The sequence below is a fragment of the Jaculus jaculus genome, chromosome 1, assembly GCF_020740685.1.
Source record: "Jaculus jaculus isolate mJacJac1 chromosome 1, mJacJac1.mat.Y.cur, whole genome shotgun sequence".
Classification (NCBI taxonomy): domain Eukaryota; kingdom Metazoa; phylum Chordata; class Mammalia; order Rodentia; family Dipodidae; genus Jaculus; species Jaculus jaculus.
The window spans coordinates 183,133,483-183,421,840 of NC_059102.1; the positions used below are offsets into that span (position 1 = coordinate 183,133,483).

The 288,358-nt window shown below is 41.4% G+C and overlaps 2 protein-coding genes across 2 annotated transcripts; both read left to right on the forward strand.

Moving 5' to 3' along the window:
* Positions 1 to 16,182: 16,182 nt before the first annotated feature.
* On the forward strand, positions 16,183 to 27,450 carry Msmo1 (methylsterol monooxygenase 1). The gene is made up of 6 exons (XM_045142446.1): positions 16,183 to 16,261; positions 19,222 to 19,504; positions 22,153 to 22,301; positions 23,849 to 23,975; positions 25,483 to 25,637; positions 26,478 to 27,450. The coding sequence occupies exons 2-6, from the start codon at positions 19,253 to 19,255 to the stop codon at positions 26,671 to 26,673; spliced, it is 879 nt and encodes a 292-aa protein (XP_044998381.1). The 5' UTR covers positions 16,183 to 16,261; positions 19,222 to 19,252; the 3' UTR covers positions 26,674 to 27,450.
* Positions 27,451 to 86,027: 58,577 nt separating this feature from the next.
* On the forward strand, positions 86,028 to 223,022 carry Cpe (carboxypeptidase E). The gene is made up of 9 exons (XM_045134568.1): positions 86,028 to 86,401; positions 189,330 to 189,526; positions 190,980 to 191,147; positions 204,596 to 204,713; positions 207,011 to 207,193; positions 211,435 to 211,574; positions 216,853 to 216,952; positions 219,358 to 219,476; positions 222,220 to 223,022. The coding sequence occupies exons 1-9, from the start codon at positions 86,095 to 86,097 to the stop codon at positions 222,316 to 222,318; spliced, it is 1,431 nt and encodes a 476-aa protein (XP_044990503.1). The 5' UTR covers positions 86,028 to 86,094; the 3' UTR covers positions 222,319 to 223,022.
* Positions 223,023 to 288,358: the final 65,336 nt, after the last annotated feature.

The window sequence follows — 288,358 nt, forward strand, 5'->3', positions numbered from 1 at the left end:
AAAATATAGAGGGGGAAACGGTACCCCCTCCTATTCTCTCTCAACACAGAACACTTCTGTTACTGGCTGGGTGAAGTTTCTCCACCAGTGCTTGACCCGAGGACATCAGCTGGGCACCTTGTGATTCAGTTCTGACCCAGGTGCTGATCTCCCAGACTGAGGGCTCAGTACCCTCGGGCTTCTCCACTTCAGATACCAACCACAGGTTGTCAAACTGGTTCCTCTAACCAGCTGGCTGCAAAGTGGCATTCCCATTCTCTCCTTGGGTTATATTAATTTGCTAGGACAGCACACAACTCTAGAAACCATGGTTTCTGATGTGTGTGTTTGTGTGTGTGTGTGTGTGTGTGTTAAGCTTTGTGTGGGGAGAGGGTGTGAACACACAACTTACATGTGGAGGTAAAAGGCTAACCTCAGGTGACAGTCTTCTCCTTCTACCTTGTTTAAGGCCAAGTCTCTTGTTTGCCACTGAGCACACCGAAGTGATTGGCCAGAATCTTCCAAAGACTCTTTGTCTCTTACCTCCCATCTTGCTATGAGAACTCTGATATTACAGACACTCGTGCTAGCACACTCAGCTTAATGTGGGTGCTGAGGAACTGAACTCAAGTCCTCTTGCTTGTCCTGAAAGTACTTTCACCCACTGAGCCTTCTCCCTAGCCCTTCTGGTCTCTTTTTAGAGGTGTCATGAAGGATGAAGCTTGAGAGACATGCTGAGTGAGGTGTGGGGCAGAGTTTTCTTGTCCTCCCTGAGCCACCACCCTCTCACACCCCCACATGTTGGGAAGTTTCCACAGAGCTTGTTTCTCGTCTCCTATGAAGATGGGTGAATGAGGCTGGAAGTTTCAGCCCTCTAATCCTTTAATCGTGTGGTATTTGTGGTGACTGGTGCCATTCTAAGAATATGTAAGGGCTCCACCCTAAGTTTTCTATTAGCATAAATTCAGGTTGAGCAAAATGGGCTCACTGAGTCACTGGACTCTCTGATCAGGATAGGCTTTGGGAGCACAGTGACAGGAACGGGGCACTGTAATTGGTACTACACACTGCATGTTATACTACACTTGTAAATGCTAAGGTCCCATGAACTTTGAATCTGTCAAAGACTTACCTGTAATTTTCTGATGGGTGTGTGATTATGGGCATGCAAGTGCCATGGCACACATGTGGAGGTAGAGGACTAGTTTTGGGAGTTGGTCCTTGCCTTCCACTCCCTTCACCAGGCTAGCTGGTTCCTGAGCTTCTGGGGGATTCTCCTGTCCCTGCCTCCTCTCTTGCCTTAGACATGCTGGGATTACTGACAAGCCAACTACAGTGCCTAGCTTTACATAGGTGCTGGGGGTCCAAACTCAGGTACTCATGCCTACACAGCAAGCGCTTTATCCACTGAGCCATCTCCCTTGCTTGGTTATCTGCATTATTATTTATGTTTTAAATGTGTTTGTTTATTTATTAATGAGAGAGGCATATAGAATCAGCATACCAGGACCTCTAGCCACTGGAAACTCTAGATGCACGTGCTCCCTTCTGCATCTGTCTTTATGTGGGAATTGGTGAATTGAACCCAGGTCTTTAGGCCAACCTATTCAGCAATTTTTAAAATATATATTTTATTTGTTTATTTATTTGTGAGAGAGAAAGAGGTAGAGACCTCCAACTACTGCAAACAAACTCTAGATGCATGTGTCACCTTCTACATTCTGGCTTACATGGGTCCTGAGGAATTGAACTGGGGTCTTTTGGCATTGCAGGCAAATGCCTTAACTCCTAGGTCGTCTTTTACAGCCCCTTTGGCAATTTTTAACATCTCTCTCTCCCTCTCATTTGCTAAGGTTTGTCAGTTGCTGCATTGCTAACTTGTGGTTTGGTTTTTCCCCGAACATAGAAAAATACCCATCTTGTTCTGTGTGGGAGAAAAAAAAGAGATCATGTGTCCAAGTGGGTCTAGAAGTTTTGCCACGAAGGAGCTCCAGGTATGAGCAAAGTTCAAGGGCAGATGTCAGCACCTGTATTGCAAGGCAGCTGTTTTTTTTTTTTTTTTTTTGATGCCCTGCATTGTCTGAAAACAATGATGAGTCTGGGTTCTCTAGAAGACATAGGTCTTTCCCTGTTCCTTGAGGGCTGTGCCATATGAATCCTAGCATTAACCTTTTTATTCCCCTTTCTCTTTATTTTTATTTTTTATATTGACAGCTTCCATAACCATGGACAATAAACCATGGTAATTCCTTCCCTCCTACTTTGCCTTTGCAACCATACTCCATCATATCCCTCCCCACCTCAATCAGTCTCTTTTATTTTGATGTCATCCATCTTTTCCTCCTATTATGATGGTCTTGTATAGATAGTGCCAAGCACTGTGAGGTCATGGATATCCAGGCCATTTTGTATCTGGAGGGGCACATTGTAAGCATTCCTACCCTTCCTTGGCTCTTATGTTCTTTCCACCACCTCTTCCACAATGGACCCTGAGCCTTGGAAGGTGTGACAGAGATATTTCAGTGCTGAGCACTCCTCTATTACTTCATCTCAGCACCATGATGCCTTCTGAGTCATCCCAAGGTCTCCACCATCTGAAATAAGAAGTTTCTTTAACCAAAAGTGATAGTAGCATTAATGTATGGGTATGAACATTAGGAGAAGTGCTCACTGGACAGTTTGGTGAGCATAGTATATACATTTAGCCAGACACCAGCAGACATTACAACCCCAGGGCTTATGACTTTCCCTGTGTGGTGCTTTGAATAGAATAGATGGCCCCCAATATATTCTATTGTTTGTAGTTTGCATCTGCTGGCTACCTGGCTGGAGGCACTGTCACTGGGTGATCTTAAGGTGTGGTGGTGGGTTTCCAATTTCAATCTAAAGATATCCAAAATGTGCCTAACTGGAGTTCCTGAAGTGTGCTGTGGCTTTTGACCTTTAGGTTTGTGCTTCTCTCTGTCTGCTTGGGCCTGTGAAGGCAGGCCAGCTTCTTTGGCCACTTACGGAACTTCCCGTGGATCTGTAAGCTTCAATAAATCTCTTCCTCCATAACTGTGTCTGGTCTGGAAGTTCATCTCAGTGAACCTGAATCTGTCTGCTACACCCTGTCATAAATTTTCAACATCAGGCATGTATTCCCTCCCATGTAGTGGACCTCCAGTCCAATTAGAGCAATTGGTTTCCCCCATAACAGACATACCACTATTGCATTCATTGGCTCATTTGCCTGGCTGGTCCAACTTAAGACTTGCAGTGTCCACTGTTGAGCATCTCAACTGGTGATTTCTCTCTCTCCCATGGATGCAGCATAGCTTTTTCCAGCTTTCTGTCAGCTGGTTTACACCAAGGAGGTTTTCAGCTCAGCTAAAGCAAGATTTCTCAGTGACCTTGCAGCACAAGTATGTGGAGTCTTCAGCAGTAGGGTCTTACTATCTATTCCTTGTGGGAAACCAAGAGCCTCAGTAATGGCCTGTAATGTTTTGGAGCATCAGGGACCTCCCTGGTCAATGACTCACTGGAAGGTATCCCATCCCTGGCACTGAAAGTTTTCTAGTAACAGCCTATGGCTTCTGGTTGTCCCATTGTCCAAAAATGTAGGTTTACTTATGACTTATTCATACATTTCAAACTTAGTGGAATATATGTTCTTATAGTACATCCCTATGATTTTTTAAAATTTCTCAGCTATCTGTTGTGATGGTGCCTTTTCATTTCTTCTTTTATTAATTTGTGTCTCTTCTCTTTCTTTTGGTCAGATTTGCTAAGGGTTTATCAATCTTATTTATCCTTTCAAAGAACCAACTCTTTGTTTCATTGATTCTTTTTTTGTTTCTTTTTCACTAATTTCTCCTATAATCCTTATTATTTCTTCCTGTCTATTGCTTGTTGGTTTGCCTTGTTCTTTTTTTTTTTTTTCAAGGCATTAAGGTAGAGCATTAAGTTGTTTATTTGTGACTTTTCAGATTTCTTAATATAGGCTCTTACATCTATAAATTTCCCTCTTAGGACTGCCTTAATTGTGTCTCAAAAGTTTTGGTATGTTGTGTTCTCATTATCATTTGATTCTATGATTTTTTTTTAAATTTCCTCTTGATTTCTTTATTGACCTATTCATCATTTGGTAATGTTTTGTTTCCATGATTTTGTATATGTGCTATAATTTTTCTTGCTATTGATTTGTAGTTTATTCCCATTGTGATCAGATAGAGTTCAAGAAATTAGTTCAGTTTTCCTGTATTTGTTAAGATTTGCTTTGTGTCCTAATATATGGTCTGTTTTCGAGAATGCTCCACGTGCTTCTGAAAAGAATGTGTATTCTGCAGCATTTGGTTGAAATGTTCTGTAGATAGCTGTTATGTCCATTTGTTCTATGACCTCATTTAATCCAGATGCATGTCTGTTTATTTTTTTCCAGGATAACCTGTCAGTTGATGAGAGTGGGATGTTTAAGTCACCCACTCACTACAACTGTGTTTGGTGTTATCTGTGACCTTAGTTCTAGTAGTGTTTGTTTGATGAAATTGGGAGCCTGCATGTTAGATACATATATGTTTATGATTTTAATGTCCTCCTGTTGGTGTGTTCCTTTAACCAATATAAAGTGACCTTCCTTATTTTTCCTAACTAATGTTGGTCTGAAGTCTACCCTGTCAGATACTAGGATAGCGACACCTGCTTGTTTTCTAGGCTCATTTGCTTGAAACACTGTTTTCCAACCTTTTACCCTAAGATACTGTCCATCTTTGGTGGAAAGGTGAGATTCTTAAAGGCAACAAATTGAAGGATCCTGCTTTTTAACCCAGTCTACAAACCTGTATGTTTTGGTTGGGGCATTGAGGCTGTTGATATTAAGAGTTATTATTAAAAAGTGTATATTTATTCTTGCCATTTTTCTTGTTTTGTAGTTCTTCCGGTTTTACCTTTGTTCTCTTATTAACTGGTATTTGAGTATGGTTTATTTTTTTTTACAGGCTATTTATGTGTGTGATTTGCTTTCTCTTCAGCATGGAGGATCCTTTCAAGTATTTTCTGTAGAGCTGGATTTGTGTTCATATATTCCTTTAGCCTGCTTTTGTTGTGGGATGTTCTTATTTCTCCCTCTATTTGAAAGGATAGCTTTGTGGGGTAAAGTAATCTTGGTTGACAGCTGTTATCTTTCAAGACTTGGAATACATCATTCTGGCTTTTAAAGTTTCTGTTGAGTAATCTGCTTTTATCCTCATGGGCTTACCTTTTTATGTGATCTGACTTTTCTAACTGCTTTCAATGTATTTGCTTTGGTTTGTGTGTTTTGTAGTTAATTATAATACGATGGGTGAGAGGTTCTTTCCTGATTTTGTCTGTTTGGTGTTCTATAGGCTTCCAGTATCTGTGTTGGCATCACTTTCCCTACTTGGGAGTTTTCTTCTATGATTTTGTTGAAGGTACCTGTTCTGCCTTTGGAGTGAAATTCTTCTCCTTCTAATGTGCCCAGAATTCTTATGTTTGAACTCTTTATAATGTCCCGAATGTCTTATAATTCCCATTTATGCCTTCCTATTAGTTTGTCTTTCTCTTTGTTGGACTGTATTAGATCTGCCACCTGGCCTTCTAGTTTAGATATGCATTATTTCTATTTCCTGCTCATGTCTTATAATGACCTCCTTATTTCATTAGGTTGGTTTCCTGTGTTCTCCTTCAGGAGTTTGTTTTCTTCTTTGATTTCTTTGAGTATAGATGAAATCTTTTTTAAAAAAATCTTTGTCAGGCATTTCATCTAAAACAGTGTCACTGAGGGTCATTTTGATGGATTTATAATTTTTGGTGGGATTATATTGTCATGATTATTTGTGTTTTTTGTATTTTAATGTAGAGATTTTTGCATCCTGAGTTAATTTGATGTTTGGGTTTCTAATTATCTGCAATATTCTTAGCTGTGTAAATCTGACTCTGTATATCTTCACTGTAGGTGTTTAAGGTGACAGGTGTAGCTTTTATGCTCCAAAAGAAAAGCAAAAGTGACCCTAGGTTTTGAATTTGCCTGATGTTCAAGTGTTGTAGACTAGGTGAAACAAATTACTGGCAAATTCTAAAATTCAACTGAGCAATATAGACATTCAGTCAAATCCAGCACAGAGTATTTATACAAGTGTGGGGATTGAAATAAACAGATAATCTAATAAAGCCAAAGTCCCTAAGGGTGTGTGTTGCCCCATAACCTTAATCCTATTTGAGATTTCTAGTCTGAAATAAGTTCCAAGTTAGTCTGGGGACAGTCAGTCCCTACCCCCAATAGTGACTTAAGAAAAAGACAAAGGTCCTATAAATCAGGAAACATCAAATGCAGCAATATTCAACACTAAAGTACAGCTCATTTGACAAGGGTAAAGTCAACTATGAATATATCATTCAAATGTAATACATAACCTTTTGTGACATGGAAAACGATTAGCACTTTCAGTGCAGGCCTGTGTATCTGGATTTGTATAAGTAGGCCCTGTTGCCTTTTGGGATGGCTTCCAATCTCACCAATGCTGATTGCCCACCTTGATCTCTCTTGGTGCTGGGCAGCTGTGGTGAATGAGTTCTGCAGACGTTCAGGGCCCTGACACTTGGGAGATGGGAGGCTGTGCCAGGTGCGTGGAGTCCTACAGGAGCTGTTCAGCTGGTCCCCCTTGTATCTCCTTCAGCAGCTGCTCAGCAGGTCCCTGCTGACTTGTCCTTCAAGTTTCTTGACTTTTTGAGGAGGCTGGTACGAGTGGAAAATCCCTTCACCTTGTTTCTGCTTTTCAGCTTGGTGCCGAGGTGCAGGTGGACTCCATGGATCAGGGCTGCTGGTGCCTTGGTGGGATTCTGGCTTGTTTCCTCTCTTCTAGAAGGTCTTCACCTCTCCTGCTTCTCTGCCATGGCTGATAATAACTTATACACTTCCCTTTTCGGTAGAAGAGTGTATTTTGCTGTGTGTGTTTATTTCCCTCTCTAGGATGCTTTGGTGTGGCTAGTATGCTGCCATCTTACCTGGAAGTCCCCAGCATTAACTCTTTATTGTCTCTTAGTAGCATGAGGAGTCTCCATGTGTTAGGTTATTGTTTTACGTAGTATTAACACACCCTGGGATAAGGCTCTCAATTTGCTCTTAAGTAGATTGCCTCCTACTGACTTAGATGGCTGTCAATGGGCTCTACATGAGAAAATCGTTCCATACTTCTGAGTCAAGATCCTGAGATTCTTATTGTGAACTTCACCATTCTTTAATGGAAAGCCCACAGGTGCAGAGAGCTTTGTGATCACATCCCTCTACCTATGAATTGTGCTTTCCTTAGCTTTTGTCTCTTTAGTCATCGTGAAAATGAAGACAGCTGCATGGTCCTAAGGTTATCACAGAACTTGAAGGACATGATACATACTAATGTGCTTGAAGTACAGAAGGCTCTCAGGAAGTCACCTGTCCTTGCTCTTCAGTCCACCCTTCTTCATTGCAGAGGAATAAATGGGACAATCTGCCATACCTCCATTTCAGTCCAGCTCAGAATCTCTAAGGTTTAAAATAATTGAACCAATTCACATAGACATATCTCTTCTGAATTAGGAAATATTACCATCTGTGGTAGAAGTCTAATTCAGAAATAAGCAACACTTACTGGGCGCCTTTGTATTTTGGTGCTGAGAAGCAAACCTAGGCCCTCATGCGTGTGAGGCAAGGGCCCTACCACTAAACTACCTCCCCAGCCTCCTGAGTGTACGGTACTAAGCACTTGTAAATCAGACACTGCACTTGTCTGGTACACACTGTTGGTTATTACCCCACTGTGCACATTCTTACTGTATGTATCAGTTTTCAAAATATCTGACAGAAGCAACTTAAGGAAGGAACGAGTTTAATTCAGCTCACAGTTGTGAGGGGAAGTTTCATCAAGTTATGGAAGGCATGGCAGCAGCTAGAAGCTGGTGTCACATTGTAGTACAGGAAAGGGGGGAGAGTAAGAATGAGGAAGAGGGAGAAAGAGAACAGGACATCTGGCCTGGCTAGAACAGCCTGAGGCCCACCCCCAGTGACATCCCCCTAAAGTTCCACCACCATCCCAAAGAGTGCCACCAGCCGAGGCTCAAGTATTGGAACATGTAAGTTTAATGAGGGGCATTTCACATTCAAACCTGAATCACACTGTGGCTGACAAGACAACAGGTTTGGGAACAGGGAAGAGCTGCAATGCTGGGCAAAGTAGTGTTAGACTGAGCTGAACAGCTGAGTCTGAGCCTCCCTCCCCTACCACCCTGCACTAACCAGTCACTAGACTCGGGCTGCCCAGCTGGAGGAAGGTCGGCCCAGTGCTTGGGGTGTTGTACCTTAGCATCCTTCTACAAGGCATGACTTACCTTGCACTCCTGAAGACAGGGCTCTGTCTAAACCACCTGCAGGACAGATCCTTTTTCTTTTCTTTTGAGGTGACCTGCCTGCTATGATACTTTGCAAACAATGTCTCAACTAAACAGTGTGTGCTAAAGCTGTGAGACAGGGCTGTATTAGTTACTTTCTCATTGCTGCAACAAATACATGATGAAAGAAGGTCAGGAAGGGCTTATTTATTCTAGCTTGTAACTAAGGGAATTGAGTCCATCATGGCAGGGGCCAGGGAAGGATGACATGGCAGCAGGAGTCTCACATTGCATCAGGAATCAGAAATGAACACTGCTGCTCTGCTCGCTTTCTTTGACATGCAGTTGGGGACCTCAGCCTATGAAATAGCACTGCCCACATGTAAGAAGGGCCTTCCCACCTCAATTAACCTAATCTAGAAAACGCCTCACAGATGATTTTTTTGGAGGAGAGTTCCTCAGGGAGATGATATCTAAGTTGATAGAAAAGAAGTGGGAGGACTGAATGTTCCAGCAAAAGGGCCACTCTGAGCAAAAGGTGTGTAGGAGAGGAGCAATAGCGACCTTGCTTCAGAAACTGTGGGAAGAGCCTGCCTTGTTGGGCTCTGAAAGGCCCAGGCGTGAGACCTAGTGGAACTTCTTGAGCCTAGCTAAACTTTGGCGACCTGTCTCTGGCCAGCTAGGACTCAGCAAGACGCCTAATGGCTTCTGGCCTGCCACTTCCACGCAGCAATTGTAATTACCATTTCAATAGTTACAGTTTACTATTGGCCCTTACCTCTTCCCCCATCCTAAAATCCCTGCCTTTGTCCCCAACATCATATAGGCAACTGCTCAGAGTAATAAAGCGAGTTGTTTCTGCGAGCCCCTGCATTGAAAAGACTCCCGACTCAGTGTGGTTTTTCTCCGGTGGCCAGGAAAGGTTTCTGAGTCGTCCGATGCTCATCATCCCCTCAACCCCTAGGGAGGAACCAGCAGGCCTGGTCCTTCCCTCGGCACTACCTGAGCGGGAAGGAGCCCCGCATCTGGCATCTGGCGCCTAACGTGTGGCTCTGGGACCTCAACAGACTAGTGCACCTGTGAGAGGCAGTCGTTGAGGAGGTAATCGGTGTATGTGGGTGAGCGTACCCTCATGAGCTATGAGGCAGTCTTCATATTTAGTGCACTAACCTTTGCTTCTATAACCTGTACTTACTTGAGATCTCTTCGTCCCTGTCCCTTTCTCTTTCCCTTCCCCTTCGGCTCACTGGCAGCTTTTGTATCTCTAAAGGCTTCTGCTTCTCTCCCTCTCCCTCTCCCTCTCCTTCTCCCTCTCCCTCCCTCCCCCCCCTTCCTCTCCTTCTCCCTCTCCCTCCCTCTCCCTCTCCCTCCCCCCTCTCTCCTCTCTCTCTCTCTCTCTCTCTCTCTCTTTCTCTCTCTCTCTCTGCTTGGGCCTTTGAAGGCAGGCCAACTTTTTCTGCCATTATGGAACTTCCCCTGGATCTGTAAGCGTCAATGAATATTCCTTCCTCCATAACTGTACCTGGTCTGGAAGTTCATCTCAGCAAACCTAAAGCTGTCTAATGAGCTGAGATGAGCCTGACCATGTGGATGTTAATCTTTTGGAATCTTTGCTTTAAAAAAATAGACATGGACTTGATACTTACAACTAAAGGTGTCTTCTGGAGTGGTAAGCCAAATTTGATGGACTATTCAAATGAAAGTTTAAAAATTCTAAGTACAGACAGCATTAAATTTCAAGGCTTGCCCTACAGGCTTTCTAAGAGGAAAGAAAGACTACAGGGAACTTCGTTGGAACTGGGCTACTGGCATAAGGGCTGGCTGCGTCCTGCTGCCCAGGCCCAGAGAGTTTAATCAAGGTTAAATTTGTAATAGACTGATATGCTTAGCTAGAGATACTGAATTTAAAAATTTAAGATTTGTTTTTTCTTTGTTTTGGTTTTTCGAGGTAGGATTTCACTCTAGCCTACGCTGACCTGAAATTGCCTATAGAGCCTCAGGGTGGCCTAAAACTCATGGTAATCCTCCTACCTCCACCTCCCGAACGCTGGGATTAAAGGCGTACACTACCACACCCAGCTGAGACTTATGATTTTAAGCTAAAAAACCTCAAGCAAGTTAAAATTACAGGCACTGAGACAAATTTTAGGTTATGATGGTTCAGTTTACATTGTTTTAGTCTCTCCTTGCTATGCCACCTTATACCAGTTAAAAAAGCCTGTCCTCTCATGGTGACTGGGCTCACTGACCTTTTCCCACACCTACTGGGCATTGGCACATGCGGGGGGGGGGGGGGGAATCTAAATATGCCATTAGTTATCTGCTTCAATGTTTTGCCATTCTTGGGCTGCCTGATCAAATTAAAACAGATAATGGCCCCTACTTTGTAAGCAAGACCTTTGTAGATTTTCTCCAGACCTGGAAAATATCACATTCCAGTGACATCCCATACAACCCCCGGGGCCAGGCTATTGTTAAAAGATATAATCAAACTCTCAAGTCTCAATTACAGAACAAAAGGGGGAATCCTTACCCCCACACAACCAACTAAAAAGGGCCTTATTTACCTTAAATATTTTAATTTTTTCTAACAATTTATAATGTGTGATGGTTATAAAGCTATTGGGCTCCAGGGGTGGAATGTGATAATTTAAATAAATGGACCCCAATATATTCAATTGTTTATCTTAAGGTGTGATGGTAAATTTCAGATTTCAATCTAAAGATATACAAAGTGTGCCTAACAGGAGCTCCTAAAGTGTGCTGTGGCTTTTGGCTTTAGGCTTGTACTTTTAATGTCTAACTATCCTTCATACTCACAGCTTTAAAGTAGCTCCTGAGAAAGTTCAAACTGCACTTCCCTTTAAGATCTTGGGCTTGATCCTTACCATAGATACATACATAGATACCTGTTAAATGCTCTATATACTAGGGTTAAAAGTTAAAACTCGTTTGGAGTGTCATGTAGATTTTCAATGGGTTTGTGTTACTTCCAAAAAAAATATAACAACAGCCAACAGCGTTGGGAAAATACATTAAGAGATATTTGGCACAACGATAATATTTCCTTAGATCTGATTCAGTTATATTCAGAGATTTTGTCTTTACAAAATAATCATCTTACTTTTGATACAGCTAAAGCTGCTGATGACTTAATATCTACTTTTAAGTCTGCCTTGCCTAGATAAAATTCTCTCACTTCTTGGATAGGAAGCTTTGCTGCTAAAGGTGTTTGTCTTTTGCTCATTCTGTGTCTGCTGCCGGTACTCGTTAAAAGCCTTTTAAGATCCTTTATGGATATCCGTACAGAAATACATGGGATACAGCTACAGACCCGACCTCAGCTTCCTGAGACATTATCTTAAAGCCCCTGCAGAGACTGGTAGTCAAAGACGGGTAAGATTCTCTCGAGTTAGGTCAACCTAAGACAGTATCATGTACCGATGACGGGTAAGGCCTAAATATCACAGAGAACAACTTAAGACAAACACAGTCTTTATACACCGAGGCCCGGAGGGTCCTGGTTTATAAAAATAAATAAATAAATAAGGGGAATTGTCGGGAGCCATTTTGGCTGGACTTTTATCAATAGCTCTGGGCTTTCAGTAGCAACACTTTAACAAAACTATAGCAAGGCTTTAGCAAAACTATAGCACCTACAGTAAGCAAGATTATGTATATTCAGTGTCAAAAGCCATTTGGCTGGCCTTAATAGTCTTTTGTACTGAGAAGTACTTAAAATACAAAAACTCTATAACAGAAAGGAGTTTTTTGATAGAAACTTGTGTGAAGCTCATAAAATTTTTGTCCATGGGAAAACTTTGTAAAAAGAAAAAGACCCATTTGGGTACCAGTGAGAGACCTAAAATATTTTTCCCAACACGGGGACACTGACAGTCACTTCTCTAGGGAGTGTCCCACACCTGAGCACTGTTCCTAAAATGGTCCTTCACCCTGCTAAACTAAATAACTCCCCCCTTGCGGAGGATTGCTGGCTTTGCCTCCGATCTGGGCCTCTCCGGCTAATTACAGTACAATTGCCCATACGACCTTAAAAAACTGGTCAACCACCTTCCCCATCCAGCTCATCCCAATGTTTCCTCTGGGCATTTGGGCCCTGCCTTCCCCTAATAATTCCAGTATAGATGTGGGATAATTCATCCTTCCTTCTGTACTTTTACCACAACTGAGCCCAGTTCTCAATGCTGCCTGCTTTCTGGAATGGCTTATATTTGTGGAGGCGAGATGGCCTATGACTTTCTGCCCAGCAACTGAACGGGCCTTTGTGCCCCAGCCACCTTAATCCCAGATGTAGATATCATTCCTGGAAGCTACATTCCCTGTCTGAGGTAGTCGTACAAAACAGGAGAGGACTAGACCTACTAAGGGCCGAAAAGGGAGGCGTATGTTTGTTTTTATAGGAAAAATGCTGCTTTTACGCCAATAAATCAGGAATCATCCAGGACAAGATTAAGAGGCTCCAGGAAGACTTGGAGAGGAGGCGACGGGACCTCCAGGACAGCCTGCTGCGGACAGGCTTGACTTCTTACCCTACCTCCTCCCTTTACCTGGACCCCTCCCCCTCCTTCTCCTTATCCTCACTGTCTGGCCTTGTGTAATTAACAAAATTACACAATTTACTCACCAGCGGCTAGAGGCAATAAAACTTCATCAGGTCGAGATATCACAGGCTGGCAACTCAGGAATTAAGTTCCTCAGATGACCCACTGCCACCTCCCCTGCCCTCCATGTGACCAATGACAGGTAAGATCCCCAGAGGGGGACAACCTAAGACAGGGGCCACGGTGACTAATGCTCTTACAAAAACAAAAGGGGGAGATGTTGGGCTCTGAAAGGCCCAGGCATGAGGCCTAGTGGAACTTCCTGAGCCTAGCTAAACTTTGGTGATCTGTCTCTGGCCAGCTAGGACTCAGCAAGACGCCTAATGGCTTCTGGCCTGCCACCTCCGCGGCGGCGATTGTAATTACCATTTCAATAGTTACAGTTTACTATTGGCCCTTACCTCTTCCCCCATCCTAAAATCCCCGCCTTTGTCCCCAACATCATATAGGCAACTGCTCAGAGTAATAAAGCGAGGTGTTTCTGCGAGTTCCTGCATTGAAAAGACTCCCGACTCAGTGTGGTTTTTCTCCGGTGGCCAGGAGAGGTTTCTGAGTCGTCCGGTGCTCATCATCCCCTCAACCCCTAGGGGGGATCCAGCAGGCCTGGTCCTTGCCTCGGCACTACCTGAGCGGGAAGGAGGAGCCCCACACGGCCCTGTCACAATGTGTACATAAAATGAAACGTTGTGCAGAGTGTGAAGATTTATACGTTTTGTAAACCAGTTACTCTTTTGGATAGATGTGGGTGGCTCACTAGTCCAAACAATGCCTTGTCCAAAATTTTCAACAATTTTTGTTGTTGTGTTGAGGGTCAGCCTGGCCTGGTCCTATGAAGCCAATGCTAGCCTCGAACTCAGGACAATCCTGCCTCGGCATTGTGAGTGCTGGCATTATAGGCATGTGTCACCAAGCTTTTGTGATTCATTGTTTGCATTTTATTTGGGAGGTGTGTATGGTATGTGTATGAGTATGGCCCACACATGCCACCGTGGAGCGTGGAAGTCAGAGGACATCATCAGATGTCAGTCCTCCCCTTCCATCTTGTTTGAAGCAGAATAGTTCACTGCGTACACACATTACGCTGACTCGCCTGAGGTTTTACCTGGGATTCATTGGAATTACAAATGGCTGCTACAGTATTTGGCTTTACGTGGATTCTGGGGATCTAAAAGCAGGTCCTCAGACAGGTACAAGTATTTTATTCACCAAACTAATCCTCAGCCTCTCCTCTCCTCCCCTCCCCTCTCAATTTGAGACAGGGTCTCATTTGTTCAAAGTGCATAGTGGAGGCTGAACTTGAACTCCTTCCTGCCCCCACTTCCCACATGTCTGGATTACAGGCTTGCACCACCATGGCCACCCCACTGAGTTTGGGATATTTTTTAAGTGAAAATGGAGCTTTCCTTAAGTAAAAGTTTAGCTTTGGGTATATTACATCATTTCTACACTGACAGTTCTAAGGAGCTCAAGTTAAAGACTGCCCTATGTCCTTGGGCATGCCCTGCCCCACACAGCAGTAGCAGTGCCCATGCTCAGGTCAAAGCCCTAACATCTTGTGCAGGAGCCATCCCTTTTAGCATGACCTTTAGGTCACAAGCATGCACTCTCCCACTGAGAGTTCCTTGAGCCTACTGCTGAATCATGTCCCAACCTTTCAGAGCCTGTTTTCTCATCTGCGCTGCAGCGTGGGGATGATAGCAACTACCCCTGTGTTGTTGCAGGATTTACATAACATTTGAATTTCTCTGCTCTATGTGCACAAGTTTCTTAAAAGATAATGGAGGGTGGAGAAATAAGATGGAGGAGGGAGAAGGGGCTGCAGAGATGGCTCCACTGTTAGGGCACTTGGCTGCAAAGTCTCAGGACCCAGGTTCAACTCCCCAGTACCCACCCACCTAAAGGCAGATGTACAAAGTGGCACATATGACTGGAGCTCATTTGCAATGTGCACTCTCTCCATCTCTTTAAATAACTAAATAAAAGCATAGAGGAGGGCTGGAGGGCTTAGCGGTTAAGGCGCTTGCTTGTGAAGCCTAAGCACCCAGGTTCAGTTCCCCAGTACCTACTAAATCAAATACAGTCGTTTGCAGTGGCTAGACATCCTGGTACACCCTATTTCTCTATCTACCGTTCTCAAATATTTTTTTAAAATATAGTTGAAAAATATTAGGTATTGCCACAGGATTAGTTCAAGGTCTTCTTTGGCTACACAGCTAGTTAAAGACAAGCCTGGACTACATGAGCCCGTCTCAACCAAATTCAAGAGGAGGGGAGGAGAACAAGAGGAAGAAAGGGATGCAAGAATGAAGGAGGAGGGCTGGAGAGATGGTTTAGCGCTTAAGCGCTTGCCTTTGAAGCCTAAGGACCCAGGTTCGAAGCTCGATTCCCCAGGACCCACGTTAGCCAGATGCACAAAGGGGCGCATGCGTCTGGAGTTCGTTTGCAGTGGCTGGAAGCCCTGGTGCGCCCATTCTCTCTCTCTCTCTCTCTTTCTCTCTCTCTGTCTCTCTCTCTCTCTCTCTCTCTCTCTCTGCCTCTTTCTCTGTCACTTTCAAATAAATAAATAAAAATAAACCAAAGAAATCTTTAAAAAAAAGAATGAAGAAGGGAGACAGGGTGGGAGGCGAGAAAGTAAGCAGGGTTAAGTCTAGAATAAACGAAAAAGGCCAGTTTTTTCTGTTTGTTTTTGTTTCTGGAGATAGGGTCTCACTGTACCCTATGCTGACCTGGAATTCAGTCTGTAGTCTCAGGGTGGCCTCCGACTCATATCGACTCCTCCTCCCTCTGCCTCCCGAGTGCTGGGATTAAAGGCCTGCGCCACCACGCCGGGCGAAAAGACCAATTTTTAAAACACTTGTAGAAATCTTTTCCGGGGGGAGGGACGAGCGTGGGTCCAAGGGCACCGAGCTGGACGCGCAGCCAGGGACTGTCCGCGGGCCACGGTTGCCGTGGCGACGCGGGCCCGCCCCCTCACGCCCTCACGCGCGCTCGCGCTGCCCCGCCCCCAGCGGCGCGGCGACGCCGAGCACTGGCTGCCCGGCGGGGTCTCACTATCCTCACTCCATCCGCGGAGCCAATGGCAGGGGCCGCCGGGGACTCGTTGACGCGAGTCACACGCTGCCGGCCTCAGCCGGGGCCAATCGTCGCGCGGGCCTGGCCGGGCGGGAGCGCTGGCGGGCCAATGACGGCGGGAGAGGCCGGCCGCGCCGCCCAGGCCCCGCCCGCGCGCCGGGCCAGGTAAGTGCCGAGGCCGCGGCGCCTGGCGGAGTGCGGGCCGCTGTCCCGTCGCCGCGGCGCAGGTGAGTGGCCGGTGCGCGAGGGCCGGTGCGCGGGCCGGGTGCCGGGGGTGCGCGCGCCCTGCGGGCCGGGGTGCAGGGGACCTGTGCTGCGGGCGAGGGATGCGGGGTGCTAGGCTGGGGCCGCCATGGCGGTGCTTCCTGCCCTTTAAAGAGTTCCGGGTCGGAAGTCGGTCTGAACAGCGCCGAAGGATGAGGGCTGGAACTTTTTACCGAAGCATTACCGGGGAAACGGTGTGCTTTGAGGGGCTGGGCAGGTAGCGGAGCGTGAGTAGGAGCTGGTTTGGAGGACATCGCGGAGGGGGCCGAGGCGTGGCAGCAGGATGTGTCCTGGGAAGGGAGCTGTCTCTGGAACCTTGAGGACCCTGGCACTAAGGTCAAGTGCCTCAGGGCTGACGGACACTGGCAGACAGACTTTCAAGTTTCTTAAGAAATCCACAGAAAATTATATTTTCCCCATGAGAGTCTAGTTACATGGTTTGCCCAAATATGAGGAAAAAAAAATTTCATTCTTCCAAGGCTTGCTTTTCTCTGTTGCCTTCTTTTCCCTTTGTTCAGTTGACAACATGTCCCTCCCCTCCTCTGTGAAAAACAACCCCTGATTGTTAATTGGACCGGGTGTCAGCATTGGGGGAGAATGGACGACTTTTAATCGAGGCAGCAGAGAAGGGAGAGACTAGAACTTTCTGTGGGAGATGACTTAAGTGCAGTTTGGCAAGTTAGGTCTTGAAAGAGAACTTGAGAGGACGCACCTGCTGCACTTTTGGATGCCTTGAGTTCAACCTATGTCTGAACTTAACCTAAAGTGGACAAAGCCAGTGGCATTGTGGTTAGTCAAAACTTAGGGTTTGGGGGTATAGGGCTTAAAGACAGAGAGGGCGGCTATCAGTGTTCTTTTCAACCAGATGATAGGATTATCCAAGGCACTGGTTAGAAGGGAGTGAATTTACCTGGCTTCCTTGTTCAAGAAAGCCTTTGATTCTTTCGTATCTATCTCCTGGTTAGATTTTTGGGTCTGACCTCATGACTGACTGTAGTCTTCTTTTTATTGTACATGTCATATCATGACATGATGATTTGGTTATTTCTCTGTGTGCCTCACTATTTTTTATAATCTGGGAAGTGAGGGGTGAGGAGAGCAGGTAGCACAGTGACTGCACATCATAAACACAAGTTAAATAATTGTTAGAGGGAATACATGGGAATCCAAGAACCAAGGAAAAATCCCATGGAGAGATGTCATATCTATCTGATTGCCTGCCTGTAGGCATGTTGGAAATCCCAGTCTTTGGGAGGTGGGTGCAGGATGATCAAGAGTTCAAGGCCAGCCTGGGCTATGTGAAACCCTATCTGAAACAAATAAATCTTCAAAATTAGCCAAGTAAAATAAGCCAGAGAACACTGGATTTTACAGCGGGAAGATGTTTAGTGATTTTTTTAAAAAAATATTTTGTTTATTCATTTGAGAGAGAGACAGAGCAAGAGAGAGAGAATGGTCGTGCCAGGGCCTCCAGCAGCTGCAAACAAACTCCAGATGCCTGTGGCCCCTTGTGCATCTGGCTAACATGGGTCCTGGGGAATCGAACCAGGGTGTTTAGGCTTCACAGGCAAACGCCTCAACCACTAAGCCATCTTCCCAGCCTTGTTTAATGATTTTAAGTGAAAGTGAAGGCAAGTTCAAGGAGCAGAATAGAAAATGACTGGGAGATGAGTGAATGGAGAGTGCGTCTGTACAATGCTCTCAGGAGGTTTGATGAGCCACAGGAAGGACCCTCAACTATAATATTGATTGTTTTGTCATTTAAAATAACAGAAGAGCAATGTGGGGGAGTGTATGAGCTCCTTCACTCAACATCTGTGTAACTCTGGGCAAGTTACTTACTGTGTCTAAGCCTCAGCTTTGCATCTGAAAAGCGAAGATAATAAAAGTAACTGTTTACTGATGGTGTGTTATGGATTTGACTGGCATGTAGAAGATACTCAGTAATTGTTAGCTTCTCGGAGGTGCTGTGTGTCCGGTCTTACTAACATCAAGCACTTTACAAGCATTATTAATTGGGCTTGCTGGAGGCATAGTGTGTTTTTGCAGGTGACAACACTGGCTGTGAGAAGTTACATAACTTAGGTGAGAGGGCGCCCCACAAGTTACCTTTGCCAGATCTGGGTGCTAGGCATAGTGAACTATGAGAGATTTGCCATTCTGGCAGGAAATCTATGTTGGGGTGCATTTCCTCATTGGAAAGAAGGTAAGCTTCTTATTTTTATTTATTTTTTATTTTTGTTCTTTGAGGTAGGGTCTCACTCTAGCCCAGGCTGACCTGGAATTCACTATGTAGTCTCAGGGTGGCCTTGAACTCATGGCAATCCTCCTACCTCTGCCTCCCAAGTGCTGGGATTAAAGGCGTGCGCCACCATGCCCAGCTTTATTTTTATTTTTTAATATTTTCTGCAAACGGCCTGTGAAAGCTGCTGTCATTTGGCACTGGGATTTTAGCCTAAAGTGCACTTTGTGTTGGCAATGTTTTTCACGTTTGTCATTTGGTCTTTTAATTTTGTGTCATTTTATTCCCCAGTGAGAAGTACTTAATTTTTATATAGTCATATTTGACAAGCTTTTTTCTCGTTCATTAGTTCTTTTGGCTTTGAATGACACTTAAACCCAACTCTTGTTCATTTTATTACTAATTTTTCCACAGGGACCACACTCTGAAAAGTTCTTTAAAGTTAGCTTTGGGGTTGCTTATTCCACTGTTCTTTTAGAAACTTCCCTTAAAAGTAAGGTGGTTTTTAAAGGAGATCAACTGGAAATGGTGATGGAATCCAGTGGGTTTGTTTTTTATTCCTGTTTAGAGCCTAAGAAGTTGGTACTTGTTTAGATATTGTCATATTTTAAACTATCAGAAGATGCCCTTTTATACATTTTTCAGAGTGTCATTGTTTTTCTTGTTTACTTGTCCTTACAGAATTAAAAGGCTCCTGGCAAAAGTTTGAAAAATGGCAACGAATGATAGTGACATCTTCAGCTCAGCATCTCTGGCTGTGGAGTACATAGACTCCCTGCTCCCTGTGAACCCACTACAAGAACCATTTAAAAATGCTTGGACTTACATGTTGGATAATTACACAAAGTTCCAGATTGCAACATGGGGCTCTCTTATAGTCCATGAAGTCATTTATTTCTTATTCTCTCTACCTGGATTTTTGTTTCAATTTATACCTTACATGAGAAGGTACAAAATTCAGAAGGTGAGTATGATGACTCCAAACAGAATATTGTAATGAGTGTTGCTGAATATATTAAAAGATAGCTCTGTTTTGAGAGATTAAAGTAGTGCCACCTGATAGAAATATAATAGAGCCACATTACCTTTAAATTTTGTAGGAAAGTAAGGTAAAAAAGGAAATAGGAAAGTTAGTTTTCATAGTTTATAGTAAACCTAAACTATTATTTCACTGAGTACCCAGAATTAGATTTGCTAGTTTACATCCGTAATTCTGAGTTTCAGGGTGTGTCTTTATGCTCACTGTAGCTCATCTCCGCCGGAAGTATTGAGTCGCTGGTTGGTTCTGTGCTGGTCAACATCGCCTCAGATTGTCATTCGTAGTGTTGTAGGAATTTTTTGTTAATTGGGCTTTAGGTTTACCTAATTTGGGTTTATAAATTTAAATTTTTTAACTACTGGCAGGAATATCTTAGTGAGATTTTTCTTTTAACTCTCCCACTCCTCAACAGAAGTCCTATCTAGAAAGAAAAGCTTGAATTGGTACATTCTTTCTGGTAAATTACCCCAGCCTTGAAGTCCCGACACATCTAAATGATTATTAATATAAAAAGACTTTCATCAGGGCCATGAAACGTTTTGTTCCCCATAAATACATGGTGAGCACTTCAGCAGCTTTCATAGTGTCCCAAGTGAGGTGATGCACATGGTTTCTTTGTAATTGAATATATTACATGTTCTTGAGCCCATGTACGTGGCAAAGTATTCAGATAGAAGTGCGGGACCTTGCCTCAGTTTTAAACACGAGGGAATGGAGGAACTCTTACAGTGTAATGTGATTCCCAAGAAGAATTTAGATAAGTGTGGAGAGAAAGGACTTAGCCATAGTTGATAAAGTAATAGAAGTTTTTGTTATGGCGGTGTTTCTTGAGACTGCATCTCACTGTGTAGATCAGGTTGGCCTTGAATCTTCTGCCTCTGCTTCCTGAGTGCTGGGTTTATAGGCATGCACCACCTTGCCCAACTCCAAGGCACTTTTTATAAAATGACATGTGTTGAAAAGCAGAATTCAGTTTAGATATCTTTATTTATTTATTTTATTTCTGGCTTTTTGAGATAGGGACGTGCTCTAGTCCAGACTGACCTGGAATTCACTCTGTATTTTCAGGGTAGCCTCAAACTCAGAGTGATCCTCTTACCTCTGCCCCCTGAGTGCTGGGATTAAAGGCATGTGCTACCATGCCCTGCTAAGTTTGGATGTCTTAAAATCTGAGTCATTAGGGTGATGCTGGCTGCTGTGTGTTACTACCAGGCTGAATCATCCTTCCCCCCTTCAGTGCCCTCTACAGTTGACTCCATGATCCCAGGTCCCCTTGTAGAGAGGAAAAGCTTTTCAGCCTAGGTGACATAAAAATGGAATGTCACAAGAGGAATGTCATTCAGGTCCTCTGACTCATGCTGTGGTACATGTGTGTACATAAACATGCACATAAACTAAATACATTTTTTTGAAAAGACTTAATTTTTATCAGGAAAGTGCCTTTTTTATCTATGTCACTCAGGAAGGACATACCTGCCACTCCACCCAGCTCTGTAAGATACCTCAGAAGCAAGGGGCTGTGTAGCTCAGGCTGACCTGGAACTCATTGCAATCCTGAGTGCTGGAATTAAAGAGTGTACCATGATGCCTGGCCTCCTGTATTGCTTTGATAATTGATTGCTTAACAAGTCAGTATCCTGAGCTTTTATGAACATTGCATTATATTAATCTCAGCTATTTCTTGAACTTGTCAGGACACATCTATAAAGTGCTTTATAACTCCCTGACCTTAAAATTCTCTTATTATGTATGTGCAAAATGTACTGTTTCTCAATACTTATACTTACTGGAGCATGGGTTTACCTATGTAATAACAGCTTCCAGCCAGTGCCTGTACAACACTTCAGGTGTGAGCATCTAACTCTCTGTAATCTTAGCATCACATTATGAAACTTCTAGTAAAATAAGTAGGTTTTCTGTAGGTCACAGACTGAACAGTTCCTCCTCCTGTGGTGCTTTCTTGCTTCATTACAGCTGCATTTGTACACAGTTTACTCTTTTATTGTTGCTGTTAAGTAGGAACTTTGTATGGACACATTATATGTTGGCACCATCATTTCCCTCCTCCCTTCCCCCACTCCCCTGCGATCCCTCCTTAGTGTGATCGCTGGAGCTCTCCGCGGAGTTGTGGGTCATGAGCTGTGAGAGCAGCAGTCAGTCATTGTGGGGAGGGCTGTGTCTCTGGATATTCCCTCCCACCCTGTGGCTCTTACATCCTCCTCTTCCGCAAACTTCCCCCAGCCTTGATGGGTGTGCTTTAAGGCTACTTTAGTGTTGAGCTCTCAGCAGCTTCTGGATTTCTGCTTTGGTGCGTTTTGTGTGTCCTCAGTGTCTGTCTCGGCACCCTGGCCCAGGTTATCAGGCTCGCTGTGGAAGCAGCACCTTTGCTCATCTGGCCGGTTCCTCTGAGGCTTCACCTGGGCCCTGGCTGCTGTTAAGGACTGATAGTTATGAGAGCCTTGCTACTATAGTGTACACATTAGAGAAAGTTTTCAGGGATTTACTTTTAGTTGTCAAGCTAATCTATTGGTAACAGACTAATAATAAATACTGTATTTTTTTTTTTTCTGTAGGATAAACCAGAAACATTTGAAGGCCAGTGGAAATGCTTCAAAGCACTTCTCTTCAATCACTTTTGTATCCAACTACCTATGATATGTGGCACCTATTATTTTACAGAATTTTTCAACATTCCTTATGATTGGGAAAGAATGCCAAGATGGTATGTCAATACACATTTGATTTTTATTTGTTCATGGTTTGTTATCCCATCAAATTGTGCTTAATTAATGCTTATTTTCTCTCTTCACTTGTTAATATTATGAAATTTAGAAGTGAATAAGTAGTTGAATAATAGTAAACCACAGTAGAAATGTAAAATGTCCCCATGTTCAGAATTTTAATGTAATGTCCCATTGGAAGATGAGTTTCTCGCATTAGAAGGTTCCATACATCTTTTGGATGATTGGGCACAAATGCATGTGTTCGTGCTAACAAAATACTACATTTTAACTAAAAAAGAAATGAAAGATAAGAGCAGCTATTTTTGTGTGATGAATAAAATTAATGTCCTGGCATAATTGAGTACTTATACTAATATATAGTCACTCCCCCACATATATAGACTATTTCTTTATATAATCAATCACCTATGGATTGAGTTTTTTTTGGGGGGGGGGTTGGTTTGTTTGTTTTGTTTTCCAAAGTAGGCTTTTATTCTAGCCAAGACTGACCTAGAATTCACTATGTAGTGACCTCAACCTCACAGTAATCCACCTACCTCTGCCTCCCAAGTGCTGGGATTAAAGGCGTGTACCACCACGCCCAGCTAGATTAAAATGTTTTTTTTTTTTTTTTTTTTTTGAGGTAGGGTCTCACTCTGGCTCAGGCTGACCTGGAATTCACTATGTAGTCTCAGGATGGCCTTGAACTCTTGGCGATCCTCCTACCTCTGCCTCCCGAGTGCTGGGATTAAAGGCGTGCGCCACCACGCCCGGCTGTAAAATGTTTTTAATTAAGGTTCAGTTTTTCATTGTTTAATACACTGTAATAATTACATAGTATTTAAATTGTTGGGTATTTTAAGTAATTTAGAGATAATATGAGAATTACATAGGCTATTAACAAATACTACACCATTTTAAGTCAGAGGCTTTGAATATAAAAGTTTCTGCGTGTGATTTATATATCAGTTATTTTTGTCATTGATATAATAAGAAAAGCCATGGCTTTACTCTTGTTTTCTTGGAGGTTTTAGAGCTTGGTTCTATTTATTTTTATTTATTTATTTGAGAGAGATAATGGGCACTCCAGATGCCATGTCCATATAGCTTATATGCATGTTGTGGAATTGAATCTGGGCCCTTAGACTTCACAGGCAAGAGCCTTAACTGCTGAGCCATCTCTCCAGCCCTATTTATTTTTTGAGGCACCTGATCCCAGTGTGGCCTGGAACTCAGGGTGATCCGCCTATGTCAGTCTCCTGAGTACTTGGACCAGAGGCGTGAGCCACCACAAGTTGAGCTTGGTTTCCTAACTGATTTTATATCTGTGCATCTTTGGCAAAGTAAAATAGAATAGACATAGCAATCAAACCCTTTAACCTCATTTCAATTGTAACAAAGCCTTACCTAACAGTTTGGAGAATTTGTTGGTCAATATATGCTGTTAGGTCAATCTGATGACTACGTTTTGGTTTATGTAGTGTCTTACATCATGATCCTAAGTACTGGTCGCTTCTGCTTCATTATGCATGGTTTTCTCTTACAGGTTTTTTCTTCTGGCAAGGTGTTTAGGCTGTGCAGTCATTGAGGATACCTGGCACTATTTCTTGCATAGACTCCTGCACCACAAAAGGATATATAAGTATATTCATAAGGTTCATCATGAGTTTCAGGTGTGTTGGAATCATATTTCAGACATTTTTTTCTACTAAAGATGACATGTCTTATTTTATTGCTTGGGCATGTAAATAAAGTATCAATAATGTTTTTATTTGCTTTTCTGTTAGTGTTATTGTGAAGAGCGTAGTAAGAGTGCCCCTCCTAAAAACGTGCTTCAGTATCAAAATTTCATGGTAAATTGAGACTTAAGTAAATTTTTATATGAAATAGTTCAAGCTCTCATCCTTCCTGTAGCCAGAATGCTATATAGACACAGCTATCTGCCTGGCTGTTGGTAGTGGCTATAGTAATGTTAGGGTCAAAGATGTATACACACTAATCTAATATTTTAACTAGAGCAGTTAGAACAGCTGTTCACTTAGTTGAAAACTGTTTTCTTGTAGTTGATTCTCACAGACCAGATTTTATTTGCTTTTGTAGGCATGTGTATGTATGTGTGTGGTTTTTTTTTTTTTGTTTTGTTTTGTTTTGTTTTGTTTTGAAGCAGGGTCTCACTGTAGCCCAGGAACTGCTTTTACATTATTAAAAAAAAAATTTTTTTTGTTTATTTAGATTTGAGAGCGACAGAGAGAGAGAGAGGGTATCTCTCCAGCCCCTTTTACATCATTTTGCCATTGGCTAAGCCAGTATATTTTGCAGTGTTCATGATTCCAGTGGTCAGTGCATGTCTACAACAAGTGTATTCAAGAGCCCTAGTGGAGACATGAAGTCATGAATAGCATACTAATAGGATACTAGCAAGAACTGGGGAGACTAGTAAGATGCTGGTGGGCAGGGAGTGTGTGAACACTGGACAAAGGTATGAGTCACATCTTTGGAGGGGTGAGACTGACTTTATCACATTACCCAGAAGGTTCACAAATAAAAACAGGGATTATTTCTAAAAAATTTAAATTTAAAAAATTTAATCTGTTGGGAAAGTCTTTGATCCTGAGTATATATAATAAAACCACGGGTAAGGAGGTGGGACTACTGTATGTGTAGTTATAAACATCCCTTTCTTCATAGAAAATAGCAATGTATAAACAAAAAATTAGACTTGGAAATTGGATAAAAGATAATTACTGAGATATTTGTATTCCTAGACCTTTCAATTGGTAAGAAACAAAATAAAAATGAGAACTACTAGTATTATTTATATATGTATGCCAAAATCCACTTTCACTACACATATAAATAATACAATGTAATATAGCTATATGCATAAATTGAATAACTATACTAGAGTTCTCCAGAGGAGAATCAGTGTTAGTATATACACAGTTTATTTTGAGGAATTGGCCCATGGAATTATTGGGGCTAACACAGGTGAAATCTGCAGCTACGGACTGCTGTAAATTTACCTGAGTATCAGTGAGAGCCAGGTGTAGTGCTGCCCATTTGTACTCCTGATACTGTTAACCACATTGTAGCATCATCTAAACTGGGGCTTCAGCACACAGCTGGGCACTGCAGCCTGGCAGATTGACTGTACTAAGGACTTTGTACTGTTTGACTTAGGCTCCGTTTGGAATGGAAGCTGAATATGCACACCCTTTAGAAACGATCATCCTCGGGACTGGGTTTTTCATTGGAATTGTGCTCCTGTGTGATCACGTAGTGCTGCTTTGGGCGTGGGTGACCATTCGCTTGCTCGAAACTATTGATGTGCACAGGTGGGTCATGATTCTGTTCAGGAAATGGCATCAGTACATATCTTTGTTTTGACAGTCGTCAGATAGCTGTATTTCTATGTTGTCTGACAGGAAAAGCTCATCTTTTTCACGTAATTTTAAGAAAATAGGATCATAAAGATTGGATAAAATGTCAAATAATAGATTTAGACAGGCATCGTGCCACACACCTGTGTTCCTGCACAGTGACTCCTGGGCCTGAGCTTTTGTTCATAGTTGATCATAGCTCCACACTTTTCCTAAAAGCATAAGTATTATCATAAACTTTACGTATACCTTTTTTTTTTAAGATTGTGGTAGGAAAGCTTCTCTAAAGAAATAATAACTGGGTGTGGTGGTATACGCCTTTAATTCCAGCACTCAGGAGGCAGAGGCAGGTGAAATGCAGTGAGTTCGATGCCACCCTAAGAGTACTTGGTGAATTCCAAGTCAACCTGGGCTAGAAAGGAACCATACTTCTTGAAAATCTATCTAAAAACTTGGTACTGTAGCCCCTTTTCAGTCCCTAGTGTGTAATTTTCATAGAATTTTAATTTCCTAAAATAATACCTAGAATAAGTACCTTTTTTTTTTTTTTTTTTTTTTTTTGGTAAGTATTTCTCTTCATGTGTGTGTGGGGCTTGGGGGGTGTAGGGATGACAGTGATTAAAGTCTAATGGCCTTGACTAGAACTCACAATCCTCCTGTCTGAGGCTTTCAAGTACTGAGATACTGGTAGATGTGAGTATGAAGTGTTTTAGGCAAAGTGGCATGGTACTTGAATTAATGTACATATGCCTTTTAGTGAAAATTACAAGATAACACATGTTATTTTTGTTGCAGTGGTTATTATATTCCTCTGAACCCTTTAAACTTAATCCCTTTCTATGCGGGCTCTCGGCACCATGACTTCCACCACATGAACTTCATCGGGAATTACGCATCAACGTTTACATGGTGGGATAGGATTTTTGGAACAGATGCCCAGTTCCATGCCTATTATGAAAGGATGAAGAAGCTTGAGAAAAAGACTGAATAAGTACTTCTCATAAAGCTTTCTGAAGACCAGCATTTCCTGACTTGAAACTAGTAGCTAACATTGCTTCTGGGGAGCAGAAATAAACATGTTTCTTGGCTGCTAAGTGATAAAAAGAACATTAACAACCTTTATCTTCCTGGTGGGAACTTTTCTACTTTACATTCAAGTTCTGTATATGTAGGAATAAATAAATAAATAAATATATTTAAATATGTTTTCATGAGGACGTTGTAAAGGCTCTGTTGTTAACCTCCCCAGAAAACTTTTAAGTGAAGGAAGAAGTGTGGATCTGCGACTTTCCCCCTGTGCTGCCAGAGGACTGAAGTCAACATGGGCCTTAAGTCTTAGATGCACACTGGTCATTTCAAAATTTCTCAGTAATGAAGTTGGCCTGACATTTGACAATAAATATTTTTTAGAATTTTCCTAAAATAAAAATATCATGAATTGAGCCATGTCAGCTGATAGACACAGCAAGTGACAGAAGCTGTCATCTGGAGTAACTAACACCAAAACCTTCCTGTCACGCCCTCTCGCCTGGAGCTGGCCTGTGTAGCGCAGTTCTTCCTGTGCAGGGTTGTTTCTGAATGTGGTTCCTTATAGTCTGAAAAATTTCCAGTTACTTGAGTTTGTTTTTTAATTGAGCTTTCTTTAGTTCTTCTATTTACCCCTTCATTTTTGTATATCAGATTTTCATTAAAGTTATCTTGAGCCTTTGTGAACTGACTTGCTGTATTTGCACTTTGAGATGTTGAAATAAATGTGATTTTTGTCCAATTACCTGGTTTTCAGTTTTAAGCACAAGTTGTCCCTTTTATGTTCCTGGGCAAGGACTCTACCAGTGAACTACATCCCTTAGTTTCTGGTATTTTTGTTTTGGACACGGTCTCATGGTCCAACTCAGGCTTCCTTTGAACATGAAGTTCTTTCTCAGCTTGCTAAGTGCTAAGGTTACAGGCACACCGCACTATGACTGGTTAGGCCATATTTTTGAAACAGGTTCTCACTATATGGTCTGCAGTGGCCTCAAATTAGCCTCCCAATTGCTGGAAGTATAGGTATGTGCCACCGTACTAGGCACGGCTTTGTTTGGTGTGTATGTACACATGTGGAAGCCAAAGGGAATGTTAGGCTCTTCCTCAGGCCTTGTTTCCCTGAGGTGGGGTCTCACTGAATTTGGAGCTCACTGTTTTTCAGTTGAACTGAAAAGTGAGCCCTAGACACAGTTCTGTCTCTAGCCTCCTTAGCACTGGGGTTACAGCAATGCATGGGTATTCAATTTGGGGCTTGCACTTAGAATTATGTTGTTTGTCATATACCTTTAAGAATTCATCTTTGCTTTCTCTAGCACATGGAATGCACAAACATCTGAATTGACATTAAACAGTTAACACGGGGCTGGAGAAATGGTTTATCAGTTAAGGCGTTTGCCTGCAAAGCCAAAGGACCTTGGTTCGATTCCCCAGGACTCACGTAAGCCAGATGCACAAGGTGGCACATAAGTTTGGAGTCATTTGCAGTGGTTGAAAGTCTTTCTTGCTCTCTCAAAAAGAAACAAGAGTTAACACAGGAGGCCTGGGGATACAGTGGCTCCGTCAGTAAAGTGTTTGCTACATAAGCATGAGGACCTGAGTTTGGATCCCCAGAACCCATGTACAGGTCAAGCACAGTGGGACATGCCTATCATCCCAGAACTGAAGAGGCTGATGGGAAAGTCCCCAGAGCTGACCACATAGTCTGCCAAATAAGCTCCAAGTTCAGTGGGAGACCAAGTCTCAAAAAGTAAGGTGGAACTTGGTTTTCTAACAGAACACAGAACAAGCTGGAACTGAGGCAGCAGCTACCTCTGGCTGGCTAGCTCTCAGTACTGGAAGGTGCTATTGGCTACTGGGAGAGAAAAGTTACCCAGGAGTGGACACTGAGCTACACAGCTGGTGCAGCAGTGCCGTGTCTGTTAAGGGAGTAATCAACTGATTACTCTGGTTGGGTTTGAGGCCTACTCCATAGGAGGGAATTTATGCCTGGTACTTTTAGAAACCTGGTCAATGCCAGGCATGGTGATGCCAGACAAGTGTGGGCATGCCAGGGCCTCTTGCCACTGCAAATTAACTCCAGAGGCATGCACTACTTTGTGCATGTGGCTTTACATGGATAGTGGGGAATTGGACCAGGGCTGCAGGCTTTGATAGCAGCACCTTTGCCACTGAGCCATCTCCCCAGCCCCAGAGAAGCTGCTTTTTGCAGATGACAGTGACTACTGAGGAGACTTAAATCTCATCAAAATGCTGAGAATAAATGACTGGGGCATTAAGCAAGACATCTTTATTACACTCTCCAAGACTCAGGGAACATTGAAGAAGGTATGGAAAGAATGTAAGAGCCAGGGGACGGGAGGAGTGCTTTGGAATAACGAGGACATGAAGTGGCTATTGCACTCATGACCTCACAGAGGCTGTCATCTGCACAAGGCCTGTACACTATTGGGCCCATCAGCATCCCTTTGTAAATGATAGATGAGGACATGTGTACCCCACCTCTTCCTGGGGAGATATTGTCAGTTAATGGTTGCTGGGGAAGCTGGAGACATTTTCTGCAGTGGCATAGCCACTGGTAAATTTCACATACTTTGGCAAATAATCCCTCACACATGCTGAGGCAGGCAGCCTTAATTAAACCTTAATCTTCTCCCTTATCTCCCTGATATAGTCAGTCACTGAACTCAGAGTTCCTCATTTCTTAGAAAGATGGGCTGACCAGGAAGTCCAGTGATCCTCTTGCCTCTGCTCCCCACAGTATTGGGATCACAGTGGGTCACACATTCAAAAAAAAAACAACAACTGGGCATGGTGGTGCACACCTCTAATCTCAGCAGTTGGGAGGCAGCAGTAGGAGAGTGAGTTTGAGGCCACCCAGAGACTACATAGTGAATTCCAGGTCAGCCTGAGCTAGAGTGCAAAAGACATCAAACTAAAACAGGAACTAGGTGAAAAGAAGAGATTCACTTGAAAGATGGTGGAGAAGGGGACAACAGAAGAACATGGGAGCTGATTATGGTCAGAATGCATTACATACATGTATAAAAACTGTCAAGGTTGTGATGGTACTATGATATATGCAATATGTTCATGCAGCAAAGTTCACAATTAAAACTTACAAACAGGGCTGGAGAGATGGCTTAGCGGTTAAGCGCTTGCCTGTGAAGCCTAAGGACCATCTGGAGTTCGTTTGCAGAGGCTGGAAGCCCTGGCGCGCCCATTCTCTCTCTCTCCCTCTATCTGTCTTTCTCTCTGTGTCTGTCGCTCTCAAATAAATAAATAAATAAATATTTAAAAAAAAAACTTACAAACAAAAAAGCAATCTCAACAAATTAAACTATACTAGAATCTTGAAGAATATAAAATCATCAAAAAATTTTTAAAAAGTAAGGTGGAAAGATACTGAGCACCTGGTATCACCCTCTTGCTGCTACACACACACACACACACACACACACACACACACATACACACACACACAAAAGGCAACCGCATCTGCAGGAGAGAGTGGCCTCTCCGGCCAGAAATGATGCAAAACGTTTTTAAACAACTTGGTACATCCCAAACTTTTTCAGTAAACTCAGGGACTTATGCACACTTGGCATGCATCTACCATGGGGTTATACCACAGACCCTCTCAATACTAGCTAGTGTTTACTGAGAACTTTCTGTCTTCTGAATTGTGTTATGGGGGCTGGGGAGATCACTCAGTGGTTAAAAGTGCTTGTTGCACAAGATTGTCAACCAGAGTTCAAATATCCAGTACCCAAGCCTGACCAAAGTGGTGCATGCATCTGTCATCCTAATGTGCCTAGGCAATGAGAGGTGAAGCCAGGAAAATTCTGAAGCTTACAGGGTCAGCTAAACTGGCCTTCCCAGGGGCACAAACGAGAGACCCTGTGTCAAATGTGGAAGAAATGAACCAACACCCTGAGGTTGTCCTCTGACATTCACATGTGTGTGTGGCACACGAGTGCCCATACACACACAAAAACATAGTATAAAATTTTAATTAAAAAATAAAATATAAGCCGGGTGTGGTGGTGCACGCCTTTAATCCCAGCACTCGGGAGGCAGAGGTAGGAGGATCACCATGAGTTCTAGGCCACCCTGAGACTCCATAGTGAATTCCAGGTCAGCCTGGGCTAGAGTGAGACCCTACCTCGAAAAATCAAAAAAATAAATAAATAAAATAAAATAAAATATAGTCAGGCACGGTGGTTCACACCTTTAATCACAACACTTTTTTGGGAGGCAGGGGGAGGAGGATTGTTGTGAGTTCAAGGTCAGCCTGGGGCTACAGAGTGTATTCCAGGTCAGCCTGGACTAGAGTGAGACCCTACTTTGAAAATATATATTAATTAAATATGTAACATGGATACAATTTTTCCTTAGAATTGGCTAAGAGGTTAAGACCCCAGGGTTGGCCTAACTTTAGTAGCTGTATTTATGGCTACTACGTTCACTACAGTGGAGAGTTGTGTCACTATAAAAATCTTGGAATACTTTTTAGATGTTGTGTGTGCATGTGTTTTCTAATTGGTGTGTGTAGGATGTGTGGTGTGTATATGGGCAGCTACAGTGTATGCACATGTGTGTTCAGATGTGCATGCCCAATGACCATGCATGCAGAAGTCATAGGAGGACATCTAGTGTCCTCTACCACTCTTCTGCCTCACTTCTCTGAGACAGTCTCTCACTGAGCTCAGAGTTCCTCATTTCTTGGCTAGATGGTCTGACCAGAAAGGGCAGTAACCCTCTTGCCTCTGTAACCCCTCAGCACATGAGACTGAGACTGCTCTTACCTGCTGAACCAGGCTGTCCCCCAACTTTGTTGGCAATTCTGAGACTGAAGGTAGGGCCATGGGGTGGTTTGAATGAGATGTTTCCCACAGTCTTGTGTGCTGTGAATACTTAGTCCCCAGCTGGTAGCAATTTGGAACCTTGCTGGATGAGGAGTTTTGTTGGGGTTAGGCTTAAGATATTATAGCCCACTTCTCCTCTCCAGTAGTAATTTGGCACATGTTCTTACTGCTTCCTGCCAGCTGCTGTGGCAAGATGTGATGTTCAGCCTCTGCAAACCATTCCCTGCTGTGATGAAACTGCACCTTGAGACTATAGGCTGAAATAAACCCTTTCCTCCTGTTAGCTGCTCTTAGTAACCTTCTCATTGCTGGGACAAAGCACCTGGCTAAATGCAGCTGAAGGGAGGAATGATTTTATGTTGGCTTACAGTCTTGAGAGGAGGCTTTGTGATGGCAGGGGAAAGCATGGCATGAGCAGAGGCTGGACATCACCTCTGCCACAGCAGGTGGAAAATAGCAGCAGAGTAAGCCAAACTCCAGCAAGGGGGAGCTGGGTTTAACACCCTTAAGCCCACCCCCCAACAACACACCTCCTCTAGCAAGGCTCCACCTCCCAAATTACTGCCATCTGAGGACCAAACATTCAGAACATATGGATTGATGTGGGTCATCTGATTCAAACCACCACAACGGTTATATTCTGAAAGTTTAATAAAGGAGCATAAGCAGCTAGAATCTAACCTATTAAATATTGCCTTCAAACTAGAAAAAGAAAAAAGCACAAATCATTTTAGGGCACATGTGCAGGCTCATGGTGTATTCTCCGAGGGAAGAAAAGGCACAGGATAAGTAACCATGGTAACTGCTCACAGAAGACAGACACTGACCCTAGAGGGAAACTGACAGGAGAGCCACATGTCTCCATCTGCTCTCAGCAGGTCTTGTTCCTTTTCCTCAGCAAACTCTGGGAAGCCTCCCAAATCTATGTGATGTGGGATGAGGATTATCACACTTCTAAGGTAGTTTGTGAGGATTAAGAAAAATGCTTCCTATATGTGATAATTAAGTGATCACTTTTATTTAAAATTCTTGCATTTCTTGAAGGACCCAGTGCAAGATTTATCCTACCACTCCTACCTTTCTCACTGTGGTCTATTCCTACGGTAGATTAGAGAAGTCTCCCCTCACTCGGGGTTTGCTGTTACCAATCCTGAGCCCGCACCGCCATGTATTGCTGCCTCTCTTTAAGCAGAGTTCTCATCTACGCTTTGTACTTTCATTCTTCTGACCTTTGCTCACGCCGATCTCAGCCTGGGGAGATTTTGGGTATGTTAAAGGCATGCGGGTGGGGAGTGGGAAAGCTCACTGCAGAACTGGGATTTCCCCAGTCTACATGCCTTTTTTTATCCTCAAAGCCTTTGTACACTTAGCGTGTTGCCTTGTGCATGGTTGAAGTTCTAGAAATGTCTGTGGGTGTAAAAAGTGAAAGCTCCCCCTTAACATAGGGATGGCAGATAAGCCATTTTAATAATCAACTCAAAAAGTTTTAAGTATGAGGGCTGGAGAGATGACTTAGCAATTAAGTGCTTGCCTGTGAAGCCTAAGGACCCAGGTTTGAGGCTCAATTCCCCGGGACCCACGTTAGCCAGATGCACAAGGGGGTGCACGTGTCTGGAGTTCATTTGCAGTGGCTGGAAGCCCTGGCACATCCATTCTCTCTCTATCTCTATCTGCCTCTTTCTATCTCTGTCTGTCGCTCTCAAATAAATAAATAAAATAAACAAAAAAAATTTTTTTAAGTTTTAAGTATGAGCTGGGGAGATGGCTCAGCTGTTAAGGACACTTGCTTGTAAAGCCTGCTGGCTCTGGGTTCTATTTTCTACTACCCATGTAATGCCAGATGCACAGAGTGACACAGGCATATAGAGTTTGCTGGCTGCTGTAACAGGCTCTAGTTCACCTAGTTTCCATTCTTTCTCTCTTTAAATAATGACCAAAAATTTTGAGAGATGCACATTAATGCATTGGTTTCCTAAATTTTGATTTCACTAGCACAGATTATGAAATACACAAGCTTGATATATTCTTGGAAGGAACAAATTCTATATTAAAATGCACTTGTGTGTACTTGGCATAATAAAAGACTGTATTTACCTAAGAAAGAAAATTTAGTTGGGCATGGTGGCACACACCTTTAATATCAGCACTCAGGAGCTTTAGGTAGGAGAATCTCTGTGAGTTCAAGGCCAGTCTGAGACTACATAGTAAATTCCTGGTCAGCCTGGGCTAGAGTGAGACGCTACCTGAAAACACTCTGAAAAATTTAGAATTTACTCTTTGGGAAAATTTGTATCAATCTCTTTTAATAAGTGAATGTTCTCTGAACTTTCTTTGCTATAGGTGAGCCATCTGGTAACAGTGAAGTATCATGATAGCATTGAGATGGTGGATCTTGATAATGAGTTTGATCAGAGTGAAAAAGGCTTTTTGGAATTAGAAAAGCATATTTCTGGGTTTGTCTCTGAGGGTGTTTTCAGAAAGGAAGAACTCAAGAGTGAGCCTGCTCTGATTGCGGGTGGCCCCATTCCATAGGCTGGGAACCCAGGAGGAAGGAAAGAGCCTGGTAGCACAGGTATTATCTCTCTCTTTCTGATTTCTGGCTACATGTTGTGAGCTACTCTGCTCCACCTGTCTCTCTGCCATGACCCAAAATAAGTTCTTCCTCAACTGACTTGTTTCCCTCAGGTATTCTCCACAGCAAGGAAAAAGCCACACAAATGCAGAAGCAGCGTAAGAAATCCATTGCTTCTCGGGAGTACACGATGCACCGTCAGCGTATTACACTGCTAGGCTGTCTGACCAAGCACTGCTTCGCAAGGGCAAAAGCTCTGGAAGTTGGCAAAGGAAGCAAAGCCCTGTTAGGAGGGAAGTGGATTTCAACACTGAAGAGAGATTTGACCAAGTGCCGAATACCTTTTACTTTAAAGGTACTTTGAAGCCTTCAATATCATAGGATTAGACTAGTGATGATGTAAAAACATTTGCACATACAATGGTGAAACTGCCTCAGGTGACCAGGCAGCAAGTCAGTCTCATCAAAGGTTATGAGTCTTTTTTTTAAAAAAATATTTTTATTTATTTATTTGAGAGTGACAGACAGAGAGAGAAAGAGGCAGAGAGAGAGAGACAGAGAATGGGCGGGCCAGGGCCTCCAGCCACTGCAAACAACTCCAGATGCGTACGCCCCCTTGTGCATCTGGCTAACGTGGGTCCTGGGGAATTGAGCCTCAAACCGGGGTCCTTAGGCTTCTCAGGCAAGCGCTTAACCGCTAAGCCATCTCTCCAGCCCTATGCGTCATTTTTTATTGGATTCAATTTCTTCAGAGAAGAATCCTCCCATCTCTGGAAAAAAAAAAAAAAAGCCAGGCGTGGTGGCGCACACCTTTAATCCCAGCATTCGGGAGGCAGAGGTAGGAGGATCACCATGAGTTCAAGGCCAACCTGAGACTACAGAGCAAATTCCAGGTCAGCCTGGGCTAAAGTGAAACCCTTCCTCCAAAAACAAAAAACAAACAACAACAACAAAAAAAAAACAAAAAAAAACCCAAACAAACAAACAATAACAACAAAAAAACCAAATGTGGGCTGGAGAGATGGCTTAGCGGTTAAGCGCTTGCCTTTGAAGCCTAAGTACCCAGGTTCGAGGCTCGATTCCCCAAGACCCACGTTAGCCAGATGCACAAGGGGGCGCACGCGTCTGTAGTTTGTTTGCAGTGGCTGGAAGCCCTGGTGCGCCCATCCTCTTCTCTCTCTCTCTCTGCCTCTTTCTCTCTGTCTTTCGCTCTCAAATAAATAAATAAAAATAAACAAAAATTGAAAAAAAACCCAAACGCCCAGAAACCATCATTCGGGACAGCAAGTGTCAGGAGGAGGCTGAGAAGTCCACAGTTAGTGCAGAACTTGTCATGTGCTCAGCTACAGACACTCCTTACCAAGGCCTCTTCACTATCTGAAACACTCCTGAATGTCTTCCCTTTGTTTTCTCCAAAGTGTCAAAAGTAATGGCCCTGGGCTGGAGAGATGGCTTCATGGTTAAGGCACTTGCCTGTGATGCCTAAGGGCCCATGTCCAACTCTCCAGATCCCACATAAGCCAGACACATATAGTGACGCAAGCACAAGGTTGCACATGCCCACTAGGTAATGCAAATGCCTGGAGTTCAATTACAGTGGCTGAGACCCTGGCGTGCCAATTTTCTCTCTCTATCTAAAATTAAAAAAAAAAAAAAAGTGATGGCCCTACAGAGCTAGAGAAGAAGGAGAAATGGCATAAGTTTTTAAGACATTTTTGATTAGAGATTGTAATAGAGATTGTGATGCTGAATTTTAGTATTGCACAACACTATGGTACTTAGTTTTCAGTGCATGTGTATCACATTAGCACGGCTTATTGACCAAAAATGTATTTGGATTCTTACCAGGATGAACAATAGCACCCCAGTTGTCTTGAGCAGTGAGGGTTTGGTTTGACTATGACCGTGTTCCCTCCAGAAGCTTGTGTGCTGGAGGCTTGGTTCCTAGCTCATGGTGCTGCTGAGCAATGGTCACATCATGACGACTCTGACTTCTTCAAGTGGGTAAATTTACAGCTGGCTGGCCATGAGTAGGTGAGGCCTAATTGAAAGAAGTGGGTTACTTGGGGTGGGAGTTATGCTCTTGAGAGCTACCTGCGCTAAGTCCTTTGTTCTCTTTCCGTCTCCTGCCCAACCTGAAGGGAGTGCTTTTCTCCTTCACATGCTCTGATCACCATGATGTTGCGTTTCTCCCTGGGCCTAAAAATTGGTGTAGCCGGAGGGCCATGGAATGGGGCCTAGGAAACTCTAAGCCAAAACAAACCTTTCTATGGCTAATTTGTTTCTCTCAGGTATTTTGTCACAACAATAGAGCTCTAACACATAGTATAGCTTGAGGCTTTGCCTATGGCCTTTTCTTCTTAAAAAGGTCATCTTTGACTTGGGTAAGGTTGTTGATAACAAAGCTTATTGTAACAGTTACATTCTCATTGCTGGAACAAAACACCCTATCAGAAGTAAAGGAAGGAATGAAAGGGTTTATTTTTGGCTTACAGTTTTTAGGGGAAGTCTCTTATGTGGGAAAAGCTTGGCAGAACAGGAAACAGGTATCACATTGCCACATCAGCAGGGAAGGAAGAGTGAGAGAGGGAGAGGGGAGAGAGAAAAAGAAATGGTAAATGGGGCTGGTCTGTAAAACCTGTCCAACTCCCAGTGACATACTTCTAGCAAGGCTCCGCCTCCTAAAGGTTCCATAATATTATCAAACAGTACTGCCAAAATGGGGATTAAGTGTTAAACACATGTCTATGGAGACATTTTACATGCAAACCACCACACTTACCAAATTTATGGCTGAGATAAAGAGATCCATCCCAGGCTGCATTATGCCCTGCTCCTTTGCTCCTCCACCTGGCCTTGTTTTTGAGCTGGAGTCGCTTTTTGCTGTTTCTGGAGCTTGTGGTGCTCGGGTTGCAGGCATGTGTGGCAATACCAGCTGTTTTATGTGGGATGTGGGGATTCAAACTGGGACGGTCTCAGGCCCCCTCAATCCCTCATGCTTGCAGAGGAAGTGCACCTAACTGCTCAGCCCTAGACTCTATGCTTTTGACCAGGAGGAACTTTTAATTAATGGACTTCACGTGGTATTTTAAATATTAAGGTAGGGTCTTGCGATCTAGTCCAAACTGACCTGGTACTCACTCTGTGGTCCAGGCTGGCCTTGAATTTAGAATGGTCCTCCTAACTCCTATAATCCTGAGTGCTGGGGTGATAGGTATGAGCTACTGCACCTTGTTTATCTTACAACTACTTTTTCTTTTTTCATTTAAATGAATCAATTTGGCACACATGTATTGGGCCCTCATATTCTGAGTAGCATAAAACTCTACAACTTTTCTTATACTACAAAGGGAGTTTATTAAATTGGCTTGCATGATATGGACTGGGTAGTCTAATGATGGCAGTCTGCACACTGAAGAGACTGAGACCTCAGAAGCTGCTCAGTCCACGAGGCTGAATGCCTCAGCACTCCCAGCCTGGAGTTGAAGGCCTGGAAGGTGCTTACAGAGCCCATGGCACTGGTCTTCAGTCCATATTAGAAAAGGCCCAAGAAGCAGGATTCCCGGGCAACCACTTCCTAATGTACATGAAAAGTGTATTTTTTTCCATTGATGCTACTTGCTCTATTGTCACCTAGTCTATCCTTTTCTCGTTTTTTTTTTTTTTTGTTTGTTTGTTTTTTATTTTTTGTCTCGTTTTGGTTTGTGCCAAACATCTTGTTCTCTATGGCTTAACATTTTCCATGGTCTGTCTGTAATGCTTAGAAGAGTGTCCATGCGTTTCCATGCCCCAGCCTTGCACTGGACTAACTCCCTCATGTTCTCCTTTCTCAGCTCAGATAACATCTTTGATGATCCTTTTCTAACCTCTTATCTCCAAGTCTGGTTTAGATTCTTCCCTGATACACTCTCATCTCACTGCTTACCTCCCTATCACAGTACTGAGCACACTGGATCCAAAGTTCACGTGTGAGTCTTCTAGGTAGTAACTCTGCCAGGTACTGTTCTGGTATTGGCCGTATTGACACTGTCCTTGATCCTTGCATGGTGCCTAGAGTTTCATAAAAGTGCTAAAGAAAATTGAAACATAGCTACTTTGGGTGAAAGCACAATAAGCTAACAAAAACATCTAATGAAAAATGATGTCAGTGTACTTACTGAGTGGATGAATGCTTAATCAATTATTGTTGACAAAATAAAAACATCAACAAATAAATAAATAAAATAAAATAAAAACATGCTTCTACTTCATGGCTTGGCACTCGTGTGGAAAGAAGGAAGATTCTTCTGGGATTAGGGGACCATCTCATTAAGTTTCTGTGTTCTCAGTGGTTACATGATGTAGTTTAGTCGTTTCCCTTCTATGACACAGAGAACTGGGAAAGAGCTGTAAGCTGAGACCACGGAAAGAGCAGATTCACGGCCAGCAGTTCTGGCCACGGGGGACAGTATTTTTCCTGGGGCTGTACCTGTGAGGCCCCAGCAAAGGGCACAAGACCTACACTGGCCTGAGTTTGAAGCCAGGATCTTTCATTTCCTGTGTGAACTGCCTGTGTGATCCTAGGCAAGTTATTCTGATGAATGCTTACCCAGGGCTCTTGCTTGTAAAGCCTGCTGGCGTGGGTTCAGTTTCTCAGCACCCAGGTAGAGCCACTCAAGGGGCAGACCCATTGGCAGTGACAAGAGACCCTGCCGCTCAAAGAAGGTGGAGCACACACGGAACCACCTGAAGGTGTTGAAGGCACAAGCACACATCAGAAAGCTAAATAAGTATGACGCTTTTTAAAATCATAATTCTAAAAAGAAGGTGGAGCACAGCCCACTTGACCTCCACATCCATGCCATGGTGTGCACACACTTACACATACAAATAAATAAATAGGACTGGAGGGATGGCTTAACAGTTAAGGTGCTTGCCAGCAAAGCCAAAGGATCCAGGTTTGATTCCTCAGGACCCACGTTAAGCAGACGCAAAAGGGGGAGCAAGCATCTGGAGTTCCTTTGCAATGGCTGGAAGCCCTGGCACACCCATTCTCTCTCTCTCTCTCCCTCTTTCTCTGTCAGATAAATAAATAAATAAATAATTTATAAAAATAAATAAGTATCTTAAAAATACTTACCTTTTGAAAGATTTAAAGAATTAGACATGAATAGAATTTTCCACTTATAAGACAAACTAAGCAGTCAATTAAAGGAAGCAGCTAAGGTTTTTATTTTAATGAATTACTTGCCAACCTTATTCAAAAAAGCTGCCAACCAATGAAGTCGCCAAAATGAATAGTTTGAGAACCAGTGTAGCCCCTCCCCCCCACCTTTCTTCAGGCTCTGTCTCATAGAGGGCCCAGGCTGACCTCAAACTTGCTTTATAGCTGAGGACGATCTTCACCTTCTGATCCTCCTGCCTCTACCTTGAGCCTCAGTGAAGTGCTGGGGATCAAGTTCAGGGCTTTGTGCCAGTAAAGCCATCATTCTACCAACTGAGCTACAGCCCAAGCTCGTGTGTGTGTGTGTGTGTGTGTGTGTGTGTTTAGATTCTAGTTAGTTTATTTTTTATCAATTAGACTAGTGTTTCCTTATCCATTCTTGATCCCTACACTAAGCTCATACATTAGAAAGAATTCCTTCCACAAGTCTTTGAGGATAGACCATGAATGGCTCTTGAAAGGATCAATTCCCTGTAGTAGCGACAAGCAGCACAACATAAAGGGAAGGACATTTGAAACTTCATGATGAAAATATATCACCTTTTTTTCCCCTTTTTAAAATTTATTTGAGAGTGACAGACAGACAGAGAGAAAGAGGCAGAGAGGGAGAGAGAGAATGGGCACACAAGGGCCTCCAGACGCGTGCGCCCCTTGTGCATCTGGCTAACGTGGGTCCTGGGGAATCAAGCCTTGAACCAGGGTCCTTAGGCTTCACAGGCAAGCACTTAACCGCTAAGCCATCTCTCCAGCCCTATATCACCTTTTAACATGGCAGGGCGCCTGCTTTGCAGAATAACTGTTTATAGCCCGCAGGATTTCAGGCTGAGAACTGGGCAGGGATTCACATCTAATATTGGTCAAGGCATGTGAGGAGAAAGAGATCTTCTTCCAGAAATAAGGAGCAAGTCACAGAACATTTTTGCAACTTTATTAACATAATGCATCTTTCTTTTCCTCCTTCCTTCCCTTCCTTCTTAAATTTTTTTTTTTATTTATTTACTTGAAGGAGGATGGGCATGCCAGGGCTTCTTGCTTCTGCAAACAAACTCTAGACGTATGTGCCACTTTGTGCATCTGGCTTTAGGTAGGCACTGGGGAACCAAATTCAGGCTGTCAAGTTTTGCAAGCAGGCACCTTTAACTGTTGTGCCATCTCCTTAGCCCCCTTCTTTCTTATTTAAGCCATTTCTATTTAGTTTATTTTGGTTACATCAAAGCAAGTGCTGATGTGTTCACCCACTTAGGACAGCAAAGCCAGTGCTTGGTTTCCACGTGTACTTCCATGTGACAAGGCAGAAGTAGCTGGTGGTGATGTGCGCCTCCGCAAGCTCAGAACAACGCTTCTCTTAGCTGAGCAAATGTCTTCATCAGCTGTTTCCTGTAACTACACAAGTGACTGCAGCCTGGTGAAGCTAGACAAGCCTTCTACCACAAGCAACATTTCCTGGACATGATCATGTGGGTTTGCACTTTCTGGGTCAATTGGAATGGCAGAGAATCAGACTTAAACTGAGGCTTGAGCTCTTTAGGAACTTAGATACCCATGTACCTGCATCTAGGCAGATATTCATCAGTGTCAGTGATCAAACTCTACAACGCACTAGGGTACACTAGGGGACGTGAGAGACATGACTCGACCCTGGAAGAGTTCTTGGTGTGAGGGAGATAAAGGTTAATTAAAGAAGCAAACAGTGGGCTAGAGAGATTGGTCAGTGGTTAAGGCACTTACCAGCAAAGCCTAAAAACCCAGGTTTAATTCCCTAGTACCCACATGAAGCCAGGTGTACAAAGTGGCTCATGTGTCTAGAGTTTGTCTGCAGGCTACAGGCCCTGGTGTTAGCATTCTCACTCTATTATTGTCTGCTTCCCTTCTCCCTACCTCTCTTCCTCTGCTTGTAAATAATAAAGAAAGAATATTTTTTAAGAAAAGAAATAATTGTGAAAAGTTTCTGAAAGGGAGCCTGGGGAGATGGCTCAGTGGTCTAAGGTGCTTTCTTGCCAAGACTTTCATCCTGGGATTCAATTCTCTAGTACTCACAGAAAGACAGATGCACAAGGTGGCATATGTGTCTGGAGTTTGTTTGTTGGGGGGCAGGGCTGGGAAACTCATGTTCTTTCTCTCTCTTCTCTCTCTTCCACATGCCATAAACTTTAAGAAAAAAAATTTCTGAAAGGGGCTTGGAATGTAACTCAGTGGATGAAGTGCTTGTCTTGTAAGCATGAAGACCTGAGTATGATGCCCCAGAACCCACGTATATGTTGCTCATGGTGGTATGCGCCTGTAATCCAAGATTCCTTGCATTTATTGACTAGCTAGTTTATCTGAATCAGTGAGCCCCAGTTCAGTGAGGGTGATTGAGGAAGACACCCAACATCAACCTTTGACTGCTACACCCACTCTCACATATGTGTGCTCCACATATGAAAATTCATTCACACATGCATACACATGCCAAAAAAGAACAGAAAACCTCTAAAAGGAAAAAGAGAGACAAGATGACCCTGACCTAGGTAAGAGCACTTGCTGAGGACCCATGTTCATACATCAGCACCCTTGTAAACAGCCAGGTATGGGTGCACACACCTGTAACCCCAGCACTGAATGAGCAGAGACAAGAGGATCTCTGGGACTTTCTGGTCAGCCAGTGTAGCAGAAAAATGGCTCAATCTCCAGGATCAATGAGAGACCCTACTGTCTCAAGGAGACAAGTTGGAAGGGCCTCTGAACCTCTCAATTGTTGGCATTACATATGTGTGCCACCTCACGCAGCTCCTTCTTTTTGGGGGAGGACTGAGATATGAGAAGGGGTGTCACTATGTAGCTTCAGCAGGGCTGGCACTCACTGTATAGACCAGACTGGTGTTAATCTGTGGCAATTCTCCCGCCTCTGCTCCTCTAGCATTACAGGTGAGCACCACTGTTTCTGGCATTTTCTTCCTTTGTACTATGGATGTCCACCAGGAGGGACTCTCTTCCCAGGACTATTTCTTGATGGACTTTCACTGTTCTTCTGAGAGTATCTTATTATTCTTTCCATGTCTTCTGGGACCCACTTATTAAGAGTGTTGCATTCGCACTTCTGGGTGGGATTGCAGTCTAGAGGCTGCCTCTGTAAACTGAGGAAGGAGTTAGAGTAAGAAAAAAGGAGAGTATATTCCAAAAACAGGAGTAGAAGAAGAGCTTCAGAAATATATGGAAGAAGTAAAACGATGCCAGAAAACAGCAGAAAAAAAAAAAAAAAGGTATGAGCACCCCCCCCTCCAAAAAAAAAGTAAACCAAACACAGTCTAAGCCACTAGGTTCCCTGGTGCCAAGAGGGGAAACAAAAGCCACTTCCAGAAAGTAAACCTGGGGAAGTCAAGCCCAAAGCCCTCACACACCTCACATCACAGACCTCAAACCCAGGCGCAGGATTGAAGGGACAGTTATTCCCCCAGTGGATAAATCAGAAGAGGAAAGAAATCCTATTTTTTAAATGCTCGAGTGCCTAGGTGAGGGCAAGCCTGGAGGAATACGTGTGGCGAGGAGGGCCTGCCTTTGACACGGGGAAGGATGCAAGCAATGGAGGTTGGCTCAGAGTAGAAGGGCTGCACGGAGGAATAGTCCCCCCCTTGATGGCTGGAAATAGATCTCAAGTGAAGATAGTGCAGGAGGTCACTGAGTGGCTGGAAGACTGGGGCCACCTATTGGTCAATCATTGCTGTGGAGCCCGAGACCAGTGAAGTACGTGGTACCCAGGCAGCAAGCAGCACCCCGAGGACAGAGGCGTACACGACACCCACAGTATTGTCCCTGAGCACAGTGCTGTATCGACACCCACAGCAGAATCCTGGACTCAGGCGACCTTGAACCCAGGAAGCCAAGTTCTCTGTCTTACTTGTCTTAGGGCTGTGGCCGCTGCTCACCCCACCAGCACACTAGGAAGAAACCGTTCTTGTAGAACTGCAGCCTCCGCTGCAGGAGAGACTGCGCAGTAATGGACAGTGAGAGAACGTGAGGAGCCCACTGAGTGCAAGACTAAGTGTGACCACCAGAGGCCCCTGTCGTACAGAGCAGAAACTCACCGCAAACAGGGGAGGAGCGTGCCCGACACTGCGCCCGCTTGACTCCTAGTGAAGACAAGAACCTGCAGCTAGGGGATGCCCACCTCCCCGGGTATCACCGGCACTCTCCAACTGTGCAGGGCTGAGGAAGAAGCTCTCTAACACTTTATCATTTTTTAACCTTAAGATTACATTTCTACTGTGCATTTGGTGGAATTTTTACTTTGTTGTATTCATTAAGGACTTTAATGTTTTTCCTGTCTTCTTTATGTATCTATCTAGTTCTGTTTCCATTTTTTTTAAATTTGGGGGCGATAGTACTTTTTTCTCTTAGTTTCTTTTTTTTTCTTCCTTGCCCTCTTATGGTTCCTTCTATATTTAATAATCTATTGGCTTTAACTTAGTTTTTAAAAAAATATTTTCATTTATTTCTTTGCAAGGAGAGAAAGAGAGGGAGAAGTGGGCATACCTGGGCCTCTTGCTGCTGCAAATAAACTCCAGCTGTATGCACATGCATCTCTTTGTGCATTTGGCTTTATGTGGGTACTGAGGAATAGAACCCAGGCTGTCCGGGTTTGCAAAGTGCTTTAACCTCTGAACTATCTGTCCTAACATTATTTTTTAAATACTCTCATGTTTTTATTTCACTTGTTACATTTATCTAAGTTTTGTCTTTAAGTTTTTAATTATGGGAAAATCAATTTATGTTACTTCTCCTTTTTTTCCTTCTTATCTGATCTCTTGCATTTTTCTTTCCTTCCACAACATTCTTTCCTACTCTCCTTGTCCTTCTTTTTGCATCTGTTTAACTTTGCTTCTCCTCTCTATCTCTCCTATTTTCCAGTCTCTTTCATTTACCTCATTCACTATTTCCACAGTTATACTAAATAATTTTAGCTTTTATGTCAAATAAAATACCTTTATTTGGGATTATCGCAGTGGGAAACAAATGATGTCTATTAATAGCTTTTTTCTTATAGCACATTTTTATGGTAGTCTTACTATTTTCAGTTTTGTGATCAATTGATAATGTATTGGTAGGTGCATTATATCCTGTGTAAGATACTGCTGTTTCTCATATAGAACGTTGTTTACTCCTTGTTGAATGGTACCAGCAATTGAGCCTTTGACTAGGATGATGAGTAAAAGTAGAAGAAATGTCAAAATGGTTCCAAAGAGAGTCCACATTGGAAGAGATATCCAAACCAACAGATGCACAAATTGCAACAGAGAAATACAAGAAATGTGAAAAGACAAGGTAACATGAATCCTCCAAAACATCATAACTTCTTGACTATGGAACTCCATATTCTGAAAAGGTGAATATTTCAAAAATTTGTATGTTAAATATGGCCAGTGACTCTCCCAAAGAACATAAATAAGCAGAACAATTCAATCTAAATTTGAGAGGAAAGTGATCAATACAGAGGAAAAACTCAACAAAATATATGAGTAAGTTAGCAGTCAGCAACATGGAAGAAAAATTCAGCAAGGAAATTGAGATTTGGGCAAGGGATCAAAGAGAAATGTCAGAAATGAAAGACTAAATCAAATAAACACAAAGAAAATCATCCCCAGAAAACGACCAAGCAGAGAAAGATCAAAGAGAGAGGTAAAGATTGAGGACATTCTATATTTGAACATCAATAAGGAAAAAAAAATAAACAATCATGACCATAACTTTCAAAAACCCTGAGAAGTTATCAAAAGAGCAAATCTAGGTGCTGGAGAGATTGCTTAGTGGTTAGGTGCTTGCCTGCAAAGCCAAAAGGACCCAGGTTCGATTCCCCAGTATCTGTATAAAACCAGATGCAGAAGATGGCACATGTATCTGGAGTTTGTTTGCAGTGGTTAGAGGCCCTGGAGTGGCCATTATCTCTTTCTTTCTCTCGCAAATAAATAAATATTAGAGGGAGGGGATATGATGGAGAGCAGAGTTATGAAGGGGAGAGTGGGGGAAGGGGAGGGAAATACCATGGTTTGTTGTCTGTGAGTATAGAAGATGGATATATATATATATACATACATACACATACATATATGTTAAAAAATAAAGTTGAGATGCCACTTGCATGTAAAAATAAATAAATAAATAAAATATTAAAATGAGAGCAAACTTAAGAATCCATCAGATAGAAGGAACTCAGAATAAAAACTAAAGTTATAGAAGATTTATTCAAGGAAATTATAGCAGAACATTTCCCAAATTTAGATAAAGAAAAATACATTCCAATACAAGAGGCATTTAGAACCACCAGAGAAAAATCTCTGGATGACATATTATTAAGAATATGTAAAAAATACAAAGCTAAGAGATAATATTAAGAGTTATAGGAGAAAAATGTCAGCTCACCTACAAAAATAAAAAGAAATCTCAGAATTCTATCCGATCTCTCTTCCTCAACAACCCTGAGAGCCAAGAAAGCATGGAATGACAAATTTCAAGTCTTAAAAGTAAATGTCAACTAAGATTGCTATATCCAGCAAAGCAATCTTTTAGAATTGTCTGAGAAGTAAGGACATTTCAAGATAAGCACACGCTAAGGGAGTTCCTGACTACTGAGCCAGCACTGCAGAAGATATCTACAAGACTACTATACACAGGAACCAGCCTACATACCCTTCAACTGATGGATGTGTAATGAAAATATGGTACATTTACATGATGAAGTGTTATCTAGCTTCAAAGAAAAATGAAATTATTAAATTTGCAGGGAAATGGATAAATCTGGAAATGATTATACTGAGGTCACTCAGGCTCAGAAAATCAAATGCTGCATGTTCTATCTCATATGTGGATCCAAGCTTCAAATGTTTAGATTTGTATGTGAGTTGAAGTAAAGTAGTAGAGGCCAGAAAGCTAGAAGGGGCTCTAGTGGGGTGGGGGGTGGGGAGAAGGGAGAGCTTAAGGAGAGAATAAAGAAGATATATATGTGAGCAGAGGGGCAGAATACTGGGTGAAGAATGGTCTAAGTGGGGTCAGGGGAAGGCATGGAGAACAGGGTTATTCACAATTTAAGATGTTATGCATAAGCCATATGGAATCCTACTTCTTTGGTAGCTAATAATGTATACATTAAAAAAAAGAGAGTTTGGACAGAAATATCTTGTGGAGGTAAATAATGTTGTGCCCAAAGCCATAGATTGTTATTAGAAAAAGTTTAGTGCCAGGGATGTGATAGTATCCCATGAATTGTTGGCCAAGGAGGTCTTTGATGCCCCCAAACGTTATAGACTATTGCCAAGGATCTTGATTACCCTCAAGAACTAGATGGTAAGATCATATTGGTAATGACTCCACATGATTGGACTGCAGGTCACTGAGATATCAAGCTGGAACTGAGCTGGAAGCCTCCTCCTTGTTAACTAGCTGTCATAATACTGGAAAAAGGTATGCAGCATGCAGTCTTTTGCTCTGTAAACTTTATGGTTGGTCTCCCAGGCCATTGCCATAATGGGTACAATGCTGGCATGTCTGTTTTTAGAGAAAGCAACTGTTCTCTGATTGGATTTGAGGCCTGTACCATGGGAGGGAATTCATGCTTAGAACTGAAAACCTAGTCAAAAGCCTATAGCTGAGGAGATCATAAGCCCTAGAGGGAAACTATTATTGTTTCACATATTATGCCCACCAAACTGCCTTCTAAACACTTATATTTAGGCCCAAATAATAATGCTAGTCTCACTTTTGGCTAGAGAAGCTTCTCTTTTCAGATGGCAGTAATAGCTGGGTAACTCAAAACCGTCCAAAATGCTGAGAAGTAGCAATGGGATGTTCAGCACTACATGAGCTATCTCCATCACATTCTCCAAGGCTCAGGGACCACTGTGGAAGAGAGGGCAGAAAGAATGTAAGAGCCAAAGGAAGGGGAGGAATGCTTACAATGCTGTCATCAGGACGCAAAGTGGCCTTGCTATTCATGACCTCACAGTGACTGACACTACTATACAAGACTTACATAATAGGTAGAAAATAGAAGAGAGACTAGTTGGAAAGAAGGAATTTACTGGAGGGGAGAGTCAGGAGGGTTTTGGAAGAGGGGAGGTGGAAGGAGGGTGTGGTGGTTTGATTCAGGTGTCCCCCATAAACTTAGGTGTTATGAATACTAGGTTCCCAGCTGATGGAGATTTGGGAATTAATGCCTCCTGGAGGGAGTGTATTGTTGGGGGCCAGCTTATGGGTATTAAAGCCAGTTTCCCCATGCCAGTGTTTGGCACACCCTCCTGTTGCTGTGGTCCATCTTATGTTGGTCAGGGGGTGATGTCCACCTTCTGCTCATGCCATCATTTTCCCCTGCCATCGTGGAGCTTCCCCTCGAGCCTGTAAGCCAAAATAAATCTCTTTTTCCCAGAAGCTGCTCTTGGTTGGGTGATTTCTACCAGCAATGTGAACCGGACTGCAACAAAGGGGTTTATTATCATGATATATTGTCTACATTTTATGGAAGTTGTCAAGAAAAGTTTTTAAAAATACCATATATATAGTAGGAAGAAAGACTGACAGACAAGAGGACACAGGAAAGAATAGATGAACAAGGAGAGATAGGAAGAATCCATCATGGACTGGAGAGATGGTTTAGTGGTTTATGAGCTTACCTGTGAAGTCCAAGGACCCAGGTTCAGTTCCCTAGTATCCATGTAGAGGCAAGCAGGGGGGGGGAGATAAGAGAGAGAGAGAGAGAGAGAGAGAGAGAAAGAAAGAAAGAAAGAAAGAAAGAAAGAAAGAAAGAAAGAAAGAAAGAAAGAAGAAAGGAAGGGAGGGACCAGGATCCCAAATACACCCTTTTGGAACATACATACCAGTGATTTGCATAGTGCATTCAGCCATCAGCTCATCAATGTGATTAGTGAGATGAATACCCTCATCATGCAATTGCGTCTCAAGATGTCACTTCCGAACATTTTTTGCTGTCTGTCACACATAGAGTCAGATTTGTTGCCAGGTTTGGTTGCTAAAAGGCCTGAGTTCTTCACTGACTGTAGAACAGATGTCAGTTGCCATTAGGTTGTCTTCCAGAGGCCTCATGTAACTCTGCTCTTTGTCATATCCCCTCCCTCTCTCCATTAGTTTCTCTTTTAATTTGATGTTATCATCTTCTTCTCCTATTATGAGGGTCTGGTGTGGGTGTTGCTAGGCACTGTGAGGTCTTGGATCTCAAGGCCAAATTCTGCCACACAGTTGTATGTAAGTAGTGGTACCCTTCCCCTTTGGCTCTTACATTCTTTCTGCCACCTTTTTCTGCAATGGACCCTGAGCCTTTGAGGGTGTGAGATGTTTCCGGGCTGGACACTCCTCCGTCTCTTCTTCTCAGGGCTATGTTGCTTTTTGGGTCATCCCAGTGGTCATCACCATCTGGAAAGAGAAGCTTCTCTAACCAGAAGTGAGAGTAGCATTAATATATGAGTATGAACATTAAATGTAGTGCTTTCAGGGCAATTTTGTGAGAGTAATATATGTATTTATCCAGACAAGAGCAGGCTTTATACCCCTAATGCTCATGACCTCCCCCAGCCAAAGGTTTTTGATTAGGTTTTCAGTACCAGGCACATATTACCCCCCACAGAGTGGGCCTTCAGTCCAATTAGAGAGCAGCTGGTTTCCCCCAGAACAGACATGCCACTATTGCAATCATTCAGTCATTTGGCCTGTCTGGCCAAATTTGAGGTTTCCCCTGTCCACTGTTTTCACCTCTGATGATTTCTGTCTCCCATAGGCTGCATAAGTGCAGCCTTTTCCAGCTTTCAGTTGGCTGGGCTACAGGGAGAAGGTTTTCTGTTTAGCACCAACTTGATTTCTCAGTGACTTTGCTGCTCAGGCATGTGAAGTCTTCAGCAATAGGGTCTTACCACCTCTTTCTTATGGGAAACCAAGAGTCTTGGCAATAGCCTATAATGTTTTAGAGGCAATAGGGACCTCCCTGGCCAACAAGTCACTGGAAGGTATCCTATTCCAGGCACTGAAAATTTTCTAGTAATAATCTTTGGCTTCTGGATATGCCATTATTTAAGAAAGTAGATTTTCATATGTCTTATTCAGAATATACTGAATTTTGATTTACTCTCCCCCCACCTTTCTTTTATACAATCTCTTCCCCTGACCTCACACAGGCCTTTCTTCTCCCTGTAATCTCTTCTTCTACTTACATATATACAATACCATCCTCTTAAGACCTTTGCTCTCCTCCCTTCCTTATAGCCTTTTTCTAACTTATGGGCCTCTGCTACTGATTTTTGTTTCAGATAACACACAAATCTATACATTCATATCTAGGATTCACATATAAGAGAGAACATGTGATGTTTGGCTTTCTGGGCTTGGGTTACCTCACTTAGTGTAATCCTTTCCAGATCCATTTACTTCCCTGCAAATTTCATAATTTTGTTTTTCTTTACTGCTGAATAGAAGAACTCCATTGTGTAGGTATACCACATCTTTATTATCCATTCATCTGTGGATGGACATCTAGGTTGGTTCCACTTCCTAGCTATTGTGAATAGAGCAGCAACAAACATGGTTGTGCATGTATCTCTAAGGTAGTGAGAAGAGTCATTAGGATATTTGCCTAGGAGTGCTATAGCTGTATCATATGGCAAATCTATTTTTTGCTGTCTCAACAACCTCCACACTGATTTCCACAATGGCTGTACCAGGTTACCTTCCTACCAACAGTGCAGAAGGGTTCCCCTTTTAACACATCCTCACCAACATTTATTGTCATTTGTTTTCTTGATGGTAGCCATTCTGATGGGAGAGAGATGGAATCTCAGGGTAGTTTTAATTTGCATTTCCCTGATGGCTAAGGATGTAGAACACTTCTTTAGATGTTTATATGTCATCTGTATTTTTTCCTGGTGAGAACTCTCTATTTAGTTCCATATCCCAGTTTTTAGTTGGGTTGCTTGATTTTTTTATTGTTCTCTTCCTTGAGTTCTTTGTATCTTCTGGATATTAATCCTCTGTCAGATGTGTAGCTGGCAAAGATTTTATCCCATTCTGTAGGTTGTTTCTTTGCTCCATTCACAGTGTCCTTTGCTGTATTAAATCTTTGTAATTTCATGAGATCCCAGTAATTGATTAGTGGTTTTGTTTTCTGAGCAACTGGGGTTATATTCGGAAAGTCATTGCCTATGCCAATATGTTGAAGGGTTTCCCCCACCTTTTCCTCTAGTAATTTCAGAGCTTCAGGTCTGATATAAAGGCCCCTGATCCACTTGGATTTGATTCTTGTGCATGGAGAAAGACAAGGGTCTATTTTCACCTTTCTACATACAGATATCCAGTTTGTCCAGCACCATTTGTTGAAGAGGCTGTCTTTCTCCATTGAATATTTTTGTCAGAAATCAGATGGCTATAGCTGCCTATTAACATCTGGGTCCTCTATTTTGTTCCATTGATCTACATGTCTGTCTTTGTGCCAATACCATGCTGTTTTTGTGACTATGGCTTTGTAATATTAAAATCAGGTATGGTGATGCCACCAGCCTTACTTTTGTTGCTCAAGATCATTTTGGCTATTTGAGATCTTTTGTGCTTCCAAATGAATTTTAGGGGATTTTTTTTTTCTATTCTTGTGACAGATGAAGGAGAGAACAGAATATCTAAACTAGAAGACCAGGTAGCAGACCTAATACAGTCCAACAAAGAGAAAGACAAGCTAATAGCAAGATATGAATGGGAATTTCAAGATATCTGGGACACAATGAAAAAATCAAGCATAAGAATTCTGGATATAACACAAGGAGAAGAATTTCAATCCAGAGGTTTACTAGATGTTAACAAAATCATAGAAAAAAAAATTTCCCAAATTGGGAAATAAATGTCAATGCAGATACAAGAAGCTTTTAGAATACCAAACAGACAAAATCTGGAAAGAAACTCTCCTTGCCATGTTATAATTAAACTACTTAACACACAAACCAAAGAAAATATGTTGAAAGCAGTTTGCGAGAAAAAGAAAGTCACCTACAAAGGCAAGCCCATCCAGATCACAGCACATTACTTAATACTAACTTTAAAAGCCAGGAGGGCTTGGAATGTTGTATTCCAAGTTGGAAAGATAACAACTGTCAACCAAGGTTATTTTATCCTGCAAAGCTATCCATTCAAATAGATGGAGAAATAAGGACATTCCACAACAAAAACAGGTTAAAGGAATTTATGACAACTAAGCTATCTCTACAGAAAATATTTGAAGGAATTCTTAGTGCCAAAGAGAAATCAAAACAAATACAGGAGGAAATAGGAAAAAATAAGCCACACTCAAATAACAGTTAAGACAAAAGAGTAAAGGGAAAATAGGAAACACTACAAAATAAGAAGAATGGCAAGGATAAATGCATACCTTTCAATAATAACTCTTAATATCAATGGCCTCAATCCAAAAGGCACAGGCTTGAAGACTGGATTAAAAGGCAGGATCCTGCCATTTGTTGCTTCCAGGAAACTCATCTCTCAATAAAAGATAGACATGCCTTAGGGAGAAAGGATGGAAAACAGTATTTCAAGCAAATAGGCCTAGGAAACAAGCAGGGGTTGCTATCCTAATATCTGACAGGATAGACTTCAAACCAACATTAGTGAGAAAAGATGAAGAAGGTCACTTTATACTGATTAAAGGAACATTCCAGCAGGAGGACATTACAATCCTAAACATATATGCATTTAACATGGGGGCTCCCAGTTTCACCAAACAAATACTATTAGATTTAAGGTCATAGATAATATCAAACACAATTGTAGTGGGAGACTTCAATACCCCACTCTCATCAGTTGACAGGTCATCCCCGCAAAATATAAACAGAGGGACATCTGAATTAAATAATGTCATGGAACAAATGGACCTAATAGATATCTACAGAACATCCCATCCAAATGCTGTGGGATATACATTTTTCTCAGCAGCTCATGGAGCATTCTTTAAAATAGACAATATATTAGGACACAAAGCAAATCTCCACAAATATAGGAAAATTGAAATAATCCTTTGTACTCTATCTGACCACAATAGCATTAAACTGCAAATCAGCAATAATAAAAGCTACAGAGCATACAGAAATTCATGGAGACTAAACAGTACACTATTGCATGATCAATGGGTCACTGAAGAAATGAAAGGAAATCAATGAATTTATAGAATCAAATGATGATGATAATACAACATGCCAAAACATTTGGGATACAATGAAGGCAGTACTAAGAGGGAAATTTATAGCTCTCACTGCCTATATTATGAAATTAGACAGTTCACACATAAACAATCTAATGCTCCACCTTAAGGCCTTGAAAAAAGAAGAACAAGGCAAACAAAAAATCAGTAGATGAGAAGAAGTCACAAAGATTAGGGCAGAAATTAATGAAATAGACCCCCCCCCCAAAAAAAAACAATCCAAAGAAACAATGAAACAAAGAGTTGGTTCTTTGAAAGGATAAACAAGATTGATAAACCCTTAGCAAATTTGACCAGCAGAAAGAGAGAAGAGACAAAAGTTAATACAATTAGAGATGAAAAAGGCACCATTACAACAGACACCAAAGAAATTCAGACAATTTTAAGGACATACTTTAAGAATATATATGGCTCTAAGTTTGAAAATCTGAAAGAAATGGATGATTTCCTTGATTCATATGACCTGCCAAAATTAAATCAAGATGAGATAAAACATTTAAATAGACATATAACAAGTATGGAAGTCCAAGCAGTTATAAAAAGTCTCCCAATTAAAACAAGCCCAGGCCCAGATGCATTTACTGGTGAATTTTGCCAGACCTTCATGGAAGAAGTAACACCAATGCTTCTCAAACTTTTCCATAAAATAGAAAAGGAAGGAATTCTACCAAACTCCTTCTATGAAGCCAGCATCACACTCATACTAAAACCAGGCAAAGAGAGAACAAAAAAAGAAAATTACAGGCCACCCTCCCTTATGAACATAGATGTAAAAATTATGTACAAAATATTGGTGAACAGAATACAAGAATATAGCAAAAAGATTATTCACCCCAACCAAGCAGTCTTTATCCAAGGGATGCAGGGATGGTTCAACATATGCAAATCAAGAAATGTAATATATCATATAAATGGTCTGAAGGACAAAAATCACATGATCATCTCAATAGATGCAGAAAAGGCATTCAACAAAATCCAACATCCTTTCATGGTAAAAGTACTACAGAAACTTGGAATAGAACGTACAGATCTCAACATAATAAAAGCTATTTATGACAAACCTACAGCCAGCATAATACTAAATGGTGAAAAACTTGATGCTTTTCTACTAAACTCAGGAATAAAACAAGTGTGTCCAGTGTCCCCACTTTTATTTACTGTAGTATTGTAAGTCTTAGCTACACTCATAAAAGGGTTACAAATTGGAAAGTACCTTGGAATAAACTTAACTAAGGAAGTAAAAGAGCTCTACAATGAGAACTTTAAAACACTCAAGTGAGAAGTTGTAGAAGACACAAGGAAATGGAAAAATATCCCATGTTCTTGGATTGGAAGAATCAATATTGTGAAAATGTCAATCTTACCAAAAGCACTCTACATATTTAATGCAATCTCCATTAAGAATCCTTTTATTTTTAAATATATTATATTATTTATTTGGGAGAGTGAGAGACAGAGAGAAAAAGAGAGACAGAGAGAATGGCATACCAGGGCCTCTGGCCATTGTAAATAAACTCCAGATGCATGTTCCACTTTGTACATCTGGCTTACATGGAATCTGGAGAATCAAACCTGAGTCCTTAGGTTTTGTAGGCAAGCAGCTTAATGGCTAAGCCATTCCTTCAGCCTCTGAATCCTTTCTCTATGTCATGGTCGCATTGCCTGTTTTTACACCAACACTAGCATGTCTTTGTCCCTGCGGTTCTGTAATATAAATTGAGGTCAAGTATTAGGATATTTCCAGCATTTTTCTTCATATTGAGGATTTCATACTGATATTTTTTGCTTCCATATGAACTGTAGGATTGTGAAGAATGACATTTGAATTTTGATGTGAGTTTTATTGAAATTATGAATCATTTCAATAACACTAATTTTCAGCCTGGAGAGATGGCTTGGTGGTTAGGGTGCTTGTCTGAAAAGCCTAACAACCCTGGTTTGATTCCTCAGTACCTACATAAAGCCAGATGTATAAGGTGGAACATGCTTTTGGTGTTCAATTGCAGCCCTGAGACTCTCTTTACCTCTCTTTTCTCTGTCTTCTTCTACTTGCAAATAAATATACATTTTAAAATGTTTTTTTTAAAAAGATAGCATTTTCGGGCTGGAGGGATGGCTTAGCGGTTAAGCGCTTGCCTGTGAAGCCTAAGGACCCTGGTTCGAGGCTCAGTTCCCCAGGTCCCACGTTAGCCAGATGCACAAGGGGGCGCATGCGTCTGGAGTTCGTTTGCAGAGGCTGGAGGCCCTGGAGCGCCCATTCTCTCTCTCTCCCTCTATCTGTCTTTCTCTCTGTGTCTGTTGCTCTCAAATAAATAAATAAAAAATTTTAAAAAAATGTTAAAAAAAGATAGCATTTTCACAGTATTCATTGTGCCCATCTGTGCACATATGAAGCCTTTTCATCACCCATACTCATTCTGTCTGTATCTCTTAAGTAAATAAACAAATAAATTAATTAAAGGTATGCATTGCTACAACTAGATTAATATATCTCTACTTAAAAAAATACATCTTCTAGGTGGCAGAAAGAATGAATAAGCCAAAGGAAGGGGAGGAGTGCTTTGCAATACTGTCTTCCAGACACAAAGTGGCTGTAGCATTCAAGACCTCACAGTGGCTCATGCCAACTACATAAGACCTGTATAATGGAAGAGGAAAATAATGATGACAATGAAATAGACCAGTGACTAGATGGAAAGACAAATGAATTCATTTGGAGGGGTATAAGGAAGGTGAGGGGACAAAGGAGCAAGATTGGAAGGGTTTATCACCATGGTATATTGTGGATATACAAGGAGTTGGCCATAAATTTTTTTTTAATACACTTTTTTTTTTTTTTTTTTTTTTTTTTTTTTTAGGCAAGGTCTTACTGTAGCCCAAGCTGACCTGGAACTCACTCAGTAATTCATGCTGGCCTTGAATTCATGCTGATTCTGTATTGCAATCAGCATGACTGTGATCTGTTAGGGGCAACTTGGGGATTAGAAGGAAAGAAAGACAGACACAAGTAATAGAATCAAAGCTGGGATCTGGTAGTCTTCAGACTCTGCTGCAGGTACTGCAGAACCACCTAACGAGTGTAGGTTTAATTATATACAAGAAGAAAAGATTTGGCAACAAATTTCTTTTTCTCAGATATAGAGAAAGCATGGGAATGGGAGACAAGGTCAGATGATGTAGGAATGAAGCAGCTGCAGGCTGTTTTGCTGCACATACTGTCTTCTCCACAAGTCAGGTCCATACATACAGTCCAAGAGGAGGAATTAAGAAGGGACTGTGCCACACTCCTATCTTTGCTGGTTTAGCTGGAGGTAGACATGGCTGTGCCAATGCCAATGGCTCCTACTGGTGGTTGAGGCTCTCTGCAGTTCTCCTCCTCTGTCTCCTGAGTGCTAAGATTCTAACTCACCAATACTCAGCTTAAAATATTCTTCTTCTAAGTTGTTCATCTCAGATATTTTGATAGACAACTGATTATACATTGTGGTGGTTTTTAATGTAAATATCTCCATACCCTCAGGTATTTTTAAAAAATTTTTAATTAGTTTTTTATTCAGCAAATACAGGCAGTTTGGTACCATTATTGGGCTCATCCATGACCCATTCCGTCCCCAATAGCCCCTGCTTGTTGATGTATATGGGTTGTGCATTGTGGAGTTAGCCCACAGTTATTGGTATGATAAATGTCTCTCCATATCATGACCCAACATGTGGCTCTGACATTCTTTCCGCCCCCTCTTCCGCAAAATTTCCCTGAGCCATGTTGGGTTCATTTTTGGTCTGCTTCAGTAATGAGGTGTTTGGAGCCTCTGAGGCTCTGGCTCTCTGATTTGGTAGGAGTTGATTTTTCTCTGTGTTGTTCTCCTACCCCCTTGTGTGGGTATCTGGTTCATCAGGAAAACAGCACCTTTGCTTGTTTTGCCAATTTTCCTTAGTTTCAGTCAGGGCCTTTTTGAGGTATGATGGGGTGGCTCTCTCCTTAGGCTCTGCATCTATCTGAAAGAGAAAAGCAGAATCTCCAACGGAGAGTAAGTTAGCACCAGGACAAATGAGATAACCCTTACTTTTTTAATACAGAGTTTAATAGGTGTAGGACCTCTTGTACCCCATGATTGATAATAGCTTAATATTGGAGAGTGGGCTTATGTTTGGATATGGCTCTGAATTGTTTCCCAGCTCCAGCTATGGGTCCCACACCACTGAGGGGATCAGTTAGCCAAATCAAGAGCAGTTGGCTCCCCACCATGGCTGTGTGCCACTATTGCACTTGTGTGGGCATCACAACAGGTTATTTGTTGCTAAGTAGGTTAGACTATGAGTTGCTTGAACAGATATTGGTCATTTCCACCAGTTGCCCTTCTGGTGCTAGACATGCTGACTGTCTGGGGACTGACTCTCTCCTGGCCTCCAGCCATGCTGGTCCATTTTACGTGTCAGCTGCATATGGAGTCTTCAGCAATAGAGTCTTACCACTGATCTTTGGTGGGTTGTCAAGTACTCTGACAGAAATCTGTAATTCTTTTAGGAAACATTGTAGGTTTCTCTGATCAAAAGCTCATTGGGTATGATAGCCCCATACTTGTACTGGGAGTTACAGGTCAGTGCCCACTAAGAAAATGAGGAAAAAGATAACTAATATATAAGAGTTAGGGAGGAGAGAGAGAGAAGGAGGGAGAGGGAGGGAAGGAAGATGTAGAAGATTTAGGTTAGACTTGATACTACTCTCTCCAGTGTTTTGTGGTTTAGGTGTTTCCTGTAAGGGCCAGGTGAAGGTTCAGCCATTTGGTCTGCCTTCTAGGAAGTAGAATTTTATGGTACCATTGCCGTTTGGGTCTATATTAGTGTTTGCCACCCCTTCGATGCCCTCTCCTCTCTCCCACTCCATCCTAGTATCTAGACCATGAGATGCTTGCTAGGTATGTAAGGCCTCTAGGGTAGATTAAGGCTAGGTGCTGTAGATGAGTGACACTATGTGGCGAATTTTTTCTGTGATTGGGTAAGTTCACTGAGAATGATCTGTTCTAGGATCAACCATTTTTCCTCAAAGTTCTTTGTGTCATTTTTTCTTACTGCTGTATAGAATTCCATTGTGTAGATATACTACATCTTAGTTATCCATTCTTCTAGTGATGGACATCTGGATTGATTCCAGCTCTTAGCTATTACGAATTGTGCTGCTACAATCATGGTTGAGCAAATCTCTCTGGCCTGTGGTTTGAAGGTTTTAGGGTAGATGCCCAGTAAGGGAATAACTAGGTCTGTTGGTATCTCTATAGTCAGCTTTTTCAGGAGTCTCCATATTGCTTTCCAAAGTGGTTGTACCATCCTACATTCCGACCAACAGTGGATGAGTGTTCCCACTTCTCCACATCCTCGCCAGCACTTGTTTTTTGATGTTTGCTGTCCTTATAGGGGTAAGGTGGAATCTCATGGTTGTTTTAATTTGCATTTCTCTGATGATTAGGGATGATTAACATTTTCTTAAGTGTGTGTTTGCCATTTGTGTTTCTTCCTCTGTGAACTGCCTGTTCAGCTTTTTGCCCCAATTTGTGAGTGGGTGTTTGACTTCTTACTGTTTAGATTTTTGAGTTCTTTGTAGATTCTAGAGATTAGGCCTCTATCAGTTGGATAACCTGCAAATATTTTCTCCCATTCTGTGGGTAATCTATTGGCTTTGCTTATTGTATGCTTGTCTGTAAAGAAACTCTTCAGCTTCATGTAATACCATTGTTTGAGTGACTGTTTAAGATCATGAGCTACTGGGGTTTTGTTCAGGAAATCTTTTTCCATTCCTATATCATGGAAAGTACTTCCTAAACTTTCTTCCAATAGTATTTGAGTTTCTGAGCTTATATTGAGGTCTTTGATCCATTTGGATTTGAGTGTAGTGCATGGTGAAATGTGTGGATCAAGTTTCAGTTTTCTGCATGTGGTTATCCAGTTGGTCCGGCACCATTTGTTAAGATGCTGTCTTTTTTCCAGCCTATATTTTTCAGTCCTTTGTTGAATACCAAGTAGCTATAGTTGCTTGACCCAAAGCCTGGGTCCTCAAGTCTATTCCATTGGTCTATACTCCTGTTTTTATGCCAGTACCATGCTGTTTTTTTATTACTATGGCTTTGTAATATAGCTTATCAGGTGTGGTGATGCCACCAGAGGTATTTCTTTTGTGAGGATATGTTTGGATATGCGAGGCCTTCTGCCTTTCCATATGAAATTTGAGATCATTTTTTCTATGTCTGTGAAGAACATTGTAGGGATTTTAATTGGAATTGCGTTAAATCTATATATTGCCTTTGGTATGATTGCCATGTTCACAATGTTAGTTCTGCCTATCCAGAAGCATGGGAGGTCTTTCCATTTTCTCAAGTCCTCCTCAATTTTTTTTTGAGTGTTTTTATGTTTTCATTGTATAGATCTTTCACTTCCTTGGTTAATGATATTCCAAGTTATTTTATTTTTTTGTTGTTATTGAAAATGGGACTATATCTCTTCTTTCTTTCTCTGCATCTTTGTCATTTGGATATAGAAATGCTACTGATTTTTGTGCATTGATTTTGTATCCTGCTACTTTGCTATAGGAGTTAATCACCTTCAGGATTTTGGGATGGAGTCTCTGGGGTCTCTTACATATACAATCATGTCATCAGCAAATAGAGCTAACTTAACTTCTTCCTTTCCAAATTGTATCCCTTTCCTTTCCTTCTCCTGTCTTATTGCTTGAGCTAGGACTTCCAGTACTATATTGAAAAGCAGAGGTGAGAGAGGACATCCCTGTCTTGTTCCTGATCTTAATGGGAATTCCTCCAGTCTCTCTCTATTAAGTATTATTAGGGCCTTTGGAGCTTTTCATATTGCCTTTATTATGTTAAGATATGGGCTTCCGGCCAAGTTGGCGACCGCCTAGATGCATTCCAGATACCAAGGGAAAAAAAGGCAAGTATTAGAGGGCAATAAGGGTCTTTTTGCAAGAGCAATGGCACAGATTGGGGTAAAACAGGGAAGCACACACCCCCGCGCCCCATGACACCTGCGCCCCGCTGGGACCCGCCGCATCCCGGCGCGGCCCTGCACGACTGGGGCCCTGGCAGCCCCGCACACACCGAGCCCCACTGCCGAGCAGCCCGCGCCCCCCGCACGCCCCAGAGAATCGTGTGTCCCGAGCCTTGCGTACCCTGTGTCCCCCCACGTGCCCTGTGCCACTTGCGCTCCCCGGCGCGCCCCAAGTGCCCCAGCCCCGTGCGCCCCATGGCATTGCACGCCCCGGCAAGCCCGCACCACCCACATGCCCTGCACCCCCTGCAGCCCCCGCACGCCCCCGGCGTCCGGCATGCCCCGTGGCGCCCCATGTGCCCCGCGCCCCCCCCATGCACCCCACGCCCGCCCACGCGTCCCTCGCCCCTCGTGCGCCCCGCACACCCCCACGTGCCCTGACGCGTCCTGCATGCCCCAAGCCCCATGCGCCCCCTGAGGGCCCTGCGCCCCCATGCACACCCTGCGCCCCCCCCCCGCGCCCTCCCGCACACCCCGAGCCCCCCCGTCTGGCCCACGCCCCCTGAGCGCCCCTGCCCCTGCCCCCCCCGCAAGCAACCCCCGCGCCCCCTGCACCCCGATGTCTCCCGCACGCCCCACCCTGAGCACCCGGTGCCCCGGCATGCCCCGTGACCCTTGTGCCCCGTGTGCGACCCCACGCGCCCCCTGCACCCCAACGCCTCCCGCATGCCCTGCCCTGAGCGCCCAGTGCCCCAGCGCGCCCTGCACCCTCCCATGTGCCCCGCGCCCCCCACCTGCCCCCGTGACCCTTGTGTCCCCTGTTTGCCCCCCACGCGCCCCCTCCGCACGCCCTGGGCCCCGTGAGTCTGTGCTCTGATAGGGCACCCACCAGCCACCACTGCCAGCCTGCTGCACTGAAGCTGCGACCTCCTACCTCCACCCTTGTTCTCTGATCCTATGAGTTGACCAGCCACGTGGTGCTCGGCTTGCAGGCCCGTGGGGGCCACTTCTGCTGTGAGTAGGTGGCTGCCAGATTCCCTGCTGCTGTGCTCACATCACTTGCCACCAGTCAGCCTTTGCTGTGTCCTGATCTCGTACCCATATCAGCTGCCTCTGCACTACAATTGCACGTGCAGTAGGCCCAGTCCCACAGCAAGGGCCACACAAGTCCACACTGAGTCACTAGCGCCAGCACAGGTGCCATCCCCTACCTGTACATCGCCACCCATCCCCCACTCCCCTGAGGCGGGGGAGCACAGTCTCTTTACAGGCCCCAGTGTACCCAGCCAGAGTTTGGGCAGCTTCAGGGCTTGCTACCTCAGTTGCCTTTCAAGCTCAAAGGCAGGCAGCTTAGGTGCATTACTGGGTGATAATTCAGGCAACTTTGGCGCCCCTGTCAGGCTATAGATAGGCGGCTTTGGAAAGAGAGAGCAAAATCCCAGGCTGCTTGCAACTGCCCCAGGCTGCCTTGGATTCTCATTAAGCTAGATCCCAGGCTGCTCCACCCACCTACCTGCCCATACACTGACATGGGTAGACCACAGCGCAAAAGAAATAACGTGAAAAATAAAATGGGAGAAAATCCAGGCAGATCACCCAGTCCAACAAGGATTACATCTAACCAAAACATAGAAGAGTGTTTAGGATCAGAACATCAAGTGGAAGCAATGAACAATGCAACCCTGACCAACCTACTGCTAGAACTGGCAGAAAAGATACAAAGGACAGATAATCGTGTGGATGCTACCATCACTAAGCTAGAGCAATATGATAAGACACTGGAAGGAATTCAAAGAGAGCTAAGAGAGTTGAGGGAGAGTGAAAAAAAAAGAGGACCTTAAAAATCAGCTGGCCTCACTAAATGAAAACATAAAAAAATGCAAGGATGATTTCCAAGAATCATCAAGAAAATCAGAAAATGAGACAAAAAGGGAGCAGGACAAAGAAATGCGAGTGATACATAGGAAAGTAGTAGAAAATGCAGAGTTAATTGAACAAGTCCAAAACTCGCTAGAGGCTCTCAAGAATAGAGTCAGCGAAGTGGAAGATATAAATTCTGATCTGGAAGACAGAATGGAAGAAACAGTTCGAGAGTCCAAAAATTTCAGTAAGTTCAAAAGTTCCTGTGAACAGAACATGAGAGAATTGTGGAATACACTTAAACGACCTAATATCAGAATCATTGGAATACCAGAAGGAGAAGAATTTCAGTCCAAAGGCATGGAGAACTTATTTAACACAATAATTGAAGAAAACTTCCCCCGTCTCTTAAAAGAAAGGCCCATCAAGGTAGAGGAAGCAAACAGAACTCCTAACTGACTAGACCAAAGGAGAAACTCCCCAAGACATATTATCTTTAAGACTCTAAACATTGACACCAAAGAAAAAATCCTAAAAGCGGCAAGGGAAAAACAGCACACCACTTTCAAAGGAAATACCATCAGAATTATTTCAGACTTCTCAATGGAAACCCTGAAAGCTAGAAGGGCCTTGAATGAAACTCTCCAAACTGTAAGAAACTATGGCTTCCAACCCAAACTACTCTACCCAGCAAAAGTCTCCCTTATATTAGATGGTGAAAGGAAAAGTTTCCATGACAAAACTCAGCTTTACAATTATATGAACACAAAACCACACCTACAGAAAGTACTCCAGGAAATTCTCCACAGAGAAGAAACAAATAACCAAACACAAATGCCTACAAGAAGCAAATCACAGCAACCAAACCCAGAGTAGATAGAGGAAAAAAAAAATTTAATTTCATGGAAATGCCAACACACCTCTACCACCACAACATGACAGCGATCAAATCAAATCTCACAGTCATCACCCTAAATATTAATGGCCTTAATTCACCCATCAAGAGACACAAGCTAACAGGGTGGATCAAAAATTAGACCCCTGGGCTGGAGAGATGGTTTAGCAGTTAAGCGCTTGCCTGTGAAGCCTAAGGACCCTGGTTCGAGGCTTGATTCCCCAGGACCCACGTTAGCCAGATACACAAGGGGGCACAGGCGTCTGGAGTTCATTTGCAGGGGCTGGATGCCCTGGCGCACCCATTCTCTCTCTCTCTCTGCCTCTTTCTCTGTCTGTCGCTCTCAAATAAATTTAAAAAAAAAATTAGACCCCTCAATCTGCTGCCTTCAAGAAACCCACCTTACCACTAAAGACAGAAACCTCCTCAGGGTGAAAGGATGGAAAACAATATTCCAAACAAATGGGAATAAGAAAGAACCAGGTGTAGCTATATTAATATCAGATAAAATTGACTTCAAACCAAAAACAATCAAAAAAGACAAAGAAAGCTACTTCCTACTTATCAAGGGAACAATCCATCAAGAGGATATTACAATCATAAATCTGTATGCACCAAACACAGGGGCACCACAGTTCATAAAACTAAACCTACTTGACAATAAAACAGGAATAACCACCAACACCATCATAGCTGGGGACTTTAACACACCATTATCAGTAATAGATCATCCAAACAGAAGCTCAACAGGGAAGTAAGAGAGCTCAACAAAACCATAGAGAACTTAGACCTAACAGACATCTACAGAACTTTCCATCCCAAATCCACAGACTACACATTCTTCTCAGCAGCCCATGGAACATTCTCCAAAATAGACCATGTACTGGGTCACAAAGACAGCCTCCACATATTTATGAAAATTGACATAATTCCCTGCATGATATCAGATCACAATGCTATATGCCAGAAAACAACAACAAAAGACCCACCAAGAATCCCAATGGCACCTGGAAACTGAACAGCGCATTACTAAACAATAAATGGATAGTGGATGAAATAAAAAATGACAATGAGAACACATCATACCAAAACTTATGGGACACAATGAAGGCAGTCCTCAGGGGAAAATTCATAGCACTCAATGCCTTCATAAAAAAGACAGAAAGATCCCAAATCAATAGCCTAACCATCCACCTAAAGGCATTAGAAAAACAAGAAAAAGAAGGAAAGAAATAATTAAAATCAGAGCAGAAATTAATGAATTGGAAACCAAGGAAACAATTAAGGCAATTGACAAAACAAAGAGCTGGTTCTTTGAAAAAATAAACAAGATTGACAAACCTCTGGCCAATTTGATCAAGCAAAAAAAGGAGAGACTCCAAATTAACAAAATTCAAAATGAAAAAGGAGAGATCACAACAGACATCAGTGAAATCGGCAGAATCATCAGGACTTATTTCAAAAACCTCTACTCCACAAAACTGGAAAATGTGGAGGAGATGGATAAATTCCTGGATGCATATCATCTACCAAAGCTAAACTCAGAGCAGATCAATCACCTCAATGAACCCATCACACTCACGGAGATTGAAAAAGTAATAAAAAACCTCCCAAAAAAGAAGAGGCCAGGACCAGATGGATTCCCAGCCGAATTTTATCAAACCTTCATGGAAGAACTCAAACCAATCTTCCTAAAACTGTGCCACACAATTGAAGAACAGGGAAAGCTACCCAACTCCTTCTATGAAGCTAGTATCACCCTAATCCCCAAACCAGGCAGAGATGCCACAAGAAAAGAAAACTACCTGCCTATTTCCCTAATGAACATAGATGTAAAGATCCTGAACAAAATACTTGCAAACCGAATCCAACAACACATCAAAAGCATTATCCACCTTGACCAAGTGGGATTTATCCCAGGAACACAAGCGTGGTTCAACATATGAAAATCTGTCAATATAATACACCACATAAACAAGCTTAAACATGAAAACCACATGATCATTTCGAAAGATGCAGAAAAGGCCTTTGACAAGATACAACATCACTTCATGATCAAAACATTGGAGAGAATTGGCATGGCCAGTTCACATCTTAACATAATAAAGGCGATATACAAAGCTCCAAAGGACCAAATAATACTTAATGGAGAGAGACTGGAGGAATTCCCATTGAGATCAGGAACAAGACAGGGATGTCCTCTCTCACCTCTGCTTTTCAATATAGTTCTGGAAGTCCTAGCCCAAGCAATAAGGCAGGAGAAGGAAATAAAAGGGATACAATTTGGAAAGTAAGAAATTAAGTTAGCTCTATTTGCTGATGACATGACTGTATATGTAAGAGACCCGAGACACTCCATCCCAAAACTCCTGAAGGTGATTGTTGCAGTCCGGTTCACATTGCTGGTAGAAATCACCCAACCAAGAGCAGCTTCTGGGAAAAAGAGGTTTATTTTGGCTTATAGGCTCGAGGGGAAGCTCCACGATGACAAGGGAAATCGGTGTCATGAGCAGAAGGTGGACATCACCCCCTGGCCAACATAAGATGTACCACAGCAACAGGAGGATGTGCCAAACACTGGCATGGGGAAACTGCCTGTAAAGCCCATAAGCCCGCCCCCAACAATACACTCCCTCCAGGAGGCATTAATTCCTAAATATCCATCAGCTGGGAACCTAGCATTCAGAACACCTAAGTTTATGGGTGACACTTGAATCAAACCACCACATTCCGCCCCGGCCCCCATAAACTGATATCCATACATGACGTAAAATACAATGCATTCAGTCTGACTTTAAAACTCCCCATAGTTTTTATCAATCCCAATGATGTTCATACATCTCCATAGTTCAAGATCTTTTAACTGAGCCATAATACCAAAAAATAACCTCAAAAAACCCATAATGGCACAGAACAAATATTCTCACTGCAATAGATGGCACTGGGCATAGCAAAGAAACATTCAACCAATACAAGATTTAAAACAACCAGGGCAAACATCAAACTCTGTAGCTTCAAGTCTAGCAACTCTAGCCAGTGACAAATCTTCAAGTCCGATAATTCTAGCCAGCAACAAGTCTCTGGCATTCCAATTCCACCCCTCCAGCTAGGCTACTCAAAGTCCTGGAAAACTTCATCTGGGCCGGCAGCTCCTGGCAGCCATCTCATGGTCCCAGTATCTCCACTGGGTCTCCACTGCAAGCCACGGTTCATCCCATGGCCCCATGGGGTCTCTATGCAGGCAACCAGCAAACCTGCTTCACACTGCCCATGGCCATTTCCAAAACACAAGACCGTGTTGCAAACTCAATGATCCTCTTTCCAGCATTTCTTATACTCCACGATACCAGGTAGGGTGCCAATTTGTTAATCCAGGGGGGAATAAAGCAGACTTTGAAGAACAGGACACTCCTTGAGCACTCAGGCCCCTTCTAAAGAGTCTACATTCTTCTTGTTGCCCCAGCGCAGGTCAGCTAGCCCAGTCTCAAAGGTTGTAATCTCTCAGTTGCAACTGAACGGGCAAGAGTTCACCCAAAGATTTTTCTTTCTGTGCCATATCCCTCTGCTCACACCAGTTCATTTCTACGCAAAGCAACCCTGCACAACTTCTCAGGACATGGGCACAAGAGCAAGCTTCTCACACAAACTGCTAGTCCAGTCCAGGCAAAGCTTTTTCTCACCCTCAAAAGCCAAACCTCACAGTCCATAGTTCTTACTGCCTTCAGGTCTTTCAGCTCTGACAAGATTAGTCCATCAGGCTGTACTTACAGTACTGCAAGGCATCTCTTAGGCCAAGATTTTAACTCCTTCCACATTCCTCTTGAAAATCAGCTACAAAAGGCTGAAGCCACATAGTCAGGTGTCCAGCAGCAACCCCACTCCTCGGTACCACTTTACTGTTGCAGTCCGGTTCACATTGCTGGTAGAAATCACCCAACCAAGAGTAGCTTCTGGGAAAAAGAGGTTTATTTTGGCTTATAGGCTCAAGGGGAAGCTCCACGAAGGCAGGGGAAAACGTGGCATGAGCAGAAGGTGGACATCACCCCCTGGCCAACATAAGATGGACCACAGCAACAGGAGGATGTGCCGAACGCTGGCATGGTGAAACTGCCTATAAAGCCCATAAGCCCGCCCCCAACAATACACTCCCTCCAGGAGGCATTAATTCCCAAATATCCATCAGCTGGGAACCTAGCATTCAGAACACCTAAGTTTATAGGGGACACCTGAATCAATCCACCACAGTGATTAACTCCTATAGCAAAGTAGAAGGATACAAAATCAATGCACCTGTATGCAGATGACAAAGACACAGAAAAAGAAATAAAGGACATAGTCCCATTTTCAATAGCAACAACAACAACAAAAATACCTTGGAATAACATTAACCAAGGAAGTAAAAGATCTATACAATGAAAATATAAAAACTCTCAAAAAAGTAATTGAGGAGGACTTGAAAAGATGGAAAGATCACTCGTGCTCCTGGATAGCAGAATTAACATTGTGAAGATGACAATCCTACCATAGGCATTATATAGATTTAAGGCAATTCCAATTAAAATCCCTACAGTGTTCTTCACAGAGATAGAAAAAATTATCTCAAATTTCATATGGAAAGGCAGAAGGCCTCGCATATCCAAACATATCCTCAGGAAAAGAAATACCTCTGGTGGCATCACCACACCTGATAAGCTATATTACAAAGCCATAGTAATAGAAAACAGCATGGTACTGGCATAAAAACAGGAGTATAGACCAATGGAATAGACTTGAGGACCTGGGCTTTGGGTCAAGCAACTATAGCTACTTGATATTCGACAAAGGCCCAAACAATATAGACTGGAAAATAGATAGCATCTTCAACAAATGGTGCTGGACAAGCTGGATAACCACATGCAGGAAACTAAAACTTGATCCACACATTTCACCATGCACTACACTCAAATCCAAATGGACAAAAGACCTCAATATAAGCTCAGAAACTCGAAAACTACTGGAAGAAAATTTAGGAAGTACTTACCATGCTATAGGAATGGAAAAAGACTTCCTGAACAAAACCCCAGTGGCTCAAGATCTTAAATAGTCACTCAACAATTGGGATCATATGAAGCTGAAGAGTTTCTTTACAGACAAGCATATAATAAGCAAAGCCAATAGAATACCCACAGAATGGGAGAAAATATTTGCAGGCTATCCAACTGATAGAGGCCTTATCTCTAGAATTTACAAAGAACTCAAAAGTCTAAACAATAAGAAGACAAATACCTCACTCACAAAATGGGGCACAGAGTTGAATAGGCAATTCATAGAGGAAGATACACAAATGGCAAACACACACTTAAGAAAATGTTCATCATCCCTAATCATCAGAGTAATGCAAATTAAAACAACTATGAGATTCCACCTTACCAAAATAAGGATAGCCAACATCAAAAAGTCAAATGAAAATAAATGCTGGCAAGGATGTGGAGAAGCAGGGACACTCATTCACTGTTGGTGGGAATGCAGGATGGTAAAACCACTTTGGAAAGCAATATGGAGACTCCTGAAAAAGCTGACTATAGAAATACCAACAGACCCAGTTATACCCTTACTGGGCATCTACCCTAAAACCTTCAAACCAAAGGCCAGAGAGATTTGCTCAACCATGTTTGTAGCGGCTCAATTCGTAATAGCTAAAAGCTGGAATCAACCCAGATGTCCTTCATTAGAAGAATGGATTACAAAGATGTGGTATATCTACACAATGGAATTCTATACAGCAGTAAGAAAAAACGACACAAAGAAATTTGAGGAAAAATGGTTGAACCTGGAACAGATCATTCTCAGTGAACTTACCCAATCACAGAAAAAGATCGACACATAGTCTCACTCATCTACAACACCTAACCTGAATCTACCCAAGATACCTTACATACCCAGCAAGCACCTCATGGACTAGACAATAGGATGGATGGGAGGGCAGGGAGGACATCAAAGGGTGGAAAACAGTAATCTGGACCCAAATGGCAATGGTACTATAAAATTCTACTTTCTAAAAGACAGACCAAATGGCTGAACCTTCACTAGACCTTTACAGGAAACACCTGAACCACAAGACACTGGAGAGGGTAGGATCAAGACTGACCTAAATCTCCTACATCTTCCCTCCCTCCCTCTCACCCTCTCCCCTCTATCTCTCTCCTCTCTAACTCTTGTATATTAGTTATGTTCTTCCTCAATTTCTTAATGGACACTGATCTGTAACCCCCACTTCCAGCTTGGGCCTACCATCCACAATGAGCTTTTGATCAGAGAAACCTACAAGGTTTCCCAAAACAACGACAGACTTCTGTCAGAGTACTTGATGACCCACCAAAGGCCAGTGGTGAAACCCTATTGCTGAAGACTCTATACGCAGCTGACACGTAAAATGGAATGACATGGCTGGAAGCCAGGAGAGAGTCAGTCCCCAGACAGTCAGTATGTTTAGTGCCAGAAGGTGCTACATAAGTGACTGGGGGAAATCACCAAGATCTGTCCAAGCAACTCATTGTTTAACCTAATTAGCAACAAATAACCTGATGTGATGCCCACAGAAGTGCAATAGTGGCACACAGCCATGGTGAGGAACCAATTGCTCTTGATTTGGCTAACTGATCCACTCAGTGGAGCTGGAGCTGCGAAACAAGTCAGAACCATACCCAAACACAAGCCCACTCTACAATATCAAGCTACTATCAATCACGGGGTATAAGAGGGCCTATACATATCAAACTGTCTATCAAACAAGTAAGTGTTATCTCAATTTTCCGGGTGCTAACTTACTCTCCGTTGGAGAATCTGCTTCTCTTTTCCAGATAGATGCAGATCCTAAGAAGAGAGCTGCCCCAACATACCTTAAAAGGGGCCCAACTGAAACGAAGGACAACTGGTGAAACAAGCAAGGGTGATGTTTTCCTGTGAACCAGATACCAGCACAAAGGGGAAGGAGACCAATGCCGAGAAAAATCAACTCCTACCAAATCAGAGAGCCAGAGCCTCAGAGGCCCCCAACACCTCAGCACTGAAGCAAACCAAAGATGAACCCAACACGGCTCAGGGAAATTTTGCGGAAGAGGGGGCAGAAAGAATGTCAGAGTCACATGTTGGGTCATGATTTGCAGAGACATTTATCATACCAATTACTGTGGGCTAACTCCACAATGCACGACCCATTTACATCAACAAGGAGGGTCCAATGGGAGGGGGTAGATCACAGATGAGCCTAAACAATGGTGCCAAACTGCCTGTATTTACTGAAAAGAAAACTAATAAATTAAATTTAAAAAAAGATATGTATCAACTATGCCAATTCTCTCCAATGTTTTGATCATGAAGTGATGTTGTATCTTGTCAAAGGCCTTTTCTGCATCTTTCGAAATGATCATGTGGTTTTCATGTTTAAGCTTGTTTATGTGGTGTATTACATTGACAGAATCCTTATGTTGAACCACCCTTGTGTTCCTGGGATGAATCCCACTTGGTCAAGGTGGATAATGCTTTTGATGTGTTGTTGGATTCGGTTTGCAAGTATTTTGTTCAGGATCTTTGCATCTAAGTGCATTAGAGAAATAGGCCGGTAGTTTTCTTTTCTTGTGGCATCTCTGCCTGGTTTTGGGATTGGGGTGATACTAGCTTCATAAAAGGAGTTGGGAAGCTTTCCCTGTTCTTCAATTGTGTGGCATAGTTTTAGGAAGATTGGTTTGAGTTCCTCCATGAAGGTGTGATAGAATTCAGCTGAGAAGCCATCTGGTCCTGGACTCTTCTTTTTGGCGAGTTTTTTTTTATTACTTTTTCAATCTCCGTGAGTGTGATGGGTTCATTGAGGTGATTGATCTGCTCTGAGTTTAGCTTTGGTAGATGATATGCATCCAGGAATTTATCCATCTCCTCCACATTTTCCAGTTTTGTGGAGTAGAGGTTTTTGAAATAAGTCCTGATGATTCTGCCAATTTCACTGATGTCTGTTGTGATCTCTCCTTTTTCATTTTGAATTTTGTTAATTTGGAGTCTCTCCTTTTTTGCTTGATCAAATTGGCCAGAGGTTTGTCAATCTTGTTTATTTTTTCAAAGAACCAGCTCTTTGTTTTGTCAATTGCCTTAATTGTTTCCTTGGTTTCCAATTCATTAATTTCTGCTCTGATTTTAATTATTTCTTTCCTTCTGGAGCTCTTTGGGTTGGATTTTTCTTGTTTTTCTAATGCCTTTAGGTGGATGGTTAGGCTATTGATTTGGGATCTTTCTGTCTTTTTTATGAAGGCATTGAGTGCTATGAATTTTCCCCTGAGGACTGCCTTCATTGTGTCCCATAAGTTTTGGTATGATGTGTTCTCATTGTCATTCAATTCCAGGAATTTTGCAATTTCATTTTTTATTTCATCCACTATCCATTTATTGTTTAGTAATGCGCTGTTCAGTTTCCAGGTGCCATTGGGATTCTTGGTGGGTCTTTTGTTGTTGTTTTCTGGCATATAGCATTGTGATCTGATATCATGCAGGGAATTATGTCAATTTTCATAAATATGTGGAGGCTGTCTTTGTGACCCAATATATGGTCTATTTTGGAGAATGTTCCATGGGCTGCTGAGAAGAATGTGTAGTCTGTGGATTTGGGATGGAAAGTTCTGTAGATGTCTGTTAGGTCTAAGTGCTCTATGGTTTTGTTGAGCTCTCTTACTTCCCTGTTGAGCTTCTGTTTGGATGATCTGTCTATTACTGATAATGGTGTATTGAAGTCTCCAGCTATGATTGTGTTAGTGGTTATTTCTGTTTTATTGTCAGTTAGTTTCATTTTATGAACTGTGGTACCGCTGTGTTTGGTGCATACAGATTTATGATTGTAATATCCTCTTGATGGATTGTTCCCTTGATAAGTAGGAAATAGCCTTCTTTGTCTTTTTTGATTATTTTTGGTTTGAAGTCTATTTTATCCGATATTAATATAGGTATACCTGCTTGTTTCTTATTTCCATTTGCTTGGAATAGTCTTTTCCACCTTTTCACCCTGAGGAGGTGTCCATCTTAAGTGGTAAGGTGGGTTTCTTGAAGGCAGAAAATTGAGGAGTCTAATATTTTGATCCATCCTGTTAGCTTGTGTCTCTTGATGGGTGAATTAAGTCCATTAATATTTAGGATAATGACTGTGATACTTGATTTGATCCCTGCCATGTTGTGGTGGTAGATGTGTGTTCTGTTTTCATGGGCTTTGAAGTTTTTTGTACCTACTCTGGGTTTGGTTGTTGTGATATGCTTCTTGTAGGCATTTGAGTTTGGTTATTTGTTTCTTCTCTGTGGAGAATTTCCTGATATACTCTCTGTAGTTTTGGTTTTGTGTTCATATAATTATAAAGTGAGTTTTGTCATGGAAAATTTTTCTTTCACCATTTATTATGAGAGATACTTTTGCCAGGTAGAGTAGTTTTGGTTGGAAGCCATAAGTTCTTAGACTTTGGAGGGTTTCATTCCAGGCCCTTCTAGTTTTCAGAGTTTCCATTGAGAAGTCTGAAGTAATTCTGATGGGGTTTCCTTTGAAAGTGGTGTGCTGTTTTTCCCTTGCTGCTTTTAGGATTTTCTCTTTGGTGTCAATGTTTAGAGTCTTAATGATAATATGTCTTGGAGAGTTTCTTCTTTGGTCCAGTCTGTTTGGAGTTCTGTTTGCTCCTTGTATCTTGATGGGCTTTTCTTTAAAGAGACTGGGGAAATTTTCTTGAATTATTTTGTTAAATAAGTTCTCTGTGCCTTTGGTCTCAAATTCTTCTCCTTCTGGTATTCCAGTGATTCTGATATTAGGACATTTAAGTGTATCCCACAATTCCCTCATGTTCTGTTCACAGGAACTTTTGAACTTACTGAAATTTTTGAACTCTCGAACTGTTTCTTCCATCTTGTCTTCCAGATCAGAGTTTCTATCTTCCACTTCACTGACTCTATTCTTGAGAGCCTCTAGAGAATTCTGGACTTGTTCAATTAAGTTTGCATTTTCTACTACTTTTTTATGTATCATTTCCATCGCTCTGTAAAGCTCCCTTTTCACATCATTTTCTGATTTTCTTGATGATTCTTGGAATTCATCCTTGCATTTCTTTATGTCTTCATTTAGTGTGGCCAGCTGTTTTTTAAGATCCTCTTTTTTTTTTTCACTCTCCCTCAAATCTCTTAATTCTCTTTGAACTTCTTCCAATCTATTATCAATTTTTTCTAGCTTAGTGATGGTAGCATCCACATGATTATTGGTCCTTTGTTGCTTTCCTGCAAGTTCTAGCAGTAAGATGGTCAGGTTTACATTGCTCATAGCTTCCATTTGATATTCTGATCCTAATGACTCTTCTATGTTTTTGTTAGATGTATTCCTTGTAGGACTGGATGATCTACCTGGATTTTCTTGCATTTGATTTTTCATGGTATATCTTTTGTGCTGTGGTCTACCCATGACAGTGTATGGGCAGGGAGGTGGGTGGATCAGCCTAGGATGGGAATCCGAGGCAGCCTGGGGCAGTTGCCAAGCAGCCTGGGCTTTGGCTCTCACTTGCCAAAGCTGCCTGACAGGGGTGCCAAAGTTGCCTTAATTCTCAAGTGGTAATGCTGCCAAAGCTGCCTGCCTTAGAGCTTGGAGGGGGACTGAGATATCAAGCTCTGAAGCTGCCCAAACTGGCTGGGAACTCTGGGACCTGGAAACAGTCTGTGCTCCCCCACCACAGAGGAGTTGGGGATGGCCAGGGACAGACAGGTAGGGGATGGCGTCCGAGCTCCCGCTAGTGAGAGACTCAGTCTAGGCTTGTTTGGCTCTTGCTGTGACACTGGGCCCACTGAACATGCGATATGTGCACAGAGGCACCTGCGGCGGTGGGCACAATCAGAGCACAGTGGCGGCTGCCGCCAGGCACAAGATCAGAGCATGGCTCAGCAACTTGGCGGGTGCACGACTGGAGCACTGCGATGGCTGTTTGGAGGGGCGGGTGTACCCACCCAAGAGGGGATCCTCAATTCCCTGTTTTTCCCCTCTCTGTGCCCTCCCACTGACAAGAAGACCTAGAAAACCCTTAATGTCTTGCCTTTCTTTCCCAAGTATTTTGCAGGGCATCTAGGTGGTTGCCATCTTGACTGGAAGTCTCGCCTCATGTATTTTTGATTAACATTAAGCTTCTTACTGAAGTCTCAAACAAATGAAGCTCTGCTAGAAGAAGTGTGTCACAAGGCGGGGGGGGGGGGTTAGATTGTGTGTAGCCCACTGTGTAATCAGAGTCACCTTGTGCTTGCTGGTGTCAGCTTGTGTCTCTCAGCTATGGATGTATGATGAAGTGAGCCATCTTCTTTTGCCAGTGATGATGCTTCCCCTGGCATCTGTAAGACTGGGACAAATACTTGTCCCCCTCCCTATAAGTCACTTTTGGTTGGGCATTTGACCCAGCAACCTAAAGATAACTGCAACATACATCTTTTTAAAACTTTTTTTATTGGCAATTTCCATAATTATAGACAATAAACCCTGATAATTTCTTCCCCTCCCCCACTTTCCCCTTCACAAACTCACTCTCCATCTTATCCCCTCCACCTCTCAATTAGTGTCTTTTTATTTTTTATTTTTATTTTATTTTATTTTTTTAATTTTTTATTGATTTATTTGAGAGCGACAGACACAGAGAGAAAGACAGATAGAGGGAGAGAGAGAATGGGCGCGCCAGGGCTTCCAGCCTCTGCAAACGAACTCCAGATGCGTGCGCCACCTTGTGCATATGGCTAACGTGGGACCTGGGGAACTGAGCCTCGAACTGGGGTCCTTAGGCTTCACAGGCAAGTGCTTAACCGCTAAGCCATCTCTCCAGCCCGTCTTTTTTATTTTGACATCATCATCTTTTCCTCCTATTGTGAGGGTCTTGTGTAGGTAGTACCAGATATTATGAGATCATGGATATCCAGGCCATTTTGTGTCTGGAAATTGCACTGTAAGCAGTCCTACCCTTCCTTTGGCTCTTCCATTCTTTTAGCCACCTCTTTCCCAATGGGCTCTGAACCTTGCAAGGTGTGATAGAGATGTTTCAGTGCTGAACATTCCTATGCCACTTTTTCTTAGCACTATGGTGCCTTTTGAGTCATCCCAGAAGTCACAACCATCAGAAAAGAGAAGCTTCTCTAGCCAAAAGTGAGAGTAGCATTAATATGTGGGTATGAACATTAAGAAAAGTGCTGACAGAGCAGTTTGGAGAGCCTAATACATGCATTTAGCCAGACACCAGCAGACATTATGACCCTAGGGCTTATGACATCCCCATCATAGACTTTTGACCAGGTTTTCAGTACCAGGAATGTATTCACTCCTGTGGAGCAGGCCTCCAATCCAATTAGAGAGCAGTTGGTTCCTCTCATAACATACATGCCACTATTGTACCTGTTGGGTCATTTGGCTTGGCTGGCCAAACTTAAGGCTTGCAGTGTCCACTGTTGTTTATCACTTATGATGACTTCTCTTTTTCCCATGGACTTGCATGCAGAATAGCTTTTTCCAGCTTTCTATCAGCTGGTCTATAAAGAGGTTTTCAGCTCAGCTCCAGCTTGATTTCTCAGTGGCCTTACAGCCCAAGCATGTGGGATCTTTAGCAATCAGGCTTATCATCTATTCCTCGTGGGAAACTAAGAGCTTTGGCATTGAATGGCCTGTAATATTTTGGGGTCATCAGGGACTTCCATGGCTAACAACTCACTGGAAGGTATCCCATCCCTGGCACTGAAATTTTTCTAGTAACAATCTATGGCTTTTCAGTATACCATTGTCCAAAAGTGTAGGTTTGCATATAGCTTATTTATACCCTCTTAAATTTTGATTACCCCTTCTCCTCCCCTTCATTTACTCTCTTCCTCCCACCTCACTTAGGCCATTCTCTTCCCAGTAATATGTTCATCTATTTACATATATACAATACCACACCCTTAAGGCTTTCCCTCTCCTCTCTCCCTTAGAGCCTCTTTCTAGCTCACTGCCCTCTGCTACTGGTTTTTACTCCAACTCATTTTCAAGTGTAAATATTTGTAGCTAGGGTACGCATATGATAGAACACATGTGGTGTGGTTACTTCACATAGTTTATTTTTTTTCCAGATCCATTCATTTCCCTGCAAGTTTCATAATTTCATTTTTCTGTGACCACTAAATAGAACTCCATTGCATAAATGTACCACATTTTCATTATCCATTCATCAGTGCAGGGACATGTAGGCTGGTTCCATTTCCTAGCTATTGTGACTAGAGAGGCAATAAACATGGATACGCAAGTATCTCTAAGGTAGTGAGACGAGTTCTTAGGATATATGCTTAGGAATGGTATAGATGGGTCATATGGTAAATCTATTTTTAGCTTTCTCTGGAACCTATACACTGATTTCCACAATGGCTGTACTAGCTGACATTCCCACCAACTGTGTAGAAGGGCTCCTCTTTTTCTATATTCTCATCACCATTTATTGTCATTTGTTTCCTTAATGATAGCCACCCTGATGGCTAAGGATGTAGAACACTTTTTAGATGTTTACATGCCATCTGTATGTCTTCTTTTGAGAACTCTCTGTTCAGTTCCATAGCCCATTTTTTTAAATGGGTTGTTTGATTACTTATTATTTAGTTTTTTGAGTTCTTTATATATCCTGGATATTAATCCTCTGTCAGATGTATATCTGGCAAAGATTTTCTCCCATTCTGTAGGTTGTCTCTTTGCTGTATTCACAGTGTCCTTTGCTGTACAAAAGCTTTGTAATTTCATGAGATCCCAGTGGTTGATTAGTGGTTTTATTTCCTGAGCAATTGGGGTTATATTCAGAAAGTTGTTGCCTATGCCAATATAACAAAGCATTTCTCCTGCTTTTTCCTTTAACAGTTTCAGAATTTCTGGTATGATATTAAGGTCTTTGGCCTATTTGGATTTGATTCTTGTGCATGGAGAAAGATAAGGATCTATTTTCATCCTTCTATAGATACATATCAAGTTTTCATAGTATCATTTATTAAGGAGACTGTCTTTTCTCCAGTGAATATGTTTGTCATCTTTTGTCAAAAATCAGATGGATATAGCTGCTTGCATTTACATTTGGGACCTCTATTCTGTTCTATTGATCTGTGTCTGCCTTCATGCCAGTACTGTGCTGTTTTTGTTACTATGGCTTTGTAATATAGCTTGAAATCATGTATGGTGATACCACCAGCCTTATTTTTGTTGCTCAAAATTGTTTTGGCTGTTTGAGGGTTTTTTTGTTTTTGTGCTTCCAAATAAATTTTAGGATTATTTTTCCTATTTCCATGAAGAATGCCATTGGAATTTTGATGGGGATTGCATAGAATGTGTAGATTGCTTTTGGTAAGATTGACATTTTCACACTATTGATTCTTCCAATCCAAGAACATGGGTGATTTTTCATTTCCTAGTGTCTTCTGCAATTTCTGTATGGAGTGTTTTAAAGTTTTCACTGTAGAGATCCTTCACTTCCTTGGTAAGGTTTATCCCAAGCTACTTTATTTTTAAATTTATTTTGTTTTAGAGAGAGAGCATGGGAGAAAGAGAGAGAGAGAAAGAGAGAGAGAGAGAGAATGAGAATGAATTGGTGTGCCAGGGCCTCAGTCATTGCAATTGAACTCCAGACATTTACACCACCTAGTGGGCATGTAGGACCTTGTGCTTGCCTCACCTTTGTGCGCCTGGCTCATGTGGGATCTGGAGAGTCAAATATGGGTCTTTAGGCTTCACAGGCAAGTACTTTAGCCACTAAGCCATCTCTTCAGCCCATACTTTACTTTTATTTTGAGGCAATTGTGAATGGGAGTGATTTCCTGATTTCATGTTCAGCAATGTTTGTTGTTATTATATAGAAAGGCTACTGATTTCCATGTGTTTATTTTGTATCCTGCTTTGTTGCTAAAAGTGTCAGCTCTAACCAGTTTCTGATAGAGTCTTTATTGTTCTTTATGTGTAGAATCATATCATCTGCAAATAATGATAATTTGATCTCTTCCTTTCCAATTTGTATCCCTTTTATGTGTGTCACTTACCTTATTGCTATAACTAAGACTGTCAGTACTATATTAAATAAGAGTGGGGACATTGGATATCCTTGACTCATTCCTGATTTTACTGGGAGAGCCTCAAGTTTTTCCCCTTTAGTATTATGTTGGCTGTAGGTTTGTCATAAGTAGCCTTTATTATGTTGAGATATGTTCCTTCTATTCCCAGTTTCTTTAGAACTTTTACCATGAAGGGATGTATTTTGTCAAATGACTTTTCTACATCTGTTGATATGATCATGCGATTTTTGTCTTTCAGTCCATTTATATAGTGTATGACATTTATCAATTTGCATATGTTGAACCATCTCTGCATATCTTGCTAATGCCTACTTGGTTGGGGTGAATGATCTTTTTGATACATTCTGGTATTCTTTTTTTATTTTTTAAATATTTTGTTTATATTTATTTATTACTTGAGAATGACAGACAGAGAGAGAAAGAGGCAGAGAGAGAGGGAGAGAGAATGGGCGTGCCAGGGCCTCCAGCCACTGCAAACAAACTCCAGATGCATGCACCCCCTTGTGCATCTGGCTAACATGGGTTTTGGGGAATCGAGCCTTGAACTGGGGTCCTTAGGCTTCACAGGCAAGCGCTTAACTGCTAAGCCATCTCTCCAGCCCCATTCTGGTATTCTTTTTGCCAGTATTGTTAAGAATTTTTGTATCTATGTGCATGAGGAAGATTTTTTTTTTTTCTGTCTTTGCCTGATTTTGGTATCAGGGTAACGCTGGATTTGTAGAAGGAGTTTGGTAGTATTCCTTCCTTTTCTATTTTATGGGAAAGTTTGAGAAGCATTGATATTAGGTCTTCTGTGAAGGTCTGGTAAAATTCACCAGTGAATCCATCTGGGCCTGAACTTCTTTTAGTTGGGAGATTTTTTTTTATATATATAATAACTATCCATGTGTGTTGCAGGTCTGTTTAAATGGTTTATCTCATTTTGATTTAATTTTGGTAGGTCATATAAATCAAGGAAATCATCCATTTCTTTCAGATTTTTAAACTTAGTGAAGCGTATGTTCTTAAAGCATGACCTCATGATTTTCTGAGTTTCATTAGCATCTGTTATAATGGTGCCTTTTTCATCTCTACTTTTATTGCTTTGTGTCTCTTCTGTTTCTTTTGGTCAGATTTGTTAAGGATTTATCAATCTCATTTATCCTTTTAAAGAACAAACTCTTTGTTTCATTGATTTTTTGGATTTTTTTTGTCTTTATTTCATTAACTTCTGCCCTAATCTTTATTATTTCTTACTGTCTACTGATTTGTGGTTTGCCTTGTTCTTCTTTTTCCAAGGCCTTAAGATGAAGCATTACGTTTTTGACTTGTGACCTTTGTACTTTCTTTCTTAGCTGTATCAGTTGATTTGGTGTTATATATTTTCAGGGTAGGAGCTTAAGGTGTTAGATGTGGCTCTTAAGACTCTGAGAGTATCTACAAAGGTGCTCCTAGGGGTTGAGTTTCCCTGCTATGGGAGTATTCAAATAGGCTGAGTGGAATAAAACATAGGTAGATTCTAAAAGTTAACTAAACACTGTATCCATTCAGTCAAAAACAGCCCCAAGTATGTATGCCAGAGTAGTTATTATAACAACCAGATCTTCTATCAACATAGAGGTTAAGACTTCTGGTCTGTTGAGGGATCCCAGTCAGCTTGTGACCAAGTGAGACCCTTCCCTGGTGCAAACCCAGTTACCTTGGATGATTTTGGTCTTAGTCAAGTTGCTGCCTGGGTCGTCGGGCTGCTGTTCTGATTTCTGGAGCTGGGCACTGGCTTTTCCTGTGGGGCAAGCCAAGCCTGGAAACTGTGGCCCTGAAGATCAGCAGCCCCGCTGCTGGAACTGCTGCTGTGAAAGCTGCCTCTGCTGGGTTTGTCAGCAGCTCAAGCTGCTGCTGCTGCTGCTGCTGGGCCCACTGCTGCTGTTGCCTCTGCTGCTGCTGCTGTTGTAGCTGCCACTTCTGGAGCCACTGCTATTGCTGAAGCTGCTGCTGCTGGGTCTGCTGCTGTTGCTGCTCCTTGGTCTGCTGCTGCTCGGGCCACTGGTACCACTTCCGGAGCTGCTGATGTTGCTGCCGAACTCTGCTCCTGCTTGGGTCCTGCTGTCGGCTCAAGTTGGCATGGCCGGGTCCCGGGACGCTGCTCTATTCGCTGGAGCTGGGCTCAGGCGGTGGGGAGGGGAGGGAGCCGCAGCTGCTCTGGTTCTCTTGCTGCTCCACGTGTTCTTCTACCTCGTGGTCTGCTCCTCTGCTGCTCACTGCCGCTCTCCCTTCGTGTTTCCTGAGTTGCGGAGAGCGCGGTGTGAGGGGAAGCTCCCGCACCTGGCTTTTCCTGCGGCTGGAGTCGAGCCTGGCGGCTTTCTGGTGCGCTGCTGCTGCCGCAGTTGGCCGAGCTGCCGGAGCCGCGTTTGCCGGCCTGTGTGGGCTCTGGATGCTTTGGATCTCTCCTACTTCTCCACTGCCACTTCAATTTCCTATACACCTCACTTTTTAGTAAAAGTGTGTATTTTGCTGAGTTTTTTTTTGGTCTTTTTTCCCCCCAGGCTGCTTTGGCGTGGTACCTACGCCGCCATCTTAACTGGAAGTCGTACTTTCTTAACATATGCATTTAAGTATATAGATTTTCCTCTTAGGACTGCCTTAATTGTCTCCCAAAGGTTTTGGCATGTTGTGTTCTCATTATCATTTGGTTCTAATAATTGTTTTTTTTTTGGTTTCTCCAGGTAGGGTCTCACTCTGGGCCAGGCTGACCTGGAATTAACTCTGTAGTCTCAGGGTGGCCTTGAACTCATGGCGATCCTCCTACCTCTGCCTTCCGAGAGCTGGGATTGAAGGCGTGCACCACCACGCCTGGCTGATTCTAATAATTTTTTGAGTACCTTTTTGATTTCTTCAATGATTCATTCATCATTTATTAGTGTGTTATTTAGTTTCCATGATTTTGTGTATGCTCTATAGCTTTTCTTGCTGTTGATTTGTAGTTTAATCCCACTGTGATAAGATAGAGTGCAAAAAATTATTTCAGTTATCCTGTATTTGTTAAGGTTTGCTTATGTCCTAATATATGGTCTATTTTAGAAAGTGTTTGCAACACACATCTTGATTCCTTGAAATGGTGGACCTCTCTACAATATGGTTATCAATTTCCCTATGATGGGTGATACAAGGATAGAGAGATTGGTGAGACTAAGAGCAAGAGCAATATCACAAGTATGAGAGAACAGTGAAGCTGGAAGCTACAGCCTTTCTGCAGCACAATTTTGGAAGCTTCAACCCTTATTTCTTTTGGTTTTATTTTCACTGTACTAAGGATTAAGCCCAGGGCTATGCATGCTTGGCAACTACTTTACTACTGAGCTATATCCCCAGCCCAAACTGTCATTTCTGCTCGACCATATTCACTGGAGTGAGTCACTAAATCCTGCCTACATTCTGACAGAAGGAAACCAGGCTCCATCATTAAAAAATTTTTTTAACTTTATTTTTATTTATTTATTTATTTGAGAGAGAGAGAGAGGCAGAGAGAGAATGGGCGTGCCAGGCAGGGCCTCCAACCACTGCAAATGAACTCCAGATGCACGCTCCCCCTTGTACATATGGCTTACGTGGGTCCTGGGCAATTGGACCCAGGTCCTTTGGCTTTGCAGGCAAACACCTTAACTGCTAAGCCATCTCTCCAGCCTAGACTCCATCATTTTAAAAAGGAGAACGTAAAGCAGGGTTGGTGGTGCATGTCTTTATTCCTGCCACTTGGAAGGCAGAGGTGGGAGGATTGCTGTGAGTTCAAGGCCAGCCTGAGAGTACATAGTGAATTTCAGGTCAGCATGGATTAGAGTAAAACTCTACCTTAAAGGCCTATAAAGATGGGCTGGAGAAATGGCTTAGTGGTTAAGCGCTTGCCTATGAAGCCTAAGGACCCCAGTTCAAGGCTCGATTTCCCAGGACCCACATTAGCCAGATGTACAAGGGGACGCACATGTCTAGAGTTCATTTGCAGTGGCCGAGGCCCTGGCACGCCCACTCTCTCTCTCTATCTGCCTCTTTCTCTCTCTGTCTGTTGCTCTCAAATAAATAAATGAAAAAAATTAAATATGTTATTTATTAAAAAAAATAATTTGTGTTCATAATTACTCTGTATAATGGTTTGCTACTGTGCATCTCTTCCTAACTCTATGTTGTAATGACACTTAGGTAATTTGAAATTAGCCATGATGGGAATATCATGTAATTCACTATGAAAATTTACATTATATTATATAAGTCAGCAAGCACTCTAAATCAAGTTTTTTTTTTTTTTTTTCCTACCAGAGTGTTAACCATTAACCCCCACATACCTGGTTGTATATAGAGCTATTTGTTCTCAGAAATTTTGTGGAGAAGATACATTCTAGGACTCTGGAGCAAGAGAATAAAAGGTTACAGATAAAAGAAGAGACAGTTTCTAGATTTTAGGACAATAGAGGATGTGATACTTTCTATTTGTTGTCATGTTGATAGAACCTGGAATCAACCAGGACCTGAGCCTCTTGGCATATTTGTGAAAGATTATGTAGATTAGCCTCTGGGCATGTATCTGAGGGATTTTCTTGGCTAAATTAGTTGAGGTATGTAGAACCACTTTAACTGTGGTCAGCAGCATTCCATGGGTGGGATTCCGGAGGGCTGGCTGAACAGGAGCATTCATCACTCTGTTTCCTCACTGTGGATTGAATGTGACCAGCTACTTCAAGTTCCTGCTGCCATGCCTTTCCTGCCATGATGAGATTGTAATCTCCAGCTCTAAGCTAAAACAGCCCTTCTTTCCTCATGCTGACTTTTTTGTCAGGTATTTTGTCCTGGCAACAACAACATAGTCACTAATATAAGGGTGAAGCTGAAAGTGGAGGCTGTGGGGGATTAAATACAACTATACAGATGGACATGGAAAAACTAGCTCTGTCTCTTTCTCTCTGTTTCTTTTCTTTTCTTCCTTGTGCGTGTGTGAGTGTGTGTGTGTGTGTGTGTGTGTGTGTGTGCACCTACAACTTAAGATGGGATTTGCAGGCTGGGGATATGGCTCAGTGAGTAAGAGTGCTTGCAGCTCAAGCACGAGTACCTGAGTTCCATCCCCCACACCCACGCTTAAAAAATTGGCAAATTCCTCACAACTTTCCATTTGCTTACCATCTCAGTAAAATGGGACCTGCATATAAGATCTAACTATGGGTTTATAAACACATTTAAGACATGGCATGCAATATATTTATTTTTATCCCACAGTCAAGATGGGTAACTATAATGGACTACCAAGCTACAAATAATAAATGTATGGTCCAGTAGAACTGTAGTACAGCTGGCCTATACCTAAAATAGCCCAGAAATTCAAAGGCCAAGTTTTGGTTCTTCTGAACCAAAGCCTTATTGTATGTGCTAAGCCTGATAAAAGATACCCACCAGGTTTGCAGAAAATCATTTCCAGATAAAAACTTCCCAATTCATAGCATTTTAGATTTGAAATACATGTTAGCAAATATATAGGTCATTTTCAAAAGTTGTTTTTCAATAAAAATGTCAAAATCAGAAATACCTGGTTTCTTTTGTTCCTTTGCTTACTCCTTCCTCCCTTTTCTCCTTCTCTCCTCCCTCCCTCCCTCCCTCCTTCCTTTCCTTCATTCCTTTTCAGATAGGGCCTAATGTAGGTCAGGTGGGCCTCAAATTCATTATGTTGCCAAGGTAGACCTTGTACTCCTGATCCAGCTGCCTCCACCTCCCCAGGGGATTTTTATAGACATGTGCTACCATGTTAGAACCTAAAATCTTTCTTGTTAGAACCTAGAATCTTGTTAATATCTGCAACTCACCTTAGACTTAGAATTGTTGAGGCTTGACTATCTGCTCATTTTATACATTGTCCAATGAGTATGTTGCACTCAATTATTAGAAAATTACAGCCATGGCAGTGCATGCCTTTAATCCCAGCACTCGGGAGGCACCAGTAGGTGGACTGCTGTGAGTTCAAGACCATCCTGAGACTACCTAGTGAATTCTAGGACAGCCTGGGCTATAGTTCAATATCCTAACTCAAAAAAACCAAAAAAGAAAAGGGACCAAATATTAGAAAATGAATCATGTAATCTAAGTTTATAATTTACAGATTAGGAGCACAAGCATCTAAGATACAAAGTGACCCCTCTTGCATGAGACCTTATAGTTGGTATATTCCACCTGCTTAAAAATTATAAATCATAACAAAACCACAAATGTTTACAATCCATAAAATTGACATTTAAGAGCTCTGCTTTTTTTGTATGTGTTTGTGTGTGGTGTGTGTTTATGTGTGTACGTATGTTGGGGCACTTGTGTTCAGGTGCACATGCATGTATTGAGCATGTAGGGTTGATGTAGTGTCCTCAAGCTCTCTCCATTTAATTTATTTACACTCAGAACTTGCTGATTCAGCTAGTCTATCTAGATAAGTTTTCCAGATAGCCTGCTATACTAACGTGCCATTTATGTGGGTTCTGAACTCTGGTCCTCATGCTGTGTGGCAAATGCTTTTATCCCCAGCCCACAAGCCCCCTTTACAAAAAGTCAGCTAAGAATCAGGCTAGGACGTCAATGAATGTACATCATTTGTGTGTGTAATTACTAGTTGATATGCCCCACCTAGCCACAAATTAATGTGGTTACTTTAAACTGCTAACATGAAATCTCAACCCTGTACTTTTGCAGTTATTGGCTTTAGCTGTTCTATTTTCTTTTCTCTAGGTCTCCAACTTGGCTATTTGGGGAACGATTTTAGAAATGTAATTATAACTCTGGTTTCAAACTTCTGAACTGAGTAACTAAACACAGGCTGGCCATAGTGGAAAGTACACAGCTCTTCACTGTGACTATTTTTATAAAGAAGTTGTGTATATCCAAATCAGTTCAACTAAGGGCCACATTTTTAGTACCACTGATAATTGGCCACTTCCCCTACCCAATGCCTCCAGATAAGATCTATGCTGCTGTGGGGAATACAGATGAGGGTTGGAAACTAGCCTTTCCATCAGCACCTGAGCAACCACATCTATGTGTCCTTTTCCTCACGCATCCATCCATTCATTCACTTACTCACTCAGCCATTCATTCTAGTTGATTTGCTTATTTAATTGAGACAGGATCTCACTATATAGCCAATACTGGCCTTGAGCTCCAGTATCTTCCTGCTTTAGCCTCCTGAGTGCTGGGATTACATTTGTGTAGTACCATGCCTGGTCACCTTGAAAAGTATGTATGTCTGTATTTATTTATGAGATAGATAGGGGGCGGCTTTCCAGGGCCTCTTAGCACTGCAAACAAACTCCATACACATGCAGCACTTTGTGTGTCTGGTTTCACGTGGGTACTGGAGAACCATGTGAGGGCTAGCAGGCTTTGCATGAAAGTGCCATTAAGTGCTGAGCCATCTCCACAGCCCTGATTTAATTTTTAAAAATCTGGTAATGTCATTTATATATCTGGGTAGTTTTCCAGGTAAAAGTTCTTACTCAGAACCATGCATTACTAGACAGGTGTAGAAAGAGGAGACTTGGGGGGGGGGGCGGAAACCATGAAATGTTACCCTTCTAGTGTGCAGATTTTCTTGGTTGCAATTACAATGGATTATTTACTTAGATTTGTGCTGTGGTTAAATCCAAATGGAAACCAATTCAGAGTCACATCTGCTGCACATGTGGCTCCAGGAATCTAAACCCTGCCTAACACTGGACATTTAAATCTGTACATGATTTTATATCTTAACAATGACTCTGTGAAAGGAATGGAGGGACCATTATCCCAATCAGTGTTTTTAATATATATCAACATATATAATGAATATATATGGGCTATAGTGTGTATATATATATATATATATACACACACACACACACACACATATACATTATATATACATATACCATGCATATTCAGCACCAAACTGAATCCTTTGTCTAACACAAAAGCAGAGTTGCTGCTTATGTTTCCCCAAAGGTGTTACAGAAGATGGCTGGCACAGGTACTGCAAAATGACACCGTCTTATTTCATTTTTCTTTCCTAGAAGAATCTAGGTACGTAGGCTTACAAATTAAAAACAATAGCTGCATGTTGGTAGAAAACACCTCTAAATCAAAATGCACAATGTCTTGATTTCTACCTAGACGTTGGTAGAAAATGAAACCTCAGCCCTTGGCTTTGTGTTTGGATTATCGAAACGGATGTATCAGGGAGAGAAGGCCAGGAGCTAGTTGGTAATAAAGTCTCTCTCATTCTCCCTCTCTCCTCCCCTCCTCCTTGTAGCCATCTCTATTTCTTAATCTATGTAGGTGGCAAGCCAGGAACACAAGCTATCTAAAAGGCACCACTCACCACCCAAGACTGTGTCCTGGGTCTTGGTTCTCTCTATACACCGTTCCTCCACCTAGGCCTCAGCTGTCATTTCACCTGCGTGGCCCCAGGGGCCATCTGGCTGGCTTTCGTCGCGGGTCGGACCCAGCGCCGCCTCGCAGTGGTTTCTCCTGCGGCTCCCCTGGGCCGCGCAGCGAGTCGTGCGGCCCGTGCCGCCGCCGTTGTCCTCTGGGGGGCGCGCTCGCCCTCGCGGGCCCGCGCTCATTCAGCCAGCCGGGCGGTGCGGCGAGAGGAGCCGGAGGTGAACTTGCCCGCCAGCTCCACCCGGACCCCGGCAGACAAAAGAGGCGGCGGAGCGCGGAGCGGAGCGCGGCGATGGCGGGGCGCGGAGGCCGGGCGCTGCTGGCGCTGTGCGCGGCGCTGGCCGCCGGAGGCTGGCTGCTGGGGGCCGCAGCCCAGGAGCCCGGGGCGCCCGCGGCCGGCATGCGGCGGCGCCGGCGGCTGCAGCAGGAGGACGGCATCTCCTTCGAGTACCACCGCTACCCCGAGCTGCGCGAAGCGCTGGTGTCCGTGTGGCTGCAGTGCACCTCCATCAGCCGGATCTACACGGTGGGGCGCAGCTTCGAGGGCCGCGAGCTCCTGGTCCTCGAGCTGTCTGACAACCCGGGCGTCCACGAGCCTGGTAAGGATGCTGTCCGCTGGCCAGCCCGCGGGGATGTCCTGGAGGAGGAGGACGCGGGGAGGGGAGTCGGACTGGTGGCGGTGGGGGAAGGCGAAGAGGTGGCCCGGGGGATGCTTCCTGCCACCAGGGTGTCTGGGGTGGAGGGTGGAAGGAAGGCTGGAAAGGGCCAAGGAGCCAAGCCAGAGCGCTGCGGATTGCTGGGAGCCCAAGCACCTCTGCCCACCGCCTCGCTCGCTCTCCCTCCCAGCCCCAAGCCATCTCGCCGGCCCTTGGGTGAGCAAGGGTGAGGTGGGGTACCGAACAAACACATCCAACCCGCCAACCTGGCGGTCCCCCTCATCGCACGATCAAGACACCCGTTGCTACTCGGAACGAAGGAAGAGGGTTGGCCTTCCCCACAGACACGAGTGGAAAGATGAAAGTGCAGGCGGCCGGGTCTTCGAGAAAACCAGAAACAGTCATTTATCATGCTTCCTAATTTCCCTAGGACCGGGTTCTTGGGGGCTGTAGGGCCTGCGTACCCATCTCTGTCTCTAGGCACGCATTAAGTCCCCTACTTCTGGGCGGACGCTTGCGGATTTTAAGGATACTGTCGATAAATCTCTAGGAATCATGCCGTGTGCGAAGATATAGGTCTTCCTACCGGGATGGAAAAGTGTGGTCTCTGACAAGCATTTAGATTCTGAAGCTGCACATGGCCTAAAGGAGGAGGGGGTGGTGGAGAACATTCCATTTTTTTCTGCTTTAGCTACTGTGAGGTGAATAGTGACTGGGTTTTATCCCACAAGATGTTCCTACAGGACCATCCCTGCGGACCTTCTTTTTGAGTATACTAAGACATGTTTTGATTTATGTTAAATGTGATGGTCTTTTATTAAAGACCTATTTTTAACAATGTTCTTGGTGGTGGTGGGGTATGTTTCTGCTCTTTTGAAATGATTTAGGCCTGGTCTTCCTTCTGGGAAGTCGGGGTCCGATGAAGCACGTTGGGTGGTAACATCAGCATAGGATGCTTAATACTTTTAAAGATATTTATTTCTTTGAAAGTAAGGAAGGAAGAGAGAGAGAGAGAGAGGGAGGGAGGGGGGAGGGAAGGAGGGAGAGAAAATAGGTGCTCCAGGGCCTCTTGCCATTGCAAAAGAACCCCAGATGCATGCACCCCTTTGTGCATCTGGCATTACATTGTTACTAGGGAATAGAATTGGATCTGGCAGGCTTTGCAAGCAAGTGCCTTTAACCACTGAGCAATCTTCCTGGCCCCTTAATACTTTTAAAATAAGTATCTTATATTTATTTATTTATTTGTCAGAGAAAGGCGGGGGGAGAGAGAGAGAGAGAGAAAGAGAGGGAGGGAGAGAATGGGCACTCCAGGGCCTCCAACCACTGAAAACTCCAGACACGTGCACTCCCTTGTGCATCTGCCTAACGTGGGTCCTGGGGAATTGAACCTGGGTTCTTTGGCTTTGCAGGCAAACACCTTAATTGTTAATCCATCCTTCCAGTCCCCCTTAGTACTTTTTAATGACAAAGAAAGCAAAAATGACTAAAATTTCTCAATGCCAGGCACGGATAATTTCTTTCTTTTTCTTTTTTTCTGTTTTCCATTCCTTCTTCCCTCCCATTCCTCCTTCCCTCCTTTCTTTCTTTCCTTTCTTTCATGCTAGGCAAGCTCTCTACCACTGAGCTATATCTCTCGTGCTGCTTTCCTTCTCCTCCTTTTCCCTCTCCCCTCCCCTCCCCTTTCTCTTTCCTTCCTTCCTTTCTTCCTCCCTCCCTCCTTTCCTTCCTTCCTTTTCTGACAGAGTCTCATGTAGCTAGTCTAACCTGGCCTCCAACTTGAAATGTAGCTGAGATTGATCTTGAACTCCTGATCCTCCTGCTTCCACCTCCCATATACTGAGATTATGGGTGTGTCACCCACATCTGCCCTTTTCCCTTCCTTTTCTTCCTGTCTTAAAAAAAAGTTTTTGTTTTTTTGTTTTTTTTTTTTGTATGCTGGAATGCAACCCACAAAGGCGGGGCAAGCTCCTAAAAGCTCCCAAAATAGTTTTACAGCAGTACAGTAGAAACAAAATGAGAAGAGATTAAAATAGGCAATTGACAGAGATATTTTGATCCTTAAATGTAGTGTTTCTGTTGATCAATAATAAATTTTCAGAAAACATTTCCTGTCTTCAAATAAGGTTAATGAAAAGGTTTGAATAAATTAGCTGGCAAAACGAATGCACTTCAAGATTCAGCATCCAGAGTTAAAATTTAATGAATTAGTTGTCTTTATAGTTATTTGAAAATATTAAGAAAAAGTTTAAATGTGAAGACTAATTTTCAAACACGTTCCATAATCAAAGCCAAGTCATGCTGGACAGTTACAAGTCATCTAAATATGTGTGATTCAACTTCCTACTTACTTAGAGCCCTTTGATGTTCTGCATTTTGTCCTGTGTTTCTCAGAGTTTGTTGGAATATTATTTCAAAGAGGTTATATGAAAGCTGTGGTTTAACTTCAGGTTGTCATATTTTAAATTTAGAAATGAAATGATGGAGTGATTTAAGGTAAAAATGTGATGGTTTTGAAGATGAAAAGAATGATCTTTTTGCTTGGATCATTGGAATTAAAAGGCCACTGAGATCTGCCATATCCATTGCAAGCTCTATGAAATAGGGATGATGTTTCCAGCACTCAACCCAAGTAGGACACACTATCGATCTCCGAGTATACATTATGGCATGATGTACAGCATGGAATCACACTCAACATATGAAAACAAAGCCCACCCAAATCTTCACTAGCTTGACAACATGGTGCTTTACAATAAAAGATTTTATCTCTCATATATACAAAGTATAACAATGTAATTCATCTCACAAAGATGAACTCAGAAGTGTTGTGTAAGTGTTTTATGGTGTGTACTTTATACTTCCTGTCTAAATGAAGTAAGCTTCAAGTCCAGGTGTTATTAGTAGAATACACAATGTCTACCCATTGTATTTTGAAAAGTAAAATTAACTATTAGGAACCAAGTTTAGATGATTTCCTTCCCACCATCTTCCATAAAAGATAAGTTAGCTAGCAATCTTAAGGTGACTAGCAAATTTGGGTGTCTGATGAGTATGTAAATTTGACTGCACATATGTGAATTAATTTTACAGAAGTTTGGATAAAGGAAAATGTTCATTATTTATTTTATTTTTTTGAGGTAGTGTCTCGCTCTAGCCCAGGCTGACCTGAAATTCACTATGTAGTCGTAAGGTGGCCTTGAACTCATGGCGATCCTCCTACCTCTGCCTCCTGAGTGCTGGGATTAAAGGCGTGCGCCACCACACCTGGTGAAAATGTTTATTTTTTTTTAATGGCTTTCACATTCCTTTTAGTTTAAACAAATGAAAAAGGAATATTCACATCTCTTCTTATTTATTTATTTTTGAGAGAGACAGAGACAGAGAGAGAATTGGCGCACCAGGGCCTCTGCCACTATAATTGAACTGCAGATGCTTGTGCCACCTGGTGGGCATATGCAACCTTGTGCTTGCCTCATCTGTGCACTTGGCTAAGGTGGGATCTGGTGAGTAGAAAATGGGTGCTTAGGGGCTGGAGAGATTGCTTAGCGGTTAAAGCATTTGCCTGCAAAGCCAAAAGACCCAGGTTTGACTTCCCAGGACCCACATAAGCCAGATGCACAAGGAGGCTCCTGCATCTGGAGTTCGTTTGCAGTGGCTGGAGGCCCTGGCATGCCCATTCTCTTTCTCTCTCTACCTGCCTATTTCTGTATATCTCTCTCAAATAAATCAATAAAAATAAACTCTTTTTAAAAAAGAAAATGGATGTTTAGGCTTCATAGGCAAGCACCTTTCTTTGCTTTCTTGCCCTGAGGCTGGTGGTGGATGGACATTGAGAAGGGTAAAGACAGGATGAAAGATACAGGTCAATAAGAATGATTGTGGGGAGATTAGGGATCCTAGTGGTGCAGGAATTTGGGGTGTCCTTGATGGTAACAGAGCCTTTCTTGGCTCTTGGATGGGACATTAACTCAGGAGTTAGGGTGCTAGATAGTCCCTGTGTCAGTGACCTCCATGTTCTTGTCTTACAGATTTGAATAATGGAATCCACAGACCATAGAGGATAGATTTTAGAAAGGTGTTATTATAGAGCTTTAGATAAAGAAAGAAGGAGAGCAGGAAGGCCTCAGAAATGGGATACCATAGGTCACTCTCTGCCTTGGAGTTAGTAAGGTTTTACTGGATGGGTGCATGAGCTGGTCAGTTCAGCTCCCATGCCAAGTGTCCAGGTGTCTTACTGGTACCTAGTTTTTAGGGAAGAGGGACGCCATTAGGGAAAAAGGGATGGAGGCTATAAGGACTCACTTTGGGAAAAAGAGATAAGAAAGGACACACAAGGTCACTCCCTACATTTAGCCACTATTATTTTATTTCTTGGGCCCTGTTCTCCTAGGCTGTCCAGCCAATTTGTATCTCACTAGGTCAGGAGGGACTAGGTTAAGTGTATGACAAGACGGCAGGAAGCATGCAGATGGTTGAGACTTATAAATTTCAATGTTACTCAGATACCTTTTGAAGGAGGGAAACTACTTTAGCTATTTTTACCTTATAAGTGTCTTTTTGGGATTTTTTTGTTTGGTATAATGTTTTTGAATAGGAAATATATATCTTAAATTCTATGTATCTTAAATTCACTTACTTGATTATTAAGTTTCATGAAATTATATTCATTGTAATTTCCAGCACTGGAGAAATGTCACGTTTGTTAGTTTTCTTAATTTAGATTCTTTTTCTGAACATTAAAAAAAATGCAAGGCTATAGAGATGGCTTAGCAACTAAGGAGCTTACCTGGAAAGCCAAAGGACCCAGGTTTGATTCTCTAGGACCCATGTAAGCCAGATGCACAAGGTGACACATGTGTCTGGAGTTTGAAGTGGCTGGAGGCCCTGGTGCACCCATTCCCTTTCTGTCTCTCTCTTTCTCTTCAAAATAAATAAATAAATAAATAAATAAATAAATAAATAAATAAATAAAAGTTTAAAAAATGTAGTAGGCTGGAGAGATGGTGCAGCAGTTAAGGCACTTGTCTGTAAAGCCTAATGACCCAAGTTTGATTCCCAGTACCCATGTAAAGCCAGATGCACAGTGGCACATGCATCTGGAGTTCATTTACAGTGACTGGAGGCCCTGGTGCACCCATGCTGTTTCTTTCTTTGTGATGGGCATGGTGATGCACACCTTTAATCTCAGCACTTGGGAGGCTAAGGTAGGAGGATTTCTGTAAGTCCTAGGCCAATCTGAGACTAAGTCCATGTCAGCCTGAGCTAAAGCAAGACCCTACCTTAAAAATAAAAAAAAATTAAAAAAAATAAATTTAAAAAAAAAGTAGTGTTCTGGGGATGTAGTTGAGTAGTAGAGCACTTGCTGAAGCCTTTGGTGGAATCCCTAGGACCAAAGCAACAACAACAAAGCAGTTAGTCAAAAGGGCCCCAGCTGAAACTCAGAATAATTGGCAAAACAAGCAAATGTGCTATTTCCTTGGTGAACCAGGTACCAGCACAAGGGTGAAGGAGAGTGACACAGAGAACAGTCATTTCCTACCAAATCAGATATCCAGAGATACAGAAGCTCCCAAGACCTTATTACTGAAGCAGATCTAAAATGAACCCAACATGGCTCAGGGAAATTTGCGGAAGAGGGGACGGAAAGAATGTCAGAGCCACACGTTGGGTCATGATACACAGAGACATTTCCTCTTACCCATAACTGAGGGCTAACCCCACAATGCATGACCCATATACCCCAACAAGGAGGGTCCGGCTGGAGGAGGGAGGGCAGGAAGGAGGCTAATAATGGTACCATCTTGACTGTATTCACTGAGTACAAAACTAGTAAAAAAAAAAAAAAAAAAAAGCAGTTAGTTTCTAAGGATTTAGTTAGCATAATAGGACAAACAACATACTCATCCCCCTTCAACAACCTGTTGCCATGCAACGGAGAGTTTCACTTGGTTAGATGAATATTTTATGGGCAGATATTGGTTGAAACCACCAGCTGTCTTTCTCAGACAGAAGGGATCTTTATATTTGTTTAGCATATGTTGTAGGCTTAACTTGAACATATGTAAACAATACCATCAGATATTCACATTTGAAATTATCTAAAGGGAAAAGAAATTCCATTTTGAACTGATAGTTGAGGAACATCTCTAGACACTATCATATCATGGGATTCACCCTTAGTTTTGACTACCTGGAGTTTGCATGAAAGAAAGTGTTATTAATTTATGTCTAAGTAGTGGAGTCCCAAAACCAAGATTATTCTTCCAAGAATTAAATATGAGTTCACCTTTGTTTGTTTAAAACACTGATTTTTTTTTTCATGTACTTCAGGTTTACTTTGGGGAAGTAAATCTGATTTACAGTTGAAATGCTATCTTAAACACATTCTTGACATCATAGATATTTCTCTTTCACAGGCTGGAATGATTATTTTGGATCTAGTCCCCTCTAAAAAAAAAATCTGTAAAAATTTAAAGTGTATGAATGCCAGTATGCATTTGCCAAATATTGTCTTGGAGCATATAATGCTGGCAAAATTTCTATACAACTTGGGGAAGGAAAAGCAACCAGTGGGGATTTTGATTAATTGCATAGGCTCTTTTCATAACAGATTAGTATGAAATGATTACAAACAAGTGACACTGAGCAACTGGTAAAGATAAATGTTAGATTCTGAAGAAGAATCTAGATCAAACCACCCAAGGTGAAGAGTTATTTTTAGACTGAATGAGTCAACAGAGTTTTTGCCAGCAGTTAAGTTGTTGATTGACTTGAAATTGGCTAATGGAAGGGAGGAGAAACTGAGCTGGCCTCTAACCTTATATCCCATGCTCAAACAAGAAAAGCATGCTGGAGAGGGAACCCAAGGCCTGTGCATGCTGGTCCAGCACTCTATTGCTGAGGTACTTTCCCTGGCCTAAACAGGCAACTGTCTATGGAAAGTGATTTGAGAAGTTCAGAGTGAAACAGTTAACAGCGATTCCCTTCTTGGTTTACCTAAGGCATGGAATCCCCAACTTCACCCTCACTTCCTTTGGAAAGATATCATTAAGAAACACAAAAGAGGGCTGGAGGGATGGCTTAGTGGTTAAGGGGCTTGCCTGCAAAGCCAAAGGACACAGATTCAATTATTGTCTTGAATCTGCAGTGGCTAAAGGCCCTGGTGCACCCATTCTCATTCTCTCCCTCTTCCTATTTGCTTCTTTCTTTCTCTCAAATAAAAAAAGAAAGAAAGAACCACAAAAGAGGGCTGGAAAGATGGCTAGGCAGTTATTTGCCTACAAAGCCTAAGGACCTGGGTTTGATTCCCCAGTATCCATGTAAAGCCAGATGCACAGGGTTAGGGTTATGCATGTGTCTGGAGTTTGTTTGCAGTGGCTAGAGGCCCTGGCACATTCTCTCTCTCTCTGTCTCTTTCTCCCTTAGATAAATATGATTAAATTAAATAAAATTGAAAAAAAAAAAAGAAACAAAAAAGAGCTGGGCATGGTGGTACAAGTCTTTAATTCCAGCATTCAGCAGGCTGAGGTAGGTGGATCACCATGAGTTCCAGGCCAGCCTGAAGTTATGGAGTGAGTTCCAGGTCAGCCTGGGCTGGAGTGAGACCCTGCCTCAAATAAAAACTAAAAAGAAATATTAAAAAAAAGAAACACAAAAGAGCCATATAAAGGATACTATATTAACACAGCTTTCCCCAAAGTTATACTGATGGAGAATTAATTTAGCTTTGTTTGATAGGTATTAAGTAAATAAGAAGAAACAGGTTCACATATTGCAAAATGTATCAGTATATGCTAATGTACATTTAAAATGTCCAAGTTAGTGTTTATATACAATATTTACCCATCTTCTTTCACAATGAAATCCCTGTTTTGTAAAAGTTGCTTATGTTGGAACCAGCGTTACCCTGTCTTAAGAAACCCACTATTAGCCCATAGTACCTCATTATCATATTTTTAAGGATTCATTTGGCAGTTTCTCAACAGAGAGACTCATAGAAGAAGCTCTTCAGGAGGGGGAAGCATATATTTTCCTTTCTTTGCTCACTTATATATATAGTAATCTCTTAATATATGCTTATTGAAATCTGGCAGCATGATGAGAACAAGTAAGATTTTTGTTTGTGAGGCACGGTCTTAGGCACCCCAGGCTGGCTGGCTGGCCTCCAATTGGCCATGTAGTTGAGGGCCACCTTTAACTTCTGAGTTTCTCACCTGTACCTGGGAGTTACAGGCGGGCACTTCCACACCCAGTTTATGTGGTGCCTGGGATAGAACTAGGGCTTCACACATTCTAGGAAGACACTTACCAATCTAAGCTATATTCTCAGCCCTAGGACAAATAATTTTGAGGAGAAAGATTAAAGATAGACCAAGTCATTTCAGTTTGTCTTCCATTGTTAGGTTGCTGTGTGAGTCTGTTTCTCTCTTCCTGCCTATAAAATGAGCATATTAAAAAACAAACAAACAAACAACTTATATCTCCCAGGAATGCTGTGAGTTCAAGCATTTTCTCACTCCAATGGCCCAGGTAAACCATACTCTGTTGTCTGTTGTCATGGAGAGGAGGTGAGGCGTCTCAGCTGTCTTCTCAGGACAGGACAGCTGCACCCTCCTGCTGGCAGTGTGGCTTAGACCTGGGTGTCTACCCCCAGGGACTTTTCTCCTGTTGTTATTGTTGCCTTATTCACAAATGTTTGCCTTTTAATATTTTCATTTGTAAAATGTGGGACACCCTGGCTTCTGTCTCAGTCAGATATCCTATTTTACTTTACTTCATAGGAACAGAATGTTCATTGTTATTTGAGAATATCTTTATGGTTGTTTCTTCAGGTGGGAAAATAAGTCTAGGGTAAATAATAACATTTTCATTGGCAATCTACCTTGTTTTCCTAAAAAAATTATGATGAAACTGCTGAAAGTCCTAACTTGTTTCTTCATATTGGCAGTGGTGGAAGACATTTGTAATTCTGCCCTCACTGCTTCCCAAGTTTACTTCCACAAAGGTTCTTTGTTTCCTTTGATTCTTTGAAGAGATGACTTTGACGGTAGCAGATTTGAGTTCAAAGTCTGGTTCTTATTTTCAATTGAATGGCTTTGGACAAGTCAGTGAACTTCCCCCTAAGTCCATATGTCATGATGATGTGATTATTAAAGTTTTTAATTTAATATGTGGTAACAGTTATTATTGCCTCTCTCTGGCATGTCCCTTTTGTTGATCTCTCTCTTTCTCTCTCTTTTTGATTTTTTTGAGATAGGGTTTTACTCCAGCTCAAGCTGACCTGTAGTCTCAGGGTGGCCTTGAACTCATGGTGATCCTCTTACCTCTGCCTCCCAAGTGCTGTGATTAAAGGTGTGTGCCGTTTTTTAAGGAAGAATCTCCCTCTATCCCAGGCTAGCTTGGAGTTCATTATGTAGTCTCAGGCTGACCTCGAACTCACAGTGATCCTCTTATCTCAGCCTCCCAAGTGCTGGGATTAAAGGCATGCATCACCACTCCTGGCTCTAAAAACTATTTTATTGACAGTTTTCAAACATATACATAAGGTACTTTGATCATAATCTTTTCTATTGTAGCTACCCTTGTGTTGCTGAGATAAGCACTTTACTAAAAGTAGCTGATAGAGGAAATGATTTATTTTAGAGTGGAGAGGAAGCTTCATGATGGCAGGGCATGAGCAGAGGGTGGACATCACTTCTAACAACAGGTGGAAAACAGCAGCAGAACAGTGAACTGAACTCTAGCAAGGAGCTGGTTGTAATGCCTCTAAGCCTGCCAATGACACCCCGCCCCTCCAACCAGGCTCTCATCTCCCAAATTGACACCAGCCAGGGACCTCACATTCAAAATACTTGACTCTGGCGACATCTAATTCAAACCCGTGCATCTTCCAATTACCTTCATTTCCCTTCATCTCCATGTCCCTTCCACAGAATACCTTCTCCTTTCTAACCAGTCTCTCCTCTTCCTCTTCTTTGTTTTACCCCTCCTTCACCATCCAAGATTAAATGTTGACGGATCCAAAATTGTGCAGGTAGCAATCCCCTCCATGAGGCCATGAATGTCGTGGCCACATCAGCACTCATACCCATCCTGTGGCTCTCACATTCTTTCCACCTTTTTTTTTGTTTTTATTTGTCCTACAATGTTCCCTGAACCATGAAGGGTGTGATAGAGATGACTCATTTAGTCACTTCTTAGCACTCTGTTGAGTTTTGAGTCTTGCCAGTAGTCACTGTCATCTATAATAAAGAAGCTTCTCTTTTTAAAAAAAAAAACACATATTTTATATATTTATTCATTTACTTGAGAGTGAGAGGTAGATAGATAGATGATAGATAGATAGATAATAGATAGAGAAAGAGAGAATGGACATGCTAGGGCCTCCAATCACTGCAAATGAACTCCAGACACATGTGCCATTTTGTGTATCTGGCTTATGTGGGCCCTGGGGAATTGAACCTGGGTCCTTTGGATTTTCAGGCAAGCACAAGAAGCTTCTCTGACCAAAGATGAGAGCCACACTAATCTTTGGATGTGAAAACAAATATTTAGAGGGAAATTTGATGGGTACAACATATCCATGTAGCCAAACAACAGCAGTAGCTTTCCCTCCTAGAGCCATTGATCTTCCCAGCCATGGGCTTTGTTTATTTCCTTATTTTAGAACACATCTATAATGCTTTAAACACAGTGGCCACTTGGCAAATTTCTATTGAATAAATACAAATTCTCCAAGAGGCAAAAATGCTCATGATAAAACGAAACCATGGGGAAGGTGAGTGCTGATACTATGCATATGAGCATATCAGAAGAATATAACAGAAAGTGATAGAAAGGGTATATTCCCCCATGTTCTTTGTTGAATCCAGCTTTCATAATGGAGAGAGCCATGAATTATTGTCTTTTCAAGTTTCTGTAATCTTATTTAGCTGAAGCAGGGTGATGCTCTTTTCCTCTTGTGTTCTTGCAGATATTTTAGAAGGTTAAGCTGTGTTTTAAAGTGTTAAATAAGGAGCTGAGCAGATGGCTGGGCAGATAAAGCACTTGCTCTATGACCCTTGAGTACCAGAGTTTGGATTTCCAGACCTTGCTTAATTCAAAACAAGAGCAGGAACCAAAGCTGTGTCTGGTTTCTGTAATCCCAGTGCACCTGTGGTTAGAAGGGAGGCAGAGACAGGAAAATTTCTCAGAAGCTCCAGAAAGGAGCAGGGAACAATAACATGAGATCTTGTCTCAAATGAGGATGAAGGACAGAGCCTACCAGAAAGTTCTTCTCTGACCTCTACACATGTGTTGTGGCATGCATATGCCCTTCCCCCACACAAACACATACACACTCACCAAAATTTAAAAAGTTAAATAAAAGTTTTAAATATAAACATTTTGACCTAAGAAGACAGAGGAAGATAAAATAAAAGGAATAAAATGACAAAATAGGGATGGACGACCTTGAAAGAAGAGGGTCTTCAGAAGAATGAGGGTGAGGAGAGGGGACAAAAGAGGATAACGTGATGAGAATACAACCAAACTACAGTGTGTTCACATATTAAATTTGTGATAAAAATAAAGAAAAAGAATTTCTTTTCATTCAGGCATGACAGATTTGCTAAATGGTTGCTTGCTTGAGTCTTGCTTACCTTCACTTGGCATCTTTGTATGAATACAATGGTTATGGAGTTTTGTTTCATGGGGAAATTTTCCTGTTTTTTTTTTTTCCCCCACAATGGTTTTTAGCTAATGTTCATGAAGAGAACAAGCACTTAGAGCTGTGCCACTAACGAAAGGAAGTCCTGTCTCTACAGAGCTGTGTCGTGCCATGCTTTGGGCCCTCTGATGGAAAAGGAGAATCAAGTCTCAAATAACGCCGTTTAAATTGTATCCTCTAGGATTATAGTTGTAGGACAGTGCTGTATCATCCCTCTGTGCACATAGAATATCTTGTACCTGCTTTCTGATGCATAGTACTGACTGTGCTTTATCGGAGCTGTGTGTAATGATGTTACTTTAGAATATTTTCTTTCCAGATGATGATGGGGAAGCTTAAAAAAACAAAAACAAAACAAAATAAATAACTGGTGCCAGGCATCATAACAGTAACAGAACTTGGCTGTTTTCTGGGGTTTTGTTTTTTACATTTTTTTTTTTTAAATAAACGTGCTGGATGACTCTACAATTTTGTTCAGACAACTGCAGAACCTGGAAAAGCTGTTGCTGCTATTGACGCATACTGCTATTATTGGTCTTTTATATAAATATAAATATGTATAAATATATATATGTATATATGCATACATATATATTATATCTTATATAATTATATAAAAATATGTGTAATTTATATATATATAATATAAATAATCATACACACACACACACACACACACACACACACACACACATATATATATATATATATATAATTTGAATTTTTTGAAACTTTAACTGTGCTGTCAACTTTGGAAAAGCAAATCCCTGTTTACCATGTTGAGTTGGCCATTGTACAGAAATTAACAGCCATATTGGTCTAGAAATGTTAAACTTAATTTTTTTTCATTTGTACAGGAGGAATGCACCGTATTAAATATATAAGGTCTTAACTACTTGGGTTTGATTACAGAAACTAATAAAGTATTCTCTAAATAAAAATAAAAGAATTTCTTTGGTGAAATTTTGACCTTTAAGCAAATCTGCACAAATCATAGTGTTGCATAGGGAGAAATGTGCTCTTATTTTGAACACTGAGGTCACACATTTCCAGGTATCTCTTTAACTCATGAAATTATATTCAAATCATGTACATAACAATGTTATTCGGAAGACAGTTTATTTGAGAGCTAGCTGAAGGAGCAAATGAGGTAACATTTTAAAAAATGTTTATTTTCTTCATCATTTCCCTTCCCATGAGTGACTTTAGTGAATGCCATAAATCCATCACTTGGGGAATGTTTCTGTTTCTTTTGAAATCCACGATAAATAAAAATAAACAAAAGCACATGACCAGAGAAGAACCAGTTAATGTTGTTAGCACTTTTTGTTACTTTCAAATGATCTCCCCAAGTCATAAATTGTCTCCAATGAATAAGCTTGGGAGAATAAAGTAATATATGTAGACTATTACAGGGCTAACTCTTAAACAAAACTCAGTGAGTTGTTATGACACTATACCCTGGAGCAACTTTGTATTGCTAGTAAATATTTTGCATTTTACAGAAATCTGTTTACTATAAGAACACATTAAGCCTCCTTGTTTTATAACAAGAGTTAAGAAGAAAATCCTCATTTAAAGACATTCCATTTCCAATAAAGGCTATTAATTTTTTAAAGGATATTTAAATTACATATTTAAAAAAAATGAGCCTCAAAAAACTTTTACTTCAATTCAGTTTACTAAAAAAAAACCAAAAAACTAGATCATTAAATCCCTTGCTGTAGTTATGTGTGACAAGGAGATTGGGAGAAACAGTAATGAGCTGGTTTCCTTGCTCACTGCAGGCAGTGCCTCACATGCTCAGGTCCGGGTGATGCTGTCCTAGGGAGCCTACCCAGTCTTCCATCACCACCTCAAGTATTGCAACCCAGAACATCTCAACTTTGCTACACACCAGCACCTGCTGTTCCCTGAAGTTCTCTCACCAGTGAGAAGTATCTTGTATCTAGAACCAGGTTCAACTACTTGCTCAGATCATAACCTTTGTGCATGAGTTCGTAGCAGTAGGATGTCAGTAATAAAAGCAGGGTTAAGCCAGGCATGGTGGTGCATACTTGTAACCCCAGGACTTTGGAGACTGAGGCAGGAGGATCAGGAGTTCAGCGCCCCCCTGCGAGTGAGATCCTGTCTTAAAAATAATTTAAAATATTTATTTATTTATTTATTTGATGGAGAGAGGGGGGGGGGGAGGGAGAGAGAGAGAGAGAATGGGCGTGCCAGGGCCTCCAGCCACTGCAAACGAACTTCAGATGCGTGTGCCCCCTTGTGCATCTGGCTAACATGGGTCCTGGGGAATTGAACTTGGTTCCTTTGGCTTTGCAGGCAAACGCCTTAATCAGTAAGCTATCCCTCCAGCCCCCAAATAATAATTTTAAAAAGCAGGATTGTCTCTTCTCTGACCAGTATGTTTTTCTTTTGCATGTGCATATGTACTTGGTATATGAGAGTTATATGTTCCCATGCATGTGGGAGCTCCTGTGTGCACATGTATGTGTGTGGAGATGAGAGGTTGCCTTGCTTGACTCCCTCTATTACTCTCCACCTTAATTCCTAGGTAGCTAGTGAGTCCCAGAGATTCCTTGTATTTCACTCTTCAATATCTTAGAATCATTTTTGTGCTTTGAAGCCATAGAGTAATTTCTACATCTTTTATTGTAACTGTTATAAAATATTTCCATGAAACATCCCACAGTAAGATCAGTTTTTCAAAGCTGAAAAGAAAATATGGACTTTTGTTAATGTAAGTAACACTTCCAATTTAATTTAGGGAATAAACAATGGATACTCTATATTTGGTGTTTTACTGTATCTACCAGACCTGTTGTGTGTAATACATGGTCTTATTATGTAGGCCAACGAGCCTCGAATTCACTATATACCTCAGGCTGGCCTCAAACTGGTGGTGTTCCTCATGCCTCAGCCTCTGAAGTGCTGGGATTTCAGACATAAGCCACCATGCCCAGCCCTTTGCGTATCTTGACATGAGTTATTTTATTTGTTGCCTTAGGTTCACCCTTTACTAGAGGAAGAAATTGCATATTCGAATGTGAGTGTATCACTTGATTCTGGAAAATACGTACTTCATGTAGATTCCAAGGTTATAGGCTTTCCTATCCTGTCCTTGGCACAGCAAAGTGATGAAGTGATGGGGGATGCAGTGGAAATGCTAATGGCATCTGCATCATCAAATTGGCTCTGTCCTACTCATGTCCTGTGTGTGGGATTTGATATCTGACTTAGAATGTGAGAGTCCTATTGTCGCAGTCAGGTTCACAGTGCTGGTAGAAATCACCAATCAAGAGCAGCTTGTGGGAAGAAAGAGGTTTACTTTGGCTTACAGGCTCAAGGGGAAGCTCCACGATGGCAGGGGAAAACGATGATATGAGCAGATGGTGGACATCACTCCCTGGCCAACATAAGGTGGACCATAGCAACATGAGAGTGTGCCATACACTGGCATGGGGAAACTGGCTAGAACACCATAAGCCCACCCCCAACAATACACTCCCTCTAGGAGGTGTTAATTCCCATCAGCTGGGAGGCTAGTATTCAGAACTCCTAAGTTTATGGGGGACCCCTGAATCAAACCACCACACCTATGGAAATACATTCACTTGTGACATCTTTCAACACAGATCTTTTTTGATTTTTTAAAAACTTTACTGGAGAAAAGCAGTCATTTTTAATTGTGGGAACTCAGTAAATTTTAGCCAGACTTTCAATTTAATTTACACCATGAGAATTATGTGTGCATACTTTCAGAAATTGTACTAAGCTGTCAAAATGGACAGGACTTTTCAGAGTTTACACAAAGAGAAATCAGCTGATTATATTTTCTCCAGAGTCAAATGCATTTTTAGAAAATGCCCAAACAACAAAAACTGATAATTCTTATATGTATACTATATAAATACATAGTTAATGGCACCATGCAGAATATATATGTATGCATGCAAAAATATATACACATACAGACTTTATCTAAGTTTCAATGACAGCAAGGTAATCATGAGTTCAGAAGTAATTCTAAATTGTTTAAAATTTGAAATTGGTATATCTATTTATATTTATAGATTTTTTTGCATCTATAAAATAGCTTTTATTTTTCTTTTTACCTCTACTCATAGCTATGATCATGAATTGAGAACTTTGTTTTTCATTTAAATTGTTTAATCTTTTTGTTGTTGTTGTTTTGTTTTTTGGTTTTTTGAGATAGGGTTTCACTGTAGTCCAGGTTGTTCTAATGTAGTCTCAAGGTGGCCTCAAACTCATGATGATTCTCCTACCTCTGCCTCCCAAGTGCTGGGATTAAAGGCGTGCACTACCATGCCTGGTTTGTTTAATCTAAAAAAAAAAAATCATTTAAAATGTTCTGTTGTTTCAAGAATTTTCTTGGATTCCAAATATGGTCACATTCTACCAGAGTTTCTATATAGTTAGCCCAAATTTGCCTTTTCTTTTGTGTGAATGCTCACTGCGTACCTTTTAGGTAGGTTTTGGGAGCTTAGTGAATATTAATGTGTCCCCACATGTTCTTCTCTTTCTTCCGTTTAGTCCGGGATAACAAAATAAGGTGGTCTGGCCATTATTTAGGGCTTATGTCTGATTTACATTGGATCATAAACACTCAGGTATGTTCCAGTCACACTGGAAGTGTTGGTTAGGGTTAGGTTTAGGATTAAGTTAGGATTAGGGTATGGAAATGTTTCTTGACAACTCTTTATCCACAGCTATCTATTTGTACAGACATCCTCCCATCTAATTTATCACACATAAAGATTAGATAACTTTTTTTAAATAGGAACTTGGACATGTAGTGTTTTTGTTTTGATGAATTGTTTAAAAATCAGGGGAGGTGGGTATGGTGGCACATGACTTTAATTCCAGCACTAAGGTAGGAGGATAGCCATGAATTTGAATCCAGTCAAGATTACAGTGAGTTTCAGGTCATCCTGGGCTAGAGTGAGACCTTTCTCAAAAACAACAACAAAAAAGAAAACTCAGGGTCTAGAGATATTGAGTGGTGCCTATCATGTATGGGTTAATTAGTTCTTAGCATCCCCGCCAATCCCCCAACACACATTCATGGAAATAAGGAAAAAGTAATCAAATACATTGATTTCTTTCTTTCTAAAAGAACTTGGCCCAAGCATGGTGGTATACACTTTTGATCCCAGTACTTGGAAGGCAGAGGTAGGAGGATCACCACAAGTTTGAGGCCAGCCTGAGACTACATAATGAGTTCCAGGTCAGCCTAGGCTAGAGTGAGACCCTATCTCAAAAAACAAACAAACAAATAATCCCAAAAAGATCTTAAATTGGTTCCTTATAAAAATGCTCTAACTTGCTACTTAGCATGTACATAGAGAATAGCTACAGTTTAAGAAAGCCAGGCAACTCAAGGAGCATGTTTTTTTAAGGGGCTACTTTTAACATTTTATTGCCAACTTCCATAACTATAGTATGGTCATAATCCCCTCCCACCATCCCCTTTTCTCCTTCCCAATCACCCCTTTCCTTAGTCCCTTCTCCTTTCAAATCAGTCTCTCTTCTCTCCTTTTTTTTCTTTTCTCTTCTGATATCATTTATTTTTCTCCTGTTATGCATGTCTTGTGTAGTGTCAGCTACTATGAGGTCTAATGGGTTATTTTTAAGAGGTCTTACAGAGACATAGAAGAAACAATTTGTCTTAAATAGCACATTTTTGTTAAGTCTGTACATCTTTGTTTATCCAAGAAGGACAGCCTGTGGCAGGCTGTATAAATGGAAGTAATGTCTTCTCCTCAATGTCTTCCATTCATTTTGGATGGAAATCAGAGCTATAAAGTGATGCTTCAAGAACATGTCAGTAAATTCTGTTACAAGTTCATCATTCGAGTATTGCTTGTGCTGGAGTTAACTTCTCTCTGTAGAGCTGACCTTCGAGTTTCTTACTGAGATATATACTAAAGCTGCTAACAGGCTGCAGTGATTTATAACTACTTATAAATTACATTTTCTAAAGTGATTTGGCAAATAAACATTATTAAAATGTCACTAAAATAACAAATAAGCAAGTCCAAGTATTTAGTGAAAAAAATCATCCTTTCTATTAAATTCAGAACACATTTTTATTTATTTAGTTTTTTGAGATAGGGTCTCACTCTAGCCCAGGCTGACCTAGAACTCACTATGTAGCCTCAGGCTGGCCTTGAACTCATGGGAATCCTCTTACTTGTGCCTCCTGATTTCTGAGATTAAAGGTGAGCACCACTACACCTGGCCCTAGAATACATTTTCAAATGTCAGTTACCAAATTGTAAGTTGATATGTTCTCCCATTTACAGTTAGCACTCAGAGTTTTAGGTATCATTATGACATTTTCAAATGACTTGTTTTAGTTGATTTTTCTCCTTCATTTTCCCCTGCCCCTTGTGTCCTTCGTGATTCTGTTTACATGGAGTGTGTCCATTCACCATTCTCTTATTCCCTTTCTTGTCATCTCTTATTAAGAACTCTTGGTCACCATTCTATCCTTTTAGGCTTTGCCTGTTTGCCTTCCCATATGTGTGTGCGCGCGCACACACACACACACACACACACACACACACACACACACACATTTTTGTTTTTCGAGGTAGGGTTTCACTCTGGCTTAGGTTGCCGTGGAATTTACTATGTAATCTCAGGGTGGCCTCGAACTCACAGCAATCCTCCTACTTCTGCCTCCCAAGTGCTGGGATTAAAGGTGTGCACCACCAAGCCCGGCTAAATATAGATATTACAAGCTAGGATCTGTGCATGAGAGAACGTGAGGTTTGGGATATCTGAGTTTGGATCACCTCACTTAATATAATTATTTTTATATTTACCCATTTTCCTGATCATCTCACAATTTCAGTTTTCATTACTGCTGAGTAAAAATTCCATTGTATATTAGTAACACATTTTCAGTATCCATTCATCTGTTGATGAGCTTCTCGGCTAGTTCCATTTCTTAGGATTGTAAATAAAGTAGCAATAAATACAGATGTGTAAGTGTCTCTGTAGTAGATTAGGGAGTCCTTGGGATATATGCCCAGGAATGATATAGCTGAGCCATATGGCAGTTCTATTCATAATTTTTAAAAATTTATTTATTAGAGACACAGAGTGGGAAGAGAGAGAGAGAGAACATGTCAGGGCCTCTAGCCACTGCAAAAGAACTCTATCCAAGTGCACGTGCCACCATGTGCATCTATCTGGCTCATGTGGGACTTGGAGAATCGAAGCTGGGTCCTCAGGCTTCATAGGCATGTGCCTTAACCACTAAGCCATCTTTCCAGCCCTCTATTTCTAATTTTTGAGAGCCCCCATGAAATTAAAAAGTTCCTCACATTTTTTCAAAGGATATTTCCTAACTTTATGTCATTTTCTGTAACCAGAATAGTTACTGCATATTTTTGGTGTGGACTATCCAAGGTATTTGGTGGGTCTATAGTGGGTTCTGCCCGTGAGGATGAAGTTTTATTAGCTCATTATTATGCCTTCATTCTCCAGAGCCTGAGGAGAGGCAGGCCATCTCTGCCAGATTTATTGCTGTATCACAGTGCCTGGCACATGTATTCAGTTTAGCGGCAGGGTCGTCTGTTAATATTCCAGGACAGGTTCGTTTTGTTTCTTCTTCTGGCCCTTTCTACATAGAGCCCTTTCCTCTGGGCCTGCTTTTTAACTTAGATGTGTTTCTTCTTGTATGCAGAATGCCTCAGCCTGGCTGCTTTCTTGTGTCAGAATCAAGGTATAAAAGGGCTTTATTCCTTGAGAAAACAGCCCTGGAAATTGTGAACGAAGGCTCAAAGTTACAAGTAGCATTTAATGTCCAATTAAACATCATTTCAACATTTGTAAGAATGTTTTTAGCTCAGACTGTCCTGGAACTTGCTGTGTAGTTCAAGCTGGCCTCAACTTCACAATGCCTCCGCTTCAGCCTTCACTGTGCTGGAATTACAGATAGAAGCCACTGCACCTGGCTGGCTTTATGATTATTAAATTGAAATTTTTAACAAGTTGTAAATGATACTGTAACATTCACTGAAGCAAGGTCATGCAACTTATTAATTGTACCATGTTATTTATGATGTTTAGAACACTTCCCCTTCCCACTTAGTCAAACAAAAGAGAATTGATTATCTTAATAGAGTTTGATTTTTAATAAATTGTTGTTCTGCTTTCTTTGTAGGGATCAAACCCAGGACTATGAACATGTTGTACAAGCTCATTATGAGTGAGCTTCATTCCCAGCCCTTGTTTCTTGAGACCCAGGGCTCACCTTGTAACTCTAGTTGGATTTGTGCTTGATAAGTACCATAGGCTGGTCTCACATTCACTGTGATGGTTAACATTATCAGCTTGACATTATGCAGTGTCATCTAAGGGAAAAATCTCTGGGTATGTTTGTGAGGGATTTTCTAGATTGGGTTAATTGAGATGAAAATCCTCACTCTAAATATAAGTGGTACTGTTCTATGGTCTTGGACTTTGAACTGAATAAAAAGGAGAACGCATGCTGCAGAGATAACTCAGAAGTTAAGACACTTGCCTGCAAAGCCTAATGACCTGGGTTCAAGTTCTCAGTGCCCATGTAAATTCAGATTCACAAAGTGGCACATGCATCTGGAGTTCATTTGCAGTGACTAGAGGCCCTGGTGTGCCCATTCTCTCTCTGTTTCTGTCTCTCTATGCTTGGAAATTAATTAAGTAATTCATTAATAGGTAAAGTATTTATAAAAAACAAACAAGGAGAAAGAAAGTTGAGAATCATCATTCTAACCACTCAACTTGATTCTATTTTTTTTTTCTTTTCTTTTTTTTCAAGGTAGGGTTTTACTCTAGCCCAGGCTGACCTGGAATTCACTATGGAGTCTCAGGGTAGCCTTGAACTCACAGCAATCCTCCCACACCTCTGCCTCCCGAGTGCTGGGATTAAAGGCGTGCGCCACCACACCTAGCCAAGTATTGTACTTTTACTTTTAATGATTGTCTTAGAATCAAGTTGAAAGCCGGACATTGTGGCGCACGCCTTTAATCCCAGCACTCGGGAGGCAGAGGTGTGGGAGGATCGCTGTGAGTTCAAGGCTACCCTGAGACTCCATAATGAATTCCAGGTCAGCCTGGGCTAGAGTGAAACCCTACCTTGAAAAAACAAACCAAAACAAAACAAAAAAGAAAGAAAAAATAAAAACAAAACCAAAAATCTTTTCTGCATCAACCCAAGTTCACTTCACGATGGAATAACTCATTTTCCAGCTCTCAGATTTCTCTGGGATGAACTGTGCATGGACAAAGAAAGCTGATTCACCCAAAGCCTAGGCCCACTCCATTGAGTGGCTGATATGGGCTTTAGTGCCTTGGCTTCCCTTGCTTCCTGACTGAAGATGCGATGTGACCTATTGCCTAAACATTCTGCTGCCATGACTTCCCCACTATGATGGACTACACCCTTGAACCATAAGCCCAAGCAAACTCTTCCTTCCTTTTTTTTTTTTTTTTTCTTTTGTCTGGTATTTTGCCACAGCAATGAGAAAACTGATTAGTACATGAAGCATTATCTTACTAGTTCTGCCTCTGAAGTGTTGAGGTTATATAGTGTGTGCAATCACGTATGTCTTCCAGTGTTTTGAGATAATCATGTTGATTAAGTGGAAAATTTTCTTTTAAGTAAAGAAGCTGCTAGATTTATAAACAAGTAAGATTTTTATTTTTTTCTTCTCAATTTTTATTAACATTTTCCATGATTATAAAAAATATCCCATGGTAATACCCTCCCTATCCCCACTTTCCCTTTGAAATTCCATTCTCCATCATATCCCCTCCCCATCTCAATCAGTCTCTCTTTTATTTTGATGTCATGATCTTTTCCTCCACTTATGATGGTCTTGTATAGGTAGTGTCAGGCACTGTGAGGTCATGAATATTCAGACCATTTTATGTCTGGAGAGAGCACGTTGTAAGGAGTCCTACCCTTCCTTTGGCTCTTACATTCTTTCCGCCACCTCTTCCGCATTAGACCCTGAGCCTTGGAAGGTGTGATCGAGATGTTACTCAGTATTCCAGTCACTTCTTTCCAGCACTATGATACATTCTGAGTCGTCCCAAGGTCACTGCCACCTGTAAAGAGAAGATTCTCTACCCCAAATGAGAGTAGCATTAATATAAGAGTATGAATATTAAGAGAAGTGCTTACTGGGCAGTTTGATAAGCATAGTATATACATTTATCCAGACATCTGCAGATGTTGCACCCCTAGGGCTCATGACTACCTCTGTTGTAGGTTTTCAGTATCAGGAATGGGTTCACTCTCATGGAGCAGGCCTCCAGTCCAGTTGTTTTCCACGATGATAGGCATGCCACTATTGCACCCGTTGGCTCATTTGGCCTGGCTGGCAATTATGAGGCTTGCAGTGTTCACTGTATCTCTTTCTTCCATTGAACTGCATGTAGAATGGCTTCTTTCAGCTTTCTGTCAGCTGGTCTACCTGGAGGAGGTTATCAGCTTAGTTCCAGCTGGATTTCTCAGTGGCCTTGCAGCCCAAGTATGTGGAGTCTTCAGCAATAGGGTCTTACCATCTATTCCTGGTGGGAAACCAAGGGCCTCTGCAATGGCCTATAATGTTTTGGGGGCATCAGGGACCTCCCTGTCCAACTCACTGGAAGGTGTCCCATCCCTGGCACTGAAAATTTTCTAGCAATGATCTATGGCTCCTGAGTGTTCCATTGTCTACAAAACCAGAGGATTCCATGCGATTTATTTATATCCTCTTAGATTTTGATTAGCCCTCCCTCCACCTTTCCTTTACTCAATCTCTTCCCCTGACCTCATTTTGGGCCTTTTCACCCCGGTTAATCTGTTCTTCTACTTACATATATATAATACCAACCTATTAAGTACCCTCCTCCCTTCCTTTCTCTTCCCTTTATATCTCTTTTTTAGCTTACAAGTAAGATTCTTAAATGACACTCAACTGGTTATAGGATAGCTAGGGTTTTGAGTTTATTATTTGTAACCCCAATGCATGAGATATTGATAAGGCACTCATTGAGGGTCATTAAGAAGCTTTCATCGAACACTAGTTCCTACATGCAAGGGCTCAGGGCTTCTTTCTTAAAGGAGGCTCGTTCCTTTTGATAGATCATTTGCTATTTTTTCTTGCATGACCTGAAGAAAATTTTGGAGGTGTTGAACATGCACAAAATGCCTGATAAAATACTTTCTTCTGTGTGTTAATGTAAGGAAGGCCCTTATATGATTTCCTGCAGTTAGCTTCCTTCAAGTTGAAATCACATCTAAGTTGAGGGGTGATTGGCAGGGTCCCCAAAATGAAGAGCTCATTTTTGGATGGTTTCAGCATCCCACTGTCCAGGACAACATCTGAGATTGATGGTTTAATAATTTCTTGTGTTATTCCCAGTTTCCCCATACGTCACAAAGCCAATGCAGTTCCTGATGCACAGCACTTATGGTAATTATGTATTGAACTGGAACACCTCATTGGAGACTATCTTAAATTTGCTTATATCTGTATTGATAGGCTGTCTGCTAAGTATAGCACTAGTTTTTGTCATAGAAGTAAAAATCATGAACTATGTTATAATTATATAAAAGACATTGAGATCTATGCATTACAGCTAGACTTACTTATTCTTTCTTAATGGGTAATGCAAATTATTAGAGGGATTTGGGCACTTTATAATTAAAAAAACATTTTCCTTTCTCCTTTAATTCTATTTTAATTTCTCAAAACCATATTTAAAAACTAGATGTAGCTTCCAGGAGCATCAACTCAGTGTGAATTTAGAGATTTTTTTCTAAGTATTTAAAATCCTTGTGCTGGGAGATGGTTCAATAGGTAAAGTGCTTGCTGTGCAAGCATGAAGCTCTGAGTTTGGATCTTTAATACCCAAGTAAAAGCTGAGCATGAGGGCACATGCCTTGATACCAGCACTGGGGAGGAAGAGACAAGAGGGAGCCTAGGGCTGCTGACTAACTAGGCTAGACCAGTCAGTGAACTCTGGGTTCACTGAGAGACCTGCCTCAAAAACACAAGGTGGAGGGAAATTGAAGAAGACACGCAACAACTACCATTGGTCCCTACACTCGTGTACACATGTGCATGCATACCTGCATATACCTGTGCCCACACACTTTCAAACATGCACCCCCCCACTCCATAAAATCTCATTTTATTGATGTTAGTACGTTAACTTTGGCTGCTATAATTCCGTGAGCTTTCTATTCAGGGAAAGGGAATGAATGAGAAAGTGTTTCTTAAATGAATACACAGAAGGGTGAGACTTGCTGGAATGTTCTCAGAACTTTATTAGAGAAAGTTAGTGTGTTTATGGATTCTATAAAGACAGTAGTATAAGGAGAACATTCATACCTCTGCCAAAAGGTTAAGAAGGTTTTCATTTGTAGGCTGTACCACATTTTCCATGGTATTCTCAGACGAAGTTTATAAGAGTGCTGTGCTGTCAAAGGACCCTGTTAATAACTTGCATAAATTTCCCTCATAGTTCAGATCACTTTGAAAAAGTATCACTGGGCATTTGAACGTAATAGTTACAAACACATCCAAATGCAGTTATATTTGATCATAAAACTCTGAGTACTAGATGGCAGTAAATGAAGTGCTGTATCTTTCATTTCTGGATGTGCTATGTATTAATTTATCAACAATACCCAACTACATTAGTGACACATTGGAGAGATGTTTTAGAAGATAGCAACAAAACCTGGGTGTTTCTTGTTTCAGCATTGGGGAGACTGAGGCAGGAGGATTGATGAAAGTTAAGGACCAGCCTGGACTACGTAGTTGCATTCCAGACCTCCCTGGGTTACTTAGGGAGACCTCTCTTATAAATACGGGGTGAGGCTGGGGATATAGCTTAGAAATCCAGCACTTGCCTGGGAGGCCTTACTTTTAATTGCTACGGGTATAGAAAAAAAGACAGCAGAAAGCAGTAGTGTTTTACTAAGTACTTAATGAAGGTATTGACTTTCTTCCCATAGAGATGAGAGGAGGGAGGGGAGCAAAGTGAGAATCAAGGGGGGGGGTCATGAATAAAAGGGGACAATATGTGGAAGGAAAAGGGGTCAAAAACAAGGGAATCAAGTGAGGGTGAATGGGGCTCAGGAGACGGCTCAACAGTCAAAGGCACTTGCTAACAAAGTGTGCAGGATCAGATTTGATTCCCCAGTACCCACTGAAGTCCAGTTACACAAGGTGACACATGCATCTGGAGTCTGTGTCAGCAAGATGCCCAACCACACCCATTTTCTCTCTCATATAAATAAATAAGTTTTTAAAAAGCAGGATAAGTGGGGGAAGAAAGACAAATGTCACATGCTTAATCTCACAGGCAGAATCTAACTCCCCTCCCACGACATAAAAGCAGAAGTGGGACCATTTGGGAGAAGGAAAAAAAAGAGGGTAATGGTGGAGGGATATTAATACCAGTGGGATACATTGGTGTATATGTATGAAAAATTTTATAACTAAACTTTTAACTAATTATATAATTTTATAATAATATATAAAATATAATAAAAATAAATGTAAAATATTATTTTATAATTTAACATTTGTTTTTTCGAGGTGGTGTCTCACTATAGCTCAGGCTGACCTGTAAATCACTCTGTAGTCTCAGGGTGGCCTTGAACTCATGGCAATCCTCCTACCTCTGCCTCCCGAGTGCTGGGATTAAAGGTGTGTGCCACCACACCTGGCTAACTAACATTTTTTTTGAAATAGTATCTCACTCTAGTCCAGGCTGACATGGAATTCACTATGTAGTCTCAGGGTGGCCTTGAACTCACAGCAATCCTTCTACCTCCATCTCCTAAGTGCTGGGATTAAAGGCGTGTGCCACCATGCCTGGATAAACCCATTTTTAAATGTTAGCTAAAAAAGAATTTAACATGGGTTGAGGATATAGCTCAGTTTATAGAGCTCTTGCCTAGCATGCATGAAGCTCTGTGTTTGGTCCCCAGTATCATATAACTCTGGCATGGTGATGCATATCCGTGTTACTAGCACTTGAGAGATGCAGTTAGATCAGAACTTTAGCATCATCCTCAGCTATGTGGCGAGAGTTCAGGGTCATGCTGGGGTACATGAGACCCTGTCACAATAACTGCATAGCTAGCTAACTAACTAAATTAATTAATTAAAAATACAATTGTTTTCTTTAAATATTGTATTTATTTATTTATGAGAGAGAGATTGAGAGAGAGAGAGAGAGAGAGAGATTGAGAGCGCGCAAGGGAGAGAAAGGGCCTCCAGCTATTGCAAATGAACTCCAGATGCAGGTGCCACCTTGTGCATCTGACTTTTGTGGGTACTGGGGAATTGAACCTGGTCCTTAGGCATCACAGGCAAGTGTCTTAACTGCTAAGCCATCTCTCCAGCCCACAATCATTTTTTTTAAAGGGAGGGCTTTTAGAAGAAGGTGTAAAATGTAGTAGAATTTAAGAGATGAATAGAATCTTGAAAATAGAGAAAAGGAATTTGTTCTAAGCCCGTAAAGATAATCACACCTGTTATATACTCCTCTTGTCCTCAGTCTGGTGATATTGAGCTGATATTTTCATCATATTAGAGAATCTAACTAATGAGGTATTGTTCTTTGGAGTCCATTTCCCTCATTACATAAGTAAAACTATTTGAAATAAAGCACATATTAACATTCTTTTTTTTAATTTTAATTTTTTATTTATTTGAGTGACAGACACAGAGAGAAAGACAGATAGAGGGAGAGAGAGAGAATGGGCGTGCCAGGGCTTCCAGCCTCTGCAAACGAACTCCAGATGCGTGCGCCCCCTTGTGCATCTGGCCAACGTGGGACCTGGGGAACCGAGCCTCGAACCGGGGTCCTTAGGCTTCACAGGCGAGCGCTTAACCGCTAAGCCATCTCTCCAGCCCACATATTAACATTCTATTTATATTATATAACTTAGTCACATTATAGTATACATTAGCATTCTACATTATACACTTATAAACTTAATAATATTAAACAGATAATATAATAAGCAGCAATTGACCATCAGTATTATTCCTTTGGAATATTATTGAACACTGGATAGTAAGTCACAGAATAGAAACACGTTAGGTAATTTTGACTTTGCTCTGCCATCTCTAGTAGTTAAACACAGTTCCATGTGCATCCTGTTTTGATCATGCAGTTAAAATACTGCTTAGCGTAGGACACAGTGGCCTTAGCCTATAGTCTTGCACTCCTTGAAGACTGAGGCTTTAGTCCAGGAATTCAAGGCCAGCAGACAGCTGACAGGGTGACAGATTCGGACCAGGTGATGAAAACAAAACACAATAAGCCGGGCATGGTGGCACATGCCTTTAATCCCAGCACTTGGGAGGCAGAGATAGGTGGATTGCTGTGAGTTTGAGGCCACCCTGAGATTACATAGTGAATTCCAGGTCAGCCTCTGCTAGAAGTGAGACCCTACTTTGAAAAACCAAAAAACAAAAACAAAAACAAAACAAAACAAACAAACAAAAAAAACCAAGAAAAAGAACAAAAAACAGAACAACAAAACCCCCCAAAAAACCAACAAACAAAAAATCCCCCCAAACATAATAAAAATGTTTAAAAACAAACTAGCAGGGCTGGTACACATGTAAGCAAGATGCACAAGGTGGTGCATGCATCTGGAGTGTTTGCAGCAGCTGGAGGCCCTGGCGTGCCCATTCTCTCTATCCGTCTCTTCCTCTTCTCTCTCCCTCTCTCTCAAATAAATAAATAAATAAAATATTAAAAAAAACCAAACCAGCAGAAGTAGGGACAAGCATGTACTGAAAGAGAAGTGATCCAATAGCTTTCATTCCCGAACTGGCAGCTGTTCCAGAACATTCATCCAGCTGCATCTGCCTAACACTTGAATAACGATCACACCATTTGTCAGATGGTTTGGGGAGGAAACTCCACTACATGAAAATATTTAGAATTATCTAATTTTTCCAATTATAGGTTTGGATTAGGATAAATTTATTTTGAATTGCTCTTAATGTTGAACCCAATCTTCATTAGTACTTCATAGAACTGGGAGACATTAGTACTATTTTTTTTTTTTCCTAGCTGGAAGGAGTACTGGTTTTATACATGATTAAATTCAGTTTCAGAGAGACATTAAACAACCTGTGTTAGGTTGTGAATCCTAGGCACCTGGAACTCATTTCCTGACACACAGTTGGACACTGTTTTTGGTATACGTCTTATAATAGTGTTCACAGTTGGGGAATTTCATAACTATTTCTTATGGCTGTGAACTGTTTACACGACCCTGTCTGTGAGAGTTCACTGGAATGTAACCCATCGCCGTGTTTCCAATTCCTTAGAGCAGTGCTTGCTGACCTGTGTGCTGTGAATGGTTTGGGCGTGCTGGCACTGGCTGGACGGGGCCTGGCCTAGCAGAAAGTCAGGAGAGCATTGAAATAAATCACTCCAGCACACTATAAGCACAGGCAGAACATGTTATTTTTCTTGGCAGTAAATTCCACTCTCTAGGAAGAAACAAGCTTTTGTTGGAAGACTGCTCTGGTGAACTCTGTGGAGGGCAAGGCTTCCAGAACCAAGGAATGAGCTAAACCAAATTACAAAGGAGAAGGACATATTCAGAGACATGCAGAATTAGTGAGAGAGAAAGAGAGAAAGGAAGAGAGGGAGGGTGAAAGACTTAAGGGATGGAAGCTTTGGGGAAACTTTAAGAATTAACAGATTTGAGGGTGGGAGCCTTGTAGATATCTTGTGGAATGTAGATCTTTAGGGGATGGGATGAAGTACTTAATATTGATGCCCTATATACACTAGTAGGGGCTGAGGGTGGAGCTCCATGACAGAGCATGTGTTTAGCAAGCATGAGGACCTGGGTTCAAGCCTAAGCAGCTACAAAAGGAGCTGATGAAATCCAAGATTATCTAAGGAAGTTAAGGCAGTTAGACATTAGTTATATGTCTATTATGGCACAATTATGATTATAGTGCTCCTCTTTGTTTCTTTCTTTCTCTCTCCCTTTCTTCCTCCCCCCCTCCCTCCCTCCCTCCCTCCCTCCCCCCCTCCCTCCCTCCCTCCCTCCCTCCCTCCCTCCCTCCCTCCCTCCCTCCCTTCCTTCCTTCCTTTCTTTCTTTCTTTCTTTTTTTGAGCTAGGGTCTTGCTCTAGCCCAGGCTGACCTGGAATCCACTGTGTAGTCTCAGGTTGGCCTCAAACTCATATAGATCCTCCTACCTGTACCTCCCAAGTGCTGCAATTAAAGGTATGAACCACCACACCCGGTGATCACAGAGCTTTCTAAAATGGATACATAAAATTAGTCTGGGGTGGGGGGAGAATTGAAGGCAGTCATCTGTTTATCTCTGATTCTTCAATAGAGGTTCATGACATGTTTTCCAAACTAGAGTCTGATCCCAGGGAAGCGTGACCAGTGAGGAGGGACTATGGGAAGGTGCTGTGGTTTGTAAGGGTGGCTCCAGCTTTGTTTGTACCATGCAAAATGAATCATGAACTTTGTCACTGCAGGTTAGAGTGGAGAAAATAAATAATAAAAATTGGGTGAAGTTTTGTCTGAAAAATCAGTATTTGTGTTGACCTATTCATGTATCTACAATAAATGCTAATGTGAAAAAAGTTTTTTGGTGCTAAAGGGAATCACATATTTGTTGAGAATAATTTTCAAACCAATATTTAGCATAAAGTTTCTTAAAGGACTTATTTCCCTACTTGTAATAGTTTTTATGAAACATATTAAAGTGCTATAAGAATTATTGATTTATCGCATGCTTAATAAATTGCCATTACTAAAAATCAAAGATAAATAGGTATGCTGGAATAAGGGGTCTCTTTAAAATATTGTATGGAAAACTCTATTATTGGGCTGGAGATATGGCTCAGTGGCCAAGGCACTTGCCTGCAAAGTCTACCAACATGATTTTGGTTCCTCAGTACCCACATAAAGCCAGATGCAGTGGCACAAGCATTGGGAGTTCATTTTCAGTGGCTGGAGGTCCTGGCATACCTATTCTCTGTCTATCTATATCTCTGTCTCTCCTCTCTCTATTTCTCTCTTTTTGCAAAAAAAATATTTAACAAAGAAAACACTATTATGCATTATTATAAGACTTTTAGAACATATATGAAATACACATGAATGAAAATTTTTTTCCTATGGAAAACTCCCAAAGTGATTAGATGATAAATTCTGTTATAAATTTAGAGCCAACAGACTATGTCAAAACATCCAGGCTGATGTTTGTGTGAAAGGAGGCATTCTTTCATGATCAGGAAGGAGGCTGATGGTGAAGGGACTTGAGAAAATTTACAGCTAGTGTAGGTTATAATGCATGCTATTTTGGTGGCAGTATTTGTCCTGTAATTCCAGAACTCAGGTGGAGGATTGTCACAGGAGGATTACCACAGGTTAGAGGCCAGCCTGGATGACAGATTAAAACCCTTATCTCAAAAACAATTTCTTAAACTAAAAAAAATGGCTGGGTATGGATCACACTTATAATCATAGTACTGTTTAAGGTCAGCCAAGGATTCATAGAAAATCAAACAAACATGGCCTGGGCCATTAATCCCAGTACTCTGGAGGTAGATATAGAAGGATCACCTTGAGTTCAAGGCCAGCCTGGGACTACAGAGTGAGTTTCAGGTCAGCCTGGGCTGCCTTGGAAAAACAAAACAAAACCAAACCCTAAAAAATGGAACTAAACAATAACAGCAATGACAACAAACCAGATTCAGTGGTACCCCATATAATCCGAGGGTTTGTGAGGTACAGGTAGGAAGCTTGGGAAGGTCATTTGTAGCTACACAAGTCAGTTTGAAGCCAGCCTGGCCTCATGAAGCTTTATGAGAGATCAAAAGGAAGAGAGGGAGGGAAGAAAGGAGAGAAGGAAAGAAGGAAGTCAGAGAAAGGAAAGAAAGAAGGAGGAGAGAGATTTAATTTTTATAATTTCAAATATTTCTATTATGTAATCTGGAGTCTAGTAATAAAATATGACACATGATCTTTTGTACATTCTTTATTTCATTGATTGCTCATCCAGGTTGGCTATAGTACTAGAAGATTGATGAGACCATGTACCAGTGAAAATGTCTAAAACATTAACATTTGGTTTTGTATTCAAGATCAGTATATATGCATCTACAAATATATGTTTAAATAGGGTGTGTTTAGGGAATCAAGGAAGTAGAGACTAAGTTAATAAGGATAATAAAGAAAATAGTTTTTCAAGTTATCACTTGAATGACCCAAAATTTTAAGATGGGTGGCTCATTTGTCTTGAAAATCCAATACTTTTTTCTGAAGTAGGTGTTGCCATGGTGAGAGAACAGTTAGCAACCAAGGGCTGATTTCATTGGTTGAATGTCTATACTCTGGTTTATTGCAGTAATGTTTCTTCCTACTGTGTTATTTATATATATATATATATTTATTTATTTGTGGAGACCATCTGGCATTAGTTGTATTTAAAGGTATAGCTCTGTTAGTCAAAGAATTCTAAGTGATAGAAATTTAGATATTAGATATTAGGTATCAATTTTGTAGGCATTAGGTGTGTTAACCAATCAATAACTAAGAAGTTCCCCTCAGACAGTGTTAAAGACAATTAAAGAGCTTTACTTTTGAATTTATTTATGTTGTCAAACTTTAGTTGCTTAAATATGTTTCATATTGCTATTATGTTATTCATTTATTGTTTTGAGACAAGGTTTCCCGCTAGCCCAGGCTGACCTGCGACTCATTCTGTAGTTTCATGCTGACCTTGAATTCATGGTGATCTATAACCTCACCCTCCCCAGTGCTGAAATTACAGGTATGAGCCACCACACCTGGCTTTAATCTTGATATATCTAAAACATCCACTTGAGAAATTGTCCTCTTGCATTATGTGTTCATAAACCAAATAGATATACATGTTTTTACATTAAATTTATATTTATTTATTAACATAGAGTCTTGCTACGTAGCCTTGGCTGGTCTTCAATTCTCAATCCTCTTGCCTCAGCTTCTCAAGTACTGGAATTAATTATAGGCAAGTCCACCACACAAAAACTCCATACATTTATTTTTAGGTGATACAAAAACATCATGTGTATATTAATAGGGAAAGGACATACTTTGGTACATGTATACATTGTGTAACAAAATCATGACTGTGAATTTTGATCTATGGGAATGTAACTAGTTACTGTTTTTTTTTTCAAATTATGGCTCTCAAGCAAAATATGTAAGGATAATAAGTACTAATTTGAAATAACATATATTTGTTGTGCATTTAGTTTATGTGTTTAATCTTTTTTGCGGGGAGGTGGTAAGATGCCACTGTAGCCCAGGCTGACCTGGAACTCACTCTGTAGCTCCCGGTTTGCTTCCATGGCGATCCTCCTACCTCAGCCTCTTGAGTGTTGGGATTAACAGTGTGTGCCAATACACTGGCTTTGTGTATCTATTTTAAGGGATATACTCTCCTCCCCATTAAGACTCTTTCAGTTGAGTAGGGAGGATAGGACACATGTATGTGTTAGAATAACTAGGACAGAATATGGCAGGTACATTCAGAGTAATACAAAGTGTGTAAAAGCTGGGTGTGGTGGCACATGCCTTTAATCCCAGTACCCAGGAGGCAGAAGGAGGAGGATTGCTGTGAGTTTGAAGTGAGCTTGAGACTGCATAGTGAATTCCAGGTTAGCCTGGGCTAGAGCAAAACCCTACCTTGAAAAACAAAAACAAAAAGCCCAGAAAAACAAAAAACAAAAAACAAAGTGAAAATCTGAGATTACAGAATGGAGAGGAGGGATATATATTGGATGTATATTTAGTAGTGGGGGCAAGAAATCTCTGTGGTAGGAGTAATGTGTGATTTGCCAGTGCAGATGAAGAGAAAATTCTAGGAGAAGAACAGCATTCATTGGGTTATAGCCCCATCCCCTCTAAGAGTGGTTTCAAGATAATGCTCCTGGAACAGCAGTAGAGGGTTTGTGCATAAAGCTTTCTGTACTCATATTCACAGTGGCTTTGGCCATATTGTGACTGAGCCTGAATGCTAGGCTAGGATTTAGACATTTTACTGACTGGTAGAAATGGTAACACATTCTTCTGACAGGTTTAGGGAGATGTATGATCATTAGTTTGAAATGAAGGTCTTCATTCCAGGGAAGCAGTGGTCGTGGATGGGACCACTGAAGAAGGCAGGTTAGATAGAGGACAGCAGATGTCACCGAGCAGAACCTCAGTATATGCCAACATTTTTAGGATTATTGTTGCAAGAAGCGAGCAGAAAGTAGTAGTCAGAAGATGAGGTACAGAAGACATGGGGGTATCATAAAAATAGAGGGTCTCAGAAAAGGGCGGAGGGCCTGTGATAATGCCAAATGCAGTGGAAGTTGCAGTACAGGATTTAATAAAGGCAGCTTATTCCTAGGACTGGTTGGAAATCACTGGGGACATTTGGGAAAGTAGTTCCAGTAGAGTTGAAAGAGTCAGACAGAGGAATAAGGAGTAAGTGGAAGGCAGACGCCCTCTAACGTTAACCTTTCTCATCCACTGGTCAAGCCAAGTTTCTCGCAAGATTATTCTGCTTGCTGTTTTCTGTGTCCTCATTACAAAACCACCCTTGAACCACACCTTATCAGAGTGGCTTTGGTGCATGCATCACTCTTTGAAACTTCACATAAAGGGCATTAGTGAATTCTGTGTGTGTGTGTGTGTGTGTGTGTGTGTGTGTGTGTGTGTGTGTGTGTGTGTGCATGCATGCGCATATGTGCATATGTGTGTCTGAAGTCAGAGGACAAGTCTGGTTCATTTCTTAGGCACTGGTCATCTTCCTTTGAGACAGGTTGTATTAGTTACTTTTCCTCTTGCTGTGACAAAACACTTGACAAAATCAGTTTGAGGGAGGAAGGGCTTATTCTGGTGCAGTTCAAGGGTGCAGTGTATCGTGGCAGGGAGGGGCGGCAGGAGGAGGATGAGGCAGCTGCTCACATGTAGCCACAGTCACGAAGCACAGAGGTGAATCCTGATGCTCAGCTACCTGTCTCCTTGTTGTACAGTCCGGGACCCCCAGCCCAGGGGATGGCACTGCCCACATTTAGGGCAGTGTTCTGATCTGGTAAATTCCACACCCAGAGATTTGGTTCCATCCTTATAAGGTGAAAACCAAGATTAACCATCAACAGAGTTTCTTCTTGGCCTGAAATTTGCAAGCAGGTTAGATTGGCTGGCCAGAGAGCTCCATGTGTTCACCTCTGTCTACCTCCCCAGTGGTAGAATCAAAAGTAAGCGCTGCTATACCCGGCTTTTCCTATTTCTTTCTTCCTTTGTTTTTTAACCATGGGCTTCTGGGAATTGAACTCTGGTCCTCATGCTTGGAAGTCAAACATTTTACCCACTGAGCTACCCTAGTCCATTAGTGACTTCTTCATAGGATGACCCTATGCCAGGGTTTCCACTGTGCCCATACTCAGTGGTTCTGAGTCCTCTGTATGTATCAGAGTACTTTGTCATGCTTCAAGTTTCCATAGTTTTGATGACAAGTTATGAGTCTTCCTAACCCTTCACTACTTTAGTACCAGTTCTGGCGAGCAGTCTTCAGTCTTTACTGTATTTGCTCTGACTTGATTGTATTGATTTATGGAATTGATCATTCTTCTTTGCAAATCTGTTTGTGTGATTAGTGCTAGATAAAGGTCTTGGTTCTCCTCAGGCCTTCTCAGTCTTTTCCAAGGTCTTTTCTTCTGTCCACCTGCACGTAGTGCCATTGCTTTGAGCCCATCCTTGTGTTCTCTTTTCATAACATGTCTGCTCTTAACAAGCTCACTTAAAACAATAGGAGAAGCCAACTATGAGCCAATGATGGAAAAACGATAGATCTGCTTTCCTTCCCTGAGCTTTATATTTGCATACCCCTCTGCCTAGTGCCCACCTTTACTGTGGAAACTCAACCTGAAGCAAGAATGCAAGCCTTTGAGTAAGAGGACATAGGATGCCAGCCGTGCCATTTAATGTTTAAAGACCCGAAGGAAGATATCTACTTTCTTTGTGGTTTAGTTTCAACCTCATAAATTATGAAACCTGATACATGAGGATTATATGGGGATACAATGATATATAATGCATGTAATGTGATCACAACACACAATATATTCTTCATAAATAGAAGGTATTATTATTATTGTCTGTTTTTTGAGACACGGTATTAGGTAGCACAGGCTTGCTATATGTAACTGAGGATGACATTGAACTCCTGATCCTCCTGTCTCCAGCTTTCAAGTGCTAGGATATAGGCAAGCCCTGGAATTACAGGCAAGCACTTCTACATGCAGTTTTACTCAGTGTTGGAGATTGAGCCCAGTGGTTTGACCATGCTTGGCAAGCACTCTGCCAACTGAACTATAGCCCCAGATCCTGGTGATTTTCAATCTGTACATGAAATCTTGATAAAAAAAAGTAGTAGTAACAGTAAATATCAGTGAATGTCTGAAAATCTATAATGTGTGCTCTCTTCTGGGACATAATTGGTGTCTTTATTAAATAGTTTTATACTGTGGTTGACTTGATTTGTGCTTTATGTCTACCCAGGATCAGAACCTTTCATAGCAATAGGACACATATTAATGGATTGACAGACTCTGTGGATTGTTTATGGTTAACTTTCTTTCTGAAGTTGTTTTATCTGTCAGCCATTCAGGATTCCCCCACACACACACATACACTAGAGATCTTAAAAAACTGTGTGCATGTGTGTGAGTGTGCCTTTTGTACATATATGCAGAGAACAAAGGATGATGTTGGGTGTCCTCCTCAATCACTCTTTAGCCTTATATTCTTAAGAAAGGGATTTTCACTGAACCTGGAGTTCTCCATTTTTTCTCCTAGTCTTGTTGACCAGTAAACACCAGAGCTTCTCACGTCTCTGCTCCACCTCAGCACTGGTGTTACAAGCATACATGGCTACTGCTGCCTTTTTTTAAATTTTATTTTGTTTTTTTGAGGTAGGGTCTTGTTCTAGCCCAGGCTGACCTGGAATTTACTTTGGAGACTCAGGGTAGCGTTGAACTCATGACAGTCCTCCTACCTCTGCCTCCCGAGTGCTGGGATTAAAGGCATGTGCCACCATGCCCAGCTCCACTGCTTTCTTTTTACTTTTTCATTTTTTAATTATTAGATATAGACATAGTTTGTATGTAAACATTACATGTTTGTACCATCCTTTCCCTCCTCCCTACCCCTTTCCTGAAGAGGCCTTCCTCATTGGGGATGCAGGTCAGCCCCATGGCGGTTGCATTATGGGGGCAGCAGTCAGTTATGGGGGAGAGGAAATGTCTCTGTCCAAAATTTCCCAACTTGTGGCTCTAACAATCTTTCTGTCCCCCTTCTGCAAAATTCCTTGAGCAATGCTGGGAGCGTTTTAAGTCTACTTCAGTGATGGGCACTTAGGAGTATCTGGATCTCTTGTTTGGTAGGTGTTGAGTGTCCTCAGTATCTTTCTCCATCACCCTTGTGCTGATATCAGCTTAAATAAGATCAGCATTATTGCTCATTTCCCCAATTCCTCTCTGGTTTCAGTTGGGGCCAGGGTGGAGTGTGCTGGGTCATTTATCTCCTCAAGTCCAGTTACCATCTGAAAAAGAGAAGCAGATTTTCCCACGGAGGGTGAAGTCAGCACCAGTTAAATGGGGTGACCATTATTAATTTAGAGAGAATTATAAGGGTTTGGACACTTTTATTGTGTAAGGGTAGTGGGAGCTTGAAAATGGCAAGCAGAATCATTATCTGGATATGGTTCTGACTTGTTTGCCAGTTCCAGATATGGTTTCCTTTCCACTGAGCAGATCTGTTAGCCAACCCAAGAGCAGTTGGTTACCCACCATGGCTGTGTGTGACTATTGCACTTGTGACTGCTGGCTTTTTATATGATGAGGATCAAATTTAGATCTCCACACTGGGGTCTGAGTGCTTTTCCCCACTGAGCCATCTCTCTGCTTCTCCACAGACCAATGTTAAGTTACATGAACCCTTCACTCACTCACAAGAAAAACTTCACTTTAGAATATCAAGAGAGAATCACCAAATTCCAGAGTTCTGAAATAACTTCTTTTGATGCAGCCTGGTTATTAATGGCCCTATTCACAGCTGTGTCCAAAGAAGAAAATCTCCCTGAAGCTAGGTGAGTACATGAAAGAGATCACCGTTCTTCAAGCTGCCAAACACCCACCTATTAATGGCTATTTATTTTTATTACACATTTGGAATCATGTCAGCCTAGAAAGTATTGAAATAGAAACTCATTAATACTTGATTTAAGAGGCAGAACTCATAGGTTGCAGGGTTTTTTTTTTTAAAGAAAATAGGAGAGGTAACATTGTGTCCACATGTGTTCTTTTCATCAAATGTAAGTAATTTATAATAAGGCTTTCTAAAGATGCGACTGAAACATTGAGATTAGCTTAGAGAATGAGAGTATCAAGTTCAGAGTTAATTATTTTCTTTTCCTTTTTAATATGGTGATAAATGTACATGGTATATTTATTTATTTGAAAGAGAGAAAGTATGAGAGAGAGAGAGACAGAGAGAGAGAGAGAGAGAGAGAGAGAGAGAGAGAGACAGAGAGAGAGAGAGAAGGGCTGCACCTGGGCCTCTAGCCACTGCATATGAACTCCAGACACATGTACCACCCTGCGCATTTGGCTTTATGTGGGTACTGGGGAATGACACTTAGGCCCTTAGGCTTTTCAAGCAAGCTCCTTAATGGCTGAGTCATCTCTTCAGCCCAGTTATTTTGCTTTCATTTGTGGTGCTGCTGCTGTGTCCTAGGATTAGAGTGGAAGGCTTGTATGTGCCCCTGGATGTGAGGGTGCAGACACATGTATTTGGAGGCTTTCCTTCTCTGGATAATTCCAGAGTGAGGCTAGGGCACAACCACACAGCAGAAAGCTAGGTTTCAGGGGATGTCAAAGGTAATTTACTGTCTTCCTTGGTGGCTAAACCTAGGCCTGAAAGAGTCATGAATGAGGTATTGCCTCATCTTCCAAACCCCCAACAAAATGACCCCTGCATCACCATAGCATTTCTTTTTTTTTTTTAATAAATTTTTTAAATTTTATTTATTTATTTATTTGAGAGCGACAGACACAGAGAGAAAGACAGATAGAGGGAGAGAGAGAGAATGGGCGCGCCAGGGCTTCCAGCCTCTGCAAACGAACTCCAGATGCGTGCGCCCCCTTGTGCATCTGGCTAACGTGGGACCTGGGGAACCGAGCCTCGAACCGGGGTTCTTAGGCTTCACAGGCAAGTGCTTAACCGCTAAGCCATCTCTCCAGCCCACCATAGCATTTCTTAAAATTAAAAATCTGGCCCACTGTTTCTGAGAGCTGGCTTCATTTTCTTTGCCAAAGGGGATGTTTTTCATTTTATTTCTCCTCTTTGGAGAGAAGTCATTAAAGCAAAAAAGGATCATTGGAAAAGGACTTTTAGGTAGCACCAGAGGTATTGTCAGTACTTGTTTATTTAGAAATCAACTTTTCTCTTATAAACTTCCCCTATATCACCTGTCATATCTTCATTTCTCCACTGTTCCCTCCTTTCTTCTACTTATCCCTCCTCCCACTTGCAACCCTCCCTCTACCCCTGATTGTTGTTTAGTTTAGTTTAGTTTAGTTTATCTTATTCAGACAGAGCTCACTGTAGCCATCTGGTAAGTACACTGCTTTGTGTACAGTTGGCTAATGAGTACCATACAAAGTGCTGACTGACTGGCCAGAACAGCTCAGATCAGTGAATGCATCTTTCCCTTCAGCCTCTGTGGTTGAAATCAGTTCTTCCCTCTTTTCTAAAAACATATTATTTATTTACTTACAAGCAGAGAGAACTAGAGAGAAGAGAGACAGACAGAGAGAATGGGCATTCTAGGGCCTCCAGTTGCCACAGATGAACTCCAGATGTATATACCATTTTGCACATCTAGCTTTACATGGGTACTGGGGAATTGAACAGGGTCTTTGGGCTTTGCAGGCGAGCACCTTAACCAGTGAGCCATCTCCCCAGTCCCTCTACCCTGTTCTTGGGGATATGGTCACTTCAATTCTTATTCATCTTCACACATGGAAACCTTGTATTGTGCATGAGAGTATATTCTTACTGGTGCCTAGATACCTGTAAAGATATATGGTTCATGACAAATAGATTTTATTTGTCTGAGAAAAGGAGCAGTGCAGTGAGATATTATAAAAACTCAAAATGGGAGGTGCTAATACTGTTATGATAAAATGGATTCTATTTCTGCTCAGTGGAGCAATACACTGCTGCTGGGATTTGAGGACAAAACCTTTCTCCTGGGAAGAGTGGGGACAAAGTTAGTACCGGGAATGTAGTCAGGGCTGGTGTCTTTCAATGCCTTCATGAGCATAAAACCATCTCTTTAAATGAAAGCACTTTTATCCATAAGAGTGCCATCCTTTTTGGCATCACTGGTAACATTTTGGCTATACATAACTACTGAGCTCCTAACATTGGTTGAGACTATCTAGCTTTCAAAAGACTTGAATCTACACTCAATGGAGACAGCTTTGTAGCAGGACTGCTTTTCTGCATAACAGTAATGAGTATCATTCGAAAGCATGGCCTAAAAACCATTCTGCACAAATACATAAGGGTGGCTTATATAGGAAAGTTTGAGACAGTTTTGAATCAAATGAGTTTTTAAAACTAAAGTTCTTGACATCATACATGTATATAATGTATTTTGATCATAATCTCATCCCATTAACTTCCTTCATCCCCACTTTTCCTTCTTGTATTGAATCCCGTCTTTGCAGGTAGTCAGTTTTCTACTTTATGTCTTTTTGTGCCCTCTTCCACCCCACATGATGGAATGCTGATGGGCTCAATACTGTACAGGTCTTGTGCAGGGAATGACATTGTTAGTCCCTGTGAGGTCATGAATACAAGGGCCATGTCACGTTGGGAAGGTAGTGTTCCACAGCACTCCCCCTCATCCTCTGGCTCCTATTTTCTTCCCATTGCCTTTTCTTCAATGTTCCCTGAGCCATGGAAAGGTTGAATAGATGTCTCGTGTATTGCTGAGCACTCCATAGTCACCGATCCTCAGCACTTTGATGAGTTTTGAGTCACCTTCATAGTCATTACTAACCTAGAACAGAAGCTTCTCTGACCACAGATGAAAGCAGCATTAAGGTATGGGCACAAACATAAATATTTAGAGGGTGGTTTGATGTATACAACAAATCCTTTTAGCCAAACAACAATAGTAACTTCCCTTCTAAGGCTTGTGACTTCCTCAGCTATAGGCTTTGGACTAGACTTTCAGTATCAGGCAAGGGTTTCCTCCCATGGAGCAGGTCTCAAGTCCAATCAGAGAGGAATTACCCCCATGACAGTCATACTATTATTGCACTAAAGTGCACATCTTTCCAGTTGTGTAGATCAGAGGGTCCACTGCTGGATTAAGACTATTGATGACTTTCTCTCTCAGCAACCTGTGTAAAACTTTCCAGCACTATGATAGCTAGCTAGCCGGGGGGAATCTTCCAGCTCATTTCCATTGATTTCTCAGTGTCCTGCAACTGAAACAATTGATGTCTTTTGCAGTAGGGTCTTACTACCTAGTTCTGGTGGGCAATCAAGAGCATTGGCAATATGTTGTATGGTTTGGGGGGCCTCAGAAGTCTCCTTGACTAACAACTCGTGGGAGATGTCCCACCCATGACACTGGAATTTTCCTGTATTAACATATGGCTTGTGAGAGCAGCATTACTCATCCACACAGGGTACTTCTGAATTGTAAAGCTCTTAATTAAATTCTAGCTTTATCACTTCTTCCCTTTGAGATTTTAACAAGTGACTTCACTGAGCTCACTTTCTGATAATAAAACAAGGATTGCTAAAATGCTTTGGAAACTTGTGTGGGGGAAATAGATGTGTAAATAGATAATTAAAACACATGCTAAGTAGGTGTTATAATATGAACATGAACATAATGCTGTGGGAACAAAGAGGAGGAAGCAGCCAACACAGCTCAAGAGGTCCAAGAAGGTATTATTAAAACCTATCTTTGTCTTTCTCAGAGCCTTTTTGACCAGATATGCCTACATATACTTGAACATTGAATATTTTGTAAATGTGTAGTCCAAGGCCTTTCTCAACATGAAGTGCATGTGTTTTTCTATTTGTGCATATTAATTATTCTAAGTTATTAATAGCTTTTGAGAAATACTCTTTCAATATGGATCAGAAGAACATACAGTATTATTTCCTAAGCTTGTAGGATATTGGGAAAAATATTTGGTTTTGTCATTTTCTCAACAGGTATGTTTTCCTCCTGCTATATAATAGGAAAAATAAAATCCATGAAGGTTAGTCCTTTTAAAGGTGTTAAATTCATATTTTAAGTTTTTCTGTTTCAAAGTTACTCAAGTGAGTTGAGGAACTACTGTTTGGAAAGAGCCATAATCAGGTTGATCAATTGAATTTATCTTAAAAGTATTGTATTTTTCAATACAATTATTTTGTTACAAAGAAATTTTTTCTTTGTGACAAGTAAAAATAAATCTTGTAGTGTAATAGAATGACCTACTGGATTAAAGGGTGAGTTTAATTAATTTGGATATATTTGTACACTCTTAAAGTCAGAAATTCTTTGTTAAAAAGCAAAACTTGTTATGCTGTTCAGAATATTTTTTATGCAATGAAAAAAAATGACACAATCAGTAACCTAAGACTTTTTGTATAAATTTTGCATGGCTTTGTGTATGCTCAGATACATTAGCAGCCTGGACAGTGCCCCTTTACAGACCATATGGCTCCTACCTGTTTCCATTATGTATTTGCTGTTTTTCTTTTTGCTGTGGCATAATACATGACAGAAGCAATGTAAGGGATGCAAATACATGTTAAGTGTTACAAACAGATGACAGAGTTATTTTGGGTCGCAGGGTAGAGGGTACCATGCCTCTTGGCAGGGAAGCATGTCTGTTGGAGTGGTGGTATGAGTGGTGTTTTTACACGGTATTGACCAGGAAGTAGACAGCTTGACCGGAAGTGGGGTGGGGCTATAACCCTCAAAGGCCCTCCCCCTTGGGATCCTCCCTTTTCTGTCATGCCTTCTGCACTACAGGTTCCACAACCTCCTAAAAACAGCAACATCAACTGGGGACCAAATGTTCAAACACATGACCCTGTGGGGAGCCATCTCACACTTCAATCATAGCACATGATTCAAGTATTTGGTGACTATTAATTGGTTTACATAATTTTTCAGAAGATATTTTGAATATAATCTAGATTATATGTACATGTATATACATATAACTTTATACATATTATCTATCATCTATCAACTTGAAAGAAGAATGTATCTGAAAATGAGGTTAAGCTTTAAAAGTGGCATCTCACATGTTTAGAGGATATCTAGCTATTTTCTTGATATTACTTGAATTTTCCAATGAGTTACAGTGACCTTGCAAACTACTAGGTTGAAAGAACAGAAGTCCAGATGTAAAAAAAGAAAAAGCAATACTGGAGGAATGAGGGTTATCACAAATATATCATTGTAATAAATTAATTCCAAATAATATCTTTGAATGAAACATTGGTTTTGAACCTTTAATTTATTTGATGTTGAGCCTTGCTGCTCAGAAATCATTAAATGGGTAAAATTTGCAGAAATACTAATGGTGCTAAACCTGATAATACCTCTGGATCAATGAACTTCTCCCTGCAAAGGAAGATGCTCCGGAGAGAGGGATTTCCAGGTCTCTGTGGTGGTTAGTTAATTTCTTTCTTCTGTCAGTTTGGGGCAGTGGGGATGCATTTCTTCCTAGCTATTCTTTGGGGAACTATTGTGTAAAGACTAACTTGGATCTTCTTTTGAAGCTTCTGCTACATGGAGGATAATTTTAATATTCTGTTATCATTTGGTTAAAGAACCATAAAATGAGAGCACTGTTAGTCATCTGAGCTGTCACCACACTCTTCAGTGGTTTCTGAGTGCTATTTTCTCTTAATGTATGTTTTGGGGAAATTGGTGATGACTAATTGTTAACTTTTTATTATAAGTTAAAGCTTTTTGGGAAACATTTAGGTCCATTTCTCTCTGTTATCCCTAAACATTGCCTAATTATTTAATAACTCAAAAGTATGTGATTTAATTGATGTTGAAATGTATAGATCTAGCTTAATACAAATACATTCAGCTAGTGACATGTTATATTTGACACGTAGAGCCCTTCATCCTTTTGAGTTATGTGGGAGAACGACCTAAATATTAATATGCAATACATCCATCCTCCACTAATATGACATTAATCTTGTTTCATGTTTGTTTGTTTAGTTTTCCTTAAGTTATAGAGCCACCAGTGGTGAACACTGAATACAGATTATGGAGTTTGGTTCTCTGGCTACAAGCACTGCATTAAGTATTACTTTCTCTCTCTCACTCACTTTCTCTCTCTCTCTTTCAGAATCTTACTATGCAATCTAGGCTGGCATCAAGTTCACAGTCTTCCTCCCTCAATTTTTTTGAATGTTAAGACTGCCAGAATATTTGGACCTTTTTCATTTTTGTGTTTGTGTTTTATTTGTTTATATTTATGTCTTGAATTAGGCAGGGAATGATACTATTCTGTCTTGTTAGCTCAGCACCCCTTTCATACATAATCCTATGCCAATTCAACCTCAATTTAAAATGAGAGTAAATCGTTGTCTTAAGTAAAGGTGTAAATACCTCCTTAATAAAATTAGCCTGACTTTCCATGCTTGGAAATGGAGCTCAATAGCCTATAAGAAAGATTTATAACCTTCTGCCCACCATCTCTCTGGTCCTTGACCCATTGGGAGCACTTATCCATTACCATTGCCACATTGGGCCAGTAAGTAGCACAGGGGAATAGCTCCCCTTAGCAGGCTGCTGCTTGCAGTGAGCACAATACTGTTTTGAATTTCCAATAGTGCAGTTTATGGCCATGGAAGGGTATTGTGGTAACAGCATAGAAACCAGCAAGAGGAGCAAAGGCTCTGAACAGGTTAGTCTCCTTCTTGTAAATTGCTCCATCAGATTCCAAACTGTTCTATTCCAGCCTCCACACATGTTATTTCCGCTACTCTAGGGGACTAGTCTCTGGTTCCATTGTTTGGTCAACTTTTTCTTACCCCATAGCTGTGTTTATGTCATGCCTTAGTTCTCCAGGCCTGGATTTGGTTTGTTCTTGTGTGGTCCAACATTGCCAAATACAGCTCCTCATCACGCTGTTTTGCAGTGGTTATCTGGTTAGGTCATAAATACAGTGGTGTTAGGACCCTGAGTTTTCAGAACCCCGGACAGCGCCAGACACACAGTAGGTTCTCAATAAATAGTTGTGCATGAATGAGAATGAATGAGTGGAGCTCTAGAAAGATGAGTCACATTTCTGAAGTCCAGCTTCCCTTCCTCAGAGGGCATTTTCCTTCATTACAACCATGAAGAACTGGAATTGGGTTTTACTAAGAAAATTGCAGATTTCCTATAAAAGATATGAATAAACTGCTAGGCTAGGAAGCAGATAAAAGGATCATTTTCTTAGTCTAGACATTCATATGGAATTGTTTATGGGGTGGAGGAGGGAATAGGTGAGTGGGTGGAGGATCTAGAGGTAACACATATGGTGTTGGTTATCATAATTGAAAAACTCCAGTTTTCCTTACCTTCTGCTTTCTTATCTCAATGATTATTTTAGAAGTCAAATGTACTATTAAAAATTCTTTAGACTAAGTTGGATGTGATTTTTTTGGATATAATTGAATGGCATTTGTTGTAGAAAAAGAGCTACCCATTACTGAACCATTTCTATGGGTCAGGCCTTTGTAGGGACTATCACCTTTAATAAAAACAAGGCGATGAAGTAGGGATTATATTTCTATTATGGATAAGGAAAGAGGCTTGGTGGGATTAATTAACATCAGGATTCTGTATGGCAACAAACAGTAGTGCTAAAGATAGTCATACATTCATCCATTCCACAAACATGCAGTTGCAGTAAATGTTTTATTTTTTTTAATTTTTTGTTCATTTTTATTTATTTCTTTGAGTGTGACACACACACACACACACACACACACACACACACACAGAGAGAGAGAGAGAGAGAGAGAGAGAGAGAGAGAGAGAGAGAATGCTAGGGCTTCCAGCCACTGCAAATGAACTCCAGATGCATGCGCCCCCTTGTGCATCTGGCTAACGGGGGTCCTGGGGAATTGAGCCTTGAACCGGGTCCTTAGGCTTTGCAGGCAAGTGCTTAATTGCTAAGCCATCTCTTCAGCACTGCAATAAATGTTTTTGATTAGTACTTCCTTTTTTAATGTCAACAATTTTTCTCACAACCATGATTTTAACCCAGAGAAATTTATGTAAAGAAAAGCCCTGAATTAAATACATCATTTCAGTTTAATTTTGAATCCTTACCATTTTACTCATTTAAAAGTGTCTAGGAAAAAAGTATCCAGGCCTTAAACTCAGTTCATTTTTATTATAGCTTTAATATTTTGACTATATTTTTTATTTGTTTCATTAAATTTTGAGCCTCTGGGGTAGTGCTTGGGACATAGTGTGCAACTAATAAGTAATTTACAGTAGGTGAGAGAATTGGGAACCAGAAATCATTTTCTGTTCATTATTAACAAAATATGGCTTTTTTAATAAGAAGAATTTCACTCAGTATAAATTATGAAAGACTTCAAGGATCAAATTCTTGTGCCAGTGTTATATCCAGCAATGGCAGTGATTTCTGAGAAACTTGAGAGTTCTTGTTCTCTAGGCTTTTATTTCAAACCAATGACAACAGAGCTGTTGCAAACACACTTTGTGTGGATGAGAACTTAGCTTGTGGATTGGTATTCCAGACCCATTAGAAAAATTAGGACACACAGGAGTGGGAAGAATGCAGAGTCAATCAAATGGGAGCAGCTATCCAAAATCACAGAAGGCCAGAAGGTAGTGAGAGAAATGCCAGACAACAGACTGGGAGAAAAATATGCCAAGAAAAGTCCTAGTTGGCCTTCAAAGAGACAGATGGTGACAGGAAGTGTTCAGTGAGGGGTGAGCGTGATAAAAATCACAAAGACGATGGAATCACCCATCTGTAGTTTTGAGGTTTGGAGAAAAATTAAAACTCTTTGCTAGTATGGCAAGGAAGGTCTGTGGCACAGTAACAGAATGCTAAGTAAGTGTGTATTTGTGTCAGGGTAACAGACCTGGGACCTGCATGATTCCATTAGAATGGGAGTTTGCTTAGATTATGCCTGAAATTATAAACAGTGTTTTGCTTTGTATAAAACAATTGCATTTCTATTATTTGCTTCTTTCATATTTTTGATGGAACTTTCTCCCAAGAATTTTAATATTTTGCTAAGGTGGAAATGATAAATTTCTAACTGAAGGAATGAACATATTTCTCTTTCTTCTCTCCCTTGCCTATTAGAGAAATTTTTGGAATATGATATAGAAAATGAAAAATGATACCATTGAGTGTGAACATGTGTGTGGTGCATGTGTGTGTGTTCTTTTGTGTGTAGGAGTGTCCCTTCTATCATTGTATTATGACCTGTGGACATACACAGGTGTGTAAAACGTTACATTTTAAACCTGCATATTAGATACTGCAGGCTTTACTTTGTCATTTTAGTCTTAGATAATATTTGCTTGCCTACCTGTTGGTTTGAGACACCATCTCGTGTAGCCCAGGTTGGCCTGGTTTAACCTCCCTATGTAGCTGGGGATGACCTTGAATTATTACTTATTTTTTCATGTCTATGTGTATGTATGTCTGTATACATCTGGGCCTATATGTGTGTGTGTGTGTGCATGTAGTGTGGAGGTTAGAGAGTGATGTCTGATGCATTTCTTGGTTGTTCTCCACCTTATTTTTTTGGAGACAGGTTCTCTCTCATTATCCTATAGCTCACCAACTGGCTAGACTGGCTGGCCAGTGTGCTGTACGGGTCCACCTGTCTCTGTCTTGTCAGTGCAGGAATTAGGAGCACACAACACCACTTCTGGCTTTGATGTGGGTAATGGGGCTGGAACTCAGGTCCTCATGCTTGCGAGGCAAGCACCTTACCATTTGAGCCATCTCCCCTGCCCAACCTTGAACTGATGATCCTCCTTCAGTCTGCCAAGTGCTGAGATTCTAGGTGTGAGGCCCTGTGCCAGGTGAAGTATTTTGGTTCATGTAGTGCCATGCCATTTGAGTTTAGTTGCTTACAGGTAGCAATCCACTTACACATCATTTGACTTAGGCTTCTCATCTTGGTATTCCTTTTGACCCATCTTATTATTAGAATTATTATGATTTAGGCTTTTCTGGATAGCAACTGCTTTCTTAAATCATATTCTATCATCTCAAATTATCAGCAATTGTGCATAACATTTCACCTTAGTATAATATTCCTCTATTCATTATTTCTTCTTTACTGTTTCTAACTTAATTAGTTATCTCTGTTATTTTTCCTTTGATAGTTTTGCAAGAGGTTAATCTAATTCAGCATTTTGCAAAATGTTCTCTACAGAATACTAAAAAAACGAAAACAAAAGCAATAGACAAATAAGCTTGGGAAATTGCACTAAATACCCCTGTGGAAGACTCAAAGTACCTATTAACATAAGAAAAGATCTGAGACTTTTTAAAGGGAAAAGGGAACTTCTGAAGTCTATTTAAAGGTTGAAAGAACTTAAAAATAAAGAACTTACTTGTGGAGAGGAAGCCTCTCCCACCCCGTGGTTACCACCATCATGAACAATTGGTTTTTCCCCCCTTAACATCAATTTGAAGAGTGTTAGTTTATTTCATTATTATTATTTAATATAAGGAACTTTACAATTTATTTGTGCAAGCCATTGTTTTTCTCTTCAATAAAAATATTTTCGTTATGACATAGCATTTTAAAGAATTTCCTCCATCTTTTTTATAACTTAAGAACTGTTTGCTGGGCAAGGGTGAAGGAGATTGACACAAAGAACACTCAACTCCTACCAAATCAGATATCCAAAGACACAGAGGCTCCCAAGACCTCATCACTGAAGCAGACCTAAAATGAACCCAACATAGCTCAGGGAAATTTGCAGAAGAGAGGGCGGAAAGAATATCAGAGCCACACATTGGGTCATGATACACAGAGACACTTCCTCTTACTCATAACTGGTGGCTAACTCCACAATGCATGACGCATATACCCCAACAACGAGGGTCCAGGTAGAGGGGCGAGGACAGGGAGGAGACTAACAATGGTACCAACTTGACTGTATTTGCAGAGTACAAAACTAATTTTAAAAAAGTGTTTGCTGGGGAGATGGCTCAGCAGATGAAACAGTTGCCACTCAAGCCTGAGTATTGGTGTTTGGACCCTCGGACCCCACATAAAAGCCAGACACTGTGGTGGGCTTCTGCAATCCTAGCATGCTGACAGGGAGGTGGAAGGTGATGACAAGAGAATTTCCTGGAAGGCTGTGGACCAGTTAGCCTAGTGAGCAGTGAGCACAGCAGTGAAGCATGAGAATGAGTGTCAGATCTGCCCCCCAAATGAGGTAAAGGGGAGGACTGACCTGCAAGTTGTCTTCTGACCGCCACACACATCGTGGCATGCATGAACCAGACATACCTACACACACCTCCTATACAGAAAAGTTTTTGACTCATTTATTTTTATATTCAAGTAGTAAAAATAATTGAAACTATGGAAATAACTGTGAATGTTTTTTATGAGTGTATGCATGTGCACCAGAGGGCAATCTTGCTACCATTCACCTTGTTTTTGATTGAGATCACATCTCTCATTGGCTTGGGGCTTGCCAGTGAGGTTAGATTGACCAGCCAGGCCAGTAAGCCTCAGGGACCTTCCTGTGTGCACACCTCCATGTGCCAGGTTCACAGGTGTGCCCCACCGTGCCTGACATTTTTTTTTCATGGGTTCTGGGGATGAAAGTCAGGTCTTCATGCTTACAAGGTAAGCATTTACTAACTGAGCCACCAATCTAGCCCATGGGAACCTATTTTTGACAGATTTCAAATGTTTTAGTCTTTCTAAAAATAATATTTTATCATTTATTTATTATTTGAGAGAAAGAGAGGGAGAGAGAGAGAGAGAGAGAGAGAGAGAGAGAGAGAGAGGGATGGACGGACAGAATGGGCATGCCAGGGCCTCCAGCCACTGCAAACAAATTCAGATGCATGCCCCTTTGTGCATCTGGGTTACGTGAGTCCTGGGCAATTGAACTTGGGTCCTTTCACTTTGCAGGCAAGTGCCCTAACCACTAAACCATGTCTCCAGCCCTCAAATGTTTTGGTCTTTGGAAGCCTCATTATTGCTATTATATAAGTCATTTTAATTATTTTCTTTGATTTTGTTTTTAAAGAAAAAGTTTGAAAATGTCAATTTCTATGCCTCTTTTCAAAGTTTTGTCAATTTCCTATTTCATTATATGACTACAGAGTATGATATATATTGTAGTATATTATATATATTATATTCTTTTCTGTTTTACTAAGCTGGGTGTGGTGGTACACACCTTTAATCTCAGCACTTGGGAGGCAGAGGTAGGAGGATTGCCATGAGTTCAAGGCCACCTTGAGACTACATGGTGAATTCTAGGTCAGTCTGGGCTAGAGCAAGACACTACCTGAAAAAAAAAAGGAAAAAAAATTCTTATTATTTTTGGGCAGAGTCTTGCTTTGTTGCTCAGGCTGGGTTCAAATTTTTGATCTCCCGCCCAAGCCTTTTCAGTGCTGGAATCACACCATGTCTGGTTTTATATGCTATCTTATTTGAAGAATTATACTTTTAAAGATTTATACATTTCTTCTATGACTAATTATGTATCTATCACATTTCATATGTGTGCATGCAACAAGGTGAATTTCTTATTCCTATTATTTAAATTCTTTTTTTTTTTTTGAGGTAGGATCTTGCTGTAGCCCAGGCTAACCTGGAATTCACTATGTAGTCTCAGGATGGCCTTGAACTCATAGTGATCCTCCTACTTCTGCCTTCCAAGTGGGATTAAAGGCATGCACTACCATACCGAGCCCTCTATTTCTAGTCTGTTAAAATGTATGTTTTGCTCAATTTTCTTTGTAAAGTCTGCATTATTTTTATTTTTGTCTGCATTACCTATTGTAAACAAGTGAAGGTGGCTGGTCTCATAATCACTGTGTTTTATTGTTTTCTGTTCATACTTGCAAAGGTTTTTACTTTATATATTTTCTTTCTGCATTACTCAGATATATTTATTGGATATTGTATCTTTTCCAAATATATCATCATGACTCATTTCATTGACTTAATTATTTTTCCTTAAATATAGAGTTAATTTACATAATTAGTCTACTCTGTTTTTATTTTTGTGTTTACTTGATTTGCATATACATATTTGCATTTATTTTTCCATTTTATTTTAGAAATATCCATTAGAATTGGTTATCTTCTCACTAAGCTTAGTAACTTTTTCTTTTGATCGCCAAATATAATTTATTTTGCTATTATTATTATAGTTGGTCTTGTTATTTTCATCATTCTGTTAAAATTTATTTTTATTTATTTGCAAGCAGAGAGAGAGAATACACTAGGGCCTCTTGGCACTGAAAATGCACCCTAGATGCACATGCCACTTTGGCTTTACATGGGTACTGGGAAATTGAACCCTGGGCTGTCGGGCTTTGCAATCAAGTACCTTTATCTAACGTGCCATCTCTCCAGCCCCAAACCAGAAAGTTTGACCTACCTATTTCTTTGTTGGACAAAGAGGAGCCAGAGTGCAAATCTGCCAGTTACTAAACATTAATAGCAATGTCAAAGATTGATGAAAGTCAGATCCACTTAAAAAATAAATTTTAAAAATCCAACCAAATTTAAAAAAAATTTAAAATGTAATTTAATTTACTTTAGAGAAAGAGGCAGATAGAGAGGAAAAAGGGTGCACCAGAGCCTTTGGTCACTGCAGACAAACTCCAGATGCATATACCACCTTGTGCATCTGGCTTATGTGGGTCCTGGAGAATTGAACCTGGATTCTTTGGCTTTACAGGTTATGCCTTAACCACTAAGCCATCTCTCCAGCCCTGACAAAGTCTTTTTTTCTAAAACATATTTTGTAAAGTTTATTTTTATATTGACAACTTATGGTAATTCCCTTCCTCCCCCCATTTTCCCCTTTGCAACTCCACCCTCCATCATAGTCCTTCCCATTCTCAATCAGCCTCTTTTTAATTTTGATGTCATCATCTTTTCTTCCTATTATGATGGTCTTATGTAGGAACTATCAGGCATTTCAAGATCATGGATATCCAGGCCAGTTTGTGTCAGTAGGAGTGCATTGTAAGGAGTCCTACCCTTCCTTTAACTCTTGTATTCTTTCCACCACCTCTTCTGCAATGGACCCTGGGCCTTGGAAGGCGTGATAGAGATATTGCAGTGCTGAGCACTCCTCTGTCACTTCTCAGCACCATGGTGCCTTCTGAGTCATCCCAGGGTCACTTCCATCTGAAAAGAGAAGCTTCTCTAATCAAGTGAACCAATCATTTTTTTTAATTTTTATTTATTTATTTATTTGAGAGAGACAGACACAGAGAGAAAGACAGAGAGAGAGAGAGAGAGAGAGAGAGAATGGGCGTGCCAGGGCTTCCAGCCTCTGCAAACGAACTCCAGACGCGTGCGCCCCCTTGTGCATCTGGCTAACATGGGACCTGGGGAACCGAGCCTCGAACCGGGGTCCTTAGGCTTCACAGGCAAGCGCTTAACCGCTAAGCCATCTCTCCAGCCCCCAATCATTTTTTTTAAAACCTTCTGTTTATTTGAGAGAAAGAGGGAGCGAGGGGGAGAGAGAAAGAGAGAGACAGACAGAGAGGAGAATATAAGAATGGGCACACCAGGGGCTCTAGCCACTGTAAACGACCTCCAGCTGCACGCACTATCTTGTAGGTCTGGCTTATGTAGGTATGGGGGAATTGAACTGGGGTTCTTAGGCTTCACAGACAAGCGTCTTAACCACTAAGCAATCTCTCCTGGCCCAACCAAATTTTTATGTCAAAGAAGTTATTTCAGATGTGAGGTTCTCAGCCACAGTAGGTTTTCTAGTAGGGGATATTTGACAATGTTTCAAGAGGTTTTTGGTTATCATACTGGGAGCAGTTAGTGGAGAGAGATGCATGCATGCTAAATACCCTACAGGTCACGGGGTGACCTCACACCGTGAGGAATGACCTGGTTCGAAATGTCAGCAGTGGGTCTGCTGAGCTTAGGTGATGCCTTCTAGTGGCTGGATGAGTTACTTGAAGGCTTTAGCTGTAAACCTTTCTATGCTGGTATCTGCGTTTTGGAGTTTAGGGCTCTTAGAAGCTATGATCTAGAGTCTTAGCCCAAACAAAATAACTGATAATTTTCCCACACTCAATAAAGGTCTCTAGGGGAATGCCTAATAACCACAGAATTGTAAAGTTCTATTTTTAGTGGCTCAAACTTTCTGTAAACTTATAAATACTGCTCCTTCAAGAAGAATGTGAACAAGCTTCATCTGTGTATTTTTGGCAATTTTTTAAAAAAATTTTTTGGGGGGGCAGGGTCTCACTCTAGTCCAGGCTGACCTGGAATTCACTATGTAGTCTCAGGGTAGCCTTGAACTCATGACAATCTTCCTATCTTTGACTCCCAAGTGCTGGGATTAAAGGCATGCACCACCATGCCCATTGTGTTATGAATTCAAAGAATTAAAATCCACATATCTGAGGGTAAGTTTAGAGAGATTTTATTATAGGGACTATGGAGTTTAAAGCACTTAAGAGAAGGAATGAGGAAATAATACAGAGAGCTCCTGCCCACGAGAAGGCAGGATTAGGTTTCTTGGAAATGGGAAAGTTCACTAGAGACCCAGAATGAGGCCTTTTCTAGGTTCTTAGGTGATAGTGAGCTAACTAGACATGATTCAAGGTAGGGGATCAGGTTTAACCTTTCCAGGAATCTTAATCCTTCAGAAAAGGGGAGCTTCTTTCTGTGGAGGGACTCAGGTTGAATTTAAGGAAAAACAGATCTGGGGAACTCCTTTAGGCAGCAAGAGATAAGGAGAAGTCAGATCTTTCTTTGATCTCTAACAAAATAAAGTCTGCAAGGGCAGGTTCAAGGACATTCCTCACTTTTGGTGTGTGTGTGGTGTGTGTGTGGTGTTGTGTGTGCGGGGGGGGGCTGTTACCCTTAAAATCCCTCCATATTGATTTTTAGATGTGAACTTTTGTCTAGTTTTATATATCCCAGTGAACGACTGGTTGCTTAAAGAGAAAAAGACAATAATAGTAGGTGATTTTTCCCTGGACATCATAACATGAAGACAATTTGGTCTTAAGTGTACATGCATTGCCCAGTTTATTAGTATAGTTCCTGCAAACACTGTAGTTTAAAACAACAGAATTTTTTTCTATGCAGTTCTGGAGGTCAGAAATTTGAAGTTAGGTCACTGAGCTGAAGCAAAGGGGAGGCCAGAGCTGCTGTTCCCTGAAGAGGCTCTTGGGAAGAATCCTTTTCTTCCAGTTCTTCTTGGTAGCTGCCAGAACTTCTTGGCTGTGTTGGTATCACTCATCTCTCCTGAGTGGGTGCAGCAGTTACCTTCTCATTGCTGAGACAAAATACCCAAGCAACAGCAGGTTATGGAAGAAAAGGATTTATTTCAGGCTTATTGTTTCAAATGGAAGTTTTATCATGGTGGGGAAAACATAACAGGAACAGATGGTCTGGCGGGCCTCACATCTTCACAGTGGCAGGAAGGAAGTACTTTAAATACTGGGTTTGGAGCTAGGCTGTATTACCCTCAAATCCACCCCTGCAACACACCTCCTTCAGCAAGGCTCCACCTCCCAAAGGCTCCACCAGCTGGGAACTAAGTAGGAGGCTTAATCACAGACACTTGAAACTATGGGAGATATTTTACATTGAAACAACCACAGTAGTCATGCTGTCTTCTCTTGTGTGTATGTAATTGCCCTCTTACAAGGATACATGTGAGTGCATTGGGACTCATCCAGACAACAGTGTAATCTCCTCATCTCAATATCCTTAATCACATCTGTGAAAATGTATTTTGTGTTTGTCATATGAAGTAATATGTACAGGCTCCAATGTTTAGGACATGATGTCTGTTGAGAACACATCATGATTTCAGTTCATCATATTAATCTTTACTATTTATTTACATTTTTATTTATTGAGTCAGCATTTTGTTATGTAATTAGCCTTAAACTCATCATCCCCTCAGTTTTCACAGCTTTGTGATAACAGGTATGCGTCACCATGCCCAGTAACCTTTAGTCTTCTTAACCAATCTTGTCACTATTCTGTCCTGTATTATTAGAACAAACTGCCTTCAAACTCAGTGTCTCAAAATCAACAACCTTTTTTTTTTTAAAATTTTTATTTATTTATTTGAGAGCTACAGACACAGAAAGACAGATAGAGGGAGAGAGAGAGAATGGGCGCGCCAGGGCTTCCAGCCTCTGCAAATGAACTCCAGATGCGTGAGCCCCCTTGTGCATCTGGCTAACGTGGGACCTGGGGAACAGAGCCTCGAACCGGGGTCCTTAGGCTTCACAGGCAAGCGCTTAACCGCTAAGCCATCTCTCCAGCCCAACAACCTTTTGATATTTATAAAAATATATTTTAAACTTTTATTGGCAACATCAACAAAAATAGACAATAAACTATGATCATAATCCCTACCCACCACTCTCCCCTTCTCCCCTCTCAAATTCCTCCATCCCCTCTAATCCCTTCTTTCCATCTACTCTCCTTTCTATTTTGATGTCATCATTTTTTTCCCATCCTATTATGCAGATCTTGTGTAGGTTGCATCAGCCTCTGTGAGGTCATGAGTATCAAGGCCACTTTATGTCCTGAAGACAGTATTGTAAGTGCTCCCCCCCCTTTCCTTTGGGTATTACATTTTTTTCTACCTCTTCTCCCACAATGGTCCCTGAGCCTTGGTGGGTGTGATAGAGATATTTCACCTGGTACTGAGCCCTCTACTGTCCCTTCTTCTCAGAACTTTGGTGAGTTTTGAGTCTCTCCAGTGTTCACCATCATCTGAAAAGAGAAGCTTCTGTAACCAAAAGTAAAATAGCATTGACATAAATATTTAGAAGGCAATTTGGTGGACATAATATATCTATTTAACTAGGCAGCATTAGCCATTACTTGTCTAGGGCTTATGATCTCCTTAGCCCTAGGCTTTTATTTTTATTTTTATTTTGGTTTTTCGAGGTAGAGTCTCTCTCTAGTACAAGCTGACCTTGAATTCACTATGTAGTCTCAGGGTGGCCTCGAACTCTCAGTGATCCTTCTACCTCTGTCTCCCAAGTGTTGGGAATAAAGGTGTGCACCACCATGCCAGACTACCCATAAGCTTTTGATAAAGGTTTTAGTACTAGGCAGGAATTCTCTCCCATGGAGTGGGCCTCAAGTCCAACCAAAAATAAATTTATTTATTTATTACGTGTGTGTATGAGAGAGAATGAATGAATGAATGAATGAATGAATGAATGATGGAGAGATTCTTTTAAACATATTTTAAGTTAGTAAGCTTCTTCAACCTTATAGGAAGGATTATATACACATAGTACCTATTAGAATCAGGATTAAGCATACAAAATTTTAACTCCTCATTTATTCTGGCTTGCAGTTTGGGGGTTATTTTTCTTTCTTTCTTTCTTCTCTAAGCTTTTTTTTTGTTTATTTATTTGACAGTGACAGACAGAGAGAGAAGGGGGGAGAGACAAAGGGAGAGAGAGAATGGGTGTGCCAGGGCTTCCAGCCACTGCAAACGAACTCCAAACGCGTGTGCCCCCTTGTGCATCTGGCTAACATGGGTCCTGGGGAATCAAGCCTTGAACCAGGGTCCTTAGGCTTCACAGGCAAGTGCTTAACCACTTAGCCATCTCTTCAGCCCTTGGGGGTTAGTTTTCATGTATGTATATAACTAATAGGTCAGAAACACTTTATGCTTAGCATCTAATCCTTAGGGAATGAGGCCAGCAGCCACAATTGCATTGTGAATGCTTCTTCAAATAGTTGTCATGAAACTACACAACCTTTGATTAATTGAAACTTGAATGGAAACCAAAGCTCACAAAGGAAAATATATTCTAGTGTTGTTATTGGGCTCTTTAAAATAGGTTGATTCCTATCCCATCTACCCCCATACTGTGTACCAAACCTGAGGTGTTGTGCCCAACCACAGAATCTTTTTTTTTTTTAAATCAATTTTTGTGCAGGAGAGATGGCTCAGGCATTAAATGCATTTGCTTGAAAATCTTGATGGCCCAGGTTCAATTACCTAGTACCCATGTAAAACCAGATGCACAAAGTGGTGCATGCGTCTGGAGTTTGTTTGCAGTGGCAAAAAGCTCTGACACACCCATTCTCTCTCTCCCTCACTCAAATAATAAATAAATATTTATTTAAAAATAACTCTTTAGTAGCTACGTAAATAGCATATTCTGAGAATATTTTTTCATGTTTTAAAGAAACTACTGCTTGCAAGTAATAAGTAGCCATATGTGGCCAAATTAATTGCATGTGTTGATTCAGTTTTTGGAAGAAATAGTCTTATTCATTCTTACTACAAGACCTTCTTGTTCTCCAAGGAAAATGTCACTTTGGGAAATTTGCAAATTTTTTTCAAAGTAGTGCAAAGCAACATATTACAAAATAACAAGATAAAATAGCATCAGTTTGATTTTCTAAATGTAAGAGCTTGGGTGTGATTTCAGAATGATATTTATAATATAAACATCCAAGATCCCACTTCAGGGATATTTTGAAGGTAGTAGAGTAAAACCAAGAAAAAATGAATAAAAATAAGTATTTGTGGGCAATACAGAATCAAAATTACTCACCTTTTCTGCTGATAGGAGAAAGCCGACCTAGTGGGTACATAAACAAATAGGCAAGGTTGTGTTCTAGTAACGCTTTATTTACAAAACAGACAGTGGAGGGATTTGGTGCTCTGGCCATAGTTTATTGAGGGTCCTCACTGTTGGCTGTGGCTAGTGTTCACTCTAAACACACAGGGATCTGGTCAGATGCTTGCTTAAAGCTAACAACTTGCTGTAGGTTGCTCAGGGGAACAGATTGTCAATGATTTGCTTCTTTCTCCTGCTATCATAAGCCCTTCCTTCTTGCCCACTTTGCACCTATCCTGTTGACTTTATTTCCTTCCTTTCTATGATCTATGAGAGTTCCTTCCTGACTTAGAGCCTTTCATAAGCCATTTATTTTCCTCTCCTAGCAAATGTATTTGCCTAACTCCCACTCAACCTTCTGTCCTCAGCTGAAATGTCAGTCTCTCAGGGAAACCTTCCTCATCCTTCCACAATAATTTTAGCCTTTCTGCTATAGCCATACTTTTTCATAACTTTTTGATTAAATAAATATTAAAGTGGTTGTTTGTCCAACCTGTTTCTCTTAGCTGTATCGTAAGCTCTCAGGGTGAGGGAACATGCTTGAGTTTTCAACTCTGAATAAAATCTCTCTCCATTATCTTCCATAATAGGAAAAATATGTGCTAAGAAGATAAACTTAAGACCATGTTTTCTGTATATAAGATTGGTAATGGGGCAAGGTGTATTAGAGAAATCATTGCATATATAGAGAAATATATAGATATATAGAATATATTGATATATAGGTATATAGAATATATAGAAATGTAGTGTTTGACTAGAAGCCATGGAGAACATACCAAAGATTTTGGAAGAAATACTTTAAGGCTGAACCCCACCTAATTGCCGACATTGGAATATTTTTGATATACATAGACAATGCCTCTTATCCCATAGAGAGAAATCATGCACAATAATTTTTGCAATCAAGTAGAGAAGTTATGGCTATTTCCTGAATTAATTTCTTAAATATTAAAAGTTATAATGTAGTGTGACTATTCTAGCCAAACTTTATTTACAAAGCAGGGTAGTGTTAGTCAAACCCTGATGTTTCAAAGAGTTTTAAGTAATTACTTTTATTTATTTATTTGCAAGCAAAGAGAGACAGAGAAACAGACAGAGAGACAGACAGACAGACAGACAGACACACCAGACAGACAGACAGACAGACAGACACACACACACACACACGCACATGCACACGCACACAGAGGGAGAGAGAATGGGCCTCCAGCACTGCAAATAAACTCCAGATGCATGTGTCACTCTGTGCATGTGGCTTTACGTGGGTACTGTGGAATTAAACCTGGGTCCCTACGCTCTGCAGGCAAGTGCCTTTAACTGCTGAGCCATCTCTCCAGTCCTCCTTCAAAGACTTTTTGAAAGACTTTGTTTGGGTTTAGGCTGACTTCAAATTTGCTATCCTCCTGTCTCTGCTTCCTCAGTCCTGGGATTATAGATTGTGCACCACCATGCTCAGCAGGAAGACTCATTCTTGAATCATTGTAAGCATAGAACATCTGTTGAAAGTAAGTCTTTCAATCATGGGAAAAGGTTTCACAATCCTGTTCAAACTGTCTGCCTGCTTTGGTTTGAATGTGAAATGTCCCCCACAGGCTCCTTTGTTGAATAACTTGAATTCTAGCTTGTGATGCTCTTCTGGGAGGTTACAGAATTTTTGGGAGATGGGGTGTGGCTGGCAGAAATTGGTCTTTGGGGATGGTCTTTTGAGTGTCATAGCTCAGCTTCTGTCCTGTGCTTCCTGGCTCGACCACCACCTGAGGAGCTCCACGCTCTCTCCTGCCATCATGGACAGAGCCACTGCAGCTGCCGTCACCATGAACCAAATTCCTTCTGAAACTGTAAGTCCAATTCAATCCCTCCCTTATGTTGTTTCTGTCAGGTATTTTGTCATCGAGAAAGGTAACTGCCCTAATTGTTACGCCCCTGTGATTATCCGGATTGTTACTATAAACCCTACACATACAACATATGGGCATCTTTCCTCTAGGCTTTTTGTATGGGTCTAGAGGAGATCTAGCTGTTAGCCTCTATTTAATGTTTCTCCACAGTGTACTGAGTATCATTGTCATTTTCTTGGCTTTTGTCATTGAAGGAAAATAATGGCATTCTTTCGCAATAATATTCCTTTTTTCTAACCTAAAATAATCTTTGTAACTGTTCCTGAATTCCCCTCTAAGTTTTCATGTAATTTTTGGTTTTGCAATCCTGATTATATAGCAAAATAGGTGATTATAATGAATATATACTGATATCCACTGGGGAGATTGAAAACTCATCAAAAGTGCTGATAAATTACAGTGGAGCATTCCACACAAAGTGAGTCATTTCTGTCACACCCTCCAAGGCTCAGGGACCATTGTGGAAGAGATGGCAGAAAGACTGTAAGAGCCAGAGGAAGGGGAGGAGTGCTTTGCAATATTATCTTCCTGACACAAAGTGGCCTTGGCATTCATGACCTCGCAATGGCTGATGCATAATAATAGGGGGAAAATTATGAGATCAAAATAGAACAGGGACTAGGTGGAAAAAGAAAGGATTCACTGGAAGAGGACATAGGGAAGGGGAGTATAAAGGATGGTGGTGGGTGTGGATTATGATCATGGTATATTTTCCATATATATGGAGTTTGTCAATAAAAAGTTTAAAGCAAACAAAAAAGTAATAAATCTCCATATCACAGATAAAATAATGCTTTGGCATAAAACCAGAAAAATGATTTTTATTTGTGTGAACATATGGCACTTTTTCAAAGCAAAAGCCAGTACAGTGAGGATCTCTACTTTGGGGATAGAAAAATCAAAGCCTAGATTTTAGTATTTCAACTTATTGTGAACAAAATCATGCCACTTGGTTTCAGTGGTCTCATTTAACATGTGAGATCATTACTAGGAGGTCTTTGCAATGAGAAGTTGTAGCAAGGTAAGGTGACAATCAGATACCATAGTAATATATTGCAAACCTTCCATAAATTGAAGAACATTGCATAGATATGGATCCTTTAATCTATGTGTGCTATAGACTTGGTGACAGTAGTTACCATTTTCATTTCCCTGTTTACTAAATATCCTAAGAATTACTTGCATTCTGAGTAAAACCAATTCAAGAACTTGGGTCAATAACATTCTTGAAGGGTTATGCTCAGTGTTGTCATGTGTAGGCTATCTATGGGATCAGGTGGATGGCAGAGTCATCAACTATAGCTGAGTTCTGACTTTAGCCTCCAGAAAGTCCCTTCTTATACCTGCTTCCTTTACACTTGACTTGCTTCTCTGCTTGTCTGTTCTCTAATAGGGGGGTTCTCAGTAGGCTACAGACAAGGACTTTGAGACAGTTAGGTTTTCCAAGCTGAAGTTGAGGGGCTTTGCTGTGCTCCCATCGCATGATCACTTGGAGACCACATGGGAATGATGTGCAGCCAGGCCCTGTGAACACAGGTACCTGCAGTTCCAGGCATCATGAAAGATCTGCCTTGTTCCATTATGTAACCTCATCTATGAAGCTGTCACCATGCAGGTTTTCTTTGGACTAGTCCATGACATTTTTGTTCTGCTCAACTGCCCCCTAGATGTTTGGTCTATTTCCCATCAAAACATGTCCAAAGAATAACATTATGTGTTACTGAGCCAAAGTTTTTCAGAACTCAGCCAGTTTTGTATTTAGTCTGTTTTAGAGACAGTGTAATGTAAAAAGGATCCTAGTAATTTATGCAATGATCCTTTCTTTCTACTTCAGCACAAGAGTGTGGGGATTTACCAAAAGAACCTCATTTCTATTATGGAGAATTTGTAACCTTCACTCATTCCTATTCTTTACTACTTTTTGAATTAAAAATTGGACAGGTTGTGGAGTTTAGTAGCAAGTGATGAAGTTGGATATACAACTCTAGAGAAAAATAGCATGTGTTGGTTCCTAGAAATAGGTCATGGGTGAGCACTGGCTTCAGGCATGACTAGATCCACAGAATCTGAGATCCCAGAGAATGGATCATGAGCACCAGTGAACACTTCGTTATCTCCTTTCTCAGTCAGGTTGTCTTCCTAAAAGGATGATTTTCCACAAAAGTCCTTAGCTTTATCTGGCTTGGGTCACACAATTGTATTGAAAGAGAAGCTGTTGTCAGAGCATGGAGAATGCTCATTAGCTTAGCCTGGATCATAGAGACTGGGCGGTGGAAATCATGGTATTAATGAACAAGGGGAAGTTAGTTCTGGTATCAAAATGCTTTGGATCTATACTTTAGATCTCCCTAAGTGGTATTTTCAACCATCATTGTTGTAAGCCTAGAGTCTAATGAATCAGCTGTATTTTGCTGGCATCATATAACTCTGCCCCGTTATGCTCTAAAGGGGGAAGGTTAAACTGACACACTTTGTTTGTAATATACAAATATGTAAGTTTTAATTACTTTTCTTGTTACTGTGACCAAAGTACTTGACAGAAGTCACATGAGGGAGGAAGTCATTTTAAATCATGGTTTAAAATAGTATATTCTATCTTGGCAAGGAAGGATTGCTGGGAGCATGGCTATAGGAGTATGTGGCTATTTGTTCACATCTTGGTGGATTGAGAATCAGAGACACTGGGTGAAAATCAGAGTGGGGCTATAACCACTTAGGTCTTGCTCCCAGTGATCCACTTCCTCCAGGTAAGTCGCACCTCCTATAGACTTACCAATGTGCCAAAGAAGTATCACAAGCTGAGATCAAATGCTGAAACACATGACCCTGTGGGGGACATTGCACATTCAAGCCTTGACAACTTTTGAATTATAATTCAGGCAATCTGGCAGATCTTAGACATGCAAACATAAAGGATAGGCACAGTTGTGGCTCTTAAGTCATTTTGTTTAATATAGGTCATATAAGCATAAATTTTTCAGACACTGTCATTTTTTCTATGTTATCTTCATGCATTGGATACTTTGGGAAGAAAGGCAGGCAATGTGAGAGCAAGATGTGGGACATGGAGAGAATTCAGGGAATGTGCTTTGGAGGAGCCAACATCTGAGCTGAAGCTTGAAGCATAAGTTTCTAGATGAGGAAAGGGGAGGACATGTAAGCAGAGGGAACAGAAGAACACACATGTGGAGGTGAGATGAAGGTGGACAGAATTTAACATGGCTTCAGAGTGAAGAGGGAGCAAGGGAGAGGCTGATGGGGATGAGGGCAAGATGCTGGAGATCAACTTAAGCTACCTTGCATTTAGAATACGTTCAGCCACAAAGAATTTGCAGTTTTTCCTTAGGGAGCTAAGGAGGTTTTTTTTTGGTGGTATTTACTTAGGAAAAGGTCATAGTCTGGTACACACTGCAGAAAAATCATTCTGGTGACTGTATGGAGGATAAACACTGATGGGTCAATTCTGGAAGTGAGAAACTAGAATGCTATTTTATAGACCCAATCAGAGATGATGAGGTAGTGGATGGAAGAATGTTCAGGAAAAAACAAAGACAGATGTGGGAAATACTGGCACAGTTTGGAAACTGGGTCTATGTGTGGGAGTTATTTTCCAGCACAAGGCTTTTCTAGATATGAGTACTCATCTTAGGAAGATTTTAGGGGCCCAGATAAAGCAACAGGTATATTTGGAGGTGCACAAAACCCTCTGAAGAAGGCATGTGTGCCACAGTGGGGGACTTGGCTTCTTTATTTGAAGCAACATTATGCTGAATCATGTTTCCCCTGTGAATCCATTTCATCCATGTACATCTATGCAGTGTCTTCTATGGCACTGTGTCTCTGTGCTGTGGTTCAAGTGATGAGCAGGATAGCTCAGCCTCAGTTTCATGAAGCCAACAGAGACAAATGGTTAACCTGATGATGTAACTTCAAATACGATGGGTTCTAGGATTGACTAAAGTAATGATGATTTCTAAAAGCTTAACTAGGTCTAAGACAGTAGAAGGGCCTCCTCTGGTATCATGGTGAAGGCATATTATGGATTGTAAGTAAGGATGTACGCTGCTGCTAGTTGCTGTGACTGGGGCAGTATATAGAGCTGCTTTATAGTTTCTTGGTAGAGATTGTAGTAGAGTTGCCAGAAGTACATGGTGAAAGGATGAGTATCAATGTATAAAGCAAACACTGCTCCTTTTAAGGCTGAAGAATCCTGGTACATACCAATAAGACAAGAATAGATAGCTGACTCCCTGGCAGGAGATAAGCCACTCCTCACAGTGCAGCCAGGGCCCAGGTGAAGACTCAGAAGAACTGGCGAGGTGAGCAAAGGTGCTGCCACAGCGAGCCTGATAACCTGGGCCAGGGTGCCGAGACAGACACTGAGGACACACAAAACACACCAAAGCAGAAATCCAGAAGCTGCTGAGAGCTCAACACTAAAGTAGCCTTAAAGCACACCCACCAAGGCTGGGGGAGTTTGCGGAAGAGGAGGATGTAAGAGCCACAGGGTGGGAGGGAATATCCAGAGACACAGCCCTCCCCACAATGACTGACTGCTGCTCTCACAGCTCATGACCCACAACTCCGTGGTGAGCTCCAGCGATCGCACTAAGGAGGGACCACAGTGGAGTGGGGACAGGGAGGAGGGAAATGATGGTGCCAACATATGATGTGTCCATACAAAGTTCCTACTTAATAAAAAAAGAAAGTTATTTATTTCATTTTATTTGCTTAAATCTCTTCTAAATTACATTTTGCTTAGCTCTGATTTTTAATTTCTGTTTGCATTTTCTGTTTTAGTGTATGTGTTCTGGTGTCATGCTGTAAATCTTAAATTTTTTGTGGAAAATTCTAAGGTACATACCAAGAAACAAAACGAATCTTGGCACAAATGAAGACTTGATACAAGGGGCCTGTGACTAGCCTCCCCTGAGCTGGAGCTATGGCATGCACCACCATGCCTGTTTTGTTGGTGCTGAGGATCCAAACTCAGCCCTCATGCTTGTGGAGGCCAGTGCTTCACCAACTCAGCCCTCTCTCCAGCCCTGGCCTGGGTTTTTAAGTTTTGTGTTCAGAAGTGTCTGATTTGCAGTCAGAGGCTTAAACCTTCAGAGAATCTGGGTCTTATAAATCTGATTAAGAAAGGAAATAATGAGAAACACCTCATGTGCCAAGCTCATTGAGGATGCTCTTGGATACATAGCCTAATTTCATGGGTGAATCTAGCAACAACAAAACAAAACAACTGCAACCCACTCTATATTGACAACAACAATGCAAAGATAACAACATAAGATTCAATTGCTTGGTAGTTTCCCCAAAGTGGCCTGAGGTTGAGCCAACTTTAAAATTGGTAAAATCAATAAAAGGGTCAAGTGAAAGGGAAATGGATAAGGGAGAAGAGGTAGGAAAAAGATAAAATTAACCAAGGGAAAGAGAGCAGAGCATGTCGCTATTGCTTATCACTCTGATTTATAAATCAACAGAACGTTCATTTCCTAGTTAAATTGTTAGAAATAAATTATTCATGGAAGAGCCATCTGGGTTCTCTATTGCCAATTTATCTGCATAAAAGGAAAAACGTGTTGCCACAGGAATCTACTGAGGCAGGTTTTTGAGTGTGACTCATATTACTTTAAAAGATGGCTTATATCTTGGTGTGACAGGAGAATTATCTGCATTTATCCCACCCAAAAAATTCAGGGACAACTAGAGAGATGTCTCAGTGGTTAGGTGCCCGTCCTGCACAAACATGAGGGCCTGAGAGGGCCTAAGACTTCCAGAGTTCAAATATCACACATGAAATAGCTGAGCATGGCCACATGCATCTGTAATTCCAGTCCTGAAGGAGAATAGAGACTTGGAGCTCTGCAAACTCTGGAAATGAGTGAAAGAGAGAGAGGGAGAGAGAAAGAGAGAGAGAGAGAGAGGGAGGGAGAGAGCGAGAGAGAAATAGGAGGAGGAGAAAAAAAGGGTGGGGAGAAAAAAAGAGAAAGAAAGAGAAACATTTTGGCTTAGAAACAAGACCAGACAAAAGAGTAACTGAGTGGGACTCAGGCCCCACAGGTGAGTAACCCTTCCTGTATGGGGTGCCACAAAGTACATATATGTGCATGTACTGCACACCCAAAAAACATTCAGGGAGATGAGTAGTAGGAGAAGGATACATTTATTTTATTTTATTTTTTTAAAATTTTGTTCATTTTTATTTATTCATTTGAGAGTGACAGAGAGAGAGAGAGAGAAAATGGGCACACCAGGGCTTCCAGCCACTGCAAACGAACTCCAGACACATGCGCCCTTTGTGCATCTGGCTAATGTGGGTTCTGGGGAATCAAGCCTCCACCCGGGATCCTTAGGCTTCACAGTCAAGCGCTTAACCGCTAAGCCATCTCTCCAGCCCAAGGATACATTTATTGATGATATAATATACATTTACACTTGCTGCTGTAGATATCTTGATCTCTATGAAGAGATTGGGGTCACAATCTCATTCAAAAGGGGAGTGGCTTACATCCATCTGTGAAAAGTCAATGCTCTACATAAGACAATGTTGATGAGGTGAGGAGCCAATTGAATTCAGAGGGGTTATCTCTCCTTCCAAAGAAAGGACAAAATACAGTTCACTTGTTTGTGAAGTTTACTTCATTGCTTTCTAGAATTTTTTTAAAAGATTTTAACACCTTTACTCAAAGATGTTCATTTTTATCATGTAATTATTATTCCTTAGTATTCTTGCCTTCTTTAGTTTTTCCTGATGAAAAAATGTACCATCATGTGTATATATTTTTCTGCTTCTACTCAGTTTGTATTCTCTCCAAGGTTTCAACATGCCTCTTGTACTGTGAGGCCTTTAACCAAAAGGCTTGCAGTGTTCTCTTGCCAGTGGTGAGTCATGGGAGGCAGGAAGAGTGCTGGCTTTAACGTTCCCCTTCATGGTCTCATAAAATCACTCCATTTAGATCTCTCCTCCTCCAGCTCCTCTTTTTCTCTTCCCCCTCTTCCTTTTAGATTTTGAGACAAGCACTTGCCATGCTGCCCAGGCTGGAAGTGAATTCATGGAGATAGATCTTCCTGTGTGCTGGGATTTCAGGTCCGTGCTCAGCAACGCCATTTTATTGCCTGTTTAGAACTCAAAGCAGTTTGGGCTGAGCCTGTCTTATAGTACATGTGCTGAATAGAACTACAACTCTGGTTGATTTACAACAGAAATTATCCAGACATAAGTTTCAGATCTGCGGAACCCTCTTTTAAGCAATGGTTTCTACAGCAGTGTCTGATATGCAGGAGATGTGTTAGATGATACTGATTTTGGACCTATAAGAACCCTTTGGGAATAAATGAGAGCAAACTTTGGTTACAATTTAGGTGTTCAAGCTTTATCTGTATTGTAGGATTTCTTCCTTTTCCTCTCCCAGCTCAGTTCCCACAGCCCTTAGTCATCATCAGCTCTGGGGCTGGGAGAGTTCCAGGGCATGAAATGGAAAATACTGCCTTTGTCCTATTTCTCCAAGTTGAAATATTTGCCTTGAGGAGTCTTCCTCCATGGCATGTGCAAGTTATTTACAGGCACTGGCTGGCTCATTAGTGCTTGAGAATCCCTGCCAAGGTCTGGGGAGCCAGGAGTGCTTCTTTCTGTCATGTATAACATCAGCACATGTCAATATGACATAAATACTGAAAACTCAGTTGTCCGCCATTGTCAGCTCCTTATTGCTGGGATGAACATCCAAACCAGACTCAGTTTATGGGAGGAAGGGAATTAATTTTAAGCTTACAGATCCAGAGAATGTTCCATCTATGACGGAAGAAGCTGGCCTCGTTCATAAATCCAAGCAGAGAGAAAAACCACCAAACAGCCAGCAGCACAAGTAAGCACAGCCAGAACTCAAAACTGCCCTGCATACCTTCAGGCTGGTATTCAGACCTGTTCCCTCCCTCTCCTTGCCCGCATGCACCTCCTCTAGCCAGGTGGCTGGAAATCCAGTTTATGAGCTTTAATAAAACACCTGAGTCTATGGGAGACATACACTCAAACTACCACATGTTCCACCAAAGAAAACTCAGGATATCTTTGGATGGAGAATGCACCAGCACTGAAATACATCCAGGTGGAAGCAAAGGAAGGAAGACTCAGGTGATGAAATCACTCCTGGCCACAATCTAGTTCCTTTCACTAGATACCCAATATTGCTGGGGTGACCATGTGATCCCGTTTGTGGCTATTTCCCAATTTCTCGACTCCTGTCACTTTGGACTTGTGATTTCATTGGTAATGTAATGAATAATAAACTTTCTAATCACTCAGAGAGCATAACTTGGACTGCTGTGAATCTGGGGAATTGGGTATCTTGTAAAGGTGGTGGCTCATAGATAACATAAATTCTGAAAGTGGCCATGTTTAGCAGCACTTCACAGACATGGGCTCTAATGGCAATTTTTCCCTGTCAACTTGGCTAGATTCAAATCACGTAGGAGACACACTCTGGTGTGTCTATGAAGGAGTTTCAGGAGAGGTTTAACTGAGGAGGAGAGACTCACCCTGAATGTGGGTGGTAGTATCCACTGGACTGGATTCTGGGCTGAATGAAAAGGGAAAAGGAGAGGAAGCTGAGCACCAGCATCCATCTATCTCACCTTCCTGATTGTGAGCCGACACCACCCACTTCTGTAGCAATGCTTTTCCTGCCATAATGGACTGTATACTCTCAGTCTATTTCCAAGCTGCATTCTAGAACCAGTGACTACAACTTTCAGAAAGGTTTCCCACCAAACCCTAGGTTCAATTACTCTCAGTATTTATTCCATCATATTTGGACATTCCTTTGAAAATTATTTTTTAAAAAAATTTCTCTTTTTGGCCCCAAGCCACTGAAAATGTTGGGTTTGACTTTCATTCCTAGCTTGAGGGTGTGGGTTATTGTTGAGGACATGAGCATTTTGACCAAACCAAAATGACCACTGTTCCTGTTCTGTCTCTGTTGTCTTAGTTTGTGAATGTAGATGAACTCAAAGTGACTTTTCAAAATGCTTCTTATCAGAGTTGATCATGTCTTCTGCTGCAAAGGGAATAGTAAGGCATTCAACCTCCAGCATAGAAGAAAACTTCCATTTTGTAAAGTATTATTATTTGAATAGTGTTTTGGGCTTGGCGAAACCTTTTTCCCACTAAAGAAAGTTTCCTCCTGCAGAATATCTAAGAGTTTTTATACAAAAATATAACCTCAGCTTATGCTAATGTGTCTACAAGGTAACTGTCAGAGTATAGGTAAGTTGCCCCAAATCTCACAACTAATAAAGGGCAGAACATGGATAGAAGTTCAACCTGTCTGACGGCAGAACCTACATTTTTGTAGAAGAGATATTTAATCTTTTTAGGTTGACAACACCTTTGGGCTTGAAGTTAATTGGATAAGGAACCAGGCTGAGTTGAAGCACTGGGAATAGCCATAGCCAAGAGGGGGAGACTGTACAGCCATTGTCGCCACTGGCTTCTCTTCTTTATAATACATGTCAACTTCACTTCGTCTTATGCCTGGCTTTATCTGGGGAAGGAGACTTGTGGTAAATAGAGAGATTTATTCTTCTTGGGCTATGGCAGTGTTCATTTGTACAAGCCACATGAATAGATGGCTGGAGCAATGAAAACCCAATTCCTTGTTACTGAAAGTTGGGTAGCTTTTGTCTAGATAATATGTAAATGTATCCTCTCTCTCTTTCCTTCTTAGTCATGGTAGAACTGATGGCTGTTCTATAAACATGATAGTTATTCTATTTTATTGTAGTTTTATTTTATTGGCATTACTTATTCTTTGTACTCCATTTTAAATTTTATTTACCTTTTTTCTTTTCTGGTTTTGTCTTTTTCTTTCTTTTTATTTATTTGTTCGACTTCAGTTTTAAAATCTCTACCCCGACCTTCTCTCTTATTTTGGCATTTTCTTTGGGTTCAAAAAGATTGAAATAAAAAAGAGATGAAAAAAAAACTTAGCACCTTTTAAAAATAGTAGCAATATCAAGTTAGATGTAGAGGTGGAAAAGTGTTCCCTTCGCAATTGCATACTCAGGAATAGACTTCACAGAGAAGGTGTAAGTCCTGTGAAGGAAGATACACTTTATTGACGGGACATGAATAAATAGGAACTGAATTCACAGGAAGGCTTGAAACCAGGAAAACAGGTCTGAGGAGAGTGCTCAGTGGGCAGAGTACTTGTCATACAATCATGAGGACCTGGGTCTGGATCCCCAGCACCCACAGAAAATCCAGATGTGGTTGTTGTATCTGTAACCCCAGTGCTCAGAGGGTGGACACAGGGTGAATCCTGGGACTTGCCGCCTAGCTAGCCTAGCTGAATTGGTGAGTTTCAAGTTCAGTGAGAGACCTTGTCTGAAAAAATAGGGTGCAGTGTTGTTTAGGATGACATGGGCTTTTGGCCTCTGGCTTCCCATGGCACGCACACACAGGCACCTGCACACATATAAGCACACACAGTCAAGCACTCCACATACACATGCAAACTCAAACATCATGGAAATAAGAATTCTACTTGTTTGACTTTTCTTTAAAACATGGGAACAGTCCAGATGCCACTTAAAAAATAAGAGTTGGGTGGTTTTGATTAAGAAAATTATGAACTTCTATGTGAAAAATGAATAACAAAAGTAATATAAAAGCTTAGAGTGAGAAAATATTTGCAAAACTGTATGACAAATAGAACTGCAGCATGCTTAATGTAGAATGAGATTTTTTAATACATTAGGAAACATAGGCTATCCATAGTAGCTCGTGACTGTAATCCCAGCACTTGGGAGCCAGCTGCAAGGGGGATTGACATGGATTGGAGACCAACCTGAGCTACAGAGTGATTTCTAGGGAGGTTTGGACTACAAAGTGAGACCTTGTCTCTGGGAGAAAAAAACAAAACAAAACAAGCAAAGAAACAGTATAATTGACATGATAAGAAAATAGTTGCTGGGGGTTGTGGTGCATGTTTGTAATCCTAGGACTCAGAAGGTTGAGGCAGGAAGATGGTGATTTTAAGGCCAGCTTCACCTCCATCATGAGACCATGTCTCAAAACAAATGAACAACCATGTTAAGCTCTTTGGCTGTGAGACCAGAACATGATGAATGCTAGTACATGTATCAGTAAACTCTGTTCATCTCCCAATGTCCTTGAATGCCTAATTTATAAAACATAGATGAAAATTGTTCCTAAGCCTCAAGAGTTGTGTGTGTGTAATAAATGAATAAGTACAAAGAAAGCTCTTGGAACAGTTCTTGACATGGTGTGAGCACCTAAAACATACAGGCTGTTACCATTATTATGATAGCATCTCTTAGAATCTAGATTCAAGAAGATAGTTCACTGTTCACATGAATGGCTTGTATTTTCAGTGTGAAAAATATTTTATTTACTATTATTACATATATTTTATTGATTTACCTGCAAAGAGAGAGAGAGAGGGAGAGAAAGAGGGAGAGAGAGACGGAGAGAGAAAACCAGGTCCTCTAGCCACTGCAGACAAACTCCAGATGCATGTGTCACGATGTACAGCTGGCTTACATGGGTACTGGAGAATCAAACCTAGGTCCTCCTTATGCTTCTCAGACAAGCACCTTAACTACTAAGCCATCTTTCCAGTCTCAGGCTTGCATTTTCAATGTCATAGCCATACTGTCTACATTTTTACCATCAGTTTAGAGAAAGACAAGATGAACTAGAGGTCAGTAAACATTTAAATACTGAAGTATATGTGAGTGTGTTCATGTGAGACACCAGAAGTGTTGGGTTATCTTCCTTAAAAGAATACTAACTTAGTCAGGCATGGTGGTGTATACCTTTAATCCCAGCACTTGGGAGGCACAGGTAGGAGGATCACCATGAGTTCAAGGACACCCTGACACAATATAGTGAATTTCAGGTCATCCTGGGCTAGAGTGAGACCCTACCTGGAAAAACAAAAAAAAACAAAAACAAAAACAAAAAAACCTAATTTATGGTAATGCCATCCCTACCCCACCTTCCCCTTTGAAACTCCATTCTCCATCATATCCCTTTCGCCTCTCAGTCAGTCTCTCTTTTATTTTGATGCCCTGATCTTTTCCTCCTATTACGATGGCCTTGTGTAGGTAGTGCCAAGCACTGTGAGGTCATGGATATCCAGGACATTTTGTGTCTGGAGAAGCACGTTGTATGTAAGGAGTCCTACCCTTCCTTTGGCTCTTACATTCTTTCTGCCACCTCTTCCATAATTGACCCTGAGCCTTGCAGGGCTGAGCACTTCTCTGTCACTTCTTCCCAGTACCACGATGCCTTCTGAGTCATCCCAAGGTCACTGCTATCTGAAAAGAGAAGGTTCTTTACTAAAAGTGAGACTTGCATTAATATATGGTTATGAACATTAAGAGAAGTCCTTACTGGGCAGTTTGATGAGCGTAGTATATACATTTAGGGAGACAGCAGCAGACTTTATACCCCTGGGGCTCATGACTACCCCTGTTGTAGGTTTTCAGTATCAGGGATGTATTCTCTCCCATGGAGCAGGCCTCCAGACCAATTAGAGGGCAGGTGGTTTCCACCATGCCCGACGTACCACTATTGTACCCATTGTCCCATTTGGCCTGGCTGGTAAAATATAAGGCTTGCAGTGTCCACTGTTGAGTAATCACTGGTGATTTCTCTCTCTCCCATTGAACTACACGCAGAATGGATTCTTCCGTCTTTCTGTCAGCAGGTCTACATGGAGGAGATTATCAGCTCAGTTACAGCAGAGTTTCTCAGTGGCCTGGCAGCCCAAGTCTTCAGTAATAGGGTCTTGTCATCTATTCCTGGTGGGAAATCAAGGGCCTCAGCTATGGCCTGTAAAGGTTTGGGGCATCAGGGGCCTCCCTGGCCAAAATCTCACTAGAAGGTATCCCACCCCTGGAACTGAAAATTTTCTAGTAACAATCTATGGCTCCCAAGTGCTGCATTGTCCAAACAAGTAGGTTTCTATATGATTTATTTATATCCTCTTAGGCTTTGATTAGCCCTTCCTCCACCTTTCATTTACTCAGTCTCTTCTCTTGACATCACATGGGCCTTTTCACCCCCATTAATCTGTCCTTCTACTTACATATATACAATACCATCCTATTAAGTGCTCCACTCCCTTCCTTTCTCTTCCCTTTATATCTCTTTTCTAGCTTACTGGCCTTTGCTACTAAGTTTTCTTTCTACTTACACAGAAGTCCAATCATCTGTAGCTAGGATCTACATATGAGAGAGAACATGCAACATTTGGCTTTCTGGGCCTGGGTTGCCTCACTTAGTATAATCCCTTCCAGATGCATCCATTTTCCTAAAAATTTCATAACTTCATTTTTCTCTACTGCTGAGTAGAACTCCATTGTATATATGTGCCATATCTTCATTATCCACTTATCAGTTGAGGGACATCTAGGCTGGTTCCATTTCCCAGCTGTTGTGAAATGAGCGGCAACAAACATGGTGGAGCAAGTATTTCTAAGGTAATGATTTGAGTCCTTAGGATAAATGCCTAGGAGTGCTATAGCTGGGTCATATGATAAATATACTTTTAGCTGTCTTAGGAACAGCCACACTGATTTCCACAATGGCTGGACCAGATTGCATTCCCACCAACAATATAGAAGGGTTCCATTTTTCCACATTCTCGCCAGAAGTTATGTTCCTTTGTTTTCATGGTGGTAGCCCATCTGACAGGAGTGAGAAGGAATCTCAGGATAGTTTTAATCTGCATTTCCCTGATAACTAGAGATGTAGAACATTTTTTTTTTTTACATGCTTATATGCCATCTGTATTTTTTCTTTTGGGAAATCTCTATTTAGTTCTATAGCACATTTTTTAACGGGGTTGTTTGATTTCTATTTATCTAATTTTTTGAGTTCTTTGTATATCCTAGATATTAATCTCCCATCAGATGTATAGCTGGCCAAGATATTTTTCCATTATTTAGGCTGCCTGTTTGCTTTATTCACAGTGTCCTTTGTTGTACGGAATCTTTGTAATTTCATGAGGTTCCAGTGGTTAATCTGTGGTTTTATTGCCTGAGCAATTTGGGTTATATTCAGAAAGTCTTTACCAAGACCAATATGTTGAAGGGTTTCCCCTACTTTTTCCTCTAGCAGTTTCAGAGTTTCAGGTCTGATGTTAAAGTCTTTAATCCATATGGACTTAATTCTTGTGCATGGAGAGAGAGAAGAATCTATTTTCATCCTTCCACAGATACATATCTGCTTTTCCCAGCACCCTTTGCTGAAGAGGCTGTCTTTTCTCCAATGAGTATTTTTAGCATTTTTATCGAATATCAGGTGGCTATAGCTACCTGGACTTACATCTGGGTCCTCTATTCTGTTCCATTGATCTACATGTCTGCTGTTGTGCCAGTACCATGCTGTTTTTGTTACTATGGCTCTGTAGTATAGGTTAAAATCAGGTATGGTGATACCACCAGCCTTATTTTTATTGCTCAGTATTGTTTTAGATATTTGAGATTTTTTTTTTTGTGCTTCCAAATGAATTTTTGGATTGTTTTTTCTATTTTTGTTGAAGAATACCATTGGAATTTTGGTGGGGATTACATTAAATGTGTTGAGTGATTTTGGTAACATTGCCATTTTCACAATATTGATTCTTCTGATCTAAGAACAAGGGATGTTTTTCCATTTCCTAGTGCCTTCTGCAATTTCTCACTTGAGTAATTTGAAGTTTTCATTGTAAAGATCCTTTACTTCCTCGGTTAGGTTTATTCCAAGGTACTTTGTTTTTTTTTTGATGTAATTGTGAATGGGAGTGATTCTCTGATTTCATCCTCTGTGTGTTTGTTGTTTGCATGTAAGAAGGCTACTGATTTCTGTGTGTTTTATTTTATATCCTGCTACATGGCTGTAGGTGTTTATCAGCTCTAACTGTTTGCTGGTAGAGTCTTTAGGTTCCTTTATATATAGACTCATGTCATCTGCAAATAATGATAACTTGATCTCTTCCTTTCCAATTTGTATTCCTTTTATGTTTGTCTCTTGCCTTATTGCTATGGCTAAGACTTCCAGTACTATATTAAATAAAAGTGGGAACAGTGACACCCTTATTTTGTTCCTGATTTTAATGGAAAAGCCATTTTCACCATTTAGTAATATGTTGGCTGTAGGCTTGTTATAAACAGGATGTATTATGTTCTGATATGTTCCTTCTGTTCCCAATCTCTGTAGGAATTTTATCATGAAGGGATGTTGGATTTTGTCAAATGCTTTCTCTGCTGCTAATGAGATGATCATAGGATTTTTCTCCTTCAGTCTATTTATATAATGTATTACATTTATCGATTTGTGTATGTTGAACCATCCCTGCGTCTCTGGGATAAAGCCTACCTGGTCAGGGTGAATGATCTTTCTGATATAGTCTTGTATTCTGTTTGCAAATATTTTGTTGAGAATTTTTTGCATCTATGTTCATGAGGGAGATTGGTCTGTAATTTTCTTTTTTTGTTCTATCTTTGCCTAGTGTTGGTATCAGGGTGATGCTGGCTTTATAGACAGAATTTGGTAGGATACCTTCTTTTTTCTATTTTATGGAAAAGTTTAAGAAGCAATGGTGTTAGTTCTTCACTGAAGGTCTGGTAAAATTTACCAGTGAATCTGTCTGGGCCTGGAGTTTTTAGTTGGGAGATTTTAAATAACTGCTTGAATCTCCATACTTGTTATATGTCTATTTAAATGATTAATCTCATATCTTAATTAGGGTAGGTCATATAAATCAAGAAAATCATCCATTTCTTTCAGATTTTCATACTTAGTGGAGTACATGTTCTTATAGTATGTCCCTGTGATTTTTTTGAATTTCTGTGGTATCCGTTATGATGCTGCCTTTTTAATCTCTAGTTTTATTAATTTGTGTCTCTTCTTTCTTTTGGTCAGATTTGCTAAGGGTTTATCAGTCTTGTTTATCCTTGCAAAGAACCCACTGTTTGTTTTATTGATACTTTGTATTTTTTTTTTTTTTTGGTTTCTAGTTCCTTAATTGCTGCCCTAGTGTTCATTATTTCTTCCTGTCTACTGATTTTCAGTTTGCATTATTCTTCTTTTTCTAAGACTTTAAGGTGAAGCATTAGGTTGTTTACTTGAGACCTTTCTTATTTCTTAGTATAGGCACTTAAAGCTATAAAGTTCCCTCTTAGGACTGCCTTCATTGTGTCCCAAAGGGTTTGGTATGTTGTATTCTCATTATTATTTGACACTAGGAATTCTTTGATTTCCTCTTTGACCCAATTATCATTTAGTAGTGTATTGTTTAGTTTCCATCATTTTGTGTATGCACTATAGCTTTTCTTGCTATTGATTTGTAGTTTGATTCCATTGTGGTCAGATAGAATGCAAGGAATTATTTCAATTTTCCTGTATTTGTTAAGATTTGCTTTGTGTACTAATATATGGTCTGCTTTAGAGAATGTTCCATATGCTGCTGAAAAGAATGTGTATTCTGCAGCATTTGGATGAAATGTCATGTATATATTTGTTAGTCCATTTCTTCTATGACCTAATTTAATACAGATGCTTCCCTGCTTATTATTTGCTGGGATGACCTGTTAGTTAATGAGAGTGGGGTGTTGAAGTCACCCACTACAGCTGTGTTTGGTGTTATCTGTGACCTTAGTTCTAATAGTGTTTGTTTGATGAGGTTGGGAGCCCCCATGTTAGGTGCATATATGTTTAGGATTGCAATGTCTTCCTTTTGGAATATGCCTTTAATCAATACAAAGTGACCTTCCTTATCTTCCCTAACTAATGTTGTACTGAAGTCTACCTCGTCAGATATTAGGATAGCAACCCCTGTTGTTTACTAGGCCCATTTGCATGAAATACAGTTTTCCAAACTTTCACCCTAGGATAGTGTCCATCCTTTGTAGAAAATGAGTTTCTTGGAGCTAATAAATTGAAGGATCCTGCTGTTTAACCAAGTCTGCAAACCTGTGTCTTTTTGTTGGGACATTGAGGACATCAATATTAGGAGATATTGTTGAAATGTGTATTTATTTTTGCCATTTTTTTTTGTAGTTCTTCCAGTTTTACCTTTGCTTTCTTGTTTTAACTAGTATTTGAGTATGGCTTGCTTTTTCCAGGTTCCTTATATGTGTGCTTTTCTTTTTCTTCAGCATGGAGGATTTTTTTCAAGTATTTTCTATAGAGCTGGTTTTGTCTTCAAATACTCCTTTAGCCTGCTTTTGTCATGGAATGTCCTTATTTCTCTGTCTGTTTGAATGGATAGCTTTGTAGGATAAAGTAACCTTGGTTGACAGTTGTTATCTTTCAGAACTTGGAATATGTCACTCCACACCCTTCTGACTTTTAAAGTTTGTGTTAAGTAATCTGCTGTAATCCTGATAGGCTTGTCTTTGTATGTAACTTGATTTTTCTCTCTTACTGCTTTCAATATATTTTCTTTGGTTTGTGTGTTTGGTAGTTTGATTATAATATGGTGAGGAGAGGTTCTTTCCAGGTTTTGTCTGGCTGGGGTTCTAAAGGCTTCCTGTATTTGCACTGTCACCTCTTTCCCAATTTGGGGGAAGTTTTCTTCTATGACTTTATTGAAAACACCTCTATATCTTTGGAGTGAAATTCTTCCTCTTCTACTATACTCTGAATTCTTATGTTTGATCTTTTCATAGTGTCCTGAATATCTTGAAATTCCCATTCATACTTTCCTATGTTTGTCTTTCTCTTAGTTGGACTTATTAAATCTGCCACCTGTTCTTCTAGTTTAGATATTCTGTCCTCTCCTTCATCCATTCTAGTGGTGAGATTTTCTAAAGAGTTTTTTATTTCATTGACTGTGTTCTTCATTGCTAGTAATTCTGATTGGTTTTACTTTATTATTTCCATTTCCTTATTTATGTCTTGTATTGACCTTTATTTCATTAAATTGGTTTCCTGTGTCTTCTTTGATTCATTTGATTTCCTCTTTCATTCCTTTTTGACTTCTTTGAGCATATTTATAGTCATTCTTTTGAAATCTCTCTCAGGTATTTCCTCTAACTCATTCTCACTGGAGGTCATTTCTAATGCATTAATAGTTTTTAGTGGATTTATATTGTTTTGACTTTTGGTGTTTCTTGTGTTATAATGTCCATATTTTGCATCTTGAATTAATTTAATGGTTGGATTTTCTAGTTAGCTACACTATTATTAGAGGTATCAATCAATCTGATGTTATATATCTTCAGGGTAGGAGCTTAAGGTGCTAGGTGTGGCTCTTAAGACTCTCAGGATATCTACAAAAGTGACCCTAGGTGTTGGGTTTGCCTGCTATGAGAGTATTCAAGTAGCCTGAGTAGAACAAAATACAGACAGATTCTAATATATATATATTTAAAATTTTTATTATTTATTTAGTTGAGAGCAACAGACAGAGAGATAAAGAGGGGGAGAGAGAGAGAGAGAGAGAGAGAGAGAGAGAGAGCAGAATGGTCGTGGCAGGGCCTCCAGCCACTGCAAATGAACTCCAGACACGTGCGCCCCCTTGTGTGTCTGGCTAACGTGGGTCCTGGGGAATTGAGCCTCAAACTGGGGTCCTTAGGCTTCACAGGCAAGTGCTTAACCATTAAGCCATCTCTCCAGCCCCAGATTCTAATATTTAACTAAACAATGTACACATTCAATGAAAAATAGCACAGAGTATTTATGCAAGAGAAGCTATTATGACAACCAGAGCCTCTAACAAAGTCACTGTCCCTTAGGGTGTGTGTTGCCCCACATCCCTAATCCTGTCAACTAGGAGGCTAAGATTTCTTGTCTGTTGAGGGTTCCAAATCAGCTTGTGACCAAGTGAGACCTTTTCCTAATGAACAACAGCAGAGGAAACAAAGGCAGTATAAACCAGGAAGCAACAAATAACAAGCCTGAAATATAGCTCATTTAAGAATGGAATATCCAATCATCCATCAGATTTAACATATAATTTATCTTGATATGGAAGGTGCAATTAGTACTTCCTATTCAAGCCTATATACCAGGCTTATTTGGCGGGTACTGACCTGGTGTAATCCCAGTTATTGTTTGGGATGATTTTGGTCTCAGTTATGCTGTGCTCCTGCTTAGGTCCCTCTTTGGTGTGCTGTGGGTTCAAGTAGGCTGGCTGGGTCACTGGATCTCTAGATGGTCACTGGTGCTGGTTGCTGTGATCTCCCTTCCCCAGGTCTCTGATTCTTGCTGGCACTTGTACTGGCAGTGGGGGAGGGGAGGCTATGGATGGTAGCTCTAGTTCTCCTCCTAGTCCTCATGATCTGCTTCTCTGTTTGTTGCTGCAGTCCTCCCTTCATGTTTCTTGAGTTTGCGGGGAGCTCCAGTGTGAGTGGAAAATCCCCTCACCTGGCTCTTCCTGCGGCTCAAGCTGAGCCTGGTGGTCTGGTGCTGCCAATGCTGGAGCCACTTCTGCCTGCTTATACGGGCTCTAGATGCTCATGATCGCTCCTACTTCTGCGCTATAGTTCATAATTTCTTTTTTTAATTTCTTATACCCCTCACTTTTTAGTGGAAGAGTGTATTTTGCTGGTTTATTTATTTATTTATGTTTTTGCTTTTTCTCCCCTAAGCTGCTTTGGCATGGTTCCTATGCTGCCATCTTTAACTGGCATGACACAAAATTTTTAAAAATTATGATTCATGTTAACTTTGTGAGTATCTTATTGACATGAGGCTATGTCTTTCTATGTCTTTTCATATCTTGGATGCTGCGTGAAGAAGATTTGATAGATAGGTAGATAGATAGATAGATAGATAGATAGATAGATAGATAGATAGATTGACAGACAGACAGACAGGCAGGCAGGCAGGCAGACAGATATAGATACTAGATATAGGTATGTTAGAGGTGAAGAGTACCTATGTTTACTGAGTGATGAACAGTGGAGCAGGCATATGAAGAAAATAGAACTATCTGCTACCATAAAAGTGGAGACCTGAGAGTAATGTAGTTGTGCAGGTTTTTGTTTATTTGTTGGTTTCTCTTGGTTTATGCTATTCCATGGAGAATTTTCCTGAAATATTTTATCTTCTCAGATAAGGAATTCTTTTCTCTTTCTTGTCTTGAGATATAGTATTTTTATATTTCCAAGCTGTTAAATAATTAGACTACCTGAAATGGAAGCTTTTGATATGCTTATTTATTGATGACTTTTATCAGTAAACTTGAAACCAGATAGCTGTTTATTTTGTTCACAAAGAAACATTTCAAAGGTAGGCATGGTGGCTCACATCTTCAGTCCCAGCACTCAGGAAGTAGGAGGATGGCAAGCTTGAGGCCAGTGTGAGCTACATAGTGAGACCTTGTCAAAAAGAAAGAAATCCTACAATAAGAATATTGTGACATTACATCTCAATCCATTCAGGTGCAGAGTCTTAAGTGGCCTTAAAATGTCATGAACTTATTAGCAAAAACAGTAAGTAGATAGAGAATAAACTTTTAGTGTCATATTTTATGACTATTAATAATGTAATTTTTTTTGTGTGTGATGTTGGGAATCAAACACAGGGCTTCTTGCTTACTAAGCAAGTGCTCTGTCCTTGAGCTATAACCCAAGCTTGGGACTGTCGGTGATGTTTATTTGAGGAATACATAAAATTATAAATAATTTAGTAAGTCTTTGTTTCTTCACTGAAACCAGGTGACTTGTGGATTATATTTCACTTAGCAAGGCATTTCAACATTCTTTTTGTTCCTAAACGTTTCTAAAATATTAGTTTAACATTGAAGGAAAGCGTAGATGAAATACTAACATGAATGACTACAAAATGTTACATCAGTTAGGGGTAATGCGAATCTGTTTGGTTATATACTTGACCTTGTATGAGAGTTTGTTTTTTAGGTGCCCCTTGTTTCCCTTTATTGGAAAAAAAAAAGATTCTCTTTAGTCCCTGAAGGAATAAATAAAATAGTAGTAGAAGATGGATAAGGTTGAGAGGTAAAATTGAAATAGTTTCAATCAGTAAAAGTCTTAAAAATACTTTTAAGAATGGGCCATAAACAAAACATGATAATGCATCCTACATAAGACCCATGATTACTCATAATTTATTCACAAGTACATTAAAAATGTAAAGCCTCTCATAGTTATTTAATTATATTTAAAATTTAAAGATTGACTAGCACTATACTTCCTTGTAATCTGAATAGTTCTGGAACATTTTAGAGTTAATTCAGTAAGCTCAATAACAGTCTACCATTTCCTGTACCTAACTTTGGATAGATATATATTAGCGGATATTTTATCTGATCACACTGTTTAGCATTATAGTGACTCTTATTTCTGAGGCCCGTAACAGCCTCAAAACTTATGCCATATACCTTTGGGTGGGTGGATGGATGCTCAAGTTGGTTGGCATAGCCTGGAATAAGAAAACATACTCTAGTTTTGAGTTTTGTGTCTTCTTTCCCCCTCCTCCCTTCACTCCCTCCCTCCCTCCCTCCTTCTTCCTCTTCTCTCTCCTTTTCTCCCTCCCTTTCTTTCTTCCTCTAAAGTCTCCCTCATTCCCTCTTCCCCTGCTCTTGGTTTCAGGTGTTTCAAATAACCTGTCTATACTGAATGTCTCAGGGACAAATGGCCTATGATCCTTGGGAGCTGCCAGTTTTTCTTTTTTTTCATTGTACTTATTTATTTTGAGAGAGGGGCGGATGGATTGGCGTGCTGGGGCCTCCCGCCCCTGAAACCTCCAGATGTGTACACCACCATGTGCACTCGCTCTCGTGTCACTTTGTGTGTCCAGCTTACGTGGGATCTGGAGAGCTGAACATGGGTCCTTAGGCTTTGCAGGTGAGCGTTTTAACTGCTAAGTCATCTGCCCAGCCCAAGCTGCCAGTTTTTTAAATTGTTGTTTTGTATTTCAGTCTGGCCTTGAACTTGTTATGAAGCGAAGGATAACCTTGAGCTCCTGATCTTCCTGCCTGCCCATCCCGAGTACCGGATTCAGTTGTGCACCACCCCGCGTGCCCGACTTCCCCCTGGGAGCTCGTTAGCACGGCGGGTTTTCTAGTCTTTGAACTGGAATCTGGAGATAATCCACACGTGCATCCAAGTCTGAGGAGCCCTGCCAGATGCCATGGGTCTTGACTAGGCTTATATTTTTGTCTGTACTCTTGAAACAATTAATTTTCTAAACAAAGTTGTGTTGCATAGCTTTTAGAAATATCTTGGGTGGTTCTGCTCTCTTTTCTATCCCTGGAAGTTTCTTTCTCCAGGACGGAAGATTGTCATCTCCTTATGAACAGTGTGAGTAACAGACACCATTGCCACCTTTTATTGTTTACCTGCTACTTGTTGGACACTGTGCACAATGTCCTATCTCCATAATTTATTTACACCCCTCACGAATGTAACAGGAAAGATTTTTTTTTTTTTTTTTTTTTTTTTTTTTTTTATTTTTATTTTTTTTTATTTTTTATTTTTTAATTTAATTTATTAGTTTTCTTTTCAGTAAATACAGGCAGTTTGGTACCATTATTTAGGCTCATCTGTGATCTACCCCCTCCCATTAGACCCTCCTTATTATTGAAAATGGGTCGTGCATTGTGGAGTTAGCCCCCAGTTATTGGTATGATAAATGTCTCTGAAAATCATGACCCAACATGTAACTCTGACATTCTTTCCGCCCCCTCTTCCGCAAGATTTCCCTGAGCCATGTTGGGTTCATTTTTGGTCTGCTTCAGTGCTGAGGTGTTGGGGGCCTCTGAGGCTCTGGCTCTCTGATTTGGTAGGAGTTGATTTTTCTCTGCATTGATCTCCTTCCCCTATGTGCTGGTATCCAGTTCACAGGAAAACATCACCCTTGCTTATTTCGCCAGTTGTCCTTAGTTTCAGTTGGGCCCCTTCTGAGGTATGTTGGGGCAGCTCACTTCTTAGGATCTGCATCTATCTGGAAAAGAGAAGCAGATTCTCCAACGGAGAGTAAGTTAGCACCAAGAAAATTGAGATATCACTTACTTTTTTGATAGACAGTTTGATAGGTGTAGGCCCTCTTATACCCCGTGATTGATGGTAGCTTGATATTGTAGAGTGGGCTTGTGTTTGGGTATGGTTCTGACTTGTTTCCCAGCTCCAGCTAAGGGTCTAGTACCACTGAGTGGATCAGTTAGCCAAATCAAGAGCAATTGATTCCTCACCATGGCTGTGTACCACTATTGCACTTGTGTGGGTATCACATCCAGTTAATTGTTGCTACTTAGGTTAAACAATGTGTTGTTTGGACAGATCTTGGTCACTTCCCCCAGTCGCCTATGTAGCGCCTTCTGGCACTAGACACGCTGACTGTCTGGGGACTGACTCTCTCCTGGCTTCCAGCCATGTCATTCCATTTTACGTGCCAGCTGCGTATGGAGTCTTCAGCAATAGGGTCTTACCACTGGCCTTTGGTGGGTCATCAATTACTCTGACAGAAGTCTGTCATTGTTTTGGGAAACCTTGTAGGTTTCTCTGATCAAAAGCTCATTGTGGATTGTAGGCCCAAGCTGGAAGTGGGGGTTACAGGTCAGTGTCCATTAAGAAATTGAGGAAAAAGATAACTAATATACAAGAGTTAGAGAGGAGAGAGATAGAGGAGAGAGGGGGAGAGGGAGGGAAGGAAGATGTAGGAGATTTAGGTCAGTCTTGATCCTACCCTCTCCAGTGTCTTGTGGTTCAGGTGTTTCCTGTAAGGGACTAGTGAAGGTTCAGTCATTTGGTCTGTCTTTTAGGAAGTAAAATTTTATGGTACCATTGCCGTTTGGGTCCGGATTACTATTTCCCTTTGATTCCCTCCCCACCCACCCATCCATCTTATTGTCTAGTCCATGAGGTGCTTGCTGGGTATGTAAGGCATCTTGGGCAAATTCAGGTTAGGTGTTGCAGATGAGTGAGACTATGTGTCGATTTTTTTTCTGTGATTGGGTAAGTTCGCTGAGAATGATCTGTTCCAGGTTCAACCATTTTTCCTCAAATTTCTTTATGTCATTTTTTCTTACTGCTGTATAGAATTCCATTGTGTAGATATACCACATCTTTGTTATCCATTCTTCTAATGATGGACATCTGGGTTGATTCCAGCTTTTAGCTATTACGAATTGAGCTGCTACAAACATGGTTGAGCAAATCTCTCTGGCTTTTGGTTTGAAGGTTTTAGGGTACATGCCCAGTAATGGTATAACTGGGTCTGTTGGTATTTCTATAGTCAGCTTTTTCAGGAGTCTCCATATTGCTTTCCAAAGTGGTTGTACCATCCTGCATTCCCACCAACAGTGAATGAGTGTCCCTGCTTCTCCACATCCTCGCCAGCATTTATTTTCATTTGACCTTTTGATGTTGGCTATCCTTATTGGGGTAAGGTGGAATCTCATAGTTGTTTTAATTTGCATTTCTCTGATGATTAGGGATGATGAACATTTTCTTAGGTGTGTGTTTGCCATTTGTATCTCTTCCTCTGTGAATTGCCTGTTTAACTCTGTGCCCCATTTTGTGAGTGGGGTATTTGTCTTCTTATTGTTTAGACTTTTGAGTTCTTTGTAAATTCTAGAGATAAGGCCTCTATCAGTTGGATAACCTGCAAATATTTTCTCCCACTCTGTGGGTATTCTATTGGCTTTGTTTATTATATGCTTATCTGTAAAGAAACTCTTCAGCTTCATATGATCCCAATGGTTGAGTGACTGTTTAAGAACTTGAGCCACTGGGGTTTTATTCAGGAAGTCTTTTTCCATTCCTATATCATGGAAAGTACTTCCTAAATTTTCTTCCAGTAGTTTTCGAGTTTCTGGTCTTATGTTGAGGTCTTTGATCCATTTGGATTTGAGTGTTGTGCATGGTGAAATGTGTGGATCAAGTTTTAGTTTCCTGCATGTGGTTATCCAGTTTGTCCAGCACCATTTGTTGAAGATGCTATCTTTTTTCCAGTCTATATTGTTTGGGCCTTTGTCGAATATCAAGTAGCTATAGTTGCTTGGCCCAAAATCCGGGTCCTCAAGTCTATTCCATTGGTCTATACTCCTGTTTTTATGCCAGTACCATGCTGTTTTTATTACTATGGCTTTGTAGTATAACTTTATATCAGGTATGGTGATGCCACCAGAGGTATTTCTTTTGCTGAGGATATGTTTGGATATGCGAGGCCTTCTGCCTTTCCATATGAAATTTGAGATCATTTTTTCTATGTCTGTGAAGAACATTGTAGGGATTTTAATTGGAATTGCGTTAAATCTATATATTGCCTTTGGTAGGATTGTCATCTTCACAATGTTAATTCTGCCTATCCAGGAGCATGGGAGGTCTTTCCATCGTTTCAAGTCCTCCTCAATTTCTTTTTTGAGAGTTTTTATATTTTCGTTGTATAGATCTTTTACTTCCTTGGTTAATGTTATTCCAAGGTATTTTATTTTATTTTTTGCTATTGAAAATGGGACTATGTCCTTTATTTCTTTTTCTGTGTCTTTGTCATTTGCATATAGAAATGCTTCCGATTTTTGTGCGTTGATTTTGTATCCCGCTACTTTGCTATAGGAGTTAATCACCTTCAGGAGTTTTGGGATGGAGTCTCTCGGGTCTCTTACATATACAATCATGTCATCAGCGAATAGAGCTAACTTAACTTCTTCCTTTCCAAATTGTATCCCTTTTATTTCCTTCTCCTGCCTTATTGCTTGGGCTAGGACTTCCAGAACTATATTGAAAAGCAGAGGTGAGAGAGGACATCCCTGTCTTGTTCCTGATCTCAATGGGAATTCCTCCAGTCTCTCTCCATTAAGAATTATTTGGGCCTTTGGAGCTTTGTATATTGCCTTTATTATATTAAGACATGAACCGGCCATGCCGATTCTCTCCAATGTTTTGATCATGAAGTGATGTTGTATCTTGTCAAAGGCCTTCTCTGCATCTATTGAAATGATCATGTGATTTTTATGTTTAAGCTTGTTTATGTGGTGTATTACATTGACAGATTTTCGTATGTTGAACCACCCTTGTGTTCCTGGGATAAATCCCACTTGGTCAAGGTGGATAATGCTTTTGATGTGTTGTTGGATTCGGTTTGCGAGAATTTTGTTGAGGATCTTTGCGTCTATGTTCATTAGGGAAATAGGCCGATAGTTTTCTTTTCTTGTGGCGTCTCTGCCTGGTTTTGGGATTAGGGTGATACTAGCTTCATAGAAGGAGTTGGGTAGTTTTCCCTGTTCTTCAATTGTGTGGCACAGTTTTAGGAAGATTGGTTTGAGTTCTTCCATGAAGGTTTGATAAAATTCGGCTGGGAATCCATCTGGTCCTGGACTCTTCTTTTTTGGGAGGTTTTTTATTACTTTTTCAATCTCCATGAGTGTGATGGGTTCATTGAGGTGGTTGATCTGCTCTGAGTTTAGCTTTGGTAGATGATATGCATCCAGGAATTTATCCATCTCCTCCACATTTTCCAGTTTTGTGGAGTAGAGGTTTTTGAAATAAGTCCTGATGATTCTGCCGATTTCACTGATGTCTGTTGTAATCTCTCCTTTTTCATTTTGAATTTTGTTAATTTGGAGTCTCTCCTTTTTTTGCTTGATCAAATTGGCCAGAGGTTTGTCAATCTTGTTTATTTTTTCAAAGAACCAGCTCTTTGTTTTGTCAATTGCCTTAATTGTTTCCTTGGTTTCCAATTCATTAATTTCTGCTCTGATTTTAATTATTTCCTTCCTTCTGGAGCTCTTTGGGTTGGATTTTTCTTGTTTTTCCAATGCCTTTAGGTGGATGGTTAAGCTATTGATTTGGGATTTTTCTGTCTTTTTTATGAAGGCATTGAGTGCTATGAATTTTCCCCTGAGGACTGCCTTCATTGTGTCCCACAAGTTTTGGTATGATGTGTTCTCATTGTCATTCAATTCCAGGAATTTTGCAATTTCATTTTTTATTTCATCCACTATCCATTTATTGTTTAAGAGTGTGCTATTCAGTTTCCAGTTGCCGTTGGGGCTCTTGTTGGTTTTTTTGTTGTTGATTTCTAGGACTATAGCATTATGATCTGATATCATGCAGGGAATTATGTCGATTTTCCTAAATATGTGGAGGCTATCTTTGTGACCCAGTATATGGTCTATTTTAGAGAATGTTCCATGGGCTGCTGAGAAGAATGTGTAGTCTGTGGATTTGGGGTGGAAAGTTCTGTAGATGTCTGTTAGGTCTAAGTGCTCTATGGTTTTGTTGAGCTCTCTTACTTCCCTGTTGAGCTTCTGTTTGGATGATCTGTCTATTACTGATAATGGTGTGTTAAAGTCCCCAGCTATGATGGTGTTGGTGGTTATTTCTGTTTTATTGTCAAGTAGGTTTTGTTTTATGAACTGCGGTGCCCCTGTGTTTGGTGCATACAGATTTATGATTGTAATATCCTCTTGATGGATTGTTCCCTTTACAAGTAGGAAGTAGCCTTCTTTGTCTTTTTTGATTGTTTTTGGTTTGAAGTCATTTTTATCTGATATTAATATAGCTACAGCTGCTTGTTTCTTATTTGCATTTCCTTGGAATATTGTTTTCGACCCTTTCACCCTGAGGAGGTTTCTGTCTTTAGTGGTAAGGTGGGTTTCTTGAAGGCAGCAGATTGAGGGGTCTAATTTTTTGATCCACCCTGTTAGCCTGTGTCTCTTGATGGGTGAATTAAGGCCATTAATGTTTAGGGTGATGACTGTGAGATTTGATTTGATCCCTGTCATTTTGTGGTGGTAGAGGTGTGTTGGCATTTCCATGGAATTTTTTTTTTTTTTTTTTGTATCTACTCTGGGTTTGATTGCTGTGATCTTCTTCTTGTAGGCATTTGTGTTTGGTTATTTGTTTCTTCTCTGTGGAGAATTTCCTGGAGTACTTTCTGTAGGTTTGGTTTTGTGTTCATATAATTGTAAAGCTGAGTTTTATCATGGAAAGTTTTCCTTTCACCATCTATTATAAGGGAGACTTTTGCTGGGTAGAGTAGTTTAGGTTGAAAGCCATAGTTTCTTAGCGTTTGAAGAGTATCATTCCAGGCCCTTCTAGCTTTCAGGGTTTCCATTGAGAAGTCTGAAGTAATTCTGATGGGGTTTCCTTTGAAAGTGGTGTGCTGTTTTTCCCTAGCTGCTTTTAGGATTTTTTCCTTGGTGTCAATGTTTAGAGTCTTAATGATAATATGCCTTGGGGAGTTTCTCCTTTGGTCTAGTCGGTTAGGAGTTCTGTTTGCTTCTTGAATCTTGATGGGCCTTTCTTTTAAGAGACGGGGGAAGTTTTCTTCAATTATTGTGTTAAATAAGTTCTCCATGCCTTTGGTCTGAAATTCTTCTCCTTCTGGTATTCCAATGATTCTGATATTAGGACGTTTAAGTGTATCCCACAATTCTCTCATGTTCTGTTCACAGGAACTTTTGAACTTACTGAAATTTTTGGACTCTCGAACTGTTTCTTCCATCCTGTCTTCCAGATCAGAATTTCTATCTTCCACTTCGCTGACTCTATTCTTGAGAGCCTCTAGTGAGTTTTGGACTTGTTCAATTAAGTTTGCATTTTCTACTACTTTCCTATGTATCACTTCCATCGCTTTGTCCAGCTCCCTTTTTGTCTCATTTTCTGATTTTCTTGCTGATTCTTGGAAATCATCCTTGCATTTCTTTATGTTTTCATTTAGTGTGGCCAGCTGATTTTTAAGGTCCTCTTTTTTTTCATTCTCCCTCAACTCTCTTAGCTCTCTTTGAATTCCTTCCAGTGTCTTATCATATTGCTCTAGCTTACTGATGGTAGCATCCATACGATTATCTATCCTTTGTATCTTTCCTGTCAGATCTAGCAGTAGTTTGGTTAGGGTTGCATTGTTCATTGCTTCCACTTGATGTTCTGATCCTAAACACTCTTCTATGTTTTGGTTTGTTGTGATCCTTGTTGGACTGGGTGATCTGTCTGGATTTTCTTCCATTTTATTTTTCGTGTTATTTCTTTTGCGCTGTGGTCTACCCATGTCAGTGTATGGGCAGGTAGGTGGGTGGAGCAGCCTGGGATCTAGCTTAATGCAAATCCAAGGCAGCCTGGGGCAGTTGTAAGCAGCCTGGGTTTTTGCTCACTCTTGCCAAAGCCGCCAACCTATAGCCTTTTTTTCCCTCGTTGTTTGTAGTGCAGCTAGGCGGTCGCCATCTTGACAGGAAAGATTTTAGCAAGACTGCGCACTAATAAGAAAACAAGGTTTTCTGCTCAAAGCTTGACATACAATTTTAGAACTAAAATTCAAACCTAAATACAGTGACCCTCAGCTGCTGGAATTTCCAGTGTTAGTTACACTTTTAAAGTTCTAGGCTCTCAAATTGTCCTTTCTCGGTACTGGCTGGTATCCTGATCACCTCTTGACCTTTTATAGATTACAAATGCTCAGGCCTATTCTCAGACCTCAAGAACGGTCTTTAGGAGCAGAGTTTAGAAATCTGTATATATAGCAATATCCATAAAATGATTTATTTATTTATTATTTTTATTAACAACTTCCATGATTGTAAACAATATCCCATGGTAATACCCTCCTTCCCTCCACATTCCCCTTTGAAATTCCATTCTCCATCATATCACCTCCCCATCTCAATCGGTTTTTCTTTTATTTTGATGCCATGATCTTTTCCTCCTTTTATGATGGTTTTGTGTAGGTAGTGTCAAGCACTGTGAGGTCATGGATATCCAGGCCATTTTGTATCCGGAGGAGCATGTTGTAAGGAGTCCTAACCTTCCTTTGGCTCTTACATTATTTCCTCCACCTCTTCCGCAATGGACCCTGAGCCTTTGAAGGTGTGATAGAGATATTGCAGTGCTAAGCACTACTCTGTCACTTCTCAGCACCATGATGCCTTCTGAGTCATCCCAAGGTCACTGCCATCTGAAAAGAGAAGGTTCTCTACCAAAAATGAGAGTAGCATTAACGTATGGGTATGAACATAAAGAGAAGTGTTTACTGGGCAGTTTAATGAGCATAGTACATACATTTAGCCAGACAGCAGCAGACGTTACACTCCTAGGGCTCATGACTACCCCTGTTGTAGGTTTTCAGTATCAGGGATATATTCCCTCCCATGGAGTAAACCTCCAATCCAATTAGAGGGCAGTTGGTTTCCACCATGACAGATGTGCCTCTATTGTACCTGGTGGCTTATTTGGCCTGGCTGGCCAAATATAAGGCTTGCAGTATCCACTGTTGAGTATCTTCGCTGGTGATTTCTCTTTCTTCCATTGAACTGCATGCAGAATGGCTTCTTTCAGCTTTCTGTCAGCTGGTCTACATGGAGGATGTTATCAACTCAGTTCCAGCAGGATTTCCCAGTGGCCTTTCACTCAAGTATGTGGAGTCTTCAGTAATAGGGTCTTACCATCTATTCCTGGTGAGAAACCAAGGGCCTCGGCAATGGCCTGTAATATTTTGGGGGCATCAGGGACTTCCCTGGCCAAAACTCACTGGAAGGTATCCTATCCTTGGTACTGAAAATTTTCTAGTAATAATCTATAGCTCCTGAGTGTTCCATTGTCCAAAAAAATAGGTTCCCATAAAATGATTTTAACCCAGAGTGCTGTCAGCACAGTTTTATTCTGGAACTTTGAACATAAAAAGGTGCTTTGTTCCTGTCTTGGTATGAGGACAGACAGAGGGTAGACCCAGCCCTTCTAAGGGACACTCATATAGGCAGGTGCTGGCTTTCTGTAGTTGTCACATATGCAGGAGGACCCAAGAGAACTTCATTTGGCTCTTTGCTTTATTTATTTTATTTTGACAGCGTCTGTCTACATAGTCTGGGGTGGCATTGAACTCATAAATTTCCTACCTCTACCTCCCACATGCTGACATCACAGGCCCACCTGGCCATTTACTCTTTCTTTCTTTCTTTCTTTCTTTCTTTCTTTCTTTCTTTCTTTCTTTCTTTTTTTAAAAAAAAAACAATTCTATTGCATTGCCTATTGCTTCTGACACCATTGCTATGTTTAAAAGTGGGACTGTTTAGCTATGACATTGAGAAGGTAACATCCTGGAAATGTTTTGACAAATCAATTTGACTTTTATGTTATCTTCTTCCTGAGAGAGTTAAAAAAAAATTATTCCAAGGATATTTTGAGAACAGATAGCTCAAATAAGCTTTCACATTGTTGATTTTGCCTTTGGTAGTTAATCCTACTTCCTCTTTACCTGGTGATTAGCAAGTTGAAGTTCTGCTCTGCATTTATCCATGCCTATTAGAATGGCTTGACTTTATCCCACCCCACAGGCTCTGATACCATTGGCTTTACCCATCCTCTTGTCTGTGTGCCTTTCAGTGAATGAGTTGTTCAGTCCAGGGCATAAAGAGATGATGAGTGCAGATGGACTAGTGATTTTCCATTACCTTTTGGAATCATGTCTCAGCTGGCTTTAATAATACACATGGCTGTGTTGCTCTAGCAAACTATCAAAATTGTCAACAGATATTTATTGAGGGCTGTGATTTAGGGCAATGTTAAGAAGGCAGAGTAACAATAGTTTTATCAACAAAGGATTTAGGGTTTGCTTTTAGAGAGTCATAGGGTTTAAGGGATCATTTTGATCCAACCTCTGCAGCATGATTCTTAGATACCTTTCTGTTCATGTGGGAACTCGTGACTTCCGGCAGACCTTTTGTTTTTCAAAACTGAAGGGAAGTTTGTTCTTGAACTGTGCTGGCTGCTGCCTCTCTGCACCTCTTAGTTACTGATTCTCGCCTTGTCATCTGGAGTTGTGCACAAGGAATTCAACCCTTCACCACATAACAACCTTCAAAAGTCTGAAGAACTTTCAATCTTTGGAACTTGATGCTGCCACCTAAACGTCTCATTTTAAGCTATGAAATAAACTCCTTATAAAAATTAATTTCCAGTGGCTGATAGGTGGCTTAGCAGGAAAATAGCACTTACAGTGCATGCATGAGGAATTGAGAGGTCCTGAGATGGCCTGAGCAACCATGTAAACATTTTTTAACAATTAATTTAATTTAATTTAATTTAATTTAATTTATTTATTTGAGATAGAGTGAGAGAGAGGGAGAGAGAGAGAATGGGCACACCAGGGCCTCCAGCCACTACAAACAAATTCCAGATACATGTGCTACCTTGTACATCTGGCTTACTTGGATACCAGGGAATCAAACCCAGATCCTTAGGCTTTTCAGGCAAATGCCTTAACCACTAAGCCATCTTTTCAGCCCACACATACTTTAACATTTTATCTATTTGATTTTGGGAAGATATTAGTGAAAAACATACTCTTCCAAAATAGTTACAAATAGAGACTTCAAAAGATTCATCAGACTGGGTATGGTGGCTCACACCTTTAAGTCCAACACTTGGGAGGCTGATGTAGGAGGATCACCATGGGTTTAAGGCCACATAGTGAGCTCCAGGTCAGTCAGTGCTAGAGTGAAACCCCACCTCGAAAAACCAACAAGGTCCAAAAAGCTTCTTTAGTAGATAAATTCACCATGATATTCTGATAAGTATTTGAGATAGTCAATAATCATTATGGTACTTAAAATTGTTTTTGATATTTCCGTATGATAGATATCTGCATGAATATTTCAAATTATAAGGTGATGTCATTAAAACAATGCTTGCTTTATTGGATTTTCATATTAAAATTTCTCTCTACGATATTCACAGACAAGTCAAGGATGTTTTGGCCTCTACAGGCTTTCAGAGGCAGCTTCCTCTTGGATAGTCATAATAATATATTTCATTTGCATAGTTAAAATAACTTATTTCTGAGAATGTTAAGTTATGAATTTCTGTGAATGGATAAAGAAACTTACTGTACTTTCTATTTTGAAAATGGTCTTTTGGGAGCTGGAGAGATGGCACAGCAGTTAAGGTACTTGCCTGAATAGCCTAAAGACCCAGGTTTGGCTCCCCAGAACCCATGTAAACCAGGTGCCCAGGGTGACGCATGCTCACAGGTGGCACACATGTCTGGAGTTCGATTGCAGTGGCTAGAAGCCCTGGTGTGCCAATTCTCTTTCTCTTTCTCTCTCTGTCTCTCTGTCTCTCTCTCTCTCATAAAAAATGGTCTTTTGTTGGTCAAGACCATGGGAAAAGCAAACAAGTGTCAGATGCCTGACAAGCAAAACTTCTTAAGGTCGAATAGAATTTGTTTTGTGGTTTGATGTAGGTAACTTTTTGGGCAGAGGGTGATATAATCTGGAGACTCAGTAACTGTTGGGATCATTGATTCAGCCCCATCAAATTCTGTAGTTCTGTACATTTCATTTCCCTTTGTTAAATTCCTAATTGTGCAGTGATTTGGATAATAAAAAACTCACGTAATACAATAACAAAACCAGAACTCTGAATTTTCCCCCAAGAAATGATTTACGTCATATGCACTGGAGATTGGCCCCTGGGGCTGCACACACTATGCTAGGCAAGTGCTCTTCTGCCCCGCCCCGCTAAGGTGAAGGGAAGCAGAGAAGGAGCATGGCAGAGCCGAGTCTGACTACATTTCTCAGTGTCTTTGAGAATTTCTTCCGATTTCTTAGACCTCAGTCTCCTGTGCTGGAGAACCTGCAGAAGCTGCTTATCCCAGATTACTGTTCTGGGTCTACCGTGGTGTGCGGAGGCTCACCTGGGCTGGCTTAGGAGAGCTTATTTTGTTTTCGGGAAATTTGTGAGTTACATAACCTCATATTGGTAGTCACAAGTTGGCCACGGTGGGAGTATTTACACCAGAGAAATAGGCAATGTTACAAGTTGGAGCTGGTTGTCAGACATTGATCAGTGCATTGCCATGTATGGGTGTTTGCAGTTAATCTCTAGTGTACTTCTGTGAAGGCACTACATGCTTTCATTTGAGAAACTGAAGTCATTTCTGTCAGTATTAGAACCCTGAAATCATTTCATAAAGTTTTGTAGGTGAGCAGACCTTCTTTTCTTTGGGACAGCCCTCTTTGTTCAGTTAGGACCAGACTAGAAACAGGTTTCCTACGAAAGAGAATTTCAAAGCAATATTAATTAATGCCTAATACATAAAAAACATTTTCAAAAACACTCTGAAATAAATCTCAGAAGAATAGTTATGTGCTATATTCTATTTTGACTGTCCATTAAAAAAGTCCAGATGAAGTAAGACTTCACTTTAAGATATATTAGTGTTGGTTTATTTTCATAAGTGTATGTGTGGTGTGCTTGCATGAGTGCATGTATGCTGATATGTGTATGCATGTGTACATGTGTATTACATGGAGGTCCATGGTTGGTGTTGGGCGTCTCCTTGATCATTCTCATTTACTGTGGCAGTACTCTCACCTGAGCCCAGAGTTCACTGATTCAGATAGTTTGCCAGCTTGCTCTGGGGATTTCCTATCTGCTCCCACATATTGAGATTACAGGCCATCTACCCACCTGGCAGTTATGTGAGTGCCAGGGGCCGAACTCTGGCCTTTATGCTTGGAAGGCAAGTGCCATATCCACTGAGCCATCTCCGTGACCCCAATTTAGTTTTTTTTTTTTTTTTTTTTTTTGGTTTTTCGAAGTAGGGTCTCACTCTGGCTCAGGCTGACCTGGAATTCACTATGTAGTCTCAGGGTGGCCTCGAACTCTCGGAGATCCTCCTACCTCTGCCTCCCGAGTGCTGGGATTAAAGGCGTGCGCCACCATGCCCGGCTAGTTGTTTTTCTAATATGATTCCCAAAGAAAGTAAGAAACTAAAGGAGAGAATATAATGAATGCTTCCATATTCTGTAATTTGTTTTTGTAGTCATTTTATAAAAAAAATTATCAGTTTATTTATTTGACAGAGAAAGAGGAAGAGGCAGTTAGTGAGAGAGAAAGGGTGCATCAGGGCCTCCAGCCACTGTAAATGAACGTCAGATGCTTGTACCACCCTGTGCATCTGGCTCATGTGGGTACTGGGGAATCAAACCTGGGTCCTTAGGCTTCACAGGCAAGCACCTATTAAGCCATTTCTCCAGCCCTGTAACCATTTTTTGTTCTTTAGTTTCTTTTCCTTCTTTATTCTTCTTTCATTCCTTCTGTAGAAGATGCTTCTTTTTTTTTTTTTTTTTTTTATAACCAACCCCATTTCTTTCATTGTTTATTTGACCCCCGGAGAGTTTCATTGCCTTGAGAATTATGCTAACATGGTAAAACACAAGCCAACTAATGAGGTGCTTATCGGCAAGTTCTAGGAAACTTGCAGGGCTCAGCTTCCGCAAGAATGATTTATGGCTATCATAGGTAGAATGTCACGCAAGTGGAAACAATTAGGAGCACTAATGTCTTTCTTCCAGGTTACTAGGGAGGGAGGAAGAGCATTGATTAAAAGGTCCATCTGTTCCAAAGGAGTTTCCATTGGCTAAGCTGCTTGTGAGCCAGCATTCAGTGCTTTGTCTCCTCACAGCCTTGGTGCTTCTTTGAATCGTGGCTTTATTAGCATCCTTGGGAAATGGGATTTACCTGTGGATTCTTGCTACTCGGCAATTTGTTTAATCAAACACATGCATTGATGATATTTTGAAATTATCACCAGTTCTTGAGAATTCTGTGCTCAGTGATAAGATATATATATAAATATATATATATATACATATATATATATGTATATATATATATATTTATGTATTTATATATATTTATGCACAGCACTCTGTATCTATGATTTCTGCATGTACACCACCCAATATGAGTCACATATTAAAAATTCATCTGTACCCAACATGTGCAGGCCTTTTCCTAGTTGACATTCCCTGAATAATGGTACGAAAACTGTTGACTTTGTGCTGGCATTCTATTAAGTATGATACGTGAATGATAATACAAAGCGTGGAGGCAGGAGTGGCTAGGTTGCATGCGGTCACTATCAGTGGCTCACATAAGGGACCCGAGCTTCCTCAGTATTTGCTGTCATAGAAGAATCCTGGAGCCAGATCTCCTAGTGACTGAAGAATGACTCTTCATTCCAACTGAATTAGAGAACTTATATTTTTTTTTTGCAAAAATTTGGTGTGTTGGAAGAAAACTAGACTTCATTGCACTGAGGGTTTCATCTCTAATTGCAGCATGAAACAAATATTTTATTTATTTATTTGAGGGAATGAGAATGGGTGCAGTGGGGCCTCCTGCCCCGGCAAACAAACTCCAGATTTCTGTGACTATAGCCAAGTTCTTTTTCAAAATACTTAAAAAAAATTTTTTTTGTTCATTTTTATTTATTTGAGAGTGACAGAGACAGAAAGAGGCAGAGAGAGAGAGAGGGAGAGAGAGGGGGGGGGGGGGAGAATGGGCATGCCAGGGCCTCCAGCCACTGCAAATGAACTCCAGACACATGCGCCCCCTTGTGCATCTGGCATGGTCCTGGGGAATCAAACCTCAATCCGGGGTCCTTAGGCTTCACAGGTAAGCGCTTAGCCACTAAGCCATCCCTGCAGCCCTCAAAATACTTTTAACTTACTTCTGGTTTAAAAATAAGAGTGTTGGGCTGGAGAGATGGCTTAGAGGTTAAGTGCTTGCCTGTGAAGCCTAAGAACCCCGGTTCGAGGCTCGGTTCCCCAGGTCCCACGTTAGCCAGATGCACAAGGGGGCACATGTGTCTGGAGTTCGTTTGCAGAGGCTGGAAGCCCTGGCGTGCCCATTCTCTCTCTCTCTCTATTTGTCTTTCTCTCTGTGTCTGTTGCTCTCAAAAAATAAAATAAAATAAAAATTTTGAAAAAAAAGATAACAGTGTTACATTTGTGTCGATTTTCACAATTTTTAATCCTCTTGCACATTTGTTATCCCATTTTCCATTAGTAATTCTTCCTCTGCTGTTTTTTTCCCACTTAGAGGTCGTTGAAAATGGACTTTCAGTTTTGAAAGTGTCGTCCAAATTCTCTAAGAGATACTGTTCTTAATGGCCATCTGGTCTGATGTCTCCAAGAAGAAAAAATATTAGATAGCAAGAAACTGACTGTTGGTCCAATAAAGGGCTGAAGCAAAAATTATTTTTGTAGGAAAAGTAGATAATATTTTTCATTTGTTTGTTTAGCAACTTGTCTTCTGCTTTAGTGGCACCTACATGCTGAGCCTAGTGCAGATGCATTAGTGTAAAATGTTAACATTTTATTTTTTTGATTTTTTTCAAGGTAGGGTCTCACTCTAGCCCAGGCTGACCTGGAATTCACTATGTAGTCTCAGACTGGCCTTGAACTCATGGGGATCCTCCTACCTCTGCCTTCTGAGTGCTGGGATTAAAGGTGTGCACCACCACGCCCAGCTTTTTTTTTTTTTCCCAAAGTTTTGGTTTATTTTGTTTTAAACAATGAAATAAATCCATTTGTTATTACATTTAATAATTGAGTAGTTAATTGTGTGTCAGGTAATGTTCATGATTCCTTAGTGATCAAAACAATAACCTCTGCTCTCATGAAGATGAATGTGTTATAAATGGCATGAGGTAGGGTACTATGGTTAAGTGATCATTTTGAACATCATGTGTGCTTTAGGGGATTGAAAATGGGAAGTTGGGAGGCAGGAGAGGCTGGCTACAGTAGGAATAAAGTGGTCAAAAGACACTTTGTGTAGCTGGTAGGGTGAAGTTGAATAAGTCATTCCACTCAGAGAGATGACCATGAAAAGGCCCTACCACAAGAGCATCCTTGGCCTATCCAAGGAACAACCAGGTGGACAAGGGTACCTGGAACAGAATGAAGGATATGAAGAGTAGCAGATAAAGTCAAGGTGGGAGGCACTTTGTAAAGACCAGAAGGAGCCTCACTGCAGGGGCTTGAGTAGAGGAGCCTCATGACCTGATATGATCTGTTATTCATGTTAAATGGATCACTTGGACTCTATATGGAACATGAACTGTGGCGTAGGGGAAGAAACAGGGAGATTTGGTAGATGGCTGTGGCAGTAAACCAGGTGTGGTGGTTTGATTCAGGTACCCCCCTAAACTTAGGTGTTTGAATACTAGGTTCCCAGCTAATGGAGATTTGGGGAATTAATGACTCCTGAAGGCAGTGTGTTGTTGGGGGCGGGCTTGTGGGTGTTATAGGCAGCTTCCCCTTGCTAATGTGCCAAACACTCTCCTGTTGCTATTGTCCACCTGCTGTTGGTAAGGTGCTGATGTCCACTCTCTGTTCATGCTGTCATTATCCCTTGACATCATTGAGCTTCCCCTTGAGTCTGCAAGCCAAAATGAACCTTTTTTGCCCACAAGCTACTCTTTGTTGGGTGATTTCTACGGCAATGCAAACCTGACTACAACAGTAATGTTTGTACAGAGGAGTAGGATTGGTTGTAGACACCTGACTATGTATGTGGCTTTGGCCTTTTGTAGCTGATTTTCAAGAGGAACGTGGAAGGATTTGTAGCCTTGGCCTAAGAGATGCCTTGCAGTGTTGTAAGTACAACTTGATGGACTTTTCTGGTCAGAGTTGAAAGATCTGAATGCAGTAAGAACTATGGACTGTGAGGTTTACGCCCAGCTTTTTAACATCGCATTTTTGAGACAATAAAAAATGTCTTAAATTTCTTTTTACTGGTTAATGTATTTTAAATCATATTAATTCATAATCTCAGCAAATTTAGAATTACAAGTTTAACCTTAAAATCACTTGCTTAGTGCGGTTTATTAATTTCAAGATAAATGTTTATTTTATGTATTTTTTTCTGATTTCATTAAAATTGTGGGTCTTACCACTCATGGTGATGCATGCCTGCAAACAATCCTAGGACTTAGAAGGTTGAGACAGGAGCATTGGGTATTTGAGGCCAGGCTACTTAGCAAGACCCTACCTTAAAAAAAGTGGACCTTATTTTTATTGTTAAAAATATTTTATTATTTATTTATGAGAGAGGTAGAGAGAATGAGTATGGGTGTGCACTAGGACCTCCTGTCCCTGCAAGAAAAGTCCAGACACAGGTTCCACTTTATGAATTTGGCTTTGTGTGTTCTGGGGAGGTGGGGACGCTATACCTGGAAGGCTTTTAGCTATGAATCCATGTCTCTAGCCCCGTTCATATTTTTAAACTTAAAACTTGCTCCTATCTTGTTCTACTGAGAATGCAAATCACTTTAGGTAGATCAGTTATCCCGTGCTGTAGATGAAAAAAATGATAGAAAGTTGATCCCACCAGAGTACTTTTGGTTTAACTGGAGATTGTCTCTTAGTAACCCCTTGGTTGATGACGTCACCTTGTGGAGTCACTGGAGCCCGGCCAGTTACCAAAGAGTTGCGTGGAAATGGATGCCCCGGGAAATAGCACTTCCTGAGTATTCACCTTGTGATGTCAGCACATAAGATGTTTCTCAATCTATGACCAGGCACTCAGGGCATATCGTGTACAGAGGAAAATGGATTTGATGGTGAGCCTGTAGGTGAATGTGCAAACACCCGCCCCGGTGTGCCTTCGTCATCCTCTTGACTTCCGTTGCTAGGAGAGAGCAGCAGCCACTGCCTGTGCGTCACCGCCTGCATCTGTCTGCACCGAAGGACAGACCTGGCAGCTTCGGCTTTGGGGAACCTGGGCCTGTTCCCCCAGGTTAACCCCGTCAACAGGAAAGCAGACATCATCCACTCACCAGCCTGTGGTGCACTCTATCCTTCGCTCAGAAAAGAACATCGATGATACTGCTCCCCTCCCCCCTTTTTAGTTTTAAGTAAATTAAAGCACGCAGGCACGGAGAGGACCGTTCATCCTGCAGACTCTTCAGTTCCTTTTCTATTTTTGGTTTAAGGATTCTGAAGGCAAAATCTCCTCAGAATTGGCTGCTTAGACTTTACAACAAAAATAGCCTCAGAGAGCCGCTTGCCTGAGAGGTTTTGTGGTGACCATGGAGATTAATCTTCTCCACGGGAAATCAGCTGTTTGCAGCACTGCTGCCTTCAGTCCCCAAGAAGAATTTCCATTCCAGCTTGGGGATGTTGGGTAGGGTAAGAAGCGACGGACATTTTTAAGTATTCATCGCAGGAAGCAGGAGCCTTGATGCTGCCTCAAGTCCTTAGTTATTCATTTATTCCCTTCACTGTTCCAGAAAGTTCTTCAGACTGCCATTGCACCTGCACCTCAAGGGTGTATGAGGATGGGGTTTTAAAACTAGAGCACTCATTTATCATTTACCCAATATTTCAGTGAGTATAGAATCAATATTTGTTGTTCTCTTTCTATATTCCATGGCCGAAGGTAGGCACAGCTGATATACCAGGAATTTAAAGTGAGCATCACTTCAGAACTAATGGAACTCACAGTATATGGGAGGGGTAATCAAATAATCTCATTGATTAATGTATGCTTTGAAAGTGAGCTATTAAAAATATCAAGGAAAAAGCCAGGCATGGTGGTGCATGCCTTAAATCTCAGCACTCGGGAGGCAGAGATAGGAGTATTGCCATGAGTTCAAGGTCAGCCTGAGACTACATAGTGAATTCCAGGTCAGCCTGGGCTAGAGTGAGACCCTACCTTGAAAATCAAAAAACAACAAAAACTATATATATATACACATATATATATATATATGTATATGTATATGTATATATATATGTATTTATATATAGAATATTTTATATTATATATTATGTTATATTATGTATACTTATATATTATAATTTATATTGTGTATATAAATTATATACATATTTAAAAATATATGTATATAATTTATATACACACATATGCATATATATAAGAATATATATGCATATATATATTTAATTTTATTTTTTCAAGGGGCTGGGTGTGGTGATGCATACCTTTAGTTGGAGCACTCAGGAAGCAGAAGTAGAAGGATTGCTGTGAGTTTGAGGCTGGCCTGAGACTATATAGTGAATTCCAGTTCAGCCTGGGTTACGGTGAGACCCTACCTTGGAGAAAAAAACAACAACCACAACAAAACGGAACAGATACTCTGAGGAAGCCATATTTATCTATGATTAGAAGGATGGGATGATAGTGTGTGTGTGTGTGTGTGTGTGTGTGTGTGTGTGTGGCAAAGAACATTATATCCTGTGTCTAGAGGAAATATAGCTGAAAGACAGGAGAGAAAGAATGGTGCCCTCATGGGCAGGAGAAGTGGTCAAGGTTAGGCCATGTGGAAGTTAAAGGTCTTGCAAAGAGTTTTGGTCTATACTATGGAAGAAAATGGAAGCTACTGATGTGCCTTTAGGTAGGGATGGTCTGAAGAGAGTTGTATTTCTGGCTATCAGAAGGACTGGAGCTGGGAAGAGGCAAAAAGTGGGAGGGATAGTCTAGCTTAGAACCTGGAAGGCTAGATAGCAATATATCCAACATCCCTTCATCATTGCCTCACTCTGACATGGGTCTTGTGCATGTCTGTATCCTCTGTACCCCACATTCCGTGAGTTTAGGAATGCTGCCTTATTAGCTAGCTCCTGGGTCCCCTGTGATGTTTCATATATATTTCCAACAAATGCCACCTCGGAGGCTCTCACCTATCTCTTAAGTCATGTCAGCAGGCTTGAAGAACACAGCTCTTCTATATCTTCGAGGGCAGAGGAAGACAGAGATGCACTTCCCTTTCCTGTGCTAAGTCTTAAGTGCTTGACCCTCATTTCCCTGTGGTAGTATATCCAATAGCATGACCTTTGTAGTTCTGTCTTCATGGCGGCCCAGAGCATTGTTATTGCCTCCTCACAAGTAAACATTTTGGGGGTGATATTTTCTGAGAGGAATTTCCTGCAGAGGTAAAGAACAGAAATCATAATTGAATTCCTGACTGAAAAATCAGGAGTTACGAAGAAGTCAGTAAAGTGCAACAGGGAGTGGTATGGCTGGGGTCAACGCTGAAGCGTGCCTGCTCTTCCCCATGTGAAAATGCATAGCCAGCTGCAGCATCTGGATGACACATATTTACTTTTTCTTCTTTAAGTGATAAAAAAATGAAACCTAGGAAATTGATTTAGCAAAACAAAACCCAGTGTACACATGTACTCTTCGACTGTTTTCAGCGACTTTGAGGTTGAGAGCTGTGCTCCAGTCCAGAGCTCAGTTTTCTCAAGTAACTATGAGGCAGTGTCTTCTACCCTTCTAGCTTCTTTCTCTCTCTCTCTCTTTCTCTCCTTTCCTCTCTCTCCTCCCACACTCCCCTCTCCTTCCCTCCACGCCTCTCTCCCTCTCTTTTCTCAATACTGGACTGTGGCAGTGACCTCTGGATCTTAACCACATGAATGCACACAGTGAAGGCAGTGTCTCACAGAGAAGGATTAATACTTGCACAGCCAGAAGGAAGGAACACATTTCTGATCCTTCTCATCACACCTCATCTTATCGCATGCCTTCTGGGCCAGTCTTTAAGAGGTTTTGTTAGAGACTCTCCTTCAAAAAGGGGGAAAATGAGTTGGATATAAATAGCACTGACCCTGTTCCCACCTGATCCTTAGATTAAGATTAGATAAACTCAGGCAGAGGACATTCAAGGACATACTTTCCTTCATTTCAGCCAGACTCTTTAGAATCACAGGCCAAGAATATTTGGATAATATGTATAGTCAGGAGAAAAATAATTACAATTTCTAATACCAATAGGAGGGTCCTAGTGATTTTTTAAATGGGCAAATCCTCTTTCACATTGGAAGCTGGGCTCATGGGATGAATGCAGCAGAGAGGAGCAGAATGACAGGATTAAGGAACCACTTATCTGATGTCCTTACGAACCCGCCCAGGATACATGCTTGAATTCTGAGCCCTTCAGCAGTACTTGCTCTTTTTGGGTTTCATTTGTGCTATTATGCCTTCCCTGTTTTTCTGAGTTGTTATAAAAAGTAAATTCGGCTATATATGGCAAGACATTTTACCATAACAAGATAATATAGCATAATAATAATAAACATGATGTTGAAAACCATTCTAGCAAACACATAGTAGTTATTTTCCAGGTTGTAGCATTTATGGTCATTATTTCTTATCACCATAACCATTTCTACAAGGAAGAATGTATTGTTACCTTTGTCTTTTAGGTAGGTAGCAGAGACATAGAGAACTGATATAATTTGCTGAAGGCCAGTCAATAGGAGTTGTTTCTGGGGTTTGAACCCATATAGTCTAGCTCCTTTCAACACTTAGGGAGCAGAAAAAAATAAGTCTAGAGTGTTTACTTAAGGAGAAGACCAAGATTTAAATTCTGAGCTCATGGGCTGTGAAGTGATATCAGGGTCAGGTCTGCTAAGCTGTCTGAACATCAGTATGTCCATCTGTACAATGGTGATGGATGATAATACTTATCTCTACATGTGTAGTGAGGATTAACTAATGAAAAGAACCATATTTAACTGATAAGGAGCAGAGTGGCCTCTTATCCTGGTTGTCCTACATAACAAAACATTACACATTGGGCAACTTAAGCAGAAACTCATTTTCTCACAGTGCTAGAGGCTAGAAATCTAAGATCAAGGTCTGGCAGAATTGTTGTCTAGTGAGGCCTCCCTTGTGGCCTACAGGTGGCTGCCTTCTTGATCTCCTTAATGGGCTTTCCTCAGCATGAGGGAGGGAGAGATCTCTGGTGTCTTACTTTTTTATAAGAATAGCAGTCTTGCTGAGCGTGATGGCGCACGCCTTTAATCCCAGCACTCGGGAGGCAGAGGTAGGAGGATTGCCGTGAGCTCGAGGCCACCCTGAGACTCCATAGTGAATTCCAGGTCAGCCTGGGCTAGAGTCAGACCCTACCTCGAAAAACAACACAAAACAAAAACAAAAGAATAGCAGTCTTAGTAAATGAGACTCCTACCCTTATGGCTTTGTTTGACCGTTATTTGTTACTTAATAGTACTATTTCCCAATACAGTCACACCTTCAAAACAGTAACTCTGGGCTGGAGAGATGGCTTAGGGGTTAAGGTGCTTGCCTGCGAAGCCTAAGAATGAGATTCAATTCCTCCGTACCCATAAAGCCAGATGCACAAGGTACTCCATGCATCTGGAGTTAGTTTGCAGTGGCTAGAAGCTCTGGCATGTCCATTTCTCCCTATTTGCCTCTTTCTATTTTAAATAAATAAATAAAATAAAATATTTAAAAAAAAACCCAGGAATTCCATGGGAACACAATTTCACTGTGGTAGGCAGCTGGGAAAGAGGGCTGGAAGGATGGAAGGATAGGAGGGTGGGTGGAGCCAGGCAGATTTCTTAGGCACCATTTCTAGAGGGAAAAGAGTCATGTGTTTGTAATAAATTATTAGATACACCATATATATATTTGGCACTGTGTACTGTTTGCTTTCTCAAAGATATTATAAAAATATCTCTGTACTATCTATTTTCATTTTTTTAGGTGAGCCTGAATTTAAATACATTGGGAATATGCATGGCAACGAGGCAGTTGGACGGGAACTGCTCATCTTCTTGGCCCAGTACCTGTGTAATGAATACCAGAAAGGGAACGAGACCATTGTCAACCTGATCCACAATACTCGAATTCATATCATGCCTTCCCTGAACCCTGATGGCTTCGAGAAGGCAGCCTCTCAGGTGAGTGTCAGGCAGGCTGGGTCTGACATGCCATTCTCTTTTCTGTATGTTTGTACACGTGTGCTTTTCTTAAACATAAAGCTACCACACAAAGCTTATAGACTGTGCAGTGGAGGGTGTGTATGGGATATGATCCCACATACCAGTAAGAAGAAAGATAAGGGCTGAATTTATTCTGCTGAGGCTGTGAATGAGAAGTTTTGTAAGTAGGTTAATATTTAAATAACATTTTTTTGGTATTTGTTAAATAAATAACATTTATTCAACCACATTTGTGACTAGACAAATTTCTTCCTAAAAAATCTTCCTGAATGAGAAATACCTACTGGCTGAATCTGGATGATCTGGTGTCTTAGCGCCCTCTACTGAATACAAGAGAGAATGACTTTTGGCGATATCAATGGGTTGCTGATTGTTGGTTTTATGAATGGTCATAAAATTAAAAAAAAAAAAAAAGAAAAGCAAACAGGATTCTAAGTCTATAGTGAAAATAATTTTACTCATTTTAACTGATAGGCTTAAAATGAATGTCTTTTTACAAGAAGATGGTACTCTGTATACTTCTATTTTGATTGGACAGTGTTGGGGGAATTATGGTTGCTTTATCCAATAGTTATGGGGTACAATGTGAACTTTTGATACACATATATATTGTTCAACACTTAATAAGAGTAGTCATATCTATCTATTTAAGTGCACATTATTTATTTTTGATTTTTATTATTTGAAAATATTATTTATTTATGAGAGAGGGAGAGAGAAAATGGGAGAATGGGTGCTCCACGGCTACTTGCTGCCAGTAATGAACTCCAAATATCTGGTTTTCCATGGGTACTAGGAATTAAACATGGACTGATAGGCTTTGTAAGCAACTGCCTTTAACTGCTGAGCCATCACCCCCAGCCTTAAATGCATGTTATTTCTTTATGGTGAAAACATTTAAAATCCCTCTTTCTAGATTTTGAAATAGAATTCAAATTTTCTGATGATGAATGTAAGAGGCATATACATTATTAATGTATAAATAAGTCATGTTAAATTCATTTAAGCCTTTAATGTTATGATTTTGAATATTTAAAGTTTAGATTACTATGATTTATAGAGGCAATGAATATTTTACATAAATCTAACTTTAGAATGTTTGTTTTGAAATGTCATTGATGACCAGTGAGTATGTATTAACATTTTTTGAACTCTATTGAATATCTTATATATATCATTACTGATCTGAAATGTTGTTCATTGGCAATGTTTTTGAAATACCCATAATGAATGCTATAAAGTTGATATCTTCATAAGCATATAAGTAAAATAGTGGGTATACAGTATGGGGAGGATATTGTTAAAATAGATAATCTTAGTACCTTATTTTTAGAAGTATTAATGAAGAGTTTAAATAGTAATGACAATGACCATAAATAACTGATGATTTAATTTTGATTTTTTTTTTAAGCCTGGTGAGCTCAAGGACTGGTTTGTGGGCAGAAGCAATGCCCAGGGAATAGATCTGAACCGGAACTTCCCAGACCTGGATAGGATAGTGTATGTCAATGAGAAAGAAGGTGGCCCAAACAATCATCTGTTGAAAAATCTGAAGAAAATTGTGGATCAAAATGCAAAGGTAGAGCACATGTACTGTGTTCCTGAGGTCTGTCCTGGGGAAATATACTGCAGTGTCTTCGTCACAGTGAAAGACATGAAAGTGGTGTAAATCTTGTGTGAGGCAGTTCCTGATAACTATCCAGATTAAGGCTGGAGGGTCCGGGGTGAGATATCTGTCTTCTCCCTTGGGTTAGGGGAGGTGTAGGAGTAGAACTGGGGAGGTAGGGACAGGAGGAAAGAATCCAGCTGCAAGTCTTGAATGTCACCATACCCTATTTCAACTCATCTGATCGGCAACTCCTGGAGCACTCCAGTCTGTGGAACCATGTCTTCACTTCCAGAATTTTCTTCTCCCTTACTTTGCAAAACTCCATTGTCAGCCACATCTTTTATCACCCTTCCAACACCTGCTCAGTTTCTCTTCTGCTTCTTCCACTGCCGTGGGACAGACACTGGCCTTCCACAGTCTTCTCTGAGTAAAGGTATCTCATCCTTCCTTGACCGGTCAATGTCAGCTATTACATTAGACTACCTAGGTCCCTATCTTTAGTTCCACACATTCCAGGAACTCTGTTTTTCTGTTTCAATTCTTCTGAGTCATTTTGTTTTGTAGTTCCTAAGATTTTACACCCAGCTTGTCTAGAAACAAGTCTTTTTCATTGATCATTAAAGCCTGTGAGATTCCCATCCTTGCTGTTGCTGTTCAGGTGTTAGTTACCACATACCAGTGATGTGACTTCCTGGACTTCTCTCTTCTCTTTCATTCTCTCTTTCTCATATTTCTCTCTCTTCATTTCCTCTGGAGAGTCATCCCCCTGGCTTGAGTTCAGCCCTATGGTCTGCTGCTGTGACAGGTGCAGTTACCGTTTATTCTTTATTCTTATTTGTTAATTTACCTACTTTATCTACATGTTTATTATGTATGCATATATGTGTATGGTTTTGGAGACAAGTTATTGATAAGTAGCTCCAATGGCCTTAAATTTGAAATCCTCCTACTTCTGCCTTCCAAGTGCTGGAATTGCAAGTGTCTACTATCATGCTTGGCCTTTTATTTTTTTTTCCTTTTTATTTATTTATTTATATAATGACATATACCATGTAATCTGAAATCATTCATTTTTGGCCTGCACACTTCTCAATATTTGTAGATATATAGATATATCCCCCCTAAATTTTTTTAGTTTTCTATTCATCAAATACAGGCAGTTTGGTACCATTATTAGGCTCATCCGTGACCTACCCCCACCCCATTGGCCCCTCCTTGTTGAGGTAAATGGGTCGTGCATTGTGGAGCGAGCCCACAGTTATTGGTACGATAAATGTCTCTGCATATCATGACCCAACATGTGGCTCTGACATTCTTTCCGACCCCTCTTCCACAAAATTTCCCTGAGCCATGTTGGGTTCATTTTTGGACTGCTTCAGTGATGAGGTGTTGGGGGCCTCTGAGGCTGTGGCTCTCTGATTTGGTAGGAGTTGATTTTTCTCTGTGTTGGTCTCCTTCCCCCTTGTGCTGGTATCTGGTTCATCAGGAAAACAGCACACTTGCTTGTTTTGCCAATTTTTCTTAGTTTCAGCCGGGGCCCTTTTGAGGTGGCTCTCTCCTTAGGATCTGCATCTATCTGAAAAAATAGAAGCAGATTATCCAATGAAGAGTAAGTTATGCTTGGCCTTTTAAATTTATGTTTATTTATTTAAACTCTTATTATTTTGTATCTAGCCTCTCTTACCTTCAGTCACTCCAAAGCAATGTCCTTCACACACACACACATTCTCTCTCTCTCTCTTTAAAAAGTATTTTGATTATTTGAGAGACAGACAGAAGGGGGGGGGGCAGATAGAATGAGTGTTCCAGGGCCTCTAGGCACTGCAAAGAATCTCCAGAAAAATGCAACACCTTGTGCATCTGGCTTATGTGGGTCTTAGGGAATGGGACCTGGGTTCCTAGGCTTATAGGCAAATGCCTTAACCTCTAAGCCATCTCTTCAGCCCAAAACTCTTTTTTTTAAAGTTAGATATGGACGTATTTAGTATGTAAACAACACATGTTAGTGCCATCCTTTCCCTCCTCCCTACCTCTTTTCTTTAGAGGCCTTCCTTGTTGGGGATGCAGCTCAACACCTTGGGGATTCTGGGTCATGCATTATGGGGGGGAGGCAATGTGTCTGTGTGTGTGTGGCTCTAAATCTTCCTGCCCTCTCTTCCACAAAATTCCCTGAGCCATGCTGAGAGCATTTTAAGTCTACTTCATTGGTGGGTACTTATGAGCTTCTGGATCTCTGGTTTGGTAGGTATTGAGTGTCCTCAGTTATCTATCTCCTTCACCCTTGTGCTGATATCAGATTTACTAAGAAATCAGGGCTTTTGCTCATTTCCCCAATTCCTCTGTGGGTTCAGCTGGGCCGGGGTGGAGTGCAATGAGTTGTTTATCTCCTCAGGTCCAGCTCCCATCTGAAAAAGAGAAGCACATTCTCCAGTGGAGAATGAAGTCAGTGCAGGTCAAATGGGATAACCCTTATTAATTTAAAGAGGACTTAAAGGGTGTAGACCCTCTTATAGCCCAAGGTGAGTGAGAGCTTAACAATGGAAAGCAGAATCACTATATAGATATGATTCTGACTTGTTTCCCAGGTACAGATATGGTTTCCTTTCCACTGAGTGGATCTGTTAGCCAATCCAAGAGCAGTTGGTTACCCACTATAGCCTTGTGCCACTATTGCACTTATGTGAGCATCACATCAGGTTGTTTGCTTCCGAGTCAATTAAACTTTGAGTTGCTTGGACAGATGTTGGCTAGTTTCCCTTGGTACCTCATGTAGCACCTTCCAGCACAAGATGAGCTAATTGTCTGGGGACTGGTTCTCCTCTGGATTCCAACCTGGTCTCTCCGTGGTCCGTCCTGAGAGCATATGGTGTTTTCAGCAGTAGGGTCTTATCATTAACCTCTTGTGGGTTATCAAGTGCTCTGACAGAAGTCTGTCTTGTTTATTTTGGGAATTCTAGTAGGTCTCTCTGATCAACAGCTCATTGTGTGTAGACCACATCCTGGTACAGGGAATTACAGGCCAACATCAAGGGAAAAGAAAAAAGAAAAAAGAAAAAAAGACTACCTATTCATTGTTTAAAAGTGTTTCATTTAGTTTCCAGGAGCTGATGGAGTTCTTGATATGTGTCTTGTTAATTTCTAGCTTTAAAGCATTGTGATCTGACATGATGCAGGAAGTTACTTCAATTTTCCTGACTTTATGAAGGCACACTTTTTGGCTTAACATATGGTCAATTTTGGAGAAGGTTCTGTGGGCTGCTGAGAAGACTGTGTATTCTGTAGAGTTGGGGTGGATAGTTCTGTAGATATCTGTTAGGTCTAATTGATGTATGATGTTGTTGAGCTCTATTATTTCCCTGTTGATTTTCTGCTTGGATGATATGAGTATTGATGATAGTGGAGTATTGAAGTCTCTGACTATGATGGTGCTGGTGTTGGTTTCTCTTTTATTCTGGAGTAGTTTTTGTTTTATAAACTGTAGTGCACCTGGGTTTATTTATGTATTTATGATTGTGATGTGCTCATGTTGAATCATTTCCTTGATGAGTAAGAAGTGGCCTTCTTTGTCCTTTTTGATTAATTTAGGCTTGAAGTCTATTTTATCAGATATTAATATAGCAACAACCACTTTTTAAAAATTTCCACTTGCTTGGGATATCATTTTCCAACCTTTTCCCCTAAAGAGGTGTCTATCTGTAGTGGTGAGGTGGGTTTCTTTCTTTCTTTCTTTCTATTTCTTTCTTTTTTTTTTTTTTTTTTTTTTTTGAGGTAGGGTTTCACTGTAGTCCAGGCTGACCTGAAATGCACTAAGGAGTCTCAGGGTGGCCTTGAACTCACGGCGATCCTCCTACCTCTGCCTTCCGAGTGCTGGTATTAAAGGCGTGCGCCACCACGCCTGGATTGAGGTGGGTTTCTTGAAGACAACAGATCGAAAGGTCCCGCTTTTTGATCCATCCTGATAAGCTGTATCTTTTGATGGGTGAGTTAAAACCATTAATATTTAAGGTTATTACTGGGAGGTTTGAATTAATCCCTGCCTTAATGAAGTGTTTTATGGGGTTTGGTGCTCTCTTGTGTGATGTACTGTTTTGAGCCTGGTCTACATTGATTATTGTGATCTTCTTGTTGGAAGTTTTTCTTTCACCATCCATTATGAGGGATACTTTTGCTGAGTAGAGTAGCTTGGGTTGCAAGCTATAGTTTTTCAGACTTTGAAGTCCATTCCAGGCCATTCTGGCTCTCAGGATTTTCATTAAGAAATCCAATGTAATTCTTATGGGATTGCCTTTGTATGTTGTGAATTGTTTCTTTCTTGCTGCTTTTAACACACTTTTTTTTTTTTTGCGTTGTTAAGAGCTTTAACTATGAGGTGTCTTGGAGAGTTTCTTCTTGGGTGCTGTCTGTTTTGTGTTGTGTTGTGTAGGTTTCTTGTATCTGGATGGGCTTCTCTTTTGAGAGATTTGGAAAATTTTCTTCAGTAATTTTGTTGAATATCCTCTCTATGCTTCTGGACTGGATTTCCTCTCTTACTGATATACCCATGATCCGGATGTTTGGTCATTTTAGGGTGTCCCATAGTTCCCTCATATTCTGTTCACTTGATTGTTTGAATTTAGCAAAGTTTTGGGCCTCCCGATCAATTTATTCTGTCCTGTCTTACAGGTCAGAGGTTCTGTCTTCCACATAAGTAACTTTGTTGGTAAGGGGTTCTAGAGAGATTTTTATAACTTCTATTTGATTTCTGTTGTGTTATTTTGCATTGTGACTATCTCTTTATTGAGGTACTATTTCAATTCAAGTTCTGGTTTTCTTGATGCTTCCTGGAGTTCATTCTTGCATTTGGTCAAGTTTTCATTAAGCTTAATGAACTAGTTGTTGAGGTCTTCCATTTCTTGATTCACCTTCAATTTATTCATATCCCTTTGGAGGGTTCTAATGTTTTCTTTAATCAAGTTAAGCCTACTATCAAAGCTGAATGCTCTAGGAGACAATTCTGTTCAATTTCATTGATGCGATTGTTGATTCTTTGATGGTTTGCTTCCAGCTCAGGGTCTCATTGGTTGTTGTGTTTTCATTTTGGGAATGAATTTCTGTTTTATCTGTGATTTCACTGGAGGCTTCCATTGTAGGACTAGTCATCCTTGGTGGAGATCTCTCAGTTTTCTGATTTCGTTGGCTTTTTTGTGTTATTTTCTACCCATTTTAGGAAGACTCTTTATTTTATTGAGGAAGAAGCAAGTTTTTGTTATTTGTCCCATGCACCCTCTGACTCAGGCGAACAGGGTTGTTGGTACTCAGTGGCCAGACAGGATACCAGAGCAAATGGCCCGATTCCACAGCTCATACAGTGATTAGTCCTCCTTAAGCAAGGCACAGTGGGACCTACCAGGGCTGGGGAACTGGGAGATACAAGGGCACTGGGATCTGGCCTACTTATTTGGTGCTGTGCCCTCCAGCACACAGACAGGCTCAGGGAGCTCTGACCAGGGAACTGGGAGGAGCCAGGTGGTCTGGCTTACTCACTCCACACCACCGGTCCTACACTCTATGCAGGGAACCCAGACCAGGGAGGTGGGAGGAGCCTAGAAACCATGGTCCGGCCTACTCATTCCAGACCACAGTGCCCACCTGCTGGCACACAGACCAGGGAAGGGGACCCAGATGGGGGTGAGAGGTGTGAGGAGCCTAGAAACAGGGGTTGGCCTACTTACTCCAATCTGCTGTGACCCCAGCACACCCCAAAGCTCTTTTGATTAAGCATCTTCATCTGTTCTTTGGGCTCCACTGCCCAGAGGAAAAAGTGAAGGTTGAATATGGCAGCCTGACACTGTGGTTAAGCATGGAGATTTTAGATGCAGCCACCTTAGATCACATTTTGTCCCCTCAGTACTGCTTCTTTGTCTGAATGTGGTGATGACTGCACGGTGGTTACAAGTGCCCCATGGGTGAGTGCACATGAAGTAACTTGAGGTCAGCAGCTAGATTTATTACCGCTGCTTCAGTGTAATCTCTGACATGCCCTGTTAGGTGCCCAGGGCTACATGGCAACATTTACATATCCAGAACATCTGGTGTGTCAGTATTTTCAATTGCTTGAAAAATTGAGCCTGCATTGATGGCAGGTGGTGAACTTCTGTGGAAGCTTCCTTTTCCTGCTGCCACTCCAGGCACTCCTGCTCTGTTGTGCAAATTAGTTGTCCCTTTTGGTTTAAAAAAATTTTTAATTATAAAAATATTTTATGAGAGAAAGAATTGGCATGCCAGGACCTCTCGCCACTGCAACCTAATGTCAGATGTGTCTGCCGCCTTGTGTTCATGTGTGACCTTGTGCCCCTGCATAACCTTGTACGGCTCTCTTATGTGGATTCTGGGGTATCAAACCTGGGCTCTTAGGCTTTGCAGGCAAGTGCTTTAACTGCTAAGCCATCTCTCCAGCCCACTTGTCCCATTTCTAAGTGAGAGCCTGGAATGTAAGACATCCTCTGCCTCATTATTGTTCCAGGATCAACCAAGTATTCTTTGACCCCCAGAAACTGCTGGCCAACTTTCTCCTTAGTCTGGCTTTGACTGCCTATATGTGTGTGTGTGTTTGTGTGTGTGTGTGTGTGTGTGTCTGTGTGTCTGTGTGAAATGTCTGTCCAGCTTTATGTGGGTGGCTAGGGAATTGACCCTGAGCAGGTAGGCTTTGCAAGTAAGCTCTTTTAGCCACTCAGCCACTTCCTCAGCCCCCAAATGTACCCTTTTTTAAAAAAAATTATTTATTTATTTGAGAGCGTCAGACACAGAGAGAAAGACAGATAGAGGGAGAGATAGAGAATGGGCGCACCAGGGCTTCCACCCTCTGCAAACGAACTCCAGACGCGTGCGCCCCCTTGTGCATCTGGCTAACGTGGGACCTGGGGAACCGAGCCTCGAACCGGGGTCCTTAGGCTTCACAGGCAAGTGCTTAACTGCTAAGCCATCTCTCCAGCCCCCAAATGTACCCTTTTTAAATACTTCTGTCTCACATAGGCTGCTGCTTTAGCAGGCTGGACTGATTTTTCCTTTCATCCTGTACCACCTCTCCTGTGAGATCTTCCACTCCTCAAGACAGATCCTGTTGTCCCTTCCTTGTGTTCTTGGAATATATTCCAGTCAGGGAGCTTCTTACCATGTAGAGCTATATATGTGTGGTATAATTATTTGTTTACATAGTTGTTTTCCATTTGACTAGATTTCAGTTCTTTCTTGCTGCAGCCCATGTCTGAGTCTGACACAAGAGTAGGCCAAAGGCCCAGTGTGAGTGAGTGCAGTCCAGGTCTGGGAGTAAATCACCATATATGAATGATGTTGCCATGGAAAAACCAGCAGCTGGTGTTTCTGATCAGCATTTATCTTGTGGTTGGCCACCATATAGTGGGGCCAGGAGACAAGGAGTTCCAAATCATTGGCCTAGAGTTTAGTATTAGGATTGTATATTTAGGATTCATTCCATAAATGCAGGCTAAGTTGTAAGTGAAGCCTAGGCCAGGCTGGGGAGGGCTGAGGATCCTGGAAGGCCTTGATATCAAGTCATAATCTTTTCTACTTCTGAATCACAGGTGTACTTGGAGTTTCTCAGCCTGAAAACCATGGTTCAGAAGGCAGTCGGGCTGGGTGGAAAGACGTAGAGAAGCTAAATTCTAATATTTGCCCATGCACTTTCTCCAGTGACCTGCCTGAGGTGTTCTTGTTAAGTATGGGAAGTGGAGCTGGAAGGAAGGCTCAGCAGTTAAGGGATTTGCCTGCAAAGCCTGTGGACCCAGGTTGTATTTCCCAGTGCCCATGTAAGCCAGGTGCACAAGGTGGCACATGTGTCTTTGCAGTGCCTAGATACCTGGAATGTTATTTTCTCTCTCTCTGTCTGCCTCTTTCTCTGTCTCTCTTGTAAGTAAGTAAATAAATAAAATACAAAAAAAAAAAAACTGTGAGAAGTGAGGAAAGTGATTCCTGTTACATAGAAGAGTTGTGAGGGAAGCTTCTATTGACAGGATGTCTGATGGGCAACTTGGTGCGAGTGCTTTTTATTTTCAGCCAGCGTGAATAGTCTTCTCTGGTTAGACCTGCATCATGTTCGCACCCCTGCTCCATGAGATGGTTCCGTATATCTACCTCAGTAACTACTTATTAGGAGATGTCTCTGTAGGTTTTTATTTGTTTGTTTGTTTGTTTTGGACCTTGAGAGCTTGTTTGGAGGTTCAAGCAGGGGAGTGCAGCTACTCACATACCCTTGATCCAAGGCCGATCTTCTATTCAGGGAAGGTCGTCCTCTTCAACTGAGCTTGCAGCTTCGGGAAGGACACACATGGAACGTGAGGTAGGAAGGAGCCACCTGTCTCTCCAGCCAGATCAGCCAAATCAACTCTGGCCATCAATAGGGTGACAGATGTCAAAGCCAGAGTGCCCTCACATCCTGTTTGTTTGGTTTGGTTTTGTTCAAGGTAGGTTCTCCTGCTAGCCCAGGTTGACTTGGAAGTCACTCTATAGCACCAGGCTGGCTTCAAACTCACAACAATCCTCCTGTCCCAGTTTTCTGTGTGCTGGGATTAAAGGCATACACCACCTCACCTTGGCTATGTAGTCTTTTAAAATAAAAACTTACATTTAAAAAATTTGTTTACTAGAGAAAGATGCAGATAAAGAGAATGGGTGAGCTAGGGCCTCCAGCCACTGTAAATGAACTCCAGACACATGCAGCATCCTATGCATCTGGTTTACATGGGTCCTGGGGAATCGAATTTGGATCCTTAGGCTTCTCAGGCAAGCACCTTAACTGCTAAGCCCTCTCCAGCCCCTAAATAAGGACTTTTATTTGGAAAACTCTCAGTGCCACTGATTTTTCTACATAAAGGTAAATTAAAGGGATATATATATAAAAGTCAAACTTTATTTCCTCTTCTGAGACTAAGCAGGATTTATTTATGTTATACTCAGTTTTCAGTTAACCATCTTGATAACCATGGGATCCTATCTTTCACATCTGTTTTTCTGACATTAAGAACTAAACAGTGAGCTGGGTGTGGTGTTTCATGCCTTTATTCCCAGTACTTGTGAAGTAGAGATAGGAGGATCACCTTGAGATTAAGGCCACCCTGAGACTACATAGTGAATTCCAGGTCAGACTGGGCTACAGGGAAACTCTCCTTCAAAGAACAAAAATGAAAACAAACAAACAAAAAGAACTGAAAAGTGTTTAGACTCCATCTGGTATGAAGTCTACCACAGGTATTGCATTCATGTTACTACAAGTTCCCCGTCCCCTCTTCTCTTTCCTTAACCCTAATCTTTCTCCCTCATAAAGGCTTTTATGTTTCAAGATTTCTTCATTTGTTGTGTTAGGATTCATAGGTCAGGCTGTCATATTTCCCCATTTGCAGAGTCAGGGGCTCTGGGGGATGTACACAGCAGAGAAAGCTGGGCAGAAGGGAACCTGTGCGCCGAGCAAGCCCTACAGATGCCTCCTTGCTCCTGAGACGTGCTGCTGGGAGCCGGTATTCTCCTGCTGTTTCTTCCTCTGGGAATAAAAGTCTTCCTTGCTTTCCCAGAGATCTTCCTCTAAATTATTTCTCATCTGCCCCAAGCTTACCAGTTTGGTCACTTTAACTGCTATTTGGATTTAGCATTTGAGCCTTGGCCTGGATACCTTGCAAACAGCATGGATTAAAATGCACTCAACAATTGATTAGGATTACACTTGTACTTAATGGCACTTGAGAGGTGGCCGTAGGAGGGTCAGCAGTTCAAGGTCATGCTTAGCTACCAGTGAGTTCAATGCCAGTCTGAATTGGAATATATTGAGTTCCTGTCTCCAAAAACAAAACACAACAAAAACAAACTCCCAACAATACAACAGTCAATCCAACAAGAAAATCCAATATTTTCGCATAGTAAACAACTTAATATTCAGCAATTGTGGATTAAAACTGCTAGTGTAGTAGGCTATGAAGCCAGACTGGCTGGACTGAGTCCAGCTTTGCCACTCCCAACTGAGTGTCCCTAAGCTGTCTTGTAACCAATGTTTCAATGTACTTATCTACAAAATAGTAGAAAATATAGTCCTTATTCCATAAAGGGCAAATGAGATTTTGCTGTGTCACATAAACAATGTTTACTAAGTATTAGCTGTGCTTGTAGGAACTGAATTTTCCCATGGTAATTCCTGACCCTGATAGTGGTGGTACTGACTTATCTATTCAGTCACAGCCACAAACCCAATATTTTATTACGACTTTCAAAAACTTTTATCAGTCTTTTATTATTGCACATAATTTCAATAAACATTCTCTGAGTAGCTGGAAATGGAGTGAAAAATGGAGACAGGGGAGAGGAGTAGAGAAAAAGAGAAGCTGGTCCTACCCACCTCTTTTGTTTGTTTGTTTTTCTCAAAGGTTATACTCATATCCTCCTCACTCCATCTCATTCCACTGAGGACCTTCCTCAGTGGGATTCTTAGTATTCACTGTGGGATCATGAAGGCCTTAGTCAGTCTCTATGGGTAAGGGTGTGCCTTGGGATATTCCTATCTACCCTGTGGCTCTTATACTCTTTCAGTTCCCTCTTCCCCAATGTTCCCTGATCCTTGGTTAGCATATGAGAGTGTGATTTAGTGGTGAGCTCACTGCTGCCTCTGGAGTTCTGATTGGATGAGTTTTGGATGACCACTGTGTCTGTTGCCATCTCCCTGGAGCTAGTTTTCAGACTAGCAGTGACAGCAGCACCTGTGACGCTGCTTCCTCGGCAAGGTGCCCTGGGCCCCCACAGAAGTGGTAAAGATGACATGTTCATGGCAGGTGGTCAGCTACCTTTCCTTGTTGTGTTGGTGGTTCTTGAATGTGCACAGTAGTGTTTGCTATTTGTAAAATAAAACAGATTCTCTAACCACAAACGAGAGTAGCTTGGACTAAGGGGATAAGCATAGTGATTTGAGACTTTTTGATGTGTATTTCACTCTTCTTAGCTAAAAAGCACTAGGGGCTTTTCTTTATAGTCTATAAGTTTCCTACCCATATGATTCTGACTTGGTTTCCAGTACCACTGAGCAGAACTCATGTTCCATCCAAGAATAGGCCGTGGCCACTATTGCATGGGTGTGTACTTCTTGCCTGGCTGGTTGCTTTTGCAGATACTAGGATCCCCTGCTTATTCACACTGTTGGTGACTGTTATCTCCCAGCAGCTCCAATAGCATGGGGGAAATAGCCAGGAGGGAAGTGAACAACTTAATATTTAACAATTGTTAATTAAAACTGCTAATGTAGTGGGCTATGGAGCCAGACTGGCTGGACTGAGTCCAGCTCCACCATTCCCAACTGTGTGTTCTGTTTTCTATCCAATGTTTCAATTTACTTATCTATAAACTGGGGGCTTCCCTCTTACTTCCAGCATGGTCTCTCCATGTCTTGTGACTGTAGCTTGTGGTTTCTTCAGAAATAGGGTCTTACTCTTTAGCTCTCATGGGTAGCCATAACCCAAATATTTTAGAAGGGTATTCAGTGATGTCAAAAGGCATTTGTCATCTGTTGTCAAGCAGCTCCCATAAGTAAATTAATCACATTTTAAATATATAAGTGGAATAGAAAAATTATTGCAAAAGAGATATATGTGCAAATGTTAGCAGTATATGTTTAGGTGGTAAAATGATAAAGTAATTAAAGTTTTCTTCTTTGAACTTACATTTTCTATAATGAGCATGTATTAGTAGAAAGAATAATATTGGCCAACAAATAAAAAAAAACAATGCTTGTTTTGTTTTCTATTGTTTTTGTTTTTGTATTCTTGCTTTGATTTACACATGGTAATGACACATTTGTGGGGACAGTATGGTCATCTCAGATATATATATATAAAGGTATGATGATCCAATCAGGGTCATTGGCATCTCCATATCCTCAGACTTTATCATTTCTTTGTGTTGTGAGTCCTCAAACTTCTCTCTTCTGCTTCTTTATAAATGTATAATAAATAGTAAGATACAGCTACCCGACGGTGCTGTGCAACACTGGAACTTAATCCTCTTTTCTAAGTGTACCTGCTGACTGTGCCACTCTGAATCACACTCTTCCGCAATTGTGGCATCCTATGTGAAAAACAGAACTCTTTAAATATAGAACAGACGATACTCTAAAACCAGCGTGGGCCTCACAGCTTCATAGCATGCCTTTGGCTGTGCGGATTTGGATATGTTATTTACCACACTTGGCTTTAAATTCTGCCCCTTGAAATGGTGAGGGATATCTTTGCATATGCAGTGGGAATGTTGTGAAACTCAGTAAAATCCTGCATATGAGAGCTATTTACAAGCAGCACAAAAATATACAAATGCAAGGTTTTATGAACACATCCAGCACAAGCAATATGGTTAGATGGCCTATCCCTGCAGTGCAGGGGAGACCACGTCTCCAGGGATGCCTTTTCTTTTTATCAAGGGCACTCAGAATTTAAAAATCTTCCCACTAACTATTAGAGACTCTCATCACATAAAAGCATCAAGGTTTTGGCTTCACATTAATTCTTTGGTAGAAATTTCTTCCCTCTTTTGCTTTACTTCCAAGAAGGGCTATGAATCATTCAAAAGATTTAACATGAATTCCCAAGGCTTTAGTCTTTGTTTATGATTGAAAATGACCATTCCAAAGTAAATGGATATTTTTATGGTCAGTTCTGGAAGAGGCTCAATCTAATTTTCTTTTATAAGGACAATGTTTGAAGTTGTTGAATGGAATTTGAAGAATAGTAAGCCAAAATTGGAACTAAAATCGGCCACATGTGTGAACCCCTGTAGAAGATCAATCTTGCTTTGTGGCTCGCCAGTTTTCTTTTCTCCTTGTCTTCTCCATATCTATAACTCACAAAGATATGTGAAGCTTCATGGAGAGATGTCCCAAAATTCATAAGTGATTATAAGAGGAAAAATGGCATTCCCCCAAGGTAGAACGTTTAAGGAAATTTAAACACAATTGAAATATTTTTTTTTAAAATTTTTATTTATTTATTTGAGAGCGACAGACACAGAGAGAAAGACAGATAGAGGGAGAGAGAGAGAGAATGGGCGCACCAGGGCTTCCAGCCTCTGCAAACGAACTCCAGACGCGTGCGCCCCCTTGTGCGTCTGGCTAACGTGGGACCTGGGGAACCGAGCCTCGAACCAGGGTCCTTAGGCTTCACAGGCAAGCGCTTAACCGCTACGCATTCTCTCCAGCCCCGATTGAAATATTTTTTAATCATAAATCAGAGAATGCTGGATGTGAGTGCTGCTCTTCCAGGAAACGGATTTTTTTTCCTTTGAAAATAACCACAAAATAGTTAAAATAGCAAGGTTTGCATTTTCTGTTTCTTTTCTGTCAAATCATCAAGAGTGATGATCACACTCATAAAGCTTGTTATCTCTACTCTTGAATCCAGCTTGCCCCCGAGACCAAGGCTGTCATCCACTGGATTATGGACATACCATTTGTGCTTTCTGCCAACCTCCATGGAGGAGACCTTGTGGCCAATTACCCATATGACGAGACACGGAGTGGTAGGTATTTCTCCTGCTCCTCTGAGTGGCTTGAGGCTCATAAGTATTGGAAGAAGGGTTGTCAGATGAGTTCTATAAGGTTCTGCTTGTTTGTGTTTCTGTTGCTTTTGTTTTGCCCTTTGACACAGGGTTTTACTCTCTAGCCCAAACTGGCCTCAAACTTGCAATCCAGCTTCCCAAATGTTGGAATTATATGTGGTTGCCACTTTGCTTGGCTTGTGATATATTTTTTTGTATATGTGTGTGTGTATGGTTTGCATGTGTGTGTATGCATGTTTTTGTGTGTGTAGGTGAACATGTGTGTCTTTCCCAATAACTCTCTACCTTTTCTTTTTATAAAAAAGAGTCTCACTCCAGCTCAGGCTGACCTGGAACTCACTCTGTTGCCCAGGCTGGCCTTGAGCTCATGGTGATCTTCCTACCTCAGCCTCCTGAGTACTGGGACTAGAGTCATGGGCCACCATGCCTGATTCCACCTTTTCTTTCTTTCTTTCTTTTTTTTTTTTAAATCATTTTATTTGTGAGGAAATGAGAGCGAGACAGACAGACAGACAGAGACACACACACACACAGAGGCGGGGGGAAAGAGCCAGAGCCAGAGCCAGTATGGGCATACCAGGGCCTCTTGCCACTCACTGCAAACGAACTCCAGATATATGTGCCACTTTGTGCATGGGTACTGTGGAATCCAACCCTGGCTGGCAAGCTTTGTTATCAAGCACCTTTAACTGCTGAGCCATCTCTCCACTCTGCACCTAGTTTTTTTGAGAAAGGTTCCCATGGAGCCTACCACTCACACATGCAGGTAAACATTTCCCAAAGGGCCCTTGTGTTGGTATCACCTTGTGTTTGGATTACAGGTGCACACAGCTGCCTCTGGCACGTGGGTACTGGGGAATCGAACTCAGATCCTCATGCCTGCAGAGCAAGCACTTTACCAACTGAACCATCTTTCTTGCCCTTGTAATAATCTTTTAAGAAAACAGTTATTTATTGACCTTGTCTGTAGAAATACATGAGTTTGCCAAGCATCCGCTGACTATTCCATTTGGTGCTGGCATACCTATGTGGCAGAAAACACTAACATTTTCCCCCCCAAAATTAGGTGAACAGAAGTATGATCTTAAGCTAACACTTAGATAAGAGATAGGGAGAAAATGAATATGATCTTAACCTAACACTTAGATCAGAGACAGGGAGAAAAATAAAGCGATGAACTTGAGTTAGTCCTGGACTACTCTGATAAAACAGAGTAATTGCAGAAGTTACATAGATTTGTGTGGAACATGCTTAAAATGGCGGCTTTTAATGGAGGGTCCCAGTCCTTCCGGGGATTAGGGTCCATGCAACCCTAGTTTTAGTTAAGCTTGAGACAAAACAAATGAGACAAAGAGAGAGAGAGAGAGAGGGAGGGAAGGAGGGAGGGAGAGAGAGAGAATGAGAGAGAGAGAGAGAGAGAGAGAGAGAGAGAGAGAGAGAGAGAGAGAGAGAGTGTGTGTGTGTGTGTGTTTTGGCTTGATTTTATTTGCTCCAGGAAAATTCCTGCTTTGGATCTAGTCTCTTAGAACTGTGAAGAGAGAGTGTATTGTAAAACAGGGTGATATTGGAAACTGAGATGTGACGAAAGCCTGGTTGAACAATGGTGCTAAATATACTTTGAGATTTTTGTGGTTTGTCATTAGCTGGGAAACCTGTATACCAGGCATATTTTGTAATACACAATTAAGAATATAATGGATCAAAACATACATTCGTTATTTCTACAATACCCATAGGAGAAAATTTTAACACAGCTAAAATTGAATGCTGAATGGTGTGTATGAGCGTGGTTCATAGTGGCCCTAGGTGAATTTTATTATTATTTTATTATAAATTATTATCATCATCTGAGGTAGGATGTTACGCTGCCCAGGTTGGCCTCAGTGGTGATCTTGAACTGCAGACCCTTTTACTTCCGTCTCCCTTGGGCTTGCCAGCCCGTGGTGCCGCCACCATGCCCTGCTAGTAGGGTGCATGATTTTAAACTAAAAGTTTGAACAGTGGACATAGTTCTACTAAGGTCCAGCCTCATCCCCTTCTCTTATGAAGCTTTCAATCATAACTAGAATGTGCATCCTATTCAACTTCTGCATCCCCCCCCCCCCCCCCCAGCATTGGTAATGAAAGTTCTTTACTAAAAACTAAGTGCCTTGGTTGTACTTAAACTTTTTCAAGTCTGGAAACTCCACCAGGAGTTCTGACAGCCTGCAGTGCCCACGGCGCCCGTCAGCTCTCTGTCTTGTGAATTTATTTTCTAGGCAGCGCTCATGAATACAGCTCCTGCCCGGATGACCCCATTTTCCAGAGCTTGGCTCGGGCTTACTCTTCTTTCAACCCGGCCATGTCTGACTCCAGTCGGCCCCCGTGCCGCAAGAACGACGACGACAGCAGCTTCGTGGCTGGGACGACCAACGGTGGTGCGTGGTACAGTGTGCCCGGCGGTGAGTTTCCAGCTGGTCTCTCGACGACGTCCCTGTGGCCGCTTGTAATTCCCTTTAGACTGTGACACTGATGTACATCCAGACTCTTCCTTCTTCCTCTGTTGTCCTCGGTTGCTGAGTCGACGGAACCTGAAGTTCTTACAACAATGTTAATTTTATGCGTGGGGGGGGGGATGATTACTTGTAATTTTGTTGTGAAGGTTGGCATTGGGAAACTATAAATTGATTTGTCAATTGCCTACTTTTCAAGATCAAGTCTTCCAAGGTGAAATAGTGTCCTTTCAGTTGGAGGGTCTTGCTTTCCGCCTTAAGCACATGTGTATCTCAGAGGATATGCCGTGGCCTTTAGCAAATCTTGATACATACTTTTTTTTTTTTGTTTTATGTTTATTTATTTATTTGAAAGTGACAGACAGAGAAAGAGGCAGAGAGAGAGAGAGAGAGAGAGAGAGAGAATGGGCACACCAGGGCCTCCAGCCACTGCAAACGAACTCCAGACACATGTGCCCCCTTGTGCATCTGGCTAACGTGGGTCCTGGGGAGTCGAGCCTCGAACCGGGGTCCTTAGGCTTCACAGGCAAGCACTTAACCGCTAAGCCATCTCTCCAGCCCCATACTTTTTTTTTTTTAATTTGGAGAGAAAGTGAGAGAGAGAGGGAGAGAAAAAGAGGGGGGGGGGGATACACCAGGGCCTCTTGCCACTGCAAACAAACTGCAGATGCATGTGTCACTTTGTGCATCTGGCTTTGCATGGATACTGGGGAATTGAACCCAGGCCATTACGCTTTGCAAACAAGCACTTTAACTGCTGAGCCATCGCTCTACCTTCACACGTTTTGTTTATTATAAAATAATTTTGAGAGGGAACTATTTCATATGGACTACTTAGTGTATATTCACTACTGTAGTAAGCAGTATTTGATCAGGTAGGTTTTTTATTTTTTAAATATTTTATTTATTTGAGAGAAAGAGAGAACGAGAATGGGCACACCAGGATGTGGTGCCACTGTGAATTAACGAACTCCAGAAACGTGCACCACCTTGTGTGTCTGGCTTTATATGGGCCCGCAGGCATTGCAGACAAGTGCCTTAACTGCTGAGCCATCTCTCCAGCCCTGGTGTTTTTTTTTTTTTTTTTTTTTTTTTTTTTTTTAACTTGGTATAGATCCATAGATCCCAGATGGAGCAAAGCCACTTGAAGAATGCAGTTACCCAGAGTACCTGCTCTTGTGACCTTCTTGTTTTAACTTGGATTTCACAAAACTCTTTGTGTTATAAGCCCTTCCCCCGCCACTAACAGTTATGCAGTAACACTTCAACCCAAGGATGAAGAATAAAATGTAGTTATTAATACTTTTAAACAAACATTTAACAAGGAAAATTTTCCTATGGTCCACTTGGGAATAAAAAAAAGGAAAGAAAAAAAAAACAGAGAATTAAGGAAGTAGAAACACTAGATAATTATAGACATTTAGTCAGATCTACTTGATTTTGTTTTAATATGACCTGACAAATACTTTTCCTGTTTTTTGTTGTTGTTTGTTTGAAAGCAGGGGCTCATTTGAGCTCAGGCTGACCTGGAACTCATGCTTTATATATTTTATTTTATTTATTTGAGAGAGAGAGAGCGGAGGAAGAGACAGGGAATGAGCATGGGCATGCCAGGGCCTTCAACAACTGCAATTGTACTCCAGACGCATGTATGCATCTGGCTTACATGGGTTCCGGGAAATTGAACCTGGGTACTTTGGCTTTGCAGGCAAATGTCTTAACTGGTTAGCTGTCTCTCCAGCCCCTGACCTGGAACTCATTCTGTAGTCCCAGGCTGGCCTCAGACTTATGGTGGTCCTCCTGCCTCTGTCTTCTGAGTGTTGGAATTGAAGGTGGGTACCATCGTACCTGGTTCTTCTTGTTTTTATGGTATATGTTTCTAACTTTTTGACTTAGTGTTTTCATTGGGTAGATCAATGACAGTGCTTTTCCTCCCTGTAAGTTGAGAAATATGATCTGTGTCCAACTTAGGATGTATATATCCAGTACATTAGAAAGTGATTTATTTTTTATTTGGCTTTTACAATTTTTATTAGTGTATGTTAATTTTACTTGGTACTGGATTCATAAGAACATTTTCACACACATATATTGTGTACTTTGGATATATTCCTCCTCCTATCCTATTTTCTCCTCTTTATCTCCCTTTCATTCATCCCCCTTAACAGTTTCATTTCTCTAAAAAAAATTTTAGGGGATGGAGGGATGACTTAGTGGTTAAGGCACTTGTCTGCAAAGTCTAAGGACCTAGGTTCGATTCCTCAGTACCCACATAAGTCAGATACACAAAATGGCACATGTGTCTGGAGTTTCATTTGTAGTGGCTATAGGCCCTGGCACACTCATTCTCCATCTACCTCTCTCTCTTGCTCTTTCAAATAATAAAAAAAATATTTATTGGCAAGGAGTGAGAGGCAGAGACAGAGAGACACAAAGAGAATGAATATTGGTGTGCCAGGGCCTCTTACCACCACAAACGAATTCCAGATGCATGTATCACTTTGTGTATCTGGCTTTAAGTAGGTATTGGGGAATTGAACCTGGGTTGGTAGGCATTGCAAGTTAGTACCTTAAACACTGAGCCATCTCTCCAGCTCCTATAGTTTCCCTTCTGGAAGTAAATTTTATTTTTTAGTTTTATAAAACACTTAGTAATTTTTTGGAACTAACTTTTGAGGAAGGAGTGCATTGTATACACAGTATAGTATATCAAAAATAAGCAGAAATACTGATGATAATGTTAGTAATATCAATAGCAATAATATTAATCTTAGCTAGCAGTTATGCCTCACAGTAAACAAGGACAGCTTTGATGGTCCTTAGCCCACCAATGGTGAATAAAGCCAGGGTTATCTAGGTGCAGTGCCCAAGACAGTGGCTTGGATTATCTGCAGCTTATTGAGGGAGAGCACTTTATAGAAACCCTGCTGTGTAGCATGGAAAGCAAAAGGATAGACATGGGCAAGGATGTGGTCTCTCAGGAAAGCTCCAGGCCTGGCCACAGTCACTGGGAAATGGGCCTGGTAGACAGGTCACAAATGGAGCCGACTTTCCTTTAGGTAAGAGGACTGCCTTCACTGGCATTAGGCCAGGAACAATTGAAGGTAGGACCTCCCAAGCCATGCAGCTCCTATGAGACATTCTCCAGGAAAGCAGGGGCAGCTGTGAACTCCTAGCTGCCAATATTTACAGAAGCTTGGCGAGGGGGGCGGGGGGAGGGAGGCTGGGGTGAGGAGGTAACTCTGATTCATTAAACTCAATCTGGTAGCCACCAAAAAGCATCCACAACTAATTTGAATGAGACTCAAGTTAAAATTGTTCTGGATGTATTACAGTCTCTGGTTCAGTTTTTAGCATTATTAGTGTTATGTTTACATAGTAGATTCTCAGTGTATATAACCAAGGGTTCTAATCCCTCTGAAATATAATATTTATAATATTGTAGTATATATAATTCATTAGATATAATATATAATAGATATTATATTATATAATATTATATATTTAATTTATAATATAGTATGCATATTTATAGTATATGGCAATACTTATAATTCTAAGGAAAGAATAGCATGCAAGATCATCATAGGAGACCCTCCCAGTTCTTCCCTGGTGGACAGATGGGCTTAAGAGGCTATGTATATCTTTAATAGGTCAGTAGAGATCCAGTCTTTCATCCCCTTGTCATCTTGATGCCCTTTCCAGTAATGTGGAATGCAGATGGCACCTGCTTTTGCCCCCCACCTATGCATTCAACTTTTCTAAGATTAAGATTAGGGGCTGGGCAGGAAGATGGCTCAGAGGTTGAAGGTGCTTCCTTGCAAAGCTTGTTGGCCTGGGTTCAATTCCTTAACCACCCAAATAAGCCCATGTAAAAAGAGGCATGAGCATATGGTGTTCATTTGCAACAGGCAAAAGTCCCTGGTGCATCAATTCATACACACACACACACACACACACACACACACGTGTACAAATAACTAACAAAAAGGTTAAGATTAAAATTTTACTTTTACAGCAAGAATTTCTCAAGTTGTTTTCTGATCTCCTATGGGAGGCGACTTCTCACAGGCTCCCCCAGTACGTGGGTTGGTCTGTCTTTTACTTCCTCTTTCAGTGTAGCAGAATGGCGTATGTCAGTTTTTTCCTAGTACGTGGATGTGCTGACTTTTTATTTGGTGCTTTGGCAGGCATGCAAGACTTCAATTACCTAAGCAGCAACTGCTTTGAGATCACCGTGGAGCTCAGCTGTGAGAAATTCCCACCTGAGGAGACTCTGAAAAGCTACTGGGAGGATAACAAAAACTCCCTTATTAGCTACCTCGAGCAGGTAAACACAGTGTCCAGCGTCAAACTATTTAGCGCTCTTTAAACCCGTCATGTAATAGCTTCATAAAGGAGTTTTGTCCAGCGGACTCCATCTGCACCTGAATGAAGATGCCATACTTGGAAATAAGTATCAGTACTGGTCTAATTGGGTTTTCATTTGCCATCGACCTGTGGGTCATGACTGTTCACTGAGAACTGCCTACACTAGAGAGCTGTGGACAAGTTAGGCAGAATCTTGTTTTCCTGTGTGTTTGTGGTGATAATCAAGGACAATCCTAAGACCCTCTCCCAGCCCAGTCACCTGGGGTGTGTGAGGTGTCCCAAGAAAGGAAAGGATAAGAGTGAGGTAAATGAAGCTCCAAGAGTGGGAAGTGTAAGGAGGTGTTTACTGTCAGGGGGATCCAATTTCAGGATCAGCACCTGAGCATCAGGATCTCTGAAGTTTGTCGCCCTTGAGTCAGCTGGATTTTAGGAGATAATAAAATTGGTAAACTAAGTTTGATTTCTAGCAGCTGTGTAAAAAGCCAGGCGTGTCTGCACATGTCTGAAATCCCTGTGCTGAGGGGGACAGAGACAGGAGGATCCCTGCAGCTCACTGGTCTACCAGCCACACAGAAAAACGGTGAGCTCTGAGCTCAGCGAGAGACTGTGTCCCAGAAGTACGGTGGAAGAACAATCAAGGAGGATGCCTACCATCCTCCTCTGGCCTCTGCATGTGCCACATATACCACACACTCTGCTCACGACACATGTACACAGAAAACAATGATATCAAACAGTTTTGGAGCATTTGCTACTCCCCGGCCATGTTATAAATGCCTTATGTGTAATAGCGGTTCATTGCATCCTCAGAATAACTCCATGAATCTGAGTTGAGTTCAATCATGGTCATCATCATCTTCAGCTAGGAACTAATGTTGTCAGAAACTAGAGCGGTTCACCAGCTCACCTGAAATTATGCACTAAGAACTTGAGTCCAGGATGTCTTATTCTGGACTTAGCATGCTGCCTCTGAAGGAAGGCATAACCCTGGATCTTTATCAGAGAGTTGCTCATGTAGCCTTTGCATTGAGTCTGCATAGAATTTTGTCTGTCAAAATAAAATCCCTCCCTTACTGAGGCAGTACCTTATCCCCATCCTCTCTATTGTCTGTAGACTTTGTCAACAGGGCAATGGTTGAAGAAAGACTGCCTCCTTGCTTGCAGAGCCTTGGCTGTCATCAAATTCCATTTTATACATGGTCATTTTTACCCATAGTCAAGTAGAATGATATTTTTACATGCCAGCAGATAGGCTAGACAGTTATCTAAGCTAATTCTGATGTAAAATAATAATGCTGCTAAATAAATATATGTACACAGGAGCTGGGGAAATTGCTTAGTGGTTAAGGCATTTGCCTGCAAAGCCTAAGCACCCCAGTTCAATTCCACAGGACCCATGTAAGCCAGATGCACAAGGAAGCGCACGTGTCTGGAGTTCATTTGCAGTGGCTGGATGTGCTGGCATCCCATTCTTTCTCTTTGCTTCTTCATCTCTTTCTCTCTCTCTCTCACTCAAGTAAATAAATAAATAAATACAATATAAAAACTATGTACACAGATGTACATGTAAGCATATACATCATATAAAACCAGTTCTTTCTGAAATCTAAATAAATCATCTTATGGACTCTTTAACACATATCATATCATCATAAAATGCCTTACTAAAGGGATTATCATGAAATAGAGTGGCTGGTGATGGATGTAATTAAAGAACATCATGTCACAGGAATTTTAAAAATAATGGATTCCTGCTGTATGGCATGTACCATGTTTTTTGATGAATAAAACGTAGGTGTTGGGCTTGGGAGATGGTTCAGTGGTCAAAGGCACTTGCTTGACAGCCTGTGTACAATCCTTACTGTCCATGTAAACCCAGATGCACTAATGTGGCACCTGCATCTGGTGTTTGTAGCAGATATCCTGGTGTGCCCCCAACATCTACAAATAAATAAATTTCTTTTTTTTGTTCATTTTTTATTTATTTATTTGAGAGTGACAGACACAGGGAGAAAGACAGATAGAGGGAGAGAGAGAGAATGGGCGCGCCAGGGCTTCCAGCCACTGCAAACGAACTCCAGACGCGTGCACCCCCTTGTGCATCTGGCTAACGTGGGACCTGGGGAACCGAGCCTCGAACCGGGGTCCTTAGGCTTCATAGGCAAGCACTTAACCGCTAAGCCATCTCTCCAGCCCAATAAATAACTTTCTTGAGATAGGGTTTCACTCTATCCTGGTAAGAATGGCTAGCCATATTGATTTTCAATATCATTGGTGGGAGCCCCAGTGAAATGTATCATTTAAGGAGAGCTGTATTTGAAGGAGAGCAAAGTTAACTGGAAAAAAAAAAAAGAAAAGTATTTTGGGGTAAAGGCAGTATGATGTGCTTTTTGCTGCATTCTCCACTTAGATATCAAGAAATGCCTCTTTGATTTAACATGTTTCATTTACACACTTTTTTTAAACAAAAAGTATCAAGTTACTTTTTTCTCAGGTACTCTGGGGGGCTGTGATTGTGAACTACCTTCCCTCCACAAGGCTTTGCAGAACTGGGGTCAGAAACGTGAGCCCTTTCTCTTGAGAGGACGAAACGTGTTGAAGTAAAGGGTAACTACTAGGAACAATGGCGGGACACAGATGGGTCCCAGGAGTTTAGAAGCAGCTGGTTGCGGGCAGGAGACATGGCTCAGCTGGTAAAGCACTTGCTGCATAAGCTGAGGGCACAGTGCGGATATCTAGTAACCACATAAAAGCCGGGAGTGGTGGTGCACGCCATGTTAAGGAAACACGTGGATGAGTGATGGAGGAGGGACACTCGATGTTCTTCTCTGGTCTCCACATGCATGTGCAAGGGGTGCATACGTCTGACCACATATGTGCGTACATCCCCACACCATACCACAAACACACTGTACCACACAACACACAGGTTAAAAAGGAGAAGAGCACCCTAGGAAGTGGAGAGACAAGTGCTCATCCTGCAAGCCTGAGTACTGAAATTCAGATCCCCAGAGCTCACAAAAAATCCAGTCACTGGAGCACTAATATCTGCATTTCCTAGTGCACCTAAGGGCAAGAAGGGAGGTGGAGACAGGAGAACCACCTGGAAGCATCCAGGCCAGCTAGTCTGGTGAATGCAGCAGCGAATGAGAGGCCCTGCCTCGAAGGACGTGGGAGGCGAGGACTGATACACCTGAAGTTGTCCTCTGACCTACACATGTGCACCACAGCATGTGTGTGCCCTCACTCATACAAATGAAACACACACACACACATACACCACATACACACAAAGTTTCCTGTCTTGTCTTCCCAGGGAGGACCTCAGAATTTCCACTATTCGCAAGCTCCCTGGTGACTGTCTAACAACTATGCACGAGTTCAAGCGTGGCTGATGCAAATTGACCTTAGAAACCTCAGAGAACCTTCTGGTTGCTTTTTTTTTTTTTTATCACTGGTTGCTAGGGAGCTGTCTTGAAGTGTGAGGAAAACTATTACAGGAGGGACAAGTGTATTGAAATAGCACTTTCAAGTCACATGTGACGTGAGTATCTGTGACTCCCTTTGCAAAGCCAGGCACTTGTGTTTTCCAGTTTGAGTCTCTGTTTACTTATGGAAGCACATAGTGGCTATCTTGGGATTTAATGCCACAGTGAAAATTTTCAAACAGAACAGTTGCCATATCAGAAAAAAGAATAAAGGGGGCTGAAAGCCAGATGGCTTGGGTTTGATTCCTCAGGACCCATGTAAAGCCAGATGCACAAAGTGGTACATTCATCTGGAGTTCACTTGCAGAATCAAGAAGGCCTGGTGTGCCCCTTCTCTCTCTTCTTGCAAATAAATAATAAATAAAATATTTCTTTTCTTCTTTTTCAAGGTAGTCTAGCCCAGGCTGACCTGGAATTCATCATATAGTCTCAGGGTGGCTTTGAACTCACAGTAATCCTCCTACTGCTGCCTCCCGAGTGCTGGGATTAGAGGTGTGTGCCACCATGTCTGGAACAATAAAATATATATTAAAAAAGAATAAAGGGCTGGAGAGATGGCTTAGTGGTTAAGTGCTTGTCTGTGAAGCCTAAGGACCCTGGTTTGAGGCTCGATTCCCCAGGTCCCACGTTAGCCAGATGCACAAGGGGGCGCACGCATCTGGAGTTCGTTTGCAGTGGCTGGAGGCCCTGGCATGCACATTCTCTCTCTCTCTGCCTTTCTCTCTATGTCTGTTGCTCTCACATAAATAAATAAAAAGTGAGCAAAAAAATAAAAATAATTTGAAAAAAGAATAAAGAAAATAATAAAGTTTCAAGCATGGTAAAAACACTTATTTGTGTGTATGTATGCATGTGTGTGTGTGTGGATGAACATGTGGAGAGCAGAGATATTGTCTTTGCTACATTTTCTTTTGAGACAGGGTTTCTTGCCACTGCAGAGGAATCTGGCTTGCAAGTGGCTTTTGCATGGGTGCTAGGGAATTGGATGTGGCTGGTAAGTTTTGCAAACAAGTGCCTTTAACTGCTGACCCATCTCCCCAGCCCTTGCCTTATTGTTTTAGTGATGAGGAAATTTAAAACTTTCATTTCTTGGAAATTTATAATATTGGTGATATGTATATTACATACAGTCTCATAAGGTGAATAAAGTACTTATGGATAGGTCATCCTTCTTTTACAAACTAGGGTTTTGTCTTGTGTAGAATAGTCAACAAAAACCTCAGTCTGGTCAAGAAGGTTGGAATCTGCATGTCGTCTTTGGCTTTCTGGTCGATGCTCTCTGTGTAGCCCTCTTTACCACAGTCTTTCTTATCAGGTCTGACTCTCCATCTGTTTTCATTCAGAATCGTAATTTTCATACTTTATAGTTCCCGATCAATGGATTTCAATTTTGGCTGGTTAGTTTCTACATGGGAGAAAAGTTAGAAATTCACTAGGCCCTAAACAAACAAACAAACAAAAAATTAAATTTATTTATCCTTTGTTTACTATACTGATTGACATTAGAATGGACATTCATTATGTCTGTGATTGGGAATGTACTTAAATGTCTTTCTGTGGTTCAAAGCATGACATTCCTTTTTAGGGGTTACTTCTCCTTTGAGCAAAAGCCCATGAAAAAAATGCAATAAAAATTTACTTGCTGTTTGGGCATGTTTGGGTCTTAAATAGTAGGCATCTAGAAAATAAGGAGATTCTTGACATATTTTGATCAATTTCTATTATGGATGTTTCTGTCGTTGTTCACAGACACACCGAGGAGTTAAAGGATTTGTCCGAGACCTTCAAGGCAACCCGATTGCCAATGCCACCATCTCCGTGGATGGAATAGACCATGATATTACTTCTGGTGGGTGAGCTTTGCATTAACCTGGGGGCTGTAGTGAATGAGAGCATAATCACTCATCACAGCAATTAAAATGCTATACTATTCTAAGTATATAAGAGAGGTCCAAACTTCCGGTCTAGCGTTTGTGAAACTCAGGGATGACTTCTATGTATACAAACCCGGGGCCAGCAGGTGGCGCCCGTGCCCCGGCTGTCTCACCCGGACCTTCTCACCCAGACCTACAGGCGGTGTGAGTCTATGTGTCAAGGAATTCTATTTCCTTAAACGCGTATATCCAGCCCAGAGTTACTCGAGGTAAAACTGGAAGTTATGAAATTAGGGTGAAATGGTAGTTATTTTTAGTTAAAGCCCCATTTTTTATTTTCTCAGTTTGAGAAATATGATGTATTTTCCTGGCAAACCTGCTCATTGTTGCTTAACATCTGTTTTAGCTTAACTCCTACTTACTGAGATGTGTCAACAACATTTTTGGTATCAAGGTTTTACACTGTTTTTAGACTTTTAATTAACCTTTAGCTTATTTTTCAGCGAGGTCTACACCCTTACCTCTTTCCTGACCCCCATATTTCTGGGTTTGTTTGTTTTGAAGTTACGGTTTTAAGAAGAAATTCACATTGTGCTTAAGGTAGGAAGAAAGTGAAGTGTGTTGTCCTGGAAACTGAGGAGTGTTTTAAGAGGGAAGGAGTGATTGAAAAAAGAGGGTCAAACAAGATACCCCTTGTGAGTGGAGAGCTGGGTTTAGCATTGTAGAGAATCCTGACAAATATTGTTTCAATGAAATGAGCTACTGGGAAGCTGATTGGAAATAGGTCCAAGGAAGACTAAGAAGAGAGCCATTATTTGTATAGAATATTGACAACTTTTCCAGAAATTCTGCTGTAAACATAGAAGATAAATGAACCGTTACTGAAGTGTGATTGGGGTTCAGGGTAGGTGGAAGATATGGGGATTATTTTCTGGTTGCATTTTCAGAGTGAAATTAGAGGTATGGTCGTTTGAATGTATGACCTCCAACAAGAGGCGAAACATCACCTGACAGTGAGGGTGATGAGGATGCATTAGAGACATAGACAACAAAGAATGTGTGACTCTGCCAGTAGGACCTTGCTTCTTAAAGTGAATGCTCCTGTAGCCTTGATGTCACTGGTATGGTTAGACATAGAGTCTCAGGCCTTACCTCACAGATATTGCATCATATTTCCATCTTAGTGGGTGTCCTAGGTGATTAATATGCACATGAGTTATATTTAGGAAAATGGGAGATTGATGGATGGGTCAGAGAAGTGTGGAAGAGAAGTACCATGTCCTGAGTAAGTCTGGTGTTTAGGGATTGGAAAATGATGAATGTGGGTGTGTGTTTGCTCAAGCTCCCTGTAGCCAGGTTGAGGTAGGCAAAGGGTAGACAGTGGGAAAATATCCAAGGTTGGTGGTTGCACACATCTGCAAGGCGTGTAAGGATGGAAAGAGATGCAGTAAAGGTCTGGGCATGGGTGTGACACAATGGTAGGTTTAGAAAAAAACCTAGGTGAGTGGAAGATTGAATCATACATAGTTCTGCATAAGAATTGCGTGGAGAACTTGTTCGAAATACAGCTCCCTGAAGATGCTGCAGAACAATGTCTTGTGAATCTTTAGAAATGTGAATTTCTAACACCTACCTGTGGGAGTCTAATGAAGCTGACATGGGGCCATGCTTTGTGAAATGTTGGCTCTTCACCCAGGAAGAATGGAAACATGGTACTCAGGTGCTAACCCTTCTTCTTGAGACTTTATATTATATATAATATAATAATACATATTATTATAAGTAATCTGTATATATGTATTATCCATGGCATTCCTGGCACAATTAGAAGACCCATACTCTTCTGTTTATTTGAAGACACTAATAGTTTATAGACATTTAACATTAGTACTTCTAAAATGACTCTGAGAAATGAGGCCTTAGAGGCCAGGGAGATGGCTCAATTAGTAAAATGCTTTCCATACAAGCATGAGGACCTGAGGTAGGATCCCCAGAACCCATGTAAAACCAGATATGCCTCATGCCTACAATCCCAACACTGATGAGGCTGAGACAGGAGAATTGCTGGTGCTTACTGGCTAGCTAGTCTAGCTGAATCAGTGAGCTCTAGATTCAGTGGGAGACCCTGTCTGAAAAAATAGGGTAGAGAGCAATTGAGGAGGACAACACCAGCCTCTGGCATCCATCCACAATATGTACCCCAAACATACACACACACAAAATAAAATAAATAAAATAAATGAGGTTCATGGAATTTTGTCAGGGTAAGGACCCACTCAAAGAACTTGAACTGAACTCCAATGGTGGGTACACTGTAGGTGGTATAACAACACATGCCACTCATGTGCCTGCCTTGTGCTTTGATGTCGCTTTCCTACAGCTAAGGATGGTGATTACTGGAGGTTGCTTGTACCTGGGAACTATAAACTCACAGCCTCAGCTCCTGGTTATCTGGCAATAACAAAGAAAGTAGCAGTTCCTTACAGCCCTGCCATTGGGGTAAGTTCTCACAGTAATAGGTAAGAATATAATAATAACTTAGCTGATAATTCATCATTATCCTTGCGAAGCATGTTTACATGACTCATATTTAGCCTTTAGCAGAACCCTATGTGGTAGGCACCATTATTATCTCTGCTTATCAGGTGAGAAACTGAGGTTTGACAAGGTTAAGTGATTTGCCCAAGGCCTCATTTGGGCTTTTTGAAGAGATTTACTAGAATATATAATCAAGCTTGACAGTATTAATTTTTTACTAGTTATGTACACCGTGTATACGGTTAAGTTGGTACTATGATTAGCCTCCTCCCTGTCCTCCCCCTTCCAAAGGGACCCTCCTTGTTGGGGAATAAGGGTTGTGCCTTTTAATTTTTATTTGCTAATCTTGATGTCAATTTAAGTGGCATTTTGTTCCAATTATTGTTTCATCTCTCTAGCCCCTAGCATTATGCATTACTCAATTAATATTTAAAATCGGTGATGGCTACAAGCTAGCTTTTTAAATATAATGGCTCATTGTACATTCTAAACAAATGTACATTGTACAAACATAGGTAGTTTTGTTAAAAAGGCAATGGTGGTGGTGGTGAGATCAAACTTTCTCTTGGAACAGGATTTCACTGTCATCTTTATGTTATGTAATGGGGACCATAAGGTGGCCTGAAGGATTTGAAATTTAAAAGATTACTTGAGAAAAATTTACTGTAATTTGTTTATATACATAAAGTTTGGCATATACATACTTATTCTTTTTTGCAAACAAAAGATCTTTACAAACAAGAGTTTTAACAGTGATGTTTTAATTTTTATTTATTTAAAAAAAATTTTATAATTAAAATTTCCATGATTATAAACAATATCCCATGGTAATTCCCTCCCTTCCCTCATGTTCCCCTTTGAAACTCCATTCTCCATCATATCCCCCCTTAATCAGTTTCTCTTGTATTTTGATGTCATCATCTTTTCCTCCAATTATGATGGTCTTGTGTAGGTAGTATCAGGTGCTATGAGGTCATGGATATCCAGGCCATTTTGTGTTTGTTGTTGTAAGGAGTACTACCCTTCCTTTGGCTGTTACATTCTTTCTGCCACCTCTTCTGCAATGGACCCTGAGGCTTGGAAGGTGTGATAGAAATATTGCAGTGCTTAGCACTCCTTTGTCACTTCTTCTCAGCGCCGTGATGCCTTCTGAGTCATCCCAAGGTCACTGCCATCTGAAAAGAGAAAGTTCTCTTTTCAAAAAAGTGAGAGTAGCATTAACATATGGGTATGAACATTACCAGAAGTGCTTACTGTTTGATGAGCATACAATTTAACCAGACAGCAGCAGACGTTACACCCCTGGGGCTTATCAGGTTTTCAGTAGCAGGGATGTATTCCCTCCCATGATGTGGGCCTCCAGTCAAATTAGAGGGCAGTTGTTTTCCCCCATAACAGACATGCCACTATTGCTCCCATTGGCTCATTTGGCCTGGTTGGCCAAATATAAGGCTTGTAGTGTCCACTGTGGAGTATCTTTGCTGGTGATTTCTCTCTGCTCTCTCTCATTGAGCTACATGCAGTGTGGCTTTTTCCAGTTTTCTGTCAGCTTGGCTACCTGGTGGATGTTTTCAGCAGGATTTCTCAGTGACTTTGAAGCCCAAGTATGTGGAGTCATAAGCAATAAGGTCTTACCATCTATTCCTGGTGGGAAACCAAGGGCCTCGGCAATGGTCTGTAATGTTTTACATCAGGGACCACCCTGGCCAACAACTCATTGGAAGGTATCCCATCCCTGGCACTGAAAATTTTCTAGTAACCATCTATGGCTCCTGAGTGTTCCACTGTTCAAAAATTTGGTTTCCATATGATTTATTGATTTTCTCTTAGATTTTGATTATCCCTCCCTCCCTCTTTCCTTTACTCAATCTCTTCCCCTGACCTCACTTAGGCCTTTTCACCCCCATTGATTTTTTAATTTTTATTCTATGTATATGTACATATATGCACATATACATTATTAGATTTCAAGAGAGCTACCTCTCTTGTTCACTTTATTGTGAATTCTGAACCTGACATATAAACTTGAAAGCACAATTAGACAAATGAAACCTAGGAAAAGTTAGCTCTAGGAACAAGATGAGAAAGGCCCAACATTTTTCCTCTCTAGATTTTTCAGCCCAAGGATGTAGTGAGTAATCACACTTCAAATTAATCAGGGATTCCAGTCCCCACATCAGTGAGCTCTTGTTCTACTGGGATGGGGCTCTGAGGAAGACTGGGTGGGGGATGCATGGTTAGGCTAGACTTTTATGTGGGAGTGTGTGCATTCTCCATGGACTTGTGCCCCACCTCATATCTCTGGAGACTGGTTTGGGGACAAGCTGCTTTCTGTGATTCTAAAAAGTACAACCTTGTGGATTAGGTAATCAGCACACTGAGTATATCTTCTGATCCCCACCCCAGTTAGGACAGCATGCAAAAGTCAAAGGAAGAAAATTAGAATCCACATCATTTTATGAGGGAAGAGGACGGGGCAGGGGATCTATCTGTGAAGCTATTAGAGCAAAGCTCACCTCAAACATAATGCATTTTGGGCATTTTCCTCCCAAACGTTTGTTCATTTTAAGGGATTGTTTCGGATTGACTTGAATTCATCTGGAATGAACTTATTTTGTGAGCTGTAAAACTGGTCTTTTTAAATTACAATTTTTAAAGCTGCATATGCAATTTGATAGCAGTATTTTCTGGCTTTCCCTGCCAGGTTGATTTTGAACTGGAGTCGTTCTCTGAAAGGAAAGAGGAGGAGAAGGAAGAACTGATGGAGTGGTGGAAGATGATGTCAGAAACCTTAAACTTTTAAAAAGAGGCTTCTAATAAGCTGTTCTAACCTATCTATATAATGTAGTATGATGCAATGTGGCTATTTTATTTTAGGCTGTGTGCAGTTAATATTTAGCATTGATTTGTTTTTAATCATTTATATTGTAATCAACATTGCTTAAATAGATGCAGATAACAAATATAGGAACTTGATCTGTTTCATTCTGGTATGCAGATTACATTTCCTTTCATGTGTCACACAAAGGAGTGGAGAAAAGTTTTCAATAATCTTGCCATATTAGTGCAGTATTCTGGATGATGTTGACAAGATAGAACTTCTTCAGTAATTTTAGCTTTAAAAAGTTAGTGAAGGTTTTTTTTTTAATTTTATTTTTCAATGTAAGTGGTGACCATGTCATGTAATGAGTGCCATTGAAAGAGTCAATAAGTATAGCTTGGGTTGTGAGCACTCCACCACAAGACTTCAGTAGCCCAGTCTCTCCTTTGTCTCGTGTGTATCTGTAGAAGCATGATCCTGTTAATGCATTTCTGGCAGGAAGAAAATGCCTGTATTTACCAAGAGGTTTTATGAACAGAATGAAAATCGAGTTCTTGCCCATGCTGATAGGAGTGATGTTGTTATATTACTCAGCCCGTTAACACTTGCAGGATGTAGGGCTTTGCCTTGATTGTAGATTGGTCCAGAGTTGCATTCTGAATGAATAAAGGTTTAAAAAAATCTCATGTGTGTGTTTTCAATTTTTATGACTTTTGGTCTTAAGTGGTTATGATGAAAAAAGTATGTCCTTTAAGGTAGCTTCTTACTTGTTTGCCTACTATATTTACAAATGCGCTGGGGCGTTGGGGAGAGTACCCTATGAATAAAAGTGCTTGTCACCTAAGCAGGAGCACCTGGGTTCAGACCTGTAGTATCCACTTTAATGCATGCGGCCACCTGTAACCCCAGTGTCAGGAAACAAGAGGTGAGATCTCTAGGGCAAAGTGGCTAGCTAGACCCGGTTCAAGTGACAGACCCCGCCTCAGTAACTAGGGTGTGGTCGAGGAAGACCCCTGATGGCAGCCTTTGGCCACCACACACATGCATACACACCAGCATGCACATTTGTGTGCATAAGCTTCCATGTGCATATATACATGCCTACACACAGGCTTGCACACCACATACATATATACATACAAAACATGAAAGAATCTTTAATCTACAGATGTATTATCTCTTTTGTCCAAATGGTTTATCAGTAAACCTATCAGTTACCCTCTCTCTGTCTGTTGGTCTCCACCTAGTTTTATTTTCTAACTGGTTCTGAGTGGGTAAATGGATACTCTATGTCAACTCCTAGACTCTTGGGAAGGTATAGTGCTTTGTAGGTTCCCCTTGGAAAGCACAGTGGGGATTCTATATTCGAGTACAATACTTCTCTTAATATACAAGTAGGTGATAGTGTTTGGAAGTTACACTATGACTGCTGAACTTGGCAAAGAGGAGAACTCTGGACTAAGGTTCACGAATAAAGGTGAGACTGGGAAGACTGTCCAGTCAATAAAGCATTTGCTATGCAAATGTGAGTTCAGATCCCCAGCATCCACATAAAGCCAGATGCTGGGGTGCAGGAATCTGAAATCCCAGTGTGCCTGTGGCAAGGTGGGAGACAGAGAATCACCAGAGGCCTGTGGGCCAGCTAGCCTGGTGAACGCAGCAATGAGCAAAGAGAAACACTGCCACAAAATGAGGTGAAGGCAGGAGCCGGCATACAAAGCTTTCCTCTGAACTTCACGTGCACGCGGTGGTATGCACATGACTGAATTAACACCCACATGCACACATACATGCAAGCCCCTCCCCCAAAAGTATTTGATTTGGCTTGTAACTGAAAGTTAAAGTAGTCAAGGACATTAAAGATATGTAAGTGGAGTGTTAAACAGATTTGTGTTATGAATAGCTGGGTGTCAAATTGCTTTAGGTAACAAATAAGAAAGGAGGGGCCCTGGGGATTTGATTTTATGAAATAACACATTTTGGACTTTTTTTTTTTCCTCATTGACAATGAAAAACAGACACATTACTATGGAAGGAATAGCTAACATCAACTCATGTTTTGATTTCCAATTCTTGACATAAACAAAGAGAAACATTATTTGCAGAAGAGGAACTCTGAACTTTGATATTCATATTTTATTTATCCAGACAACCTCTGAAATTTTTCCATGATTTGGTATTGTGGGAGGCTAAAAAACCATCATTTGTTCCAACACATTACTCAACTTCTCTTTCAAAATTCTCATGAGAGCTGTCTTCTGTGGTTATGATTGGATGGCATTTGGAGTTCCTGCCTCAAAAATGTCAAGATAGAATATTCCCCGGGCTTTTCTGTCTCACCTTGTAAATACACTGCATCCTGGCTTTGGTATTTTAAAATAATGTCATTCTAGGTACTTACAAATGCAATGCTCTAATTCTTTCCTCCCCTCCACCCTTTTCCTTTACTCCCTCTTTCCTTCCCTCCCTCCCTAGGGTGGGATGTATATTTACCTATAGGTAGTTTCCCTGAGAATCAGTGTTTCTTAAAAACAAGACAAAGATTTGGCTTGTCCAGGACAAGGGTCAGTGTCATTCAAGCTTTTATTGAATATTGTCTTTATTGATGACTCAGAGCAGAACAGTCATGTTAATGAAGCTTATTGAAGGTTTTCTTTGTACCAGAGGTCTGGCCACAAGGCTTTATGTATTGACAAGATGCTATGTCTTCTCTTGGATGTGAAACTACCTTGGCTCTTTTACTATCCTATCCTTTTCTTTTGAAGATCCATTCAATTATGAGCTGGGGTCTCAACTTGGCTTTATTTTATTTTCATTTTCATTTATTTATATGAGAAAGAGAAACATGGGGAATGAGAGAAAGAGAGAGAGAATAGGTGTGTCAGGGCCTCTGGCCACTGAAAACGAACTCCACAAGCATATGCCACCTTGTGCATCTGGCTTATATGGGTTGTGGGGAATTGAATCTGGGTCTTTTGGCTTTGCAGACAAGAGCCTTAACCACTAAACAATCTCTCCAGATATCCACTTGGCTTTTAGTTTTATTTTAATTTATTTATATGAGAGAGAGAGGGCGGGGGAGAGAATGAGCATGCCAGGGCCTCCAGCCACTGCAAATGAACTCCAGATGTGTGCACCCCCTTGTGCATCTGGATAATGTGGGTCCTGGGGAATTGAACCTGGGTCCTTTGGCTTTGCAGGCAAACGCCTTAACTGCTAAGCCATCCCTCCAGCTTTCTACTTGGCTTTTTAATAGCACCTTGTCATGGCTGAGGCCAGTTGCTATCACCACCATCTCCATCATTCTTATTATTACTGAGCACATATCTTGCACCACTAAGCATGGAAATGAAGCACTGTGAGATACGTCAGCACTGACTTGTTGTGTCATTCCCATGCAATAGATGAAGGAAGAGATTAAGAGATCTAAGTGAAATTCCTTTTATCAAATACAAGACTATCTGACCTCAAGTCCATCCTGTTCAACCTTTCCTTCCATCTTTAGCATGACCCAGAAAGGGTTTAATTCTTCTTGACTACCTCTATCTTTTTTCAGCTTGCTGTACGTGTGTGAATGCAGGGTGTGTGGTAAGTGTGTGTGTGTGTGTGTGTGTGTGTGTGTGTGTGTGTGTGTGTGTGTGTGTAGTATCCTGTATGTACTTGTATGCACCTATGCAGTGCCTCATGTCCTTACCTGTAGCAGGGTGCATTCACCTGTTATGGCTGGGGTGGAAGTTGATTGTCTGGCTCCATCCTTGTCTGTTCTTATTTGAGCTGGAGTCTCTTACTGATCCCAGAGCTTCCCTTTCTTTGTGAGCTCTAGAGAGTCTCTGGCTCCCTGCTCCCCAGGGGACTGGGGTTACATATACATATAACCACACCCAGCTGTTTATGTGGGCCCTGGAGATTAGAATTCTGGCTGTCTCTCAGGCCTCATGCTTGCACAGGAAGTGCCCTTAACCACTTAGCCATCTCTTTAGCCATATATCGTTGTTTTACATTCAGTTGACTGTACTTTGAGTTTTAGGAAAGTGCTTATTTCCTATTCTGAAAGAAGATTATTTTTCAAACATCTCTATCATAAATGCAATAAGGTATTGTCTCATAGCCTCTTACCATGTGGATTTCTGTACTTAATTAGCTCAGTCATGTTCCCCATGGAAACACTGATATTTGGCACGGATGTAATATTTGGGCCTGACATTAATGCTGCAGACAGACATGTTCCAGGATTTCCCAGGGCACATGAAGAAGCTGGAATAGCACAGCCAGGAAGAAGAGGACCCAGCATTACATCTGCCTACATTCTCCCCGCCTTCCCATTGACAGAGAGGACTTCCTGGGAAGACATCAAGGGGCAGGTTCTGGTGGAAGCTGTCTAGAAGTTACACCCAGAGCAAATTGCAAAATGAACTACCTGTCCTAAAGTCATGTGGAAAACTGACTCAAAACACAGGGTGATAGATTCTGAGCATTAAAGAATCTTTTGCTCCTACAAGAGGATTCCTGCCTAGTGCATAATCTAGGAAGAAGGCTTACAAGGAGGGTCCTGTGGTGCCCATAGTAAACAAACTAATACATGAAAAGTATGTAGGAAACTGCCTGACATATAATACATGCTCAAGATACAATTAATGGTATTATTAATGGTTTTTTTTTTGTTGTTGTTTTTCGAGGTAGGGTCTCCCTCTAGCTCAGGCTGACCTGGAATTTACTATATAGTCTCAGGACTGCCTCCTGAGTGCTGGGATTAAAGGTGTGTGCCACCACACCTGGGTTATCAATGTGTTTTTGACTCAGAATGGTTTATAATTATTATTGGATGTGTTAGAAAAGGTATTTTTTTTATTATTTCAAGGTAGGTTAAAGGGCTTGGTGTTTAGAAACTAACCTGGCATGAAGAAACTCAGCCAAAGACCCTCACCTGAGACCAATGCTTGTGTATGAGGTGACAGCTAATTATCAGAAGAGGGGCAGTGTGAGATTGAGTGATAAGGAGTCCAGGGATTTCTAGGATAACTTGGGCTTCACAGAAAGACTCTATCTCAAAACATAACACAACAAAATAAGTTACTCATGATGGCTTTATTATTCAAGATTTGTGATATTAACATTCATCCTGTAGATGAAATGACAACAAGGAAGGCAGGAGATATGGCTCACTTGGTAGAGAGTGTTTGTCTAGCATGCACAAAGACCTGGGTTTGGTTCTCCTTACCCCACCAAATGAGTATGGTGGTATGGTTGTTTGATTCAGGTGTCCTCTATAAGTTTAGGTGTTCTGAAGCTAGGTTCCCAGCTGATGGAGATTTGGGAATTAATGTCTCCTGGAGGGAGTGTATTGTTGGAGGCGGGCTTTGGGTGTTACAGCCAGTTACCCTGTGCCAGTGTTTGGCACACTCTCCTGTTGCTATTGTCCACCTTATGTTGGCCAGGGGGTGATGTCCACCCTCTGCTCATGCCACCATTTTCTCCTGCCATTGTGGAGCTTCCCCTCGAGCCTGTAAGCCAAAATAAACCTTTTTCCCACAAGCTGCTCTTGGTTGGGTGATTTCTACCAGCCATGCGAACCCGGACTGCAACAGTAAAGTGGTACCGAGGAGTGGAGTTGCTGCTAGACACCTGGATGTGTGGCTTTGGTCTTTTGGAGCTGATTTTCAAGAGGAATGTGGGAGGATTTCAAACCTTGGCCTAAGAGATGCCTTGCAGTGCTGTAAGTACAGCCTGATGGACTATTCTCGTCAAAGTTCAAAGCCCTGATTGTAGTAAGGACTATGGACTGTGAGGTTTGGCTTATAAGGGTGAGAAAAAGCTTTGGTTGGACTGGGCTAGCAGTTTGTGTGAGGCTTGCTGTTGTGCCCGTGTCCTGAGAAGTTGTGCAGGGTTGCTTTGCTTAGAAATGAACTGGTGTGTGCAGAGGGATATGGCACAGAAAGAAAAATCTTTGGGTGGACTGCTGCCCATTCAGCTGCAATGGACAGATTACCACCTATGAGATTGGACCATCTGACCTGCGTTGGGGCAACAGGAAGGATGTAGACTCTTTTGAAGGGGCCTCAGTGCTCAAGGAACATGCTGTTGTTCAAAGTTTGCTTCATTCCCCCCTGGATTAACAAATTGGCACCCTACCTAGCACTGTGGAGTATAAGAAATGCAAGAGAGGGTCATTGAGTTTGCAACATGGTCTTGTATTTTGGGAATGGCCATGGGCAGTGTGAAGCAAGTTTGCTGGTTACCTTCATGGAGACCCAATGGAGCCATGAGGATGAACCACGGATTGCAGTGGAGACTGAAGAGATGCCGGGACCACTAGATGGCTGCTAAGGAAAGCTGCCAGCCCAATGAAGTGTTCCAGGACTGTGAGTAGCCTAGCTGGAGGGGTGGAATTGGCATGACAGAGACTTGTTGCTGGTTAGAATTACTGGACTTGAAGATTTGTCACTGGCTAGAGTTGTTGGACTTGGAGCTACAGAGTTTGATGTTTGCCATGGTTGTTTTAAATCTTGTATTGATTGAATATTTATTTGCTATGCCTAATGGCATATTTTGCAGTGTAAATATTTATTCTGTGCCATTATGTGGGGTTTTTGAGGGTTTTTTTTTGGTATTATGGCTCAGTTAAAAGATCTTGGACTATGGGGATGTATGAACATCATTGGAATTGATAAATACTATGGGGACTTTTAAGTTGGACTGAATGCCTTGTATTTTACATTATGTATGGTTATCAGTTTATGGGGGCCGGGCGGACTGTGGTGGTTTGATTTATGTGTTCTGAAACTAGCTTCCCAGCTGATGGAGATTTAAGAATTAATGCCTCCTGGAGAGAGTGTATTGTTGGCTGCAGGCTTGTGGGTGTTATAGCCAGTTTCCCTGTGCCAGTGTTTGGCACACTCTCCTGTGGCTATTGTCCTTACGTTGGCCAGGGGCCATCATTTTCTTCTGCCATCATGGAGCTTGCCCTTGAGCCTGTAATCCAAAATAAACCTCTTTTGCCCATTTCTCCCACAAGCTGCTCTTGGTAGGGTGATTTCTACCAGCAATGCGAACCTGACTGCAACAGGTGGTAATGCCTGCAATCCCAGTACTTGGCAGGTTGAGGCAGGCAGATTAACAGTTGGAAGGTCATTCTCAGGCACATAGCAAGTTGGAGTCTGGGATACATGAGACCCTGTCCATTACCTAAATCATATAGATGCAACATAAGGAACTTTTTCTAGCGGTTCTGGGTTATTGGAATGTGAATATCCACCAGATATTTGTTGAAAGAGTGAGTGAGTGGAGAGGAGAAGTGCATGGCAGAGGGTGAGTGGCCCACACCTGAACAAAGATGTTCCAGTATGAACTGTAAGTGAAATCACAGCAAATCATCAGCCAATGGTCTGACACATTCAGGAAACTTACAGGGAAAAATACTGTTGCTGGTGACACAAACATCACTTTTTTTTTTTTTTTTTTTTTACTGTTAAAGATTTATCACTGACTTCTGTCATTCCTATAAAACAGAGACACTTGGTCTCATGTTTCTTCTCTCTCTATTTTTTTTTCCAGAATTAAGTCATTGCTGACTGCGTGTTAGATCTGACATTTCAGGAAGACTATTTGTGCACTTAAGAAAACTGACTAATGAGCACTATAGTTACTTAGCATAAAATAAAACAACACAAAAATGATGGGAATTTTTTCAAATGGATAAATCAATGGTTGAGTTTTATGAACTTTATGGGTTTGAATGTTATAATAATGCATTCATCTCATTGTTCTAAGTGGATGACTAACACTTTTCTGGTGAACCCCTTGGCTACAGTTGGTTTTCCAAGCAAGTGCCTTTAACCACTAAGCAATCTTTCCAACACTTGCAGTTTTTTTTTTTTTCTTTTTACAGTGCCACATACTTATTCTAGAAATTCCTAAAAAATTAGGGTGGAGGCTGGAGAGATGGTTTAGCAGTTAAGCACTTGCCTGTGAAGCCTAAGAATCCCAGTTTGAGGCTTCATTCCCCAGGGCCCACATAAGCCAGATGCACAAGGACGCATCTGGAATTCATTTGGAGTGGCCGGAGGCCCTGCTGCAGACCATTCTTTCTTTCTCTATCTGCCTATTTTTCTCTCTTCTGTCACTCTCAAGTAAATAAAAATGAACAACAAATTAAAAAAAATTAGGGTGGGCACTTCTAGACCCACTTCTTTCCTGTTTCTTTACTTTTTCCATGTGAGTGTGTGTGTGTGTGGTTTCATGTGTGTGAGTGTGGGCATGTAGTGAGCATGTGGAGAGGTCCGAAAGCAACCTTCTGGGGTCTGTCCTCACTTTTCATCTCCTTCGAGGCAAGGTCTCTCATCATTTGTTGCTCATTACTGTATTTGCCAGGCTAGCTGGACAGAAGCTTGTGGGAATTTTCCTGTCTCCACCTCTCATCCAGCCATTGGTGTACTGGGATTCCAGAAGCACACCATGGCTTCCAGCTTCCAGCTTTTACATGAAATCTGGGGTTTTGAACTTGTGTCCTCAATCTTGCATGAAAGGACTTTCTCCCCTGAGCCATTGTCAAGCCTGTGTTCCCTGCTATTGATATGGATTAGGAGTAAGGTAGCATTTCTCCTGGTAGGTAGTTAGCTAGGGACTGGCCCATGGAACTATGGCTGCCACCTTGCCTTCTCTGGCAGGACTAGAACTTGTGTCTGATTCAGTCTCATTCAAGATGGCTGCAAGCAACAACTCTAGGGTCAGCTTCTTGCTTCTTTCTCAACTTTTCTCAGACGTAACACTTTCTAGAATCAGCCTCTTGAGCCCACTCACCAATCAAGTCTGTCCCTTGCACACCTGAGCCTGGTGAGGAGGCACAACCTAATTGGCTGCTTGATTCATACAGCTGGACCTGAGCCACGAGTGTGAGCTCTCTTCTCCCTTATCCTTCTTCCTCCTGTGAGGGGAGTCTTCTCTCTCTCTGCTCCCCTTCTCAGGCTTGCTCAGAGGGGGAAAATTTCTTTTGACTTGGGCTTTTCTGTTTTGCTTTCCTTCTTAACTCTCCCTAAAAGAAACCTCATAATTTATAATTTAAATTTTCTGCCTCTGAGTTTTAAATTCTATATTTTTTTAGAAAGGGCATGAGAGAGAGAGAGAGAGAGAGAGAGAGAGAGAGAGAGAGAGAGAGAGAGGGAGAGAGAGAGAATTGTTTACTCCAGGGCCTCAGCCACTGCACTGAACTCCAGGCGTTTGGCCCACCTAGTGGGCATGTGCAACCTTGTGCTTGCCTTACCTTTATGTGTCTGGCTTACTTGGGATCTGGAGAGTTGGACATTGGTCCTTAGGCTTTGCAGGCAAGCATCTTAATTGCTAGGTCATCCCCCCAGCCCCTAAGTTATTTATTAACATGGATAAGAACCCAAGACTTGAGAGCTGCTGGTGTGGGAGTTCTGATGCTAGCTATACAATTCTCTCCAGTGTCATTATTGCAATGGGGTTATCTGAGGCATGGCTAGAAGCTAGCCTTACTTTCCCCTACAGCTGTCTGGTGCAGAAGTTTCATTCCATTTTGTCTTCTGGGCTTGTTTTGAACCTTTAATTCAAAGAGTGAGATTGTGGGAACACTGTGAGTGTAATCACGGCTTTATAAATTTGTTGTCATGGCTTATCTGGGTATGTGAACTCAGCTGTGGGATTTGGGGGATGCGAAGGGATGATTAAAGCAGTGGGTGGTATGGCATTCTTTGCTTAGAACCCAAGATACACTTTCATGTGCATTAAATACTAAGAGGAATTTCGGGGCTAAGTATATAATTAAAGTAAGAAAGTGCCAGCTTTACAAATGTACCTGAGTTCCGTATCACCACAGTGCTTAGTTCAGACACTAGAGGTGCCAGCAAGTGTGCAGGCTGAGGGATGAGTGTATGAACTGAGGAGTAAGTGTGCAAGCTGAGGAATGATGTTGCAGGCTGAGGGATAGGTGTGCAAAGAAGGATTAAGTGCTGGAGTTTCACTTAGTTGTCCTTTACCAGTTGACTGAAGGCTCCTGGTCACGTAAGCACCTCCTCCCTCATTCCCCTCCTCTGACCTCCTCCTCTCCTTCACCTTCTCAGTACCAGGGCTCCAAACATGTGAGACAGATGCTCTAATCCTGAGCTACACCCGCAGCTCTACAAACACGATTTTATTATTCCTTTTTCCATTGATTCATCAGTGCTGAAGTAAGGATTTGACTCCTAAAATTATAGCACAAGACTCTGAATTCTAACTTCTTACCTGGAGTCTCCTGAATTAAATTTAGTACTTAGAATGATTCCTTCATTATTGAAAAATGTGTGGGACTACAACCAACAAACTAGCTAATGAACTAGCTAACTCATTAACTAACTGAAAAGCTGACTGACTAGAGTCAGAAAGGGTTAACTTAGAACATCAGTCGGCATGGAGATGTCGACAGGGCCCTGGTTGAGGCTCAGTAGATCAGAGTGTCGGCTGCAGCTGGATAAATTAGGGACTTTGCATGGTCTGTAGTATCCGTCATTGCATGTATAACTGGAAGACAGTAGAGAGACACTCCTTACAGTACTCTTCCTGGTCATTGCATGAGTACACAGGGGAAATTTCCTGTGGATTTTAACAGAGAGTGAAAAATGGAAGGCCAAACAAAGTCTTTATGTGCTGATGTTCAATATGGGTAAAGTGTACCATGACTCACAGGTAGCATTGTGGTTTTGTGATGTCCAGCAAAGCCTGGCCATAAAAGGTGTGACTTTTTTTTGTGTGTGTGTGCATGCATGCATGGCATGTGTGAGTGGCTGGCTACCCTACTTGGGGTGGGCTCAGCCCTGAATTTAGAGAAGACTCACCTCTGGAACTTTCCTATCCAGAAGTAGGCAAACTGCTTCTAGGAGCAGAGCCTGGGAGATGAGAGAGCTACCTCTTCATACCCCTATCTCAGGAGTGGGCTAGCTGCCTTTAGCAGCAGCTTGAGGAAAAGGAAAACTAAAGTAAGAAAGCCATTAGTAAACTGCTGCATCTGCTGTCACAGTATTCTGATGTCACTGCGGCTGGGGCCTCCTTTCTTGCATACAGGTACTCACTGGGATTTTTATTGAACAGACAAAACCCAGCAATATGTGAGCAAGTAGTACATTGCATGAGCAAAGCGTAAGGAATTTTATTTTAAAAAGTATCTTATTTTTACTTATTTATTTGAGAGAGAGAAAAAGAGGGAGGGAGAGAGAGAGAGAGAGAGAGAGAGAGAGAGAGAGAGAGAGAGAGAGAGAGAGAGAGAAAGAGAGAATAGGCATGACAGGGCCTCCAGCCACTGCAAACAAACTCCAGATGCATGTGCCATCTTGTGCATCTGTCTTACATGGGTCCTGGGGAAATCAAACCAAGGTCCTTTGGCTTTGCAGGCAAATGACTTCACCACTAAGACATCCCTCCAGCCCTTCTTCTTCTTATATTTTATTTTGGTAAGGAATTTTTGACCTTGGATATAATCCTTAAACATTTGTTAAAGGAAGGGATTTAGGAGTGTGACCGGATGGACTCTAATGATCCTGAACACACATATACTCTGATCACAAGAGCCATCACATTAAGCCACCTGTTGTCTTCAACAGACTGTGGTTCCATATTTACTGACCTCATTGTCTCCAACACTATGATCAGTACTTCTTATGTATGCATGTTTGCTGTGAATTGAGGGTCTAACTTGGCCTCTGAGGACAGGAGCATAGAGCCTATCTTAAGATCAGTCAGCATCTCTCCACATTGCTGGTCTGCTCTCCACACACCTAGTAGGGCTGGACTCAAGATCAGCCTCCATACATACCTTAGGGCTAGATTTCAAGATCTGCCTCATGGATCTGCCTGCTACTGAAGCAAGTTATAAGCTCAGTTTTAATAAAATATCTTAGTCAATGAGTACATACATTCCAACTATCACATAGTTTGTTCCAATAGTTCATCCCCAGTTTGTTCTTATAGTTCATCACCACAGTTTGCTATGTATGTAGTGTATAAAGATGCATGTGACCATGGCCCATAAATATGCAAGCAGAGTATTGTCCTCTACTGTCCTTATACTTTATTTCCTTAAGATGGAGTCTTTCACTGACACAGAGCTTCTGGTTTTGGTCAGACTGGCAGACCAGCAAGCACCAGTGATTCTCCTTCTGTGCTCCTTTCAGGAATGGGGTTACATGTATGTGGCCACTCTTAGCTTTTTTGTGTGTGTGCTGGGAATAGAACTCAGGATCTCATGGTTGTATGGCAAAGAGCTCTTCATCACTGAGCCATTTCCTCAGCCCTCAAATGCTTTGATTTCTAAATATCAACAGTACTGAGTTAGATGAAGAGCTAAGTCCTTAGCCTTGCCCCTTCCATGGTCACACACCTCACAGAGTAAGTCCTAATAACGTAAGGACATTTTGAGTTAGATGTAACAGCCACCGAGAATGGAAGTGGTGAAAACTGATGGAGAAATTTGAAGGCAAGACTAAGGGGAGCAGGCAGGTAATAAGCAGGGATGCTACTGGTGGGGCAAGATGATCTGTGGAGTGATGTTACCATTCCAACTGTGTCCTTTAAACACGAATTTATAAACAGTACAAGTTTATCTGGCTAATGGTCCTGAAGTCTTGGAAGACTGTACCCATGGAGGGCTTTGTTTCATCACAATGTGGTAGAAGGCACCACATGTAAGAAGGCAAGAGCCTATCAGCTGAAGGCTCCCTTCCTCTTTTTCTCTTCTCTTTTTCCTTTACAGGGTCTCAGATGTAGTCCAGTCTGGTCTTGAACTGTGGGCTCCTGTTTCAGCCTCCCAAATGCTGAGATTACAGAAATGTGCTACCATATCCAGCTTATTCTTTTGATTTTTTTTTATGATGTTGATTCATAATAATTATAAATGCTTATGGGGTGATGAGGCTTTGTTACATACATACAGTGTGTAATGATAAAGTCAGCGTAGTAAGCATTTTTCCCTGTGTATGTGTGTGGGGGGGTGCACGTGTGTGTGCATGCATGTGTGCTTGTGCGTGTGTGTGTGCACATGTGGAGGCCAGAGGTCAATGTTGGGTGTCTTCCTCAGTTGCTCTCCACTGTATTTCTCGAGACAGGATCTTATGTTGAATCTAAAAGTCACCAATTTGGCTAGATGAGTTCAACATTCAGCCTTAAAGATTCACGTGTCTCTGCCTCCCCAGTTCTTGGAATATAGTCACACACCACCGTGTACACATCAGCGTCCTGGGGATCAAATTGAGGTCCTCATGCTTATGTGTCGGGCACTCTATCCACTAATCCAACCCTACCCAGTGATTAGGATTTTGTTCTCTTTAAACACCTAGCATTTCATTGTGTTGGGAGCATCCAACTCCTCTTTTCTAGTTATTTATTTAATAAAAAAAATTGCAGGCTATAGTCACCCCAGTGTGCTGTAGAACATTAGAATGTATTCATCTTAAATAATTTCATTTTTGTACCCTTCATTCAGCCTACCAATGTTACTTTTCCTAGCCTCTAACAGATTTGTTCTATTTTTTCACTGCTGTGAAATCAATTTATTTAGCCTCACCTGTGAGAGAAGTGCAAAATTTATGTTTCTGTGCATGGCTTATCTAATTAACATAATGTCCTCCTGTTTTATTCGCTTTGCTGTAAGTGACAAAATTTCATGGGTAAATAATTTTTGTGGCTGAATATTATTCACATATCTAGAATATATACCACGTTTATCTTTAGCTGTTCGTTTGTTCGTGGACACCTCGGTTGATTCCACATCTTGGCTCTTGAGCATGCTGCATTCAAGAGTGTGAAAGTACAGGTCTCTTTTATATGCTGATTTTAATTGCTTGTGATATAATTCTGGCATCCTTCATGGAAATAGAAAAAAAAAATTCCTGAAATTCAGGTTGAACAAAAAATAATCCAAGTACACACACAAAAATACTTGAATAAAAAGAACAAAGCTGGAAGCTGTCCTCAAAACATGTTACAAAGGTATAATAACTAAAATAGCTGGGTACTGGCATAAAACTTGATGCATAAATCAATGGAATAGAATACAAAGCCAGAAATAAAACTATGCTCCTACAACCAAGTGAGTTTTTACAAAGGCACCAAAAATAGATGCTGGAGAAGAGGGCAGTCTCTTCAGTAAATGCTGCTGGGATAACTGGATATTCCTATGTAAAAGACTGAAACTAGACCCTATCTTCATCAAATATAAAAATCAACTCAAAATGTACTAAAGACATAAACTAAGACCTGAAACTAGAAACCAGTATTATAAAATCAAAGTTTTTCTGAAAAGCTAGTTTTGAGTGGAACTGAAAGTCCAGTTGAGTGGCACAGGGCTTGCCTATCATGCATATGACCCTGGGTTTTGTTCCCAGAACCACAAAGCCGTTAGTTGAGGACCAGCTATCAGGGAGACAGGAGATCAAACTCAAATCTGCCTCTCTAGCTGGTTGTTGGTACAGACAGAAGATGGGAGGAGGAGGAGCTTCGTGCTGATTGGATGGACAAAGGGCAAGTTCCTGTGCATGGACAGAAGCTCCTCTCTTCTAAGGCAGCTGCTCTTGCACAGGAAGCTCCCATTTCTGTGCGGTGGGTCTTGAGCTCATGACACTGATGCTATTCACTGGTTACCACACACCTCAGGCAGTGGACCTTTGCTTTGGTGGGACAGTTATCAGGGGTATGTCCTATCATTTTCTCTCAAGTCCCCAGAGGGCTTGAATCTCAACTCATTAACTCTTTCTTGACCTTTTCTTTCTCTCCTATCTCCCTTCCAGTTTCCTTCTGGGAATCACCTTGTGCCCTAAGTCCTGCTTCAGTGGCCCTTGGGATGGGAGGGTTCCCAGTTAACGAGTTAAATAATCTAGTTCTCCACCAACCTAACATATTTTTATTTTGAGTACATTTATCCATCTGTATAATCTATGGGCAACAGAACAGCATGAGGCTCCCCATGCTAAGGATAGTAATATGCTTTGGTAGATATTTTATGAGCTCATAATATGAAAATGACAGGCATATTAACAAAGACCTCCATTCATTGAGATAGCACTGTAATTGTATATGAATGCTAGAAGAGGCTGTGTCTAGACACTGCTGTAATCCCAGCTCCTGACTGTTATTGTTCAACTAATACATTAAAAATTTGATATTTTTAGTTACCATACAAAATAACGGGCTTCATTATGATGATTTATCATGATGATTTATAAATGCATATCATTATATTTCACTAATATTCAACTCCCCACTGCCTTTCCTTGCCCCCTCTTCTGCCTCTTGCTGATCTCCTTTCTTCCCACAAATGCCTCCCTTCTCTTTTCATGCTATATTTATATTTCATGCATGACTGAAAACATGTGAAATTTGTTTTCCTGAGTCTGGCTTATTTCACTTAACATGCTGATCTTGTTTCATAATTTTTTTTTGCAAATGACACAATTTCATTTTTTATGGTTGAGTCAAATGCCATGGTGCTTACATAACACATCTACTTTATCCGCTCATCTGTTAGTGGGCACATAGGCTATTTCCAAGCCTTGGCTATTGTGAATAGCCCTGAAGTAAACATGGATGTGTAAGTTCGCCCTTAAAAAAGAGAGACCTGGGCTGGAGAGATGGCTTAGTGGTTAAGTGCTTGCCTGTGAAGCCTAAGGTTCAAGGTTTGATTCCCCAGGACTCAGATGCTAGATGCACAAGGGGGCGCACTTGTCTGGAGTTCGTTAGCAGTGGCTGGAAGCCCTGGCGCGCCCATTCTCTCCCTCTCTCTATTTCTTTCTTTCTCTCTCTCTCTCTCTCTGCCACTCTCAAATAATACAAATGAACAAAAAAAAAAGAAAAGAAAGAAAGAAAGACCTGAAACAACAAACCTATTTGAAGAAAACATAAGGGTTTGGGGAGATGGCTAGGCAGTTTATGGTTCTTGCTTGCAAAGACTGCCTGCCTTCATAGGATCCTACCCAGCACCCACATAAAACCAGACACAAAAGTGGTGCATGTGTTTGTGATCCCACCTATGACAATGGAGGACAGAGCCAGGGGATTATGAAGCTCATGGGACACTAGACTGGTTTTCATTCACAGCAGCAAGATGGCAGCAAGATGGTATGAGACCCTGTCTCCAAGCAGGTGGAAGAAGAGCACGACACCTTGAAGTTGTCCCATGAACTCCCCACATGCACATGCCCTACACATACATACACACATACACAAATAAAACAAAACACATAAGGGGAAGAGAGCAAGACATTGGTGTAGGCAATGATATTTTGGAGTAAGAACTCAAAGCACTCATATTCAACTCCCAACTCCCTTTCCTTGCAATAATTATGACAAATGGAAGTGGATCAACCCAAGAGGCTGCTGCAAACAAGGTGGCAATCAACAAAACAACAAATAGCAAGCATGGGAGAACATATTAGCAAATGTTCCATCCGTAATACACCCAAACAACACAGCAGAACCCCTCACCCACAAAGAATACTATTTTTTTAAATTTAATTTATTAGTTTTCTTTTCAGCAAACACAGGCAGTTTGGTACCATTGTTTAGGCTCATCCATGATCTACCCCCTCCCATTGGACCCTCCTTTTGATGTAAATGGGTCGTGTATTGTGGAGTTAGCCCACAGTTATTGGTATGATAAATGTCTCTGCATATCATGACCCAACATGTGACCTGACATTCTTTCCACCCTCTCTTCCGCAAAATTTCCCTGAGCCATGTTGGGTTCATTTTTGGTCTGCTTCAGTGCTGAAGTGTTGGGGGCCTCTGAGGCTCTGGCTCTCTGATTTGGTAGGAGTTGATTTTTCTCTGTGTTGGTCTCCTTCCCCTTTGTGCTGGTATCCGGTTCATCAGGAAAACATCACCCTTGCTTGTTTCGCCAATTGTCCTTAGTTTCAGTCGGGCCCCTTTTGAGGTATGTTGGGGCAGCTCTCTCCTTAGGATCTGCATCTATCTGAAAAAGAGAAGCAGATTCTCCAACAGAGAGTAAGTTAGCACCTGGAAAATTGAGATAACAATTACTTTTTTGATAGAGAGTTTGATAGGTGTAGGCCCTCTTGTACCCCATGATTGATGGTAGCTTGATATTGGAGACTGGGCATGTTTGTAGCAGCTCAGCTCAATTTGTAATAGCTAAAAGCTGGAATCAACCCAGATGTCCATCATTAGAAGAATGGATAACAAAGATGTGGTATATCTACACAATGGAATTCTATACAGCAGTAAGAAAAAAACGACACAAAGAAATTTAAGGAAAAATGGTTGAACCTGGAACAGATCATTCTCAGTGAACTTACCCAATCACAGAAAAAAAATCGACTCATAGTCTCACTCATCTACAACACCTAACCTGAATCTACCCAAGATACCTTACATACCCAGCAAGCACCTCATGGACTAGACAATAGGATGGATGGGGAGGGCGGGGAGGGCATCGAAGGGTGGAAAACAGTAATCTGTACCCAAGCAGCAATGGTACCATAAAATTCTACTTCCTAAAAGAAAGACCAAATGTCTGAACTTTCACTAGACCCTTACAGGAAACACCTGAACTACAAGACACTGGAGAGGGTAGGATCAAGACTAACCCAAATCTACTACATCTTCCCTCCCTCCCTCTCCCCCTCTCCCCTCTCTATTTCTCTCCTCTCTAACTCTTGTATATTAGTTATGTTTTTCCTCAATTTCTTAGTGGGCACTGACCTGTAACCCCCACTTCCAGCTCGGGGCTACCATCCACAATGAGCTTTTGATCAGAGAAACCTACAAGATTTCCCAAAACAATGACAGACTTCTGTCAGAGTACTTGATGACCCACCAAAGGCCAGTGGTAAGACCCTATTGCTGAAGACTCCATACACAGCTGACACATAAAATGGAATGGCATGGCTGGAAGCCAGGAGAGAGTCAGTCCTCAGACAGTCAGCGTGTCTAGTGCCAGAAGGTGCTACATGGGCGACTGGGGGAAATGACCAATATCTGTCCAAGCAACTCACTGTCTAGCCTAATTAGCAACAAATAACCTGATATGATGCCCACACAAGTGCAATAGTGGCACACAGCCATGGTGGGGAACCAATTGCTCTTTATTTGGCTAACTGATCCCCTCAGTGGTACAAGACCCATAGCTGGAGCTGGGAAACAAATCAGAACCATACCCAAACACAAAGAATACTATTAAAAATTGCATGGTCTGAATGAACACGTCTCAAAAGAAGCTAAATGAATAGGCAACAGGGATATGAAAAAATGCAAAAGAAGTCAACAGGGACATGCACATCAAAACCACAATGCTGACTCATTCTAATGACAATGTCAAAAAAATCTCCAAACTGACAAAAATAGTAAATGCTGATAGGAATGGGAAGAAAGGGAAACCTTTAGGTAGTGTTGATGGGAATGTAAATTAGCACAGCCATTATGGAAAAAAGCATTAAGGTTCCTCAAAAAATTAAAAATTAGAGCTATATTCTTTTGAGACTGGAGGTAAGTCTGCATTAATACCTGTGTCTACACCTGAATTTACATTTATAAAAAAAATTGCTTTACCAGGAGATATTAGCATCTCTACATTACTAAGCCCAGCCATGAACATTGAGTGGGTCATGGGGTGGAGGTGTGGAGGGGTATATTGGACCCTGAGTGGGTCATGGGGTGGAGGTGTGGAGGGAGGTGCTGGACCCTGAGTGGGTCATGGGGTGGAGGTGTGGAGGGAGGTGCTGGACCCTGAGTGGGTCATGGGGTGGAGGTGTGAAGGGAGGTACTGGACCCTGAGTGGGTCATGCGGTGGAGGTGTGGAGGGATGTACTGTACACTGAGTGGGTCATAGTGTGGAGGTTTGGAGGGATGTACTAGACCCTGAGTGGGTCATGGGGTGGAGATGTAGAGGGAGGTACTGGATTCTGAGTGGGTCATGGGGTGCAGGTGTGGAGGGATGTACTGGACACTGAGTGCGTCATGGGGTGGAGGTGTGGAGGGAGGTACTGGACCCTGAGTGGGTCATGGGGTGGAGGTGTGGAGGGAGGTACTGGATCCTGAGTGCATCATGGGGTGGAGGTGTGGAGGGAGGTACTGGACACTGAGTGCGTCATGGGGTGGAGGTGTGGAGGGAGGTACTGGACCCTGATTGGGTCATGGGGTGGAGGTGTGGAGGGAGGTACTGGATCCTGAGTGCATCATGGGGTGGAGGTGTGGAGGGAGGTACTGGACATTGAGTGGGTCATGGGGTGGAGGTGTGGAAGGAGGTACTGGACCCTGATTGGGTCATGGGGTGGAGGTGTGGAGGGAGGTACTGGACCCTGAGTGGGTCATGGGGTGGAGGTGTGGAGGGAGGTACTGCACCTTGAGTGCGTCATGGGGTGGAGGTGTGGAGGGAGGTACTGGACCCTGCGTGGGTCATGGGGTGGAGGTGTGGAGGGAGGTACCACACCTTGAGTGCGTCATGGGGTGGAGGTGTGGAGGGAGGTACTGGACCCTGCGTGGGTCATGGGGTGGAGGTGTGGAGGGAGGTACCACACCTTGAGTGCGTCATGGGGTGGAGGTGTGGAGGGAGGTACTGGACCCTGCGTGGGTCATGGGGTGGAGGTGTGGAGGGAGGTACCACACCTTGAGTGCGTCATGGGGTGGAGGTGTGGAGGGAGGTACTGGACCCTGCGTGGGTCATGGGGTGGAGGTGTGGAGGGAGGTACTGCACCTTGAGTGCGTCATGGGGTGGAGGTGTGGAGGGATATACTGGACCCTGCGTGGGTCATTGGGTCAGGTGTGGAAGGATGTACTGGACCCTGCGTGGGTCATGGGATGGAGGTGTGGAGGGATGTACTGGACATTGAGTGGGTCATGGGGTGCAGGTGTGGAAGGAGGTACTGGACCCTGAGTGGGTCATGGGGTGGAGGTGTGGAGGGAGGTACTGGACCCTGAGTGGGTCTTGGGGTGGAGGTGTGGAAGGATGTACTGGACACTGAATGAGTCTTGGAGGTAGCAGTGTGGAGTTGATGCAGGATTTTGGGGTTTAGGGTTTCTCCCCCAGAATTTATCAATCCCATGTTTTGGTTTCTTTCCTACCTTTAATAAAGAATTGGCAAAGACAGACTCAAGAATGATAGATATGACTTATTAAGTTTTGGGGGCAATTACAAATTATGGGGTTTATTAAGGGTTTAAGAGAGACTGCTTTTAAAGAGAGATTAGAGTAAAGCCTCAAAGCCATGTAAGGTAAGAGAAACTGAGGTTTTTAAAGAGGGATTAAAGTACAGTTGCAAGTGCATAGAAAGTAGAATGTAGGATCTTGTGCAGCGATACTTAGGGGGAACATATATGGCATCTGCCATGTGATTTCCCATGGAAGGAAGTTACAAGGCAAAAGGTGAGGCTCAAAGAAAAGTGACAGGGCCAATATCAAAGGAGAAACCTAGATATTCAGAGGAGAAATGGGTAGTGAAAAGAGTTACACTCATGGTGACCCTGAGTACAAAGAAATTACAGAACTCGCAGGCCTAGAGTTTCTGAGAGGACCATGTGATAGATCTGGGGTATCAAGGAAATGCACATGCGATAGAGTCAGAGAACAGAGGAAGAGCATGCAAGTAACCAAAGTGAGAAACTACTCAAAACTATGAAACAGATGTGCAGAAAAGTTCAGATCAAGAAGCAGTGTTGTGCTCTCCCACCCTGACTGCATGGGGGTAGAGGCCAGACATATGTGTGCCCAAGCAGCCCAGGGCAAATGTCAGGGAGACACACATGCACTGAGGGCCATGCCAACAGAGAGGGAAGGACGGGAAGATGGCAGCTTTATAGCATCAGATTTAAGCATGCAAGGGGAAGACCTGATTGGCTTGTGGGATTTGGAGGACTGGCCCTGGGGTTCACTTAGGTGGTGTGCTGGACTGTGGGCAGCAGGGGTTCTTTAGGACTTGATCAGACGCAAGTTTCATTTCTGTTCTTGTGTCAGGGCAAGGTATTCTCCTGGTTCTCTTTGGGTCTCAAGCTCTACCTGAAACTGTATAAAAGAAGCTAACTTGCTCCTATCCTCCTTCAGAGGGGTGTACCGGAACACTGAGGGGGTCATAGGGGTGGTGGTGTAGGAGGGTGCACTGGAAGATTGAGTGGGTCTCGGGGTGGTGGTGTGGAGGGATGTACTGAGACACTTAGTGGATCATGTTCCTGGAAGCAGAGGTGCGAGGAAGAGACACAGTGGGCTGCTGTCTTTTAAAATTCTCTGTATTAGGGCTGGAGAGATGGCTTTCCAATTAAGGTACTTGCCTGTGAAGCCTAAGGATCTAGATTCGATTCCCCAGAACCAAGGTCAGCCAGATGCACAAGGTGGCACATGCATCTCGAGTTCATTTGCAGTGGCTAGAGGTCCTAGCACACACTTTCATAAGAGTCTTGCTCCCATTGTACCTGATTCTCAGAAAAAATGGAAATCAGCTGACTTGGACTTCTTTCTACAGCCCAGGAAGCGCTCTAAACACCTTTCCAGTTTACCTATCAGAGTAGCATTGAAGCACGAATGAGGTCGCATAAAGATGTTGCTGTGCCCTTGACATCCACACAATTCTAATTCTGATGTTGTGTATTTCCAAATATTTGTGTGTTAAGTAGATGCTTGGGGGAAAATTGTGCTTAGTTGGTTGGGGAAAAGAAAGTTTTCTGCATTTCAAAGAGGGTTTTTTTTTTTTTTCTTCTTTCAGTGGGTTGTTTTTCTCAAAGCAAGTGCATAACAGTGTCCAAGTGAGGAAGACAATGACCCCAGCTGCTTTGTGGTAACATGTAGCCACAAATGTTGTTCATGGTTAAACTTCCTTTGTAGAGTTCAGGTCATGAAACCTTTCAAGTTTCAAAATATTACTGTTTATGTGGACTTCTGATCATTTTTGAATGTCAGAATTTGTCCTGGCTTTGCAACTGTTTTTTTTTTTTTTTTCCTTTAAAGGCCATCATGTACAAGTCAAGAATGGGCATGGATGCCAATGGCTAAATACTACAGAATGCCAGTGTAAGCCTCTCCCAACAGCAGACCTCTCCTGAGAGCAGGTAGCTCTTGGCTTTCCTCAGTTGTTGAAATCAGAAGAGCTCTTTCCTTTATCTTCCTTATGGATGTACATTGATGGTCTATGGAAAGTGTTTGGCACCATGGCTGGGTCATGGGATGTGCTCAGCGCTATGAAGCCTGTCTTTGGTTTGTTATAGGCCTTGGCTTCTGTTTTAATAGTTAAGTATAGTATGTATGGAAGAAATTGTTACAAACTCCACCAAAAAAAAAAAAAAAAACCCTTGGCCTAAACAAATTAAGAAGGGAGGGAATGAACTCAGGCCATGGCCACCTGAGTGTATGAAGGAGAGAAGACAGATGTTCTCATCCACCTTTCTCCATCCTGTTTGGGCTTGGCTTGCTTGGCTGAGGTTTTTGGAATCTTCCTTTGAGGTAAGCAGAGTCCGTTTTCTTTGGCATGTCTGCCCTCTGAGTTCTAAGCAAAAAGTGCCTGGAGGAAAGGGTAGGTGCAAGAAGCAAATGGCATATGAAAGAAGAGGGGATGGCACCAGGGCCAGGATGGAAAAGGTTCAAACTTGGGTTACGGTGTTTGGAAATCAAGACTGTGAGGTTTGAAATGACTGGCTCTTTATCAGGCTTTACACAGGAGTGTTAGGTAAAAGCATCTCATAGGGCCACCAATCCATTGTGGATACTGACTCCAGTGACTTTGCAGTGCTCTAAGTGGTGTCTAGCTGGTCTTTTCTGAAGGGCTAATAGTCTTCCCTGAAAACTAAAGGGAACTAAAGAGTTAATAACTACCCTTAAGATGAGAAGGCCATAAAGAATGGAGTCATCCAGGCCTCCCTAGTCAACTCTGCTAAAGAGCCTATTCCAAGTGAATAACTTTTGTGCCTTATCTACTTATCTTGGACATACAGCTAATTTAGTATGTTTGCCTTAGGATCCACCTTATAAGTTTGAACCCCAGCCTGACTCAGTGCTTCAGCCTTCATCCCACAGGAAGGCTGCTGCCCCTCGCTGTACCTCTCAATAAACAGTCTGTCTGTAGAGATCAATCCAGTGTTCTTTCTTGCTTTTCTCCTACACATTCCTTACATTTTCCAATGAAGATGGAGGCACCAAGAGCAGCTGACAGCTGGAGGCCTGTGAATGCCATGGGCTTTGTTGTAGGTCATACCTGGGTTCAAATCTAGTCCAAACTGCTTAGTGATGTTTGGTGAGTCATCTCATCTCTGAGACTAAGTGTCATAAGGGAAAAACAAATATAAAGATACTTTCCTAGCCTGTCTGATGTGAGTCTTATTTGAGATCAGGCACATAAAATCTGTCTTTTTCCTGGACAGAGTCATAGCATAGCCTTCTGTGTTCTGAAAAGGCTTACAATAAGCTAAACACACTTAAATGTGTTTACATGCCCATGGAACCAGCTTAATTTATATAAAATAATAGAAGTGCTTCTCAGACACATAACTGTGAGAAACCAGGCTTATTCCAGCCAAACCAAGAGAAAAGCAAACAACGACTAGGGATATTACTCCTTTCTTTGCAAAATGAGGAGGGAGCAGAAGACATGTCTGTCTTGGTCATGATATTTAGTAATTCAAGGAAAATATCACTTCCACTTTGTTATTAGTTGAATTTTCGAACATTTTTGTAAAAAGTCAATTTTGGGTTGGTTTTAGATTTTGTTGCCCAAGGCGAGAAATTTATTTTTTCAGAAATGTCATGGAATCAGGTAATGTCAAAACAGAAAGTTCATAAATGAGACTACAGGGTTATTTTGGGGGCAAGGAAGAAGAGGAAAATGGCCCCCAAGACTCAGTTGGTAGTAGCCATTGCTACAATATAATAGTGATAACAGTTAACATTACTGGAGAAGTCACTATGAACAGTGATTGTGATAAACATGCCTGCTATATATTTTCTCCTTTTCTTCCAAAGATATTTTAAACCCCTACTTCAAAGATGAGAAAATACTGTTATTTAACAGTGAACCTTCCTTTGTGGTCTTCAGTGAGAAGCAGCCAGCTAACTTCTCTGAGGTGTGCCCTCACACGCCTACTGATAACCTTCACTGCAGCTAATGTGGATTTTCTCATTGTTGTTGAATCCACAAATTATTTTCATACCCACATTCCTGGAATATTTCTTTAGATTAGGGTTTCTCAACTTTGACCTTATTAACAATTTGGGATGGGTCATTCTTCTCTCTCTCCCTTCCCTCCTTCTTCTCTCTCTCTTTCTGTGCTAGATGCCAGTAGTACTTCTCAATCGTGAAAATCAAATACAACCATAGACATTGGGGAATGGCCTCCAGGGGAACAAAATAGCCCCAGCTCAGAACCACTGCTTTTGAGTTTTCAGCAAAGCTTCCAAGAAACATGTGTTATCTATAAATTAATTATGGAATCACCTTGTGCTGCCTGAGTGCTGATCACCTGGTAGGTCAGCACCATTTATTAACATTACTGGATCATAGTGACACTGCCCTTTTTCATTTTGAAAAAGTAACTCCTCCGTATTGAGATTATGGCATATGGAGGGAGTTTTATATTTATAATATTTTGCTTGATGCTTAGTAGGATGGTTAATCTTCATTGTCATTTGACTAAATTCAGAATCACCTTGGAGACAAACCATGAGTATGTTTCCAGAAAGTTTTTTTTTTGTTGTGTGTGTGTGCACATGCATGTGTGTGTATGTCTTTAGTATTTTTGTGTTTGTAGCATAGGCACATGTATGTGCCCATGTGATCCCTGTGTGCTTGCTTGTGGTAGGTGAGGTGAGCTTAACCTGAGATGGCAGGAGGGGAATATTGGGTATCCCTCACTGTTGCTTTTCCACCCACTTGTTTTCTTGAGCTAAAGTTTCTTACTGGTCCAAGAGCTTGATCCTGGACAATTCACTTATTTCTGCTTCTCACAGGACTGGGAATACAAACATGTGTGACCACTCTCAGCCATTTATGTGGGTCCCATGGATCAAACTTGTACAGTCTATTAGAACTCCTTAGATCTTCATGCTTGCACAGGAAATACTCTTGGCCACTTGGCCATCTATCCAACTTGTCCAGAGATGCTTAACTGATAAGAGGATACCCACCATGCAGGAGCTGAAGTCATGGATTGAATAAAAGCTGAGCACTAGTATTCATGTCTCTTTCCTTCCTGTCTGCAGACAGAATGTGAACAGCTATCCCATGCTTCTGTAACCATGCTTTCCCACCATGATGGCCTGAGACCATGAGCTCTAACAAATCCTTCTCTTTAATTACTTTTTGTCAGGTGTCTGGTTACAGCCATAAGAAAAGGAACTAATCCACATAGTACCACTTGCTTGTCGATGCTGACATAGGTTCTATCACATATTCTATACATCCATCGTCCATTTGTTTTTTAGGGTTGCTGTAACAAATTGTTACAAACATGCATGGCACAAAACAAAAGCAATTTATCCTCTCACATTTCTAGCATTTATAAATTTGAATCCAAGATATAGGCCCGGCTGTGGTCTCTTCAAAGACTCCAAAGGGGAGGGTTGCTCTTGTTTTTCACTTGTTTCTGGTAGTTGTTGAGAGTCCTCAGCCTTCCTTGGTTTGTAGACATGTCATATCAGTTTCTGCCTCTGCAGTAACATGAACCTCTGTCTGTGTACATTCCAAATACTTTTCTTCTTATAAGGACACTTGTCATTGAATTAGGACACACTAACACCATATGACCTTTGATGACATCTATAATACTCTGCTACCAAATAAGATCAGAGTTGAGGTATCAAGGATTGGGGCTTGGCCATATCTTCCTTTAGAACTTTATAGAACCCTCTGTACTTGTTGGATGGATGCTAGGAGGTCAAAGGAGGGGACATGTCATATCACCATCTCTGGGTGTTTGCACCATCTCCATTTCTGTCTCTTACAAGCACAGGAGGTGAGCCGGGCATGGTGGCGCACGCCTTTAATCCCAGTACTCGGGAGGCAGAGGTAGGAGGATCTCCATGAGTTCAAGGCCACCCTGAGACTACATAGTTAATTCCAGGTAAGCCTGGACCAGAGTGAGACCCTACCTCGAAAAACCAAAAAAAAAAAAAAAAAAAAAAAAAAAAAAAAAAAACCAAAAAAAAGAAAAAGAAAAACAAGCACAGGAGGGACGGCCTGCTTGGGGTAACCGAGCAGAACCTCCTCATCTCCAGGTGTGAACTTCACCCTTTGCAATGCATTTTTTTCTTCAAATAAGGTAATAGACACATATCTCAGGGATTAGGACTTGAGCATATCCTTTCAAGAGTCAGCATTTAACTGATTTAACATAGGTGATGCAATTTCGAAATGGAGTAGATTTTTCACATATTTGAAATTGTTTGGAAATCTCCTTGTTGGAAATGTAAGTTAAATTTCTTTTTAAGTCATCTGTGATTAATTCAATTCAATTTTGTCAATGTTTTCATTGCCAAGATGTTGATTGAAGTGGAGAAAAACAATTCTAAGCAAATCTATCATGAGTAAGTTACACACAGGGGTTTCTGTTTTCAGCAGATTTAAATTCCCCAAAATAAATTTTCTTCAGAGGGACAATACATATTCACATTCAACTTTTGAACAAGGAAGATTGAGAAAAATGTCTAGTGATGCATTAAATGGTATAAATATCATTGATGGGCCAGTTGATAGCCAGACTATATTCATTCAACATCAATAGTCTTAACTCACAAGTGACATGTTGGTTACCTCTGGATGGTTAGAAGATTTAAAAAATGTAATCGTGATTAGAATGGGAGTTTTTTTTTTCCAGTTTTTTAATTATTTATTTTAAATTTGATATTTTAAAATTTATATTAGTAATATGGACTTGGCATTTATCAGTTTTAAAGTCAAACTGCTATCTTGATTATTCTCTTGAATCTTTTTTTTAAATTTTAATTTATTAGTTTTCTTTTCAGCAAATACAGGCAGTTTGGTACCATTGTTTAGGCTCATCTATGATGTACCCCCTCCCATTAGGCCCTCCTTGTTGATGTAAATGGGTCGTGCATTGTGGAGCTAGCCCATAGTTATTGATACGATAAATGTCTCTGCATATCATGACCCAACATGTGACTCTGACATTCTTTCCACCCCCTCTTCTGCAAAATTTCCCTGAGCCATGTTGGGTTCATTTTTGGTCTGCTTCAGTGGTGAGGTGTTAGGGGCCTCTGAGGCTCTGGCTCTCTGATTTGGTAGGAGTTGATTTTTCTCTGTGTTGGTCTCCTTCCCCTTTGTGCTGGTATCTGGTTCACAGGAAAACATCACCCTTGCTTGTTTCACCAATTGTCCTTAGTTTCAGTCAGGCCCCTTTTGAGGTATGTTGGGGCAGCTCTCTCCTTAGGATCTGCATCTATCTGAAAAAGAGAAGCAGATTCTCAAACGGAGAGTAAGTTAGCACCTGGAAAATTGAGATAACACTTACTTTTTTGATAGAGAGTTTGATAGGTGTAGGACCTCTTGTACCCCATGATTGATGGTAGCTTGATATTGGAGAGTGGGCTTATGTTTGGGTATGCTTCTGACTTGTTTCCCAGCTCCAGCTATGGGTCTCGTACCACTGAGGGGATCAGTTAGGCAAATAAAGAGCAATTGGTTCCCCACCATGGCTGTGTGCCACTATTGCACTTGTGTGGGCATCATATCAAGTTATTTGTTGCTAATTAGGCTAGACAGTGAGTTGCTTGGACAGATATTGGTCATTTCCCCCAGTCGCCCATGTAGCACCTTCTGGCACTACACACGCTGACTGTCTGGGGTCTGACTCTCTCCTGGCTTCCAGCCATGCCATTCCACTTTATGTGTCAGCTGCGTATGGAGTCTTCAGCAATAGGGTCTTACCACTGGCCTTTGGTGGGTCATCAAGTACTCTGACAGAAGTCTGTCATTGTTTTGGGAAACCTTGTAGGTTTCTCTGATCAAAAGCTCATTGTGGATGGTAGCCCCAAGCTGGAAGTGGGGGTTACAGGTCAGTGCCCACTAAGAAAATGAGGAAAAACATAACTAATATACAAGAGTTAGAGAGGAAAGAGAGAGAGGGGAGAGGGGGAGAGGGAGGAAGGGAAGATGTAGAAGATTTAGGTTAGTCTTTTTTTTTTTTTTTAAATTTAATTTATTAGTTTTCTTTTCAGTAAATACAGGCAGTTTGGTACCATTATTTAGGCTCATCTGTGATCTACCCCCTCCCATTAGACCCTCCTTGTTTTTGAAAATGGGTCGTGCATTGTGGAGTTAGCCCCCAGTTATTAGTATGATAAATGTCTCTGAAAATCATGACCCAACAGGTAACTCTGACATTCTTTCCGCCCCCTCTTCCGCAAGATTTCCCTGAGCCATGTTGGGTTCATTTTTGGTCTGCTTCAGTGCTGAGGTGTTGGGGGCCTCTGAGGCTCTGGCTCTCTGATTTGGTAGGAGTTGATTTTTCTCTGCATTGATCTCCTTCCCCTTTGTGCTGGTATCCAGTTCACAGGAAAACATCACCCTTGCTTATTTCGCCAGTTGTCCTTAGTTTCAGTTGGGCCCCTTCTGAGGTATGTTGGGGCAGCTCTCTTCTTAGTATCTGCATCTATCTGGAAAAGAGAAGCAGATTCTCCAACGGAGAGTAAGTTAGCACCCAGAAAATTGAGATAACACTTACTTTTTTGATAGACAGTTTGATAGGTGTAGGCCCTCTTATACCCCGTGATTGATGGTAGCTTGATATTGTAGAGTGGGCTTGTGTTTGGGTATGGTTCTACTTGTTTCCCAGCTCCAGCTAAGGGTCTAGTACCACTGAGTGGATCAGTTAGCCAAATCAAGAGCAATTGATTCCTCACCATGGCTGTGTACCACTATTGCACTTGTGTGGGTATCACATCTGGTTAATTGTTGCTACTTAGGTTAAACAATGTGTTGCTTGGACAGATCTTGGTCACTTCCCCCAGTCGCCTATGTAGCGCCTTCTGGCACTAGACACGCTGACTGTCTGGGGACTGACTCTCTCCTGGCTTCCAGCCATGTCATTCCATTTTACGTGTCAGCTGCGTATGGAGTCTTCAGCAATAGGGTCTTACCACTGGCCTTTGGTGGGTCATCAGTTACTCTGACAGAAGTCTGTCATTGTTTTGGGAAACCTTGTAGGTTTCTCTGATCAAAAGCTCATTGTGGATTGTAGGCCCAAGCTGGAAGTGGGGGTTACAGGTCAGTGCCCACTAAGAAAATGAGGAAAAACATAACTAATATACAAGAGTTAGAGAGGAAAGAGAGAGAGGGAAGAGGGGGAGAGGGAGGAAGGGAAGATGTAGAAGATTTAGGTTAGTCTTGATCCTACCCTCTCCAGTGTCTTGTGGTTCAGGTGTTTCCTGTAAGGGTCTAGTGAAGGTTCAGCTATTTGGTCTGTCTTTTAGGAAGTAGAATTTTATGGTACCATTGCCTTTTGGGTCCAGATTACTGTTTTCTACCCTTCGATGCTCTCCCCACCCTCCCCATCCATCCTATTGTCTAGTCCATGAGGTGCTTGCTGGGTATGTAAGGTATCTTGGGTAGATTCAGGTTAGGTGTTGTAGATGGGTGAGACTATGTGTCGATTTTTTTTCTGTGATTGGGTAATTTCACTGAGAATGATCTGTTTCAGGTCCAACCATTTTTCCTCAAATTTCTTTGTGTTGTTTTTTCTTACTGCTGTATAGAATTACATTGTGTAGATATACTACATCTTTGTTATCCATTATTCTAACAACAGTGAATGAGTGTCCCTGCTTCTCCACATCCTCGCCAGCATTTATTTTCATTTGATTTTTTGATGTTGGCTATCCTTATTGGGGTAAGGTGGAATCTCATAGTGGTTTTAATTTGCATTTCTCTGATTAGGGATGATAAACATTTTCTTAAGTGTGTGTTTGCCATTTGTATCTCTTCTTCTGTGAATTTCCTGTTCAACTCTGTGCACCATTTTGTGAGTGGTGTACTTGTCTTCTTATTGTTTAGACTTTTGAGTTCTTTGTAGATTCTAGAGATTAGGCCTCTATTAGTTGGATAACCTGCAAATATTTTCTCCCATTTTGTGGGTATTCTATTGGCTTTGCTTATTATATGCTTGTCTGTAAAGAAACTCTTCAGCTTCATATGATCCCATTGGTTGAGGGATTGTTTAAGAACTTGAGCCACTGGGGTTTTGTTTAGGAAATCTTTTTCCCTTCCTATATCATGGAAAGTACTTCCTAAATTTTCTTCCAGTAGTTTTCGAGTTTCTGGTCTTATGTTGAGGTCTTTGATCCATTTGGATTTGAGTGTAGTGCATGGTGAAATGTGTGGATCAAGTTTTAGTTTCTTGCATGTGGTTATCCAGTTTGTCCAGCACCATTTGTTGAAGATGCTATCTTTTTTCAAGCCTATATTGTTCGGGCCTTTGTCTAATATCAAGTAGCTATAATTGCTTGACCCAAAATCTGGGTCCTCAAGTCTATTCCATTGGTCTATACTCCTGTTTTTATGCCAGTTCCATGCTGTTTTTATTACTATGGCTTTGTAGTATAGCTTTAGATCAGGTATGGTGATGCCACCAGAGGTATTTCTTTTGCTGAGGATATGTTTGGATATGTGAGGCCTTCTGCCTTTCCATATGAAATTTGAGATCATTTTTTCTATCTCTGTGAAGGACACTGTAGGGATTTTAATTGGAATTGCATTAAATCTATATATTGCCGTTGGTAGGATTGTCATCTTCACAATGTTAATTCTGCCTATCCAGGAGCATGGGAGGTCTTTCCATCTTCTCAAGTCCTCCTCAATTTCTTTTTTGAGAGTTTTTATATTTTCATTGTATAGATCTTTTACTTCCTTGGTTAACGCTATTCCAAGGTATTTTTGTTGTTGTTGTTGCTATTGCAAATGGGACTATGTCCTCTATTTCTTTTTTCTGTATCTTTGTCATTTGCATACAGAAATGGTACCGATTTTTGTGCATTGATTTTGTATCCTGCTACTTTGCTATAGGAGTTAATCACCTTCAGGAGTTTTGGGATGGAGTCTTTCGGGTCTCTTACATATACAATCATGTTATCAGCGATAGAGCTAACTTAACTTCTTCCTTTCCAAATTGTATCCCTTTTATTTCCTTCTCCTGTCTTATTGCTTGAGGTAGCACTTCCAGAACTATATTGAAAAGCAGAGGTGAGAGAGGACATCCCTGTCTTGTTCCTGATCTCAATGGGAATTCCTCCAGTCTCTCTCCATTAAGTATTATTTGGGCTTCTGGAGCTTTGTATATTGCCTATACTATGTTAACATGTGAACCGGCCATGCTGATTCTCTCCAATGTTTTGATCATGAAGTGATGTTGTATCTTGTCAAAGGCCTTTTCTGCATCTATTGAAATGATCATGTGGTTTTTATGTTTAAGCTTGTTTATGTGGTGTATTACATTGACAGATTTTCGTATGTTGAACCACCCTTGTGTTCCTGGGATAAATCCCACTTGGTCAAGGTGGATAATGCTTTTGATGTGTTGTTGGATTCGGTTTGTGAGTATTTTGTTTAGGATCTTTGCATGTATGTTCATTAGGGAAATAGTCCGGTAGTTTTCTTTTCTTGTGGCATCTCTGGCTGGTTTTGGGATTAGGGTGATACTAGCTTCATAGAAGGAGTTGGGTAACTTTCCCTGTTCTTCAATTGTGTGGCACAGTTTTAGGAAGATTGGTTTGAGTTCTTCCATGAAGGTTTGATAAAATTCGGCTGGGAATCCATCTGGCCCTGGCCTCTTCTTTTTTGGGAGGTTTTTTATTACTTTTTCAATCTCCATAAGTGTGATGGGTTCATTGAGGTGATTAATCTTCTCTGAGTTTAGCTTTGGTAGATGATATGCATCCAGGAATTTATCCATGTCCTCCACATTTTCCAGTTTTTGGGAGTAGAGGTTTTTGAAATAAGTCCTGATGATTCTGCCGATTTCACTTATGTCTGTTGTGATCTCTCCTTTTTCATTTTGAATTTTGTTAATTTGGAGTCTCTCCTTTTTTTGCGTGTTCAAATTGGCCAGAGGTTTGTCAATCTTGTTTATTTTTTCAAAGAACCAGCTCTTTGTTTTATCAATTGCCTTACTTTTTTCCTTGATTTCCAATTCATTAATTTCTGCTCTGATTTTAATTATTTCTTTCCTTCTGGAGCTCTTTGGGTTGGATTTTTCTTGTTTTTCCAATGCCTTTAGGTGGATGGTTAGGCTATTGATATTGGCTCTTTCTTTCTTTCTTTTTTTTTTTTTTTTTTTTTTTGGTTTTTTGAGGTAGGGTCTCACTGTAGCCCAGGCTGACCTGGAATTCACTATGGAGTCTCAGGGTGGCCTCGAACTCATGGCAATCCTCCTACCTCTGCCTCCCGAGTGCTGGGATTAAAGGCGTGCACCACCACACCTGGCTACTTTCTGTCTTTTTTATGAAGTCATTGGGTGCTATGAATTTTCCCCTGAGGACTGCCTTCATTGTATCCCATAAGTTTTGGTATGTTGTGTTCTCATTGTCATTCAATTCCAGGAATTTTGCAATTTCATTTTTTATTTCATCCACTATCCATTTATTGTTTAAGAGTGTGCTATTCAGTTTCCTGTTGCTATTGGGGTTCTTGTTGTTTTTTTTGTTGTTGATTTCTAGGAATATAGCATTATGATCTGATATCATGCAGGGAATTATGTCAATTTTCCTAAATATGTGGAGGCAGTCTTTGTGATCCAGTATATGGTCTAGTTTAGAGTTTGTTCCATGGGCTGCTGAGAAGAATGTGTAGTCTGTGGATTTGGGATGGAATGTTCTGTAGATGTCTGTTAGGTCTAAGTGCTCTATGGTTTTTTTGAGCTCTCTTACTTCCCTGTTGAGTTTCTGTTTGGATGATCTGTCTATTACTGATAATGGTGTGTTGAAGTCCCCAGCTATGACGGTGTTGGTGGTTATTTCTGTTTTATTGTCAAGTAGGTTTTGTTTTATTAACTGTGGTGCCCCTGTGTTTGGTGCATACAGATTTATGATTGTAATATCCTCTTGATGGATTGTTCCCTTTATAAGTAGGAAGTAGACTTCTTTGTCTTTTTTGATTGTTTTTGGTTTGAAGTCATTTTTATCTGATATTAATATAGCTACAGCTGCTTGTTTCTTATTTGCATTTCCTTGGAATATTGTTTTCGACCCTTTCACCCTGAGGAGGTTTCTGTCTTTAGTGGTAAGGTGGGTTTCTTGAAGGCAGCAGATTTGGAGGTCTAATTTTTTGATCCACCCTGTTAGTTTGTGTCTCTTGATGGGTGAATTAAGGCCATTAATATTTAGGGTGATGACTCTGAGATTTGATTTGATCCCTGCCATGTTGTTGTGGTAGAGGTGTGTTGGTGCTTCCATGGAATTTGAAATTTTTTCTGTCTACTCTGGGTTTGGTTGTTGTGATCTGCTTCTTGTAGGCATTTGTGTTTGGTTATTTGTTTCTTCTCTGTGGAGAATTTTGGAATACTTTCTGTAGGTTTGGTTTTGTGTTCATATAATTGTAAAGCTGAGTTTTGTCATGGAAAATTTTCCTTTCACCATCTATTATAAGGGAGACTTTTGCTGGGTAGAGTAGTTTGGGTTGGAAGTCATAGTTTCTTAGAGTTTGGAGAGTTTCATTCCAGGCCTTTCTAGCTTTCAGGCTTTCCATTGATAAGTCTGAAGTAATTCTGATGGGGTTTCCTTTGAAAGTGGTGTGCTGTTTTTCCCTAGCTGCTTTTAGGATTTTCTCTTTGGTGTCAATGTTTAGAGTCTTAATGATAATATGTCTTAGGGAGTTTCTCCTTTGGTCTAGTCGGTTAGGAGTTCTGTTTGCTTCTTGTATCTTGATGGGCCTTTCTTTTAAGAGACGGGGTAAGTTTTCTTCAATTATTGTGTTAAATAAGTTCTCCATGCCTTTGGTCTGAAATTCTTCTCCTTCTGGTATTCCAATGATTGTGATATTAGGACATTTAAGTGTATCCCACAATTCTCTCATGTTCTGTTCACAGGAACTTTTGAACTTACTGAAATTTTTGGAATCTCGAACTGTTTCTTCCATCCTGTCTTCCAGATCAGAATTTCTATCTTTCACTTCGCTGACTCTATTCTTGAGAGCCTCTAGCGAGTTTTGGACTTGTTCAATTAACTCTGCATTTTCTACTACTTTCCTAAGTATCACTTCCATGGCTCTGTCCAGCTCCCTTTTCACCTCATTTTCTGATTTTCTTGATGATTATTGGAAATCATCCTTGCATTTCTTTATCTTTTCATTTAGTGTGACCAGCTGATTTTTAAGGTCCTCTTTTTTTCACTCTCCCTCAACTTTCTTAGCTCTCTTTGAATTCCTTCCAGTGTCTTATCATATTGCTCTAGCTTAGTAATGGTAGCATCCACACGATTATCTGTCCTTTGTAGCTTTCCTGCAAGTTCTAGCAGTAGGTTGGTCAGGGTTGCATTGCTCATAGATTCCACTTGTTGTTCTGATCCTAAACACTCTTCTATGTTTTTGTTAGATGTAATCCTTGTTGGACTGGGTGATCTGTCTGGATTTTCTTGCATTTAATTTTTCATGTTATTTCTTTTTCACTGTGGTCTACCCATGTCTGTGTATGAGCAGGTAGGTGGGTGGAGCAGCCTGGGATGTAGCTCAATGAGAACCCGAGGGAGCCTGGGGCAGTTGCAAGCAGCCTGGGTTTTTGCTCTCTCTTGCCAAACCCACCTATCTACTGCCTGACAGGGGCAGAGTTGCCTGAATTCTCACCCAGTAATCCACCAAAGCTGCCTGCCTTCGAGTTTGAAAGGGGACTGAGGTAGCAAGCCCTGAAGCTGCCCAAACTCTGGCTGGGAACACTGGGACCTGCAAACAGTCTGCACTCTCCGGCCTCAGGGGAGTGGGGGATGGGTGGCAGCAGACAGGTAGGGGATTCCACTTGCACTGGTGCTAGTGACTCAGTGTGGACTTGTGTGGCCCTTGCTGTGGGACTGGGCCCACTGCATGTGCAATTGTAGTGCAGAGTCAGCTGATGCGGGCACGGGATCAGGACACAGCACAGGCTGGCCGGTGGGCAAATGATGGGAGCACAGCAGTGGGGGTGTCTGGCAGCCACCTAATCATGGGCGTGCGAACTGAGCACAGTGTGGTGGGCCAACGCTGGCGATCAGAGCACAATGGCGGAGGTCCCTGTGTCAGCCCAGCAGGCTGGCGGGTGCACGATGGGCTGGCAGGCACGCGATCGGAGCACAGCCGCGCAGGGCATGGGGTGCGGGGTGTGGAGCGCGGCGGCTGTATGTGTGGGGGTAGAGTACCCACCCAAGGGGGGATCCATGCTTCCCTGTTTTTCCCCACTCTGTGCCCTCCCACTGGCAAGGAGACCCTGATAACCCTTAATTACTTGCCTTTCTTTCCCCGGTATCTGCAGCGCAGCTAGGCGGTTGCCATCTTGGCCGGAAGTCCCTCTTTTGAATCTTTTAAAATTTTTTCCATAGGTTATATTCTGATATCCTCTCTTCCCCACCCCTATTTCCTCAGCCAATTCACTCCTCCTTAAGCAACCTGGTGGTCCCCCATTCCGGGTAGGTCACCATATTGATACTGAATTTAATATGTACACCTGTTCAGCACATTGCACTACATCTGAGAACCCCTGGATTCAAGTGATCCTCCAGCCTTATGTAGCTGGGACTACAGAAGTACTTGACTCTGAAACCAGGGGCTTATGCTGGTAAATCTGACATTCAGAATTGGGTACTGCCCACAGTGGGCTGCTTAGTTAGGGAGACCAGTGAGGTCCCCCAAACCATGCAGATCAATGCCAAAGCATTTGGTTACCCTTCAGAACTAGAAGGTAAGACATTATTGCTGTGATGATAGGATGTTGAGAGACTACACTAGAACTGAGAGGGAAGCCAGTTCCTTCTTGGCTAGCCACCACAGCACTGGAAAATGCTATGGGTATCTCTGGGGGATAATGATCACCAATAGCATGAATAAGCAGTAGATCCTTCAAGCTACACAAGCAACCAGCCTGCCAAGGAGTATACACCCGTGCAACAGTGGAATGCAACCTATGCAGATAACCAACTGCTCTTCAATTGGCATAAATAAATAAAATATAATCTCAAATAACTTTCTTATCCCCTTTACTCCAGGCTATTCTCACTTGTGGTTGTAGAATCTGTTTTATTTTATAGATGGAAGAGAATACTGGGGAGATTGAAGATTCATCAAATGAAAAGATCAATAACCATCTACCATGAAACCTGTCACCCCTACCACATCTGCCAGGGCCCAGGAGACCTTGCAGAGGAACTGCGACACAGTACCACTCTTACTGCTATCCTGACAACAAATTCTAGGGAGAAGGTGACAGACATAGTGGTCACTCACACCTCATCAAAGAAGGGCTCTAGAGGCAACAGAGAGCTCCACACTAGATCAGACTGCTTTCACACTAGCCAAGGCTCAGGGAACATTGTGGAAGAGGGGGTGGAAAGATTATAAGAGCCATAGAGTGGTAGGAATATCCCAAATCATGCAGTCTTCTCTAGACTGACTGAGGCCTTCATGATCCCCAAGAATACCAATAACCCCACTGAGGAAGGCCCTCAGTAGAATAGGGTCAGGGGATATAAGAGCATAAATTCGCAAAAAATTTTGAAAGTAATAGTAGGTGCTAAAACAAACCACAAACCAGGGTACATCTCCACATAGCACTGAACTTAGAAAAATCCTTTTCAAACCTTTTGGTTTATACTTTCAAATCCACTATCTACCTTTTGCATACCCCTCTCTGTACTATATCCATACCTCTCTTATCCTCAGACTTATGAATGTGTGGGGCCAATAAGAGGCATTAAGGATTAGAGGTCAGGAGGAATCTGCGACATGGTGTTTCTTCCCTAGACGATCTCCCTGCCTGGTTGACTGTGCTGCCTAATTCCACAGCAATTTTCAGGTGTTCTGTACCCATCATCACCCCTTCCTGGGTCTTCATTTGCCAGAGCTCAGGCTCTGCTCTTGCTAGCCCTAGTGCTACACTGGTTCCATTGTCTTCCCTTACACTGATCTACCCTGAGGTTACTGTCTCTCAGCTGTATTTTCTACTACACCTTGATGGATACAATCCTAAATACAGTAATAGTTTGTTTAGAAATAATGTCTGCTCCTGCCTTCTTAAATTACAGACAAAATCCATGTTCCAAATTCATATTTTTCCTGTGTCTTAAATGAGCAGATGAACTTTCCTGTAGTCTGGGGCTGGGCCACTTCAGACGAAGACTTGTCGACTCCTCCGGTTGATTTTCATGAGGAAGCCCTAGTCTGGGTGTATGACAATTTCTTCTTTCAGGAATACTTCATACCAGCATCTGTCTCTTATCAAGCACAGGTTGAGGGAAACTGGCCAAGACCTAGATGTGAGCAGATTTGTGAGAGCCCATTTTATAGCTGGCCACATTCTTTGGTTGTATCTGCATATGGCTTTCTGTGGTCACTTTCATAAGGGCACTAATCTCATTCATGTGGGCTCCACCCACATGATTCAATTACCTTCCAAAATCTCTACTGCCATCATATTAGAGGTTAGGATTCAGCCTATGGTTTGCAGAAGACGCAAATATTCAGTGTGTGCCAATAGGTTACTGTCAGACTACTGAGACTTGATGAGAGGAAGAGCCCTTTTTAAAAAAAAATTAATTTTAGTTTTGACAACTTCATATATGTATATAAATAAGCTTAGGTTAAGCCTCATTTCCAAGGTACCATCAAGGACTGCATTTCAGTCCTTTAGCTGTATTAATAATTTCTGATAAAAACATAGGAGAAGCTGCTGAAGGAATGGAACATCACATGCACATTTTCTGACATATTCTTATGACATTTGAAGACTCAAATTTTCTGAGTCAAATATATTCCATTGAATCTTTGACTAGCCTGTTTCCTTGGTGTAAAAACTAGGCTTCCTGAGGAAGACAGGCTGCTGGGTGTGGAATGGCAAGAGAGGTATGAGAATATGATCAAAGCATATCAGATCCATGCATGAAAGTGTCATTATTGTTTTGCCTATGTAGGCATGTATGCATGTTTGTGTGTACATACACATGTCAGTACATGAAATTGTGTTGAGGCTTGAGGCCTATGTTGGGTATCTTACTTGATCTCCTCCTTAAAATTTTTAATTGATATATTTCTATACATGCACATAGCATATTATGATCACGGTCCCCTACCACTGCCTTCCTTTGTCCACTGAACATCTTCTTTCTTCTATTTTCTTTTTTTTGTTTTTTTGGATCTAAGATTTTATTATAATGAGGAAAAGTGAGAGGGGGAAGAGAGAAAGAGAGAGAGAGAGAGAGAGAGAGAGAGAGAGAGAGAGAGAGAAAGAGAGAGAGAAGAGAAAAAGAGAAATGGGGATATGTACACCAGAGAGAAAGGATGGGAGAGAGACAGAGAGAAAAGGTGAACACATGTACTTGGAGCAGATGAGCCAAAAGGACTTCCTCTTCTATTTGAATTTCTTTCCCTTTCTTTTTGCCCTCCGTCATCTATGCCGACACGTTGCTGGGTCACACTGTGCAGGTCTTGTGCTGATAAGAACAGCTGCTGTGAGCTCATAGATGCAATGGCTGCTTGTACCTAGAAGACAGTGTTTCAAAGCACTCCTCCCCATCCTTTGGCTCTTCTTGTCTTTCAGACACAGGCTCTCTTCCTGAACCCAGAGCTTGCTGGTTCAGCTATGCTATCTACTGAGCAGGCCGCAGGAATCCTCCTATCTCTGTCTCTGTGGTGCTGGGATTACAGGCATGTGCCACTGTGTCTGGCTTTTCTGTGGGTGCTGAGGCTCCAATTCAGGTGCTTATGTTTGTATGGAAAACTTTCTACCCACAATCAAGCCATCTCCTATGTCCAGAAATGTATTATTTTGTAAAATGAATCTACACTAATAAACATATGAACTAAGCCAGGTGTGGTGGTGCACGCCTTTAATCCCAGCACTCGGGAGGCAGAGGTAGGAGGATCGCTGTGAGTTCGTGGCCACCCTGAGATTACATAATGAATTCCAGGTCAGTCTGAGCTAGAGTGAAACCATACCTTGAAAATCCAAATATGTATATATGCATATATATGATATATGCACTAAAGTCCTCACAAACTGCTGCAAGTACTTACTTTGGACAAGGCTGAATGGACTGCCAGAACTTGTGTGATCATGGAGAGATGTCATGTTGCAGAATCAGAGGCAAATTACCTTGGGCTACCTTTAGCCACTTAACATCCTGATGACTGCCAGGTGATCAGGAGGAAACTTTTCAGAGTGGGCTAACATACTGCCAAATTCCACCACCCCAAATCCTATAATAAACACTTCCCTACTTTGTTATTCCCCACTTACCTAATGTCTCCACCAATGTATTTAAATATGACTTGGTTTCTGACTCTTTTGTTATGTATTTGTGAAACCATCATGAAATTGTTAATACATTGGAATGTAGAATTTGAGATAACATGAATCTATGTTCTTTGGCCATGGTTACTCATATTTGGCTCCAGAAAAAACTATCTTTTATCTCTTTTGAGGTGTGAGCTGTGTGCTTTTGTGTTGGCAAAAAAAGTGGGGACTGGGTTCCCTGTGCCAGTCTGTGTACAGCTGGGTGGGTGCCGGAGTCTGGAGTGAGTAGTCCAGACCCCTGCTTCTGGGCTCCTCCCAGTTCCCTGGTCCAGGTTCCCTGGGCCACACTGTGTGCAGGCAGGGGCTACACAGAGTAAGTAGGCCAGATCCCTGTTTCCTGGCTCCTCCCAGTAATCTGGTCCTGGTAGGTTCCATTGTTCCTTAGCTGGGGAGGCCCCATCCCTGTGTGAGTGGTGGCATCAGGCCTTTTATTCTGGTATCTTGACTGGTCACTGGATACCAACATCTCTGTTCATCTGAGTCAAAGGGTTCAGGAGACAAAGGACAAAAACTTGCTTCCTCCTTAATAGAGTCTTCTTAAAATGGGTAGACAACAACCCAAAAAAACCAACAGAAGTCAGAAAACTGAGAGATCACCACCAAGGATGCATAGTCCTACAATGGAAGCCTCCAATGAAATCAGAGAGAAATCAACAAAATGAAAATGCAACAGCCAATGAAACCCTGATTAAAAAAAAAAATCATGAACTGGAAGCAAACCATCAGAGAACCAACAATTGAATTAATGAAATTGAACAGAATTGAGTGTTGAGCCTTTGACAGTAGGCTTAAATTGATTGAAGAAAATGTTAAAACCCTCCAAAGAAATATGAATAAATTGAAGGTGAGTCAAGAAATGGAATATCTCAACAACTAGTTGGTTAACATTAATGAAGATTTGATCAAATGCAAGAATGAACTCTAGGAAGCATCAAGAAAATCAGAACTCAACTTGAAATCATACCTCAAAAAAGAGATGGATATAAAGCAAAATAACACAACAGAAAGCAAAAATCAAGTAGAAATTATAAAAACCATTCTAGAACCCCTCACCAACAAAGTTAATCATGTGGAAGACAGAACCTCTGACCTGGAAGACAAGACAGAATAAATTGATTGGGAGGCCCAAAACTTTGCTAAGTTCAAAAAATTCAAGTGAATACGAGGTAACTGTGGGACACCCTAAAATGACAAAGCATGCTGATCATGGGTATTGCAGAAGGAGAGGAAATCCAGGACAGAGGCATAGAGATCATATTCAACAAAATTATTGAAGAAAAATTTCCAAATCACTCAAGAGAGAGACCCATCCACATACAAGAATTCCACAGAACACCAAAGAGGCAGGAACAAAGAAGAAATTCTCTAAGACACATCATAATTGAAACTCTTAACAATAAAAACAAAGACAGAGTGTTAAAAGCAACAAGAGAGAAACAATTCAAAATATACAAAGGCAATCCCATCAGAATTACATCATATTTCTCAATGGGGACCCTGAAAGCCAGAAGTGCTTGGAATGGAATACTGCAAAGTCTGAAAAATTATGGCTTCCAACCCAAGCACTCTACCCAGCAAAAGTATCCCTCATAATAGATAGTGGAAAAAAAAAAAAAACAACTTTCCATGAAAATCAACTCTATGGTTATATGAACTCAAAGCAAAGCTACAGAAAATATTTGAGGGAATATTCCACACAGAACAGTCTAACAACCAATGTCAAGAGCCAACAAGAAGATCACAACCAAAATAGACCAGGCTCAAAATAGTACAAAATAGAAGAAAGCACCAAACCCCATGAAACACCTCATGATGGCAGGGATTAATTCAAACCTCAAAGTAACAACCTTAGATAGTAATGGTCTTAACTCACTCATCAAAAGACACAGGTTATCGGGATGGGTCAAATACCTGAATCCTTCTATCTACTGTGTTCAAGAAACCTACCTCACCACTTAAGATAGGCGCCTCCTCAGGATGAAAGGGTGGAAAATGATATTCCAAGCAAGTGGAAATAAAAATAAGCAGGTGTTACCATATCTGATAAATTGACTTCAAGCCAAGAGTAAAGAAGACCACTTCTTACTCATCAAGGGAACGATCCAACATGAGCACATCATGATCATAAATACATATGTGCAAACACAGGTGCACCACAGTTTCTAAAACAAAATATGCTCAGCAATGAAATAGAAATAAACATCTAACCTTAAATTCCCCCCTGTTTCTCTCTTTCTTTTCCCTTGGCTCTGGCCTATAAGTCCTTGTACCATGAACATGTACATCCCATGTACATGTGCCCATGTATATCCACAATGAGCTGTTGATCAGCGAGACCTATTAGACCTCCCAAAACAAACAACACAGACTTCTGTCAGAGCACTTGATAGCCCACCGGAGGTTAATGGTATGACTCTACTGCTGAAGACACCATATACTGTCAGCATGGACCATGGAGAGACCTGGTTGGAATGCCGAGGAGATCCAGTCCCCCAGACAATTAGCCCATCTAGCACTAGAAGGCACTAAATGAGCTACTTGGGGGAAAGTGGCCGACATCTGTCCAAGCAACTCAAAGTCTAAGCGACTCAGAAGCAAACAACCTGATGTGATGCTTATACAATGCAATAGTGGCACACAGCCATGGTGGGTAACCAGCTGGTCTTGGATTGGCTAACAGATCTGCTCAGTGGAAAAGAAACCATATCTAGAACTGGGAAACAAGTCAGGATCTTATCCAGATAGTGATTCTGCTTTCCATTCTCAAGCTCCCACTAACCTTGGGCTATAAGAGGGTCTACACCCTTCAAATTCTCTCTAAATTAATAATGGTTATCCCATTTAACTGGTGGTGACTTAATTCTCCATTGGAGAATCTGTTTCTTTTTTTAGATGGGAGCTGGACCTGAGGAGATAAATGACCCAGTGTGCTCCACCCAGTCCCCAGCTGAAACCACAGAAGAATTAGGGAAATGAGCAAGAGTTCTGCTTTCTCGGTGAACCTGATATCAGCATAAGGGTGAAGGAGATAGACACTGAGTACACCTACCAAACCAGAGTTCCAGAGACTCCTAAGTGCCCATCACTGAAGTGGACTTAAAATGCTCCCAGCATGGCTCAGGGAATTTTGCAGAAGAGGGGGCTGAAAGATTGTTAGAGGCACAAGTTGAGACATTGCCTCTCCCCTATAACTGACTGCTGCTCCATAAGGCATGACCCACAATCCCCATGGGGTTGACCTGCATCCCCAATGAGGAAGGCCTCTTTTGAAAAGGTGCAGGGAGGAGGGAAAGAATGGTACCAGCATGTGTTGTTTGCATACTAAATATGCCCATATCTTAAAAAAATAAAGGTAAGGTGACAGGTGTGGTGGTGCATTCCTTTAATCTCAGCACAAGGAAGGCAGAGGTAGGAGTATTGTGCGTTCGAGGCCAGCCTAAGACAACAGTGAATTCCAGGTCAGTCTGGACTACAATGAGATCTTACCTTGAAATACCAAAACCAAAACCAAAATAAAAAACAAAAAAAGGTGAGGTTAAAAACAAACAAACAAACAACAAAGAGCCAGGTGTCCTCATCCTTTACTGTGTTGTCGGATTTAACAGTCCTCCTTATGGAAAGATTTCCTTCAGCTGATTTTCACCCTTTTGTCTTTCTTTCATTCAGGAAACACTTATTAGGCAGTGACCAAGTGCAGGAGACTGTCTAACCATGCTTCTAGGAGATCTCAGGTTACACCGGCTCTAGGCTAAGAACTATCCAGTGCAGGGGTTTCTGTAGCTGGTTTGTGTAGAGTGCTATGGGAGCCCAGAGCAGTGAGTCTTTAACTGGCTTGGGAATATCAGAAGCCCTAATGGAAGCAATTAGGTTCAACCAGCGGGACAACCGCTGCTCCGTTGAGAACACAGAAAGAACTATGTTCTCCACAGTCAGCGGCAGCAGTTTGCAGTGCTAAAATGTTATTGCATTTTTATGGGCAGGGAATCTGGCCACCTGTTTATTTCTCTTCCCGTTCCCAAATTTATGTCCATTGGAACTTCAACATGGTTGAGGTAAATATTTGCTCGTATTTGACCTGAAGGATCAAAGTAAAGGGTGTGTGTATAAGTGTGTGTGTGCATGTGTGTTGTACATGCCTGTACTTATGCATGTTCACTTGTGTATGTGTTGTGTGTTTGTGTGGATTCTGGAGGTTGAAGTTAGTTATCTTCCACTGCTGTCCACATTATTCACTGACACAGTCTGTCACTTGAACCCAGAGCATGTCCCAGGCATGTCTCATCTACACCTTCTGAACATTGGGTTTACATTGTCTGCTTGGTATTAATATGGGTGTTAGGGATCTGAGTGTAGGTCTTTGGGTTTTCACAGCAAGCATTTAATTGCCTGAAAAATCTTCCTTGTCTGTAAAATGTATGGTTTTTGGTCACATTTTTGAATTTTGCAACCCATTCTGTGTGTGAAAGAGCAATTGTTTATGTTTTTGCACTAGTGTGTGTGTGTGTGCATGCACGTGCGTGTGCATGTGCATGTGTGTGTGTAGATGTACATGCATGTCCTGTGTGCGCATATGTGGAGGCCAGAGGATAACTTCACTGTGTCCTTGACACAGAATTTCTCACTCAACCTGGAGCTGCCTTTTTGTCTTCTTTTGGTCAATAAGCCCCAGCAATTGTCCAGTCTCTGCCTTTCACAGGACTGGGATTACAGACATGTGTAACTATGTCCAGCTATTTACATGAGTGCTTGGGAATTGAACTTGGACAGTTTCAGGCCCTCTGAAGACCACAAATTTGTGCATAAGTGCTCTTAACTGCTGAGCCATCTCCCCAGCCCCTAGCACAGTGATTTTGAAGATACATGTCACGAACAGGTACTGAGCACACTCATTTCATACGGACATGAGCATGTGTGCACTTGTCACCGAGCCATCTGTTAACTTCTACAGTACTATCTGAGAAAGGCTGATCTGGAGTGGACACTTCTTCCTTGTCTGTCTGTATTTGTGTGCAGTGCATGTGCATGCTGGGTAGCCATGGTTGGTTCTGTGTATGCTTCTCTGCTTCCATGACCATGTACATGCCTGTATAAGCATCATGACACAGGTTCAGGCTACAAATATACATGAATATGTTTTTGCACATGTGTCATTAGGTGAGTATAGTGTGTATGTGGGACCACTTTTGCAACTACTGCAGCAGAGTTGCTCAAAGACCCTAGGAACCAGCAACAACTAAGAACTATGAATGTGTACCGGCAGATTTCAAACTGAAGAAGTGCATTGAAAGCTTCCTTTCTTGTTTTTTTTTTTTTTTTTTGGTTTTTCGAGGTAGGGTCTCATTCTAACCCAGGCTGACCTGGAATTCAATATGTAGTCTCAGGGTGGCCTCAAACTCATGGTGATCCTCTTACCTCTGTCTCCAAAGTGCTGGGATTAAAGGTGTGTGCCACCATGCTCGGCTTTTGAAAGCTTCCATTTTTGTGGAAAAGTTTCCTGGAGAAACAGGTCAGTTCAATGTTTTACTATTTATTGGTAGTTTTAGGGTTAAAGAAATATTTGCTCTGAAGCTTGTCAGTTTCTCAAGAACTTATCACTGATGAATTTGATACATATATATATATATATATATATATATATATATTTAGTTATATAATTACATATGTTATATAGTTATATATTCTGTACATTTTCCACATAACAGAGTATGGTAATTTTTATTATGTATGCATTAGATAACAGATAATATTGAGCATTATAGTTTAAACATCTATTTTGAGAACAACAAATGGCTCTCAAACTTAAGTGGCTTAAAGTACTATCATTATCTCACAGTTTGGGGGCCAGTAGCCTGCAATGCCTCATGAGGCTGCCACCAGTAGTCAGCATGGCATTTGTATGACGTGAAGATTCAGGAGGCAGGATCTGTTTCAAGCTCATGTAGCTGTGGGCAGGATTTCATTTGTCAGCTCAAAGGTGATTTGGGTACATTTCTCAGTTCCTCCTTGGCTACTGGTGACCTCTGGTCCTTTTTTTCTGAACTGTATTAATGAGCAGAGCACTACTAGTATTGTTATCCTAACATACATATATACATATGTGCACACACATGCACATATATACCCAACAATGAGGGGATCACACAAGACATGAATATGAAGAGGAGAGGATCACTGGAGTTATTATAGGGCCTGCCCACTATGTTCTGGCTTCTATAGATGCATCATGCTGTGTTCATAAAAACAACAACAAAAAAAAACATGTTAGCAAGTTTGGATATGATAGTGTCTTGGGACTGAAATGTCAACACTCGGGATTTGGATTGCTAAAGGAGAATTGCTAAGAGTTGGGGCCATTTTGGGATATATAGTGAGTTTTAGGCAAACAAACAGGCTAGGAGAAAGAGAGAGAGAGAGAGGGAGGGAGGGAGGGAGGGAGGGGGAGGGGGAGGGGGAGGGAGAGAGGGAGAGAGAGGGAAAGAGGGAGAGAGGGAGAGAGAGAAGGAGAGAGAAAGAAGTGAGAGGGAGAGGGAGAGTGAGAGAGAGAGAGAGAGAGAGAGAGAGACAGGGTGGGGAGAGGGAGGGAGAGAGAAATAGATAGAGAATGAATATGGGCATGTCAGGGACTCCAGCATCTGCAAAAGAACTGTAGATGCATCTGGCTTTATGTGGGTACTGGGGAATTGAATCAAGATTGTCAGGTTTTGCAGGCAAGGGCCTTAACTGCTGAGCTATCTCTCCATTCCTTGACTTGTTTTTATTTATGAGAGAGAGAGAGAGAGAGAGAGAGAGAGAATTGGTGTGCAAGGGGCTCTGGCCACTGCAAACAAACTCCAGATATGTGCTCCACCTTGTGTGCATGCGCCACCTTATATGAATACGCCACCTTGTGTGCATGTGCCACCTTATATGAATATGCCACCTTGTGTGCATGTACCACCTTGTGTGCATGTGCCACCTTATGTGAATGCTTCACCTTGTGTGCATGCGCCACCATATGTGAATGTACCACCTTGTGTGCATGAGCCACCTTATGCGAATGCGCCACCTTGTGTGCATGCGGCACCTTATGTGAACGCGTCACCTTGTGCACATGCGCCACCTTATGTGAAGGCATCACCTTGTGCGCATGCGCCACCTTATGTGAATGCAGCACCTTGTTTGCGTGTGCCACCTTATGTGAATGCACCACCTTGTGCGCATGCGCCACCTTATGCGAAGGCTTCACCTTGTGCGCATGCGCCACCTTATGTGAACGCTTCACCTTGTGCGCATGCGCCACCTTATGTGAACGCTTCACCTTGTGCGCATGCGCCACCTTATGTGTTGCATCACCTTGTAGAAGATTTTACATGGGTTCTGGGGAGTTGAACCTGTAGCCTCAGGCTTTGCATGCAATGGTCTTAAATACTAAGTTTCAGCTTACCAGCCATGAGTTTTTTTTTTTTTATTATACACACTTCTAATCCATATCCAAAGTATTAAGAGTCAGTTGAGTGTAATCATATAAATCTATTATAAGATAAATAATTTGATGTACTTCTAGCATGTTATGACTATAGGCCGTGTCAAAATATAAGCAGAAATACTTGCACTTATTACATTTGAGGATACTTGTATTACCACTCACAGCCTCTCTGTATTTTTATGAGTGGGAAGTGTTCAAGGTCTCCTTGATCTAGTACCCTCTGCCTAACTGTTACGCAGTTGGAATGGAGGGGCATTAATGGATGCCATCTCCTAAGTAGAGTATTTCCTTCAGAAATTTAATTAAACCGACTTATTACTAAGGGAGTGCTTCAAACGTTTCCAATTTGCTATATGAAAATATAAAACTTCATATTTTTAATTTTGGGACATGTCAGCACTCTACTAGAATGAAAAAAGCTCTGGACACCTGAGATCAGTTTCCTGGTGACTGAGCACGAGGCAGCTGCCTTTGACTTCCCACTGTTGTCATACATTTTATGGTCACGAGATGGCAGTACAACACTAGTGGAAAAACTAGTAAAGCCCGTTTCTCCAAACTCCAAAACAAGTTCAATGCATTTGTATGTAAAGGGTCCCAGAGTGTATAAAAAGGAGAGAGCTGGTTGAGCAGCAGCAGTTTTTTTTTTCTCTCTCTCTCCCTCTCTTTCTCCCTCTGCTTTCTCATTTTGGGCTGAATGTGACAAATTGCCTCAAATTCCTTTCATCATACTTTCCTACCATGATGGATTATAACTGGGTATGTACTATAAACTGAAATAAATCCTTTCTCCCTTAAAAAAAAAAAAAAAAAAGCAGACTCTGGACAGGCGCAATTGCATACTAGGATTAATATATATATTTAAAGTCCACCCATGGATTACTTTCAAGGGAGAAAATATATCTTAGTTCTTTGTAATTTTTTTTTTTTTTCAGGGTAGGGTATTGCTCTACCCCAGGCTGACCTGGAATTCACTATGTAGTCTCAGGGTGGTCTTGAAGTTACAAAAATCCTCCTATCTCTGTCTCTCAAGTGCTGTGGTTAAAGGTGTGTACCACCACACTCAGCTACTTAAATATTTTTATGTATTTATTTTATGTATTTATTTGTGTGTGTATGTGTGTGTGTGTGGGGGGCTGGTGGCAGGGCGGGGGAGAGATTGAGAATATGAGGAAATATGAATGGGAGCTCCAGGACTGGCTGCCTGCCACTGCAGATGAACTTTAGATGCATGTACTACGTTGTGCATCTGGCTTTACATGGCTGCTGGGGAATCAGACCCAGCCAGCAGACTTTACAAACAAGTGCCATTAATACTGAACCATCTCCTCAGCCCCTTATCTTAGTGCTTTTTTTCTTGGACAATTCAATTTGCAGTTGGATTAAGCTGAAATGATCTTGCAACTCTCTTTTATCTTATTCCCAGAAGAAGCTCTGTTACCACCCAGATATAAGCAAACCTGTAAGGAAAGACACAGTTTTATTTTTAAAAATATTTTATTGATTTATTTGACAGAGAAAGAGGGGGAGAGAGAGTGAGAATGGGTGCACCAAGGCTTCCAGCCACTGCAAACGAACTCCAGACGCATGTGTCCCCTTGTGCATCTGGCTAATGTGGGTCCTGGGGAATCAAACCAGGTTCCTTTGGCTTTGCAGACAAATGCCTTAACTGCTAAGCCATCCCTCCAGCCCCAATTTTTTAAAAAAATATTTTATTTATTTATTTGACAGAGAAAGGGGGAGAGAGACAGAGAGAAGTTTTTTTTTTTTTTTTTTATTTAATTTTTCGAGTTAGGGTCTCACTGTAACCCAGGCTGACCTGGAATTCACTATGGAGTCTCAGGGTGGCCTAGAACTCATGGCAATCCTCCTACCTCTGCCTCACGAGGGCTGGGATTAAAGGCATGCGCCACCATGCCAGGCAGAGAGAAATTTCTTTTTAAGTATTGTATTAATTTTTTTATTACAGAGAGAGAGAGAGAGGGAGAGAGAGAGGGAGAGAGAGAGAGGAGAATGAATGGGTATGCCGGGTTCAGATCATGTGCAGCTGGCTTACGTGGGATCTGGAGAATCGCACCTAGTTCCTTAGGCTTCACAGGTAAGTGCCTTAACTTCTAAGCCATCTTTCCATCCCAAAAGACAGAGTTTTAATCATAGGAAAGAATAAACAAAAGAAAAAGACATCCCAACCCAAACAAACACCCCCATACTATTAGACAAATCCCCCTCACCAAGCTCAGGTCAAATCTGCTACCTCTCATTTTTGCCATAGGTGTTTTGTTCCCTATACATCCTTACTTAGGTTGCCAGTCCTTCCATTTGTAGGTACAAGCTGTCTATTGTCCCTGCTTGGGTCAGTGTTTCAAGTGAGTGGTGTCAGGAACTTAGAGCCTGTCTGAGAATCCGTACTTGTTGCTGCTTGGTCCAGCTCATACATCCAACAAACAAACCTTTAGTCACAGTGTTGTTGTGTCATGTGTGCTGAACCTGCCAGGGAATCAGTGACGGGCCCTTGCAGTGCTTGTCATCGGGCTTTGGGCAGGGGTCCTCTGAAGAAATGATGCAAGACTGAGAAGGATGAGTAAAGGAGAGAGTTCAAGGACACACTGTCCCCACAATAGTACGAGGAAGAGGGGCTCCATGGAAGGACAGTCTATGCATGAGGATGGTCGATGCTGGGAAAGATTTTTCCAGTAAGAAGGTAGTTTTCTTTGAATGGTTTGGTCAACTTTCAATTTCAATGTAAAGTGATGGCCACCTAGAATATGTCCTGAGGTTACTTAAGATATTTACATAAAAATGACATTTACTAAAGTGCTGTGGTATTCATGACCTCACAGTGGCTGATGCTACCTACACAAGACCTGCATAATAGGAAGGGAAAGTGATGATATAAAAATAGAAAAGATGACTACTTGGAAAGAAGGGATTCAATGGAGGAGGGATGGGGGCAAAGGAAGGTGGTGATGGGAGGGGATTATGACTGTAGCATACTGTGTATGTATAGAGATTGTCAGTAAAAGGTTAAAAAAAACCTACAATAAAATGAGGTGTTCTCTTAATAAAAACTATTGATTTGTATGTCTGAGCATGTGAGTCTCTTGCTATTGCAAAATGAATGCCTGTTTGGCTTCATGTGGGTAGCTAAGCAGAGCCAAATCTCCAAGAAACACAAAGTTGCCTGACAACATTATCTGCTGCCCCATCATAGACACATGATGGTGGGGAGTCTGGGCCAGACGGTCTCTTTCTGCTTTCTTCACCAGCTTGAGGTTGGTCCGTGTAGATGGCATTGTGTCCTAGCAGTATGACCTTGTTTCACAGTTTTATAGTCCCCAATCTATACAGTGTCATTGGACTTCTATGCCATTATTTTCTACAAATGCTATAAGCTCCCTCCTGGAATTATTGTAAATCCCCATCTTCAAGGTGTTTCTGGAAACTGCCTTGAACTAGGCTCTGCTGATGTCAGCACCACAAAGGATGGCCCTCTGTGTTGGCCATGCAGCGTTTAGCTGTGTCTCTTTGTTTGGACTCACTCCCAATGCTTGTGGCACACAGGAGTTACAGGGTAAGAGCAATATTTTCTTGTAGAACATCATGGTGTTCCAATGGGAAAGCAGAACATCAGACTGTTTATTGACCATGAGATTAGACATTCTGGGTAGATACTTATCAGTTAACTCTGCATTCTCCAGACAGGTTTCTGAGAAATAGTCCTGGGGCAGTGGGGGTAATTACTCTGCTCACATTTTTCTTCTAGAATTGTATGTTCTTTTGGTCCAAAAAGGCCATGTTTTGGAATGCACCCAAATCACCATGTGCATGTTCCTTTCTGGACCACGGTTCCTTCAACACAAATCAAATTTAGAAGCTTCCTATAGTTCCAGATGGTCAGACTCTGAATGTATCTATTTACCATTTCCCCCTGGAGTTAGTGCCAACTAGGGACTGAGCTTCTGCCCAAATGACATCTACTTTCTCCTTCTGAGCCTTGCTTCTTGCTTATTTCCAACAACTGAAATGAAATTAAAATGTTCAGCTTGCTTACAGAATTCCTGTCTCTACTTAGCTTATGGAATGCAAAGAGGAAAGCAGTTAAGGTTATTTTAATTTCTTTCTTTCTGTGTATTCATGTATGTGTGTGTGAATGCACGCACATGTGTCTGTGAGTTCAGGTGTACCTGGTGCACTTGTGGAGGTCAGGTGACAACTTGCAGTGTCGGTCTTCCACTTCCACCTTGTATTTCGGCAGGGTCTTTTTGTTGCTTGTTGCTGTGGTCAGCGGGCTAGCTGCTGGCCTGTGAGCTTCCAATTCTCTTGTCTCTGCCTCCCATCTTGCTACACCCTACACGCACTACATCACAGCAGTAACACTGTGGTGTTTCACTTTACATGGATGCTGGGGATCTGAACTCTGGTCCTCATGCTGACATAGCAACTGCTTTATCCACTGAGCTAGGTCTCCAGTCCATGCAATTATTTTTATTTAAACTATTGAAGGGGTTGGCATTTCAAAATAGAAGAGTTTAAAGGGGAGGATATAGTAGATTTGTAAGTAGAGGGGCAGGATGCTGGGGGTGAAATGGTCTAAGTGGGGTCAGGGTGGGGATGGAGAACAGGAAGGCATGGGAGGAGAATTAATAGAAATTAAAGATATATGATTAAGCCATATAGAACCCATTAACTAATAATATACATGTTAAAAAAAAAGAAAGAGTTTGGGCAGAAGAGCTTTGTTTGGGTAGGAAATGCTGTTCCTAGAAGCCATGGATTGTTACAAGGAAATTTCAGTGCCAGGTATGGGCAACTTTAAAGGCTATTGCCAAGGCCCTTTGTTGCCCACCACAAGTAGATGTTAAGACACCATTACTCAACTCCACATGCTTGGGTTGCAGAGCACTGAGAAATCAAGCTGGAGCTGAGCTGGAAGCCTCTTCTGTATTGACTAGCTGTTATGATGCTACAAAAAACTATGTAGCATGTTGGGAGAGAAAAATCATCAAAGGTCTTAAACAGAAATGTACCCTGTAAGATTTATGCCTGGCCAGCCAGGCCAAATGTACCAACAGGTGCAATGGTGGTATGTCTATTTTGGGAGAAACCAACTGCACTCTGATTGGATTTGAGGCCTGCTCCAGAGGAGGGAATTCATGCTTGGTACTGAAAACCTATGGCTGGGAGGTCATAAAGCCCTAGAGGATGATGACTGCTTGTGGTCTGGCTTAATGCATATATTGTGCCCACCAAACTGTCCTCTAAATACTTATGTTTATGCCTGCATATTAATGCAACTCTCACATTTGGTTAGAAAAGCTTCTCTTTTCAGACCGTGTTGACCACAAGGGGGAAATAAAAACTCGTCAAAGTGCTGAGGAGAAATGATAGTGGAATGTTCATCACTAAGTGAGGCATCTCTATCACACTCCAAGGCTCAGGGCCCATTGCAGAAGAGACGGCACAAAGAACATAAAAGCCAAAGGAAGGGGAGGAGTGCTTGGCAATACTGTTCTCCACACACAAAGTGACCTTGGTATTCATGACCTCATAGTGGTTAATGCTACCTATGTAAGACCTGCATAATAGAAGGGGAAATAAAAATGATTACATCAAAATAGAAGAGACTAGTTGGAAAGGAAGAATTCAGGGGAGAAGAGAACCAGAAGGAAGGGGAGGGTATTATAATTATAGTTTACTGTCTATGTGTATGGTGGTTGTCAATAAAATGTTTTTAAAAAGAATAGTTATGTCTTTAGACTGTCTATTATTTTTCTCTTCTCTTTCTTGTTCTGAATCAAACTTACTTTGAGCACAGATCTTGTCAGATAATAACCTCCCCATATTTATTTAGCATGTGCCATGTCTACTGATCTCTGTTGAAAATTGTGAGAGATACAAAAATGGATGACACTTAATCTTATCCTGTGAGTGTTTTGGTCCCTTTTCAGAGCAGATATTTCTACCAACGACAAAATCCTATCTGTTCTGTGTCCATAGAATTAAACAATGCTTTGAGGGAAGGGATAAAGATCAATCAATGGTGAACAAGACATTCTTGCTATAACATGAAAGTGTTTTTTAATGATTTAATTAAGGTCACGATTTATAACCATTTAATTTATATCACTTATAATCATTTGCTATATAACATAGTAACAGTATTAATATGTGATTAATTAATATTGATATATAATCTATAATGATCTAATTTATAATTTATAATCATTTAATTATAATTTATAATGTAACAATTTATAATATAATGATTATAATTACAATTTATAATTATCTAAGTGATTTTATAAAGCTAGAAGTAAAAACACCTCATAAGACAGAATGTCATATGTTTTCATTGAACTGAAAATACAATACTCAGGGGAACAGGAATAAGGAAATTAATTCTCCTCAGGAGGATCTGGGTGACTTGTATAGAGCAGAATCATTTGAGCTGGTTGGATGGGCTGAGATAGAAAGAAATCTCCACAAGCAGAAATCATAGCACTGGAGGGAAATTAGGCACCCTGCGGGTGGCAGGGTTAGATGTTTGGCTGAAGAAACTTTAGTCAGTGAATGCCACAAGAGATTTCCAGGTGAGTGGAAAAGGTGGAAACCCCTTAGTCAAGCAGGGAAGTTAGGCTTTATCATCCAGCTCAGCATTTTCCTAAGGCTGATCTTCAAAGTACCTGTCAAGTGACATGTGCTGAGGGTGACAGATCCATACATCAAGATTCCTCCTGAGATTTGAATATTAAAAGCTTTGGTGGGGAAAAGGGAAGTGTTGGGTGGGCAGGTGGCTCAGCACTTAAAGGTGCTTGCTTGCAAAATCTGAAGGCTGAGATCAATTCCCCAGTACTCAAAGCCAGATGAATAAAGTGGAGTGTGCATCTGGAATTCATTTGAGGTGGCAAGAAGCCCCGGGTGTACCCATTCCCTCTCTCTCTTATTCTCTCTCATCTTGAAAAAAAAAAAAAAAGAATAAAAGATTTTAAAGCCTTGTGAATATTCCAACAGTGAGGATTCTTGTGTTACTGCATTTAGTGTGATAGTTCCTAAGGCTTTGGCCACAAGTTTCCTTAAAATCCTGTGGAAGGAAGTATCTTATTCCTCCACAGGGTAAGCACTTGTGGTGGTTTGATTCAGGTGTCCATGAACTTAGGTGTTCTGAATGCTAGGTTTCCAGCTGATGGAAATTTGGGAATTAATGCTTCCTGGAGACAGTGTATTGCTGAGGGCAGGCTTATAGTCAGTTTCCCCTTGCCAGTGTTTGGCAAACTCTCCTGTTGCTGTTGTCTACCTTATGTTGTCCAGGAGGTGATATCCATCCTCTGCTCGTGCCATTGTTTTCCCTTGTCATTATGGCACTTTTCCCCGAGTCTATAAGCCAAAATAAATCCTTTTTTCCCCCCCACAAGCTGCTCTTTGTTGGGTGATTTCTGCCAGCAATGTGAACCTGAATGCAACAGTAAAGTTGGTACTTAGTAGGGGTGTCATTTGCAGCTAGTCACCTGACTGTGTGTCTTTGGCCTTTTGGAGCTGATTTTCAAGAGGAATATGGATGAATTTAAAATCTTGGCCTAAAGATGCCTTGCAGTCCTGTAAGTAAAGCTTTATGTACTCTTCTGGTCAGAGTTGAGAGACCTGAATACAGTAAGAACTATGGACTGTGAGGGTTGTCTTGTGAGGGTGAGAGGGAGCTTTGCCTGGACTGGGCTAGAAGCAGTTACAACCTTTGAGACTAGGCCAGCTGACCTGCACTGGGGCAACAGGAAGAATGCAAACTCTTTGGAAGGGGCCTGAATACTTGAGTGTTCTGTTCTTCAAAGTCTGCTTTATCTGCTCCCCTCGGATTAACAAATTAGCACCCCACCTGGTATTATGGAGTATAGGAAACGAAGGAAAGAGAGGGTCATTGAATTTGCAACATGGTCTTGTATTTTGGAAACGGCCATAGGCAATGTGAGGCAGGTTTGCTGGATGCCTGCATGGAGACCTGATGGAGCCATGAGGATGAATTGTGGGTTGCAGTGGAGACCCAGTAGAGATGCCTGGACCACAAAATGGCTGTTAAGTTTTCCAGGACTGTGAGTAGCCTACCTGGATCGGTGGAATTGGGGTTCCAGAGACTTGTCAGTGGTTAGAATTATCAGACTCGGAGATTTGTCATTTACTAGAGTTGTTGGACTTGGAGCTACAGAGTTTGATGTTTGCCCTGTTTAAATCTTGTATTGGTTGAATATTTCTTTGCTATGCCTAATGCCATCTTTTGCAGTGTGTTTATTCTGTGCCATTATGGGTTTTGGGGGGATTTTTTGGATTATGGCTCAGTTAAAAGACCTTGGGCTATGGGAATGTTTAAACATCATTGAGATTGATATAAACTATGGGGACTTTTAAAATTAGATGAATGTATTACATTTTACATCATGGGTGGTTAACCGTTTATGGGGGCCAAGGGCAGAATATGGTGGTTTGTTTCAGGTGTCCCCCATACACTTAGTTGTTCTGAATGCTAGGTTCCTATCTGTTGGACATTTGGGAATTAACACTTCTTGGAGGCAGTGTATTGTTTGGGGCGGGCTTCTGGGTATTATAGCCAGTTTCCTCATCTATCTATGTATATCTATTTATCATCTATCTGTCTATATCTCTATCTCTCTCTGTCTCTACCTACCTACCTACCTACCTACCTACCTACCTACCTACCTACCTACCTGTCTATCTATCTATCTATCTATCTATCTATCTATCTATCTATCTATCTATCTATCTATCTATCTATCCATCCATCCATATGCCATGTGTGTATGTGTGTGAAGTTAATACCATCTGGAGTTTCAAGCTTCCCCGTGGTTTCTTGGAACGTATAGGGTAAATACAAGGTAATAACTATCATCAGGTTGGGACTTGAACAAAGTAGCCAGTTTGAATGCAGGGTTCATGCTTTTATTCAGTGAAGCACCTAGTCCCTCCGACACTGTGGGGTCATGGGAGTCATGGAAGTTTGTGGTTGGTAGAGCGACAAGATCACCAGACTGAAGACAGTGCTGATGGCTTCGCAAGGACTGAGAGCATCCATGGTGGAATCCATTTGAGAAGTATTGGTTTTCTTATTTTTTTAAAATGTTTTCTTTTTTTAAAATTTTTTATTTATTTATTTGAGAGTGACAGACACAGAGAGAAAGACAGATAGAGGGAGAGAGAGAGAATGGGTGTGCCAGGGCTTCCAGCCTCTGCAAATGAACTCCAGACACGTGCGCCCCCTTGTGCATCTGGCTAACGTGGGACCTGGGGAACCGAGCCTCGAACCGGGGTCCTTAGGCTTCACAGGCAAGTGCTTAACTGCTAAGCCATCTCTCCAGCCCGGTTTTCTTATTTTACTGTGACAATTTTCATAGAAATACAGAAAACTCTTGAATACATATGTAGCAAGTCTCTAGATCAGCATTTTCTGTGTCTGTTATATATGTTTTACTCAGCCGCCACTTGAGGTAGATTTCAAGTGTTGCAACTCTCTAGTGTCAAATACTTCATCACACAAATCGGGGAGATACAGATACAGGTATCCTAGAAAGTTATGTTGAAGTCCAATGCAAGGTTGTGAGTGCCCAACTGTGGCAGTGACGGTGCAAAGAGAGGGAGGACGTCAATATATGTGGAGTGCTCCCTGGAAAATTACTTCATGAAGATGATTAGCCCAAGTTTGTTTCTCTTATTTTTTTTTGTTTATTTGTTTATTTATTTGAGAGTGACAGAGAGAGAAAGAGAGAGAGAGAAAGAGAGAGAGAGAATGGGTGCACCAGGGCCTCCAGCCACTGCAAAAGAAGTCCAGACTCGTGAGCCCCCTTGTGCATCTGGCTAACATGGGTCCTGGGGAACTGAGCCTGGAACCGGGGTCCTTAGGCTTCACAGGCAAGCACTTAACCACTAAGCCATGTCTCCAGCCCCGTTTCTCTTATTTTTCATAAAACCTGAAGTACCTTGTCAGTATGAACTTCACAAAAAGTAAATCATTTAGTTATTTAATTGCATGTGTATGTATGTGGTGTGCATGAATGCATGTGTTCATTGTGTTCATGTTTATATATGTGTGTATATGTAAGCGTGTGCATATGGTGGTCAGAGGTTGATGTGTTGATGTCATGTGTCTTCCTCGGTCACTTTCCACCTTATTTCTGAGACAGTATCTCTCAGAAAGTCTGGAGCTCACTGATTTGCTAGACTAGCTCATCAGCAAGCCTCATGTTTCTCAGTGAGTCTCTCAGTGCTGGTATAACAGGTGTGATCTGAACCCAGGTCCTCATGCTTGTATAGCTAGCAATTTAGCAACTAAGCCATCTCCCTAATCCACACAAGTTAATTTTGTGGGCTTAAGCAAACTATAACTTGAATGATAAACTTATACTTCACCACTTTAGATTATTATTGATGCCACTTTCTGTAAAAGTAGTAATGTATACTTTAAAATTATTGGATACACATACTATTCTGAGTATTGTTATAGACATGTTATATAAATTAGTGAAGAGGGGGGATTTATAGTTAATTTTATTTCTTTAGAAATTTGGACCATAATTATTACCTTCTTTTATGAAATCACTGTTTGACAGCCTGCTGGGATTCTGTCATTTATGAGTGAAGTTTAACTTAGGTGTCTCTCACAGGTAAGCACATCCAGTGTCCATCAGCTACTGAAATGATTTAGGGTTGCCTAGAGAAATGCCTGATTCCAGGACTGAGGGGGTGAGAATCCATGTTTAACTTGGAACATCCTATTGACCAGTGCATTAGTAACTTTTTATGTTGCTGTGACAAGATATCTTATAAAAGTAACCTAAGAGACATTGGGGGGGAGGATTGCTCAGTGGTTAAAGGTACTTTCTTATAAAGCCAGATGGCTGGTGTTCCATTCCTCAGCACCACATCAAGCTGGATGCACCAATGGTCCAATAGGGTAATGGTAGTGGGAGCAGAGCCAGGAGAAAGCTTGTGAGCCAGCTAATCTGACATTCATTTGCAGTGTGTAAGCTCATTTGTAGCAGCAACTGACTCTGTCTCAAGGAAGGTTGAGGACAGATAGCTTGAAGTGGTCCTCTGACCTCCATATACACACCATGGCACATACACGCATCAATCACATACAAAAGAGGAAATAGATATATATCAGCTCAAGGGTGAAAGGGCTTACTTTGCCTTGTAGTTTGAGAGGATATACTTCACCATGGTGGGGAAAGTTGCAGGAGCAGAGGACCAGCTGGTCATCTTGCAGCCAGTCAGGAAGGAGGGAGTGATGAAAGCCTGAGTTCAGTCATCATGGTTTCTCCTTTTTATGCACTCCACCACCCCAGTCCCATGAAATGGGGCTGCCCACAATAGGGGGGTCTTCCACTCCAGTTAATATCTAATATAGATAATACCTTGAAGACATGCCCAGAGACTTGATGCTTGGGCAAGTCTCAATCCTGTCAAGTGGACAATCAATATTAATCACCACAGATGGTGTGACAGAGGAAACTGCATGTAGGTACTTCTTTTAGTCCACTTGGCACTAGTATAACCAATCACCACATACCATTTTGTGTATAAACGACAGATCCTTACTTTCATAGTTTTGGCCAGGGGTGAAGGTGCCAAAAATTTTGGTGTCTGGTGAGGGCCTACTTCCAGGTCCATGGATGAGACTTTATAGTTGTGCTTTCAAGGAGTCAAAGGGGTGAAGGGTCTCTCACTGGCTTCTTCTATAAGGACACCAATTAAATTCAGGAAGGCCTAAACTCTTATGGTGTACTCACCTCTCAAAGGCTTTACCTCCCAGCTTTGGAGAAAATGGTCCTCCTACCCATCTTGGAAGCTGGGATGGGATCTCATCGTTTGAAATGTGAGGGTGGTACAGACATTTGTATCAGTTCCTATGTAGGAAGATGGAGTGGGTACAAGACTATTAATGGTTGATGCATAAATCAAGAGGTATACTCTTTTTTAAGAGGTATACTTTTATTGATTGTACTGTAATTAATGTGTGGATTTGGACTTTTGAAAATGAAAAGATTAATGATGGAAACCATTGAGAGATATTTTTTCATGTATGTATAATGTATACATGTTTTCATCTGTGTGAACACGTGTACATGTGCCCATGCATGTGTGCACATGTGTATGTGCAGGCCACATGTTGATGTTCTGTGTCTTCCTTGACCACTCTCTAACTTATATACTGAGGCAGAGTCTCTCAGATGAAGTCAGAGCTTTCGTGCTCCAACTTGCCCTAGGGTCCTCCTCTACCTCCTGAGAGCTGGGATTACAGTGAGGCTGCCTCATCTGCCCAGCATTTATGTGAGTGTTGGGATTTGAACTCTGGCCCTCACACATGAGCAACAAGCACTTTGTTCACCATTCTCCGGCCCTGAGAATTTTTTTTTAATTTTTAATTTTTCCATCACTTTTCATGTCTCTTTCATTTTCATTCCATGAGGTGACAGTTCTACTTTGACTTGTTGGTGTTGCCCACTGTGCAGAGTTCACCTGTATAAATTCAGAGCCACTCTGGCTCCCAGAGGGGGACCTAAATCTTGTAGCAACAGAAGTTAAATTTATAGGATACATTTACTCTTGACCCTGTTCTTCCATTACTATGAAATGATAGCAAGGGACCTCAAACTGGTCTTGGTTCTTGTGATTCTCTGCAGCTGCAAGAATGGGGTCCAGAGGGCCAGTGAAGAAATGTGGTAAGTACATGGCACATTCCTGATGCTTGAGGAGAAGGCTGAAAATATCCCTGGAATGAATAGGAGAGAAACTCCTTGATACTTTTCTATGCATGTCTGTTAAAGTGATCACAGCACAGCATTTTGTTTGTCTCTTTGTGTTTATGGATTTTGGCAATTGTGAATTTTAACAACTTGCAAGAGTGTGTTCTTGGATCCTTCCATACAAGAGAAGATGGTAGAGGGGAAAAGAAAGGAGGGTTATTTTCTTATAATTTTTTGATTTCTCCATAGATAAGATAAAACTTGAGTTATAATTTTCCAGTGGTCACATACCATTTGAAAATCCAGCTGATAGTTAAATAATAGAATTTTGTTAAACAATTGTGAGATGAAGGAAGAGAAGGTGTGGAACTGTAAAATTCTTTGTTGGAGTTTTTTTATTTTTAGAATTTTTCATATATGAGGCCAGGCAAGGTGGCGCACACCTTTAATCCCAGCACTCGGGAGGCAGAAGTAGGAGAATTGCCATGAGTTTGAGGTCACCCTGGGACTACATAATGAATTCCAGGTCAATCTGGACTAGAAAGAAGCCCTAACTCAAAAAAATAAAAAAACAACAAAAAAAGAAATTTTAATATATGAACATATTGCCATTTGGTTATAATCCCCTCTCACTACCATATCCCCTTCCTCTTGCCACCTCATGCTTCTTCTAGTTTGATGTCTTCTTCTACTAGCCTGCCTGTGTCATCCATGCCAAAGTGTTGATGGGCTCAATATTGTACAGGACTTGTGGAGGTAACAACTGCCCACAACTGCTTTGAGGCCATGAATGAACCAGTCACTTTATGTCTGGAAGGAAGCATCCCAAAGTTTTCCTCTCCACCCTCTGGCTCTTGCATTCTTTCTATCCCTCTTCTGTAATGCTACCCAAGCCTTACAGGCTTAGGTACAATTAAAAGATATATGTCAAGGTAACTTTATTAATTGGATACTGCTATTTAATTTAATATATTAAATGTGTCAAATGTTTCCATTTAACCCAGTAAGTAGACATTACTAACTTCATTTTAGGAACTCAAGAATACTTTAATGACTCTATCGTTGTTTTTATGTAAGGGGAGAATGCCTCACTTTATAGTTTGATTGGGTGTAAGAAGTATTTCAGGGATTACAATCTGGCTTCTAGTTTCTCTTCTCTTTAAGAGCCATGACCCAGCACACTGAAGATTAATGATGGTTTAGAGGGAGCTAGGATATAGCTTGTATCCGATGTCACTGAACAAATATGTGTGGAGCACCCACCGCGGACCAGGCACTGTGCCAGTATAGATAAAAGCACACATGATGGCATTCTGTGGAGTCTATTTGGTGACTGTCAGTGACACAAGAACATGTGTTCAGAGGAGTTCCTTGCTGTGACAGTCCTCATGGACAGATATTACTGCTCTTTTTTTATATTAAATCCATGGACCAAAAGCTCTAACAAATCCATCCTTGGATGATTCCAATTTTTGCCGTATACGATTTATTGGAGGAAATGTGTTCCAGATGTTTCGTAAAGTTGTTCCAGAATTACCTTCTTTTTGGCTCATTTTTAGCATTTTGGGATTTGGTGGCTGTGTTTATGGTCAACAAATGCTTACTTTTCACAACTTTTACATCTTCTTTAGAGCACATATACCTCTTCAGCTATTTGTCTTTCAGATGTGAAAATCTTTGCCTTCTTAGTCGACCATAATTTTCTCTTTACACTTGTGTGACAGGAGTTCACAATTCTGAACAGTCAACTTTCCACTGAGCTCTGTTTTCTATGGAAAAGAATGTGTCAACTTAGCTATTAGGAAGTGATAGCAATTTTCCTTTCCTTTGGAAATGAATATGTAAGTGTTTACAATTACCCTTGCAAAGTCTGGATCAATCACCCAGGGCTAATGCATCACTTTAGAGGACTGGCTAGTGGCATGGTTATGAATGATCACAGGAAACTTGCTACACCCCTCTGTTCCTTTCCTTGGGGTTTACTGTTATTGATCATTTAAATTTCAACACCATTGATCTCTTTAGTTTCATTTTTTTAAATTTATGGTGGAACAGCTATTCTTTATTTTTTGGCATATGTATATGTAGTGGTATGTATGCTTGTGTGTGTGATTGGATATATATAGGTGCATATATTTGTGAGTGGGCCTGCATGTACATGCACATGCATGTTGGCTGGATTCCTCAATGGATCCCAAGATTATTTAAAAAAATTTTTTTATTGACAACTTCCATAAATATAGACAATGTACCATGATCATAATTCCCTCCCACTACCCTCTGTTTTTCTCCTATCAAATTCCCCACTCACTGAATCCATTTTTCTTTCCAAATGTTCTCTCTTCTCTTTTTAGTCATCATTGTTTTAGTTTTTAATATTATTTTAAAATATTAATTATTATTATTACTAACAACATATTTCTCATGGATACATCATGGGTTGGTACCCTCTTTTCCCTCATCTCTGCCGCCATTCTATTGGTGATGCTACTTAGTGGAGTTGCAGGTATTTCCCATCAGGTTGTGGTATATATGCTGATGGAGCAGCAGTCAGTTACTTTTTGTGGGGAAGAAATGCCTGTGGGCATGATGTCTCAACCTGTGGCTCTTATCTTTCTGTCCCCTCTTCTGCAAAATTCCCTAAGCCACAGTGGATGAGTTTTAAGTCTACTTTGGCAATAAGCTCTTAGGAGCCTATGGATCTCTGCTTGGGTAGGTGTCAAGTATCCTCAGGATCTGTCTCCTTCACCCTGGCACTGATTACCAGGTTTAGCATGGAAGTAGCACTCATGCTTGTCTCTGCAATTCCTCTGTGGTTTCAGCTGTGGCTTGGCTGAACTGTGAGGGGTAGTTTATTTCCTCTGGTCTTGCTACCTTCTGAAAAAGAACCAATTTTTCAATGGAGAGTGAAGTGAGCATAACGTAAATGGGATAAGCATTATGAATTTAGGAAGAATTTGACATATGTAATCCATCTTTTAGCCAAAGACTAGTGAGAACTTGACACTGGAGAACATAATCTTTGTCTCCATAGGATTCTGATCTGTTTCCCAATTCCAGATATGGGTTCCTTTACATGGAGCAGATCTCTTAGGCACTCAGAAAGCTATTGGTTACCCACTGAGGCTGTGTGCCGCTATTGCACTGGCATGTACATCCGGTCAGGTTGTTTGCTTCTGAGTAGTTTAGACCTCTGGCTGCTCAGACAATGTTTGGCTACTTATCCCCGGTAGCTCATGTAGCGCTTTCCAGCACTAGACAAGCTAACTGTCTGGGGACTGTCTTCTGAATTCCAGCCAGGTCTCTCCATGCTCTGTGTCAGCAGCATATGGATGACTTCAGCAATAGGGTCTTAGCTTTGGACTCATGTGGGTAATCAAGTACTTTGACAGAAAGCTGTCTGTGTTTGGGGACCTTGTAGGTCTCTCTGATCAATAGCTCAATGTATAAAACAACCAATCTCTGGTACTGGGAGTTACAGGCCAGAGACAGAAAAAACATTTTCTTTTAATCTTAGACTTCATCCTACCCTCACCAGAGCCCTGCATTTCAGGTGTTCCCCCATTACTCCTTTTGACAGTTATATCTTTTAGACTCTCTCCAATGATAACTGTTTCTATAGTACCCTTTTCATTTTAGACTTAATTTAGTATTTGTTTTACCCTCCCTTCCATCTATTGTCTGGGTCTTGAGTTGCCTGTCAGGTATGTCAGAAACATGAGCAGGTCCAGGTTAGTAACCACAGATAAGTGAGACCATGCAGCATTTGTCTTTCTGTTATGTGTGAGTTTGCCGAGCATCATCTGTTCCAAGTCTGTCAGTTTTTCTACAAATTTCATTGTATCATTTTTTTCTTACTGCTGAGTGGAATTCCATTGTGTCAATATACCACAACTTCATTATGCATTCATCTAATGATAGGCATCTGAGTTGATTCTAGTTCTTAACTTTAATGAATTGAGCAGCTATAAACATGGTTGAATAAATATCTATGTATTGATGCATGAAGCATTTAGGGTAAATGCCGAGTAAGGGAATAACCGGGACTGTTGGTAGCTCTATATTTATCCTTTTTAGGAATCCCCCTGTTGATTTCCATTGTGTTTGTACAAGTTTACAATCCCACCAACAGTGGATGAGGGTTTCTCTTTCCCCACACCCTTGCCAACATTTGTCATTGGTAGATATTTTAATGATTGCCACCCTTACTGGAGTAAGGTAGAATCTCATGGTTGTTTTAATTTGCAGTTCCCTAATGGTTATGGATGTTGAACACTTTCTTTTGTTTGTGTTAGCTATTTGTAATTCTTCCTCTGAGAACTCCCTATTCAGTTCTCTGCCCCATTATTGGAATGTTTTTTTTATTATTATTATTTAGTTTTTTGGGTTCTTTGAGATTCTAGATATTAGGCTTCTGCCAGTAGTATAGCTGGTATAGATTTTCTCACATTCAGTGGGTAATCTATTGTCTCTACTTATGGTATGTTTGTCTGCTTTTGAGCTCCATGAGATTCCATTGGTTGAATGCTCATTTGATTTCCTGGGGTTTTGTTCAGTAAGTCTTTCCCCACTCCTAAATCGTGAATAATGCCTCCTATTTTTTCTTCCAGTAGTGAAGTTTCAGGTCTTACTTGAGGTCTTTAATCCATTTGGACTTGATTTTTGTGTATGGAGAGATGAGCTGATCTAGTTTCATTTTTCTACATATGGTCATCCAATTTGTCCAATGCCATTTATTGAAGATGCTGTCTTTCCTCCAGTCTACATAATTTGTACCTTTTTCAAAGATCAAGTAGCTGTAGTTAATTGACCTAAGGTCAGATTCTTAAATTCTCTTTCATTGGTCTATGTATCTGTTTTTATACCAGTACCATGCTGTTTTTGTTACTATGGCTTTGTAATATAGCTTTTACCAAAAGTGAGAGTAGCATTAATATATTGGTATGAAAATTAAGAGAAGTACTTACTGGGAACTTTGGTGAGCATAGTATCTGCATTTAGCCAGACACCAGCAGATGTTATATGCTGAGGGCTTGTGACTATCCCTGTTGTGGGTTTTCAATATCAGGGATTTATTCTCTCCCATGGAGCAGACCTCCAGTCCAATTAGAGGGCAGTGGGTTTCCATCATGACAGATGTGCCACTATTGCACCCATTGGCTCATTTGGCGTGGCTGCCAAATTTAAGGCTTTCAGTGTCCACTGTTGAGTATATTCACTGGTGATTTCTCTCTCTTCCATTGACCTGCATGCAGCGTAGCTTTTTCCATCTTTCTGTCAGCTGGTCTACATGGAGGATGTTTTTAGCTTGGCTCCAGCAGGATTGCTCAGTGACTTTGCAGCCCAAGGATGTGGAGTCTTCAGCAATAGGGTCTTACCACCCATTCCTGGTGGGAAACCAAGAGCCATGGAAATGGTCTGTAATATTTTGGGGGTATCAGTGACCTCCCTGGACAATAGCTCACTGGAAGGCATCCCATCCCTGGCACTAAAAATTTTCTAGTAAGAATCTAAACCTTCTGAGTGTTCCATTGTCAAAAAAGTAGGTTTCCATATGACTTATTTATATCCTCATACCTTTTGATTAGCCCTTCCTCCACCTTTCCTTTACTCAATCTTTCCCTGACCTCACTTAGGCCTTTTAACATATGCAAATATGTTATTCTACTTACATATATACATTGGTACATTGGGTATGGTAATACCTCCAGAGGTTTTTTTCTTCCTGAGGATATGGTTGGATATCAGAGGCCTTCTGCCATTCCATATGAGTTTTGAGATCATTTTCTCTATCTCTGTGAAGAATGATGCTGGAGTTTTTTTAATTGGTATTGCATTAAATCTCTATATTGCTTTTGGTAGAATTTCCATTTTCACAATGTTAATTCTAGCTATCCAGGAGCATGGGAGGTCTTTCCATCTTCTTGAATCCTCCTCGATTTCTTTCTTGAATTTTGTATGCTTTTTTTTTTTTTTTTTTTTTTTTAATACAGGTCTTTCACATCGTTGGTGTGTTAGTTTGAATAGATGGCCCCAAATATATTCAGTGTTTTATTAGTTTGTAGTTTGGATCTGCAGCCACCTGGCTGTAGGAGGTGTCACTGCAGGTCTTAAGGTGCAGTGGTAGGTTTGAAATTCCAGTCCAAAGATATGCAAAATGAATAGTTTCACCTGGAATTCCTGAAGTGTGCTGTGTGGCTTTTGGCTTTTGGCTTTATCCTTCTCTGTCCCTCTCTTTTTTTCTCTCTCTCTGCCTGGTCCTTTAAGAGGGGGCCAGCTTGTCCTGCCATTATGGAACTTCTTATTTATCTGTCTGCTTCTATAAATATGCCTTCCGCTATAACTGTGCCTGGTTATAGAATGGAAG

Bases quoted from the DNA above. Each gene is read 5' to 3' on its own strand.
- Cpe (XM_045134568.1), top strand. From the start codon at position 86,095: ATGGCGGGGCGCGGAGGCCGGGCGCTGCTGGCGCTGTGCGCGGCGCTG. The intron at 204,714-207,010 runs GTAGGTATTTCT...TTTATTTTCTAG, and splicing joins ATATGACGAGACACGGAGTG to GCAGCGCTCATGAATACAGC. The intron at 216,953-219,357 runs GTGGGTGAGCTT...GCTTTCCTACAG, and splicing joins AGACCATGATATTACTTCTG to CTAAGGATGGTGATTACTGG.
- Msmo1 (XM_045142446.1), top strand. From the start codon at position 19,253: ATGGCAACGAATGATAGTGACATCTTCAGCTCAGCATCTCTGGCTGTG. The intron at 19,505-22,152 runs GTGAGTATGATG...TTTTTTCTGTAG, and splicing joins GAAGGTACAAAATTCAGAAG to GATAAACCAGAAACATTTGA. The intron at 25,638-26,477 runs GTGGGTCATGAT...TTTTTGTTGCAG, and splicing joins GAAACTATTGATGTGCACAG to TGGTTATTATATTCCTCTGA.